Source organism: Pseudophryne corroboree, chromosome 9 (assembly GCF_028390025.1).
Source record: "Pseudophryne corroboree isolate aPseCor3 chromosome 9, aPseCor3.hap2, whole genome shotgun sequence".
Taxonomy (NCBI): domain Eukaryota; kingdom Metazoa; phylum Chordata; class Amphibia; order Anura; family Myobatrachidae; genus Pseudophryne; species Pseudophryne corroboree.
In genome coordinates, this window is record NC_086452.1 from 424,476,821 (window position 1) to 424,736,632 (window position 259,812).

General features: G+C 46.8%; 1 protein-coding gene and 1 pseudogene across 4 annotated transcripts; one reads left to right on the top strand and one right to left on the bottom strand.

Annotated features, from left to right (window-relative positions):
- Positions 1-2,675: 2,675 nt before the first annotated feature.
- On the bottom strand, positions 2,676-2,794 carry LOC134962664 (5S ribosomal RNA; annotated as a pseudogene).
- A 35,631-nt stretch (positions 2,795-38,425) lies between these two features.
- On the top strand, positions 38,426-207,732 carry PRRT3 (proline rich transmembrane protein 3). Of its 4 annotated transcripts, none has more exons than XM_063940946.1 (4): positions 38,426-38,535; positions 140,504-142,061; positions 143,974-144,108; positions 201,247-207,732. In XM_063940946.1, exons 2-4 carry the CDS (start codon positions 140,591-140,593, stop codon positions 203,292-203,294), a joined length of 3,654 nt encoding a protein of 1,217 aa, XP_063797016.1. In that variant the 5' UTR covers positions 38,426-38,535; positions 140,504-140,590; the 3' UTR covers positions 203,295-207,732. The 4 variants fall into 4 exon arrangements, with proteins under 4 accessions (XP_063797016.1, XP_063797013.1, XP_063797015.1 ...); XM_063940943.1 differs by lacking the exon at positions 38,426-38,535 and adding an exon at positions 51,517-51,758; XM_063940945.1 differs by lacking the exon at positions 38,426-38,535 and adding an exon at positions 84,653-84,735.
- Positions 207,733-259,812: the final 52,080 nt, after the last annotated feature.

Below are 259,812 nucleotides of genomic sequence, written 5' to 3' on the forward strand. Positions count from 1 at the left end.
CTGCAGGACTATTGGCTTTCCTGTCTAAGGAGGAAATTGACACTGAGGGAGTTGGTGGTGTGGTTTGCAGGAGCTTGGTTACAAGAGGAAGGGATTTAGTTGTCAGTGGACTGCTTCCGCTGTCGCCCAAAGTTTTTGAACTTGTCACTGACTTATTATGAATGCGCTGCAGGTGACGTATAAGGGAGGATGTTCCGAGGTGGTTAACGTCCTTACCCCTACTTATTACAGCTTGAGAAAGGCAACACACGGCTTGACAAATGTTGTCCGCATTTCTGTTGAAATACTTCCACACCGAAGAGCTGATTTTTTTGGTATTTTCACCAGGCATATCAACGGCCATATTCCTCCTACGGACAACAGGTGTCTCCCCGGGTGCCTGACTTAAACAAACCACCTCACCATCAGAATCCTCCTTGTCAATTTCCTCCTCAGCGCCAGCAACATCCATATCCTTATCCTGGTGTACTTCAACAGTGACATCTTCAATTTGACTATCAGGAACTGGACTGCGGGTGCTCCTTCCAGCACTTGCAGGGGGCGTGCAAATGGTGGAAGGCGCCACCTCTTCCCGTCCAGTGTTGGGGAGGTCAGGCATCGCAACCGACACAATTGGACTCTCCTTGGGGATTTGTGATTTAGAATAACGCACAGTTCTTTGCTGTGCTTTTGCCAGCTTAACTCTTTTAATTTTTCTAGCGAGAGGATGAGTGCTTCCATCCTCATGTGAAGCTGACCCACGAGTCATGAGGAACATAGGAGAGAGCCTCAGCCGTTCCTTGCCACTCCGTGTCGTAAATGGCATATTGGCAAGTTTACGCTTCTCCTCAGACAATTTTGAATTTGATCTTTGGGTCATTTTACTGAACTTTTGTTTTTTGGATTTTACATGCTCTCTACTATGACATTGGGCATCGGCCTTGGCAGACGACGTTGATGGCATTTCATCGTCTCGGCCATGACTAGTGGCAGCAGCTTCAGCATGAGGTGGAAGTGGATCTTGATCTTTCCCTATTTTACCCTCCACATTTTTGTTCTCCATTTTTTTAATGTCTGGAATTATATGCCAGTAATATATCAATAGCAATGGCCTACTGTACCGTACTGCTATATATTATATACTGGTGGTCAGCAAAATTATGCACTGTCCTCCTACTATATATATACTGCGCAAAACTTAAATGCACCACAGGTATGGAATGATAGTACACTTGATGACACAGAGGTATGTAGTGCAGTGGACTACTGTACCGCACTGCTATATATTATATACTGGTGGTCAGCAAAATTATGCACTGTCCTCCTACTATATATATACTGCGCAAAACTTAAATGCACCACAGGTATGGATGGATAGTATACTTGACGAAACAGAGGTAGGTAGAGCAGTGGACTACTGTACCGTACTGCTATATATTAATTATATACTGGTGGTCAGCAAAATTATGCACTATCCTCCTACTATATACATACTGCGCAAACTTAAATGCACCACAGGTATGGATGGATAGTATACTTGACGACACAGAGGTAGGTAGAGCAGTGGACTACTGTACCGTACTGCTATATATTCATTATATACTGGTGGTCAGCAAAATTATGCACTGTCCTCCTACTATATAGATACTGCGCAAAACTTAAATGCACCACAGGTATGGATGGATAGTATACTTGACGACACAGAGGTAGGTAGAGCAGTGGACTACTGTACCGTATTGCTATATATTATATACTGGTGGTCAGCAAAATTATGCACTGTCCTCCTACTATATATATACTGCGCAAAACTTAAATGCACCACAGGTATGGATGGATAGTATACTTGACGACACAGGTAGGTAGAGCAGTGGACTACTGTACCGTACTGCTATATATTATATACTGGTGGTCAGCAAAATTATGCACTGTCCTCCTACTATATATATACTGCGCAAAACTTTAATGCACCACAGGTATGGATGGATAGTATACTTGACGACACAGAGGTAGGTAGAGCAGTGAACTACTGTACCGTACTGCTATATATTATATACTGGTGGTCCGCAAAATTATGCACTGGCCTCCTACTATATATACTGCGCAAAACTTAAATGCACCACAGGTATGGATGGATAGTATACTTGATGACACAGAGGTAGGTAGAGCAGTGGACTACTGTACCGTACTGATATAATACTGGTGGTCACTGGTCAGCAAAATTCTGCACTATCCTCCTACTATATACTACAATGCAGCACAGATATGGAGCATTTTTCAGGCAGAGAACGTAGATATTTTCAGCACACTGAGCACAAATATTTGCAAGCACACTGAGCACAGATATTTGCAGCACACTGAGCACAGATATTTGCAACACACTGAATACAACTGAGAGAACGCTGCACACGGCCTCTCCCTATCATCTCCAATACACGAGTGAAAATGGCGGCGACGCGCGGCTCCTTATATAGAATACGAATCTCGCGAGAATCCGACAGCGGGATGATGACGTTCGGGCGCGCTCGGGTTAACCGAGCAAGGCGGGAGGATCCGAGTCTGCCTCGGAACCGTGTAAAATGGGTGAAGTTCGGGGGGGTTCGGATTCCAAGGAACCGAACCCGCTCATCACTAATATATATATAAATATATCTCAGAAACCATGCAGGTGCTTCTATTTCTGAAAACGTGCTATATGGAACCTACAACACCTGATATTCCCAAGTGGTCATCCAGCCTGGTACTGATCAGACCCAACACTGTATTGCTTCCAAGATCGGACGAGTTTGGGCATATACAGTGTGGTATGGTAGTAGGTTAGGGGTCACTTTCCAAAGGCAAAGTGCCACTTTTATAGAAGAATTTTTAGGCCCAGAAGGGGAATGTCGGTGATAACATGTCCCCTATGGATAGACTCTTTGGACACAGATGTGCTGGGTTTGTGTTTTTAGTGATCGTCATTCACCTATCAATTACTCATTGGTAAGGGTATACAGAGGATGTAAATCATATGGTCACTGTTGTTGGTACAGTTGCATCAGAGTGGGTGTAGGTGCTCACCCCATATTCCCAAACACAGATATAGGCACCAGTCAGTGGCGTAACTACTGCCCCCGCAGTCCTCGCGGTGGCTTGGGGGCGAGGGGCTGCGGGGGCGCCACTGATTACAGCAGACTGACATGCGGACGAGCGCCCGCATGTCAGTCTGCTTTCTCCTTCCGCCGCCGCTTGTTGGAGGGACACGGACGGCACAGCGTGTGCCTCTCCTGTGTCCCTCCTGCATCATCTCCGGCGGCCGCGGGTCTAATAGGGGGAAGTGCCGTCCGTGAGCTCTAATTGGCTCACGGACGGCACTTCCCCCTATTAGACCCGCGGCCGCTGGAGATGATGCAGCAGGAGGGACACAGGAGAGGCGATCTGTGCCCTCCGTGTCCCTCCAATAAGCGGCGACGGCGGCACTGGGGGGAATATCTGGCACTGGGGGGGATGTCTGGCACTGGGGCATATATGGCACTGGGGGGGAGATGTCTGGCACTAGGGGGGATATCTGGCACTGGGGCATATATGGCACTGGGGGGGGGATGTCTGGCACTGGGGGGGGGATGTCTGGCACTGGGGCATATATGGCACTGGGGGGGAGATGTCTGGCACTAGGGGGGATATCTGGCACTGGGGCATATATGGCACTGGGGGGGGATATCTGGCACTGGGGGGGGGATGTCTGGCACTGGGGGGGGATATCTGGCACTGGGGCATATATGGCACTGGGGGGGGATGTCTGGCACTGGGGCATATATGGCACTGGGGGGGGGGTGTCTGGCACTGGGGGGGATATCTGGCACTGGGGGGGGATGTCTGGCACTGGGGCATATATGGCACTGGGGGGGGGATGTCTGGCACTGGGGGGGGATGTCTGGCACTAGGGGGGATATCTGGCACTGGGGGAATATCTGGCACTGGGGGCATATGTGGCACTGGGGGGGAATATATGGCACTGGCGGCATATCTGGCACGGGGGGAATATCTGGCACTGGGGGCATATGTGGCACTGGGGGAGAATATCTGGCACTGGGGGCATATGTGGCACTGGGGGGGGGGGTATATGTGTACCTGGCACATGGGGGGGGCTATATTTGGCACCGGGGGCATGTGAGTACCTGGCACCGTGGGGGAATATCTGGCACTGGGGTCATATGTGGCACTGGGAGCACAGCCCTAGCAACAAGGACTACCTCCTAGCAACGAGCATGACACCCAGTGCATGAAACACCTGACAACGAGCATGACACCCAGTGCATGAAACACCTGGCAAAGAGCATGACACCCAGTGCATGAAACCCCTGACAACGAGAAGGTAATTGAAAAGTAATTAGAAGCCTTACTGTAGGACTTAATGTGTAATGGGCATTACGGTGTGTGGCATAATGTATCACGGACATTGCGGTGTGTGTCATAATGTGTCACAGGCATTACGGTGTATGGTATACTATATCGCGGGCATTGTGATATGTGGTATAATGTCTCAGGGTCATTGCAGTGTGTGGCATAATGTATCACGGACATTGCGGTGTGTGTCATAATGTGTCAGGCATTACGGTGTGTGGTATACTATATCACGGGCATTGTGGTATGTGGTATAATGTCTCAGGGTCATTGCAGTGTGGCATAATACATAACGGGCATTGCGGTGTGTGGCATAGGGTATAACGGGCAGGGCATTGCGGTATGTGTCACAGGCATTACGGTGTATGGTATACTATATCACGGGCATTGTGGTATAATGTCTCAAGGTCATTGCGGTGTGTGTCATAATGTGTCACAGGCATTGTATGTGCTATAATGTATCAGGGGCATTGCAGTGTATAGCATAATGTATAACGGGCATTGCGATTCCTGTCATAATGTGTCGGGGGCATTACGGTGTGTGGCATAATGTGTCACAGGCATTACGGTGTGTGGCATAATGTGTCACAGGCATTACGGTGTGTGGCATAATGTGTCGGGGGCATTATGGTGTGTGGCATAATGTGTCATGTGCATTATTGTGTGTGGAATAATGTCTAAGGGCCATTGCAGTTTGTGGCATAATGTATACTGGGCATTACTATAAGGAGGAAAAATGACAAATAATGTAAGGGGCATGAATCAGGATTATTTTTCTTTCCTGTGGTGGCTAACGTCTGGGCGTGCAGGTTGCAAAACTGGGGTATAAGGTAGTCTTTTCCTGCAATACCACGCCCCTTTATGAGAAACCACGCCCATTCCAACAAAACCACACCCCTTTTTTTGCAGCGCGCGCCAAAGGCGCGCGCATATTTATCCCTTTCTTGCTCCCAATTATGCGGCGGGTGGGGGGGGGGCGCCAAAGAATTTTTTGGCTTGGGGGAGAAAAATTTCTAGTTACGCCACTGGCACCAGTGACACAAGGTCATCCAGGTAGCCTGTTGTTGAATGTGTATGGATATAATGTGGTAACAAATGTTGACTGGGACAGTGATATCTCCACCCTTCTGCTGTTCCATGCCCCAGAAATCCCCCATGACTGCTGTGGCTGTTTGGCCTCAGGAGCAAAACAGATTAACACTTATTTTCATATTTACTTTTATCCCTATCGTGTTTTGTGTCAATGTAACTCATTTCCCACCTTCACTTCTCACTACTTTACCTCTCATTACTTTATTTCTCACCTCGTTACCTCTCACTAATTTACCCCAGCTATTTTCAGCAGCCTCTCTCACTAACCTATCTTCACTTTTTTCACTATATAGTTTTTCACTTTAGAGTTGCCCTGGGGTCACTCAGCTGCTTCATTTTGGGGTGTCCCACGCCCTAGATTTCTACTCCCCCAAAATGTTAGGGACTTGCCCGACTAACGAGGTCACCTGGATGCGGTGGGCAAGCCGTCACTTATGGCCATAACTATGCGAAGAACCTCGCTCAAAATGCAACATTTTATTGCAATGACTATTATTAATAAATTGGTAGTGTTTGAATTGTGCACCTGCAACCTTTGTCTTTGTATGCAGTACTACTGAAAGGTCTCCGCAGGGTCGCACCTCTCATTACCGGTGTGCACCCCAGGACCCCTCCCCTGTATACCCGAAATTTGACAGCAGTCATCCTGTTGCAAAGCGGATAACTGAGGCCTTGAGGGCTATGTTGGTGTTAGACGTGCATCCAGTATCCGTAGTTGGCCCAGTGGGATTTAGACAATTGATGGAGGTATTGTGTTCCCGGTACCAAATCCCATCTAGATTCCACTTTACTAGGAAAGTGATTCGCAGACTGTACAGGGACATTAAGAAAAGTGTCCTCAGTGTCCTGAAAAATGCGGTTGTACCCACTGTCCACTTAACCACGGACATGTGGACAAGTGGAGCAGGGCAAACTAAGGACTATATGTCTGTGACAGCCCACTGGGTAGATGTATTGCCTCCCACAGCAACAACAGCAGCGGCACCGGTAGCAGCATCTCATAAACGCCAGCTCGTTCCTAGGCAGGCTACGCTGTGTATCACCAGTTTCCAGAAGAGGCACACAGCTGACAACCTCTTACAGAAACTGAGGTACATCATCGCACAATGGCTTACCCCACTTAGACTCTCCTGGGGATTTGTGATATCGGACAACACCACCAATATTGTGCGTGCATTACATCTGGGCAAATTCTATCACGTCCCATGTTTTGCACATACAATTAATTTGGTGGTGCAGAATTTTTTTTAAAATGGCAGGGGTGTGGAGGAGATGCTGTAGGTGGCCCGAAAAATTGAGGGCCACTTTCGGCATTCAGCCACCGCATGCTGAAGACTGGAGCGCCAGCAAACACTCCTGAACCTGCCCTGCCATCATCTGAAGCAAGAGGTGGTAACGAGGTGGAATTCAACCCTCTATATGCTTCAGAGGATTTAGGAGCAGCAAAAGGCCATTCAAGCCTATACATCCATCTACGATATAGGCAAAGGAGGGGTAATGTACCTGACTCAAGCACAGTGGAGAATGATTTCCGTCTTGTGCAAGGTTCTGCAACCCTTCGAACTTGTCACACGTGACGTCAGTTCAGACACTGCCAGCCTGAGTCAGGTCATTCCCCTTATCAGGTTTTTGCAAGCAGAACATGACCCATCAACAGCTCCCCCTTCATTATATTTTCGATATATATCTTTTGGAATGGCCCTGAACAGGACCTTATAGATCTGATCGTCACACATAATGAGACAGATAGTCCAGTTAAATTTACGTTTGACATCAATAGTACTGAAATCTGTTTTCTTGATATACGTATATGACACAATGAGTTTATACAAAAAAACCACCGACCGCAACACTTTGCTCCGATACGACAGCTGTCACCCAGTACCCGCTATCAAGGGTCTTCCTTATTCACAGTTCTTAAGGGTGTGCAGACTAAATTGCAATCCAGATACCACTATGCAACAACTAGTTGAAATGCAGAACCAGTTTCTAGATAGGGTTATCCCCTTAAACTCATTAGGGCGGCAAGAGAAAAGGCCCTTGGTACCCGTAGAGAAGATCTTTTGAGATAATCAAAATCAAAGGTTACTACCGATACCATCCCATGGGTATAGGAATATAATCTGCACAGCAGGGTGATTAATAATAAAATGAGGAAGTTATGGCCCATCGTGACATCAGATCCTGATCTGAATATGTTGAATAATAAACGTTTAATGCCCAGTTACTGTAGAGGGAAGAGTATTAGGGATTTGGTTGTAAAAACTGACATCACTAATTTTAAGAAGGCGCCTAAACATTTCCTGACCCGTGGGAATGGATGTTTCAATTGTAAAGGGTGTACGACGTGTTCGTACATGTCACCTGGAAAAACCATTTCTCATCCGTTTTCAGGAAAACAGTTTCCCATCAAATGGCCTTTGACATGTAGCACTGAATTTGTGGTTTATGCCATCATGTGTCCCTGTGGTCGATATTATATAGGTAAGACCGAGTGCCAGTTCAAGATCAGAATGGCCCAACACAGACAGGCCATTCGGGACGCATTGGCTTCTGGCACCGGCGAACAACCGGCGAAACGCCATTTTGTGGAAAAAAGACATAATATGGCGATGTTAAAATATAGAATCATCGACCGTGCGCCAGAGTATTTGAGGGGAGGTAACGGGGTAAAAGATTATTACAGCTGGAGTCTCGTTGGATACATAAACTCAACACTTTAAGATCAGGTGGACTCAATGACTCCCTAGGCTTCATTAATTTTTTTACAACTCCCCATTAAATTTTATACGTTCACTTTAAAGATTTCTACGGTCAGAATAAATGTGCTGGCAACATATTGTCCTAGCACAATGATTATCAGAGCCACCGTTTGATACATTTTTACTGTGGTAGTGTCCAGGATCTTTCTTGATTTTCACATTATTAGAGGGTGAATTAAAGTTTACAATTGGTTAACAGATTTGTTTTACCACACTTTGTAGCCACATTGATGGGCATTGATGCGCTGTGGGAGCTCATTGGGCATGACACCATTGGTTTTCTACAAGGTCATTACTGTCATAGAGACTTGAATCTGAGTTAGGTTGTGTCGAAGTCAAAAAAAATATTACATAAATAGAACATACAAACTACACACATATAAGTCGCTATACCTGCAAATACGCGCAGCGAGCACAGCAATATATGGTAACACCCGCATTTACACGGACATGCCACAGAGATGGATTCGACACTCATTTCATACAGTACATAACTATAATAATATCAATCGCCGGACATCATGGTGATTTAAAATGATATGTAATGAAGTGGTGTCATGTATGTGTATTATTTGAACAAAACCAGATAGACCGGTCATGTTTACTATTGAAGCAACCAGATTGATGTGTAGATTAATTTGATGCTTGTTGTGAAGTTGTGGGACATTGCAGCGGATAATTATGATTACATATATGAAAGCTAAAAATCACTTTTATTAGAACAATAGCTATTCCAAACAGGAAACCCAGGATGTCTTCAAGGCTGAACCTGATTACCATATACAAAGGGACCAGTGACTCATCGTGAACCCCTCCCCCAGAAACTAGATAACACATTGATAACAGAGGAGCTCAGAGGCTTTTTGGTCTCAGAGGATGATGGACTTGCTGGCAGAAACATAAGATGCATTGGAGGGAATGGTAATTGTATCGCTGGCCTGTAACTGAAACTGTATGTAATGGCATGTAACTGTGCAACTATATGTATTAACTGCTTACTGTGTGAGTGTAACCATGTAACTATAGGTATACTGTACTTTGTAATATATATTGAATCCATATCCTTTTTAATAACAAATATATACATCAATGAGCTTTGGAACTCAGATAATGTGTGGGTGTATTGTTTTCTCTTATGGGATGCAGTGTTTTGCAATGTATAGCGCACATTCATGGGATATGGTAATAAGAGGTGCAGGCATTTACAATATATATTATAGTGGGCATTTTAAATATTTGTGAGAAATCAATTTGGCATTCTTAGTTGCTATGTTTTTAAATGTGTGAAGTAGTTTGTTTATGTGTAACTTTTTAATGGAATTAATGTCACACTTTATTTGCTGTGTGAATAGTCATGATGCACATACAGCCTTATGTTTGATGTTGTTTACAAATGCGCTGCGCACAGCACCTGATACACGTTACATATGTATGTTTTGTTTCTGTTTACAGCGTTGCCATGGCCACACTACCAGATCCCGCTGTACTGTTTCGGCTCTCTGGAGTAAGGGCGGAAGTGCGACGGTGGTGAGACGGGCAGCAGGGCCACGGACAGCGCATGTGAGGTGGGCGGAGTCGTTTGGGGTAAGTTGTTTGCTCTCTATATATAGTTCATATTTTGCACTTGCACTTCAGTCCTGAAGACGGGGAGACGATCCCCGAAACGTTGACTTGTGATTTACAATACACGTTATAGTTGATTCACTGTCTCTGAGTGCCGCCGTTTTGTTGATTATATGAGGAGCTGGTCTCGTGTGGAGGGCACCGGAGCAAGCAAGGTCCCTAGCTGGATCACTTGAGTGCCGGAACGTGACTGTATATATATATATATATATATATATATACAGTCACGTTCCGGCACTCAAGTGATATATATATATATATATATATATATATATAGTATGCATGTCAACAATGAGATTATCTTTATTGTGTTTGTTTTAATATAAAAGATGCAATTTTAATACATTTATTGAGGTCTCTACACAAAAGGTTTATGTCAGCGGAGTGATTCTTTTTTCTCTGGTTTATACTGTATATGAGGTTTCTCACCTGTTTTCTGTTCATTGTTACAGGAATATACCCCGTTCCTGGGTGGTACTCAAGAGCTTAGCAACGTATTTATTTACCTATTTTTGCTAAGCAGGGACCTCCCAAAAAGGTGAAGTCACTCCCCCAAAATGGTGTGGCTACGCCCCTTCAGCAGTGTTTCTGTGCAACATCTACAGAGCTGGGGCTGAAATTGCTGGTGTGGCCACTCCCCCAAATGCATAGCCACACCCTCTAAAACCAGGTTGCGTAATTTCTCATGGCAGCCCTCACCACTGGAAATGCTTTGGATGATCTGTATCTGTACTTCATATTCTCTATCCACTGATGGTTACGTATTACCCTAAGCCATCAACACTGATATGTCTCTATAGCATGATTGATATTACAGATGGGTCCACGGTTAACTTGGGTAGTTTGCTGCGCCTAGGCACAACATGGTTTATTAACATAAACCCTTCATCTATTGTTCTCAGCTGCAATACAATACAGAGAACAATACAATAGGGGATTAAGTCATTACAGCAGGGGATTAAGTCCGATTGCCTAGTCTCAATTAAGATAAACATGGACCCATCTGTATGTGGTTTTCAGTTTGTACATTTGCTTTTTCCCCATTTTGTTGTTGTTTTATCTTTTTTAAATCGTGACGGATCTTTGGAAGAAACAATTAACCCACAGAATTTAATGCATATCCTAACGAAACGCTCCAGCCTCCCAGCACATCGGCAGCAGATAAAAGCACGGATCCAGGAAGACTACAAAACAAACAAAGACCGGCTGGATAAGTCCCTCTCCCGCTCTGTGACAGCTCAAATTGTAGCTTCTTGGCAGGTTGTCGTGATAAGTGGGTGGGTGCTTGCAACAAACATGCTTTTATTCTCTGTGTGAGCGTGGAGTACCTGGGATGTAGAAAGGGTTAACCAGCACCAAAGGTAATTGTTACAGAGCAGCAACAGCCGGTTCCTCAGTGACTGTTGAGTTCCGGGCTGCTGTGTAGAGGGTTCTATCTGAGCACAGAGCAGCATTCAGCATTTTAAAAAGAAAGTTGTAATTTTATATTAGAAATGTATCTATATTTATGGAGTCCAGTAAAATTCAGCAACGTTAAACTTTTTCTTTTGTTTATTAAAGAAATTATTTCTATTCAGGCATCGTTGTTCAGTGTTTAAAAGTTGATAAAATCTATTACCCGCGCCGTTTCAGTAGCCCAGCCTGGGGCGTTAATACATTCAGCTCAGCATTGGCCATATACCTTGGAGGGACTAGGGGGGGTTATTCATAGACAGACATTCGCATGCATCGTCCGCGTTCATTGGATCTGCGCACGCACACTGGCCATAGTGCACGTGCGTGACCCTTCACCTGAAAGGATGTGACTGCAAGATGATTGACAGCATCAGGCGTCGGGGGTGTCGATGCAGCATTTCGTGGGCATGGTCCCGACAACGCAGACATGTCCAGACCGTTTTCAGGGCAGTTGCGTGACGTCACCGGAAAAAAAATTACGCCAAACTGCATGCCAGGCTGCGCAGGGAGGAGTCGACCACAAGTCAATGCGTTCACAACTAAATTGCAAATGCATCGCGGGGCGGCCGCACACACATTCTGGGTGGCCTTGCCCTGTGCTAGAGGGCTCCCAGCATGTGAGTATAGGGTCTTAGATCTTGCTGCGGAAGCAGGATCTGCGTCCATCTCTGAATAACCCCCTAGGTTAACTCACAAGACAGTGACGCCATAATACGAATTCTCTGTATGTCCAACACATATTGGTCCATGCTTCTGCTGACACTTTAGCCTATGGCTGCGTATTGTGTTCACTCTCAGAGGTAAATGTGACCGCCCCCCGAACTAAGGGCCTAATACAGAGATGTACATGAATTCGATATTACCGCACCTCTCTGATGTTTTTGGATCTACGTAAACCTGTACTGCTCATGTGCAGATCCAAGGGTGCAGTGTTGTTCGCAGTGCCCCGAGTGGTTGACATGCCACTGGCGCTGGGGGCAGTAACAGGCAGTATTACAGAAAAAAATGTCTGTTCGTGGTGAAGCCAGTGGCTGCATCCTTGGCAAAAGAAATATGGGTGACAGTATTCTTCCTCTGAGGGGGGCATTTACTATGCAGTGATAAGAGCAGAGAAGTGAGCCAGTGGAGAAGTTGCCCATGGCAACCAATCAGCACTGAAGTAACATCTATAATTTGCATACTATAAAATGATACAGAGCTGCTGATTGGTTGATGGGTCAATTTCTCCACTGGCTCACTTCTCCGCTTTTATCACTGCATAGTAAATGTCCCCCTAAGTCACCAGAAACAAAATATCTTCCATACATAACAGCCAAGACATGGGACAGTGAAACCCTCAAGGAAATCTTTGCAAATGTATTACAAATTATTATACAAGCGCACACACTAAGCCCCATATGAGAATACAAAAATATTCTTCCACCTATTCCTCATTTTGGGCCTAATTCAGACCTGATCGCAACAGAAACATTTTTCTCTAATGGGCAAAACCATGGGGCCTAATTCAGAGCTGATCGCAACAGCAAACTTTTTCTCTAATGGGCAAAATCATGTGAGGTGCAGGTGAAAACAATATTAGCCACTCAAATCTAACTCTCTGCACATGTTACTTCTGCCACACCTGCAGTGCTCATGTTTTTACCCATTAGAGAAAGATTTTGCATTTGCGATCAGGTCTGAATTAGGCCCTTAATGGCTTTAATCTCCTGATTGGTGGCATTAATGCTGCATCTCCCATCAAATGTGCAGCCATTGGGAAGTCTTCCATCACAAAATCACTAAAAACAAAAAAATTCCTGCGCCAGTTGGACTCACTAATGTCTAGTATAATACATTTGCTAAAACTCTAAGCCTCTAAGGTGTGTATTTATTAAAATAATTTTTACTAAAATAATGTGAAAAGGGTGTGGAAACAGATGGACACACAAGCTGATCACAGTGTAATAAAAGTAAACCCCCACCAATAAAAACCATACTCACCTGTCCAGGGAGCCGGTGTCCGCTGCTCCGGTGAGCGCTGCCGGGCGCTGGGTCCCCCATGTGCTGCAAAGTGACCCTGATGCAGTAAAGTGACGCTGCAAAGCGGCAGCGCACTTTACAGCACCGAGGGTCACCACAGCGCACAGGCTCCGATGCCGGGCAGCCCAGCCGGAACAGCGCGGACCGGCTCCCTGGACTGGTGAGTATATTAATCTTCTGGGTGCGGGTCCGTTGCGCGCGGGGCTAGTCACGACGGGGGGTGGGGGGGGTCGACCGGACGGCGGCGGTAGCGTCGATGTCGGTGGGGGTGTAACATGCGCAGCAGGACATTGAGTTATTTTTTCCAAAAAATATCCCGATGATGCTGCGGAGCATCATCGCAGGGGCAGAGCTTGACCGCAAGCTCTGTCCCTTCACGCGATAATTGATTCATCCCTGCGATGTAGTCAATTATCGCAGTGCGAGTTTGGGCGATTTTATCACCTGTCATCTGCATTCTGGATGCGGATGGTGATAAATAGGCCCCTAAATCTTTAATTTTTTTACTCGTTCCTTGAAGCTCTTCCAATCTCCCACTCAATACTAAAGGTGTCAATTACTCTCATTCATAAAAAGGCAGCTATCCTAATTCATGTGATAGCTATAAGCCCATCTCACTCGTCAGTACGGAGATTAAGATTTATAGCCAATTCTTAGCTAACGGATTAAACACATACTTACACTTCATGGATCACCCAGACCAATCCACACAGTTCTGAAAAAGCAAACTCCTATGTTAATATTATCCTTGGACTTGGAAACGCCTTTGATCACACTTCATGTTCCTTCATGTTGGTTATTCTAGAAGCCTTTGGTTTAGCTGGTCCTTTCGTTACTGGAATCAGGATTCCATATTCCCATCCAGAGGCATCCATCAAAATCCCAGGTTCTTTGAATGAAATAAAATCCTCTTCAAAACAGGAACCAGGCCCTATAGCTCCCTTACACTATGTCTTCATCTTTGAGATTCACAGAAATCTGTCTATCAGTCTAGGTTTGGGCAAATATAAATAACTAGGTGATTCATCGCGCCCTACGGGCGCTCATCACACCGTCATAAGGGGCTACGCCCACTAAACCCTTGCACGCCCTTGTGGTGTGCAATATTTTTATTATATGGAGTATTACCTCCAATCATAATTGTGTGAGTGGTTAAATATTGCACGGACAAAGGGCGTGCGATGGTTAACGGGTCGTAGACCATTGCAACGGCGTGAACAGCGCACGCAGGGCCTGATGAATCACATAGTAGGTGCTGTGGTAGGGGGAGGTGCGGGGGAGACGTGGATGGGGGTCCAGGGGAGACGCGGGTTTTCGGGGGTGCCGCGGGTGGGGGAGGGGTTGGTGCAGTGGTGCCGTGGGTGGGGGAGGGTGTCCGGAGCCACCGAGGGTGGGGGAGGAGCGGTTGTGGGGGTGCCGCGGGTGGGGGAGGGGTGGGTGCAGGGGTGCTGCAGATGGGGCAGGGGATTTGGAGCCACCGCAGGTGGTGGAGGGGGGGGGGGGGTGCCCCAGAGGTACTGCGAGTGGGGGAGGGGCGAGTAATGCTTCTCCTGCTTCTCCTCCTGGAGGCAGCTAAGCTGCTGTCCTCCCTTTGGCAGTGGCTCTCCCGGAGACTCGCACAGCAGTCAGTCACTATTGTTAGCGCCGGTGTCCCAACGCGCCGCATTACAGAAGAAGATACACTCAATAAACTACAGCTCCCAGCAGCCCTAAGCGCCGGAATGCTTCGTCGCTAAGGGCTGCTGGGAGCTGTAGTTTATTTAGTGCATCTACTTCCCTTTAATGCGGCACGTCGGGACACCGGCATTAACAATAGTGACTGGCTGGTAGAACTGACTGACTCGCTGAATCAATGTAAAAGGTGAGAGTGCTGTGCAGTGTCAGTGACACTGCACACCCACTGCACTGCACAGCACTGTCATCTTTTACATTGATTCAGCATCCAGACATTACCCTCCGCGATATCACCCACTCTATCCGTTACATTAGCCATCTCGCGGCTTCCAGGCCGGCAGCCTAGGTGCTGTGTTGCGGAGTCAGGGCCTCTGGGGATCTGGGCGCGGCTGTGGCGGAGATGCACTACTGTGACATCACGCGCATAGGAGGCTCCGGGGCTCAAACAGTATGCGGCGTAGGGAGGGCTAGGAAAGCCTTCCGCTGCGCCACTATCATACACATTGATGCCGGTGGCCGCAGCAGCTATTGTTCCTCCTGCGCCGCGGCTAGGGAGTGGGGATTGTTGATGCCGGAGGGGGCAGGCGGACTGGCAGCAGGACATAGGACGCTGCAGTAAATGGTTTTTTCCCCCCCTATCTACAGCGCAGACTTGCTGCAGATGCAGTGGCATACCCTCCAACTGTACCTTTTTGGCAGGTACAGTACCTTTTTTTCTGTACTGTTTTTTGGCTCTCCAAACTTCCATTGAAAGTATAGGAAAAGGGGGCATGTCCACGCCACTTTACCTGTGGCCACACCCCCTTTTCGAATTAGAAGCGATTTTATATGTGTAGATTGTTGGAGGGTATGTTGCTGCAGATGCAGTGGGCCTATTTTGGGGTGTGGTCCTGGAGCTGCAGCTCCATCAGCCCCATTGTTAATCCTGTTCTGGGAACACACAGAAGCCAAAGGGCAGAGCCTCCCATTGGATGTAACTTGTGTGGGAGGCCGTTTCTCACCCAATCAGCTATGGACTGGGTGTGATAGACCTGTTACTAACCCAATGAGAGCTCCTAGCCACGCCCAGCGTTATCCACACAGGCACAGAGTCACAGATCTGGGCTATTATATAGGAGATTATTAATCACAAGCTCTATGATGAACTAAGGAACCCCACAGAAAAATTGCTAATTCTGAAACATCAATCATTTTGTTCTTCTTACAAAGATAAACTCCTACGAAAGAGATAGACAGACAGACAGAGCTTTTAGCAGCATTGCACACGCTAGGCCGCCGCCCTCTGGGAGTGTATCTTAGCTTAGCAGAATAGCGAACGAAAGATTAGCAGAACTGCGAATAAATAATTCTTAGCAGTTTCTGAGTAGCTCGAGACTTACTCCTACACTGCGATCACCTCAGCCCGTTCGATCCTGGTTTGACGTCACAAACACGCCCTGCGTTCGGCCAACCACTCCCCCGTTTCTCCAGGCACTCCCGCATTTTATCCTGGCACGCCTGCGTTTTTCCGCACACTCCCAGAAAACGGTCAGTTTCCGCCCAGAAACACCCACTTCCTGTCAATCACACTCCGATCACTTCAACGATGAAAATTCTTCGTTCGGACGTGAGTAAATCTACTAAGTTTTGTGCTAAAATACTTAGCGCATGCGCTATGCGTACCATGCGCATTTTTGCCTTAATCGCTCCGTTGCGAAAATCGTCAACGAGTGAACAACTCGGAATGACCCTCATTGCCTGAAGCTGTGACAGTCAAGTCCTATGAAGTATTGTTCTGTTGGTCCTTCACTACCTCAAAGTTCCATAACACATACTCTAATCATTCACCACCGCTGCACATCCCAAAGAGAGGTCCACACACTTTTCCTGCAAACACAGTTACTAGTTTCTTTCTGGGACTTTTTGCTAAATAGAATAATTAGTAGCCTTGAAACCATGCTCAACTGTATCTCCTCATTGCACATCACTGACGTCAATGGTGGTTGCTATGGGGGACTGTACTGACTGAAATGATGTGCGGTGCGCGATGACGTCATCGCGCACCGCACAGCAAAGGTACTCTCCACGAAGGGAACGCACAGTATCGCGCACCGCACAGTAAAAGACCTCTCCACGAAGGAAAACTAGACGCGTACGCGTCTAGTTTCCCTTCACAGCGGCAGCAGGGGGCAGCGGCCAGCGGCAGCAGGTGGGCAGCGGGGGGCACACAGCAGCAGCGGATCTTGCCCTGGTGCGGAGCCCTCCGGATGGCGCCCTGCACCCTCCAGAAGTAAAGTATAAAGTAAAACATTTTACACAAAATATTAAACATTGGACATATTTTGGTAGTAGTGTAACAGCTGAAATTTATGGTTGCTTCTTATTATAATACCCATTTCCCCAGAAGTAATCACCAGGATAATGAAGCACAATATGAAAGCAGGATATAGAGGTGAAACACGTCTAATGTGGAGAATTATTTGACTGAATGAGTCAAAGTCCATAGAAACACACGTCTGTTTGTGTGGCTGTATCCCGGCAGGTGCGGTATCATGTCTATAAACTGACAGTAATCACACACCTCTAATGCTGCCTGTCATACTGCCATATATTAACAGGTAGCAACACGTGTTCTCACAGACCGTCAGCACTGGACCGTAACACGTAAATGGTATGTTTCTTTTGATATACAAACTGAGTGCAAGCTCTAGGCAAATTTTACTAAGAGAGTAACCATTATGAGGTAAATTTACTAAGGTGGGAGTTTTTTGAGGATCCGGTCTGAAGATCGACACTGTCTAGGTCGACAATGTTTAGGTCGACCACTATAGGTTGACCGTCACTAGGTCGACAGGGTTTGAAGGTCGACAGGGTTTCTAGGTCGACATGTGCTAGGTAGACAAAAGGTCGACATGAGTTTTTCACAAATGTTTTATTTTTTTTGTACTTTTTCATACTTAACGATCCACGTGGACTACGACTGGAACAGTAATCTGTACCGAGCGAAGCGAGGCACCTTGCCCGAATCATGGCGAGTGGACACAGTGCACTAATTCGGCTTCCTCGTCACTGTACGCAGAAAACGACACAAAAAAAACCTCATGTCGATCTTTTGACCTGTCGACCTAGCCATGTCGACCTAGAAACCCTGTCGATCTAGTGACTGTCGACCTATAGTGGTCGACCTAAACATTGTCGACCTAGACACTGTTGATTTGATGATCCACATCCGTTTTTTTAGGACTGGTGATGTTGCCCATAGCAACCAATCAGATTCTATTTATTATCTTCTAGAAGCAGCTGGATAAATGTTAAGTAGAATCTGTTAAAAAAAAAAACTCCCACCTTAGTAAATTTTCCCCTATATGTCATTGTAGTGAACATATTAGTCCTAGGATGTTGCATGATGACCATAATTGTATGTTTTGTCATATGTACTGTTTTATTGGTGGGGGGGGGGGGGGTTATTTTAACTATGGGGATGATTTATCAACAGGTTTTATTATACCCAACGAGTTTTAAAACTCATGAAGTATGATAAAACTTGCTGTTAAATAAGTCCCTATGGCTTTTATCACTCTAGTTACTACTACCTGCATGGAGATTACTGTAGGGGAGAGTGGAGTAAATCAGCCAGTGGGATAGCTGACTCACCTCTTGTGTTACCATGTGGCCATAAATTCAGGAAGCACCTGTTGTACAGTAGGGATGGCCATCGATGGGTTGTCCATCAATAGTCACCATCGATAGTACCATTGATGGATAACCTCACTGGTATGAAACCATCTGCAAGGTAACCATGGATGGTTTCACCAACCAATGGTCACCCCTGCTTTAGTTTGCAATGAACTGCGGGCCAATCAGAGCCCGGGGCAGGGCTTTGTGGGTGTCAGAGGTGGAGCTATGCACTGTGTCCCGACACCTTGGAGGAAGAGAAAGAAATTGGTAGCTCTGTATCATCGATGGCGGGAAACCATCTGTCCCCCCCCCCCCATCGATGGCAAAAGTAGTTACCATTGGTCATAGACCATCGATAAGTTCAAATCAGCGATGGTGGATAGGTATCCCTATTATATACAGTATCCATGTGGCTGTGATGGATTCTACATGTCAGGTAAAATGACTGTTACAGGTGGAGCTGTGCTCATCTGAGGCGGCTCCATCACAGGTGTGCACTCCGTCTTCCACGCCGTGAGTGCACAGAGACACTCTCCCATTTACTAGAATGTGGCGCCTCTCCATTAGCGTCTACGTCGCGGCCGCATGCGCACCCCGGAAGGAGACACGTTCCCATTCTAGTGTGCGACGGAGACGCTTTCATTATCAGGCACGCCCAGGCACAAACAGAGCCACGTCTAGCGTGGCACCACCTGTATGTCAAAGTAAATTTATCCATGTCTAAAAAGGTATATTATACTGTACATATTGGTTATTTGCCTATGTATAAAACCATGTGGATCATTTAGCTTAATTAATAAACTAGTCAGTTTTTTCCAACATAGTGGCTGTGGGGTAAATTGAGCCAGTTTGAGATTATGGGCGACAAAGTAAGTGCATGATTTCTCAGAAGAATCCGGGGGGAGCAACTGTACAGAGAAACCACTTTTGCATTTAAGGAGAATGATATGGGTTTTTTCCCACAAAGGGGGAGATTTAGCAAGGCTTGGAGAGAGATAAAGTACAAACCAATCAGCTCCTAGCCGTCATTTTAAAACACAGCCTGTAAAATGACAGACATGAGCTGATTGGTTAGCACTTTATCGCTCTCTACTTTATCCCTCTCCATTTTTTGATAAATCTCCCTCAAAGTGATGTGTTGAAGAAGCTACAGGACCTGAACCTCAAAAGGCTGTTTCAGTAAACTCTGTTAATGCATCTTATTCAATATTCAACCACGACATTTGCTAGATAGGTTCCTCGCCCGCCCCCTTTTTACATTAGGACAAATTTAGATTTTCTGAAGGAGATTTGACAGAATCAACAATGTAATGCATTAATGAAGTTATGTAACATTAACGAAAACAAATCTGAATTTAAGCAGCAACAACATAATAATGATGATAATAATAGCACACCATGCAGCAGTTCCGCTTCCCACAGAAGGATGTGGCCAAATATGTAGGGGTGTGGCTAAGGCAGTTTGTGTTTGTATACAGCCAATCATTAACGGCCTGAGTATGATGACTGAATTAGGTCATACTTGACAACTCTTATGAAATACTCCCCTCCGGCAGATTGCGGGTGATCCCACAGGGAAGGTAGAAGTGGGAGTGTGGTGATTTGTGGCACCCGGAAGCATGGCCGAGGGTCAGATGATTTGGGAGGTTGGTCCGCTGTCCAAGAAGTGTGGGAGTACTCCTTACATTTTGGGAGTCAGGCAGAAAATTCAAACAGAGTAGGCAAGTATTGTACTGGCTACGCTGGACGATATAAAACATAAAAAGAAAGGAAATCATGTGGTTACACTTCACAGTGTTTGTCCACTTCTGTATAACTTTTGTAACTCCAAGATTCTGCTTGCCTTTCTTGTGAAGTGGTGGTGGCCCTGGTAGTGTGTGTGGGGGTGGGGGGGTGGAGGCGGGCTTAGTATGCAAATTGCATCATCAAGTCAAACCCTCAAGCAAGTAAAGTCATTGTGTAGCAGTGGGCAGGACCTTATGTGCAATATCTCAAATTGCATCACCACCTTCCAGCACTTGGGACCTGCCTCTCCCTCTTACCCCCAGGTGGATCACCTATTTTGGCAATTATGCATATAGCTGACAAAACACAGTGGGGCATGCAGATCTGCCGCAGATGGAGAGCCAAAAATAATATTAGTGAATTGGCTAAATTGTTTGTGGAGGACATTAAAAGGATGCTACAGTATGATTGAAGTGTTTTTGTGTTCAAGATCAATACAAGGGTACCTACACATATAAGCTGATGTAGCAAGGATCCATCCCAAGGAGAGGGGTTGTATCGGTGCCTTTGTGTTCAAAATAGCAGACGAGGAGGAAATTTTAGGGAGTTTCCTGATGGCAGATTTTTTTTGCACAGTGACTGTGCTTTGTGAATAAGCGTCTCTGTGTTCTGAAGCTGTAAATGCTCAAGTAAGAACATATTTATTTTCATGTGACATGGAAACATTGTTTTTTCTGTATGAAGTTAAATATATTGGGCCAGCATATGTAGGAGCAAGCCCTGAAATTCCCACTTTCGGGGCGGGATGTAGTAAAGGAAAAATGCAGTAAAACAGTTTTCTCGGTTTTTACTGCATTTTCTTATGTACTAACCCTGGCGTTACCCTATAGAAGCCTATGGGATTCTTTTCGCAATCTTCCGATACGGATACCTCCCAGCTTACCTAATGGAAGCCTATGGTCGTCTTACTGTGTGGGGCAGATATAACATGTGCAGAGAGGGTTAGATTTGGGTGGGGTGTGTTCAAACTAAAATCTACATTGCAGTGTAAAAATAAAGCAGCCAGTATTTACCCTGCACAGAAACAATATAACCCACCCAAATCTATTTCTCTGCACATGTTATATCTGCACCCCCCCCCCCCCTTCCCCTCTCCATGCAGTGCACATGGTTTTGCTGAGAAAGATTTTGCTGCTGCTAACAGGTCTGAATTAGGCCCAAGGTCTGCACCATTAGTAAATCCCGCCCTCAGTGTCTCTGCACACTAAAGGCTGGTATACACGGGAGAGATGTGTGCTGAGTGAACCGCTCAGCACACATCTCTCCCGCCGCTCAGCACAGCGCGATGTGTGCTGAGCGATGCGGGGGAGGACGGGGGGGGCGCTCATTTCACCCAGCGGGTGAAATGAGCGACCTGTTAGATTGGCCTGCATGCGGGCTCAATCTAGCAGCGGCGATAGCGATGTGCGGGGGCCGCGCATCACTATCGCTGAGGGGGCTACACACGAGTGATCTGTGCTTAAAATCTAAGCAATCTAGTCACATTGCTTAGATTTTAAGCATTGATCTCTCCGTGAGTACCCCCTTAACAGTGCTGGTGATTCTAGACACGCCACTATTAACACACAATCACTGTCCTACACCATCAACACTGGACATGTGACTGGTGCTTACATTACTCTGCCAAGACACCAGTTTCTCTGTCTGAATATGGCCTCCGTGGTTCTGGCATTGCATCTGGACTCTGGAGTATGATCATTGGTGCAAAACCATGCGCATTCTCCAAAATGGCTGTTCCGGGGATGATGCTTGATTCCAAGATGGCCACTGGAGTTACTGATGACCATGCTTGGCGCCATCTTGTTACTGTGTAGCGTGACATAGTGGGAGATGATGTCTCCCCCTTAGCTCCAGAGAACTGATGATTTACCCCACGTTGCTGCTGTTCCAGCTTCCTGCGTCACTACCCGCATCCAGAAGATAGTGAACTGTCAGAACCACGCTCCGCTGCAAGCTCCGCTTCATGCTTCAACCAATGAGTACGGCTGTACCTTCCCTTCTCAATAAACTACAGCACTGGTTAAGCCACTGGACATGTGACTGGTGCGTACATGGGCCCTCATTCCAAGTTGATCGCTCGCAATCAATTTTTTTGCATAGCAGCGATCAGATAGTTGCCGCCTCTAGGGGAGTGTATTTTCACTTTGCAAGTGTGCAAACGCTTGTGCAGCCGAGCAGGACGAAAACGTTTTTTGCAGTTTCTGAGTGGCTCTGGACTTACTCAGCCCTTGCGATCACTTCAGCCGTCCGGTCACGGAATTGACGTCAGACAACCGCCCTGAAAACGCCTGGACATGCCTGCGTTTTCCCTACCACTCCCAGAAAACGGTCAGTTGACACCCATAAACGCCGTCTTCCTGTCACTCTCCTTGCGATCAGTTGTGCGAATGGATTAGTTGCTAGAAGCATTGCACAGCAATGATGCTGTTTGTACCCGTACGACGCGCATGCGCATTGCGGTGCATACGCATGCGCAGTAGCAACCTGATCGATGCGCTGCGAAAAACGTCAGCGAGCGATCAACTCGGAATGAGGGCCATTACTGTGCCAAGCCACCGCATGTACATACATACTGTGTTTCCAAGGCCAAGTTCTGTTTTCAGCATATCAGCAGAGTAGAGATGTGCGCGACGCCCCATGTTTTGGTATTGGTTTTTGTTCTAATTCATCATCGTGTTTTGGTTTTGGCAAAACCACCCTGAAGTGTTTTGGTTCCGATTTAGTTTTTGGTTCGGTTAACAATCAACCCAAAAAAAATTGATAATCTTTGATAAAAATCTATGAAAATCAATAAAAACTAGTGATGTGCACCGGATATTTTTCGGGTTTTGTGTTTTGGTTTTGGATTCGGTTCCGCGGCCGTGTTTTGGATTCGGACGCGTTTTGGCAAAACCTCACCGAAAATTTTTTGTCGGATTCGGGTGTGTTTTGGATTCGGGTGTTTTTTTCAAAAAACCCCTAAAATACAATACCAACAGAACCATCTCATATCCCACCAACAGACAGCCCTTTCCAAGTAATACAGATTGATTTCATACAATTACCCCCTTGTCGAAATTTGAAGTATGTACTAGTTTGTATAGCTTAAATCATAGAATTTGGGGGTCATTTTGATCCCATAGTATTATTAACCTCAATAACCATAATTTCCACTCATTTCCAGTCTATTCTGAACACCTCACACCTCACAATATTATTTTTAGTCCTAAAATTTGCACCGAGGTCGCTGGATGGCTAAGCTAAGCGACACAAGTGGCCGACACAAACACCTGGCCAATCTAGGAGTGGCACTGCAGTGTCAGGCAGGATGGCACTTCAAAAAAATAGTCCCCAAACAGCACATGATGCAAAGAAAAAAAGAGGCGCACCAAGGTCGCTGTGTGACTAAAATAAGCGACACAAGTGGCCGACACAAACACCTGGCCCATCTAGGAGTGGCACTGCAGTGTCAGACAGGATGGCCCTTCAAAAAAATAGTCCCCAAACAGCACATGATGCAAAGAAAAAAAGAGGCGCACCAAGGTCGCTGTGTGACTAAGCTAAGCGACACAAGTGGCCGACACAAGCACCTGGCCCATCTAGGAGTGGCACTGCAGTGTCAGACAGGATGGCACTTCAAAAAAATTGTCCCCAAACAGCACATGATGCAAAGAAAAAAAGAGGCGCACCAAGGTCGCTGTGTGACTAAGATAAGCGAAACAAGTGGCCGACACAAACACCTGGCCCATCTAGGAGTGGCACTGCAGTGTCAGAAAGGATGGCACTTCAAAAAAATAGTCCCCAAACAGCACATGATGCAAAGAAAAAAAGAGGTGCACCAAAGGTTGCTGTGTGACTAAGCTAAGAGACACAAGTGGCCGACACAAACACCTGGCCCATCTAGGAGTGGCACTGCAGTGTCAGACAGGATGGCACTTCAAAAAAATTGTCCCCAAACAGCACATGATGCAAAGAAAAAAAGAGGCGCACCAAGGTCGCTGTGTGACTAAGCTAAGCGACACAAGTGGCCGACACAAACACCTGGCCCATCTAGGAGTGGCACTGCAGTGTCAGACAGGATGGCACTTCAAAAAAATAGTCCCCAAACAGCACATGATGCAAATAAAAAAAGAGGCGCACCAAGGTAGCTGTGTGACTAAGCTAAGCGACACAAGTGGCCGACACAAACACCTGGCCCATCTAGGAGTGGCACTGCAGTGTCAGACAGGATGGCACTTCAAAAAAATTGTCCCCAAACAGCACATGATGCAAAGAAAAATGAAAGAAAAAAGAGGTGCAAGATGGAATTGTCCTTGGGCCCTCCCACCCACCCTTATGTTTTATAAACAGGACATGCACACTTTAACGAACCCATCATTTCAGCAACAGGGTCTGCCACACGACTGTGACTGAAATGACTGGTTGGTTTGGGCCCCCATCAAAAAAGAAGCAATCAATCTCTCCTTGCACAAATTGGCTCTACAGAGGCAAGATGTCCACCTCATCATCATCCTCCGATTCCTCACCCCTTTCACTGTGTACATCCCCCTTCTCACAGATTATTAATTCGTCCTCACTGGAATTCACCATCTCAGATCCCTGTGTAATTTCTGGAGGCAATTGCTGGTGAATGTCTCCACGGAGGAATTGATTATAATTCATTTTAATGAACATCAACTTCTCCACATTTTCTGGAAGTAACCTCATACGCCGATTGCTGACAAGGTGAGCGGCTGCACTAAACACTCTTTCGGAGTACACACTGGAGGGAGGGCAACTTAGGTAGAATAAAGCCAGTTTGTGCAAGGGCCTCCAAATTGCCTCTTTTTCCTGCCAGTATACGTACGGACTGTCTGACGTGCCTACTTGGATGCGGTCACTCATATAATCCTCCACCATTCTTTCAATGGTGAGAGAATCATATGCAGTGACAGTAGACGACATGTCAGTAATCGTTGGCAGGTCCTTCAGTCCGGACCAGATGTCAGCACTCGCTCCAGACTGCCCTGCATCACCGCCAGCGGGTGGGCTCGGAATTCTTAGCCTTTTCCTCGCACCCCCAGTTGCGGGAGAATGTGAAGGAGGAGATGTTGACGGGTCACGTTCCGCTTGACTTGACAATTTTCTCACCAGCAGGTCTTTGAACCTCTGCAGACTTGTGTCTGCCGGAAAGAGAGATACAACGTAGGTTTTAAATCTAGGATCGAGCACGGTGGCCAAAATGTAGTGCTCTGATTTCAACAGATTGACCACCCGTGAATCCTGGTTAAGCGAATTAAGGGCTCCATCCACAAGTCCCACATGCCTAGCGGAATCGCTCTGTTTTAGCTCCTCCTTCAATGTCTCCAGCTTCTTCTGCAAAAGCCTGATGAGGGGAATGACCTGACTCAGGCTGGCAGTGTCTGAACTGACTTCACGTGTGGCAAGTTCAAAGGGTTGCAGAACTTTGCACAACGTTGAAATCATTCTCCACTGCGCTTGAGTCAGGTGCATTCTAGAGATGAGCGCCTGAAATTTTTCGGGTTTTGTGTTTTGGTTTTGGGTTCGGTTCCGCGGCCGTGTTTTGGGTTCGAACGCGTTTTGGCAAAACCTCACCGAATTTTTTTTGTCGGATTCGGGTGTGTTTTGGATTCGGGTGTTTTTTTCAAAAAACACTAAAAAACAGCTTAAATCATAGAATTTGGGGGTCATTTTGATCCCAAAGTATTATTAACCTCAAAAACCATAATTTACACTCATTTTCAGTCTATTCTGAATACCTCACACCTCACAATATTATTTTTAGTCCTAAAATTTGCACCGAGGTCGCTGTGTGAGTAAGATAAGCGACCCTAGTGGCCGACACAAACACCGGGCCCATCTAGGAGTGGCACTGCAGTGTCACGCAGGATGTCCCTTCCAAAAAACCCTCCCCAAACAGCACATGACGCAAAGAAAAAAAGAGGCGCAATGAGGTAGCTGTGTGAGTAAGATTAGCGACCCTAGTGGCCGACACAAACACCGGGCCCATCTAGGAGTGGCACTGCAGTGTCACGCAGGATGTCCCTTCCAAAAAACCCTCCCCAAACAGCACATGACGCAAAGAAAAAAAGAGGCGCAATGAGGTAGCTGACTGTGTGAGTAAGATTAGCGACCCTAGTGGCCGACACAAACACCGGGCCCATTTAGGAGTGGCACTGCAGTGTCACGCAGGATGTCCCTTCCAAAAAACCCTCCCCAATCAGCACATGATGCAAAGAAAAAGAAAAGAAAAAAGAGGTGCAAGATGGAATTGTCCTTGGGCCCTCCCACCCACCCTTATGTTGTATAAACAAAACAGGACATGCACACTTTAACCAACCCATCATTTCAGTGACAGGGTCTGCCACACGACTGTGACTGATATGACGGGTTGGTTTGGACCCCCCCCAAAAAAGAAGCAATTAATCTCTCCTTGCACAAACTGGCTCTACAGAGGCAAGATGTCCACCTCATCATCACCCTCCGATATATCACCATGTACATCCCCCTCCTCACAGATTATCAATTCGTCCCCACTGGAATCCACCATCTCAGCTCCCTGTGTACTTTGTGGAGGCAATTGCTGCTGGTCAATGTCTCCGCGGAGGAATTGATTATAATTCATTTTAATGAACATCATCTTCTCCACATTTTCTGGATGTAACCTCGTACGCCGATTGCTGACAAGGTGAGCGGCGGCACTAAACACTCTTTCGGAGTACACACTTGTGGGAGGGCAACTTAGGTAGAATAAAGCCAGTTTGTGCAAGGGCCTCCAAATTGCCTCTTTTTCCTGCCAGTATAAGTACGGACTGTGTGATGTGCCTACTTGGATGCGGTCACTCATATAATCCTCCACCATTCTATCAATGTTGAGAGAATCATATGCAGTGACAGTAGACGACATGTCCGTAATCGTTGTCAGGTCCTTCAGTCCGGACCAGATGTCAGCATCAGCAGTCGCTCCAGACTGCCCTGCATCACCGCCAGCGGGTGGGCTCGGAATTCTGAGCCTTTTCCTCGCACCCCCAGTTGCGGGAGAATGTGAAGGAGGAGATGTTGACAGGTCGCGTTCCGCTTGACTTGACAATTTTGTCACCAGCAGGTCTTTCAACCCCAGCAGACTTGTGTCTGCCGGAAAGAGAGATCCAAGGTAGGCTTTAAATCTAGGATCGAGCACGGTGGCCAAAATGTAGTGCTCTGATTTCAACAGATTGACCACCCGTGAATCCTTGTTAAGCGAATTAAGGGCTCCATCCACAAATCCCACATGCCTAGCGGAATCGCTCCGTGTTAGCTCCTCCTTCAATGTCTCCAGCTTCTTCTGCAAAAGCCTGATGAGGGGAATGACCTGACTCAGGCTGGCAGTGTCTGAACTGACTTCACGTGTGGCAAGTTCAAAGGGCATCAGAACCTTGCACAACGTTGAAATCATTCTCCACTGCGCTTGAGACAGGTGCATTCCACCTACTATATCGTGCTCAATTGTATAGGCTTGAATGGCCTTTTGCTGCTCCTCCAACCTCTGAAGCATATAGAGGGTTGAATTCCACCTCGTTACCACTTCTTGCTTCAGATGATGGCAGGGCAGGTTCAGTAGTTTTTGGTGGTGCTCCAGTCTTCTGTACGTGGTGCCTGTACGCCGAAAGTGTCCCGCAATTCTTCTGGCCACCGACAGCATCTCTTGCACGCCCCTGTCGTTTTTTAAAAAATTCTGCACCACCAAATTCAAGGTATGTGCAAAACATGGGACGTGCTGGAATTTGCCCATATTTAATGCACACACAATATTGCTGGCGTTGTCCGATGCCACAAATCCACAGGAGAGTCCAATTGGGGTAAGCCATTCCGCGATGATCTTCCTCAGTTGCCGTAAGAGGTTTTCAGCTGTGTGCGTATTCTGGAAAGCGGTGATACAAAGCGTAGCCTGCCTAGGAAAGAGTTGGCGTTTGCGAGATGCTGCTACTGGTGCCGCCGCTGCTGTTCTTGCGGCGGGAGTCCATACATCTACCCAGTGGGCTGTCACAGTCATATAGTCCTGACCCTGCCCTGCTCCACTTGTCCACATGTCCGTGGTTAAGTGGACATTGGGTACAACTGCATTTTTTAGGACACTGGTGAGTCTTTTTCTGACGTCCGTGTACATTCTCGGTATCGCCTGCCTAGAGAAGTGGAACCTAGATGGTATTTGGTAACGGGGGCACACTGCCTCAATAAATTGTCTAGTTCCCTGTGAACTAACGGCGGATACCGGACGCACGTCTAACACCAACATAGTTGTCAAGGCCTCAGTTATCCGCTTTGCAGCAGGATGACTGCTGTGATATTTCATCTTCCTCGCAAAGGACTGTTGAACAGTCAATTGCTTACTGGAAGTAGTACAAGTGGGCTTACGACTTCCCCTCTGGGATGACCATCGACTCCCAGCAGCAACAACAGCAGCGCCAGCAGCAGTAGGCGTTACACGCAAGGATGCATCGGAGGAATCCCAGGCAGGAGAGGAATCGTCAGAATTGCCAGTGACATGGCCTGCAGGACTATTGGCATTCCTGGGGAAGGAGGAAATTGACACTGAGGGAGTTGGTGGGGTGGTTTGCGTGAGCTTGGTTACAAGAGGAAGGGATTTACTGGTCAGTGGACTGCTTCCGCTGTCACCCAAAGTTTTTGAACTTGTCACTGACTTATTATGAATGCGCTGCAGGTGACGTATAAGGGAGGATGTTCTGAGGTGGTTAACGTCCTTACCCCTACTTATTACAGCTTGACAAAGGGAACACACGGCTTGACACCTGTTGTCCGCATTTCTGGTGAAATACCTCCACACCGAAGAGCTGATTTTTTTGGTATTTTCACCTGGCATGTCAACGGCCATATTCCTCCCACGGACAACAGGTGTCTCCCCGGGTGCCTGACTTAAACAAACCACCTCACCATCAGAATCCTCCTGGTCAATTTCCTCCCCAGCGCCAGCAACACCCATATCCTCCTCATCCTGGTGTACTTCAACACTGACATCTTCAATCTGACTATCAGGAACTGGACTGCGGATGCTCCTTCCAGCACTTGCAGGGGGCGTGCAAATGGTGGAAGGCGCATGCTCTTCACGTCCAGTGTTGGGAAGGTCAGGCATCGCAACCGACACAATTGGACTCTCCTTGTGGATTTGGGATTTCGAAGAATGCACAGTTCTTTGCTGTGCTGCTTTTGCCAGCTTGAGTCTTTTCATTTTTCTAGCGAGAGGCTGAGTGCTTCCATCCTCATGTGAAGCTGAACCACTAGCCATGAACATAGGCCAGGGCCTCAGCCGTTCCTTGCCACTCCGTGTCGTAAATGGCATATTGGCAAGTTTACGCTTCTCCTCCGACAATTTTATTTTAGGTTTTGGAGTCCTTTTTTTTCTGATATTTGGTGTTTTGGATTTGACATGCTCTGTACTATGACATTGGGCATCGGCCTTGGCAGACGACGTTGCTGGCATTTCATCGTCTCGGCCATGACTAGTGGCAGCAGCTTCAGCACGAGGTGGAAGTGGATCTTGATCTTTCCCTAATTTTGGAACCTCAACATTTTTGTTCTCCATATTTTAATAGGCACAACTAAAAGGCACCTCAGGTAAACAATGGAGATGGATACTAGTATACAATTATGGACTGCCTGCCGAGTGCAGACACAGAGGTAGCCACAGCCGTGAACTACCGTACTGTACTGTGTCTGCTGCTAATATAGACTGGTTGATAAAGAGATGTCTATGTAACTATGTATGTATAAAGAAGAAAGAAAAAAAAACCACGGTTAGGTGGTATACAATTATGGACGGACTGCCTGCCGAGTGCAGACACAGAGGTAGCCACAGCCGTGAACTACCGTACTGTACTGTGTCTGCTGCTAATATAGACTGGTTGATAAAGAGATGTCTATGTAACTATGTATGTATAAAGAAGAAAGAAAAAAAAACCACGGTTAGGTGGTATACAATTATGGACGGACTGCCTGCCGAGTGCAGACACAGAGGTAGCCACAGCCGTGAACTACCGTACTGTACTGTGTCTGCTGCTAATATAGACTGGTTGATAAAGAGATGTCGTAGTAGTATGTATGTATAAAGAAGAAAAAAAAACCACGGTTAGGTGGTATACAATTATGGACGGACTGCCTGCCGAGTGCAGACACAGAGGTAGCCACAGCCGTGAACTACCGTACTGTGTCTGCTGCGACTGGATGATAAATGATATAAAAAATATATATATATCACTACTGCAGCCGGACAGGTATATATTATATATTATATAATGACGGACCTGCTGGACACTGTCTGTCAGCAGAATGAGTTTTATTTTTATAGAATAAAAAAAAAAACAACACACAAGTGAAGTCACACGACGAGTGTTTAACTTTTTCAGGCAATCACAATATAAGTATACTACTAACTATACTGGTGGTCAGTGTGGTCAGGTCACTGGTCAGTCACACTGGCAGTGGCACTCCTGCAGCAAAAGTGTGCACTGTTTAATTTTAATATAATATTATGTACTCCTGGCTCCTGCTATAACCTATAACTGGCACTGCAGTGCTCCCCAGTCTCCCCCACAATTATAAGCTGTGTGAGCTGAGCAGTCAGACAGATATATAATATATATAGATGATGCAGCACACTGGGCTGAGCCTGAGCAGTGCACACAGATATGGTATGTGACTGAGTCACTGTGTGTATCGCTTTTTTCAGGCAGAGAACGGATATATTAAATAAACTGCACTGTCTGGTGGTCACTCACTATATAATATTATGTACTCCTGGCTCCTGCTATAACCTATAACTGGCACTGCAGTGCTCCCCAGTCTCCCCCACAATTATAAGCTGTGTGAGCTGAGCAGTCAGACAGATATATAATATATATAGATGATGCAGCACACTGGGCTGAGCCTGAGCAGTGCACACAGATATGGTATGTGACTGAGTCACTGTGTGTATCGCTTTTTTCAGGCAGAGAACGGATATATTAAATAAACTGCACTGTCTGGTGGTCACTCACTAGTAAACTCTCTGCACTCTCTACACTTCTACAGTACTCCTCCTAGTCCTAAGCTCCAGTAAATCTCTCTCTCTTATAATCTAAATGGAGAGGACGCCAGCCACGTCCTCTCCCTATCAATCTCAATGCACGTGTGAAAATGGCGGCGACGCGCGGCTCCTTATATAGAATCCGAGTCTCGCGATAGAATCCGAGCCTCGCGAGAATCCGACAGCGTCATGATGACGTTCGGGCGCGCTCGGGTTAACCGAGCAAGGCGGGAAGATCCGAGTCGCTCGGACCCGTGAAAAAAAACATGAAGTTCGTGCGGGTTCGGATTCAGAGAAACCGAACCCGCTCATCTCTAGTGCATTCCCCCTCCTTTGCCTATATCGTGGGCAGATGTATAGGCTTGAATGGCCTTTTGCTGCTCCTCCATCCTCTGAAGCATATAGAGGGTTGAATTCCACCTTGTTACCACCTCTTGCTTCAGATGATGGCAGGGCAGGTTCAGAATTGTTTGGTGGTGCTCCAGTCTTCTGTACGCGGTGGCTGAATGCCGAAAGTGGCCCGCAATTCTTAGGGCCACCGACAGCATCTCTTGCACGCCCCTGTCGTTTTTTAAATAATTCTGCACCACCAAATTCAATGTATGTGCAAAACATGGGACGTGCTGGAATTTGCCCAGATGTAATGCACGCACAATATTGCTGGCGTTGTCCGATGTCACAAATCCCCAGGAGAGTCCAATTGGGGTAAGCCATTCTGCGATGATCTTCCTCAGTTTCCGTAAGAGGTTGTCAGCTGTGTGCCTCTTCTGGAAAGCGGTGATACAAAGCGTAGCCCGCCTAGGAACGAGTTGGCGTTTTCGAGATGCTGCTACTGGTGCCGCCGCTGCTGTTCTTGCTGCGGGAGGCAATACATCTACCCAGTGGGCTGTCACAGTCATATAGTCCTGAGTCTGCCCTGCTCCACTTGTCCACATGTCCGTGGTTAAGTGGACATTGGGTACAACTGCATTTTTTAGGACACTGGTGACTCTTTTTCTGACGTCTGTGTACATTTTCGGTATCGCCTGCCTAGGGAAATGGAACCTAGATGGTATTTGGTACCGGGGACACAGTACCTCAATCAAGTCTCTAGTTGCCTCTGAATTAACGGTGGATACCGGAACCACGTTTCTCACCGCCCAGGCTGCCAAGGCCTGAGTTATCTGCTTTGCAGCAGGATGACTGCTGTGATATTTCATCTTCCTCGCAAAGGACTGTTGGACAGTCAATTGCTTACTGGAAGTAGTACAAGTGGTCTTCCGACTTCCCCTCTGGGATGACGATCGACTCCCAGCAGCTACAACAGCAGCGCCAGCAGCAGTAGGCGTTACACTCAAGGATGCATCGGAGGAATCCCAGGCAGGAGAGGACTCGTCAGACTTGCCAGTGACATGGCCTGCAGGACTATTGGCTTTCCTGGGTAAGGAGGGAATTGACACTGAGGGAGTTGGTGGTGTGGTTTCCAGGAGCTTGGTTACAAGAGGAAGGGATTTAGTGGTCAGTGGACTGCTTCCGCTGTCATCCAAAGTTTTTGAACTTGTCACTGACTTATGATGAATGCGCTGCAGGTGACGTATAAGGGAGGATGTTCCGAGGTGGTTAACGTCCTTACCCCTACTTATTACAGCTTGACAAAGGCAACACACGGCTTGACACCTGTTGTCTGCATTTGTGTTGAAATAATTCCACACCGAAGAGGTGATTTTTTTTGTATTTTGACCAGGCATGTCAATGGCCATATTCGTCCCACGGACAACAGGTGTCTCCCCGGGTGCCTGACTTAAACAAACCACCTCACCATCAGAATCCTCCTTGTCAATTTCCTCCCCAGCGCCAGCAACACCCATATCCTCATCCTGGTGTACTTCAACAGTGACATCTTCAATTTGACTATCAGGAACTGGACTGCGGGTGCTCCTTCCAGCACTTGCAGGGGGCGTGCAAATGGTGGAAGGCGCAAGCTCTTCCCGTCCAGTGTTGGGAAGGTCAGGCATTGCAACCGACACAATTGGACTCTCCTTGGGGATTTGTGATTTAGAAGAACGCACAGTTCTTTGCTGTGCTTTTGCCAGCTTAAGTCTTTTCTTTTTTCTAGCGATAGGATGAGTGCTTCCATCCTCATGTGAATCTGAACCACTAGCTATGAACATAGGCCAGGGCCTCAGCCGTTCCTTGCCACTCCGTGTCGTAAATGGCATATTGACAAGTTTACGCTTCTCATCAGACGCTTTCAATTTTGATTTTTGGGTCATTTTACTGAACTTTTGTTTTTTGGATTTTACATGCTCTCTACTATGACATTGGGCATCGGCCTTGGCAGACGACGTTGATGGCATTTCATCGTCTCGGCCATGACTAGTGGCAGCACCTTCAGCACGAGGTGGAAGTGGATCTTGATCTTTCACTATTTTAACCTCCACATTTTTGTTCTCCATTTTTTAATGTGTGGAATTGTATGCCAGTATCAATAGCAATGGCCTACTACTATATATACTGCGCACAACTAAAATGCACCACAGGTATAGAATGTAGATGGATAGTATACTTGATGACACAGAGGTAGGTACAGCAGTGGCCTTCCGTACCGTACTGCTATATATCCTGGTGGTCACTGTGTCAGCAAACTGCAAAACTAAAATGCACCACAGGTATAGAATGTAGATGGATAGGATACTTAATGACGACACAGAGGTAGGTACAGCAGTGGCCTTCCGTACCGTACTGCTATATATACTGGTGGTCACTGTGTCAGCAAACTGCAAAACTAAAATGCACCACAGGTATAGAATGTAGATGGATAGTATACTTAATGACGACACAGAGGTAGGTACAGCAATGGCCTTCCGTACCGTACTGCTATATATACTGGTGGTCACTGTGTCAGCAAACTGCCAAACTAAAATGCACCACAGGTATAGAATGTAGATGGATAGTATACTTAATGACGACACAGAGGTAGGTACAGCAGTGGCCCTCCGTACCGTACTGTTATATATACTGGTGGTCACTGTGTCAGCAAACTGCAAAACTAAAATGCACCACAGGTATAGAATGTAGATGGATAGTATACTTAATGACGACACAGAGGTAGGTACAGCAGTGGCCTTCCATACCGTACTGCTATATATACTGGTGGTCACTGTGTCAGCAAACTGCAAAACTAAAATGCACCACAGGTATAGAATTAGAATGTAGATGGATAGTATACTTAATGACGACACAGAGGTAGGTACAGCAGTGGCCTTCCGTACCGTACTGCTATATATACTGGTGGTCACTGTGTCAGCAAACTGCAAAACTAAAATGCACCACAGGTATAGAATGTAGAAGGATAGTATACTTAATGACGACACAGAGGTAGGTACAGCAATGGTCTTCCGTACCGTACTGCTATATATACTGATGGTCACTGTGTCAGCAAACTGCACAACTGAAATGCACCACAGGTTTAGAATGTAGATGGATAGTATACTTAATGACGACACAGAGGTAGGTACAGCAGTGGCCTTCCGTACCATACTGCTATATATACTGGTGGTCACTGTGTCAGCAAACTGCAAAACTAAAATGCACCACAGGTATAGAATTAGAATGTAGATGGATAGTATACTTAATGACGACACAGAGGTAGGTACAGCAGTGGCCTTCCGTACCGTACTGCTATATATACTGGTGGTCACTGTGTCAGCAAAACTCTGCACTGTACTCCTCCTATATAATATTATACTGGTGGTCCCGACTCCCCAGTCCCCACAATAAAGCAGCACACTGAGCACAGATATGGAGTGTTTTTCAGGCAGACAACGTATACTGGTGGTCACTGTCAGCAAAACTCTGCACTGTACTCCTGCTATATAATACAGCTGCTCCTCAGTCCCCACAATTAAGCAGTGTGAGCACAGATATATGCAGCACACTGAGCACAGATATGGAGTGTTTTTTTCAGGCAGAGAACGGATAAAACTGGTGGTCACTGATCAGCAAAACTCTGCACTGTACTCCTATATTAATATAAAGCTGCTCCCCAGTCCCCACAATGATATAAGCAAGCACAAATATTTGCATCAACTCAACAATGAATAAACGGAGAGGACGCCAGCCACGTCCTCTCCCTAACATTTCCAATGCACGAGTGAAAATGGCGGCGACGCGCGGCTGCTTATATAGAATCCGAATCTCGCGAGAATCCGACAGCGGGATGATGACATTCGGGCGCGCTCGGGTTAACCGAGCCATACGGGAGAATCCGAGTATGGCTCGGACCCGTGTAAAAAGGGTGAAGTTCGGGGGGGTTCGGTTTCCGAGAATCCGAACCCGCTCATCACTAATAAAAACAACTAAAATCATGTAATTTTCGCAGTTTAAAACCTGACATTTGAACAGGACTTTGGTGCATAACCACAAAATTCGAGTGTATTTGGATTTCTCTAAATCCTAACTGCACAGCTCTAAAGAAGAGTTGGGCTCAAGCATAGATACACCAATTCTGTAACAATTATTGGCTGGTGCTAGTTCGCACTGACGGCAATGGGGCAAATTCAGACCTGATCGTAGCCATGCAAAATTTTGCACGGCTACGATCAGTCACCCTGACATGCGGGGGGACGCCCAGCACAGGGCTAGTCCACCCCGCATGTCTGGCCCACCCCCTGCTGCACAGGTACAAAAGCATTGCAGCTTTTGTCCCTAAAGAGTAGCTCCTTACCAGTGCAGCTCCTGCGTGCTGGCAGGAAGCTACCTGTTGCTCATGCAGCCGCTGCGGCCCGCCATCCGCACGGTCCGGGTATGACTGCGTTGCCCGGACCGCGCTCCCTAAACGGCGGCCCAATGCAGCCGGCCCTCTTGCCCAGCTAACGCCTCTGCCTGTCAATCAGGCAGAGGCAATCGTTGGGCAGAGATGCCGATCGCATCTCTGGAATGCGCCAGCACGCTGCGGCACCGGCGCATGCGCAGTTCAGATCTGATCGCCCGCTGTGCGAAAATGCACAGCAGTGATCAGGTTTGAATTAGGCCCAATAACAGGTAGAATGGATGGTGTAATGGTAAACATTACTACCACACAACAGTAATGCATGTCCTCCTCATTCTTGCGTGGGTTTTCCACTGGGTACTCCAATCTCCTCTAGCACACCAAAAATTTACTGGTAGGTTAATTGGCTTCTGACATAAAAATGAACCAAGGGGGAGATGTACTAGGCATTGAAGAGTGATAAAGTGGAGAGAGATAAAGTACCAGCCAATCAGCTCCTAACTGCCATGTTACAGGCTGTGTTTTCAAAAATGACAGTTTGGAGCTGATTGTCTGGTGCTTTATCTCTCTCCACTTTATCACTCTCCAAGGTTTAGAACATCTGGCCCTATATAGTATGTGTGCCTATGTAATAGATTGTAAGCTCCACTGAGCCACGGACTGATGTGGTTGACTCATACCTCCTAATTGTCCCACTTTCAGCGGGACAGTCCTGCTATTCGGACCCTGTCCCACCCGTGGGCAGCAATGTCCCGCGGGCGGGGGGGGGCAGTTGGGAGAGCATTTGATCACCCGCTGCTCTGCTCTGCAAAGCAGCTGGTGATCACTGAATACATGCTGTGCAGAGAGAGTTAGATTTGGGTGGGGTGTGAAGTGTTCAAACTGAAATCTTAATTGCAGTGTCAAAATAAAGCAGACAGTATTTACCCTGCACACAAACAAAATAACCCATCCAAATCTAACTCTCCTGCACATGTTATATCTGCCCCCCTCCAGCGGTGCGATCGGGTAGGAACTGCGCATGCGCGGCATGCGCATTGCGCACGCACATAGTTGCCTGTTGGCTGTCACCGGGCAATGACGCCGGGAACGAGAAAAGCGGTCACAGCAGCGACCACAAGAAGATTGACAGGAGGAAGGCGTGTCGGGCGTCAACTGGCCGTTTTCCCGGGAGTGGTCCAGCAAATGCAGGCGTGTCCAGGCGTTTTGAGGGCTGACGTCAAATCCGGAACCTGCATCGCTAGATCCGTCGCAAATGGTAAGTAGGTATAGGGCTGATCTTGTTTTGCTAGAGACTTATTTAGCATAGCAGGGCTGCACAAGCGTTCGCAGCCCTGCTATGCTAAATACACTCCCCCATAGGCGGCGTCAGGTTGTTCGGACGAGCAGCAAAATGTTGCTAGGTGCGATCAACTCGGAATGACCCCCATGGTTTTGCCCAACTGCTAATAAATTTGCTGCTGCGATCAATTCTGAATTACCCCCACTGTCTGAAGATGCCCTACGCTTTCCGGAATGAAGGGGACTGCAGCCTGCAGCTCTAATTAATCTTTAGCAGGAGATATCTATAATACCTTCTGCATTAGGCTGCTGTTAAATATGCTAAATGCTTAAATAATTTTACATAAACAGGGGCTTGATAATTAGGCTCCTAAATAGTTTTCCCCATAAATGCTCGATGGAATCCATTTTCTCTCCCAGAAGCCAATTAAACTTCTACATCTAATATATGTTTGAACTTTGAATGCATAAAATCGAGTAGTAAAAAAATAAAAGAAAAGGGGAAAATACAGAATTCACAGAAATATAATAAAAGCCAGGAAATAAATACTCATATAAACGAAGAGCTAAATAAAGATCCTGAGGAGAAGCTAATCTCTGGCATTGTATCACCTGTCGCACTGCACCACACGCCAAGGATTAAAGGAACCAATAATACTGTTTAAAGCAGAAATGGGGACAGTAAACGTCTCCCATTACCTCAGTCATTGATTTGACAGCAGGAAACATATGTCAAAACAAAGCTAACTCCTGTCCTGAGGCCCCTGCAGGAGACCCAGTCATTCCCAGCCAGGTCACGGTGCTTAAGGCCTGTCAGGCAGTGTACCACGTGGCCTGCTCTATAATCCCTGTATGGGCAGGCTGTGCCACACAACACTGCCAGCGGCTGACATCATTCAATTAGGCGGCTCATTATCCCATAGACAGCACAGGAGACGGCTTTCTGTCTGATACAGGCCGTGAGAGATGAGAGTGTCCAGGGAGCATTAACCTGAGGGGGATGTAGGACTGAAAGCTATCACAGCCTGAGACCTGTGCAGGTGAGAGATGGGGCTGAGGATTTAAATGTTCACCTGAAAGTTTCACTTTTTTTTTTTTTACATCTTTAAAATATTTTTGTTTTGCGAAAGAGAAGACATGGCATTGCCCGCCTGTAGTGACTTGTATACACTCACTGCATATACCACTAGCACTCCCCTTTACTATCAGAAATACGTGGTTGGCAATCATCAATGCTCCTGGTTCGATGGAAAACATTTTTTGCATGTGATGTTGGGTTTGCGCCTATTACCGATGGACCATGTTTGAATACGTCCATTCATCTGCAGAAGCTCCTGTGCAAATGATGAAATTTTCGTTTCCACTGCGCATGCACTAAATAACCATTGTTGGTTAAACCATCAAGTGGTTACCTGGCAATGCCTCCACTATTCGGAGTCCTTATTGGCTTTATGCCAATGGCATTCCATCCCTACTGCTCCCTCCCTTATGGGTTACATGGGTCAGAGACTGTATCCAGGTGCTGTCTCCTAGCAACCATAGAGAAACCATCTCCTGGCTGAAGCCATTACAGATACTTGCTGTAACTGAAAAAGTAAAGCTGGTGTGAGATTCTCGTAGAATATTCTAGTGCACAGGTTCTCAAACTTGGTCCTCAGGACCCCACACGGTTCATGTTTTGCAGGTCACCTGTAGATTTTTAAAATGTGACAGTGGGTGATACACAGTGCACCTGCCGGGTGACATGGAAAACGTGAACCATGTGGGTTCCTGAGGACCGAGTTTGAGAACCACTGTTCTAGTGTATGCCTGGGGAAGCTACATGCTAAGGAATTGATGTATCAAGCAGTGGAAAGAGTGGAGAAGTGTACCAATGAAGAAGTTCCTCAAAGCCAGGGGTGGATCCAGAAGAAAATGACAGGAGGGCACCATGATAGGGAAATGAGGGGTGGTAAGCGGTGGTAGGTAAATTTGCACGTGCCAAAGGTGTGCTTGTCACAGAAAGGGGTGTGGCCTCCCTACAAGGGGTGTGGCCTCACTGGCTATATAGGCCACAAATGCTAGTTGTGGCGAGAGAGAGCGCGAGAGGGAAGGAGAAAGAGAGAGGGAGAGAGAGAAAGAAGAAGAAAGAGAGTGAGGGAGGGAGCAGGAGAGAGAGAGAGGGGGAGGGAGAGATATACTAAGCCTTGAAGAGAGATAAAGGGGGGATGTGCCCTCCCTTGGATCTGCCAGTGTCCACAGCGGGATATAGTTATGCGACCACCGGTCAGGAGACCGCCGATCACAATACCTCCCCCTACATTCCACCTCCTCAGAATCCTGACAGTCGGTATGCCGACTACCAGGAACTATTCCCACTCGTGGGAGTCCACAACACCCATAGAGTGGGAATAGAACCTGTGGCAAGCGCAGCTAGCCAACGAGCCCATAGCATGGCAAGCACAGCGAGCCTGCAAGGGGCTTGCTGCGCTCACCCCCCCCCCCAACCCCCCGCTGGCCATCTCGATGCCAGGATCCCGGCGTCAGTATGCTGACCGCCAGTCATCTCCTGACCGCCAGTCACACATATCCAACCACCACAGCAATCAATCAGGCTTGAGGTTGCATTTTACATGTGCATTCTATAAAATGTTAGGTAGAAGCTGGTTCTCCACTGGTCCACTATTTTCCCTTCCTGATACATCAACCCCCTAAGATTCTACACAGCCATTCTGGGGATGATTTCTGAGCGGCTGAGTGTTCCCCCATAGTAGGTCCTCCAATTGTAAGTAGCCGTGACACAAACAAATTGAACACTGTACATTTCCAATCTGCCATATATAAGAACTACGGGGGTCATTCCGAGTTGATCGGAGCTGTGCTAAATTTAGCACAGCTATGATCATCTTCCCTGACATGCGGGGGGACGCCCAGGAAAGGGCTAGTCCGTCCCGCATGTCAGTTCCTCCCGCACAAGTACAAAAGCATCGCACAGCGGCAATGCTTTTGTACTTGTGGAGTAACTCCCGGCCAGCGCAGACCCTGCGGCTGGCCGGGAGTTGATCGTCGCTGCACCTGGTCGCAGCGGCTGCGTGTGACGTCACGCAGCCGCTGCGGCCCGACCCCCCCCCCCCCCCCCCCGCCGCACGGTCCGGGCGCACCTGCGTTGGCCGGACCGTCCCCCCATAACGACGGACAAACACCACCGTGCCGCCCCCTCCCGCCCAGCGACCGCCTCTGGCTGTCAATCAGGCAGAGGCGATCGCTAGGAAACGACGGCGCATGCGCAGTTCCGACCCGATCGCTGTGCTGCGATAAACTGTAGCGAGCGATCGGGTCGGAATGACCCCCTAGGTACAGAGAGGCTGTTGGGAGGGATATGTTATAATGTGCCAGTGTAATCATGAGCCTCTTACAAATGCTAATATTTTGCGCTTTTTTTTTTTTTTCATTTTGCAATCTAGTTTTGCAAACATATTGGAAGTTTTATGGAAGTTCTAAGAACTCCTGTTCCTCTCTGTTACACCTCTAGTATGACTAATGCTACAACTGGTGCTATTAGTGATACACAGGGCGAGTGAGTAATCTTGTGTCACAGGCCACAGTTATTGCAGCTGTCCCTATAGATGCAGTAACATTGTAGTGTGCAGTGAGACATCTTCACTGACAATCCTCAGGATCTTGTAATGCTTTGAATACCAGTTCTTGTCTGCTGGTTACCATCTTCTCTGTGGGCTTTGTACTCAGTCCACAAAAAGGTTTCTATAAAAGCACAGTGCAGCATTGTAAATATGGTGTAACCCACAGCAACCTATATGTTTACGGTTTACCTCAATATGTCTAGTGTTAGCCATAAACTTCACAAGCCAACGTAAAAAGGCAGCCCTGCATACACTACACAATGGGGGTGATTCCGAGTTGTTCGCTCGCTAGCTGCTTTTAGCAGCATTGCACACGCTAGGCCGCCGCCCTCTGGGAGTGTATCTTAGCTTAGCAGAATTGCGAACGAAAGATTAGCAGAATTGCGAATAGAAATTTCTTAGCAGTTTCTGAGTAGCTCCAGACCTACTCACAAATAGCGATCAGTTCAGTCAGTTTCGTTCCTGGTTTGACGTCACAAACACGCCCTGCGTTCGGCCAGCCACTCCCCCGTTTCCCCAGACACTCCCGCATTTTTCCCTGAAACGCCTACGTTTTTCCGCACACTCCCAGAAAACGGCCATTTTCCGCACACTCCCAGAAAACGGCCAGTTTCCGCCCAGAAACACTCACTTCCTGTCAATCACACTACGATCAGTAGAACGATGAAAAAACTTCGTTACGCCGTGAGTAAAATACCAAACTTTTGTGCTAATTTACTTGGTGCAGGCGCATGCGCAGTTTGCGACTAATCGCTGCGTAGCGAAAAAAAATAACGAGCGAACAACTCGGAATGACCCCCAATGTTTGGAGGCTTACTTTCTCCTGAATGTGCGCTTTGGGGAGGTATGTCTTCCTAGGTGTTAATTACATTAAAATGGTGGAAGATATTTTAAAGACTTTTCGGATTAACTACTACTTTATCCGTGGCAAATTTCGAGAAGTTGCTGAGGTTTTGCAGTTATCCTATAGTGGAGAAAATTGATTGTACTAAACCACAGCAATTACATACATGCTTTTATTTCTAACATTCACTAGATAGAAAAATAGCTCGTTTCTGATTGGTTGGGGTGGATTGGTACGCATTTTACACATAAGTACCATGCCACATATGGGATGATTGATTAATTCATAGACCAACATGACAACAGATAGAGTGATCCAGGATTGGTATTTAACATATGTTAGCCTGGGTGTGTTCATTATAATTATTAGGACAAGAAATTCCCAGACATACGTTGTATTACATACAGTGCTGGTCAGGTGACACACAAACGACAAGCATTGTGCTCCAAGTCAGTCTGTGTTATTCATCACTACAGTAAGCATGAGCAATTATATCTGAGCTCTGTATCACAGCAGAAAATTGAGGTGCAATCATTTTCGCTTATAATGAAAAGATTCGTCTTAGTCCCCAAGCAGACACAATAATGAATATTATACAAGAAGAGATATATAAGTAGGGATGGCCATCAGTGGATTATCCATCGATGGTTTCAATCGAAGGTACCTTTGGTGGCTAACATCAATAGTATGAAACCATCTGCTAGGGAACCATCGATTGTTTCACCCACCGATGGTCATCCCTTCTTTACCATCTGGATCTTCCCCATCAATGGCTAAAGTATTTAACATCACAGACCATCAATGAGGTCAATGGCCATCCCTATATATAAGGTAAATCTAAAGTTTTGCTTACCATGGGTTTTCAGGGCCCCTTGATGATTCCAATGGTCCAATCATGACTTTCGAGGGCCCCTTGATGACTCAAATGTTTCAAGCAATATGCCTATCTCTTCTCATAAGACGACCTTTCTCAGTAAATCCACTGTGTATGTGAATCAGACAACAGGTAACAGGGAGATGATCACTAAACCATTGGAGCTGTCCGGGGAATTTGTCAAAAAGGAGTAGAACTGCCCCAGAGGTACAGTCAGAAGAACTTTGTAATCTTATTTTAGTCACCTACACCAAAGGGCCCCATACACTACAACGATATGTCTGAGGATGAAGTCGGAGGCGATTTCCCTTGAACCGCCCGGCAGCTTCCCTGACAGCAGGATCGCATACGATACATCGTATGCGGTCCTTTTGCATACAATGTATCGTATGCGATCCCAGCCATGCCTGCGGGATCCGACATATCACGAGTGCAGCACTAACGACCTAGGGGCTCCGATCCGATGCTCACGGGAATGCACATCGGATCGGATGTAAAACTATCCGATTTGCCACTTTTCATCCGATTTATCGGCCCAAAAGGTCGAAATCGGATGAAATCGGGCATTATCGTTCTAGTGTATGGGGCCCTTAAGAACTAATGGGTCAATTCTATTAGGTGCAATTTCTGTATTGTGAAATCATGGCTCTCTAATTGCCGACACGTAGGCTCATTTCCTTGAAGTGCGCGCGTTAATCACTTTTCACGTGTAAATGGAAATTTGTGGGCATTGTAGCGATGAGTTGTTATATTTCTGCAGTCCGCAACCTGGGTGAAGTACATGAAATAGCGGCAAAATCTACCTGAACCTCCCCAGAAATGGCAAATAAACTGTGGAGCGTAGGAGGCTGTTAGTGGCCGTAAGCACTGTGTCGGAGGCAGCTACAGGGTGTCAAATGGCTGATTTGTACAAATTTTGAGAATGGTGGAATAAAGATAGCCAGCTATTGTATCTCGGCAAATACGAGTGTTTATATTTCAGCTATATTAAAATGCCTCTTATTGTTTGTTTGTTTGTTTGTTTGTTTGTTCGTTTTTTTAGTTTTTTAATGTTTAAATAAAAGTTTGAAAAACACCTGCAACTACCACTTGGAAGTACAAAAAGCCCTTTCCCATCAAAACATCACCTCAACATAAATATCCCACATCATTTACCTCTATATACAATTCCCACATCATTTACCTCTACATACATGTCCCACATAATTTACCTCCACATATGTGGCCCACTTCATTTACCTCCACATACCGTATGTGTCCCACATCATTTACACCTACACACACTGGCCCCACATCATTTACCTCTATATACAAGTCCCACATCATTTACACTTGTACACACATGTACCACGTCACTTATACCCCAACATACCTGTCCTCCATCATTTACCTCTACGTACATGTCCCACATCATTTATACCTCTAAATACGTGTCCCACATCATGTATACCTCTACATACATGTCTCACATCATTTATACCTCTACATACATGTCCCAAATAATTTATACCTCTACATACATGTCCCAAATCATTTATACCTCTACATACATGTCCCACATAATTTATACCTCTACATACATGTCCCACATCATCTATACCTCTACATACATGTCCCACATCATTTATACCTCTACATACAGTACGTGTCCCACATCATTTATACCTCTACATACATGTCCCACATCATTTATACCTCTACATACATGTCCCACATCATTTATCCCTCTACATACATGTCCCTCATCATTTATCTCTACATACCTGTCCCACGTAATTTATCCCTCTACATACATGTCCCACCATCATTTATACCTCTACATATATGTCCCACATCATTTACCTCTACATACATGTCCCACATCATTTACATCTCAACATACATGTCCCACATCATTTAGACCTCTACATATATGTCCATACTTGCCTACTTTTGAAAAAGCATTTCAGGGAGATTGTGACAGTAACACATATCGGTGCGGACGTGTACTGCTACATCTGAGAGGCGTGTCTTAAACATGACTTACATCCAAATGTAAATAAGTCCCAAAGGTAGTAAGATCTTATGTTGAAGAAAAGACTCTGATATATTTCAGGATTTGTTTGTGTATTATGTTTTGCAAGAGGTTGCATATACTGTAAGTGGCCACCAGAAACCTTATTTAAAATGCATGTAGCCAAAGGGATCATTGTGTCTTATAAGCAATGCAGGGAAATGGCACTGATGATCCCATTTAAATGTATGTATCTCTGATTTCTTTTGTTTCCCCAGGAATGTAACAGCTGCATAATAGGGGCATGGTATAATCAGGGAGATTGCAGATCTACTCAGGGAGTCAGGGAGATTGCTACTACTTCAGGGAGTCTCCTGCAGAATGAGGGAGGGTAGGCAACTATGTATATGTAACGGAGTGAATAGCGATTTAGTGCCTGCTACCGTGCAGGTGTAGTCCCACTGCTTACCTGTGGCCACACCCTCTCACTGGCAAGACGCTGTAGTTTTAATGAACCAGGACCTCTGGACAAATCCGGAGCATGGATACCTCCTCCCAAAAGCGGTCGTCGGTCAATCTAGGAAGGAGAGTGAGCTGATTAAGAAGTATCGACCCTTTTTCTCAGTGGAGAAGGGGATACGTCAGGGGTAGCGGCAACATTCACCAATCGGGTGAAAGGTCATCACTGACTAGAAGCCTCAGCTAACCAATTTTCACACACTCGCGCTCTCACGCGTGGTGTGACGATGGGGTTCTCACGTCCGTGAGCAAACCCCTAGTCAGGTGCACAGGAGGAGGGGGGGGGGGAGGAGTAACAAACAGACACGGAGCAAAACTCACTTCCGACTTACTGGTCACCTTGATTGTAGCGGATCTCTGCTTCTGTGGAGGAAAGAAGAGCAGTCTCCCTAACTGCAGGCTTATCTAACTAACGGCTAACAACGAACTTCTGCCTACCTTCACCTGCCGAACAATACAACAAATACAACTGGGACTACTGTTTCTAGCTCTAACTGACAGAGATTACACCGTCAATGTACAACCACAATGCAACGAATCAGACTGAATAATACCCCTGCGCGATGATATATGATAACCCTGTATGGCCAGCTTTGCTCACAGGTTAACAGGCACTGTGGGTGCTCCCCCCCTTTACGTAAGCGTGAATAGGGTTCTCTGTTGTGGACAGCCGTCCACTCCAGGTTAACGGGAAGTTGAGGTGTGTGGGACGGGTCCGTTACTCAACAGCCCCTCCAATCCCTTACAGTGTGCACAGCGCGGGTACCAGCCGGTCCCTCACACCCAGCCAGACACAGATCCCCAGTAAGCTACCGCACAGGCCCATTCCCTGTGGAGCCTTGTCTGGGCCGGGCCCTGTGCGCTGCAACCCTTTATCCTGAACCTTCAATGGATTATCTCACTCACCGGACAACGATTGACACACATTCAAGCTGGAGTTGTCCCTGTAAAGATTCAGGCTTAAAGCCTATATGTGGGCACAGGCCAGAAGCCTGGGTGTGGGCACAGTCCATGGGGGGGTCTGAATGAGGGCACAGGCAAGAGGGGCCTGAAAGAGGGCACAGGCCGGAAGGGCCTGAATGAGGGCACAGGCCGGAGGGGCCTGAATGAGGGCACAGGCCGGAGGGGCCTGAAAGAGGGCACAGGCGGGAGGGGCCTGAATGAGGGCACAGGCCGGAGGGGCCTGAAAGAGGGCACAGACCGGAGGGGCCTGAATGAGGGCACAGGCCGGAGGGGCCTGAATGAGGGCACAGGCAAGAGGGGCCTGAAAGAGGGCACAGGCCGGAGGGGCCTGAATGAGGGCACAGGCCGGAGGGGCCTGAATGAGGGGGCACAGGCAAGAGGGGCCTGAAAGAGGGCACAGGCCGGAGGGGCCTGAATGAGGGCACAGGCCGGAGGGGCCTGAAAGAGGGCACAGGCGGGAAGGGCCTGAATGAGGGCACAGGCCGGAGGGGCCTGAATGAGGGCACGGGCCATCTGTAGTGATCGCAGATTTCTAATTCAGTTGCAAAAATTTGCAGATGCGTTTTGGATTAGCGTCAACCTTATCTATTCCTAGCTGAATCAACACCTAAATGTTCAGCCCGGAATGGAATTCTTTGAATGTCTGTAACTGTGCGTGCGTGCGTGCGTGCGTGTTTGTGTGTGTGTGTGTGTGTGTGTGTGTGTGTGTGTGTGTGTGTGTGTGTGTATGGGGTCTTTGTATGCTGTTTGTACAATATATGCAATAGATATTAACTGTATGAGGCAGAAGCACTGACTGCGAGCAGTGTTTAGTCAGTGTACATGAGGGTAGGGGTCATTAGGTCGACCACACTTAGGTCGACAGTCATTAGGTTGACCACTATTGGTCGACATTGTCACTAGGTCGACGTGGTCACTAGGTCAACATGGAAAAAGGTCGACATGAGGTTTTTTTAACTTTTTTGTTGTCGTTTTCTTCGTAAAGTGACGGGGATCCCCAATTAGTGCACCGCGTCCACTCGCATGGTTCGGGCAAGGTGTCTCGCTCCACTGCCACTGCGCTTGGCACAGGTTCCTATTCCCAATCGTAGTCCATGTGGATCGTAACGTATGAAAAAGTAAAAAAAAATAAAAAAAAATGTGAAAACTCATGTTGACCTAGTACATGTCGACCTAGTGAACATGACAACCTATTGACTATGTCGACCTAATGCATGTCGACCAATAGTGGTCGACCTAAGTGTTGTCGACCTAATGACCGTATCCCGCTAGTAGCTGTCTCTGGGTCACCCAGCCCTGCACTTCCTCCAGCACATTACATAGATGACTCGGCTCTGTGATTATGCTGGTAATGAAATGTAAAAGGAAAAGGAATCTGCTTATTCCACACACTGACGGCAGGCCTGCTCCGTGTCCCAGACCTTCAGGTGCTGCAGCCTGGGGAATAGTACAAGTGGGATGCTGGCTCTAGCGAGTGACGACAGGACCGCAACACTTCTACTAGTTTATTTTTTTTGTTTGTTTTTATAAAGGTAAAATCCAAGCACTATAATTTATTGACATATTTAAGGGTTTAGATAAGATCAAACATAATTGTAATTTAGTTGGACTTCTGATGGCTGTGCCTTCACAATGGGACGCCATGTTTATATCCCTGTCCTGTAATGACGTGTTTCCCAAATCTATTCCTCGGGACACACTAACAGTGCATGTTTTCAAGATCTCCTGACAGAATCACAAATTAAATAATCAGAACCATCTGTGGATTTTTTTTCAAATGTATCAGATATACCCTTTTCACATTGAGTGTGGACCTGGGAAAGACCAGGTTGTGTAGGTGTGAATGGGTCTACCTGGGTTTATGGCCCGGGTCTGCAACCCTGGTCTACTCTTGACCCAGGGTTTTTACTGGCTCTGCTGTGGTGAGCTTCTTTTAATACCCCGTTCACTCCAAAAACCCTGGGTCCTCTCCTACAGTCCCCACTGGGCGCTGTCTCTCCACATACTTCCAGACAGTGAATGGCTGCCAGCACTCTGATTGGTGGATAGCTCCAGAATCCATCAATCAGAATGCTGCAGCCATTCACTGTCTGGCTGCAGGATGGGAGGCAGGTAGAGAATCCTGCCTGGCTGCTCTGGTTGGGTGTAATTTCCAATCAGAGCAGCTGGGTAGTATTGTACCGGCTCGGACTTCCTGGGATTTCAGTGTAAAAGGGGTATCAGTAATGAATACACATGTACTCCAGCAAGGAAATAGGGAACACCTGCACTGTTAGTGTGTCCTGAAGACTGGATTTGATAAGCTACACTGTAATGTATCATGCAACTTTTATTGTGATTTAGGGATGGAAGCCGAGTGATGATACATAGGAGCCATCATTGTTTTAGTGCCGGCATTCAATGCCCCCCCATTGATGGAAAAATTCCAATGTTTTCTTGCCATCGATGCTTTGTTTCCGATGTATGCTGTGATAGGCTCCCGCAGCCGGCTTTGCTCCTCCTACTTCTTTCTTCCTAATCAGATCCTCACTGGTGTCTGCTGCAGAGAATCTTCTGCACGACTAGCCAGACATGCAGTGCTCTGTCACTGTGTCTGTGACGGGATAACTCAGCCATGTCCCTGCAGTGCCACTCAGAGAGTGCCTCTGCCTCTTATTGACTGACTGCTGAGTGCTTATTGGGTCAGAGCGTCAGGACAGTCCCCATAGGCGTGCGCAGCACATTTTATTAGGGGGTGCACTGTTGGAGGGGTGTGTCTAGCACCGCCTTTTGGGCGTGTCTAGCACCATCTATTGACGGTCAACGTAATATAAAATATCCACCCTTGTACCAATCCTAATAATGCAGATGCATTGTCAGATGTTGTGGTGTGCACCAAACAAACACCCCTGATGGCATTCAGTGCAGTTACACTGCTCCTCCTCAGCCTGGTCTGGATCCCCCTCTCTTTCCCCTGCAAGCTGCAGTCACTCACTGAAACTGACAGTCGCAGACTAGTTACTGCTGCTGCTGGAAAAATGCGTTACGTGTCAATGCTGCTGCCGACTGCCTGCCAGTATTGAATTTGTCTTCCTAAGAGGAACGCTGGCTGCATGCTGCTCCTCATCAGTGGCTGCGTTGGCATAGAATAGAAGGAGAGAGGTGGGCGTGTGACGGGTGGGCGTGCGAGCAGCATGATGTCATCACGTCATATCACGCTGTTTTTGTACATTGAGGTGGAGCGGGAGTTTGAAAGCCAGTGGCAGTGGCACCCTTGATTAACCCAGGCGTCCAGTCAGTAATACAGTCCTGACAGGGTGCAACGCAGAGGGGACAGTAATCAGCCTGCTCGGCAATCGCTGCATCAGGCATGTGAGATCGGATTGCCGGACATTAGGGGGTGCCTGTGCGCACCAGGCACCCCCCCTGCGCACGCCTATGACAGTCCCGTGTCGTTTGTGTGCCATATGCCTTTTACTGTGGAAGAGACAAAAATGTTAACATTCCACCACTGCTGGGCACAGGCCCTATGTGGCCACTGAATTACAGTGTAGAACTGGCTCATACCACAGGTGGCCCTCCGGCTGTTGTGGAACTGCAAGTGACAGCATTCCCCATTTGGCTGGCCACACTAGCCACTGGTCAACAGGCAGCTTACATGATACAAAAGGTCTAGCTTAGGCTTAACCAACTCGTGGTTTTCCGGAGCGCCTCCCATGTTTGGCCTTGCCCTCTCATTATCATTGATGGCCCTGGTGTACTAATGAGTGGTTTGTCAAAGCTGCCAATAAGTGGCGGTCACAGCGAATGATGATCAGAAGCTTTAACAGAACGCTTGTTAGTAAATGTACCCCAAGCTCTCATTCCAGTCATGATCCATTTACTATTTATTATTGGCATCATGTACTGGCAACCTTAGCTAAACATCTGTTTTTTTGTGACTGGAATAAACATAAATGGTTCTTCTATTCTGGGTTCATTTGAGCGCTGTATTGTCTTTTCATTTGTATTGTGATTAAAATGCGCATATCTTTATTTATTGTGCATCATTTGTCAAGTATTTAATACCCCTATCACACCACCGCTTCAACCTGGGTTATTATTACCGTGTGAAAGTTTGAGGCAGCCTGGAATCCAAGGACCTGGGTCCTGTTCATAGCATCGGGAGACCCAGCTCAGCGGCGCTTGGATATGATGTCATCTCAAAGTGCTGGCAGGAGAGTTCCACAGCACCCACGTGACAAGGGTCTGTCCCAGGGGTGACCCGATTTGAAATCGTGTTTCATATCCTTTGCCAGACCAGGACTTTGGTGTGGAAGGGATTTAAGTCTCCATCAAGATAAACACAAGAGAGGGATGACGACAGAAAGTCCTAAGTGTAATGTGTTTATGTAGCAATCTTACTTCACACAGTACAAGTAGAAATATCGGAAAAACATTGAAATTATCGATGTTCCAGAACTAAGCAATGTTCCAGAACTATGCGAGTTTCACATGCGATACTTCGCACTAGTGGATGGGAGCCTTTAGAAAGTTGGATACATCTATCCCAAAAAGCCACTGGTGACGAATTACAATTTTGCCCACCATAGCACTGCATATATTTGAACTGGAAGCAATAATTCCCGTTTGCATTCTTAAAAAAAAAATTATGTTGTAAAACTTGTAGATGAAAAAAATATATATTTTCAAAAACCCATGAAACGCAAAGCTACCTCTGTGCCCTTAAAGAGACGCGTTTCACTTCCTGCATAGAACCCTCAAACCTAATCACAACCTGACTTTCACACTAGGAAAATAGGCTCCCAAGCAGCGGCATTCCTTCCTAGCAATAAACTATAGTCTCCTATCCTTACAATGGGCAAATTCTTTTTAGGTGACTCTAACAATTAAATTGATGCTCAGGCTTCCGTGAGCAGCTGCTGAAGAATGCTGTCCCTATTTTTCCAGTCGGATCATGGTTTTGCTGGAGTTTGGGGACTCATCTAATAATGCGTTCTGCATATGCTGTGTTTCATATACTGTGGAAACAAATAAGCAACAAGCGATGGGGTCTTGTCCGCTGCCAAATTTCAACACTCCACAAATGACTTTCCAGGAGCGTTTTCCCCTGTTCTTCCTGGCATGCAAATAGCAGAGGTTAAAAAGTGGCTGAGCAAGAATAAGCCAGCCTCCTTTCTCCAAAAGCATTGCATAGCTTCTCCCTGGCTCAGTCTGATTTGGAGGTGTAACCCTGGGCTTTATTACACTCTGTGCAGATTACTGAAGCCACTTGGAAAGAGGGAGAGAGGCACAGCCAGACATATACTAACTATAGGATCCCTGCAAGCTCAAGACAAGAGCAATGCAGCTTCATTCCTGTTCTCCCAGCGGGGATTTAGCATCTGGTCACCTCTCTTGAGAACACAAACAGCAGGATTCCTATGTATACACCACAGGAGAGGGGAGGACAGAGTGCGCACAAGCAGATGGTAAGACTGGTCTATCGCTCATCTATATATATATATATATATATATATATAACAAATATATTTTCATATATATATATATATATATATATATATATATACTGATGCGCTTCCTCTTCATGCCATCCCAGTGCCAACAGGGAAACATTCACTAGTGTACCCCGTATTAATTAAAAAAATAGAGGTGCTTAATCGAGAAAGCAAGTGTTGAAGAATCAATGATGCAGATCACACTTGTCTATATTTGTACCACAAGAGCTTGCACTCTAATTTTGTGTTGGTGGATATGCTGTAGGTAAATAGAGGCTATAGTGAAGAGGTGGGTACCCCATGAATCTGTGAATGGGTGGCCCTGGGTGTTAAATACAGTCTATTGGGGGGTACAGAACAATGGCATACTGACACTTGGGGTTCCAGATCATCTATCTATCTAGATTGATTGATTGATTGATCGTTCGATTGATCGATCTATTCATTTATACAGTATACAGATATATAAATATATATATATTCATTGATACAGTAGATAGATAGATAGATAGATAGATAGATAGATAGATAGATAGATAGATAGATAGATAGATAGATAGAGACACACACATAAAGGCATTGTTTGTGCTCACTTGGATGACCTTTGTAGTGTTGTCTCCGACACAACACTGAGTACATAAACCTGTTGATCAGGTAGTTGGAGATACTCAGTAGTGATTGTGAAGCAGGCACTGTTTACGGTTAGTATACACTGTATATTTTAGTAATATTGTTCCTCTCCGCTTCATGTCTATGAAGGCGGCCACATTCGGCCAGGCTCAGAGAGTCAATCACAGCTTGTACTGAAAGAAAGCTGCTTATCTCTTGATGGTGGTTTGAAAAGATCATTTGCTTTTTTTTTCTGTTACCAAGAGACATTAATATCTTGTTACCGGATGCGCAGAGTGCAGTGTGGGTCTTAGTGCATTACTCTTCATTTTATTTTATTTTCACCTTTGCTCTAATATTATGATTGTTTTTCCAAACTGAACCAGATGATTATTTAACCCGTCAGCTGCCAAAAAAAAAAACCATAGAAAACCACAGGGCAGGCACAGAACGCAGCTTCCGAGTCGAAACACAAATGCTCTTATTTATTTATTTTTTCATTAATTTTATAAAAAAAAAATATATTTTTTTTTGGGGGGGGGGGGGTTTATGTTGATGTTGTTGTTGTTTTTTATTTCATATATATTAATTGTATTTATTTTTTTATTTTATTGGCAAGTCTCCACAGACCTCACATGTCCCTTAATGGGAAACAGATCAGCTGCGAAGCTTCTATACAGTTATCTCTGAGTAATTATATCACTCGTTGCTTCAGCAATCAAATCCAATTATTGTCACTGTGTCAGGGAAGGGGAGATGCTTCAGAAATAGTCCAGCAGAGAGCCGCCTGCAATTACATTGTGTTTGTACGGCAAAGACGCCATCGTTTAATGTCGTAGGAAATGTGCTTATATAAACATTCCGCCAACATATGTAAATATATATACTGTATATATTCATCTCTTCAAGATCAAACTGACATTATCCCGGAGGGGTGTTGTTATAGAGGGCGATAAGACAAGCTTACAATAGATCTTTGGCTTTTAGAAAACTGCTACAGTACAGTATGTTGTTGTTTTGTATTCAATGTAGACTTTTACTAATGTTTTAGGGGGATATTTATAAAAGATTGGAGAGAGATTAATAAGTACCAGCCAATCAGCTCCTAACTGCCATGCAGGGGCGTTTTAACTCCAGGTGGGCCCCCTCCTCTGCACGGCGCAGTAGTCTCGGAGACTAATTTCACTACTACACATGCGCGGCAGCCATTTTGGAATAGATTTTCGCTGCAGCGCCTGACGCTGAACTCCGGAAAGGTAAGTATTACAATATGGGTGCAGTGTGTGTTGTGTGGGCAAACCCTGGACCCAGGTGCTCGTGTGCACTGCACACATTGCACCCATTTTAGAAACACCAATGCTGCCATGTTACAGGCTGTGTTTGACAAATGACAATTAGGAGCTGGTTGGCTGGTACTTTAACTCCGCCCACTATATCTCTCTCCAATGCTTAGTGCGTAGACGCCTATATCTCTCTCCACTTTATCTCTCTCCAAGCTTTGATACATACATACACTCGAAAATTACCCATTCCATTAGGTACAAAACGCTCTGCTTCTGTATTTCCTTGCAAAGGTAGTCCAGGTGCAGAGCATTTTGTACCTAATGGAATGGGTCATGTTATAGGGTCTGTAAATATTCCCCCAAAATGTGAGGGGGAAAAACAGTGAATGCAACAAGTTATTTCTTTACAGTGAACCTTTCATCTAAGTATCAGGGTGGCAGTCATGTTGTGTAACATCATTGAGGTACTGTTTACTTGTGAATGGATAGGTTGCATTCTCATAAAGGAGGAGATGTATCAAACCTTTCTGAGAGATAAAGTGGAGAAGTTGGTCATAGCAATCAATCCACTTATAGCTGTTATATATCGAGCACAGTCTATGACATGGCAAAATCTAATTGGTGTTTTTGCTCAACTTTATCCACTTTATCTGTCTCAAAGGTTTGATACATCTGCAACTTTTGGCTCAGATCACAAAATGGCCACCTTAGTGATGTCACCAGTTCCTGTTGAACAAATAGGCTGCATTTTTAGGTCACAGCAGAATGAAAATATTATACTTACTATTTTTGCAATAGCTTTTTTGTGTCACTCTCTGGTTGCTGAGAAATGTGGGTCTCTATGTAAATTTTGGATGGGACCATCCTACGTCCAGGTTAGTTATGCTCAGTCACATGATAATGGCTCAGGCTGAAGGCTGTGACTACCTGTATATATATGCCGGATAACCCATGTGCCCTCTGCTAGGAGACTTGTATGGGGTCTTTGGAACAAACAAAAAGATAAGGCTCAGACTATGGAGATACATGTAGAATAATAGCTGTAATTATGCAGTCTGCTATGGGCAACTTCTCCACTTGTCCACTCTTTACAAGGTTTCATACATATTCCCCATGGTTGTATATGAGATGCAGGATGCCTAAGGCCTCATAGCCTCTGGTACTTGTTGTGCATCAGAAATGCGGTTGCAACTTGCATCTTTATATGCCTATGGGAGGTCATTGGAAATCACATAGGGTCCCACCATCCATTCATTGGGGTTAAACACAGGTGAAGGAAGCAAGCAGTGTTTAAGTGAAATGCTACGCTCCTGACTACGACAATGCGAGTGGGTATAAAACTTACAAAACGAATGCCAGCAGGTATCAGACCTAAGCTGGCGGATTTGTCCAAACTCAGGAAACTATTGGCATAGAAACGAGTGTTGAGTAGTTATTGGACTAAGGGGGACATTTACTAAGCAGTGATAAGAGCGGAGAAGTGAGCCAGTGGAAAAGTTGCCCCATCAACCAATCAGCAGCTCTGTATCATTCAAAAGTATGCAAATTATAGATGTTACTTCAGTACTGATTGGTTGCCATAGGCAACTTCTCCACTGGCTCACTTCTCCGCTCTTATCACTGCTTAGTAATTGTCTCCCTTAGGAACTCAGGATGATGGGAGTTGTATAGGCTGAACACCTGGTACCTGCCACTGACACATGAGAACATCTGGTACCTGTACCTGACACATGAGAAGGAGATGTTACTGTTACAGCTATAGTTTCATGACTTGTTTATCTACGGTGTGTGCACTATGTGAATCTGGGGTTAAACGGCCTGTGCATTGGCACCTGGTGACACATTCCATTAGCTGCTCATGGACCCATTCCTGTCTCAACTTGATTTTGGAGAGGGCTTGAAGTGTCTTATCAAAGCCTTTACTACTGAGCACAGGAACTCTTGATTACCTACATAGCTGTAAATCATGTATTCTTATTCAAAGCTGGGCCATAGCACCAGCCATCCAGACTGTGGGAAAAGAGCATCTGACCAGGAACCACAGCCACAAAGATGGGTCACTTCACTGGGTTTCAATTTTAATGTCTGTAAATAAGGCTGAGAATACTGAGGAGATTTGTAAATAAAACTGGCAAAAGGGAAAGGACCAAAATGAAGGGACTGAGTCTACGTTTAAAAGTCAATAACTCTTCCTTCCTTATTTTTCCTACTCCTCTGCACACTTTTTAGAATTATATTTTCTCTATGGGCCAGCCTAAATACCCATAGTGCAATTTGATTTTATGTTGTCATGTTCAGGAGCTTCTTTACATCGTTCCCTTGTTTTCCCAATTGGCTCCTCTTTTTACATCCAAAACCTTTTTTTTTTAATGCAATCAATTTTTATTAGTTTTCAGAAATACACAGAGCAAGCAAAGGTTACAAAGATCATATTAATAAAGACATTTCAGCAAAATAAAATATCCACAGAGTCTTCTTTGTTGGAAATGTCTGCACAGTTTGCTCGTAGATCCAGAAACTTTAACGCATAATACTTATTTTCCCATCATTGATAGTCCTGATTAGAGAGGAGCAAAATTTTCAAAAAGTTTCTGCAGAATATTGGTTGGAAAATAGCACATGTTTCATCAGCAGAATTTCCCAATTCTGCCACAACCACACTGCAGGACTGATTCATCGGCATCGTCCAAACTCATCCATATCGCAAACTTTTTGAATAACGGCAAATTTTAGCACGGGTTTCTATATCAGTTTTGCATTTTGGGTTTTAGAAGGAAGGGTCTATGTTATGATGTCATTGTTTATTCTTAGTGAGTTCTGATGTCATCAGCAGGGGTAAGAAGTACATAATGTTACAATATACACTGCTCAAAAAAATAAAGGGAACACTAAAATAACACATCTGAAAGATCTGAATGAATGAAATATTCTTCTTAAATACTTTGTTCTTTACATAGTTGAATGTGCTGACAACAAAATCACACAAAAATTATCAATGGAAATCAAATTTATTAACCCATGGAGGTCTGGATTTGGAGTCACCCTCAAAATTAAAGTGGAAAAACACACTACAGGCTGATCCAACTTTGATGTAATGTCCTTAAAACAAGTCAAAATGAGGCTCAGTAGTGTGTGTGGCCTCCACGTGCCTGTATGACTTCCCTACAACCCACACAAGTGGCTCAGGTAGTGCAGCTCATCCAGGATGGCACATCAATGCGAGCTGTGGCAAGAAGGTTTGCTGTGTCTGTCAGCGTAGTGTTCAGAGCATGGAGGCGCTACCAGGAGACAGGCCAGTACATCAGGAGACGTGGAGGAGGCCGTAGGAGGGCATCAACCCAGCAGCAGGACCGCTACCTCCGCCTTTGTGCAAGGAGGAACAGGAGGAGCACTGCCAGAGCCCTGCAAAATGACCTCCAGCAAGCTACAAATGTGCATGTGTCTACTCAAACGATCAGAAACACACTCCATGAGGGTGGTATGAGGGCCCGACGCCCACAGGTGGGGGTTGTGCTTACAGCCCAACACCGTGCAGGACGTTTGGCATTTGCCAGAGAACACCAAGATTGGCAAATTCGCCACTGGCGCCCTGTGCTCTTCACAGATGAAAGCAGGTTCTCACTGAGCACATGTGACAGACATGACAGAGTCTGGAGACGCCAAGGAGAACGTTCTGCTGCCTGCAACATCCTCCAGCATGACCGGTTTGGCAGTGGGTCAGTAATGGTGTAGGGTGGCATTTCTTTGGGGGGCCGCACAGCCCTCCATGTGTTCGCCAGAGGTAGCCTGACTGCCATTAGGTACCAAGATGAGATCCTCAGACCCCTTGTGAGACCATATGCTGGTGCGGTTGGCTCTGGGTTCCTCCTAATGCAAAACAATGCTAGACCTCATGTGGCTGGAGTGTGTCAGCAGTTCCTGCAAGACGAAGGCATTGATGCTATGGACTGGCCCGCCCATTCCCCAGACCTGAATCCAATTGAGCACATCTGGGACATCATGTCTCGCTCCATCCACCAATTGCTCCACAGACTGTCCAGGAGTTGGCGGATGCTTTAGTCCAGGTCTGGGAGGAGATCCCTCAGGAGACCATCCGCCACCTCATCAGGAGCATGCCCAGGCATTGTAGGGAGGTCATACAGGCACGTGGAGGCCACAGACACTACTGAGCCTCATTTTGACTTGTTTTAAGGACATTACATCAAAGTTGGATCAGCCTGTAGTGTTTTTCCACTTTAATTTTGAGGGTGACTCCAAATCCAGACCTCCATGGGTTAATAAATTTGATTTCCATTGATAATTTTTGTGATTTTGTTGTCAGCATATTCAACTATGTAAAGAACAAAGTATTTAATAAGAATATTTCATTCATTCATTCATATCTAGGATGTGTTATTTTAGTGTTCCCTTTATTTTTTTGAGCAGTGTATATATATATATATATATATATAGTAAAACTGGTACTGAAAATAAGGACTCTTAGGCAAGTTTTCCGGTAATACAGTGTCATTACTGGCATCAGACACTGAACATAGCATACACAGGGATGCGTTTAGTTTCCTGGCTGTCAGGATCCCAGCGGTCAGGATACCGATGCCGGAAACCCAACAGCGGGGTGACATGCTGGCACACGGAATCCCGACACCCCCCCAGTATTCCACCTAGGGTGGTGGTCCATGCCACAAATGGAGAAAGCATAAAATAGTGTGGTGAGCGAAGCTCGCCACAGGGCCAGGGCCGAAACTAGGTTTCTCGGCACCCGGGGCGAGACGGTAATTTAGCGGGCCCCCCCCCCAAAAAAACCAAAAACATTATATATATATATATATATAGTCGAAAAGATTAGGTGGCACTCACAGACTTGTAATAAACGTGAAAACTCCGCCAGGAGATTTATTGTGCAAAACAAGTAACGTTTCGGGGACGTGTCCCCTTCCTCAGACAACCAAAACATAACACGTGCATTGTATAAATAGTGTATCATGACCCCACTTACCCCCTTCATCATGACTCCCAGCTGCGTGGACCACGGCTTGCCTCGGCGTCTCCCGACCCGCACTTCCGGTTTCGGCGTCACCGCCCAGCCGGAAGTGACGCAAGCGGGCTTCGCCGGTCACCATGGAGACGCACCGGGAGCCCTAGCAATACAAAAAACAAAACAAAACACGAATACTTAATTGCGGTGAGAAACTGACACATAATAAAACAGCGCTCAATCGGAGCTAGAGTGTCAGAAAAGTAAATAACAGGTAAAATCACTTCTTAAAACACAAACATTTAAAAACGAGAATGGTGTTAAAAAAGTGTTGATAACATTAAAAGGTGACAAATAAAGCAGGTGCTGCAAAATCTTAACTCCGGTACTCTTTTCTTCTAAAATATCTACCTGGGTGGCAAGGAGCTAGAATGGCTCCTAGTCTACAGGGCAGTGTGCAAATGTTATAATGTATGGTCCTAAGTAGGGTTACCCCACAAAAATGGAATCTATCACTAGATGGCCCTACTCCTTCACCACAGTGATTCTTGGGTCGGTATCCTTATTACCCCAAAGTTACCCCAAAATTGATTGCCACATGCTTTAGACTCACAACGATATGGATTAATTCATAGAAAATTAATTAGTCCAAGGGACTCATTTAGCCCTTTGGGGGCTAAGCAATCCAGGCGGAAAATCCACCTGGATTCCAACTGCAGCAATTTCTTTCCTCTATCACCACCTCTTAGAGAAGCTGGAACATGATCGATGGCCCTATATCTCAGACTCGCCAGTGGGTGGTGCTTTATGGCAAAGTGTCTTGCCACCGGTTGGTCGCTAGTCCCAGAAGCCAGGGCTGCCCGTATGGCTGACCTGTGTTGAGTTAGTCTGACTTTTACTTGGCACTCCGTTTTGCCCACATAATAGAGTCCACATGGGCACACTATTATGTAAATGACAAAACGGGACGTGCAAGTGAGTGGCCACCCGATCTTCAGTCTCTGGCCGGTGTGTGGATGGGGAAAAGATTCTCCCACTAAGAAAAATGAACACGTCGTGCACCCCAGGCATTTAAAGCATCCATTTTTCTTGCTCAAAAAATGCCTGGGTGCATTCTTGGCGTCAAAACCTGTAATATCGGTCTTGACCACCAAGTCTTTCAGATTTTTGCCCCTGGAAAAACTTGCCAACAGTTTACTCTTTTGAAAGCATTTTAGCTCTGGGTCCGTAGTAACCATCCGCCACATGTTCCTAACTTGTTTAACCAAGGTCGGGCTGTTGGCATTGTACTCCGTTACCCATGGAATGGTTTCTCTGGGCAGGGTTTTATTACGCTGTTTGGCCTGTTTTTGAAAATTGGTCAATGCCCTGTCTCGTGCTTTCTTAAGCTCAGTTCTAGCATAACCTCGCTCACTAAATTTAGTTATCATCTCCTCAAGCTGCATCTCACGTATGTTAGGATCTGTATTATTTCTGCAGACTCTGAGGAGTTGTGAGTAGGGTAAACTGCGGATCATCGCTTTGGGATGGGAGCTTTCGGCTCGGAGCACTGTATTCCGATCCGTGGGTTTTTTGTACAGGGATGTCACAACCTTTCCCTCGACAAGCTGAATCCGGACATCAAGATAACAGACGTCTGTCTTACTTGATGTCCAAGTTAATTTGATGGGACTATTCGTGTCATTATGTTTCAAAATAATGTCGATGAGTTTTTGTATATCATCATTCCACCAGACCAGGAGGTCATCGATGTAGCGGAAATACAGGGAGATTTTACTTGAGATGTTAGTGTCTATGAAAAAAAGATCCCGTTCCACCTCCCACATGAAACTATTAGCAAATGCTGGGGCCACCGGTGACCCCATCGAGCAGCCCTGGAGTTGCCTATAAAACTTCCCATCTTTTTTTCATAGACACTAACATCTCAAGTAAAATCTCCCTGTATTTCCGCTACATCGATGACCTCCTGGTCTGGTGGAATGATGATATACAAAAACTCATCGACATTATTTTGAAACATAATGACACGAATAGTCCCATCAAATTAACTTGGACATCAAGTAAGACAGACGTCTGTTATCTTGATGTCCGGATTCAGCTTGTCGAGGGAAAGGTTGTGACATCCCTGTACAAAAAACCCACGGATCGGAATACAGTGCTCCGAGCCGAAAGCTCCCATCCCAAAGCGATGATCCGCAGTTTACCCTACTCAAATAATACAGATCCTAACATACGTGAGATGCAGCTTGAGGAGATGATAACTAAATTTAGTGAGCGAGGTTATGCTAGAACTGAGCTTAAGAAAGCACGAGACAGGGCATTGACCAATTTTCAAAAACAGGCCAAACAGCGTAATAAAACCCTGCCCAGAGAAACCATTCCATGGGTAACGGAGTACAATGCCAACAGCCCGACCTTGGTTAAACAAGTTAGGAACATGTGGCGGATGGTTACTACGGACCCAGAGCTAAAATGCTTTCAAAAGAGTAAACTGTTGGCAAGTTTTTCCAGGGGCAAAAATCTGAAAGACTTGGTGGTCAAGACCGATATTACAGGTTTTGACGCCAAGAATGCACCCAGGCATTTTTTGAGCAAGAAAAATGGATGCTTTAAATGCCTGGGGTGCACGACGTGTTCATTTTTCTTAGTGGGAGAATCTTTTCCCCATCCACACACCGGCCAGAGACTGAAGATCGGGTGGCCACTCACTTGCACGTCCCGTTTTGTCATTTACATAATAGTGTGCCCATGTGGACTCTATTATGTGGGCAAAACGGAGTGCCAAGTAAAAGTCAGACTAACTCAACACAGGTCAGCCATACGGGCAGCCCTGGCTTCTGGGACTAGCGACCAACCGGTGGCAAGACACTTTGCCATAAAGCACCACCCACTGGCGAGTCTGAGATATAGGGCCATCGATCATGTTCCAGCTTCTCTAAGAGGTGGTGATAGAGGAAAGAAATTGCTGCAGTTGGAATCCAGGTGGATTTTCCGCCTGGATTGCTTAGCCCCCAAAGGGCTAAATGAGTCCCTTGGACTAATTAATTTTCTATGAATTAATCCATATCGTTGTGAGTCTAAAGCATGTGGCAATCAATTTTGGGGTAACTTTGGGGTAATAAGGATACCGACCCAAGAATCACTGTGGTGAAGGAGTAGGGCCATCTAGTGATAGATTCCATTTTTGTGGGGTAACCCTACTTAGGACCATACATTATAACATTTGCACACTGCCCTGTAGACTAGGAGCCATTCTAGCTCCTTGCCACCCAGGTAGATATTTTAGAAGAAAAGAGTACCGGAGTTAAGATTTTGCAGCACCTGCTTTATTTGTCACCTTTTAATGTTATCAACACTTTTTTAACACCATTCTCGTTTTTAAATGTTTGTGTTTTAAGAAGTGATTTTACCTGTTATTTACTTTTCTGACACTCTAGCTCCGATTGAGCGCTGTTTTATTATGTGTCAGTTTCTCACCGCAATTAAGTATTCGTGTTTTGTTTTGTTTTTTGTATTGCTAGGGCTCCCGGTGCGTCTCCATGGTGACCGGCGAAGCCCGCTTGCGTCACTTCCGGCTGGGCGGTGACGCCGAAACCGGAAGTGCGGGTCGGGAGACGCCGAGGCAAGCCGTGGTCCACGCAGCTGGGAGTCATGATGAAGGGGGTAAGTGGGGTCATGATACACTATTTATACAATGCACGTGTTATGTTTTGGTTGTCTGAGGAAGGGGACACGTCCCCGAAACGTTACTTGCTTTGCACAATAAATCTCCTGGCGGAGTTTTCACGTTTATTACAAGTCTGTGAGTGCCACCTAATCTTTTCGACTGCATACCGGTGGGCCTACTGGTCCACAAGGAAGGGCACCACAGCCAGTTATTTCAGAGGAGTGACGGGGCAAGCTTTTTGAATATATATATATATATATATATATATAAACAAATAAATAAAAATAATAAATATATATATATATATATATATATATATATATATATATATATACGTGTACAGTGTATACACACACACACACACACACACACACACACACACACACTATGTATAGTGCCAGTCAAAAGTTTGGACACACTTTCTCATTCATTTGAATGAAAAAGTGTGTCCAAACTTTTGACTGGTGCTGTGTGTGTGTGTGTGTATGTATATATATATATATACACACACATGTATATGTATATATACACATGTGTGTATATATATATATATATATATATATATACACACACACATATACTATATATATTGTAAAGCCTCTTTCCCAGCCCCCCTCCCTCACAATGCCCACTTGCCTCAGTGCTCTGTACTCTATTGTAAAGCCTCTTTCCCAGCCCCCCTCCCTCACAATGCCCACTTGCCTCAGTGCTCTGTACTCTCTCAGCATCCCTCCGGAGGTCTTGGCAAGCAGTTAGACCGCCGGTCAGGAGAGAGTGCGGAGGCGCTCCGAAGTGGGAGGGCAGAGGGTGGCCGGCGGCCGCACATGCAGAGGGAGGCAGACGGAGACTTTGCAGCAGCGGCTGGACCGTAACGTGACATACGCAACTGCTGCTGCAGGAGATGATCGCGGCGGGCAGGTGGGGAGGAGCAACTGGGTAAAGGGACCTGGGAAGTGTTCTCTGTTGTCTGCGCCCCCCTCAAGTCCCGCGCCCGGGGCACGTGACCCCTTAGCCCCCCCCCCCCCCCCCCCCTAGTTACGGCCCTGACAGGGCCCACAGCATGGCGAGGGCAGCAAGCCCGCAAAGGGACTTGCAGCACTCTCTGCCAGGATTCTGGCTGTCGGGATTCCAGCGTCTGTCTGCTGACCGCCGGGATCCCATCTGCCGGGATCCCATATTGAATCCCATACACAGGCTTGGGCTCACACAGGTACATAACTTAAAATGAACAAATGAAAAGTAAATGTCTTAGTACTCCCTTTGCTTAACAGTCATTCTGCTTCAACAACCTGCGACCACCATTCGCCATGCTCCTCCTGGCACAGCCAACGTCCACAGTCCCTGGCACTACACACTACTTCTAGCAGGCATCAGTGCACTGGGTGTATGGGAGTTTTAAACCCCTCTCCTGCATCTGACTTCCTGCTGGCTCTGGGTGAGGTGGTAAACCTGGACTTCTACTTTTTCATTGAAGCTGTGCACCTCAGAAAGCCAGCAGTTCCAAATTACTACTGCAGGTGCAGAATGCGCAGGTCTTGTTTTCCTCTCTCTTGAAGGGAGCCGATCCCACAGAAATATGGGCAATTGTGGTGAGATACAAGCCCTCTCACCACAATATATATGTATGTATATCATACTACTCATCATGAATCTGTGATGGGGTAATGTGAGCACTCCAACAGTTGACTCCAATGACTCTTGGGGTCTCTTGGCTACATTCTCAGAAATGTCTCGGTCTGTAGGCAGCCATTTTGTTCCTCAGCTATGTCATTACTTGTGAGTTAATAGGCTGCATGATGAATATTGAATATGGCTGTCTTTACTCTTTTTAAGTGGCTCACATTAATTATTATGCTCTGATATGAAATAATAATTAACATGTGTAATTTCTCAATTTAGACAACACAGAGTGTCAGAAGTTGACTAATTCTGATTTAGACTGGGTGGGGCCATACAACACTCCCTATCCTATTCTCTTATAATAAATTAAACTGCACACCCAGCTATTATTTAATTGATGGTATGCATATTATTTGCATCATTAGCTGTAATTGTTTTGTGGTAAGTTGCGAGCATAATACTATGGTTGTGTTTATGTTACCTTCGTGCTCAGGACCTGGAAGTGACAAAAGGAGAGGGCAGGAAAGAACTTCCGCCCTTACAGCACCTAAATGTTTTCTTCATTCTCCGTTAGTTTGGGGTAATTTTTCTATGCAGCATTGGACCCTCGCGGGCTCGCTTCGCCTGCCACGCTTCGGGCTCGGTGTCTCGCTCCGCTCCGCTTTGCTCGCCACACTTTACTATTCCAAATAGATTGTGACATGGACCCAGGGGGTTATGGGAAAGGTCCTCTCCACGAAGGTAAACTAGACGCTACCATAATACTATTTATGAGCCGGTGTGCAATGCAGGGCTGTGCTTCCCAAACAGGACAAAGCACCTCAGAACAAATATTTGGAGAGAAATTCTGCTGTCAGGCCACATGGGATTAGCCAGTACACTAAGGGGGATATTTACTAAGCAGTGATAAGAGCGGAGAAGTGAGCCAGTGGAGAAGTTGCCCATGACAACCAATCAGCACTGAAGTAACATCTATAATTTGCATAATATAAACTAATACAGAGCTGCTGATTGGTTGATGGGCAACTTCTCCACTGGCTCACTTCTCCGCTCTTATCACTGCTTAGTAAATGTCCCCCTAAATCTGTTGTGGAATTGGACATGCTAATTCCAGCCATCCACAGCATTCCCCAATACACAAGTGTTCCTATAAACAGTGCATGATATCACGAGTGCCTAATCAGTGCCTCCCAGTCACATGACAGGCCCAGTTCAACCACAAGGCAGGTGCCTAAGGACTGGAACTGGTAGGGGCTGTAAGAAAAATTAATCTTATCTAGCAATTCTTCTCACCATTCTATTGGTTGACCAGATCCGGGGAATCAGCCTTACGGGTAGTATAACATTGAGATGGCATGATATTATGGGGCCTCAGAAAAGTTTTGATCCAGAGGCATATTGTAAGAAAAGATGTTTCCTGGGTCACTAAGGTTTGTAACAGATTAGATTGTCTGTAATTCTTCTGCTGTTAATGAACTACAAGTCCCAACTTGATCGGTGTACTATTTGGGAACTGGCAGACTGATTGCATAATGGTTTTTAATGTTTCAATCAGTGTCACCCATAGATGTATCGCCTCTCTTATGCTGTCTAGAGAATGGTAACGGTTACCTGGTACTGATACAAGTGATGTTAAGTATTATTTCATGTTTTTAAAGGCAAGATGTAACTACCATTAATGGCAAATATTGACTTTATTAATTAGTTTTAATTCAAATTCTGACATTATTTATTTAAATTTAGTAATGTGCTTCGAAGAGAAGTTTAATAACTTTTATGTTAATTCATTAATCCATTTGCTTTTTCCAGCAGCAAAACTATTTTCACAAATTATAAAACATTTGCACGGGGCATACTCACCGACTTCCTGGGCAGCCAGGTTGGCTCACGATTCAGCAGGAATCGTGTCATCTGCTGACTGGACTGCCCACTTTTGCAGCTGCAGGGGGGGTTGGCAGCCGGCTCGGTAGACTTGATCACTTTTCCAAGTGGTTGGGAGCACCACATGATTTGTGGGAACCTGCCGGCAGTTCTGGGAGTAAGGCACAGTGGTTCCCCCAAACAGTGGAGTAGACTAGTAAGGCACAGTGGTTCTGAAACAGTGGAGTAGACTAGTAAGGCACAGAGGTTCTGAAACAGTGGGGTAGACTAGTAAGGCACAGTGGTTCTGAAACAGTGGAGTAGACTAGTAAGGCACAGTGGTTCCCAAACAGTGGAGTAGACTAGTAAGGCACAGTGGTTCTGAAACAGTGGAGTAGACTAGTAAGGCACAGTGGTTCCCAAACAGTGGAGTAGACTAGTAAGGCACAGTGGTTCTGAAACAGTGGAGTAGACTAGTGAGGCACAGTGGTTCTGAAACAGTGGAGTAGACTAGTAAGGCACAGTGGTTCTGAAACAGTGGAGTAGACTAGTAAGGCACAGTGGTTCCCAAACAGTGGAGTAGACTAGTAAGGCACAGTGGTTCCCAAACAGTGGAGTAGACTAGTAAGGCACAGTGGTTCCCAAACAGTGGAGTAGACTACTAAGGCACAGTGGTTCCCAAACAGTGGAGTAGACTAGTAAGGCACAGTGGTTCTGAAACAGTGGAGTAGACTAGTAAGGCACAGAGGTTCTGAAACAGTGGAGTAGACTAGTAAGGCACAGAGGTTCTGAAACAGTGGAGTAGACTAGTAAGGCACAGTGGTTCTGAAACAGTGGAGTAGACTAGTAAGGCACAGTGGTTCCCAAACAGTGGAGTAGACTAGTAAGGCACAGTGGTTCCCAAACAGTGGAGTAGACTAGTAAGGCACAGTGGTTCCCAAACAGTGGAGTAGACTAGTAAGGCACAGTGGTTCCCAAACAGTGGAGTAGACTAGTAAGGCACAGTGGTTCTGAAACAGTGGAGTAGACTACTAAGGCACAGTGGTTCCCAAACAGTGGAGTAGACTAGTAAGGCACAGTGGTTCTGAAACAGTGGAGTAGACTACTAAGGCACAGTGGTTCCCAAACAGTGGAGTAGACTAGTAAGGCACAGTGGTTCTGAAACAGTGGAGTAGACTAATAAGGCACAGTGGTTCTGAAACAGTGGAGTAGACTAGTAAGGCACAGTGGTTCCCAAACAGTGGAGTAGACTAGTAAGGCACAGTGGTTCTGAAACAGTGGAGTAGACTAGTAAGGCAAAGTGGTTCCCAAACAGTGGAGTAGACTAGTAAGGCACAGTGGTTCCCAAACAGTGGAGTAGACTAGTAAGGCACAGTGGTTCCCAAACAGTGGAGTAGACTAGTAAGGCACAGTGGTTCCCAAACAGTGGAGTAGACTACTAAGGCACAGTGGTTCCCAAACAGTGGAGTAGACTAGTAAGGCACAGTGGTTCTGAAACAGTGGAGTAGACTAGTAAGGCACAGAGGTTCTGAAACAGTGGAGTAGACTAGTAAGGCACAGAGGTTCTGAAACAGTGGAGTAGACTAGTAAGGCACAGTGGTTCTGAAACAGTGGAGTAGACTAGTAAGGCACAGTGGTTCCCAAACAGTGGAGTAGACTAGTAAGGCACAGTGGTTCCCAAACAGTGGAGTAGACTAGTAAGGCACAGTGGTTCCCAAACAGTGGAGTAGACTAGTAAGGCACAGTGGTTCCCAAACAGTGGAGTAGACTAGTAAGGCACAGTGGTTCTGAAACAGTGGAGTAGACTACTAAGGCACAGTGGTTCCCAAACAGTGGAGTAGACTAGTAAGGCACAGTGGTTCTGAAACAGTGGAGTAGACTACTAAGGCACAGTGGTTCCCAAACAGTGGAGTAGACTAGTAAGGCACAGTGGTTCTGAAACAGTGGAGTAGACTAATAAGGCACAGTGGTTCTGAAACAGTGGAGTAGACTAGTAAGGCACAGTGGTTCCCAAACAGTGGAGTAGACTAGTAAGGCACAGTGGTTCTGAAACAGTGGAGTAGACTAGTAAGGCAAAGTGGTTCCCAAACAGTGGAGTAGACTAGTAAGGCACAGTGGTTCCCAAACAGTGGAGTAGACTAGTAAGGCACAGTGGTTCCCAAACAGTGGAGTAGACTAGTAAGGCAAAGTGGTTCCCAAACAGTGGAGTAGACTAGTAAGGCAAAGTGGTTCCCAAACTTTTTAAAATCATACTATAGTATCAGCATTTATTGCACAGCACCCCCTAGGCCAAAAGTTCCTTATTGAGGAATTCTACAAAAATGATTCAATTATGTAAATTGTGGACAGGGCTGTGCTTCTGTTTGTCCACAGACACCACCAGTACTGGTTCTGATGATCACATGTTCCATAAATAATTTGATCTGGTCCCGGGCCACCAACTTGTGGAACCCTTGCTAGTGCTCCGGGTGCTGTAACAATTTTGGAACTACGGCATTAGCTCTGAAACTAGATACCTACTTTAGTCATTAAAAGGTCCTGTTGATAGTTTCCTTAATTGCTTATTATTATTATTATTATTATTATGACTATTATTTATTTATACAGTGCCAGCATACTCAGCAGTGCTTTACAATTGTTATGTATATCCCATTAGAGGACATCAAAGCAATTAGTATACAAATAAACAAGAGATATGTTGGTACAAAGAGTGAGTTCATGACCTAACATAAGGCTGCTGTGACAAATTGGTGTCAGTACTGACGTTCCATGTGACCTGTCCCCAATTCTATGCCCCATGTGTTACTATCCTATAATGAGGCAGCTGTGAGTGTGAATCAGGTCTGAGACACGAGTAGTGAGTAGTAATTGTGCGGTACGTTGGGCATCGGGATGTATTAATTTTAGAAAACGCACCACATCTAGATGACACGCCAGTGCACCTGCTACATACACAGTTGCTTTGCATTAATGATTTAGCAGCAGATTCAGCGTGATTAAGGCCCCCCAAGTATCTCGCTGGTTAACCAAATGAAACCTGTCTCTCTAATATTTTATGAGTTAGAGTAATGCTATCCTCTTCCTGGGCACACACCATCTTGGCAGCAGGCCGAGAGATGGCATGGGTACAGAACATTAATCCCAGCGTGACTCATTGCTCAGCTGCATGAGGCTAACAAAGAGCAAAGTTGCAGACGACTTTCACGGCAGAATGGGCCATTTCACCTGGTGCCAAGTTCCAGCCATAGGGCCTTCATATTGCGCTTTTGCTTCAACATTTCACAGATCATCTACCTCATTCTGGGCCTGATTGTGAGTCCTATGCAACTTTGAATAGCGGCCGCATCTATTTTCCCCCCACAATTATGCATGTGTCGCAGGCTGTGTATGTATCTGTGTGAACGTTTGCACAATTCAGGGGGGCTGTCTGCATCCCAAATGTTTCTCACCAGAAGCTAAATGGGCAATTCTGGGGGTAGGGGGGACAGGTGACATTGCGAAAGTAGAGTTGTGTTCAGTGGACGCTGAATTGAGATGGCTCTCCTGCACCTAGTATGGGGTAGGTATATTCACCGATGATATTGATGAAAGCACGGAGCATTGGGGCGATGCATTTGCTAACATGCGTACGACTCAGAATACGGGGGTGTAGTTGTATTTCCATTCCATCTGCATTCAATTTGCAGCTCTTGTTACCTGTGGCTCTACTATTTGTAATTTGCATTGTGCAGAATTTATAACCTAATAGTGGCTGGCGGTGACACTAATTAGTTCTGCACTGTGGTGTGGTTTCAGCTCAGGGCCGGAGAAAATAAAATGAAAGGGGGAATTCCTCAAAGACCATTGAAGGATGTTCCATCAGAGTAATGTGCCAAATTCAGCACTCATATGTGGAATGAGGTGAATATTCCACGGAAAAGTTTTGAAAGTTCTAATCTTCTCTGCTAAGACACAAAAAGTAACCAGCAGTCTCTCACGGCTAATTACCATCAGCTTTGAAGAAATTTAATTATTTTCTCAGCCATCTACTGTAGCTCATTGCCCTTTCTGCCGGCTGTAAGCAGATTTCCATTGGGAGTCATTATTATCTAGTAAAATTGCAAGGGTTAAAACATTCTTGCAGCCTGGTTGAAGTGCAACAAACTGTCTATATTTTCAGCACTGACAGTCTAACATCAGGACGTAGCTTAATAAGCATCTGGTATGTCTTTCGTCAAACTACATAAGTAAAACTTCCAGCTTTCCATAAAAGTCTACTACTACAGTATGAAGCAATATTCTCAGTTATAATGGATAGAACAGTCACTGGGATTCTCATAACTCCCTCTTTTTCTTATTTTACTTATTTGCCCCCCCCCCCACCCCCGATACCTGCTATTGGGGGTCATTCCGAGTTGATCGCTAGCTGCATTAGTTCGCTGTGCAACGGTGAGGCAAAAAAAGGCACTTCTGCGCATGCGTATGCGGCGCAATGCGCACGCGCAATGTATTTTTACAACGGCCGATGTAGTTTCACACAAGGTCTAGTGAAGCTTTTCAGTCGCACTGCTGGCCGCAGAGTGATTGACAGGAAGTGGGCGTTTCTGGGTGTTAACTGACCGTTTTCAGGGAGTGTTTGGAAAAACGCAGGCATGCCAGAAAAAATGCAGGTGTGGCTGGGCGAACGCAGGGCGTGTTTGTGAGGTCAAAACAGGAACTCAACAGTCTGAAGTGATCGCAAGCGCTGAGTAGGTATTGACCTACTCTAAAACTGCACAAAAAACCTTTGTAGCCGCTCTGCGATCCTTTCGTTCGCCCTTCTGCTAAGCTAAAATACACTCCCAGTGGGCGGCGGCATAGCGTTTGCACGCTGCTGAAAACAGCTAGCGAGCGAACAACTCAGAATGACCACCATTGTTTCTAGAAAGTGGGCAGATCTAAGTCATCTCCTTATATATCAGCAAAATGGACTTCAACGCTGTAGTCATTTGTGAAAGAATATAGCTGGAATATTGGCGGGAGGAGGTCTCCCACTCCCACTGCGCAAGTCCAATTATTTACATAAGGAACATAATGGCCATATGTTTTACTCTTCATGTAAGTAAAATAAACTGTATGTACAAACAGGGGTATTTTTCTTTCAAGTGAAAAATAATTATTTGAGAGGACGGATATGTTTCTGCGGGGCAACAAAACAAACATTCGCTTCAAAGCCCTGAACGAGCTCTGACCTGACCAGTCACGCGTTAGTGGTGCAGATGTGGTGGGAGAATTCTCCTTTTCTTGGGTTCTAGAAATGAAAAGTGTGTTTTTTATACCTTGTGTTCATTTCTTCCTCTTATTTCATGTATAGTTAAGGCCCATACACACTGGGTGATTTTGAGCTCAAAGTAGGTCACTTTTGGTGTTTTAAGCTACTTTGAGCTCAAACTCGGCCAGTGCGTATGGGCTAGCGATGAGCTCCCGTATCATCGCTAGCCGCCGCCGCTCATTGGGCTGTTTGAACAGCCGAGTGAACCACTTTCCACAGTCTCCTACTGTGGAAAGTGCTTCTCCCCCCCCCCCCCCCCCCCCCGCCCACTCCCCGTGGACATCTCTGGCACAGATAAAATAGCTCAGTGTGTATGCACTGAGCTATTTTCCTGCCAGCGAGGTACACGATCATCGCTGTGCATCAGAGCCGTAACTAGACTTTTTGGTGCCCTGTGCCAGAGAAAGAATTGGCGTGTCCCCCCCCCCCCCCCCCATTTTTCCAATAGGGACGTGAGGAGCATGCCTCGTGGGGAAGGGGCATGACAAGATTGCAAGATTGATCCCAGAGAAAGCCCATGCTACGATGCCCCTTCCCACTATATATATATATATATATATATACTCGGATATATATGTATCTATATATATATATATATATATATATAGGATTCAAACCTATAACCTGTTGAATTCTAATCAAACACCCTACTCATCCCCTTGATGAAGTCCTGTTGCTGACAGACGAAACGCGTTGGGAGTACCTGCAGACATCTCCTTTTATGGACAGATAAGCTTCAAACAATTTTAAATTCTGTACGCATGCATTCCAGCCATTGTTATGGACAGATAAGCTTGATATAATTTTTTATTCTGTACGCATGTCATCCAGCCATTTTATGTGTATTTTTATGTGATTATGTTATTAAATTCTTTGTATTTTTAATATATACACTGCCCAGGCTATATATTTATCTCCTTTGGGAAAAAGCTAGTTCCCTAATTAGGCCTGTGAAATTAAGCAGTAACACAATACGAAATATAAACGGTATACACTATGTTAGTTTTCTTCTGTTTTATCCGCATGTTTTTAAGCCACAAAAAGAGTGCTGCTTGAGCCGAGCTTCTCTCTACCAGATAAGTGTTTTAAGCTGATCCTTATCATCCCTTCCTCTACACCTTCATTCCCCCTGAATTTAATCACTACACTCTTGGGCGCTTGTTTTCACCAATTCTTGCAATATATATATATATATATATATATATATAGGATTCAAACCTATAACCTGTTGAATTCTAATCAAACACCCTACTCATTGCGCTATTGCACTATGAATACTATATGAAACTACTGGTACTTTGTAAAAAAAATAATCAGAATTGCAACTGAGCAGATCTATGTAGTGTGCAGCCACACATCCAATCTCTTGCAGCCACACACTACATAGATCTGCCAAGCTGCAATGCTGATATTTTTTTCACAAAGTGCAAGGTAAGCTTCACATAGTTAGAATTTTCTAGCTTATAATTATCTACCTTTTCTATGCAAGGGCAGAGCCCAGTGAATAGATAGTCTGACTGCAATGCCACAGGTAATGGGTTCGAATCCCGGTTATGTCAGCATCTTGAAATGTAATAAAGGACAGTGAGACTGAATAACAAAGAAATCTCAAGTTGAGTTCATGAATATTGTATAGGTATTAGCGACAGAAGGGGTCAGGGTAGGAGACAGGGGCGGTCAGGAGATGCTGAGCTTCAAAAAGGGGGGAAGCTGCAACTGACAGTACATAAAACAGATAATTGCCAAATGCCACCAACAGCACCCCCTACCCTGCAGCGCTATGTGCGGTGCCCCCTCCGCACCCACCTAGTTATGGCCCTGCTGTGCATACACGCTGGGCTAAAACGCCCAGTGTGTATGCACCTTAAGACTGTTTATAGATTTCAATTGTCTAGCTTCGTGTTCACTATACCTTGTAACATTGTACATCCACTGTCCCTATATCATACTATCATATGGGAGAATTGGTGAAATACTTATACTGTAAGCAACGTAGGGCGCATGATTCAAGTCTGTAAGTAAAGCAAAAAAGCAAGCAACTGGGCAAAACCATGTTGCACTGGCAGGTGGGGAAGATGTAACATGTGCAGAGATATTTAGATTTGGATGGGGTGTGTTCAAACTGAAATATAAAATGCAATGTAAAAATAAAGAAACCTAACATTTGTGGGCTACATGCAAAAGCAGCCAGTATTGACCCTGCACAGAAATAATATAAATGTATTTGCTCCACTTGCATGGCAGCATGGTTTGTTCCAGACAGATATATTTGCTTTTTTGCTTTACTTACAAACACGAATCAGACATATAGCTACTGACTTGTTAATATTGACCAACCGCACACAGGGCCGGCAACAGAAATCTTGGGGCCCCATACACTGATATCTCTGGGGCCCCCCACCCCCTCAGTCTGTAAATGCACTGTCACACACCTGTGCCCAACACTGGCAGGAGGCTTGGCTGGTTCAGGCATGCTCCTCAATGGCAAGAGACATGGAAGGCGATGCAGCGTCATAGTCATGATGTCGTGACGGCTGCATGCACCACTGGGACGGGACCAAGTGAGGGGGGAAGGGAGGACTCTGCGGCCAGACACTTTAGCCCCATACACACTAGACGAGAAAGTGAGAGATCTCGCTCAGAAGGGCTGATTTGAGCAAGATCTTTCACAATATCGCCTAGTGTGTACACTCAATGTCGCTATCGATGCGCACATCGTTAACGCCCCCCCTACCTCGTCTGAACTTGTAGACGAGGAAGGTCCTCGTTAACGACAGCCATGCTGCCGTTGTTCCCCCCGCCATCGCTCCCTTCCTCACCGGCATCGGCAAGTGTGTATTAGAGATGAGCGGGTTCGGTTTCTCTGAATCCGAACCCGCCAGAACTTCATGTTTTTTTTCACGGGTCCGAGCGACTCGGATCTTCCCGCCTTGCTCGGTTAACCCGAGCGCGCCCGAACGTCATCATGACGCTGTCGGATTCTCGCGAGGCTCGGATTCTATCGCGAGACTCGGATTCTATATAAGGAGCCGCGCGTCGCCGCCATTTTCACACGTGCATTGAGATTGATAGGGAGAGGACGTGGCTGGCGTCCTCTCCGTTTAGAATTAGAATAGATTAGAGAGACACTTGATTTACTAATTTTGGGGAGCATTAGGAGTACTCAGTAGTGTACAGTGCAGAGTTTTGCTGATAGTGACCAGTGACCACCACTTTTATTTATAATCCGTTCTCTGCCTGAAAAAAGCGATACACAGCACACAGTGACTCAGTCACATACCATATCTGTGTGCACTGCTCAGGCTCAGGCCAGTGTGCTGCATCATCTATATATATTATATATCTGTCTGACTGCTCAGCTCACACAGCTTATAATTGTGGGGGAGACTGGGGAGCACTACTGCAGTGCCAGTTATAGGTTATAGCAGGAGCCAGGAGTACATAATATTATATTAAAATTAAACAGTGCACACTTTTGCTGCAGGAGTGCCACTGCCAGTGTGACTAGTGACCAGTGACCTGACCACCAGTATATAATATTAGTAGTATACTATCTCTTTATCAACCAGTCTATATTAGCAGCAGACACAGTACAGTGCGGTAGTTCACGGCTGTGGCTACCTCTGTGTCGGCACTCGGCAGCCCGTCCATAATTGTATATACCAGTGACCTAACCGTGGTTTTTTTTTCTTTCTTTATACATACATACTAGTTACGAGTATACTATCTCTTTATCAACCAGTCTATATATTAGCAGCAGACACAGTACAGTGCGGTAGTTCACGGCTGTGGCTACCTCTGTGTCGGCACTCGGCAGCCCGTCCATAATTGTATATACCACCTAACCGTGGTTTTTTTTTCTTTCTTTATACATACATACTAGTTACGAGTATACTATCTCTTTATCAACCAGTCTATATATTAGCAGCAGACACAGTACAGTGCGGTAGTTCACGGCTGTGGCTACCTCTGTGTCGGCACTCGGCAGCCCGTCCATAATTGTATATACCACCTAACCGTGGTTTTTTTTTCTTTCTTTATACATACATACTAGTTACGAGTATACTATCTCTTTATCAACCAGTCTATATATAAGCAGCAGACACAGTACAGTGCGGTAGTTCACGGCTGTGGCTACCTCTGTGTCGGCACTCGGCAGCCCGTCCATAATTGTATATACCACCTAACCGTGGTTTTTTTTTCTTTCTTTATACATACATACTAGTTACGAGTATACTATCTCTTTATCAACCAGTCTATATATTAGCAGCAGACACAGTACAGTGCGGTAGTTCACGGCTGTGGCTACCTCTGTGTCGGCACTCGGCAGCCCGTCCATAATTGTATATACCACCTAACCGTGGTTTTTTTTTCTTTCTTTATACATACATACTAGTTACGAGTATACTATCTCTTTATCAACCAGTCTATATATTAGCAGCAGACACAGTACAGTGCGGTAGTTCACGGCTGTGGCTACCTCTGTGTCGGCACTCGGCAGCCCGTCCATAATTGTATATACCAGTGACCTAACCGTGGTTTTTTTTTCTTTCTTTATACATACATACTAGTTACGAGTATACTATCTCTTTATCAACCAGTCTATATATTAGCAGCAGACACAGTACAGTGCGGTAGTTCACGGCTGTGGCTACCTCTGTGTCGGCACTCGGCAGCCCGTCCATAATTGTATATACCAGTGACCTAACCGTGGTTTTTTTTTCTTTCTTTATACATACATACTAGTTACGAGTATACTATCTCTTTATCAACCAGTCTATATATTAGCAGCAGACACAGTACAGTGCGGTAGTTCACGGCTGTGGCTACCTCTGTGTCGGCACTCGGCAGCCCGTCCATAATTGTATATACCACCTAACCGTGGTTTTTTTTTCTTTCTTTATACATACATACTAGTTACGAGTATACTATCTCTTTATCAACCAGTCTATATATTAGCAGCAGACACAGTACAGTGCGGTAGTTCACGGCTGTGGCTACCTCTGTGTCGGCACTCGGCAGCCCGTCCATAATTGTATATACCACCTAACCGTGGTTTTTTTTTCTTTCTTTATACATACATACTAGTTACGAGTATACTATCTCTTTATCAACCAGTCTATATATTAGCAGCAGACACAGTACAGTGCGGTAGTTCACGGCTGTGGCTACCTCTGTGTCGGCACTCGGCAGCCCGTCCATAATTGTATATACCACCTAACCGTGGTTTTTTTTTCTTTCTTTATACATACATACTAGTTACGAGTATACTATCTCTTTATCAACCAGTCTATATATTAGCAGCAGACACAGTACAGTGCGGTAGTTCACGGCTGTGGCTACCTCTGTGTCGGCACTCGGCAGCCCGTCCATAATTGTATATACCACCTAACCGTGGTTTTTTTTTCTTTCTTTATACATACATACTAGTTACGAGTATACTATCTCTTTATCAACCAGTCTATATATTAGCAGCAGACACAGTACAGTGCGGTAGTTCACGGCTGTGGCTACCTCTGTGTCGGCACTCGGCAGCCCGTCCATAATTGTATATACCAGTGACCTAACCGTGGTTTTTTTTTCTTTCTTTATACATACATACTAGTTACGAGTATACTATCTCTTTATCAACCAGTCTATATATTAGCAGCAGACACAGTACAGTGCGGTAGTTCACGGCTGTGGCTACCTCTGTGTCGGCACTCGGCAGCCCGTCCATAATTGTATATACCAGTGACCTAACCGTGGTTTTTTTTTCTTTCTTTATACATACATACTAGTTACGAGTATACTATCTCTTTATCAACCAGTCTATATATTAGCAGCAGACACAGTACAGTGCGGTAGTTCACGGCTGTGGCTACCTCTGTGTCGGCACTCGGCAGCCCGTCCATAATTGTATATACCACCTAACCGTGGTTTTTTTTTCTTTCTTTATACATACATACATACTAGTTACGAGTATGCTATCTCTTTATCAACCAGTCTATATATTAGCAGCAGACACAGTACAGTGCGGTAGTTCACGGCTGTGGCTACCTCTGTGTCGGCACTCGGCAGCCCGTCCATAATTGTATATACCACCTAACCGTGGTTTTTTTTTCTTTCTTTATACATACATACTAGTTACGAGTATACTATCTCTTTATCAACCAGTCTATATATTAGCAGCAGACACAGTACAGTGCGGTAGTTCACGGCTGTGGCTACCTCTGTGTCGGCACTCGGCAGCCCGTCCATAATTGTATATACCACCTAACCGTGGTTTTTTTTTCTTTCTTTATACATACATACTAGTTACGAGTATACTATCTCTTTATCAACCAGTCTATATATTAGCAGCAGACACAGTACAGTGCGGTAGTTCACGGCTGTGGCTACCTCTGTGTCGGCACTCGGCAGCCCGTCCATAATTGTATACTAGTATCCAATCCATCCATCTCCATTGTTTACCTGAGGTGCCTTTTAGTTGTGCCTATTAAAATATGGAGAACAAAAATGTTGAGGTTCCAAAATTAGGGAAAGATCAAGATCCACTTCCACCTCGTGCTGAAGCTGCTGCCACTAGTCATGGCCGAGACGATGAAATGCCAGCAACGTCGTCTGCCAAGGCCGATGCCCAATGGCATAGTACAGAGCATGTCAAAACCAAAACACCAAATATCAGTAAAAAAAGGACTCCAAAACCTAAAATAAAATTGTCGGAGGAGAAGCGTAAACTTGCCAATATGCCATTTACCACACGGAGTGGCAAGGAACGGCTGAGGCCCTGGCCTATGTTCATGGCTAGTGGTTCAGCTTCACATGAGGATGGAAGCACTCAGCCTCTCGCTAGAAAACTGAAAAGACTCAAGCTGGCAAAAGCACCGCAAAGAACTGTGCGTTCTTTGAAATCCCAAATCCACAAGGAGAGTCCAATTGTGTCGGTTGCGATGCCTGACCTTCCCAACACTGGACGTGAAGAGCATGCGCCTTCCACCATTTGCACGCCCCCTGCAAGTGCTGGAAGGAGCACCCGCAGTCCAGTTCCTGATAGTCAGATTGAAGATGTCAGTGTTGAAGTACACCAGGATGAGGAGGATATGGGTGTTGCTGGCGCTGGGGAGGAAATTGACCAGGAGGATTCTGATGGTGAGGTGGTTTGTTTAAGTCAGGCACCCGGGGAGACACCTGTTGTCCGTGGGAGGAATATGGCCGTTGACATGCCAGGTGAAAATACCAAAAAAATCAGCTCTTCGGTGTGGAGGTATTTCACCAGAAATGCGGACAACAGGTGTCAAGCCGTGTGTTCCCTTTGTCAAGCTGTAATAAGTAGGGGTAAGGACGTTAACCACCTCGGAACATCCTCCCTTATACGTCACCTGCAGCGCATTCATAATAAGTCAGTGACAAGTTCAAAAACTTTGGGTGACAGCGGAAGCAGTCCACTGACCAGTAAATCCCTTCCTCTTGTAACCAAGCTCACGCAAACCACCCCACCAACTCCCTCAGTGTCAATTTCCTCCTTCCCCAGGAATGCCAATAGTCCTGCAGGCCATGTCACTGGCAAGTCTGACGAGTCCTCTCCTGCCTGGGATTCCTCCGATGCATCCTTGCGTGTAACGCCTACTGCTGCTGGCGCTGCTGTTGTTGCCGCTGGGAGTCGATGGTCATCCCAGAGGGGAAGTCGTAAGCCCACTTGTACTACTTCCAGTAAGCAATTGACTGTTCAACAGTCCTTTGCGAGGAAGATGAAATATCACAGCAGTCATCCTACTGCAAAGCGGATAACTGAGTCCTTGACAACTATGTTGGTGTTAGACGTGCGTCCGGTATCCGCCGTTAGTTCACAGGGAACTAGACAATTTATTGAGGCAGTGTGCCCCCGTTACCAAATACCATCTAGGTTCCACTTCTCTAGGCAGGCGATACCGAGAATGTACACGGACGTCAGAAAAAGACTCACCAGTCTCCTAAAAAATGCAGTTGTACCCAATGTCCACTTAACCACGGACATGTGGACAAGTGGAGCAGGGCAGGGTCAGGACTATATGACTGTGACAGCCCACTGGGTAGATGTATGGACTCCCGCCGCAAGAACAGCAGCGGCGGCACCAGTAGCAGCATCTCGCAAACGCCAACTCTTTCCTAGGCAGGCTACGCTTTGTATCACCGCTTTCCAGAATACGCACACAGCTGAAAACCTCTTACGGCAACTGAGGAAGATCATCGCGGAATGGCTTACCCCAATTGGACTCTCCTGTGGATTTGTGGCATCGGACAACGCCAGCAATATTGTGTGTGCATTAAATATGGGCAAATTCCAGCACGTCCCATGTTTTGCACATACCTTGAATTTGGTGGTGCAGAATTTTTTAAAAAACGACAGGGGCGTGCAAGAGATGCTGTCGGTGGCCAGAAAAATTGCGGGACACTTTCGGCGTACAGGCACCACGTACAGAAGACTGGAGCACCACCAAAAACTACTGAACCTGCCCTGCCATCATCTGAAGCAAGAAGTGGTAACGAGGTGGAATTCAACCCTCTATATGCTTCAGAGGTTGGAGGAGCAGCAAAAGGCCATTCAAGCCTATACAATTGAGCACGATATAGGAGATGGAATGCACCTGTCTCAAGTGCAGTGGAGAATGATTTCAACGTTGTGCAAGGTTCTGATGCCCTTTGAACTTGCCACACGTGAAGTCAGTTCAGACACTGCCAGCCTGAGTCAGGTCATTCCCCTCATCAGGCTTTTGCAGAAGAAGCTGGAGGCATTGAAGAAGGAGCTAAAAGGGAGCGATTCCGCTAGGCATGTGGGACTTGTGGATGCAGCCCTTAATTCGCTTAACAAGGATTCACGGGTGGTCAATCTGTTGAAATCTGAGCACTACATTTTGGCCACCGTGCTCGATCCTAGATTTAAAGCCTACCTTGGATCTCTCTTTCCGGCAGACACAGGTCTGCTGGGGTTGAAAGACCTGCTGGTGACAAAATTGTCAAGTCAAGCGGAACGCGACCTGTCAACATCTCCTCCTTCACATTCTCCCGCAACTGGGGGTGCGAGGAAAAGGCTCAGAATTCCGAGCCCACCCGCTGGCGGTGATGCAGGGCAGTCTGGAGCGACTGCTGATGCTGACATCTGGTCCGGACTGAAGGACCTGACAACGATTACGGACATGTCGTCTACTGTCACTGCATATGATTCTCTCAACATTGATAGAATGGTGGAGGATTATATGAGTGACCGCATCCAAGTAGGCACGTCACACAGTCCGTACTTATACTGGCAGGAAAAAGAGGCAATTTGGAGGCCCTTGCACAAACTGGCTTTATTCTACCTAAGTTGCCCTCCCACAAGTGTGTACTCCGAAAGAGTGTTTAGTGCCGCCGCTCACCTTGTCAGCAATCGGCGTACGAGGTTACATCCAGAAAATGTGGAGAAGATGATGTTCATTAAAATGAATTATAATCAATTCCTCCGCGGAGACATTGACCAGCAGCAATTGCCTCCACAAAGTACACAGGGAGCTGAGATGGTGGATTCCAGTGGGGACGAATTGATAATTTGTGAGGAGGGGGATGTACACGGTGATATATCGGAGGGTGAAGATGAGGTGGACATCTTGCCTCTGTAGAGCCAGTTTGTGCAAGGAGAGATTAATTGCTTCTTTTTTGGGGGGGGTCCAAACCAACCCGTCATATCAGTCACAGTCGTGTGGCAGACCCTGTCACTGAAATGATGGGTTGGTTAAAGTGTGCATGTCCTGTTTTGTTTATACAACATAAGGGTGGGTGGGAGGGCCCAAGGACAATTCCATCTTGCACCTCTTTTTTCTTTTCTTTTTCTTTGCATCATGTGCTGATTGGGGAGGGTTTTTTTGGAAGGGACATCCTGCGTGACACTGCAGTGCCACTCCTAGATGGGCCCGGTGTTTGTGACGGCCACTAGGGTCGCTAATCTTACTCACACAGTCAGCTACCTCATTGCGCCTCTTTTTTTCTTTGCGTCATGTGCTGTTTGGGGAGGGTTTTTTGGAAGGGACATCCTGCGTGACACTGCAGTGCCACTCCTAGATGGGCCCGGTGTTTGTGTCGGCCACTAGGGTCGCTAATCTTACTCACACAGCTACCTCATTGCGCCTCTTTTTTTCTTTGCGTCATGTGCTGTTTGGGGAGGGTTTTTTGGAAGGGCCATCCTGCGTGACACTGCAGTGCCACTCCTAGATGGGCCCGGTGTTTGTGTCGGCCACTAGGGTCGCTAATCTTACTCACACAGCTACCTCATTGCGCCTCTTTTTTTCTTTGCGTCATGTGCTGTTTGGGGAGGGTTTTTTGGAAGGGACATCCTGCGTGACACTGCAGTGCCACTCCTAGATGGGCCCGGTGTTTGTGTCGGCCACTAGGGTCGCTTATCTTACTCACACAGCGACCTCGGTGCAAATTTTAGGACTAAAAATAATATTGTGAGGTGTGAGGTATTCAGAATAGACTGAAAATGAGTGTAAATTATGGTTTTTGAGGTTAATAATACTTTGGGATCAAAATGACCCCCAAATTCTATGATTTAAGCTGTTTTTTAGTGTTTTTGGAAAAAAACACCCGAATCCAAAACACACCCGAATCCGACAAAAAAAATTCGGTGAGGTTTTGCCAAAACGCGTTCGAACCCAAAACACGGCCGCGGAACCGAACCCAAAACCAAAACACAAAACCCGAAAAATTTCAGGCGCTCATCTCTAGTGTGTATGCACTTGCCAATGCCGGCACCCGGCCGGGTCCCCGCCGCCGCCAATGTCGGCGGGGATCGCCTAGTGTGTACTAGGCTTTAGTTAACTAAATTGGTGACAGACAGGCAGTTAGTTGTAAAAGTACTAAAAGTACTCTGACCCTCGGGGCACGGTAAGTGTGTCCCCTTTGACCACCCCCCTTTCGCCAGGCCTGCATTCATGCATCTATGACATGTGCCCAAACCCAAAGCCCCAAAATCCAGAAGAGTGCACACTTACCAGCACACAGCCGCCGCTATTCAGACCAGTCTCCCCACAAGCTGCTAGCCTGCCTGCCTCAGGCTGTTTTATTCTGTATATTCGCCAGCCTGGCAGTCATTTTAATTGCAGTCCTGCTTCTGCAGACTGCACGGCCGCTCCTCTCAGGTAGTTGCCACACCAGAGACAGGGCGGGCCGGGAGGAGAGCGACGTCATTGCACAGCTGACCTTGGGGCAGAGGGGGGTTACCACATGGGTGCCGCTGTTCTTAGTGCTGGCTAATTATATACATTGCGGCAATGCGATGCCGCGCCAGCCGCCCGCTGTATAGTTAATAGCAGCATCATGCTGCTATTAACTGCACAGCGGGCGGCCGGTGCGGCGGCTCATTGCTGCGATGTATATAATTACTTCCATCCATGATGAGCTTGCAGCCGCCACACTGCCGCAGCCGGACCACGGGGCCCCTCACAACGTTGGGGCCCGGGACGATTGTCCCCATTGACCCCCCCTGTCGCCGGGCCTGACCGCACATCCCCTCTCTTATACTTTGTACTGAATTCGACATGTATCCTGTAATCAGGCCCTGCTACTTTTCTTGTGAATCTGGGAGTGTACTCTGAATATTGGGAGTCTCCCGGACTTTCCAGGAGAGTATGCAAATGAGCAGTGCAGTAAGCAGTGTAGGTGAATGCTCAGGGCTAAAGATGGGATCCGACCAACCTAACACATTTTTTTTTAATTTCCAAAAAATTGAGAGGCGAAAGGTGTCCAAACACATTGTTTTATCTAGGGCCCTTATGGGGTCTTAATAAAGTTCTGGCAGGAATCAAGTTTTGCTGAATGGGGGTAGTGGAGGCTGATCAAGCTCCTGATAATAAATGGCCCTGTTACTTAAGACATGTGGAAACTAGTTTTTTTGTATGTGTAACGGGCCCAATAAGGCTTTTCGGACCCTGTCACGCTGGGGGAAAAGGTTGAGGGAGCACTTTCTCATCGCTGCAATGCATAGCAGATGGCATCTAGATAGGACAGGAGAGAGCTTGGGGGCAGCACAGCAGCTCAAGGGTTGGTGGCATAGGCAAACGCAGGGGGGGGGGTTCCTGTTGCACGGAAACCCCCTTCCTGTTGGCACGTGGCTCAAATTATGACAACAATAGTAATGGTAAATAATACTATTAATAGAACTGCCGCCACATCATGCAGTTTTTGGGACAGCAGAGCTGCTGCACATGCCCAGATGCCCAGTGGTAGCAGCTTCTTCTACCAAGTTTGCTGTGTGTGTGGATATGAGTCCTCAATCAGTGCACTGGACCAAAGAGTAGCTACCAGGAACAAGAGACAGGCGCATTACCATAAGATGGAAGAATGTGTTCCTAGAAAGTGCAGTACTGGTTCTATTACGTTTGTGTATTTATTTATTATGGTATGTTTAACCTTTTTCTGACCACTTATTTATATTCTTAAAGTATGTTTGATAAAGCCTATACTAGTATAGACCATCTATAATGTTTAATATAAATACTGTACTCCATACAGTATACAGTGTATAAAAAGACCAATGTTCAGAGTCGTTACTAGGTTCTTCTACCGCTCCCCCAAACTCCTGCACTTGCTCCAATGTTCTGCAGAGTGGGAGATTGTGAGATTGCATTTGGAAACCCCCCTCAAGAAATCCTGCGTTTGCCACTTGGTGGGTAGGCACCCCCACAGAATGATGGAAACAGGGGACATAATGTGAAGCCACGCCCCCTTGCCATGAGGTCATGCAAGGGGACCTGCATGCGAACACATGTAGAGGTCACTTGTCCCACCTCCCATATTTTGGGAGGTATGCACCAATCACCGCATTTTTTCTTTCAGACAACCAGGACACACAATTGTGAAATTGCCTTCAAGCCATTTTTATAAAGTTATGGTCACATGATGCTGGCCGTTGCAGTGACCAGCTTAACAGTGATTGGTTGGATTGTACAGTTGGCGTTTTCTCATCCGCTGACTCTTGTCCCAATTGGGGCTGGTTTGCGAAATTATTTATGTTGGCCTTGCATTTCATTTGCAGAAATTTCGGACATTTCAGTTCACTCAGCGCTGTTTACAACTTGAAGCAAACAGAGTTCCTGGTTGTGTTTTGCATGCAAGTTTGAATGTAGAGGCAACCGGGAAATGTTAGCAAGCCGCAGCACAGTGAATGAATGCACCTTTGCGTATCTCCGAGCGATTCTGAGTGGAACTCATTCTGTACATATCTCTCGTGAGAGTGTTGCCAGAGTTACACTGTATTCTGAGTCATGCGTATGGCGAGGGGACGCCTATTTCCATCAGTCCTCTTGCGCCTGGCGCACTCCGAATGCGGCCTCATTAAGACCTGCTTGCATTTTAAAAAATTGCACTGTGCATGGCCTTTCATGAAAAAGTTGCCACATGTATTGTAGATTTTATTTCTTATATATTATTCTGTCACGTGCCAGAGGAAAAGGAAAAATGTGACAGCTGAACATACTGCACAGAATCATATCCCCAATAATGAAACGTATGCCTTCTCAAGCAGTGACATCATCCAGATCTGTTGCTCTGGGTTCTGTTGGCTAGGTCTGAGCATCCAAGCAGCAGCCTCACGCTTGCCATTACCAGCACATAGGGAGATGCTGTGCTGGAGGGATTGCAGGGACGTTGCCAAGGTGAGCAGAGCTTTAGCAGGATGGGGAAGGTCCTGCCGCACAGGACATGTGCCCGGCTGCATCTGATGCACTGCAGTGTGATACATGCAGGTTATGCCAGTTCTGCAAAGGCGTAAGTGTCTCTAGCTATGTACAGTAGATTGCAACCTGCTGATCCTAACTATTTCACTGCAGTGGTTCTTATACTGCATAGGGGCATCCAGTATATTATTTGCCTGCTAATTATGTCTCAGCATGCTATATATATATATATATATATATATATATATATACACACACACACACACACACACACACACACACACACACACACACACACACGAGTGCTTTTACTGATTGAGTGCATTTTTAACCCATCCAGTGCCAGCTGATTTGGGATTTTCTGTAAACTTGCACGATTTCTGCAATTACCCAGCATAAATCAATGTGCTGTGGGTTAGCAAGGAGGGTATGGCTGCATTATCCAGTGACATGAGCGTGGCACACTGGCCTCTGCAGTTCAGCAAGTAAAGGAGAGGAGATCGTGCTGTCAGTTACAGATGTTGCTGGAAGATGATGGGTGATGATTCAGTAGACACGATGCCGAACATTGATGCCAGTCCTCATCCTTTGAGCCTGGCAATGAACGGTGTCATGCAGCAGGCTGCTGTGTCAGGCTGCCTCTGTCATCTGTTAGGGGAGCTCGGTGTGTGCTCTCACTGTATGGCCACGTTATAGTGTAGCAGAATCGGTGCCACTAAGTGATCATCAAGGTGACTGCGTCATTTTGACTGGTTTATATTTGTATCCGTGTACAGTATGTCACTAGACCAGATGCTTAATAGAGAATCTGCTGTCTTCAGTTCTGGCTACTAGTGATTGAGCTTCCGTATATCTCATTATCAGCCTGGAATGTCTTGTTGAGCTAATAACATACATTTGGGTTATTTAAAACAAGTCTGGTGCAATTTTTGCTTAAACCTGGGTAGCTGCATAGGGAATCCAGACAATTAGGGCAGAGGAAAAAATGTATGTACCCATATAAGCAGACTGGCGTATGTTATCAATATATTCTATGTACCATGGTTGTGCAGGCAGCATTGACTATCTAGTATGTTACTATGCTGTATGGATATTGATTTAGTTACAGGGGTATCAAGCTAAAATTTGGGGTAGGAATTCAAAGGCTCTCACCCTGTTAAATCTGGCTAACAGATCCCTATAGACTTACTGTACTACAGCCGGGATATTATAAATCAGGCCACATGAGATGAATTAATCTCATATTTATGGTTGCATTTGAAACGATTGTAAGTACAGGACAGTAATTAGTCCCTGCTGCATTCATTCCTGGTCAGGTGGATTAAAAATGCCGTCCTGGCAGCCCTGATTGCATGACGATCTGTCACCCATCCCTTCCTGATAACTGGATGCTGTCATATTTAAAGGGAAGCATAGGTGTGCGCAGGGGGGGTGCCTGGTGCGCACAGGCACCCCCTAATGTCTGGCACCCCTATCTCACATGCCTGATGCAGTCGAGCAGGCTGATTACTGTCCCCTCTGCACTGATCCCTGTCAGGACTGCATTACTGAATGGACGCCTGGGTTAATCAAGGGTGCCACTGCCACCGGCTATCAAACTCCTAGCTCCACCTCCATGTATAAAAACAGCGTGATGTGATGTGATTACATCATGCTGATTGCACGCCCACCCGTCACACCTGCCACACGCCCACCTCTCTCCTTCTATGCTATGCCAATGCCAGCCACTGATAAGGAGCAGCATGCAGCCAGCGTTCCTCTTAGGAAGGCAAATTCAATACTGGCAGGCGGTCGGCAGCAACATGTCACTTGTTTTTCCAGCAGCAGCAGTACTAGTCTGCGACTGTCAGTGTCAGTGAGTGACTGACTTGTAAGTAAGCTGCTGCATCTTGCAGGGGAAAGAGAGGGGGAGCCAGACCAGGCTGAGGAGGAGCAGTGTAATTGCAGCGAGTACCATCAGGGGTGTTTGTTTGGTGCACACCACAACATCTGACAATGTATCTGCTTTATTAGGATTGGTACAAAGGTGGATATTTTATATTGCGATAATCGTCAATAGATGATGCTAGACACACCCCTCCGATGGTGCACCCCCTAATAAAATGTGCTGCGCACGCCTATGAAGGGAAGTCTGTCCCACTGACCAACCTTAAGTCATTCAGTTGAGTTATGTAAGTTGCCCTGTCTGCATCTTCAGTGTGGCAATGCATTGTATTTTCTAAGTGAGTTGAAAAAGGAGGGTTTTGGTACTTACCGATAAATCTATTTCTCTGAATCCATTCGAGGACACTGGAGAGTTAGACAGCTGGGGTGTGAAGAATGGAGACCGGAGGAAGCACAATGTAAAACAAATCCACAAAAGTGCACAGTTGGCTCCCTACACCTTCATGCCCCCCGTCCCCCCAGTTTGAAAAATTGACGGAGAGAAGAGGGAATGTTGAGAGAAAAACATTCGGGAAGGAACCAACCATACCATAACGTTAACCATCAACCAAGAAACCATCAAACTTTGTTTCAAACTTGTTTGAGCCAATATAACAATAAACATGCAGGCTGGCAGCACCGAGGCGGGCATGCAGTGTCCCTGAGTGGATTCAGAGAAATAGATTTATCGGTAAGTACCAAAATCCTCTTTTCTCTGTAATCCATTAGGGGACACTGGAGAGTTAGATAGCTGGGAACATCCTAAAGATACTCCCATGGGTGGGAGTGCTGTCCGAATCCTGCAGAACCAAATGGCCAAAGTTGGATTCTTTAGCCTCAAAAGTATCAAATTTGTAAAAGCGAGTGAACGTGTGTGCGGAGGACCACGTTGCTGCCCTACAAAGTTGGGCAGTAGAAGCTCCTCTGGCATCCACCCAAGAAGCTCCTACAGACCTGGTGGTATGAGGACCCACTCAAAAAGGGACTCTTACCACTGGAGACATACTGTACGCTTGTCTGATGGTGAGTCTTATCCATCTGGACAAGGTTTGTTTTGTAGCTGGCCAACTCCTCTTGGGACCATTATACGGCACAAACAAAATGTCCAACTTTCTAAGGGAACTCGTAGCCTGTACGTAAACCTTTAATGCCCTGACCACATCAAGGGAACAGTCCCCCTCTGACACCTGAAAAGATGGGACCACAATTGGTTGGTTTATGTTACAATCCAAACCCACCTTAGGCAAAAACTCTGCCCTAGTACAGAGTTCCGCCCTATCCTCGTGGAAAACAAGAAAAGTGCTCTTACAGGATAGAGCTCCCAATTCCGATACTCTCCTTGCTGAAGCCAATACAAGTAGAAAGACCGTCTTCCAGGACACATATTTGAAATCTGCCCCTTCCAAAGGCTCGAAAAGGTCAGATCTTAAAAAGTCTAACACCAAATTTAGTTCCCACAGAGCCGTGGGAGGACGAAAAGGTGGTTGTAATCTCAACACTCCCTGTAGAAAAGTCTGTACCTCATGTAAGGACACCAGACATTGTTGGAAGAAAATAGAAAGGGCTGAGACTTGGACTTTCAAGGACCCCCAACCTCAAACCTCCGTCCAAACCCGCTTGTAGAAAACGCAACAATCTTGTAAGGCGAAATTGTCTGGAGTTTCAACCCTTAGGCTGGCACCAATCCATGTATTTCTTCCAGATTCTATAATAGTGTGCCGCACTAAACGGCTTTCTAGTCACCAACATGGTAGGGATAGCTGATCAGATCTACTTGTGGTAACCCACACCTTTGTACCACTGCGTCGAAGACTTGAGGGTGTAGACTCCACTCTCCTGGGTGCATGTTTTGACGACTGAGGTAGTCTGCCTCCCAGTTTAAACGCCTGGAATAAAGACCGCCGACAGGATGATGTTGTGCCTCTCTGTCCAAGACAGAATCCGTGTTGCCTCTTTTAATGCCAAGCAGCTCTTTGTTCCTCCTTGTAGATTTATATACGCCGCTGCCGTCACATTGTCTGATTGGACCTTCATGTGTCGTCCTCGTACTAGGCTCTCCGCTTGTAGAAGTGCATTGTAGATAGCTCGTAATTCCAGTACATTTATCGGTAGACAACTCTCGTACTGTGACCATCTCCCCTGGAACTGATGGTTTTCCAGAAGTGTACCCCAACCTCTGAGACTTGCATCCATTGTCAAAATGATCCAATCCCTGACAGGTTCTTGTGGACCGGCCACCAGATCAGCGCCATTCTGGCCTGAGTCGACAAGCGAATCTTCCTGTGAAGGTACAAGTGCATGCCTGCCCCTTCAGAGGTGTAGCTAGGTGCCATGGTGCCTGGAGCAAGGGTATGTTTTGACACCCCCTCCTCTTTATTGAATTGGGGGCCTAGGCGACATGTGGTGGCATGTTACATTTGAAAAGAAACAATATTTAAAAATCCTAAATTGGTGACAGGGCCGGTTCTAGACCTTGTGTAGCTCAGTGCGAAAGTTTACTTTGAGTGCCACCTGTTTGAAATAGGTTCAGTGTATGCCCAAGGCTTGCAACAACAATATAGAGGCATGGCAGTACGGATGGTGTAATCATTAGCATTAATGCCTCATACTGGTAGGTTAATTGGATCCCAACTAAAATTAACACTGGTGTGTATTCTCTGTAAAGCGCTGTGGAATATGTGTGCGCTATATAAATAACTGGTAATATTAAATAATAATGACTTTTTTGGGAAGGTGCATGGCCAAAAAATAGTACCAATTCACATTACACCTCACAGTAGTATCACTTATACATGTTATGCCACACAGTAGAGCCCCTTATACACATTACGCCACACAGTGGAGACCCTTATACACGTTACACTATGGAACTATTTACTTGTTTAATTCAAATAAATTAAAAACACTATATATGCCCTGATTGACCTCACCTCACAGTCCCCCAATTCCTCAATGAAAATAATGCCCCAAATGTGATGTGACACACACACCCCTCGACCTGAAAACCACCAAACACTCAATGAAAAAAATGCACCAAATTCCCCCATTTGATAATCCCCCAATGCCTCAATAAAAATAATACCCTAAAACTGCCATCCCGGACCTGATAATTCCACTATGCTTTAATGAAAATAATAGCCCAGAATTGCCTGAGGGGCAGAAAGAGGTGCCACAGCAGCCTGATGGGCAGAGAGAGCTGCTGCAGCAACCTGAGGGGCAGAGAGAGGTGCTGCAGCATCTTGAGAGACAGAGTGAGGTGCTGCAGCTGCTAGTGCAGAGAGAGGTGCTGCAGCAGCAGCAGCTGGGTCAGAGAGAGGTGCTGCAGCATCAATGTTGAGAGAAGTGCAGCAGCAGCCATGGCAGAGAGAGGTGTTGCAGTAGCTAGGACAGAGAGAGGTGCTGCAGCATCAATGTAAAGAGAAGTGTTGCAGCAGCCATGGCAGAGAGAGGTGCTACAACAGCCGGGGCAGAGAGAGGTTCTGCAGAAGCCAGGACAGAAAGAGGTGCTGCAGCAGCTTAGAGCAGAGAGCTGCTGCAGCATCTGAAGTAGAGACATGTGCTGCAGGTTCCATGAAAAAGAGAGTAGTTGCAGGTAGAGATGAGCGGGTTCGGTTTCTCTGAATCCGAACCCGCCCGAACTTCATGGTTTTTTTCACGGGTCCGAGCAGACTCGGATCCTCCCGCCTTGCTCGGTTAACCCGAGCGCGCCCGAACGTCATCATGACGCTGTCGGATTCTCGCGAGACTCGGATTCTATATAAGGAGCCGCGCGTCGCCGCCATTTTCACACGTGCATTGAGATTGATAGTGAGAGGACGTGGCTGGCGTCCTCTCCATTTAGATTATAAGAGAGAGAGATTTACTGGAGCTTAGGACTAGGAGGAGTACTGTAGAAGTGTAGAGAGTGCAGAGAGTTTACTAGTGAGTGACCACCAGACAGTGCAGTTTATTTAATATATCCGTTCTCTGCCTGAAAAAAGCGATACACACAGTGACTCAGTCACATACCATATCTGTGTGCACTGCTCAGGCTCAGCCCAGTGTGCTGCATCATCTATATATATTATATATCTGTCTGACTGCTCAGCTCACACAGCTTATAATTGTGGGGGAGACTGGGGAGCACTGCAGTGCCAGTTATAGGTTATAGCAGGAGCCAGGAGTACATAATATTATATAGTGAGTGACCACCAGACAGTGCAGTTTATTTAATATATCCGTTCTCTGCCTGAAAAAAGCGATACACACAGTGACTCAGTCACATACCATATCTGTGTGCACTGCTCAGGCTCAGCCCAGTGTGCTGCATCATCTATATATATTATATATCTGTCTGACTGCTCAGCTCACACAGCTTATAATTGTGGGGGAGACTGGGGAGCACTGCAGTGCCAGTTATAGGTTATAGCAGGAGCCAGGAGTACATAATATTATATTAAAATTAAACAGTGCACACTTTTGCTGCAGGAGTGCCACTGCCAGTGTGACTGACCAGTGACCTGACCACACTGACCACCAGTATAGTTAGTAGTATACTTATATTGTGATTGCCTGAAAAAGTTAAACACTCGTCGTGTGACTTCACTTGTGTGTTGTTGTTTTTTTTATTCTATAAAAATAAAACTCATTCTGCTGACAGACAGTGTCCAGCAGGTCCGTCATTATATAATATATAATATATACCTGTCCGGCTGCAGTAGTGATATATATATATTTTTTATATCATTTATCATCCAGTCGCAGCAGACACAGTACGGTAGTTCACGGCTGTGGCTACCTCTGTGTCTGCACTCGGCAGGCAGTCCGTCCATAATTGTATACCACCTAACCGTGGTTTTTTTTTCTTCTTTATACATACATACTACTACGACATCTCTTTATCAACCAGTCTATATTAGCAGCAGACACAGTACAGTACGGTAGTTCACGGCTGTGGCTACCTCTGTGTCTGCACTCGGCAGGCAGTCCATAATTGTATACTAGTATCCATCTCCATTGTTTACCTGAGGTGCCTTTTAGTTGTGCCTATTAAAATATGGAGAACAAAAATGTTGAGGTTCCAAAATTAGGGAAAGATCAAGATCCACTTCCACCTCGTGCTGAAGCTGCTGCCACTAGTCATGGCCGAGACGATGAAATGCCAGCAACGTCGTCTGCCAAGGCCGATGCCCAATGTCATAGTACAGAGCATGTCAAATCCAAAACACCAAATATCAGAAAAAAAAGGACTCCAAAACCTAAAATAAAATTGTCGGAGGAGAAGCGTAAACTTGCCAATATGCCATTTACGACACGGAGTGGCAAGGAACGGCTGAGGCCCTGGCCTATGTTCATGGCTAGTGGTTCAGCTTCACATGAGGATGGAAGCACTCAGCCTCTCGCTAGAAAAATGAAATGACTCAAGCTGGCAAAAGCAGCACAGCAAAGAACTGTGCATTCTTCGAAATCCCAAATCCACAAGGAGAGTCCAATTGTGTCGGTTGCGATGCCTGACCTTCCCAACACTGGACGTGAAGAGCATGCGCCTTCCACCATTTGCACGCCCCCTGCAAGTGCTGGAAGGAGCACCCGCAGTCCAGTTCCTGATAGTCAGATTGAAGATGTCAGTGTTGAAGTACACCAGGATGAGGAGGATATGGGTGTTGCTGGCGCTGGGGAGGAAATTGACCAGGAGGATTCTGATGGTGAGGTGGTTTGTTTAAGTCAGGCACCCGGGGAGACACCTGTTGTCCGTGGGAGGAATATGGCCGTTGACATGCCAGGTGAAAATACCAAAAAAATCAGCTCTTCGGTGTGGAGGTATTTCAACAGAAATGCGGACAACAGGTGTCAAGCCGTGTGTTCCCTTTGTCAAGCTGTAATAAGTAGGGGTAAGGACGTTAACCACCTCGGAACATCCTCCCTTATACGTCACCTGCAGCGCATTCATAATAAGTCAGTGACAAGTTCAAAAACTTTGGGTGACAGCGGAAGCAGTCCACTGACCAGTAAATCCCTTCCTCTTGTAACCAAGCTCACGCAAACCACCCCACCAACTCCCTCAGTGTCAATTTCCTCCTTCCCCAGGAATGCCAATAGTCCTGCAGGCCATGTCACTGGCAAGTCTGACGAGTCCTCTCCTGCCTGGGATTCCTCCGATGCATCCTTGCGTGTAACGCCTACTGCTGCTGGCGCTGCTGTTGTTGCTGCTGGGAGTCGATGGTCATCCCAGAGGGGAAGTCGTAAGCCCACTTGTACTACTTCCAGTAAGCAATTGACTGTTCAACAGTCCTTTGCGAGGAAGATGAAATATCTAGAGATGAGCGGGTTCGGTTTCTCTGAATCCGAACCCGCCAGAACTTCATGTTTTTTTTCACGGGTCCGAGCGACTCGGATCTTCCCGCCTTGCTCGGTTAACCCGAGCGCGCCCGAACGTCATCATGACGCTGTCGGATTCTCGCGAGGCTCGGATTCTATCGCGAGACTCGGATTCTATATAAGGAGCCGCGCGTCGCCGCCATTTTCACACGTGCATTGAGATTGATAGGGAGAGGACGTGGCTGGCGTCCTCTCCGTTTAGACACTTGATTTACTAATTTTGGGGAGCATTAGGAGTACTCAGTAGTGTACAGTGCAGAGTTTTGCTGATAGTGACCAGTGACCACCACTTTTATTTATAATCCGTTCTCTGCCTGAAAAAAGCGATACACAGCACACAGTGACTCAGTCACATACCATATCTGTGTGCACTGCTCAGGCTCAGGCCAGTGTGCTGCATCATCTATTATCTATATATAATATTATATATCTGTCTGACTGCTCAGCTCACACAGCTTATAATTGTGGGGGAGACTGGGGAGCACTACTGCAGTGCCAGTTATAGGTTATAGCAGGAGCCAGGAGTACATAATATATTATATAGTGAGTGACCACCAGACACACAGTGCAGTTTATTTAATATATCCGTTCTCTGCCTGAAAAAAGCGATACACACAGTGACTCAGTCAGTCACATACCATATCTGTGTGCACTGCTCAGGCTCAGGCCAGTGTGCTGCATCATCTATATATATTATATATCTGTCTGACTGCTCAGCTCACACAGCTTATAATTGTGGGGGAGACTGGGGAGCACTACTGCAGTGCCAGTTATAGGTTATAGCAGGAGCCAGGAGTACATAATATTATATTAAAATTAAACAGTGCACACTTTTGCTGCAGGAGTGCCACTGCCAGTGTGACTAGTGACCAGTGACCTGACCACCAGTATATAATATTAGTAGTATACTATCTCTTTATCAACCAGTCTATATTAGCAGCAGACACAGTACAGTGCGGTAGTTCACGGCTGTGGCTACCTCTGTGTCGGCACTCGGCAGCCCGTCCATAATTGTATATACCACCTAACCGTGGTTTTTTTTTCTTTCTTTATACATACATACTAGTTACGAGTATACTATCTCTTTATCAACCAGTCTATATATTAGCAGCAGACACAGTACAGTGCGGTAGTTCACGGCTGTGGCTACCTCTGTGTCGGCACTCGGCAGCCCGTCCATAATTGTATATACCACCTAACCGTGTTTTTTTTTTCTTTCTTTATACATACATACTAGTTACGAGTATACTATCTCTTTATCAACCAGTCTATATATTAGCAGCAGACACAGTACAGTGCGGTAGTTCACGGCTGTGGCTACCTCTGTGTCGGCACTCGGCAGCCCGTCCATAATTGTATATACCACCTAACCGTGGTTTTTTTTTCTTTCTTTATACATACATACTAGTTACGAGTATACTATCTCTTTATCAACCAGTCTATATATTAGCAGCAGACACAGTACAGTGCGGTAGTTCACGGCTGTGGCTACCTCTGTGTCGGCACTCGGCAGCCCGTCCATAATTGTATATACCACCTAACCGTGGTTTTTTTTTCTTTCTTTATACATACATACTAGTTACGAGTATACTATCTCTTTATCAACCAGTCTATATATTAGCAGCAGACACAGTACAGTGCGGTAGTTCACGGCTGTGGCTACCTCTGTGTCGGCACTCGGCAGCCCGTCCATAATTGTATATACCACCTAACCGTGGTTTTTTTTTCTTTCTTTATACATACATACTAGTTACGAGTATACTATCTCTTTATCAACCAGTCTATATATTAGCAGCAGACACAGTACAGTGCGGTAGTTCACGGCTGTGGCTACCTCTGTGTCGGCACTCGGCAGCCCGTCCATAATTGTATATACCACCTAACCGTGGTTTTTTTTTTTTTCTTTATACATACATACTAGTTACGAGTATACTATCTCTTTATCAACCAGTCTATATATTAGCAGCAGACACAGTACAGTGCGGTAGTTCACGGCTGTGGCTACCTCTGTGTCGGCACTCGGCAGCCCGTCCATAATTGTATATACCACCTAACCGTGGTTTTTTTTTCTTTCTTTATACATACATACTAGTTACGAGTATACTATCTCTTTATCAACCAGTCTATATATTAGCAGCAGACACAGTACAGTGCGGTAGTTCACGGCTGTGGCTACCTCTGTGTCGGCACTCGGCAGCCCGTCCATAATTGTATATACCACCTAACCGTGGTTTTTTTTTCTTTCTTTATACATACATACTAGTTACGAGTATACTATCTCTTTATCAACCAGTCTATATATTAGCAGCAGACACAGTACAGTGCGGTAGTTCACGGCTGTGGCTACCTCTGTGTCGGCACTCGGCAGCCCGTCCATAATTGTATATACCACCTAACCGTGGTTTTTTTTTCTTTCTTTATACATACATACTAGTTACGAGTATACTATCTCTTTATCAACCAGTCTATATATTAGCAGCAGACACAGTACAGTGCGGTAGTTCACGGCTGTGGCTACCTCTGTGTCGGCACTCGGCAGCCCGTCCATAATTGTATATACCACCTAACCGTGGTTTTTTTTTCTTTCTTTATACATACATACTAGTTACGAGTATACTATCTCTTTATCAACCAGTCTATATATTAGCAGCAGACACAGTACAGTGCGGTAGTTCACGGCTGTGGCTACCTCTGTGTCGGCACTCGGCAGCCCGTCCATAATTGTATATACCACCTAACCGTGGTTTTTTTTTCTTTCTTTATACATACATACTAGTTACGAGTATACTATCTCTTTATCAACCAGTCTATATATTAGCAGCAGACACAGTACAGTGCGGTAGTTCACGGCTGTGGCTACCTCTGTGTCGGCACTCGGCAGCCCGTCCATAATTGTATATACCACCTAACCGTGGTTTTTTTTTCTTTCTTTATACATACATACTAGTTACGAGTATACTATCTCTTTATCAACCAGTCTATATATTAGCAGCAGACACAGTACAGTGCGGTAGTTCACGGCTGTGGCTACCTCTGTGTCGGCACTCGGCAGCCCGTCCATAATTGTATACTAGTATCCAATCCATCCATCTCCATTGTTTACCTGAGGTGCCTTTTAGTTGTGCCTATTAAAATATGGAGAACAAAAATGTTGAGGTTCCAAAATTAGGGAAAGATCAAGATCCACTTCCACCTCGTGCTGAAGCTGCTGCCACTAGTCATGGCCGAGACGATGAAATGCCAGCAACGTCGTCTGCCAAGGCCGATGCCCAATGGCATAGTACAGAGCATGTCAAAACCAAAACACCAAATATCAGTAAAAAAAGGACTCCAAAACCTAAAATAAAATTGTCGGAGGAGAAGCGTAAACTTGCCAATATGCCATTTACCACACGGAGTGGCAAGGAACGGCTGAGGCCCTGGCCTATGTTCATGGCTAGTGGTTCAGCTTCACATGAGGATGGAAGCACTCAGCCTCTCGCTAGAAAACTGAAAAGACTCAAGCTGGCAAAAGCACCGCAAAGAACTGTGCGTTCTTTGAAATCCCAAATCCACAAGGAGAGTCCAATTGTGTCGGTTGCGATGCCTGACCTTCCCAACACTGGACGTGAAGAGCATGCGCCTTCCACCATTTGCACGCCCCCTGCAAGTGCTGGAAGGAGCACCCGCAGTCCAGTTCCTGATAGTCAGATTGAAGATGTCAGTGTTGAAGTACACCAGGATGAGGAGGATATGGGTGTTGCTGGCGCTGGGGAGGAAATTGACCAGGAGGATTCTGATGGTGAGGTGGTTTGTTTAAGTCAGGCACCCGGGGAGACACCTGTTGTCTGTGGGAGGAATATGGCCGTTGACATGCCAGGTGAAAATACCAAAAAAATCAGCTCTTCGGTGTGGAGGTATTTCACCAGAAATGCGGACAACAGGTGTCAAGCCGTGTGTTCCCTTTGTCAAGCTGTAATAAGTAGGGGTAAGGACGTTAACCACCTCGGAACATCCTCCCTTATACGTCACCTGCAGCGCATTCATAATAAGTCAGTGACAAGTTCAAAAACTTTGGGTGACAGCGGAAGCAGTCCACTGACCAGTAAATCCCTTCCTCTTGTAACCAAGCTCACGCAAACCACCCCACCAACTCCCTCAGTGTCAATTTCCTCCTTCCCCAGGAATGCCAATAGTCCTGCAGGCCATGTCACTGGCAAATCTGACGAGTCCTCTCCTGCCTGGGATTCCTCCGATGCATCCTTGCGTGTAACGCCTACTGCTGCTGGCGCTGCTGTTGTTGCCGCTGGGAGTCGATGGTCATCCCAGAGGGGAAGTCGTAAGCCCACTTGTACTACTTCCAGTAAGCAATTGACTGTTCAACAGTCCTTTGCGAGGAAGATGAAATATCACAGCAGTCATCCTACTGCAAAGCGGATAACTGAGTCCTTGACAACTATGTTGGTGTTAGACGTGCGTCCGGTATCCGCCGTTAGTTCACAGGGAACTAGACAATTTATTGAGGCAGTGTGCCCCCGTTACCAAATACCATCTAGGTTCCACTTCTCTAGGCAGGCGATACCGAGAATGTACACGGACGTCAGAAAAAGACTCACCAGTCTCCTAAAAAATGCAGTTGTACCCAATGTCCACTTAACCACGGACATGTGGACAAGTGGAGCAGGGCAGGGTCAGGACTATATGACTGTGACAGCCCACTGGGTAGATGTATGGACTCCCGCCGCAAGAACAGCAGCGGCGGCACCAGTAGCAGCATCTCGCAAACGCCAACTCTTTCCTAGGCAGGCTACGCTTTGTATCACCGCTTTCCAGAATACGCACACAGCTGAAAACCTCTTACGGCAACTGAGGAAGATCATCGCGGAATGGCTTACCCCAATTGGACTCTCCTGTGGATTTGTGGCATCGGACAACGCCAGCAATATTGTGTGTGCATTAAATATGGGCAAATTCCAGCACGTCCCATGTTTTGCACATACCTTGAATTTGGTGGTGCAGAATTTTTTAAAAAACGACAGGGGCGTGCAAGAGATGCTGTCGGTGGCCAGAAAAATTGCGGGACACTTTCGGCGTACAGGCACCACGTACAGAAGACTGGAGCACCACCAAAAACTACTGAACCTGCCCTGCCATCATCTGAAGCAAGAAGTGGTAACGAGGTGGAATTCAACCCTCTATATGCTTCAGAGGTTGGAGGAGCAGCAAAAGGCCATTCAAGCCTATACAATTGAGCACGATATAGGAGATGGAATGCACCTGTCTCAAGTGCAGTGGAGAATGATTTCAACGTTGTGCAAGGTTCTGATGCCCTTTGAACTTGCCACACGTGAAGTCAGTTCAGACACTGCCAGCCTGAGTCAGGTCATTCCCCTCATCAGGCTTTTGCAGAAGAAGCTGGAGGCATTGAAGAAGGAGCTAAAAGGGAGCGATTCCGCTAGGCATGTGGGACTTGTGGATGCAGCCCTTAATTCGCTTAACAAGGATTCACGGGTGGTCAATCTGTTGAAATCAGAGCACTACATTTTGGCCACCGTGCTCGATCCTAGATTTAAAGCCTACCTTGGATCTCTCTTTCCGGCAGACACAGGTCTGCTGGGGTTGAAAGACCTGCTGGTGACAAAATTGTCAAGTCAAGCGGAACGCGACCTGTCAACATCTCCTCCTTCACATTCTCCCGCAACTGGGGGTGCGAGGAAAAGGCTCAGAATTCCGAGCCCACCCGCTGGCGGTGATGCAGGGCAGTCTGGAGCGACTGCTGATGCTGACATCTGGTCTGGACTGAAGGACCTGACAACGATTACGGACATGTCGTCTACTGTCACTGCATATGATTCTCTCAACATTGATAGAATGGTGGAGGATTATATGAGTGACCGCATCCAAGTAGGCACGTCACACAGTCCGTACTTATACTGGCAGGAAAAAGAGGCAATTTGGAGGCCCTTGCACAAACTGGCTTTATTCTACCTAAGTTGCCCTCCCACAAGTGTGTACTCCGAAAGAGTGTTTAGTGCCGCCGCTCACCTTGTCAGCAATCGGCGTACGAGGTTACATCCAGAAAATGTGGAGAAGATGATGTTCATTAAAATGAATTATAATCAATTCCTCCGCGGAGACATTGACCAGCAGCAATTGCCTCCACAAAGTACACAGGGAGCTGAGATGGTGGATTCCAGTGGGGACGAATTGATAATCTGTGAGGAGGGGGATGTACACGGTGATATATCGGAGGGTGAAGATGAGGTGGACATCTTGCCTCTGTAGAGCCAGTTTGTGCAAGGAGAGATTAATTGCTTCTTTTTTGGGGGGGGTCCAAACCAACCCGTCATATCAGTCACAGTCGTGTGGCAGACCCTGTCACTGAAATGATGGGTTGGTTAAAGTGTGCATGTCCTGTTTTGTTTATACAACATAAGGGTGGGTGGGAGGGCCCAAGGACAATTCCATCTTGCACCTCTTTTTTCTTTTCTTTTTCTTTGCATCATGTGCTGATTGGGGAGGGTTTTTTTGGAAGGGACATCCTGCGTGACACTGCAGTGCCACTCCTAGATGGGCCCGGTGTTTGTGTCGGCCACTAGGGTCGCTAATCTTACTCACACAGTCAGCTACCTCATTGCGCCTCTTTTTTTCTTTGCGTCATGTGCTGTTTGGGGAGGGTTTTTTGGAAGGGACATCCTGCGTGACACTGCAGTGCCACTCCTAGATGGGCCCGGTGTTTGTGTCGGCCACTAGGGTCGCTAATCTTACTCACACAGCTACCTCATTGCGCCTCTTTTTTTCTTTGCGTCATGTGCTGTTTGGGGAGGGTTTTTTGGAAGGGACATCCTGCGTGACACTGCAGTGCCACTCCTAGATGGGCCCGGTGTTTGTGTCGGCCACTAGGGTCGCTAATCTTACTCACACAGCTACCTCATTGCGCCTCTTTTTTTCTTTGCGTCATGTGCTGTTTGGGGAGGGTTTTTTGGAAGGGACATCCTGCGTGACACTGCAGTGCCACTCCTAGATGGGCCCGGTGTTTGTGTCGGCCACTAGGGTCGCTAATCTTACTCACACAGCTACCTCATTGCGCCTCTTTTTTTCTTTGCGTCATGTGCTGTTTGGGGAGGGTTTTTTGGAAGGGCCATCCTGCGTGACACTGCAGTGCCACTCCTAGATGGGCACGGTGTTTGTGTCGGCCACTAGGGTCGCTAATCTTACTCACACAGCTACCTCATTGCGCCTCTTTTTTTCTTTGCGTCATGTGCTGTTTGGGGAGGGTTTTTTGGAATGGCCATCCTGCGTGACACTGCAGTGCCACTCCTAGATGGGCCCGGTGTTTGTGTCGGCCACTAGGGTCGCTAATCTTACTCACACAGCTACCTCATTGCGCCTCTTTTTTTCTTTGCGTCATGTGCTGTTTGGGGAGGGTTTTTTGGAAGGGACATCCTGCGTGACACTGCAGTGCCACTCCTAGATGGGCCCGGTGTTTGTGTCGGCCACTAGGGTCGCTTATCTTACTCACACAGCGACCTCGGTGCAAATTTTAGGACTAAAAATAATATTGTGAGGTGTGAGGTATTCAGAATAGACTGAAAATGAGTGTAAATTATGGTTTTTGAGGTTAATAATACTTTGGGATCAAAATGACCCCCAAATTCTATGATTTAAGCTGTTTTTTAGTGTTTTTTGAAAAAAACACCCGAATCCAAAACACACCCGAATCCGACAAAAAAAATTCGGTGAGGTTTTGCCAAAACGCGTTCGAACCCAAAACACGGCCGCGGAACCGAACCCAAAACCAAAACACAAAACCCGAAAAATTTCAGGCGCTCATCTCTAGTTGCAGGACAGAAGTAACTCTGCTGCACAGCTTCAAGCAGACATAATGTAGGTCTGCTCTGTTCTACCTAGTCTCTGAGTCCGAGTCAGTGTGTGCCACCTCTGCTTAGCCTCCTACTGCTCTGCGGCTGCAAGTGCAATGGCATTGCGCCCTGTAACTTTTCCGGCGCCTGGAGCTCGCGCTCCGCCGGAGCCACCCTCGCTACATCCCTGTGCTCCTTGTGCGATCAGGTTAATCTGGAAAGGTCTTGAGTGAAGTCTGCCGTATTGAATAGCTTCGAAAGATGCTACCATCTTCCCTGGAAGTAGTATACAAAGGTGTAGAGCTACCGTCTGACTTTGTAAAACTTGGCGAACCATGTTTATGATGTCTTGAATATTGTCCTCTGGGAGAAAGACTCTTAAGCGCATTGTGGGGATCATTCTGAGTTGATCGCACGCTGACGATTTTTGCAGCGCAGCGATCAAGTTACTACTGCGCATGCGTATGCACCGCAATGCGCACGCGCGTCGTACGGGTACAAACAGCATTGTTGCTGGGCAATGCTTCTAGCAACTAATCCATTTGCACGGTTGATCGCAAGGAGATTGACAGAAAGAGGGCGTTAATGGCTGTCAACTGACCGTTTTCTGGGAGTGGTAGGGAAAACGCAGGCTTATCCAGGCATTTGCAGGGCAGGCGTCTGACGTCAATTTCGGGACTGGACAGGCTGAAGTGATCGCAGGGACTGAGTTAGTTCAGATCTACTCTGAAACTGCAAAAAACTTTTTCGTCCCGCTCGTCTGCACATGCGATCGCACACTTGCAAAGCGAAAATACACTCCCCCATGGGCGACGACTATGCGTTTGCATGGCTGCAAAAAGTAGCTAGCGAGCGATCAACTCGGAATGAGGGCCTGTGTCTAGTATGAGACCCAAGAATTTAATTAGTTGGGATGGAAGTAGGTTGGATTTCTTGAAGTTTACTATCCACCCGTGTTGAGTCAGTACCTGATATGTGATCCCTGCGTCCCGAATAAAGAATTCCGGGGACTTGGCCTTGATAAGAAGGTCATCCAAATAAGGTATTATTGTAATCCCCATATGTCTCAATCTCGCTACCATGACCGCCATGATCTTTGTGAAGATCCTTGGAGCCGATGACAGGCCGAACGGTAGCGCTCTGAATTGGTAGTGGTTTTTCTCCACAGCAAATCTCAGATATGCCTGATGTGGGCTCCAAATTGGAACATGAAGGTACGCATCCTTTATGTCTATTGACATCAGAACTTCCTGATGTTCCAAACCTGCAATGACCGACTGTATCGATTCCATCTTGAACCTGTAAATTTAGAATGGGTCTGACTGAGCCATCTGGTTTGGGTACCACAAAAAGATTTGAATAAAAACCCATTCCTTTCTGTGGTACCGGAACCGGAACAATTACCTCTTGTAGAAGCAACTTTTGAATTGCTGTCTCTAATGCCCTTGCCTTCTGATGGCACCGAGGTAGACCCGTAGTAAAGAACTGACTGTGGGGGCATATTAGAAATTCTGTCTTGTAACCCTGGGAGACTATATTGTTGACCCAGACTTCTGGAGAGGTTTCGGCCAAGGCTTCCTTAAACCTTGTCAACCGGGCACCAACCTTGGGGTTAACCAAGATGAGCTGGAAGACCGTCATGCCACGGTCTTGTCAGTGGGCTTAGAGTCCTGTTTTTGGGTTGTTGACTGGTAACGGCCTCTGCCTCTGTTCCCACGAGATTGTCCTCCAAAACCTCTACCTCTGGCACGAAAGGACTGTGTCCTAAATGCCATAAAAGCTGGACCAGAATAACTCCGCCTTGTAGCAGGCACGGATCTCGGATATGCCATAAACAGGAAAGTCGATTTTACAGCCGTGGCCTGAACAAATTGTCCAATTCAGGACCAAACAATGTCTCATCAACAAAAGTAATAGCTTTGACTGCCTTCTTTGAGTCTGAATCCATTTGCCAGTCTCTGAGCCACAGTACTCGTCAGGCCGAAACTGCAGAGGCCGAAATACGTGACGCTATTCTGCTAGCATCCTTTGCAGCCTGGCAAATGTAAGTGGTCAGGCTGCAAAGGATGCTAGCAGAATTTATTTTGTATCCAGCCAAAGGTAAACCCCACACCACCAACTGTTAACTTGTCTCTGGATTGCCTTTGTAGAAGACATTGCTGCTCCTCACTGCAGGACCTGTCATCAGCGTCCTTTGGGAGAAATATAAATATATATCATGTACCTCAGAGAGAATCAGTGAGCTCTAATATGGTGGCTCCACCCCTCCCCCTTATCTAACTTCCCCGCTCTCCTGTGCGCCTTAAGATGGCTGCCACTGAAAATGTTTAATCCCCTCGCTACCTGTATTACGAGGGCGCCTTTCACTGCCGGTGCCCGGAGCTCCTCTCCTGCTCTCTTGCCATGCTGCTGAGTGCTGCTGCGCCTCCGCACCTCCTACTCAGCTGCCGTTTCCGCTCCGGGTCCTCTGCACGCTGTGCTGCCTTGTGCGTCCTACCACGAGTAAGCCCCGCGTCTCCAGCATCTACCTCTGTCACCGCTGTTACCAGCGCCGGCTCTGATAACTACTGCACTTGGCTGAGTCTGCCGCTGACCGGCTGTCTATCCTCACTGCGCCTACACTATGCGGGGAAGTAGGGGGGTCCTTATAACCACCACTACTCACAGTTATTGTAGCTCCTGATTCCCATAGTGAGCAGCGATCCCTTCCACCGGGCATAGCCAGATTAAGGGGGGGTCACAGGGCATACAGTACCCCAGGCCCCCCTTTGTTAGTGGGGCCCCCAGACAGAGCACACCGACATCGCTAGCTTTCCCTCTCACGCAGTAGTAGAACCAGACAGCCAGAGGGCAGTATGCATTGCACGCAGAGTGGGTGGTAATCATGTGACCGGCGGTCGGGAGGCCGATGGTCACATGACCTCCACCGACATCCCGCCCCCTCACTATCCCTATGGTTGGCATGCCGACCAACAGGGACTATTTCCACTCGTGGGTGTCCACGACACCCATAGAGTGGGAATAGAACCCGTGGCGACCTCAGGTCGCCACCAAGCCCGCAAGGGGCTTGCTGCACTCACCCCTCCCCGCCGGGATCCCGGCGTCGGTATGCTGACCGGCGGTCTCCTGAGCGCCGGTCAGACATACTACACCCGGCAAAGTATCAGGTCTTATGAGCTACCGATTAAGCTTTCCAACCAGAGGAGAGATAGGAGGGTGGAGAGAGCTGTAAGTGACACAGGGATCCCATCTTCTCCTCCTCCCTGCCTGGGTCCTATGTAACCTGGCATTATTTAACTATTAGTTTAAATCTAATATACCCCATTGGATTAAATTTAATATACACAATCCATACATCCTAACATGACTCAGTCCTGGAGGGATAACATGCTATATTAAGTTATGATTGCAATCACCTGTGTTGAAACACCTTTCATATCTATGAAATAGTTCAACACAGGTGACAGCAATCATATATTAAGAAGGAAGTGCAGGTAGAGAGCATTTTATCCCTCCTGGAATGGGTCATGTTGGGGAGTATGCACAATCTAAAATACACTCCCCCGCCTTCCACCGGGGCCCCCTTGTCTTAAGTGCCCCGGGCACCCCCAAGGCTTAATCCGGCCCTGCCACCGGGATCTGTGTTCACTAGCCACCTGCTCCCCACTTTGAGTGAGGTGGGATTAGGCCACTGAATCTTCCTTATGGAGCCAGAGCTCCCAGATGTGCTTCTTTCCTCCTCAGCACAATTTTTTAAACTGGAGGGACAGGGGGCGTGAAGGGGGAGGAGCCAGCTGTGCACTTTTTTTTTTTTTTTTTTTTACATTGTGCTTCCTCCGGTCTCCGCTTTTCACACCCCAGCCGTCTAACTCTCCGGTGTCCCCTAGACTGGGAAATTACATTGTATATAGGCAAGGCAATCAGAGTAATATTTTAACTGGTATTAATGTTGTGTTTTGTTTCACAATAATCTCCTTCAGTGGCGCACCCAGGGGGGGTTTCCGAGTACCCAGAAACCCCCCTCCACTAAAAAAAAAAAAAAAAATTTTTTATTTTTTATTTTTTTTTAGCTGCATGAGTATTATTAATGACTGTCTAGCGTCCTCTGCAGCCTGCTGTCTTCCTGGTGGCACTTGCAAGTGCAATAAAAGTTTACTTTATTTTAATTATAGTACATATATATCCATGTGCCTACATATATACACATGTATATACATACATACATGCATACATACATATAAACACACACATGATAGATATATATATATATATATATATATACATGTGTATATATATGTGTACTGTATGTGTGTGTGTATATATATATGTATGCATGTTTAATATTCTATGTATATGTGTATATGGGTTCACTACGATCTCCCGGCGGCCGGCCTCCCGGCGACCAGCATACCGGCGCCGGGAGGCCGGCCGCCGGCTTACCAACTGTGTGGCGAGCGCAAATGAGCCCCTTGCGGGCTCGCTGCGCTCGCCACGCTACGCGCGCCACACTATTCTATTCTCCCTCCAGGGGGGTCGTGGACCCCCACGAGGGAGAATAAGTGTCGGTATGCCGGCGGTCAGGCTCCCGGCGCCGGTATGCTGGTCGCCGGGAGCCCGACCGCCGGCATACTGAAGACCACCCGTGTATATGTATGTGTGTGTGTATGTATGTATATATATATATATATATATATATATATGTGTGTGTGTGTGTGTGTGTGTGTAGATATATGTATATATATATATGTAGAAGAGTCAGAACAAACAAATGTCCAAGACAGGACATGGCACTCCAGGACTTTAGTATAAATGATTTTAATGCATCCACTTAATCAACGACCTGCATCACTCCAACAGCCAGTGGTGCAGTGTAAACTGTGGCATAATGGCACAAGCATATATATGTGTAGATATATATATATATATATATATATATATATATATACACACACACACACACACACACACAGACACACTAGTTTTACGGACCCAGCATATACTGGGTCACCTCAGTCCCCACCCCCGTGATTGGCTCCGCCCAGTTCTGGAAACCCCCCCATGCAAATCCTGCGTTTGCCACTGTCCTTGTGGCACAACATTTGATAGGTTTCAAGGGGAGTTACTGTTGACTTAGCCTATTCATGCTGCACTAAAATAGGTCTCCCCTCTAACACTTTTCTCAGGAGTAATTTCTGCTTTCAGTAAATGTACATTAGGATTGCAGCTATATGCATTGGGCTTACCTCTATATATGGTGTCCTTGTTTTGAGGACTGGTGGAAAACTTACTCCAGTGATGGACAACATGACAGCCTCCACCAGTGGCTCCCAGCTACTTCCTGCTTGTTTGATACAGCTTGTAACACTTGCAAAAAAAATTACAGATAGTTTTATTTTTATTTGGTTATATGTTTTAATTTCACTTATGTGGCAAAGTAAGGGACTTACCATATGTAGCTGGAGGAGATTCCTCTCTAAGTCAGCTGGAATATCTCAGGTCGGGTCAAACAGAACACTTGGGCTCGTCAGCTTTAGTTTTTGTAGGTCGAAACTCAGGCAATTAGGATAGCGTGGTGGGGGTGGAGCTTAGACTTTATAAAGTCGTTGGTTCCTGTGGGTGGGGTGAGCGATACTGGATAGGATTGCCGATCTAATAGAGGTGAACTCTGTTACACTAGTGATAGGGATTGCCCTGGAAGTTGCTTCTGTAAATTGCCATCCTGACAAAGTATGCTGTCATTACAAGAGTACTGCTTTCTTAACGTCGTCTTGTAGGTGTCAGTGTCACATTTATCACTGAGGGTCAGGGGCGAATATATAGGAAGTGGTAATGACCCCTAATGTATTAAAAGGCAAACCATGGTGAAAGCTGACAATTCTCCAGCGGCGCCAGAGGCGGAACTACCGCCAGTGCAACCAGTGCGTTGCACTGGGGCCCGCCTCTGTCCAGGGGCCCAAAGCATGTAATGAGTCAAACTGACTAATTACATGCCGCTGTGCGCTGCGGGCAACCGCTGCCCGCAGCGCACAGCCGCCCAGAGAGGAGAGGAGCAGCGGTACGGGGGAAGGAGGAGGAGGGAGGTGGAGGAGGGAACCGCAGCAGCGCTTTGTTACTGGTTGAGGCGCTGCTGCTGCTGCCCCTCTGCTTCACTATAGGCTGTCTTCCGAGAACAGCCTATAGTGAAACAGAGGGGCAGCAGCAGCAGCAGCGCCTCCACCAATAACACAGCGCTGCTGCGGCTCCCTCCTCCACCTCCCTCCTCCTCCTTCTCTCCTGCCCGGGAATCGTCTGACGCTGCACCGAGGAGCCTGAGCCAGCGGAGAGGGTAAGTATAATTCTTCTTTCTTTCTTTCTTTCTTTCTTTCTTTCTTTCTTTCTTTCTTTCTTTCTTTTCTACAAAAAAGGGGGACTGTCAGTGTCTGCCACAATGTGTAAAAAGTGGGAATCTGCCTGCTGCAATGTGTAAAAAGGGGGAATCTGCCTGCCGCAATGTGTAAAAAGGGGGAATCTGCTTACCGCAATGTGTAAAAAGGGGGAATCTGCCTGCTGCAATGTGTAAAAAGGGGGAATCTGCTTGCCGCAATGTGTAAAAAGGGGGAATCTGCCTGCTGCAATGTGTAAAAAGGGGGAATCTGCCTGCCGTAATGTGTAAAAAGGGGGAATCTGCCTGCCGCAATGTGTAAAAACGAGGAATCTGCTTGCCGCAATGTGTAAAAAGGGGGAATCTGCCTGCTGTAATGTGTAAAAAGGGGGAAACTGCCTGCCGCAATGTGTAAAATGGGGGAATCTGCCTGCCGTAATGTGTAAAAAAGGGGATGCTGTCTGCCGTAATGTGTAACAAGGGCACGCTGTCTGCCGTAATGTGTAACAAGGGCACGCTGTCTGCCGTAATGTGTAACAAGGGCACGCTGTCTGCCGTTATCTGTAAAAAGTGTACGCTGTCTGCCGCTATGTTTAACAAGGGCACGCTGTCTGCCATTATGTGAAAAAAGTGTACGCTGTCTGCCGCTATGTGTAACAAGGGCACGCTGTCTTCCGCTATGTTTAACAAGGGCACGCTGTCTGCCATTATTTGTAAAAAGTGTACGCTGTCTGCCGCTATGTGTAACAAGGGCACGCTGTCTGCCGTTATGTGTAAAAAGGGGACGCTGTCTGCCGTTATGTGTAAAAAGTGCACGCTGTCTGCCGTTATGTGTAAAAAGGGCACGCTGTCTGCTGCTATGTGTAAAAAGGGCACGCTGTCTGCTGCTATGTGTAAAAAGGGCACGCTGTCTGCCGTTATGTGTAAAAAAGGGGGACGCTGTCTGCCGTAATGTGTAAAAAGGGGACGCTGTCTGCTGTAATGTGTAAAAAGAGGAATCTGTCCGCCGTAAGGTGTAAAAGCGTCTCTACCTGGTGTAGTGGTGCTACTGTGCGGCGTAATTTGAATAATGGAGACTACTGTGCACCGTTTTATGAATTGGTATTATTTTGTGGCCACACCCCTTCCCCACGAAGCCACGCCACTATGTATTTTTGCGCGAGCCTACGGCGCACACTGCCCCTGTTTTGCATGCAGGGGTGGGGCTTCGATGCCGTCTCTTGCACACAGTGCTAAAATGTCTAGTTACGGCACTGTTGCTAGGTATCCACTTCCCTGAGCAGGTCCCCCTCACCAGATCCTCTCCAGAGGTGAGGGGGTGGACTTGGATGGGATGGCGGGGGGGGGGGGGGGGGCAAGCCATTTTGTCGCACATGGACCCACCGCTCGCTAGTTCCGCCACTGAGCGGCGCTGTCTGCTTCTGTTGGTAATGCCGCTGCCATAGTTATGGTAGAAAAGTTTTGCTGCTTGCCCACTAACACACAGCGCTATCTGAGGGAGGTCTGGTGCAGGGTTCACTACGATATGCCGGCGGTCGGGCTCCCGGCGACCAGCATACCGGCGCCGGGAGCCCGACCGCCGGCTTACCGACAGTGTGGCGAGCGCAAATGAGCCCCTTGCGGGCTCGCTGCGCTCGCCACGCTACGGGCACGGTGGCACGCTACGCGCGCCACACTATTTTATTCTCCCTCCAGGGGTGTCGTGGACCCCCACGAGGGAGAATAAGTGTCGGTATGCCGATTGTCGGGATCCCGGCGCCGGTATACTGTGCGCCGGGATGCCGTCAGTCGGCATACTGAAGACCACCCCTGGTGCAATCTGATTGGTTGGTACTTTATCTCACTTCACTTTATCACTCTGCAAGGCTTGGTGCATCTAGCCCCTCCCCCCCCTCCCCCACTTCCGCGTTGCTGTGATAAGTGGCGTTGAGAAATGTTGCATGTTAGTACACTACTCCCCAGAGGTAATGTGCAGTCGTTTTGAAGGTTAGGGGGCTGTGTATCATTAAAGTTTCCTGGGTCCTGGATAATACTCCAGACATTACTGTGATAACCTAATAGGGGTACGTAGAGTTTGCTGTTTCAAACGTCTACATTTTATCCTTTTCACTTGTAGCTTTGACAGGTTCCATCTGTACAGAAGAGATTTGCTGTTCTCGTTTATGAAAACATTACAAATGAGGTGTGCACTGGCAATGTCATGCTTTAAATATGACACCAGTGATTGGCGCGGTGGCTTTCATAAGGTGCAAATGACGGGTTGTGGGTAACCCCCACTGGCCATAGCTGCTTCATGGGGAAGTGTGTTCAGCAAGGTTTGCAGTAGTGCATTTCATATATATATATACACACACAGTATATCTATGGAATATTGCACACTTTCCATACTGAAAATGTTTTGTATAGTGTACACTTCGCATACTACAGTATATATAGGGTGTAGTACGGTATGCCCGCGCTCGGGCTCCCGGCGACCAGCATACCGGCGCCGGGAGCCCGACCGCCGGCATACCGTCAGCGTGGCGAGCGCTAAGGAGCTCCTTGCGGGCTCGCTGTGCTAGCCACGCTGCGCTCGCCACACTGCGGGCACGGAGGCGCGCTACGCGCGCCACACTATTTTATTCTCCCTCCAGGGGGGTCGTGGACCTCCATGAGGGAGAATAGCTGTCGGTATGCCGGGTGTCGGGATTCCGGCGCCGGTATAATGTGCGCCGGGATCCCGACATTCGGCATACTGAAGACCACCCCTATATATATTTGAAGTCACATGGCATTATAAGGTTCTATTTTATCCCAATAGGGGCGGCGCCTTCTGGGTCTCGGCGGTCACATGTGGAGCAGTCCCGGCACAGACCACTGTGGTGGTTCTGTTAAGTATTCTTCCTCATCCCTAAACCTAATCTCCACCTCCTCCTAGTGCCTAACCCAAAAACCAGCCTCCCCTCCGCTACGTAGCCTAATCCTAACCTCCTCCTAGTGCCTAACCCTAACTCTTGCACCCCACAGCCTAACCCTAATGTCGGTATTTTCACATGTCGACATTTCCGATATGACAATACTGTGGCAGAGAAATTATGATTGTCAACATTGTGAATTTCAACCGTATGACTCTATCCCAGAACTGTAGATGTAATGAGAAGAGTTGACCCAAATTAGACAACATCTTTAATATTAATTTGATTGGAGTTTTTTAAATACACTAACGTAGAGTAATCTTGTGTGTCCCTTGGTCAGCTTAGGTTTGTGGAGATAGTAGGCTATGTCCATTCATAGAGCGGCTTCTGTCATATACAGCTATGTGACCGTCCAGCTGTAGTTACATGACAGGAGGCAGGACTTGAAAACCCTTCATAGGTATCAGAGAGCCATCAATCACCCTGACACTACAGCTCATTACTGAGAACAGTACAGACTGATGAGCTGCTATTAGCCACCATCCTCAAAGTAAACCGCTGCAAGCTCCATACAGGCTTGGGAGGCACATCACTTTATACCTGCAGCTAAATGTTATTTTTCCACAATTCCAGACCTGCCTTCTACAACAACAAAGTGGTGTTTCCTACATACCACACACACACTACCCTGGGAACAGCGGACCTGTGCCGTATCACAGCACATACTGCGCCACACCCAGCTATTGCTGCTTAGAGAATAACACAACAGTATACTTATCTATTATCTCAATCTGTAGCTTAGATAGGTCATATTACCATCATAAACTTCTTTACGTAAAAGCAAGCATTGTGTCCTCCTCTCCTCATACGTGCTACAATGTGGCCTTTCCACAAGCCATTTGGACCCCCCCATCTGCTTCCTAGATTTCGTCACATGCACTCACATACTTTTCAAAAGTTCGGGCAAAAATTGAAACAAAATAAGTACCACCCACCTCAGTATTAGCCACGCCCCCTCTTCTGCAAATCGGAGCAGGTACAGTATGTACTCAGCCGTTCTCACATGTCCCTCACTTTCTTCACATGACGACACTTGCACTCTCCATGTGCCCACACTCACTGTCACTCACCACAAGCCTCTCACTCACATGCGCTTCACTCACCGGAAAAAACAATTACTTACTTTCCCAACCTGCATAGAAAGGAAGAGCACACAGCTGTACGTGAACATCAGTGAATTCTTGGCACGCAAAAAGTGTCAGAGCAGTAGGGATGGCCATTGAAGAGTTAACAATCGATGATCTCATTCGATGGCAGGAAACTTGACGGAAAACCTTGAATGGTTCAAACCATCGATGGGTGTCACTAGTGGTGGCACGTGACCGGGTGGAGCCAATCAGAGAATCAGGTTGTGGCTTTGGGACGTGCTGCTCAAATAAATAAGATACTGCTGCAGCACCTTCTGATTTCCACCATTGGTGGCGGATAACTATCAGACCTCCACCATTGATGGCAAAACCATTGAACATCGATAGCAAACCATGAATGTTTCTAGCCAGCAATGGTCAATGACCATCTCTACAGTGCTGGGCACAGAGCCAGTGGCCATAGCTGGAGGCTCGGAGGGCCTCCTGTTATTCATCGCTGCCCTACAATATACATTTTCACATCAAGCTCTCACCCGCTTATTACAACCTCAGCCATGTTCCCCATCCACAAATCTTTGTGTATACGACAGTAGATATTCTACACATTCCTGTATTTCTAAGACAAAATACTGACGCCATCATGTGTTGTATCCAAGGCATGAAAGCCTTATAGTGTACATTGCTATGTGTCAGAGCTAATTTGTACATCTGTAGCACAAACCATAAATTACTTATGCAATGCAGGGACTGGTAGGGGCGACGATCACTAGGCATGCAATAAGAATGATTCACGAGGGCGGATGGACCACACATGGTCACAGAATGCCCTGGTGAACCCATCCAAGCTGTGACAGAGCAGTTCAAGCAGAGCCGCCTTGTGCAAATGACTCACAGTTGTGTGTAAAATGTATTGCACAGGACAATTATTATCGCTATTATCTTATATTTATAAATAGAGAAAATATAATACCCAGTACTGTACACGGAGGAGGTCGTGATACAATCATATAACATACTAAGGCGTGAACCACACAGTAAAGATGGCCCTGTGTAAATGAGGTTACAATCTAAGACATGCGGGGTACACTTGATATATACGCAAGCAATGGTAGCTGTTGGTGGGGGTACATGTTCATGAGTACAGGTGTTTTGGCAGTAACTGGCTCTGGGCACCTGACACCCACAAGCAAAGCAGCAGTTCTGGCAATTGGTAGATGCAGGAACTGTGCTAGTTCCTTGGCTCCGGGCAGGGGCATAGCCAGAACTTTGTGGGCCCCATAGCAACATTTTGAAGGGGCCCCCGTCCCAATGCTTCTATAGAGACACTTCTCTGCCGCAGTTGGTAATTTTATGCCCTATAGTGCCCTTGTTCATTTTCTGAACCATAGTAGAGCCTTATTTAATGTTATGCCCCATAGTAGTGCCCTAGGTTCTTTTATGAATCGTAGTTGTGCTTAAGTTCCCCCTATGTCACATTTCAGAGCTGCCAGTACACATTATGCCGCACAGTACCCCCAATTCACATTATAATATATAGAGTTCCCCGTACAGTGCCCCGGTTCATATATTATAAAATTACAAAAATGCCCTCCAGTTCATATTATACCACACTACAATGAGCAAGTCCAGGGGCATACCTAGATATATTGCAGGCCCCAAGGAAGAAGATTGAAAGGACCCCTACTGTATGTACCATCCAATGGCGAAAATGTATATAACACATGTAACTGTGACAGGGAAGGTGACTCCTCTCAGCTCTGGGCCCCATAGCAGCTGCACTCCCTGCACCTATGGTAGCTACACCCTGTATATAACACATGTAACTGTGACAGGGAAGGTGGGCCCTCTCAGCTCTGGGCCCCATAGCAGCTGCACTGCCTGCACCTATGGTAGCTACGCCCTTGGCTCCGGGCAGTTGAGAATAGCAGGTACAGCACCAGTCAGACACAGACATGCACAATAGCACACAGACACGCACACGGTCACACAGCACACAGATAAGCACAGAGTCACACACAGAATCAAATAGACACGCACACGGTCACACAGCACACAGATAAGCACACGGTCACACACAGACATACAAGCCACACAGACACGCACATAGGTGGTCATTTCGAGTTGGTCGCTAGCTGTTTTCGTTCGCAGCGCAGTGCTTAGGCAAAAAATCGTCACTTCTGCGCATGCGTATGCGGCGCAATGCGCACGCGCGATGTACTTTCACAACAGCCGAAGAAGTTTCACACAAGGTCTAGCGAAGCTTTTCATTCGCACTGCTGGCCGCAGAGTGATTGACAGGAAGTGGGTGTTTCTGGGAGGTAACTGACCGTTTTCGGGGAGTGTGTGGAAAAACGCAGGCGTGTCAGATACAAACGCAGGCGTGGCTGACCGAACGCTGGGCGTGTTCGCGACGTCAAAACAGTAACTAAATAGTCTGAAGGGATCGCAAGGTAGGAGTAGGTCTGGAGCTGCTCAGAAACTGCACAATCTTTTTTTTGTAGCCGCGCTGCGATCCTTTCGTTTGCACTTCTGCTAAGCTAAGATACACTCCCAGAGGGCGGCTTCTTAGCATTTGCACGGCTGCTAAAAGCAGCTAGCGAGCGAACAACTCGGAATGACCCCCATAGTCACACAGACACGCACACAGTCACACAGATAAGCACAAAGTCACACACAGACATGCACAGGTTGGCACATACACAGGAAAGACTGGCACACACACAAGGCCACACAGAGACACAGATTGGTGTGTATAGAAATACAGTATAGGGCTAGATGCATCATCGTTTGGACAGTGATAAAATGGAAAGTGATAAACTACCAGCCAATCAGCTCCTAACTGACATTTCTCAAACAGGGCCCGTGATATGGCAGTTAGGAGCTGATTGGCTGGTGCTTTTTCTCTCTCCATTTTATCACTCTACAAGCGATGATGCATCTGGCCCACAGTGTCCCTCCTCTCTCCTTACAGGCAAATAAATTGTCGCTCTGGGCCTAAGGACTGGAGCAGCATCATATCCTCCTATCTACCATGGGGGGTGATGTATCAAGCCTAAGGGGCATACAGTATTGATCACAATCTACTTTAATGTGAATGTGAAAAAAAAAAAAAAATGCCCGAATTTGCAATTTGAAAATTAATATTTTCATACAAGTTTACTAAGAAAACTCTTGCCAGAAGATGATAAAAGCCTGTCCAGGCAAAGAGCTGGAAGCAATGTCATAGTGTAACATTGTCACCCTGCTTCCTGGTTTGGGCCCCCCAATAGCCTATACGCAGCCGGCGGCCGGTGCATGTGTCACTGGGAGCTCCATAAGAATATGCAAAAAGTTAGTCCATAGGCTACTATAGTATATTACCTATATCAAATTAGGGTATCGACCTGCATCAAGAAATATCTTCAATCTAAGTGTGCAGCCAAGAACAGCAGGAACCTTGCAGTGTGGTTTCTCAAAGTAAGTACAACAGGGAGACGGGTGGTTCTGGTGCTTCTTGAGGGTCAGTGTGTATTCAGGGGCTAATTCAGTAAGGATAGTAAATTCAGCTAATCAGCAGAATTTGCTATCCTTTTCCTAGCATGCTGGGGGCCGCCCATTGCTGGGCAAGGCCGCCCAGTATGCTGACCGGAGCCTCCCCCCTTCAACAAGCAGAAATTGCGAGTGATCGCAGTTTCTGCTTGTTAGCAGAAATACCGGAACCCTCCTGCAGGCGCAGCTTGGCTGCGCCTGCAGGAGACCCGTCGCCTTCTCCCTGATCACTGCGGCTGCGTGTGACGTCACGCAGCCGCCGTGATCACGCCCATGACACGCCCCCGTTCAGCCGCCCCCGCAATGCTCCGTCTCCTCCCTGGAAATGGAGCGTTGCCCGTCCCCCCTCCCGTCCCTGATTGACAGGCAGAGGCGATCGCATTTTCTGCGCCCCCCTTGTAGAAAGTGCGGACACATGCGCAGGATGGGCGCTGCGTATGCGCCCGCAGGGCAACCGTAAAAATTCCGGTTGGATCGCGATTTGCGATCCAACCTGAATTAGCCCTTCAATGCAGCGTCACTTGATGTAAATATCGAATACATTAAAATGACTAAATATATAGTGCATACTGTAGTGGCACTATTAAATAAAAATGAAAACTCACCGGTTTGGGTTAATATACCGGCATTGGACAGTTCTCTCACCAAATGTCCTTGGGTGGTTGCATAAGCAACAGATGGTGATCATCCAGGCTGCTCGTACATGTCCCTGATTCGTCTCATCCATTCAAATTTGTTTGAGAACTTCCTTCAGCAATCCCCCTTCAATGTCCTATAATTAAATTTGATGAGATAGTTTGCCAAACATTGTGCATGTCAGTGGCAGATTTTACCTATGGGCTGCAGGTCTGCAGCTGCCTCCCCCCCCCCATCCCCCAATGTAAACTCTTACACCTCAGATCAGTGTCAGTGAAGCTAGATGCAGCCTGTGACTGCACTGGCTGACCTGTGACTGGCAGTGACTTCAGTCACAGACACTACAGGCAGTCCCATTGGGAGGTGTTTCCTCCCTCTGGGACTGCCAGACCGGGCTGTGAGAAGCAGAGAGCTAACTTCCTGTTCGAAGCCACTCCCTGCCTTTGGTGCTGCCCAATCCGATCTGGCTTCTATGGGCTGCAGTCGATGCAGTCCATAGAAGCCAGGGGCTTGAGCATGAGCAGTCGCACCGCTGCATCTGCACATGCGCCGGTCCCGGCACCTGCCGGATCCATTGCGCAGGTGCCGGGACCCGGAGCTGACCTTCTTCTCTACTCTCCGGGCCCGTGGTAGCATCAGCCTCCTTACTAAATGTGAGTAGGAGCCGCTGCTGGTGCACGTTAATGGTAAAGATGGAAATGACAAGGTTATACAGGGTTAATACCAAAAGGGTTATACTCACTAACTGTACTAATGAAGTGATAATGACATTAATATTTCAAATTCTCGATCTTCTTGGATAATAATTAAAAAAAATAGGTTGAAGAAGGTGATATTGGAAAATAGTGTACTGCTACTGCATAAATAGCACTTAAAATATATAGGCCCAAATATATTAAGCCTTAAAAAGGGAGTGGAGACTGATAAAGAGTGATAAATGAATAACCAATCGGCTTCCTAACTGCCATGTTACAAGCTGTGTTTAAAAAATGACAGTTAGGAGCTGATTGGCTGGTACTTTTATCACTCGTTATCCGTCTACACCAGTGGTTCTCAAACTCGGTCCTCAGGACCCCTCACTGTGCATGTTTTGCAGGTAACCCAGCAAGTGCACACTGCACAGGTGTATTAATTACTCACTGACACATTTTAAAAGGTCTACAGGTGGAGCTAATTATTTCACTTGTGATTCTGTGAGGAGACCTCCAAAACATGCACTGTGTGGGGTCCTGAGGACCGAGTTTGAGAACCTGTGGTCTACACTGTATCACTTTTTAAGGCTTAATACTACATTTGGGCCACTAAACTTTATTTATTTTTTTAAATACAAAAATAGTTAGCACTTAAGAGAAAAACCGTTAAAACAGATTAAATAAAAGTAACCATTATATACCAGCCTGAGGAAGCGGATGGAATTTCTGTGAAACGCGCTGCTTTATATGGTACTTGATGGTTACTCTCATTTGATCTGTTTTAACTGCTTTTTCTTAAGTGATAATTCTTTTTGTATGTTTTGGTTTTTTTTAAACCCCACTAAATTTAAAAAAAAATCAACTTAAGTAGTGCTTTCCCGTGATGCTGCCGCAGATCCGTCAGATCGGTCAGTTCTCAATATTTTGTCTCATTTGTGATTAATTTAACATCTGAACTTGCGATAGTTTTATCAGGATTCATCCGCCTGCAGTCCTGCTTGCACAGCATATTATCTCTATTTTACATTAAGTCACTTCTGATTTATTACTCAGTCTACTCACAAGCGAGGCTGCCAAAATGAAAGTAATGACAGAATTCAGCACAGCTTCCAGATCACCTTTTGCCTACATGGTTTAATAGGAATGCATGATAGTGTTGATACATTCCTCACAGGTCTTTACAACCTCTCTTTTAAAGGACCAGTAAACTGTTTCGTAATATTCCTCTTTATTTAAGTAGCAACAAGCAAGGAAAACTGTATGGTAAACTTTACTATGACCAGTACATATAAAAATTTGGCGGCTCCTAACGTTATGTTTGGAGGGGGGGGCTGCAAGTGTACTCATGCGCATTTCGCACATGTGCACAAAACAACAAGATGGCTTTTAGGAACTGCATCAGTTGCTCCTCCCCCTGGGACTGCCAGTCCAGCATTTGATTAGCAGAAAGCATTTCCAGTGGCAAGCTAGAATTTACTGGAGGTGCTGCACCCTCTAAGAACTCCCCCCCCCCCCCCCCCCCCCCCCATCCCATCACCGATTACCAACAACAATTGTCCCAATTTCAGTGAGATAGCTGCAGTGTGAGGATTGGGGGAATGTTAGGAAGTATCTCCCAATCAGCACTGCTTTTCATAGCTTCTCATTACATAGTTTTGCCATAGTATTCGTTCCCCCTTCAGGATGTTCATACCCCCTATCCCAGTATGCGCATTGGGAAGGTATGAAGCACACAGCACCTCAGATAATCGTTGCATATGCTCCTAGAATATCCAGGCGATGCTCATAATATTGGGAGAGCAGGCAGTTCTCCCTGGCGGTCGCCAAATAGGTTGTGAAGTGGCCGGGAATCTGTTGTAATAGCCAAAATTGTGTCAATAAGCTACACCCACCTCAGGGAATTTCATAGGCAAAATACATTAGCCTGTGTCATCAAGCCCTGCTCACAACTATTTTATTTCACCTGTAAAGAAGGTATGATAAGTTGGTAAATATGTTTTAAATATATTATTTTAAAATTGATCTGCAGCTTATTTTATGTACAGAAATCACAATTCTGTAATTACCAGATATTTTCTCTTTTAGTACTGTGAATTTTAATACAATGGGCGGTATCCAATTAGCTCCAAAAATGTTGAACAGGTGATAAACAGGGGGGTATACATGAATTTTAAAACATTCTCGCAGATTTTTTTTCGTAGGTATCCAATTGTTACACACGAAAAAAAAACTTGTTTTTCATGCGAAAATACATAGGGTCTGCGAAAATTCGCAGACCTATGTATTTTTGCGTCCGCAATTATAAAAAACCTACCCGCTTATCGCAGATTTGGAAGGTGAATCCAAACCACTGATAAGCGCCAGCCAGCTATCGAGAATAATTGGATAGCCCCCCCAGGTGAATCCATTATCCGTAGTATATTACCGTGGATAATTGAATACCCCCATATGTATGTGCAGTAGCAAGTACATCATTGATGACCTTGGTTGGGGGGACAGGGACCAGGTCCAATGAGATCTGAACAACACCCTGCTTTACTTGAGCATATAATTCGGCCATATCTGTAGTTAGCTCTCTATCACCGTCGTATTTGGTCAAAGAGGATCAGAGTCAGACAAGGATTGCCCCCAATTCATAGTTCCCTGGATCTGCCTATTGATCAATACAATTATGTCAATGAGGACCTGAGCTGTGTCTTTCTCCTTGGACAACTGATAGTGACACCCTGGTTACTATCACTCGGGAGTGCATTGTTGTATTCACTCCACATTATATCGTATGCGAAATCTAGGACATAACTGTTTAGCCTGTTGAACTCGACCAATGAAATCCCTCAACTCTATAACCCTGCTATTCCCAGTGCGTTACTCTCTGCGTGAGAATGTTAAAAATACAAATTATAGTTTCCATAATAGAGATTTTCTAAAGTATTTCCAAATCTGCTTGGAAATCTTTTCCTTTTATTGTAGTCCAGTATTTTAAAATGTTCAGAATAAACATCTTGGGTCCTATTCAATTTTATCCTCATTCCGGGTTCCATTTTTACCCTCACCCCATTTAATTCTCCACTTTATCATTAATTTTAAATAAATCTTCCCAGGTCTGATATGTTTTAATGGAATGTAATAAATTATTAAAAACTCAGGCAGTATGGGACCCCTCCTCCCCTCTAAAATCTTTTAACAAGCCTGGAACAGGTTCATATTAAAATCGGTAGACCCACAAGCTAGTTTCAGAAAACAGGACGGCCATTGAATTAGTGGATACATTGGTGCAATAAGTGAAACTTTTTGTGGATACAAAAGCAGCTACCCTATCACATCTACGAATGGTTCAACTTGAATAAGCTCCATAAGAGTTCCTTTAAATGGAACACTCGGCTTAAAGTGTAAATTGATCTAATAAGTAAATCTGCTAGATAAATGGTAGCTAGAAGATGATTGCTATGGGCAACGGCTTCGCCTTTTCTCTCTTTAAGGTTTGATACATCTTCCATTTTAAATTCTACAGCCTTTAGGATAACCATACATACATACATACATACATACATACATACATGCATGCATGCATGTGGGCAACGGCAGAGATTGTCCAAAAAATTGAGTCCATAATCTGTGTGCCTTGTTGCTATATTGCCATTGTACAGAATCGCAATCGTTCACTGGAGATATGGTTTTGCCTCCCAACCTATTAGTTAATGTGAATGGCTGAATATTTGTGCTATTCAGGTATATTTTATGTAAATTGTAGACAGGTGTTGCTAGACAGCCATATTGGATTACCCCTATATAAACGCCCTCTTGACCACATAGAGGCACCTTTGATAAAGCTGCAAATTAGCAGCGAAACGCGTCAGTTGAGATATTCTGGACCCAAAGAACCACAGAGCTGGTAATTACTTATCTCAAAGGTCCTTACAGGGCTAAATGCCCATTATCTGAACTGTGCATTGCTCCGCATTAGGGACTTTACAAACAATGCCCAGAGACTCAAACTATATTTATACTATATTTATACTGACCAATATTGCTTTTGGTTGTCTCTATGTAATGTTTTCTATATGCTAACCTTAAAGTGAATGTGTTACATGTTTTTATGACACTTGTTGTTCTTTAGATACCGAATATTAGAGCGTTGTTTTTTATTTGTTTTGGTTCATATTGCTTGTGGAGACTGATGATCTCCCCATTTAACAGCTGCCTGGCAAAGCAACCATAGCAGTGCCTTGTCGTACATATTTCTTGATATATATTATTTGCAGAATTGCAATCATTGCTTCAAAAACAAAATTGATGTTATGTGTGAATACTTGCCGAATTCTTAAATGTCACTCTAGGAGATCCCGGTGGGAGTTGCAGGGGATGGGAGGAAGTGGCGCAGGGCATGGAAAGGAGTGGGAGGTGCAGGGGATGGGGTACAGCTAACTTTGTCCTTGCAACCTGACAATGCTAAATTCCTTTGTCGTATAAACAACCCTTTATGAGGTCTAAGAACACTGTACGCTGAATGCGTGAGAAGTACCGTAAAGGTACGCTATTTGCGTATCGATCGCTTAGCCGTGATCGAGACGCTCAGGCGTCACGTTTACTCACGAGTAAATGATCACAGGCAGGCACGCTATTGGCTATAGACAAACGTAATGCTTCGCTATGGCGTAGCGGACGCTTGAGACCACGAGGAGGTCACCAGCGGCGCAGACGCTCACAACGCTATACCTTTATGTCTAAACCTTATCAATGAAATACACAGAATACCTTAATGTGAATACAGGGTGTAAGTGCAACCTTGTGTAACCTGACTAGCTACAAAGCTGCTTGAGCGTTACCGACGCTCAAGTGAACACTTAAAACTATAGAAAATACACAGATACTGGTTTAGGGTCCAAAGCCTATTAACTGTATTATATCTAATATACTTGTAAAAGAGAATCACAGTACAAATGATACACTACAATATAACAGAGACTACCTAACCAGATAACTACACAAGAAATACAATACAATACAATTACTATTTATGGGAAAATGGAAGGGGAAGAGAAGAAGAGATAGATAGAGAGAAATGGCTCATGATAACATTAAATAAGAGACAACATGGTTGCAGATAAAACTACACATGTGAGAGACAATCGCTGCGCAGTTAGTCAATGCTGAATACAGCATGGGATGGAAGCTAGACTCCATTTTGAGAAAACTCCCATAATTCCAAAGACTGCACCACATGCCTGAAAGGGGGAGGGGAAGACATCCAGCAGCAGCCATTTTAGATTTGCAGGTCCAAACACATGGCACTCTACTACACCACAATCACATAGCAGAAAACACAAGACTCCATTTTATTCCAAAATGTCCAAGCCTCAAAACAATGCATATGTTCTGATTTTACAATTCCAAACCATCTAAATCACCTTTCACAATGTAATCCAACTTCCTAGAACCATCTCATAATTTCACATCCCAAACAACTTCAGTATCTCAATAACCAGAGCATATTCATCACAAGACCAGATCACAATGTAATTAACACAAACGTAACTGCATGGTGGTATTTATGATTAACAGGATATATAGTATAACTAACCAGCACAATCTATTTTAAATCTCCATAGGCAAACAAATACCACAAATACTATGCTACAGATTGTATACTGTTCCAATTTATCACAGACTTCACAGAGTATCCACAAACACCCAACAATCACACAACCAAGTTACAATATCCTATTTAAACCAGAAAGCAATCTGTCTGTTTCCTTATCTAGCCATGTGAAATTCAATACTTAGCCTTTAGTTTGGAAGATGTCCTGGGGATTTAGCCGCCATGCTGCTGGGTGCCAGGTAGCTGTGTGTGTGTGTGTGAGTGTAGCTACATTACATCTGTTCTCTGAGGCCACACCTGACCACTACCTTCCTGTTTGACCAGTACCTGGGGGAGGGGTCTTTCTTTCTCCTTTGTATATGCTAATCAGGTTCAGCCCTGAAAACTTAGTAAAAGGTTGTCTTGAGCATCCATTGTTCTAACAATATGATCTTAGCTTTTATACATATAATCATATCTATCCGCTGCAATGTCCCACAACAACACAACAGGCCTCAAACTAACCCACACCTCATTCTGCTTGCTTCAATACCAAACATGATGTGTTTATCTGGTTCGGTTCGAATGATACACATCCATGACATTAATTCATCAGCCAATTCTAAATCTCCATGATGTCTGGTGCTGTTCATTATTATAACCATGTACTGTATGAAACAAGCGCCGAATCCATCTCAGTGCCATGTCCGAGCAAATGCGTGTGTTTCCATATATTGCTGTGCTCGCTGCGCATATTTGCAAGTATAGCGACTTATATGTGTGCAGTTTATATGGTCTCTCTATGTAATATTTTTGACTTTGACAGTCCACCCTTTGGCAGTCACCAATAACTGCCACTTCCTAAAACATTTCAAAAAGAGAAAAATATATGTCAGGGGTTAATACATTTTCATGGTTGGGTAAGGGAGGAGAGAGGAGAAGGTGTGAAGAGGGTATGACCTAGTGAGATAGCAGAAGCATGTGTGTATGAATCCATGTTTGGGGGGTCATGTATCATCGTGCCGTACGTGTTGTACATCAAGCTTCGAGGTATTGCGAAGTATACATTTGAATTCCTTCTTATCCCGTACTAAGGGTCTGTGGATGGGCTGTCAAACTTTACCGAGCTCATTTCGGCTGTGGTTGTAACAAAATGGGGGAGCACATTTTAGTTGATGATACATGAATGGGGGAGGTATGTGGTTGCTGATATCTGTGCCTGTATTCCCTATCGACTATGTGTGTCATTACCTGAGGGTTGTAGAGATGAAGATAAAGAACACTTATGGAAAATGCAATGATATTCTATGTCAGGGAAATGTACATCTGTTGTTGAAGTTTTGTTCGGTATCTGTTGAGAGTCGTCTTCTTTGCGCTGTATTGCTCTTTGGGCATGAGCAAATAGCTTTGTCAGTGCCATCAGATTTACAAAAAATGTTGGGCTAGCGTGAGTTTAAAATACTAGGGAAACTGGGGATCCATGGCAAAGTTCATCAAGTGTCCATATCATAGGTTGTCAAAACTTCATCTTTGGTGCTTGTCTGTTGTCTGTATAGCGTCTCATCAACTTCCTCGTCCAAGGGGGTCTTTGTATCTTGGAGAAAAGCAGAAAAACAGGTGAAAGAAACGGACCGTATAATCGCATTTTCATCACATCATGGTTTCTATCATTGGGTCATATACCAAATCCAGGTTAATTACAGTTTCCTCACTCCTTAGACTCATTACCTCAGGTAGTACTTTTCCAATACAACACAATCCTTCAGAGTTTGGGGCAAGCCGCTCATACGCCTTTCTCCCGCATATGAAATATGCATCATCGGGGAGAACATATGGGACGGAATATGTCATTACCATGTTACACATTTTCCATGTGAACTCTCCTAACCCTAATTCTCCCATCTGTTTAGTACACGTATCAGTTTGTACGATATGTGCACAGTATCCTGGTGATACTTCTCCAACTCTCGTAATCCTATTTCCTAAGGTATACCTATACCGGAAAGATTTTCCTCTACTGGCTATGTGGCGTACAAGCTCTGTATCTGTAGGCATTCTATCTGCTCTATGCGAAAAGGTCATGGTTTGGTTGCTCCATGACACTTCCCAATTTCCCGGCTTTCGGGGATTGGAGATGTTAAAACATAATAGGGACCTATCCACATGGTATTGGTGGAGCTTCAAACTAGGAGGGCTGGAGATATTAAACCTCCTGTCCACCGGTCTCCCACCCTTTAGCTCAAGTACCTCCCCTATCGTTAAAGGAAATGGTACTAGCCCTGATTTACTATGACCCTGAGGTACTTGAGAGCATACCCAACAATCTGTTTTATTTAACACACTACCCACTAAGGAGTGATAGTCACTCAATGGATGCCGGTCCATATGGATATTAAAACTGGATTGGCATTTCTTTATGCATCCATCCTCTACCAGATTGTCACAGAGCCTACAGATACAATTTTCTTTTTGAACTAACAATCCTTCACAATTGTTTACAAATAACATGGTTGTTAGATCGTGCCCGGTACTCGCCTTTGCTTGGTGATTGGGTTGCTATTGGAAATTTACACCTCCGTCTCAGTCATCAGGACCTTTCTGGATCCTTTCTCGACCTCACTGGTACTCTCACCGAAACAGACTGTTCTGGTCAACATCATGGTCAACAGGAAAATCCATATCACAGTCTCTTGGGGCAAGTCCATCTTACAGGATGAGAAAAGAAGAAATTTGTAAAGGGGGTATAAGAAATCAGTTTGAGGGGGGGAGAACTTGTTACGATAATAAGTTCTCTCGTCTTGTTGTTCTTCTTGTTCTGCTGTCCTCTCAAAGGTGCTGTCTCTCAGTCTTCCAAACGAACATTCTGGTGATGCAATATTCCTTCCTAACCGGCGATCTTTCTGTAAGGAGCAAAAATCTGGCATTACCATTGGTCCAACTGAGGGGTGACATACCATCTTTAAACCATGAAAACATGAGTGAGAAGAGAGAGAAAACAAAAAAAAAACAAGAGATAGAGAACAATTCATATGCATATATATATTACATAACTCGACATTAACCATCAATAGGAAAAGAGAAACAAAGCATTTTTAAAACATTGTCAACATTAAGAAAACATTGTTAGCATTAGAAAAACATTGTCAGATTATCAGGCTGTCATATCTACGTGTCTAATGGTCTCCTTGAGCAGTCCCTCCCCACCAGCACCTGCATTACTCCACTGTCTGTATCTGGCCAGAAATACATTGTGGCGGAGGTCATGCTGGGGTTTGGTAGACTTCTGCAAGGACCAAGTGGATATGCAATGTGTGAATTCTTACCAATACTCGTCAGAGATGGGGATAGAGAGAGAGAGAAAAAAAAACATTTCACAGATACATTTACAACGTTTCACCTGGTCATTCCTGTGTCTTCAGGGAATGACCTCCCAATTTATTAACCGTTACCTCAGGCTTACCATCAGTCCTAATGATCACCTTTCCTGACTATATATTATGGGTGTGGCCCAAAATTCTTCCTATATGATCCCTGATTATAATTTGGTGTGTCATAACTTTTGCTCATTTTCATGTCTAGGGGGTCTGATTTTATGTGGGCTGTTGCAGTTACTGGCATAATGCCCTTCTCTTTTGCACAGATCACAAATCCTTAAGTTCCTCCATGTGCCAATGGCCTGGGGTTTTGGTTGATTTGATGCCTCCTCAAACGCTTGGATGCTCATCACCATCAACCGCTTTCCCTGTACCTACCTGATTCCTTGGATACCATGATTATGTCGTTGTCTAGGGAGTTGATATACCTTCTGTGAATCTTTGATCATACAGTTAGATCTTTCCTAGGATCTGGGTAATCAGACATGATTGATCTCAATTCTGTCCGGGACCAGGGATGGCGCATTGCACTGTCCTTGACGGGAATGGTTCCCTGATCATCAGTCTTCCCATTGGGGACTGTGATCACCCTGACAGGACTAAACTCAATTACATCACCTTGTTTTGGTCTTACAATATGGGGTACATTTGTTTGTGCGTGATATAAAACATTGTACGTACCTGTGGACACGACCTCACCTGACCCTCCGTTAGGGGGTTTGATTATTGCCTTTACCAATTTGGTCGCGTCCACCTGGATGTCTTGTAGGATGGCTTCTGGAAGAGGTGCCGACATCGTTCTGGGCTCACTTTCTTGTTGGTAATCCTGAGGGAAGTTTAACATGGGGTGCGACTTGCACAGGTTAACATTTGTAATTTTTACACTTTCATTTTCATAAACATTATTACATTTAACACTTTCATTCTTAATACAGTTACTAAGTGCATTTTTATCGTACAACATTGTGCCATTTCTCTGCAACCATAATCCTCTTCAATGCCATGTCTCTCCTCTCAAGATGAAAGTTAGATATGTAAGTTACATTTCTTTGCATTTCACTTTCCTGTTGCCATAACTGCAAACAATCATCATGTTTAACTCGTTGTTTCCAGGATTTTATGAGACTGATCCTTTGCCTTAAATTATGCAACACCTCTGAGTCAAAACTACCTATCCCGGGAAATGGTGCCTTATCCCCCGCAGTCATTCGTGTCCATTCATCACAAAAGGTCTCAGTGTGGGGACCATATTTCCCCCACATTACTAACCGAGCAGACCCTCGGGGTCTGCAAGCCTCTGGAGTCTGAATCCTGACCTCCGACCGTCTCTGTGTTGTGCACTTGGCTGCCATTGTGGACCTTTTTAACACAGAAAAACTTCCTAAAATGCACCAAACACAGAACTTCGTTGGAAATCCTTAAAGCTCTTCCACTGAACTTCTTCTGCTCCGGGTATCCCCGTTCCGCCTTCTAGCAGACACGTGTAGCCGTTGCAGGCCCTATCTCTAGAGATTTTCCTGAGGAAATTCCCTTCCTTTTTCTTTACACAAATCACGCTTGCATGTGCTCCCTACAACACGTATGAGGGCAAGATTTACGCATGGATATACGACCTCATATCACGTTGCGTTATTGGTCACACATACAACCGTGCGGTCCAATCGTACCACTTATAGACACTTGTTGCCCATAAATGGTAGGATCATTGGAGTCTCCCTACTGTGCTCCAAAACAGCCAGAGCGTAATACAACGAAAACTTTATCACACTCTGTTGCACGTTTTCACTCAGATCGTGCTCATCACGTTCCACATAGATCACACAGATCACAAAGTCCACAAAGCGGAGTTCAATACCGTTTTATCACATAGATCACAAAGTCCACAAAGCGGGATTCAATACACTCATACCGTTTTCAACCCACTATCATTCTTATAGTTTTCTGATCAGAAAAATCATTTCCCGTAGTCTGATAGCTCTCCCCAGAGGCGTTACAGTAAAGTAAGGTATTTAAACTAAATTTTGGAAACTGAACAAATGTGTGCTATTGTCTTGTGGCTTCTGTATCGCCTTACTATAAGCGATATTTCACTATATAAACGCTTACCAAACACCACACAGTATCTTCTATGCTGTGTGCTTGTTTTTTTTTTTTCAGTTACTCCCTTACCTTTTTTTTTTTTTTATAGCAGCAAATTTTCTCAGCACGTTATCAATGCAAATGGCAAACAGGAAGGTGAGATGTGAAACTTACACAGATGAAAATGCAATTCTAAATTTAATCTAATAACATACATTGATGTAAGCACACGCATATAGATATTACATATAAGTACCAATCACTATTACTTATGATTGACTATGATATAGATTAAATAAATGCATTAAAAAAAAAAACCTCATTAAATGATGATTTCTTTTTGACAGTGGATGGCTGATTGTTTCCTGAGTCAACTGAAAACCAGCCGCTCAGAAAAAAAAATAAAAAATTTGACCTTCCCAAAATGGCCGCTGCTCCTCCCCCTTCCACCTCCATGAGGGTCACACAAAATGGTGGACAGACCATGCGGCCTCTTGTCACAAAGAAAGTCATCATTCAAAACTCCTAAAGTTATTCTAGGCCTGAGTGTGTAGTTGGCACCAAATTGAAATAAAAACCAGATTTTCAAAGACAATAGCGTACTGTTCTTACCTCCGGTCCCGGATTCCCTCAGCACCCTTTACTAAGCGAAACAGACGCTTATCCAATCAGCACTGCAAGGAATATGATCCCGCCCTTTGCTGATGGATAATGTCTGCTGATATTACCTAGCAGAGATATGTGAAGGACAGGACGAGTCCCCCAATTGACAATGCTAAATTCCTTTGTCGTATAAACAACCCTTTATGAGGTCTAAGAACACTGTACGCTGAATGCGTGAGAAGTACCGTAAAGGTACGCTATTTGCGTATCGATCGCTTAGCCGTGATCGAGACGCTCAGGCGTCACGTTTACTCACGAGTAAATGATCACAGGCAGGCACGCTATTGGCTATAGACAAACGTAATGCTTCGCTATGGCGTAGCGGACGCTTGAGACCACGAGGAGGTCACCAGCGGCGCAGACGCTCACAACGCTATACCTTTATGTCTAAACCTTATCAATGAAATACACAGAATACCTTAATGTGAATACAGGGTGTAAGTGCAACCTTGTGTAACCTGACTAGCTACAAAGCTGCTTGAGCGTTACCGACGCTCAAGTGAACACTTAAAACTATAGAAAATACACAGATACTGGTTTAGGGTCCAAAGCCTATTAACTGTATTATATCTAATATACTTGTAAAAGAGAATCACAGTACAAATGATACACTACAATATAACAGAGACTACCTAACCAGATAACTACACAAGAAATACAATACAATACAATTACTATTTATGGGAAAATGGAAGGGGAAGAGAAGAAGAGATAGATAGAGAGAAATGGCTCATGATAACATTAAATAAGAGACAACATGGTTGCAGATAAAACTACACATGTGAGAGACAATCGCTGCGCAGTTAGTCAATGCTGAATACAGCATGGGATGGAAGCTAGACTCCATTTTGAGAAAACTCCCATAATTCCAAAGACTGCACCACATGCCTGAAAGGGGGAGGGGAAGACATCCAGCAGCAGCCATTTTAGATTTGCAGGTCCAAACACATGGCACTCTACTACACCACAATCACATAGCAGAAAACACAAGACTCCATTTTATTCCAAAATGTCCAAGCCTCAAAACAATGCATATGTTCTGATTTTACAATTCCAAACCATCTAAATCACCTTTCACAATGTAATCCAACTTCCTAGAACCATCTCATAATTTCACATCCCAAACAACTTCAGTATCTCAATAACCAGAGCATATTCATCACAAGACCAGATCACAATGTAATTAACACAAACGTAACTGCATGGTGGTATTTATGATTAACAGGATATATAGTATAACTAACCAGCACAATCTATTTTAAATCTCCATAGGCAAACAAATACCACAAATACTATGCTACAGATTGTATACTGTTCCAATTTATCACAGACTTCACAGAGTATCCACAAACACCCAACAATCACACAACCAAGTTACAATATCCTATTTAAACCAGAAAGCAATCTGTCTGTTTCCTTATCTAGCCATGTGAAATTCAATACTTAGCCTTTAGTTTGGAAGATGTCCTGGGGATTTAGCCGCCATGCTGCTGGGTGCCAGGTAGCTGTGTGTGTGTGTGTGAGTGTAGCTACATTACATCTGTTCTCTGAGGCCACACCTGACCACTACCTTCCTGTTTGACCAGTACCTGGGGGAGGGGTCTTTCTTTCTCCTTTGTATATGCTAATCAGGTTCAGCCCTGAAAACTTAGTAAAAGGTTGTCTTGAGCATCCATTGTTCTAACAATATGATCTTAGCTTTTATACATATAATCATATCTATCCGCTGCAATGTCCCACAACAACACAACAGGCCTCAAACTAACCCACACCTCATTCTGCTTGCTTCAATACCAAACATGATGTGTTTATCTGGTTCGGTTCGAATGATACACATCCATGACATTAATTCATCAGCCAATTCTAAATCTCCATGATGTCTGGTGCTGTTCATTATTATAACCATGTACTGTATGAAACAAGCGCCGAATCCATCTCAGTGCCATGTCCGAGCAAATGCGTGTGTTTCCATATATTGCTGTGCTCGCTGCGCATATTTGCAAGTATAGCGACTTATATGTGTGCAGTTTATATGGTCTCTCTATGTAATATTTTTGACTTTGACAAACCTTGCCCCCATTGCACACTGGTGCAATTTGCAACATTTGGTAACAGGGGCAATACCACAAGTACAGATGTGTCCATGGTTATCTTGGCTAGTTTGCTGCGCCTAGGCACAACATGGTTTATTAACATAAACCCTTCATCTATTGTCCTCAGCTGCAATACAAAAACAGAGAACAATACAGCAGGGGATTAAGTCATTACAGCAGGGGATTAAGTCCGATTTCCCAGTCTCAGTTAATCCTATTAAAGGTCAAGATAAACATGGACCCATCTGTATGCAATTCATGGCGAAACACGTCGTACAGATGGGTCCATGGTTATCTTGGCTAGTTTGCTGCGCCTAGGCACAACATGGTTAATACCCCTTTTCCACTAGCTAAAAAAACACGGGTAAATGCACGGGGGCGCGCATTTACCCGTGTTTTTTGCAAGTGGAAAAGGGTAAACCCGGATCAAGTGACCCGTGAATCCTACCCGGCTATTTACCTGGGTAGGACACGGGACTGATCCGGGTAGGGTTGTAGTGTAAACGGGAGCCGTGTCGATGCGACACGGCTCCCATTTACACTGTATGGAAGGGCGGCGCTGGGAGATCATGTGATCTCCCTGCGCCGCCCCTGCCGCGTCACTAGAAGCGTCACCAACCCGGCACATGCCGGGTTGTGACTGCTGATGGGAAAGGGGCCGAGCACGGGTCGCAGCAGGGGGCAGCTCCCGTGTCAGGCTCCCGGCTGCGACCCGTGCTCGTAAGTGGAAAAGGGGTATTATTAACATAAACCCTTCATCTATTGTTCTCAGCTGCAATACAATACAGAGAACAATACAGCAGGGGATTAAGTCATTGCAGCAGGGGATTAAGTCCGACTGCCCAGTCTCAGTTAATTTTATTAAAGGTCAAGATAAACATGGACCCATCTGTAAATCTCTCCCACCTTCCAATTCACTTTGGAAGTAGGTGGGATCCAGGAGGCTAGAATTTATATAACAAGTATATAAAACAACAGGCTCTACTATGAGAGGTTTACAAAAACAATAGAATGGAAAGGTATACTGTAAATACACAGCGCTACTGACATGTAATCAAATCCAAATAAAATATTTATGTCAAGCAGTAAAAGCAGTTTTAATACACAAATATAAATATGATTAAAACTAGAATAAAATAAGATAGCCTTAAAATGGGAATAAAAATCCAAAAGTATTAGGCAGGTCTCTGGGCATATGAATTGGTCCAGTACTGAGACAGTTATTGGTCAGTTCAACAATAAGGCTCTTAGCCCTTGATGGTGACAGTCTAGCTAAGAAATTACTGGCTCTGTGATCAATTGATGGAGTCCATTTAGTGATGGTCCATAAAGGCAGAGGTGTCCAACGCAAAGGGTATTAATAATACTCCACAGTTGGTATGCTGGAGAAGATAATAGAGCACGTTGTCCCCTTGTTGGTAAAGGAATTGCTTCCAGAGATGCCTGCTGTCCTGGCACATGTCACTGACACGTTTCGCTACTCAGTGCAATTTTATGAAAGGGATCAAGGAGGTTGGTTTACTCTCCAAGGAGGGTGGGAGAGCTCCCAGAAATTCTGGAGTCTTCTGGACATTCTACGAGGGTAGGTAAGTATGATTTATATGACCAGTTTGGAAACCAATGTTTTGCTATTCAGTTAATTTCGCAATATACATGACGCAATGCATTTATGTACCAAATCAGTCTGGTGTCAGTAAGGAAATCTTGCATCATTAAAATGAATGTTAGTTTCTCTATCGTCCTAGTGGATGCTGGGGTTCCTGAAAGGACCATGGGGAATAGCGGCTCCGCAGGAGACAGGGCACAAAAAGTAAAGCTTTTACAGATCAGGTGGTGTGCACTGGCTCCTCCCCCTATGACCCTCCTCCAGACTCCAGTTAGATTTTTGTGCCCGGCCGAGAAGGGTGCAATCTAGGTGGCTCTCCTAAAGAGCTGCTTAGAAAAAGTTTAGCTTAGGTTTTTTATTTTACAGTGAGTCCTGCTGGCAACAGGATCACTGCAACGAGGGACTGAGGGGAGAAGAAGTGAACTCACCTGCGTGCAGGATGGATTGGCTTCTTGGCTACTGGACATCAGCTCCAGAGGGACGATCACAGGTACAGCCTGGATGGTCACCGGTGCCGCGCCGCCGGCCCCCTTGCAGATGCTGAAGTCAGAAGAGGTCCAGAATCGGCGGCTGAAGACTCCTGCAGTCTTCTAAAGGTAGCGCACAGCACTGCAGCTGTGCGCCATTTTCCTCTCAGCACACTTCACACGCAGTCACTGAGGGTGCAGGGCGCTGGGGGGGGGCGCCCTGGGAGGCAAATGTAACCTATATAAAGGCTAAAAATACCTCACATATAGCCCCCAGAGGCTATATGGAGATATTTAACCCCTGCCTGGATTCACTAAATAGCGGGAGACGAGCCCGCCGGAAAAGGGGCGGGGCCTATCTCCTCAGCACACGGCGCCATTTCCTCTCACAGCTCCGCTGGTCAGGACGGCTCCCAGGTCTCTCCCCTGCACTGCACTACAGAAACAGGGTAAAACAGAGAGGGGGGGCAAATTTATGGCGATATTTTGATATATATAAAGCAGCTATAAGGGAGCACTTATTATAAGGCTATCCCTGTTATATATAGCGCTTTTGGTGTGTGCTGGCAAACTCTCCCTCTGTCTCCCCAAAGGGCTAGTGGGTCCTGTCTTCGTTAGGAGCATTCCCTGTGTGTCTGCTGTGTGTCGGTACGTGTGTGTCGACATGTATGACGACGATATTGGTGTGGAGGCGGAGCAATTGCCAAATATGAGGATGTCACCCCCTAGGGAGTCGACACCAGAATGGATGCCTTTATTTATGGAACTACGGGATAGTGTCAACACGCTAAAGCAGTCGTTTGACGACATGAGACGGCCGGACAATCAATTAGTGCCTGTCCAGGCGACTCAAACACCGTCAGGGGCTGTGAAACGCCCTTTGCCTCAGTCGGTCGACACAGACCCAGACACAGGCACTGACTCCAGTGGTGACGGTGACGAATCAACCGTATTTTCCAGTAGGGCCACACGTTATATGATTTTGGCAATGAAGGAGGCGTTACATTTAGCTGATACTACAGGTACCACTAAACAGGGTATTATGTGGGGTGTGAAAAAACTACCTATAGTTTTTCCTGAATCAGAAGAATTAAATGACGTGTGTAATGAAGCGTGGGTTGCCCCTGATAAAAAGCTGATAATTTCAAAGAAATTATTGGCATTATACCCTTTCCCGCCAGAGGTTAGGGAGCGCTGGGAAACACCTCCTAGGGTGGACAAGGCGCTAACACGCTTATCTAAACAAGTGGCGTTACCCTCTCCTGAGACGGCCGCACTTAAAGATCCATCAGATAGGAGGATGGAAAATATCCAAAAAAGTATATACACACATGCAGGTGTTATACTACGACCAGCTATAGCGACTGCCTGGATGTGCAGTGCTGGGGTAGTTTGGTCAGAGTCCCTGATTGAAAATATTGATACCCTGGACAGGGACAATATTTTACTGTCGTTAGAACAAATAAAGGATGCATTTCTTTATATGCGTGATGCACAGAGGGATATCTGCACACTGGCATCACGGGTAAGTGCTATGTCCATTTCGGCCAGAAGAGCTTTATGGACGCGACAGTGGACAGGCGATGCGGATTCAAAACGACATATGGAAGTTTTGCCGTATAAAGGGGAGGAGTTATTTGGAGTCGGTCTATCAGATTTGGTGGCCACGGCTACAGCCGGGAAATCCACCTTTCTACCTCAAGTCACTCCCCAACAGAAAAAGGCACCGACTTTTCAACCGCAGCCCTTTCGTTCCTTTAAAAATAAGAGAGCAAAGGGCTATTCATATCTGCCACGAGGCAGAGGTCGAGGGAAGAGACAGCAACAGGCAGCTCCTTCCCAGGAACAGAAGCCTTCCCCGGCTTCTACAAAAGCCTCAGCATGACACTGGGGCTTCTCAAGCGGACTCGGGGACGGTGGGTGGTCGTCTCAAAAATTACAGCGCGCAGTGGGCTCACTCGCAGGTAGATCCCTGGATCCTGCAGATAATATCTCAGGGGTACAGGTTGGAATTAGAGACAGATCCACCTCGCCGTTTCCTGAAGTCTGCTTTACCAACGTCCCCCTCCGAAAGGGAGACGGTTTTGGAAGCCATTCACAAGCTGTACTCTCAGCAGGTGATAGTCAAGGTACCTCTTCTACAACAAGGGAAGGGGTATTATTCCACTCTTTTTGTGGTACCGAAGCCGGATGGCTCGGTAAAGCCTATTCTAAATCTGAAGTCCTTGAACCTGTACATAAAGAAGTTCAAGTTCAAGATGGAGTCACTCAGAGCAGTGATAGCGAACCTGGAAGAGGGGGACTTTATGGTATCCTTGGACATCAAGGATGCGTATCTCCACGTTCCAATTTACCCCTCACACCAGGGGTACCTCAGGTTCGTTGTACAAAACTGTCACTATCAGTTTCAGACGCTGCCGTTCGGATTGTCCACGGCACCTCGGGTCTTTACAAAGGTAATGGCCGAGATGATGATTCTTCTTCGAAGAAAAGGCATATTAATTATCCCATACTTGGACGATCTCCTAATAAGGGCAAGGTCCAGAGAACAGCTAGAGATGGGATTAGCACTGTCGCAAGAAGTGCTAAAACAGCACGGGTGGATTCTGAATATTCCAAAATCCCAGTTAATGCCGACAACTCGTCTGCTGTTCCTAGGGATGATTCTGGACACGGTTCAGAAAAAGGTTTTTCTCCCGGAGGAAAAAGCCAAGGAGTTATCCGAGCTTGTCAGGAACCTCCTAAAACCAGGAAAGGTGTCTGTACATCAATGCACAAGAGTCCTGGGAAAAATGGTGGCTTCTTACGAAGCAATTCCATTCGGCAGATTCCACGCAAGAATTTTCCAAAGGGATCTGTTGGACAAATGGTCAGGGTCGCATCTTCAGATGCACCTGCGGATAACCCTGTCTCCAAGGACAAGGGTGTCTCTTCTGAGGTGGTTGCAGAGTGCTCATCTATTGGAGGGCCGCAGATTCGGCATACAGGATTGGATCCTGGTGACCACGGACGCCAGCCTGAGAGGCTGGGGAGCAGTCACACAAGGAAGAAACTTCCAGGGAGTATGGACGAGCCTGGAAACGTCTCTTCACATAAACATTCTGGAACTAAGAGCAATATACAATGCTCTAAGCCAGGCAGAACCTCTGCTTCAGGGAAAACCGGTGTTGATCCAGTCGGACAACATCACGGCAGTCGCCCATGTGAACAGACAGGGCGGCACAAGAAGCAGGAGTGCAATGGCAGAAGCTGCAAGGATTCTTCGCTGGGCAGAGAATCATGTGATAGCACTGTCAGCAGTGTTCATCCCGGGAGTGGACAACTGGGAAGCAGACTTCCTCAGCACGATCTTCACCCGGGAGAGTGGGGACTTCATCCAGAAGTCTTCCACATGCTGGTAACCCGTTGGGAAAGACCAATGGTGGACATGATGGCGTCTCGCCTCAACAAAAAACTGGACAGGTATTGCGCCAGGTCAAGAGATCCGCAGGCAATAGCTGTGGACGCGCTGGTAACGCCTTGGGTGTACCAGTCGGTGTATGTGTTTCCTCCTCTGCCTCTCATACCAAAAGTATTGAGAATTATACGGCAAAGAGGCGTAAGGACGATACTAGTGGTTCCGGATTGGCCAAGAAGGACTTGGTACCCGGAACTTCAAGAGATGATCACGGAAGATCCGTGGCCTCTACCTCTAAGGAGGGACTTGCTTCAGCAGGGTCCCTGTCTGTTTCAAGACTTACCGCGGCTGCGTTTGACGGCATGGCGGTTGAACGCCGGATCCTAAAGGAAAAAGGCATGCCGGAAGAAGTCATTCCTACTTTGATTAAAGCAAGGAAGGAAGTAACCGTGCAACATTATCACCGAATTTGGCGAAAATATGTTGCGTGGTGCGAAGATCGGAGTGCTCCGACGGAGGAATTTCAACTGGGTCGATTCCTACATTTCCTGCAATCAGGATTGTCTATGGGTCTCAAATTGGGATCTATTAAGGTTCAAATTTCGGCCCTGTCGATTTTCTTTCAAAAAGAATTGGCTTCAGTCCCTGAAGTCCAGACCTTTGTTAAGGGAGTGCTACATATACAGCCTCCTGTGGTGCCTCCAGTGGCACCGTGGGATCTCAATGTGGTTTTGGACTTTCTAAAATCTCATTGGTTTGAACCACTAAAGAAGGTGGATTTGAAATATCTCACATGGAAAGTGACCATGCTTCTAGCCCTGGCTTCGGCCAGGAGAGTGTCAGAACTGGCAGCTTTATCTTACAAAAGCCCATATCTGATTTTCCATTCGGACAGGGCAGAACTGCGGACTCGTCCGCATTTTCTCCCTAAGGTGGTGTCAGCATTTCATCTGAACCAGCCTATTGTAGTGCCTGCGGCTACAAGTGACTTGGAGGACTCCAAGTTACTGGACGTTGTCAGAGCATTAAAAATATATATTGCAAGGACAGCTGGAGTCAGAAAATCTGACTCGTTGTTTATATTGTATGCACCCAACAAGATGGGTGCTCCTGCGTCTAAGCAGACGATTGCTCGTTGGATCTGTAGCACAATCCAACTTGCACATTCTGTGGCAGGCCTGCCACAGCCTAAATCTGTAAAGGCCCACTCCACAAGGAAGGTGGGCTCATCTTGGGCGGCTGCCCGAGGGGTCTCGGCATTACAACTTTGCCGAGCAGCTACGTGGTCAGGGGAGAACACGTTTGTAAAATTTTACAAATTTGATACTCTGGCTAAGGAGGACCTGGAGTTCTCTCATTCAGTGCTGCAGAGTCATCCGCACTCTCCCGCCCGTTTGGGAGCTTTGGTATAATCCCCATGGTCCTTTCAGGAACCCCAGCATCCACTAGGACGATAGAGAAAATAAGATTTTACTTACCGATAAATCTATTTCTCGGAGTCCGTAGTGGATGCTGGGCGCCCATCCCAAGTGCGGATTATCTGCAATAATTGTACATAGTTATTGTTAACTAATTCGGGTTATTGTTGAAGGAAGCCATCTTTCAGAGGCTCCGCTGTTATCATACTGTTAACTGGGTTTAGATCACAAGTTGTACGGTGTGATTGGTGTGGCTGGTATGAGTCTTACCCGGGATTCAAAATCCTCCCTTATTGTGTACGCTCGTCCGGGCACAGTACCTAACTGGAGTCTGGAGGAGGGTCATAGGGGGAGGAGCCAGTGCACACCACCTGATCTGGAAAAGCTTTACTTTTTGTGCCCTGTCTCCTGCGGAGCCGCTATTCCCCATGGTCCTTTCAGGAACCCCAGCATCCACTACGGACTCCGAGAAATAGATTTATCGGTAAGTAAAATCTTATTTTTTTATTAAAACAAAAATAGAAATATTAGCGCGTATTATTATCCTATGGATAAGGTTGACAATACATAACACTATCAGCACCATCAATACATTTTAACATCTCTACTGCAGAAAAGGCTCTAATTACAACCAGAATTTACAGTTTTTCAATTGCCAACATTGAATACAGTAGAGCCACATACAGTATATCCTTCCTGATAGCTGGGCGAGTCGAGAATGGGGTTAAATGTTGTATGTCAAGGGCTGTCTGTTTATGTACTTCAGCCTCATAAGTATTGGGAGACGTGGGTGCAGGCATGAAATAGTCATTGCTACTATTGGCTGTGCACTCTGGCCAGTAACACAAGCTGACTATCACACAATGAGTCCTTTTATCTTGTTCGGCCCTTCTCTCTCTAATAACAGTAATCTGTTTAAAAAAAAAAAAGCAAATGGTCGAGAACGTTATGTGAAGCTGCAGTCCCACTTAACTGTAAGTTCATTCAAATCTATACCGTCGCTGTGTAATGTGAAAAAATGCTTTTGTCTGTCTGTGTTCAGCGCGCCTAGCACTCGAAACCTCTCACTAAAAAAACTCTGTGGTGTGATGTTAACCTTGCATTAGCAGGGAGGTCAAGTGCGTTCATCAAGGCTCTGGTGAGGTCGCTCCGTAGATTTAGTCTCGGACGGGGTGAAAGAATTAGTGTTGTGTTTTTGTTATTGAGCAAATTTATCTAATTTTGTAACTTGCACAGATTCGTGTTTTGCTCACTTTTTAGTTACTGAACACAAAATTTATTTTTTGCATCTATCATAGCATCAAATCTATAGCTGGTCCAGCATTACAGGACAAGGCCTCAAAGCCTTTTTGCTAGGCCATGGAATATCCCTTTCCAGCACAATGTATATTTGTTTAGCATTACAATTCCCAGAAATAGGAAAAGACTTAACCAAAACATTACTTAAGAGAGGAAATGTCAGAAAATTTCAATGGGACCTCAAACTAATAAAGTGTTCGCTGACTCCAGGTTGTTTGAAATGTTATCTGCGGTGAGTGCTCTTTCCCATTCACATACAAGTATATGTAAAAAAAAATTTTTTTTAGGCTGGTCTCAAGGAAAAAAAAACATGACTGCAAATGATTTTCATATGTGGTCTGTCTTCTCTTTGGAAATAAGCCCAGGTATTTTATTTGAGTTTAATGTTAGAGCCCATTTTAAGGCATATGAATGAAAACTTGGAACAACCAGTGCTTCCTTATCCCGATGAAGCCTTAACACAGCATGGCTGGGTCATCTGAGACATTTTTAAAGGTAGATGATTCTGGAAGGTTAATACTATGCTTAGGACAAAAAAAGAACCAAAAAGGACTATAGTGTCCAATAAAGTGCCGCTGTCAACTACATGAGGGGAGAAGATCTCTGAGCTGAACTAATATTCATGAAAAAGCAGCCTAGCGATTCACGGGGGGAACCAATGACATCATAAGGCACATTGGGCCTGGTTTATAGCTGAACATAAGTGCATTTTCATGATGTAAAGATGCCTCTTCTCATCCATACAGAGTCATGCCTATCTTGGGTTTGTAGCTTCCTGTGTGTGGACATGTGGGTCAGGTGTGTGCAAGTGTTAGTGCAGACGCAAGTTAAGCCTGCGCCTTTACCATGTATCCTGTTTTGAGTCACATAAATCCTGAAATATGTTGGCTATGAGCAGGGGCGGTTTAAGAGAGGAGAGGGCTCAATGCAGGCTCATGCAGGCCCTCTCCTCTGGCAGCGCAGCAGAATATGGCTTTGTGCCGGAATGTACTGTGAATGTGCAGGTCTCCAGGAACATGGCACCTGTGCTATGTCCCTGGATACATCTCTACTGCGGATGCCCAATTCTCAGAGAAAATGGACGCCCCGATATTTTACTGGTGATTTCGGTCTGCAGTGGTGGTCAACGCCAGGACTCAGGAGAGGTGAGAATAATTATATGGGTGCGCCCCCCTGGACCCAGGGGCCTGTGTGCATCGCACACCCTGCACCCATTGTAGATGCAATAATGGCTATGAGATGTATACATTGCATCTTGTATAAATGTGGGTGGGATATAATGGTGATGATGCCACATTTATGCACTGGGGGCATCTGGTAACATTAACCTCCCCATACCATTCCCTAGATAACATAACCCCCACGCCAATGCACTCACTGGCTCTGTGAAATAATCCTCTGCCTGCTTCCCAGAAGTAATGCAGATTAAAAGACTCAATGGATGTCAAGTGGTTGAAATGATAGGGGTAAATGGGGCAGAGGGGTGCAAGGACAATGAGGTGCTTGCTGAGTGGCCCACTCCTCCATCATAAAACAAAAAAAGGCGGGGAGAAAATACCTTTTTTCTATCAGGGCCCCAAGAACCAACATGGTTAGCCCATACGTGGGTTCACCCCTGCTATGCAGTCCACTATACTACTGGTCAGGTTGGGCATTTGCCCCTGACCCAGCGACTTCTGAATGTAGTCAGGGTACCTTACGATTTTTGGTTCCTCTAGAATACAGCAGCACACATTCTACTTGTACGTTAGGTTTGATGTATCAAGCAGTGAAAAGAGTGGAGTAGTGGAACAGTGGAGAAGCTGCCAATAGCATCTAATCTTCATCTACTTATCATTCTATATAATGTACTTGATAAACACTTCCTCAAAGCTGATTGGATGCTATCAATCAATTCAACTTCATTGTCATCAACAATTCATGGACATGAACATGAAATTAATCACACGTGCAATCAGAAAAAAAGAACACTACCACCCTCCACTGTTGTTACTGCTTGATACTGTACATCAACCCCTTAGTTTTTAAATTAGAACTTTACTCATCAGACCTTGGCCAATGAACATTTCGTTTAGATATTATAATAAATGTCATTGTCACATTAGCCTTAATATTATGTTAATGAAAATAAAAAATGCATAAAATTAATCAGAGCAGGGGTAATAGAAAATGAGATCCCTTGTTGTTGTATTTTCTACAGCTATTTGTGATATGTCAAAAAGGCTCCTAATTTCTGTACATAAATCCCCACCCAATTACGGACTGTTTTCTCACAAAGTGCAGTTTTTCAGCAAAAGACAGGATGTGAAATTGTCAATAGCCTTGGCAAGCTGCATTGTGTATATATTATCACAGCTATAAATAGTAACTTTTTCTTTTCTCTTGTATGGCAGGTCTTTTGGGTGTATTCATATAAGTATAACAAGCCACGTTAGGACGGCAAGCAACTGAGGTCAAATTACTGTGCGTGGAAAATAAAAATGGCCGATTGTGTGCATCTTCACATGTTTATATGTATGGCCATCTTGGCCGCCATTGAGTCGTCAACTACCTTAATTAAATTAGACATCACTAAAGCAACACTTACTCCTGAAGTTGCTGAGGGCAACTCAAGGAAGAATTTTTCTGAAGAGGCTTCTAAAAGTGCATTGGACGTCCAAAACGTTTCCCCTTGGGAGGGAAGGAATAATGAAGAAGTATCACATACCAAACCACCTGGAAGGAGATTTGCCAGTTTGGTATCAGTAGCTGCGTTTATGCCGGATGAGAAGATAACAGATAATATAGAGGAGAATGTACAGAAGGTCTCAAATGAGTTTCCGTATAAAGATCATAAAAAACTGGCAACTGGCAACTTGCAAAAACACAATAAAATGAGCCAGAGACGCTCATCGAGCACTGTTGGGACAAGTGCTGAAGAAGCTGGACATACGCTCTCCAAGATACATCCTACTATTTCCAAAATATCTGAACCAGATTCAGAATCGGAGACCACAAACCAAGTCCAGATGAGAAATGGTGAAAGACCGGAGTTGAGTGATGAGAAGTCATCTTCTCAAGCTTTGCAACTGGAAAATTATGTTGACTCTGGAAATGTGCAGGAGAGGAAAATTGCAGCATTGACCACCGTTCATCCAGTTGTTTCCACCATATCACTGACAACTGAACTGCTGTCAAATGTACACACAGGAGATGACGGACCTTTCACCCAAATACAAAAACTGCAAATAGAGAGTGGAGATGAACAAGCAAACAAAGCGCTGTTACAAAATATTGTCGAATCTCAAAATGAGCTTGAGGACGATGATACCCAAGCCACACCGGAAGCTATAAAAGAAATGATTGAGGACAATTTTCTTGGTGAAAATCTAATCCCAAAGGTATATGCAATGCAACCTACAGAGAGATACCATGCTGCATTCAGGACCACGGATGGATACTCCACTTTAGTAGATAGTGGGCCAGAAGGCAATGAAGTTATATCTGCTGACGTTGAGTTCCTCCATGCAGACAGCATACATTATCAGAAGGATGGTAACACAATCCAGGAGGATTTCACAAAAGCTGAAAACGACACAGAAGATCCATATTTTTCTCCTTTGCTTCAGGCCAAGAAAACATTAGATGCAGTTGTCCAAGTCAATAATGTAGAGACTTCTACAGATCTTTCCGACAAGCCACATCCATCAACTCCACTGCCCACCTTACCTCCTTATTTCATGGAAGATGACCTTCCTCATGCTACTGTGAGTATCAGGGATCAAGTAACATTGGAGGCAAAAGCAAGGATGGAAACAGAACGGATATTAATGACAGGAGGAACTGAAGATGAGGAGGACACTCCTGTCATCCACCCAATAGCTTCCAGCAAGACAGGCCTGCAGGACATGCTCTTAACGTCTTCACAAGGTCACCAAACCCCAACACCAGCGATGCAAGTATATGGGAAGAGTGAGTATACATCTTACAACCTATTGCTTTGTTCCCAAAGCCAATAGCATCTTATGTCTATAGTGAGCACAGTGACAGATGACACCTCCAACTATAATATGTCATGGTCTCATGTGCTTACAAACCACTGATTTTACCTTGCGCTTGTTTTTTTTTGTAAATGTTATGCAAAGCATGGGCATGTAATCTGTTTGACCAAGTTAACCTTATTCGCAGTAGTTTGCCATATAGATTATTCTGCTTGAGTAATCTATAATATTATGAATGCACAATGAAAGAACGGTGTCACCTACCGATTAATAATGGTGAGAGGCTTGTTGCAATATATATAAAAATAATTCCACTGTAATTTTAAATAACATATTGGGCCAAAATAATTGATGTATACCCAACTATAGCTGGGACCCACTGTTTTTAAAATGTTGCAGGTTAACACCTTTACTGCTGAGGATGAGTGGGACTCATTCTAAGAACTGCAGGGGTTTAAATGGTAGAGAAAAGTCCCTCACCTTATATTTGCTGTTGCTTGGACCTGTGATCACCAGACTATATCAACATGCATTGCATACAGATTATTACTGTTTTGAAAATTCAGATTATTGCCGAAGCAACAACCACACAGTATTTCATGCTGGTGGTTCCAAAATGTTTTTTTTATAAAATACACAGGTTTGCTTTACCGTAAGTTCACTTTCTTGAAAATGTATTAAAAAAGGACTTTTGTTGGCCATCTTGGGAAGATTATCCTTGCCATAGGAAGTACTGTTAGGCTAGAAACTCAGAACCTTCAGCAAAAAAAACAAGGAATAGATTGTATGGATGTTGCATAAATAATAACTGATATTGATTTCAGAATGTGACCAGCCCAAAAAGTGCCAAAATATTCTCAGTGGCGAAGGGGTTAAACTTAAAATGTACCCCACACGCATTGGAAGCAGCCTTTCTCTGTGAGCTTAAGTAATGTTTTTGATAATGCTGCATGAGAATTCACTAGGACATCACTAAGGCATGAGGTAGCGCTCACAAAATGGCTGACTTATGTGTAGGTGACAGGAAGACAATGGAATGTTTTACATCTTGCTTTAGTATTTTTAGGCAAAATCCAGACAGGTGTTTTTCTTGGAGTGTACCTGGAACATTTTCATGCTTCAGGTACTCTTATAAGATGCTCTTAAAATTCCACTCAATTCTCTTGAATTGGATTCCAAAGAGTGACTACAGGAGGTGCATTTGTCCTATACAAAACTGGCTACAGTCTAAGTAATAAAGACTGCCTCACTATCTACACACCTGAATGAGATACCAAGAACAAATTGCCTCATTTAGGCATGTTTGACTAAGGTCTGACCTTATTGTATTCACTCTTAATTCCCAGATCAACTGTAATATTCCCAATTTCTTAGCCAATTAGATCATCTGAATAGTCACAGCAGCACAGATTATTTCAGTGTGTGTGTGCCTCATCCACTCGTGTGTGTTATGCAGCTTTCACACATGTGACCTAGGAATTTGCCTCATCTTTCTCGCTGGCAAATTCCCAGGTCTCACCTCCATGACCCTGGTCGGGAGCAGGGTCTCGTACCCTGGACTTAGTCCTGGGTCATTTGCATTCAGACCTACATAATTCCTGGGTTGATGCATGCTCACATGCAAAAACCCAGTATTTTGAAGGTATTGTGAAAGGGCTATTAGTGAGGACAGGGCTGCCTGTGACAGGGGCAGTAAAATGGTGTGAGGAGAGAAATGGAGGTAACAGGAAGACACAGACATAGAGTTATACAATGGAAGGAGCAGGGTCCTCCAGCAGCTAAGAGATTACCAGAAGATGAGTGATATGTTAGTGAGGACAGAATATAGTGGAAGTTCATTTATATGCTATGGCACTCACCATATTCTTTTCCATTTACACTAGAGTCTGATAAAGCTCAGGAACCTGAAAGACCCCCCACACAGCCATGGAAAATGACCTCAATAACTCTGAGAAACCCAATCATTGGAAGTGTTCCACCTGGACTTGTCATGTCTACTACATGGCCAAGACTGCAAGGTAAGATACACTTTCAGCTCAGACTGACAACTATAGGGGCATTTAGGCAGCAGACAGCCTTTGCTTCATTAACTGACCGTATTTTCTTCCCAATGCCGTCTTAACCAATCAGCTTCTGTCATATTAGTAGGTGCTAGATGAATGATAGCTAGAATCTGATTGGTTGCTGTGGAAAATGTCTCACTTTTTCATCTTCCTCAGTGATAGATTGGCAGATTTGCTTTTCAGAATGAATAGCGTTGATTGGTCGATTCATACTCAGAGGCGGGCCAGTGTTGTCTCAGCAGCTTAAATGACTGAATTATCAACGGTTTTACCTCTATCTATTATATCAGAATACTGCCCTAAAGATATGGGAAAACTAGTTGCTCTGCCTCACACCCGACACTTTAATTTTGGTGCTTAGTGTTAATTTGAATATCTGAATTATATGTGGTAATGTCATTTTTTAGGTAATTTATAACATAGTATTATGATCAGAATCTACCTCTGTATTCTGTATCTGTATAATATTCCTTTCATTTGTTTACTGTCATTTGTAAGTGGTATTTATCACTTTTCTGGGTTTAATCCCAGACTTTGATCCATTTTGTTAATGTTGGATATAGCAAAATGTACCTGACTCAGAAATGGTCTGGAGAGTTTTATGAGAGCGTACTGCAGCCTGCGCTATTGTTTAACTGGAAACCTGCTTCCAATTAGTGAGCCGCCGGTGAAGAGATCAAAACATACGATAATCCAAAAATACAGCGCAGTCCGCACAAGAAAAACAAATATGCAAATCAAAACAGGCTTCAAAATGTAGCTATTATGTAACATTAACCAGATATCTTAGAGTCTAGATGTATTTATAAACTTATATAGACCACACACATATATATATATATATATATATATATATATAAAATTACCCATGCTGGTTTGGCAGTTTACACTTCCAGGCATATTTACACTGTGATTGGTTATTGTATTGGACACATTGGTGGCTCATTTATTCACTTTACACCAGGGCAAACCATGTTGCACTGCACGGGTATTGTCCAGACAAAAACCCAGGATTACCCAGGAAGAGAAGCTAACTTGTGCCTCTTGTAAACGCAATCCCATGTCGCTAGGGAGTAACCCCATACTTGCCTAACCTCCCGAAATGGCCGGGAGGCTCACGAAAATCAGGTGGCACTCCTGGCCCCCCAGAAAGGTGGGCAAGTCTCCCGCTTTCTTGCCAGCCCCTCGTACACCCCTTCCCCCTCGGGCACCCACACCACCCCCGAGGCCACCCACAGCAGAGCACAAGTGGGCTGTCCGGATTGAATCCGATGATGTAATTCACGCTGAAACGCGTCATCATAACTCCGCCCTTCACTATACAGTGCCTGTTTTCTCGGCACTGTATAGTGGAGACGGAGCCACAATGACACGATCATGATGCCATGCCCCTGGGTAGCCTGCCGGCCACGCCCCCCGTACAGCCTACCTTGCTGTTCGCCACACAACCTAAGCGCCTACCACGCTGTCACCTCCCGGAGGAGGGGGAAGCAAGGTAGGTAACTATGAGATTAACACCACTTTCAGATCAAGTGGCCAAAGCAGCCAGAGGAGGGAGAAAGCAAAATCTATCCTGAAGCCAGTGGCATATCTAGAATTGGTGTGGGTGCACTCCGCCCATTAATACCTTGCAATTTACAAAGAACCACTCTTCACACCACTGGTTAATGCAGATCGGGGACCTATGGAGTGAGGAGGGGTGATGAGGAAACATGACTACCCTTCCCTAGTTCTTTAAATTTTACTGGAAGGCCCGACGATTGCCTGTTACGCTTCAGATCAGAAAAATTATATACAGTATATTACAGTTAGGAGCTGCTGAATTTGCGTAGTAGATATAATGGAACCTCTGTTTTCTGCTATGAATGAAAAAAGATGTATATAGAATGTATATGGGTGTCTTATTTATGTAGCACTGTCATCTATATTTCATGAATTCACTGACTAATGATGCATGAAAGTTTGTGGCCGAGAGCCTATAAGCCAAAAACACTACTGTATCATTCCCTCTGTGGACTGGTTCTCGTTACTTCATGACCAGAGACGGCATACAGAACCTGAACTGAAATGAATAACAAGAAACAGATGGATAGGGAAAGGGATCAGAATTGGGGAAGGGGGTTGGGTTAACCCTTCAATTATTCACTGCTGTGTGTGGATAACTTGCTCCCCTGTGCTGTGTACAGAATTAATATGAATTGGCAGTGTATGTATTGTGTAATATTAATAATTATATATATATATATATATATATATATATATATATAGCAGAGCGTGCGCCATGTCATGGCTGCAGCATCCTGGGTGTAGCCAGTTCTAGGACAAAGTAAACAGAGCATTTCCTTTAGAGGTCACCTAGGTCAGTATTCCCCTGGCCTAGATCCAGTGTAACTTATATATGAGGCTTGAACTGATCAGGATAGTTGCTATCAGCTCAGCCTTGACCCTTGTCCCTCGTGCTAAATCTGATCAGGGATCTCCCTGGCATCCCCTCCCCCTAACATAACCATCCACACATCGCACCTACCTCATCCACAGATGTTTCCTAGCGCTGCATGTCTTTCTGTAAATCTATCCCCCTTGTCCTCTCTTTGCAGCCCCTTATTGACCTACCTCATACCTGTCCCTCATGTTTTCAGGTGTGCTTGTCTACTGCCTTTCCCTCTTTTCTCATTTTGTCCATCTGTCGGTACCTCCTCATATCTGCTCCACCAGGCCCCAGTGTGTTGCCCTGATGGTTTTCACCCCCTGGTATATCACCACTCATACATCATATCTGGTTCTAGAGACACTTTATTTGTCAGTGAAACTTTGGAAAGTGTCCTGGAAACTGTTTGTGCACCTATCAGCTACACAGCTGTACACACACTGCTTCCACCAGAATGGCACCCCTAGGACTAGCACTGGTCATGCTTGTGTATAGGGTGGTGTCATCTGCAACATTTACCATCTCCAACAACGCATTAGAGGGATCTACACCATAAAACAATTCTCAATTATCCATTTGTCACTTTAACCCCTTGTGACAAATGGATGTTTCTAAGCATCCACAATAGAAGGCACGTATCTGTTGCTATGTGTTTATGCATAGCCACCTATGATAACATATACTCACACCATCTGGTTCCATGATCACTGTACACAGTGTCACATCGAGCTTTATGTACAGCTACTGATGAAGAGATAAGACTTTCCCCATTACAGAGGGCAATCATGTGACGTCAATAAGGATTCCCCTACTGTGGGGTCTGTGAGGTAGGTGCAGAACAGACCTTCACTACCAAGAAGATTCTGCTTTAAATTACTGTCTGCAGTAGACCCGTTCTACTCTTAATTTACTATTTTCGGCAGTGGGGCCTGTTTGTAGCCCGGTCGTGGTAAGATACTCTGTTTTGTTTGATTTACCGGTCAGGTGACCCAGGACCAGGCCAAAATGGAGTTTCTCTTCTGGTTGATGAGGCTTATTTATTATTACCAGTTATTTATATAGCGCACACATATTCCGCAGCGCTTTACAGAGAGTACTTGGCCATTCACATCAGTCCCTGCCCCAGTGGAGCTTACACTCTATATTCCCTACCACATGTATACATACACACACACACGTGCATGCTAGGGTTAATTTTGTTGGGATCCAATTAACATACCAGTATATTTTTGGATTGTAGGAGAAAACCGGAGTACCCGGAGGAAACCCACACAATTACAGGGAGAATATACAAACTCCACACAGTCAGGGTCATGGTGGGACTCGAGCCCATAAGCTCAGTGCTGTGAGGCAGTAATGCTAACCATTACACCATCCGTGCTGCCCGAAGCCTTCTTTTTCTACCACCTGCTTAATACATTCACTAGGGATTAATCATTAGTGACATCACTGAGATGATGTCACTAACTCCTAATTAATTTTATAGCCTTAAGAAATAATGCCGAAGGCTCTCCAGCAGCTGCAGCAGGCTACAACAAGCCTTTGAAGGCACGAGGTCCCAAAAGGTTCCCCAGATTATAAGGAATTATAGGAGCCTTGATGTAAATGTGTCACACAATAAAATTGGACTAATGGTTATGGGATTATTGTGCTTTAAGATGACAGACAATATTACAAAAGAAATTAAATTCCATTTCCTGAGGAGCCCTATTCCAGATCCGCCGTCTGCAGAGATTTAAAAACTCTGGAAATTTAAGACAGACAATCGAAAGAACCCAGAGATTCTCTGTTACCGTGGAAGCTGGGCAGGTGTCAGTGGGCTGCAATTCCAGAGTCTACTCTATAGGAAATGACTCACAGAGTCTGGGTGATGGGGCAGGACTCAGGGGGCGATTGCAGGCCCCAGCTGCACAAAAACAGAGAGCGAAGGGGTCCACACAGTTTACAGGGAAGGAAAGTGTTGTTCAGTCCGGCTTCAATTAGTTCTTTATTAAAGGTTAATGGACTGTTGCCAGATTTATCACCTGGGATACTTTATGCAATATAAAACTGGGTTTTAGTGAAAATGACAATTGTTGTATTATATCTACTCGCTCACAGCTGTGAGATAGTAAATAGTAAGAAACATACACAATATGTCCTTGCAGGTACACACGGCTGGCTGCAAAAATCTGAGATAACCAGACTGTAATGTCAGTAATATCTGCCTACTTCTATAAAAGTATTCCAGGTGGTTCAGTATGATATCCCGGATTGGATGCATGCAGTCACATGACTGGCGCCGGCATCCCAAAACCAAGAATCCCGACTCCTGTGGGGGCTAAGTAAACTAACCCTCCTCCCCCTGACCCTAACCCTAATCTTCTATATGTGGCGGCTAGAATTAAATCTAGGGGGGTTGCACCTAGGGCTAAATCTCGGGGGGGAGGCGGCTTTGTCTAACCACCCCCTGGTGCCTAACCCTAACCCTCCCTAGTGCCGAACCCTACCCCGCCCACCCTGCGCCCCCTTCCCGGGCCCTAACCCTTATACCCACCCCTATACTTACCTTTTGGATGACGGCTGTCTGTGTCCCAGCGCAGGTCTCCTGAGCGGCATTGGTGTCGTGACTTTCCAGGGATATTGTGAAATCAACACCTATATGTTTGGCGTTAAAGATGTGCATGTACTGCTTCATCGGAGCATTGTTGCTCAGTTATACCCCTTTCACACCGCAGCTTAGAAGCAGGTTATTGCCGGGTTAGCCCAGATCACGACTCAGTGTGAAAGGGTCCCTTGTAAAATAACCTGGGTCCAGTGTCCTGGGAATCCAGCCTGGGCAGCAACCCAGGTTGGTCCATGAAGGACCTGGGTTACATGACAGTGTGAATGGTTAAACCTGGGTCCAATTCACAGCATTGGGAGAGTTCCACTGTACCCGTTTGCAGTGTGAAAAGGGTCTGTCCCGGGTCTGACCGAGTTTAGAACCATGCACGGTGATAAAGTACCAGCCAATCAGCTCCTTACTACAGACTGTGTTTGAAAACTGACAGTTAGAAGCTGATTGGTTGGTACTTTATCACCATGCAATTTATCACTCTCCGAGGCTTAATAAATCTGGGCCCATGTTCCAAATCCCGGGTCAGACCTGGGACTTTGGTGTGAAAGGGTCATAAGATTTACTTGTTAAACATTGATACTTATCAGATATTGGGGGTTATTCCGAGTTGATCGCTCGCTAGCAACTTTTTTCAGCGTTGCGATCAGGTTAAAACTCAGCAAATCTGTGCATGTCGTACGGGTACAAAGAGGATCAGTGCTGGGCGATGGATTTAACGAAGAATCCATTCGCACAGCCGATCGCAAGGTGATTGACAGGAAGAAGGCGTTTATGGGTGTCAGCTGACCGTTTTCTGGGAGTGTTTGGGAAAACGCAGGTGTGTCCAAGCGTTTGCAGGGCGGGTGTCTGACGTCAATTCCGGGACCAAAAAGATTGGAGTGATCGCAGCGGCTGAGTAAGTCCTGGGCTACTCAGAGACTGCACAAACTGTTTTTGTACCGCTCGGCTGCAAAGGCGTTCGCTAAGCAAAGCGAAAATACACTCCCCCGTGGTCGGCGACTATCTGATCGCAGAGCTGCAAAAAGTTGCTAGCGAGCGATTAACTCGGAATGCCCTCATTGTTCATGTATTGTGTTCCATATAAGTGGCCACGAGTAACCTTCTTTGAAAATGCATGTAGATATAGGGATTATTTTGCCTTAACACCAGTTAAGGGAAATGGCACTGATGATCCCATTTGAATGTATATATATGTAATATTTTATTTGGCAAGTATAAAACAGCTACATAATGTGGGTGCAATCAGGGAGATTACTAGACTCTCGGAGAGTTGGGAAGTATGGTGTCATGCAGTGTTGGATTGGGGCATGTAGGGCCTACCGGGGGGATGCAGTTGTAGGGGCCCATGTTTAGGGGTGTGGCCAGTCTGCTGAGGGGGTGTGGCCTGTCACCTAATTGGTTTGACTAACCATTAGAGAGTGCAACGTCTGGGCCCCTTCATAAATATATACAGTAAATTCAGCTGCTGCATGCATGATAATGTACCAGATTAATAACAGATTAATAACAGCAATGCACTGTAGAAAATACACCATAGTCCAGCATAAGGTAACATATGTATGATGTATAATTCAAGTGCACAGTCTGGAACCTGATCCTTAGAGCAGGAGGTGGGCCTCCAGGCCGTAGGGCCCACCGGTGGTTTCCCCTGTACCCCTGGTGGCCAGTCCAAGCTTGGTGTCATGTATGATCCAAGCAATCCTGCTCACTTTCTGGCAAGGACACATGGGAATATGGGCCCTCATTCCGAGTTGTTCGCTCGCTAGCTGCTTTTAGCAGCATTGCACACGCTAAGCCGCCGCCCTCTGGGAGTGTATCTTAGCTTAGCAGAATTGCGAACGAAAGATTTGCAGATTTGCGAATAGAAATTTCTTTGCAGTTTCTGAGTAGCTCCAGACTTACTCAGCCATTGCGATCAGTTCAGTCAGTTTCGTTCCTGGTTTGACGTCACAAACACACCCAGCGTTCAGCCAGACACTTCCCCGTTTCTTCAGACACTCCCGCGTTTTTCCCAGAAACGGTAGCGTTTTTTCGCACACTCCCATAAAACGTCCAGTTTCCGCCCAGAAACACCCATTTCCTGTCAATCACACTCCGATCACCAGAACGATGAAAAATCCTTGTTATGCCGTGAGTAAAATACCTAACTTTTGAGTAAAATAACTAAGCGCATGCGCTCTGCGACCCTTGCGCATGCGCAGTAAGCGACTAATCGCAATATAGCGAAACTCGGCAACGAGCGAACAACTCGGAATGAGGGCCATTGTCCCAAGCAACAAGCGGTCGGTTTTATGTACAGTTTGGCTTAGTTTGTGATGGCTGATCGTATGTATGGGGCATAATTAATGCAGCTGCAATATTGCAGTTATATTCTGACTTTCCATAAAACAGCTCAACCCACCTGTGTGACTTTGGGGGTCATTCCGAGTTGATCGCTAGCTGCCGTTGTTCGCAGCGCATCGATCAGGCTAAAAATTGGCATTTCTGCGCATGCGTATGGGCCGCAGTGCGCACGTGCGACGTACTTTCACAAAAAACTATGCAGTGTCACACAAGGTCGAGCAACGCTTTTCAGTCGCACTGCTGATCAATGAGTGATTGACAGGAAGTGGGTGTTTCTGGGTGGTAACTGACCGTTTTCCGGGAGTGTGCTAAAAAACGCAGGCGTGTCAGGTAAAAACGCAGGCATGCCTGGGGAAACGGGGTGTGGCTGGCCGAACGCAGGGCGTGTTTGTGACGTCAAAACAGGAACTAAACAGACTGAAGTGATCGCAAGGAAGGAGTAGGTCTGCAGCTACTCTGAAACTGCATGGGAAAAAAAATAACCCCGTTCTGCGATCCTATCGGTCGCACTTCTGCTAAACTAAGATACACTCCCAGAGGGCGGCGGCTTAGCGTTTGCACTGCTGCTAAAAGCAGCTAGCGAGCGATCAACTCGGAATGAAGGCCTTTATGTGGACATCTTAGGAGTGGACTCCCACTTCACTCTCTATAATATGTTCTTTCTGGAAGTCACCATACTTTCAGTGGTGGGGGATTCAGTAATACTATTTCAGGTTGCTGCTCTATTTTATTAGGATTTCAGATTAAGAAAAATAAAAACAACTCTCACTAAAGGCAGGCACCTAGCTGGAAGCAGTGCTATGAATAATACACAATTTATTTTGAGCACAGGCACAAAATGTTTTACTTGCTTGTCTCCTTAGCAGCAGCAACCATTTTGGTGGAGCCTGTTGCTGGGACAACCTGTTGACCTGCAGTAAAACTGCAGGACACACTTTTATGATTGAAACGCTATCGCAGTTATTGGCAGGAATTAATAATTTTGCCCGTACAAAAGATTTAAGAGGTTTAGCAACATGTTCAGCCATTTATGCATATTTATTTTATACAGATGGAATGCTCTGGGGTTCGGATCTGAGGGAAGTTGGGTTGATATGGAAAAATATAGGGTGATCCTGAAAAAAATACTTATGAAGGCATCTCAGAGCCAAAGTGCAGCACACTAGATTTGTGCTAGTCAGTCTAGATATCTGAGAACTGAAGGGACATAGATTTGAGGAGGACGATTATGGCTTTTGCGGAGCAGCACAAATGCACCAGGCTGAGTGGAAAACTTGGCCAATGTTTGTGCATACAATGCTCAGTATGGTGTAGGAACAATGGTTTTGCTGAGCAGTGCAAAAACAAGACATCATTTGGCGTTGCAAGATTATTTCAATTAATAGAGTGGTGAAGAGGGAGCGTTTAGGTATGAAGGGTGCTGGGTGGACCATAAGATTGTACTTGTACAAAACCAGGTCATTTCTCTTACGTCCTAGAGGATGCTGGGGTCCACATTAGTACCATGGGTTATAGACGGGTCCACTAGGAGCCACTGGCACTTTAAGAGTTTGAGAGTGTGGGCTCCCTCCCTCTATGCCCCTCCTACCAGACTCAGTTTAGAAAATGTGCCTGGAGGAGCCGGTCACAGCTAGGGGAACTCCATAGGAGTTCTTTTAGTTTTACTATTTTTAATAGAGTTTAGGCACAGGGAGGCTGTTGGCAACAGCCTCCCTGCTTTGAGGGACTAAGGGGGGGAGTAGTGTTCGCCCTGTGGGGTCTGAGCCACTATCTCCGCTGACAGGACACTGAGGTCCTGAGGGGATCGAACGTTCCCCGCCGCAGGGGATCGCTCACCCCAGCAGCATGCCGCCACCCCCTTACAGAGCCAGAAGATCAGTGACGAGTTAGTCACCGGCCCCCCTGGCAAGCGGGCAGCCGGTGTGAAGATGGCGGCAACAGGGTATGGAGCGCAGTACTAACTGCGCTCCGGAGCTCAGCGGTACATAGTGCGGTGTTGTGAGGGGCGCCCTGAGTCAGCGCCTACACCCTACACTGACCAACAAGCCTGTCAGGGTCCCAGGATCGCTGCCAGCACTTTTCCTCAGGCCAGTATAATCTTCATAAGAGCGGGAAGCAGCGCCATGAAAGGGGGCGGAGCTTCTCCTTAGAGCGGACCCAGCAGCGTTCAGCGCCATTTTCCTGCCTGCAGAAACTCTGTCAGTGAGAGCTGTCCCTCCAAATCAACTCCAGCTATCTTATACGGTACCAGGGGGTTGTAGAAGGGGGGGAGGCTGTATATCTGTACTGTGCAACCTATTAAGGTACACAGTAAGCGCTGGTTAGGGGTCTCCCTATCTTGTAGTGCTGTGTGTGGGTTGGCTCCAATCTCTGTGTCTCTCTTGCCATTCTTAGGGGGGAAACTCTGTCTGCCCTTCCCTGTGTGTGTGTGGAGTGTTTGTGGTCTCCATTAAGCTATGTCCAGGGACTCTGTGTCATATACTGCAGAGGATATGTCCTCTTAGGATGATCCCATTCCATGTAATCAGGATTGCACCGTGTTAGTGCAGGTCCCAGCAAGGGAGCCTGAATGGTTAGCCTCTATTAAAAGTATGATTTCTCAGATTTCTACTAGAGTTGCACAAAATGAGTCTGCAACTCAGGTATTACAGAACTCTATGGCAGTTTGGTCCGGTTCAGTTACCTCCAGGCCCCCTACTGTGTGCTCCCAAAAACGTGCTCTTGCCCAGATTATGCAAGATGACACGGATACCGATTCTGATGCGGCACACGGTCATGGGGATGTGCTGCGGGGGGGCGGCATCTCTTGCAAAAGGGGTGCAGTTGATGATAGATTCCATTAGAGATGAGTTGAATATTGCTGATACAACACCTGAGTAGGTTGAGGAGGCTTACTTCATTGACAATAAGAAAGCCTCGCTAACATTTCCTGCGTCTAAGGAATTAAATGCTCAATTTGACAAAGCCTGGGAAAACCCAGAGAAAAAATTTCAGATCACTAGAAAGTTTCTGGTTGCTTTCCCTTTCCCTGAGGAGCCACCCATAGTTGACGCGTCTGTATCCAGACTCTCAAAAAAGGTGGTTTTACCTGTCCCCGGTTCTACCGCGTTAAAAGAACCGGCTGATCGCAAAATTGACACTACGTTTAAATCCATATACACGGCTTCAGGGGCTATACTACGTCCTACTATTGCCTGTGCATGGATTTCCAAAGCTATAGTAAAGTGGTCAGGCACGTTACTTGAGGATTTGGATACAATGGATAAAAGTGAAGTTGAATTGTTTTTACGTAACATTCAGGATTCTGCAGGATTTATGGTGGAATCCATGAAAGACCTGGGTTCGATGGCTGCAGGGATATCTTCCATGTCTGTCTCAGCTCGTAGAGGACTTTGGCTGCGCCAGTGGTCTGCCGATGCGGAATCCAGGAGAGGTGTGGAGACCCTACCCTACAAAGGTCAGGCTCTCTTTGGGGAAGCGTAGGATGCGTGGATTTCCACGGCTACAGCGGGTAAGTCACCTTTTCTTCTCTCAGCTGCACCTGCTATGAAGAAACCTTTTTCTTCAGCTGCATCCCAGTCCTTTCGGGCTGCTAAAACAAGAAAGACCAAGCCGTCCAACACCTTCTTTAGAGGAGGTCGGACAAAATCCAAGAAACCTGCTGCGGCGGGTTCCCAGGAACAGAAGCCTGCTTCAGGTATGCCAAAGTCCTCAGCATGACGGTGGACAGCGCAACCTGGATGTAGGGCTGGTGGGGGGCGAGACTCAGGCATTTCAGCCACGTCTGGGTGTCATCCGGCCTGGACCCCTGGGTGCAAGATATTGTGTCCCAGGGGTACAGGCTGGAATTTCAAGATCTCCCTCCTCACGGATTCTTCAAATCAGGCTTGCCAGCTTTGCTGGCAGATAGGGCTATCCTACAGGAAGCCATCCAGAAGTTGGTGGAGTCACACGTCATTGTACCAGTTCCCTCCCATTTGCAAAACAAAGGTTACTATTCGAACCTTTCGTGGTACCGAAGCCAGATGGTTCGGTCAGGCCCATTTTTAACTTAAAATCGCTAAACCCCTTTCTGAGGGAGTTCAAGTTCAAAATGGAGTCTCTGAGGGCGGTGATATGAGGTCTGGAGGAGGGGGAATTCCTGGTATCCCTGGATATCAAGGATGCGTACCTCCACATTCCAATTTGGCCACCGCATCAAGCCTTTTTCCGATTCGAACTGTTAGACAGTCATTTTCAGTTCCAGGCCCTGCCATTCGGCCTGTCCACAGCACCGAGGGTATTCACCAAGGTGATGGCGGAGATGATGGTTCTCCTCTGTAGACAGGGGGTGAACATAATTCCGTATCTGGATGATCTGCTGATAAAGGCATCATCCAAGGAGAAGCTATTAAGGTCCATTGTTCTGACGACCCATATACTCAGGGACCAATGTTGGATCCTGAATCTTCCAAAATTACATTTGGAGCCGACCAGGAGGTTGTCCTTTCTGGGAATGATCCTCAACACAGAGGTGCAGAGGGTGTTTCTTCCAGAGGAGAAAGCGTTGGTGATACAAACAATGGTCCAGGATGTCCTGCAGCCAACCCGGGTGTTGGTTCATCAGTGCATTCGCCTTCTGGGGAAGATGGTGGCCTCTTACGAGGCTCTGCAGTACGGGAGGTTTCATGCTCGACCCTTCCAACTGGATCTCCTGGACAAGTGGTCGGGATCTCATTTACACATGCACCAGAGAATACGTCTGTCGCCAAAGGCCAGGATTTCACTCCTCTGGTGGCTGCAAATGCCTCACCTTCTGTAGGGCCGCAGGTTCGAGATTCAGGACTGGATCCTTCTAACCACGGATGCAAGTCTCTGGGGCTGGGGCGCAGTCACTCAAGGGGAGACCTTCCAAGGAAGGTGGTCAAGTCTGGAAGCCAGGCTTCCAATAAAGATTCTGGAACTAAGAGCCGTCTACAACAGTCTGCTCCAAGCGGCACATCTTCTGTGAGATCGGGCCATTGAAGTGCAGTCGGACAATGTAAGGACAGTGGCTTACATGAACCGACAGGGCGGAACGAACAGCAGAGCTGTAATGTCAGAGGTAACAAGAATCATCCTCTGGGCAGAAAAACACGCGTTGGCGCTGTCAGCAATCTTCATTCCGGGAGTAGACAACTGGGAAGCGGACTTCCTCAGCAGACACGAGAGTGGGGACTCCATCCGGAGGTGTTCACGGAGGTAACAGACCTTTGGGGTGTACCTCAAATAGACATGATGGCCTCTCGCCTCAACAAGAAGCTTCGGCGGTATTGTTCCAGGTCGAGAGACTCACAAGCCGTGGCGGTGGATGCCCTAGTGACTCCGTGGGTGTTCCAGTTGGTATACGTGTTTCCTCCACTTCCTCTCATTCCAAGAGTTCTAAAACTCATAAGGAGAACAAGAGTTCAGGCGATCCTCATTGCTCCGGACTGGTCAAGAAGGGCTTGGTACGCGGATCTTCTGGATCTACTGCTAGAAGAGCTGAGGCCTCTTCCTCTTCGGGAGGATCTGCTGCAGCAGGGGCCGTTCGCTTAGCAAGACTTACCGCGGCTACGTTTGATGGCATGGAGGTTGAACGCCAGATATTAGCTTAGAAGGGCATTCCGAACAAGGTTATTTCTACCCTGATACATATATTTCTTGGTGTGAGTCCAAGAAGTTTCGTATGGTGGAGTTTCAACTGGGGCAGTTTCTCCTCTTCCTGCAAGCAGGTGTGGATATGGGCCTGAGGTTGGTATCCGTAAAGGTCCAGATTTCGGCCCTATCCATTTTCTTTCAGAAGCAATTGGCTTCCCTCCCTGAGGTTATGACTTTTTTTGAGAGGGGTTCTGCACATCTAGCCTCCCTTTGTGCCACCTACGGCACCTTGGGATCTTAACGTGGTGCTGCAGTTTCTCCAATCAGATTGGTTCGAGCATCTACAGGAGGTTGAGGTCAAGTTTCTCACATGGAAGGCTGTCACTTTGTTGGCCTTAGCTTCTGCTAGACGTGTGTCTGAGCTGGGGCTTTGTCTTGTAAGAGCCCCTACTTGATCTTCCATGAAGATAGAGCTGAGCTCCGGACACATCAGCAGTTCCTGACGAAGGTTGTGTCGGCGTTTCATATCAACCAACCTATTGTGGTGCCAGTTGCCACTGACTCCTCAATTTCATCAAAGTCCTTGGATGTTGTAAGGGCTCTGAAAATCTATGTGAAGAGGACTGCTCGTCACAGAAAATCGGACTCTGTTTGTCCTGTATGATCCCAAGAAACTTGGGTGTCCTGCTTCTAAGCAGACAATCTCTCACTGGATTAGGTTCACTATCCAGCATGCGTATTCTACGGCAGGATTGCCGTGTCCTACGTCTGTTAAGGCCCACTCTACTCGTAAGGTGGGTTCTTCCTGGGCGGCTGCACGGGGTGTCTCGGCTTTACAGCTTTGCCGAGCGGCTACTTGGTCTGGGTCGAACACGTTTGCAAAGTTCTACAAGTTCGATACTTTGGCCGCTGAGGACCTGAAGTTTGGTCAATCAGTTCTGCAGGACCCTCAGCGCTCTCCCTCCTGTTCTGGGAGCTTTGGTACATCCCCATGGTACTAATGTGGACCCCAGCATCCTCTAGGAAGTAAGAGAAAATAGGATTATAATTACCGGTAAATCCTTTTCTCGTAGTCCGTAGAGGATGCTGGGCGCACGCCCAGCGCTTCGTGATCCTGCAGTGGTTACTTAGTTCAGTACTGCTTAGTTCTTGGTTAAGTACTGTTTTGTTACTTGGTAAGTAATATTGTTCAGCCGTTGCTGATGTTTCAAGCTAGTTAGCTTGGTTTACTTTGTGTGTGAGCTGGTGTGAATCTCGCCACTATCTGTGTAAAATCCTTCTCTCGAAGTTGTCCGTCTCCTCGGGCACAGTTTCTATACTGAGTCTGGTAGGAGGGGCATAGAGGGAGGAGCCAGCCCAAACTCTCAAACTCTTAAAATGCCAGTGGCTCCTAGTGGGCCGTCTATACCCCATAGTACTAATGTGGACCCCAGCATCCTCTACGTACTACAAGAAATGGATTTACCGGTAGGTAATTAAAATCCTATTTTTGCAATGCTTATCTATTGGCAATCTAACAAACAATTCTTGAGAATACAGTAACACTAATGAAGTAAGCGTTATCAGCTTGAGAGGTCAGTACGCAACCAGCCAATCAGAAGTGGCTAGCTAGTGCTGGTAATTATAATCTTCATCTGGGATGCCGAGAAGGTGGAAGACAACTAATTGCCCAGGCCTGGGCAAAAAACTAGATGCAAGGTAAATGTCATATAAGGCATATGCGTACACATTTATGGTGCACATGCAAGGGCCAAGGTGCAGGATTTATGTATACAGTGTGTATGCCTTTCTGTAAAAAATAATGATACCCGAGCTTCACGTCTCTAGAAAAAGCTGGTTTCGTTGCAACATCTGGTTCATCGCAAAATCCCACATCAACTTTTTTTGTATTACTGGTGACTGCAACATAATGAGATCCATCTGGTGTGTGTTGGCGACTTTTCATTCTTTTGCAGGGTTGTTGTTGTTTACATCTAGATGTATATTATCATTATTGTGTCCAAAGGTCTCACAAGGTCCATACATCTCTCTGGTAATGAAATTTGAAAATAAGCAAAAACATTTCTGTGTCTTTTATCTATATGGAATATTGAGGAGATATATAAATGATCTTAATATCTGTAGCATATAAATGACAGGATTCCCCTCAGAGCCTAGAGTTTTGAGCGGGAAACAGAGGAAAATTACATCATCACCACTGCGTGGTTTGGCTGCCTGTGACTGGTTTACTTCAGTACATTTGATTGGTGTTGACCTCATCGGCTAAATAAATGTAAGTCAAACCTACTGTATGAATTCTGCAGGGAACATCGTTAAATATGAAGCAGATGCTGACGAAGGACGATATTAGAAAGCTGAAGGCCTTGTTTAATTATCTTCTGTATCCCAGAATCCTCTGGTTCTTGACCTTATGTCAGGGAAGTGTTTAATCTACTCTACAATATCTAATTTCCTAAAGTCATGAAAAACATCTTCAACCTGGCTAATAATAACACTGTTGTTTGGACATGGGGGGTCATTCCAAGTTGATCGCTAGCTGCATTTGTTCGTAGCGCAGCGATCAGACAAAAAAACAGTAGTTCTGCGCATGCGTATGCTGCGCAATGCGCTCGCGCGACGTATGGGCACAACGAATGATGTAGTGGGCGTTTCTGGGTGGCAACTGACCGTTTTAAGGGAGTGTTTGGGAAAACGCAGGCGTGCCAGAAAAACGTAGGCGTGGCTGGGCTAACGCTGGCCGGGTGTGTGGCGTCAAATCCGGAACTGAATAGGCTGAAGTGATCGCAAGTGCCGAGTAGGTTTTGAGCTACTTTGAAACTACACAAACATTTTTTGCATGCGCTCTGCGATACATTCATTCGCACTTCTGCTAAGCTAAAATACACTCCCAGAGGGCGGCAGCATAGCGTTTGCACGGCTGCTAAAAACTGCTAGCGAGCGATCAACTCGGAATGACCCCCATGGCTTCATATTTTGTGGTTAATCTGCAGCAGAGCTTTCAAATACAATAATTTGTCCTAGTAAATATAGCATTATAGTTTCCATAAAGTAAAATAAATATATATTAGTATAGATAATAAGATTTTACACTTACCGGTAAATCTATTTCTCGTAGTCCATAGAGGATGCTGGGACTCCGTAAGGACCATGGGGGGAATAGACGGGCTCCGCAGGAGACATGGTCACTTTAAGAAAGACTTTAGACTCTGGGTGTGCACTGGCTCCTCCCTCTATGCCCCTCCTCCAGACCTCAGTTAGAGAAACTGTGCCCAGAGGAGATGGACAGTACGAGGAAAGGATTTTTGTTAATCCAAGAGCAAGATTCATACCAGCCACACCAATCACACCGTATAACTTGTGATAAACTACCCAGTTAACAGTATGAACAAACAACATAGTCTCGGTCCAAACCGATGAACTATAATATAACCCTTATGTAAGCAATAACTATATACAAGTCTTGCAGAAGAAGTCCGCACTTGGGACGGGCGCCCAGCATCCTCTACGGACTACGAGAAATAGATTTTTCTTATTTTCTCTAACGTCCTAGAGGATGCTGGGCTCCGTAAGGACCATGGGGATTATACCAAAGCTCCCAAACGGGCGGGAGAGTGCGGATGACTCTGCAGCACCGATTGAGCAAACAGGAGGTCCTCCTCAGCTAGGGTATCAAACTTATAGAACCTTGCAAAGGTGTTTGATCATGACCAAGTAGCTGCTTTACACAACTGTAATGCCGAGACCCCTCGGGCAGCCGCCCAAGAAGAGCCCACCTTCCTAGTGGAATGGGCCTTAACCGATTTTGGCAATGGCAATCCTGCCGAAGAATGTGCTTGCTGAATCGTGTTACAGATCCAGCGAGCAATAGTCTGCTTTGAAGCAGGTGCGCCAACCTTATTGGCTGCATACAGGATAAACAGTGCCTCTGTGTTCCTGACCCTAGCTGTTCTGGCCACATAAATCTTCAAAGCCCTGACCACATCAAGTGACTCGGAATCCTCCAAGTCTCACGTAGCCACAGGCACGACAATAGGTTGGTTCATATGAAAAGATGAGACCACTTTAGGCAGGAATTGAGGACGAGTTCTCAATTCTGCCCTATCCACATGAAAAACCAGATAGGGACTTTTATATGACAAAGACGCTAATTCCGAAACACGCCTTGCAGAAGCTAAGGCCAACAACATGACCACCTTCCAAGTGAGATATTTCAACTCCACTGTTTTGAGTGGTTCAAACCAAGGTGACTTGAGGAAACTTAATACCACGTTAAGATCCCAAGGCACCACCGGAGGTATAAAAGGAGGCTGAATATGCAGCACTCCCTTCACAAATGTCTGTACTTTAGGAAGAGAAGCCAATTCTTTTTGAAAGAAAATGGACAAGGCCGAAATTTGAACCTTTATGGATCCCAATTTCAAGCCCAAATTCACTCCTGTTTGAAGGAAGTGAAGTAGACGGCCCAAATGGAACTCCTCCGTAGGAGCAGTCCTGGCCTCACACCATGAAACATATTTTCGCCATATGCGGTGATAATGTTTCGATGTCACGTCCTTCCTAGCCTTAATCAGGGTAGGAATGACCTCCTCCGGAATACCTTTTTCCACTAGGATCCGGCGTTCAACTGCCATGCCGTCAAACGCAGCCGCGGTAAGTCTGGGAACAGACAGGGCCCCTGTTGCAGCAGGTCCTGCCTTAGAGGAAGAGGCCACGGATCTTCTGTGAGCAACTCTTGCAGATCCGGATACCAAGTCCTTCGTGGCCAATCTGGAACAATGAGGATTGTTCTCACTCTTCTTTGCCTTATTATTCTCAACACCTTGGGTATGAGAGGCAAAGGAGGGAACACATAGACCGATCTGAACACCCATGGTGTCACCAGAGCGTCTACAGCTACCGCCTGAGGGTCTCTTGACCTGGCGCAATATCGCTTTAGATTTTTGTTGAGACGGGACGCCATCATGTCTATCTGAGGCAGTCCCCACCGACCCGCGATCTGTGCGAAGACTTCGTGATGAAGTCCCCACTCTCCCGGATGCAGGTCGTGTCTGCTGAGGAAGTCAGCTTCCCAGTTGTCCACCCCCGGGATGAACACTGCCGACAGTGCGCTTACATGATTCTCTGCCGAGCGAAGAATCCTGGTTGCTTCTGCCATGGCCACTCTGCTCCTTGTGCCGCCTTGGCAGTTTACATGAGCCACTGCTGTGACATTATCCGACTGAATCAGAACCGGTTTGTCCCGAAGTAATGCCTCCGCTTGACGTAGGCCGTTGTATATGGCCCTCAACTCCAGGACGTTGATGTGGAGACAAGTCTCTAGACTTGACCAGAGACCTTGGAAATTTCTTCCCAGTGTGACTGCTCTCCAACCTTGGAGGCTTGCGTCTGTGGTCACCAGGATCCAGTCCTGAATGCTGAACCTGCGGCCTTCCAGGAGGTGAGCACTGTGCAGCCACCACAGGAGAGATATCCTGGCTCTGGGAGACAGGGTGATCCTTTGATGCATTTGTAAATGAGACCCGGACCATTTGTCCAGTAGGTCCCATTGAAAAGTCCTCGCATGGAACCTGCCGAAGGGGATGGCCTCGTACGATGCCACCATCTTCCCCAGGACACGTGTGCAGTGAAGCACTGAAACCTTTTTTGGCTTTAATAGGTTCCTGACCAGAGCTATGAGCTCCTGAGCCTTTTCCATCGGAAGAAAAACCTTTTTCTGTTCTGTGTCCAGAATCTGGCCCAAAAAGGTCAGACGCGTTGTAGGAACCAGCTGGGACTTCGGAATATTGAGAATCCAGCCGTGCTGTTGCAACGTCCTCACAGACAGTGACACGCTGTCCAGTACTTCTCTCGAGATCTCGCCTTTTTGAGGAGATCGTCCAAGTATGGGATAATTGTGACACCCTGTTTGCGCAGGAGCACCATCATTTCCGCCATTACCTTGGTGAAAATTCTCAGGGCCGTGGAAAGCCCAAACGGCAACGTCTGAAATTGGTAATGACAGTCCTGTACCGCAAATCTCAGGAACGCCTGGTGAGGAAGAAAAATCGGAACATGAAGGTAAGCATCCTTTATGTCCAGGGAAACCATCCAATCCCCCCCCCCCCCCTCCAGGCTGGCAATGACCGCTCTGAGCGATTCCATCTTAAACTTGAACTTTTTCAAGTACAGGTTCAGGGATTTCAGATTCAAAATGGGTCTGACCGAACCGTCCGGTTTCGGAACCACAAACAGGGTTGAGTAATACCCCTTTCCTTGCTGGAGAAGAGGAACCTTGACTATCACCTGTTGCAGGTACAATTTTTGAATTGCAGTTAACACTAACTCCCTTTCTGACGGAGAAGCTGGCAGAGCCGATTTGAAAAACCGGCGAGGAGGCATCTCTTCGAATTCCAGCCTGTATCCCTGAGAAACAATCTCGATTGCCCAGGGATCCATCTGTGAGTGAACCCAGACGTGGCTGAAAAATCGAAGACGTGCCCCCACTTGAGCTGACCCCCCCAGGGAAGCCCCAGCGTCATGCGGTGGATTTTGCAGACGTAGGGGAGGACTTCTGCTCCTGGGAACTAGCTGTGTGCAGCTTTTCTCCCTTGCCTTTACCTCTGACAAGAAAGGACGATCCCCGTACCTTTTTGCTTTTATTTGAACGAAAGGACTGCATTTGGTAATGAGGTGCCTTCTTAGTATGTTGCGGGGGAACATAAGGTAAAAAATTCGATTTACCAGCCGTAGAGACAAGGTCCGAGAGGCCTTCTCCAAACAACTCCTCCCCCTTGTAAGGCAACGATTCCATATGCCGCTTTGAGTCGGCATCCCCCGTCCACTGTCGGGTCCACAAGAGTCGCCTAGCAGAAATAGACATAGCATTTATTCTGGAGCTTAGTAAACAAATGTCTCTTTGAGCATCCCTCATATATAACGCAGCATCCTTGATATGCTCTAGGGTCATTAGAATGGTATCCTTATCTAGGGTCTCAATCTCCGTAGACAAGGAATCTGTCCATGCTGCGACAGCACTACAAACCCAGGCCGATGCCATAGCCGGCCTAACAATAGTACCAGAATGTGTGTAAATGTACTTCATGGTAACTTCCTGCTTACGATCCGCAGGATCCTTGAGGGTAGCAGTATCCTGGAAAGGCAGTGCCACCTTCTTGGATAAGCGTGTCAACGCCTTGTCTACTTTAGGCGAAGATTCCCATCGTATCCTGTCCTTTTGTGGGAAGGGATACGCCATAAGAATCCTTTTGGGAACTTGTAGTCTCCTGTCTGGAGATTCCCAAGCCTTTTTGCACAATTCGCTTAGCTCAAATGAGGACGGAAAGGTGATCTCAGGCTTTTTCTCTTTATACATGTGTACCCTCGTGTCAGGGACAGGGGGTTCCTCAGTAATATGCAAAACCTCTTTAATAGCAACGATCATGTAACGAATACCTTTAGCCACTTTTGGCTGTAATTTTGCATCCTCATAGTCGACACTGGAATCTGAATCCGTGTCGGTATCTGTGTCAGTGATCTGGGATAATGTGCGTTTCTGAGACCCAGAAGGTCCCGGTGCCACTGGGACAGGCATGGTCTGACTACCTGACTGATCCCTAGCCTCAGTCTTGTCTAATCTCTTATGCAATAAATTTACAATTTACAATTTAGCATTCAAGACATTCCACATATCCATCCAGTCCGATGTCGGCGTTGCTGACGGCGACCTGACATTCATGCACTCCCTCTCCTCCTTAGGCGAGCCTTCATCGTCAAACATGTCGACACACGTGTACCGACACACTCCACACACACAGGGAAACTCTTTTCTGAAGACAGGTTCCCCTTTAGGCCCTTTGGAGAGACAGAGAGAGAGAGTATGCCAGCACACACCCCAGCGCTATATGACCCCGGAGAAAAACACAGAATGTTTACCCAGTAGCGCTGCTGTAATGTATAATCGCCAATTATGTGACCCCCTCTACTTTAAAACCCTCTTTCACCGTGTGTCAAGCAGGGGAGAGTCCGGGGAGCTTTCTCTCAGCGGTGCTGTGGAGAGAAAATGGCGCTGGTGAGTGCTGAGGGAGAAGGTCCGCCCCCTCGGTGGCGGGCTTCTGTCCCGCTCAAACTTTGTAAAACATGGCGGGGGCTCTTTTATATACATGTACAGTGCCCACCTGTACATGTATATAGGTCATTTTGCCATAGGAGAGGTATTCATTGCTGCCCAGGGCGCCCCCCCTGCGCCCTGCACCCTTACAGTGACCGGAGTGTGTGAGGTGTATGGGAGCAATGGCGCACAGCTGCAGTGCTGTGCGTTACCTCAGTGAAGCACCCGAAAGGCTTCTGCCGCCTCACAGTCTTCTTTCTTCTTTTCTTCCGGCTCTGTGAGGAGAACGGCGGCGCGGCTCAGGGATGAACGCCCAGGACGAACCTGTGTTCCACTCCCTCTGGAGCTAATGGTGTCCAGTAGCCGAGAAGCAGACCCTATCATTTAAGTAGGTCTGCTCCTCTCTCCTCAGTCCCTCGATGCAGGGAGTCTGTTGCCAGCAGTGCTCCCTGAAAATAAGAAAAAACCTAACAAATATGCTTTCTTAAACTCAGGAGAGCTCCCTGCAGTGCACCCATCTCTTCTGGGCACAGTCTAAAAACTGAGGTCTGGAGGAGGGGCATAGAGGGAGGAGCCAGTGCACACCCAGAGTCTAAAGTCTTTCTTAAAGTGCCCATGTCTCCTGCGGAGCCCGTCTATTCCCCCCATGGTCCTTACGGAGTCCCAGCATCCTCTAGGATGTTAGAGAAAAGTGATTACGGACTATTCAGTTAAATCCATTAAAATTTCACAATTATTATACATTCTGAGGCGTTTGACTAAGGTCTGAGCACTTAACTGTATGAAGTATTCATTTTGACTATTGCTTGGTTCTGTTGGCCCCACACAGACAGAGCTGCCATCTAACTTTACCACATAACCTCTTTCAAACAGACACCCCTTCCCATAAACCTCCCATTGAGGCAAATGTTTCAACTGGGCCGGACAGTAATTAGAGAGAGGAGGGCCTGATGCAGAGATGTACGCAATGTCAGATTTGTACGCTGTGGAGACATTTTTTGCCTGTGCCGCATTGGTCTTGTGACAGCGGTCACAGCGAGGTTTTTTTTGCAAAGTGAGTGACAGAGAGGGAGCGTTTGTGGGAAGTAACGGGGCAGCGCCCACCCAAATGCAGGTGTGTCACAGATTGTAAATGTGATCCTGTAAGCAGGTACTATGCCTCCGGCATCTTCCGTCCGACGGCCTTGCTACGCGACAACAGGGTGGTCGATTACACTGTGTAACAAAATTTTAGTAGTAAGCGTTGTTGCTTAATTGTGGTGGTCATTCCGAGTTGTTCGCTCGCTAGCTGCTTTTAGCAGCATTGCAAACGCTAGGCCGCCGCCCTCTGGGAGTGTATCTTAGTTTAGCAGAATTGATACTAAAAATTTTCAAGCAGTTACTGAGTAGCGATCACCTCAGTCCGTTTAGTTCCTGGTTTGACGTCACAAACACGCCCTGCGTTCGGCAAACCACTCCCCTGTTTCCCCAGCCACTCCTGCGTTTTCTGCTGGCACGCCTGCGTTTTTTAGCACACGCCTGGAAAACGGCCAGTTACCACCCAAAAACACCCACTTCCTGTCAATCACACTACGATCACTCGAGTGATGAAAAAACGTCGCTCGAGCTTGTGCAAATCTCCAAAGTTTTGTGTTAAATTACTGAACGCATGCACGCTGCGTACCATGCGCATGTACATTTTCCACCTAATCGCTCCGTTGCGAAAAACGGCAATGAACGAACAACTCGGAATGACCACCTGTGTCTCAAAAGTAAAGAAAAATTTATTTTTTCCCCTCAAAATTTGCTTTTGTGACCAGGGCATTTTATACTTTGAAATGTACCTATTTTAGATGAGAAAAGGGCGAATTTGCTTTTCTTTTACACAATGTGAGAAAAAAAATCAATGTATAAATGAAAATGAACATACAGTATAAAGTTGTACAGACATGGCCACAAAGATTTAGACGTGAGTAGCTTTTCGAGATTTACGATTATGAGGGCTATTCAATTCCAGTGCCGTTTTTCCGACTTGTCGAAAAATCTGACTTGTCAGAAAACACGTGGATCGGCGGATTAGCCACTGAACAACGTTTTTTGTCAAATTTGCGGGCGTTTCCAAAAGTTTTTTGACCCCTTTTTGACAATGTCAATTCGACTTTAAAAAAAAGTCGAATCGGCCTTGTCGAAAACGGACCAGTAACCTGTCAGAAACGCCCGCAATTGAATAAGGGGTGTCGGATTAGAGCCGTATTTCCGACTTGTCGGAAATTCCGACTCTAATTGAATAGACCCCTATATAGTGCATCACTGTCACAAATCAGCCCCAGATGTAATCTCCCATCATGTTCTCATTTACTGTCTTTGGTAGCGGCGTTCAAACTCCAGTATATCCCCGTGGAAGCACTCACCTTGCTCCTCCGAGTTCTCCTTGAATTTCTCAAGATGAGCATCAAGAATATGGACTTTGGGGGGCATCCTGCAATCCACTGCACCAAAGGTCTTCACCAAAGTCTCAACCAACAGCATGTAGTTTTCAGCATTGTGATTACCCAGGAAGCCCCGAACCACTGCGATAAAGCAGGTCCAAGGAGCTTCCTCCTTCTGAGCGACAAATTCGGAAATTGGGAATTCCTTGCACTGCAGGATTTTACTAATCTGTGGTCCCACAAACACATTGGCTTTGACCTTTGCCTCAGACAGCTTAGGGAATAAGTCTTGAAGGTATTTGAAGGCTGCTGAATCCTTATCTAGAGCTCTAAAAAAAAAATTGATTCTTAAGGCCCAATTTGATGTGTAATAGAGGCATCAGCACCTTCCTGGAGTCCACCAGTAGCTCCCACTTGGTGTTATTCGTCACCACACAGAACTCTGTGATAGCATTTGCATCATCTCTGGATCAGGGCCACGGTGCCCTGATACAGTGACAGACATTGGTAAGGCCAGCAGATCCGGCAAACAGCATGTCAAAGGAAAGCATGCACCCAGAGCTGTTTATTGATAAAAAACAATGTTAGGTAATACATCAATGTCTTTAATGTAATCCAGGATGAAATGCCAATGCAACAACGAGCATGTGGGTATAGTTTGTGCAAGTGCTTAGCACATACCTTTGGTCATGACTACACCTGCACAGTGGTAGATTTTACCACTAGACATGTAAGGCATGTGCCTAAGGGCACCACTTGCTGAGGGCAGCAGAGCAGCTCACTACTCATGGTACAGCCCTGTCCTTGCCATGGTTCTTACTGTGCAGTGAGAGGTGGGCGAGGCCTGTGTGACCTAAATAGGCTGGCATGGCAGCGGACTGAGGAAATTGAGAGCCGGCTCCGGCAAGGACACAGTATTGGCTCATCAGTGCCGGCAGCCAGGACCTCCTTGTCTGTGGCCAGGGAGGACGGGGAGGAGCTGGCGGGTAAATCCATAGGGTGTGTGTCCATGGGCCCAGCCACTGGTGCTATATAAGGGACTGTGCAACCCCATATAGCTCTTTATCGGTATATAGGGGTCTGTGTTGGTAAATAGAGCTACGTGTCTGTATATAGTTCTCTTTGTTGGTATATAGAGGGCTGTGTTGGTATATAGAGCTGCGTGTCTGTATATAGGGCTCTGTGATGGTATATAGAAGGGCTGTGCTATTATATAGCGCTCTCTGTTTGTGCTTAATTATGTCGTTGTGGCCCTGAGTGATAACTGAAGCTATATGGAGATACATTGACTATGTGGTGGCATATCAGCTATATGTTGGTATATCAGGCTATATGGAAGCATTTGAAGGGATGGTTGTGTCTGTACCTTAAGCCCCATACACACTAGATGAGAAAGTAAAAGATCTCGCTCAGAAGGCAGATCTCGCTCAGATCTTTTACAATCTCGTCCAGTGTGTACACTCAATGTCATTAACGATGCGCGTTCGATCGTTAACAACCCCCTCCCTCGTCTGAATATGTACAGACGAGGGAGGTCCTCGCGTTAATGACAGCCGGTGTCATTCCCCACTTCCCCGCTGGCATCGGCAAGTGTGTGTGCGCCAATATCGGTGTCGACGGGGACTCGTTTAATGTGTACTGGGCTTTACTGTGGCATACCGAGTGCATTACAGGGTATATATTTTCTTGGCTAAATTATCATATTTTCTATACGTCCTATCAGTTTTGCCTCATTAAAGTTCCTGTTTTTCTCCAGTCTCACATTTCCCATAAACAATGCCTGCTTTTCCTATGACTCACGCCTTGCGTACAACTTCCCCATATGTGTATAAGAATCATTCTGAATGATTGCCATCACTGGAGCGCCATTATGTCAGCTATAAATGGAAAACAGCTTTATTAATCCATGGAATAAAGACAGAACCACATTTGTGTTATGAATTATAATATTAAATGAGTGCCAGTCAAGTCTAACACAGATCTGCTGGACTCATTAATGGCTCCATTTTACTGTGAAACAGCCTGTTGTAAAGTGGGTCTGAAAAACTCCCAGTAAAAGACATTATGTCAGGGCGGCTCTGCAGGTGGCACTAAAGTATAAATTCAAAGGTATGAGCCCAATTTTACTCATGAATACCTGGACGAAAAGGTCAGTTAGTGCTGATTTAATGACATATGACATATCTATACAATACATGTTTTCTCTATCGTCCTAAGTGGATGCTGGGGTTCCTGAAAGGACCATGGGGAATAGCGGCTCCGCAGGAGACAGGGCACAAAAAAGTAAAGCTTTTACCAGATCAGGTGGTGTGCACTGGCTCCTCCCCCTATGACCCTCCTCCAGACTCCAGTTAGATTTTTGTGCCCGAACGAGAAGGGTGCAATCTAGGTGGCTCTCCTAAAGAGCTGCTTAGAGAAAGTTTAGCTTAGGTTTTTTACTTTACAGTGAGTCCTGCTGGCAACAGGATCACTGCAACGAGGGACTTAGGGGAGAAGTAGTGAACTCACCTGCGTGCAGAGTGGATTTGCTGCTTGGCTACTGGACACTAGCTCCAGAGGGACGATCACAGGTACAGCCTGGATGGTCACCGGAGCCGCGCCGCCGGCCCCCTTGCAGACGCTGAAGAGAGAAGAGGTCCAAAATCGGCGGCTGAAGACTCCTGAGTCTTCATAAAGGTAGCGCACAGCACTGCAGCTGTGCGCCATTTTCCTCTCAGCACACTTCACACAACAGTCACTGAGGGTGCAGAGCGCTGGGGGGGGCGCTCTGAGAGGCAAATAAAAACCTTATTAGAGGCAAAAAATACCTCACATATAGCCCACAGAGGCTATATGGAGATATTTAACCCCTGCCTAACTTCAAAAATAGCGGGAGACGAGCCCGCCGTAAAAGGGGCGGGGCCTATCTCCTCAGCACACAGCGCCATTTTCTCTCACAGAAAAGCTGGAGAGAAGGCTCCCAGGCTCTCCCCTGCACTGCACTACAGAAACAGGGTTAAAACAGAGAGGGGGGGCACTGATTTTGGCGATATTGTATATATATAAAAGATGCTATAAGGGAGGAACACTTATATAAGGTTGTCCCTATATAATTATAGCGTTTTTGGTGTGTGCTGGCAGACTCTCCCTCTGTCTCCCCAAAGGGCTAGTGGGTCCTGTCCTCTGTCAGAGCATTCCCGGTGTGTGTGCTGTGTGTCGGTACGTGTGTGTCGACATGTATGAGGACGATGTTGGTGAGGAGGCGGAGAAATTGCCTGTAATGGTGATGTCACTCTCTAGGGAGTCGACACCGGAATGGATGGCTTATTTAGAGAATTACGTGAGAATGTCAACACGCTGCAAGGTCGGTTGACGACATGAGACGGCCGACAATCTATTAGGACCGGTCCAGGCGTCTCAGAAACACCGTCAGGGGTTTTTAAAAAACGCCCATTTACCTCAGTCGGTCGACACAGACACAGACACGGACACTGAATACAGTGTCGACGGTGAATAAACAAACGTATTTCTCATTAGGGCCACACGTTAAGGGCAATGAAGGAGGTGTTACGTGTTTCTGATACTACAAGTACCACAAGAAAGGGTATTATGTGGGAGTGGAAAAAACTACCTGTAGTTTTTCCTGAATCAGATAAAATAAAATGAAGTGTGTGATGATGCGTAGGGTTACCCCGATAGCAAATATTGGCGTTATACCCTTTCCCGCCAGAAATTAGGGTACGTTGGGAAACACCCCTTAGGGTGATAAGGCGCTCACACGCTTATCAAGTGGCGTTACCGTCTCCAGATACGGCCGCCCTCAAGGAGCCAGCTGATAGGAAGCTGGAAAAATATCCTAAAAAGTATATACACACATACGGTGGTTATACTGCGACCAGCGATCGCCATCAGCCTGGAGATGCAGTGCTGGGTTGGCTTGGTCGGATTCCCTGACTGAAAATATTTTATTCATGTAGAGCATTTAATAGGATGCATTCTATATATATGTATGTGAGATGCACAGAGGGATATTTGCTCTCTGGCATCAAGATAAGTGCGTTGTCCATATCTCCCAGAAGATGTCAGGGACACGACAGTGGTCAGGTGATACAGATCCCATACGGCAGATGGAAGTATTGCTGTATAAAGGGAAGGAGTTATTTGGGGGTCGGTCCATCGGACCTGGGGACCACAGCAACAGCTGGGAAATCCAACCTTTTTTACCCCAAGTTACATCTCAGCTAAAAAAGACACCGTCTTTTCAGCCTCAATCTTTCCTTTCCCATGAGGGCATGCAGGCAAAAGGCCAGTCATATCTGCCCAGACATAGAGGTAAGGGAAGTAGACTGCAGCAGGCAGCCCTTTCCCAGGAAAAGAAGCCCTCCACCGCGTCTGCCAAGTCCTCAGCATGACGCTGGGGCCGTGCAAGCGGACTCAAGGTGGGGGGGTAGTCTCAAGAGTCTCAGGGCGCAGTGGGATCACTCGCAAGTTGACCCCTAGATCGTACGAGTATTATCCCAGGGGTAAAGATTGGAGAGTCGAGACATCTTCTCCTCGCAGGTTCCTGAAGTCTGCTTTACCAACGGCTCCCTCCGACAGGGAGGCAGCATTGGAAACAATTCACAAGCTGTATATCCAGCAGGTGATAATCAAAGTACCCCTCCTACGACAAGGAAAAGGGTATTATTTTTCCACACTATATTGTGGTACTGAAGCCAGACGGCTTGGTGACACATAGTCTAAATCTAAAATGTTTTGAACACTTACATAAAAGGTTCAAATCGAGATAAAGTCACTCAGAGCAGTGATAGCGAACCGGAAAAAAGGGGACTATATGGTGTCCCTGGACATCAAGGATTACCTCCATGTCCAAATTTTGTCCTTCTCATCAAGGGTACCTCTGGTTCGTGGTACAGAACTGTCAATATCAGTTTCAGACGATGCCGTTTGAATTATCCACGGCACCCCGGGCCTTTTTACCAAGGTAATGGCCGAAAAGATGTTTCTTCAAAGAAAAAAGGCATCTAAATTATCCCTTACTTGCACGACCTAAAAAGGGCAAGTTCCAGAGAACAGTTGGAGGTCGGAAGAGCACTATCTAAAGTAGTTCTTCGACGGCACGACTGGATTCTAAATATTCCAAGAATCGCAGCTGTTTTCCGACGATACGTCTGCTGTTCCTAGGGATGATTCTGGACACGGTTCAGAAAAAGGTTTTTCTTCCCGAGGAAAAAGCCAAGGAGTTATCCGACCTGTCAGGAACCTCCTAAAACCAGGAAAGGTGTCTGTACATCAATGCACAAGAGTCCTGGGAAAAATGGTGGCTTTTTACGAAGCAATTCCATTCGGCAGATTCCATGCAAGAATTTTCCAAAGGGATCTGTTGGACAAATGGTCAGGGTCGCATCCTCAGATGCACCTGCGAATAACCCTGTCGCCAAGGACAAGGGTATATCTTCTGTGGTGGTTGCAAAAGGCTCATCTATTGGAGGGCCGCAGATTCGGCATACAGGATTTGATCCTGGTGACCACGGACGCCAGCCTGAGAGGTTGGGGAGCAGTCACACAAGGAAGAAACTTCCAGGGGGTATGGACGAACCTGGAAAAGTCTCTTCACATAAACATTCTGGTACTAAGAGCAATCCAAAATGCTCTAAGCCAGGCGGAACCACTCCTGCAAGGAAAACCGGTGTTGATTCAGTCGGACAACATCACGGCGGTCGCCCATGTAAACAGACAGGGCGGCACAAGAAGCAGGAGTGCAATGGCAGAAGCTGCCAAGATTCTTCGCTGGGCGGAGAATCACGTAATAGCACTGTCAGCAGTGTTCTTCCCGGGCGTGGACAACTGGGAAGCAGACTTCCTCAGCAGACACGATATTCACCCGGGAGAGGGGGGTCTTCATCCAGAAGTCTTCCACATGCTAATAAACTGTTGGGAAAGACCAATGGTAGACATGATGGCGTCTCGCCTCAACAAGAAACTGGACAAGTATTGCGCCAGGTCAAGAGATCCACAGGCAATAGCTGTGGACGCACTGGTAACACCTTGGGTGTACAAATCAGTATATGTGTTTCCTCCTCTGCCTCTCATACCAAAGGTATTGAAGATTATACGGTGAGGAGGAGTAAGAACAATACTAGTGGCTCCGGATTGGCCAAGAAGGACTTGGTACCCGGAACTTCAAGAGTTGGTCACGGACGACCCGTGCCCTCTACTTCTGAGAAGGGACCTGCTACAACAGGGTCCCTGTCTCTTTCAAGACTTACCGCGGCTGCGTTTGACGGCATGGCGGTTGAACGCCAGATCCTAAAAGGGAAAGGCATTCCAGAAGAAGTCATTCCTACCTTGATTAAGGCAAGGAAGGAAGTCACCGCGAAACATTATCACCGCATTTGGCGAAAATATGTCGCGTGGTGCGAGGATCGGAGTGTTCCGACGGAGGAATTTCAACTGGGTCGTTTCCTACATTTCCTACAATCAGGATTGTCTATGGGTCTCAAATTGAGATCTATTAAGGTTCAAATTTCGGCCCTGTCAATATTCTTCCAAAAAGAATTGGCCTCAGTTCCTGAGGTACAGACTTTTGTTAAAGGAGTACTGCATATACAGCCTCCTGTGGTGCCTCCGGTGGCACCGTGGGATCTAAATGTAGTTTTAGATTTCCTCAAATCCCATTGGTTTGAACCATTGAAAAAGGTGGATTTTAAATATCTCACATGGAAAGTGACTATGTTACTGGCCCTGGCTTCCGCCAGGAGAGTATCTGAATTGGCGGCTTTATCTTATAAAAGCCCTTATCTAATCTTCCATTCGGATAGGGCAGAACTGAGGACTCGTCCGCATTTTCTCCCTAAGGTGGTATCAGCGTTTCACCTGAACCAACCTATTGTGGTGCCTGCGGCCACTGGCGACTTGGAGGACTCCAAGTTGTTGGACGTTGTCAGAGCCTTAAAAATATACATTTCAAGGACGGCTGAAGTCAGAAAATCTGACTCGCTGTTGATACTATATGCACCCAACAAGTTGGGTGCCCCTGCTTCTAAGCAGACGATTGCTCGTTGGATTTGTAACACAATTCAACTTGCTCATTCTGTGGCAGGCCTGCCACAGCCTAAATCTGTTAAGGCCCATTCCACAAGGAAGGTGGGCTCATCTTGGGCGGCTGCCCGAGGGGTCTCGGCATTACAATTCTGTCGAGCAGCTACGTGGTCGGGGGAAAACACGTTTGTAAAATTCTACAAATTTGATACCCTGGCAAAAGAGGACTTGGAATTCTCTCATTCGGTGCTGCAGAGTCATCCGCACTCTCCCGCCCGTTTGGGAGCTTTGGTATAATCCCCATGGTCCTTTCAGGAACCCCAGCATCCACTTAGGACGATAGAGAAAATAAGAATTTACTTACCGATAATTCTATTTCTCGGAGTCCGTAGTGGATGCTGGGCGCCCATCCCAAGTGCGGATTATCTGCAATACTGTACATAGTTATTGTTAACAAATTCGGGTTATATTGTTAAGGAGCCATCTTTAAGAGGCTCTTTCTGTTATCATACTGTTAACTGGGTTTAGATCACAAGTTGTACGGTGTGATTGGTGTGGCTGGTATGAGTCTTACCCGGGATTCAAATTGCCTCCCTTATTGTGTACGCTCGTCCGGGCACAGTACCTAACTGGAGTCTGGAGGAGGGTCATAGGGGGAGGAGCCAGTGCACACCACCTGATCTGGTAAAAGCTTTACTTTTTTGTGCCCTGTCTCCTGCGGAGCCGCTATTCCCCATGGTCCTTTCAGGAACCCCAGCATCCACTACGGACTCCGAGAAATAGAATTATCGGTAAGTAAATTCTTATTATTGACATATATTAAACGTGTAAACGTATACATTTCTCTTACGTCCTAGAGGATACTGGGGTCCAATTAGTACCATGGGGTATAGACAGGTCCACTAGGAGCCTTGGGCACTTTAAGAAATCAATAGTGTGCACTGGCTGCTACCTCTATGCCCCTCCTACCAGACTCAGTTTAGAAAATGTGCCTGGAGGAGCCGGTCACGCTTAGGGAAGCTCCTGAAGAGTTTTCTACATTTATTTTCTCTAACGTCCTAGTGGATGCTGGGGACTCCGTAAGGACCATGGGGAATAGACGGGCTCCGCAGGAGACTGGGCACTCTAAAGAAAGATTCAGTACTATCTGGTGTGCACTGGCTCCTCCCTCTATGCCCCTCCTCCAGACCCCAGTTAGAATCTGTGCCCGGCCAGAGCTGGGTGCTCCTAGTGGGCTCTCCTGAGCTTGCTAGAAAAGAAAGTATTTTGTCAGGTTTTTTATTTTCAGAGAGCTTCTGCTGGCAACAGACTCTCTGCTACGTGGGACTGAAGGGAGAGAAGCAAACCTACTCACTGCAGCTAAGTTGCGCTTCTTAGGCTACTGGACACCATTAGCTCCAGAGGGATCGAACACAGGTACCTAACCTTGATCGTCCGTTCCCGGAGCCGCGCCGCCGTCCCCCTCGCAGAGCCAGAAGTACAGAAGCAGCAGAAGCAAGAAGACATCGAAATCGGCGGCAGAAGACTCCTGTCTTCACTTAAGGTAGCGCACAGCACTGCAGCTGTGCGCCATTGCTCCCGCAGCACACCCACACACTCCGGTCACTGTAGGGTGCAGGGCGCAGGGGGGGGCGCCCTGGGCAGCAATTAAGATACCTGATGGCAAAAGTATACATATATACAGTCAGGCACTGTATATATGTGCGAGCCCCCGCCATTTTTACACATGAGAAGCGGGACAGAAGCCCGCCGCTGAGGGGGCGGGGCCTTCTTCCTCAGCACACCAGCGCCATTTTCTCTTCACAGCTCCGCTGGAAGGACGCTCCCCAAGCTCTCCCCTGCAGTATACAGGTGCAATAGAGGGTAAAAAAGAGAGGGGGGGCACATAAATTTAGGCGCAGATATATATATATATATATATATATATAAAAACAGCAGCTACTGGGTAAACACTAAGGTACAGTGTAATCCCTGGGTTATATAGCGCTGGGGTGTGTGCTGGCATACTCTGTCTGTCTCCCCAAAAGCCTTTGTGGGGTCCTGTCCTCAGTCAGAGCGTTCCCTGTATGTGTGCGGTGTGTCGGTACGCCTGTGTCGACATGTTTGATGAGGAAGGATACGTGGAGGCAGAACAAGTGCAAATAGATGTGGTGTCGCCCCCGACGGGGCCGACACCTGATTGGATGGATATGTGGAAGGTGTTAAATGATAATGTAAGCTCCTTACATAACAGATTGGATAAAGCTGTAGCCTTGGAACAGTCGGGGTCTCAACCCATGCCTGCTCCCACAGCGCAGAGGCCGTCAGGGTTTGGCAACAGCCTGTCTGCTTCGTGGGACTTGGGGGAAGGGGGGGGGGGGGGGGCGGCCCACCCTCCTCCAGGGTTATTGGTCCCGTTCCCCGCTGACAGGACACTGAGCTCCTGAGGGTCCTCTTCGCAAGCCCCACCACGACGAGCGTACGGTCCCGCAGCACGCCACCAGCCCTTACAGAGCCAGAAGTAAGGAGAGTGGTGAGTAGGTGGCCGGTGTCCCGGTTAGCGGCTGAAATGGCAGCATAAGGGTGTGGAGCACAGCGCTAACAGGCAGGCTGAGCTCCAGGACTCACGATGACATGCTGTGTGCGTGTGTTCCACTGTGAGTGGCACGCTGAGCCACTACTTACATTACCCACACTGGCAAACTAGCTTACAGGGGTTTTAACCCACTGTTAAGCACCATAAATACCTCAGCCAGTATAAAAAACCGGGAAGACCACGTGCCATTACGGGGGCGGAGCTTCACTATGAACGGACCCAGCAGCTCACCAGCGCCATTTTCCCTCTGCAGCTCTACACAGACAGACTGGCAGGGAAGCGCAGCCCCTCCACAAGGACTCCAGCTTGCCTCAGCGGTACCAGGGGGTCATAGCAAAGAGGGGGAGCAGTATTAGAATACTGAGCCTTTATTAAGAGGGCTTAGTTTGCGACCCAGCTAACCTTATAATTAGCTCTAGGGACGCTGTGTGGCTGGCTCCATCATACTCTGTGTCTCCCTAGGGGGCTCTGGGTGGGTTAACTGTGTTTTTAACCTATTCATCCTGTATGTGTGTGTGTGTTCTTTTACATTTTACTATGTCAAAGGAGTGTGTTTCATGCACAGCAGAGTGTTTTTCTCACTCAGGGGGATCCCTACAGTGTACTCAGGATAGTACATATTCTCAGGCTAGTGGGTCCAACCAGTATGGTTGGATTCATTAAAAAGGACGATCTCAAATATTTCACATAAATTATCCCAAAATGAGAAGGAGACACAATACTTAAGACAATCTGCGGATGACCTGATGAATAGAGCTTCAGTGGCCATTCCAGCGTCTCAGATCCCTGCCATTTGTCCACAAAAGCATACACTGGCCTAAATCATGCAGACTGATACTGATGATGATGTATCTGACGTTGAGGAGAGTGAGGTGGACTGAGGAGGGGGGGATGCAGCTTTGTCACAGGGAATACAGGCCCTGATAGAAGCTATTAGAGATGTCCTGCACATTCCTGACAGAGGACGATGAAGAATATTATTTTAATGTAAAAAAGAAATCCTCTGCTACTTTCCCTGCATCTGAGGAATTAAATTCCTTATTTGAAGAAACTTGGTCTAATCCTGACAAGAAGTTTCAGATCCCTACAAGGTTACTCACATCTTTCCCTTTTCCTCAGTACGATAGAAAAAAATGGGAAAACCCACCGATTGTTGACGCATCGGTATCTAGATTATCACGTAAGATAGTTTTACCGGTCCCGGGGGCAGCCTCCTTAAAAGATGCGGCAGACCGCAAGTTGAGACCACTCTCAAATCTCTGTACACAGCTGCGGGGGTGGTCCAGAGACCCACTATTGCTTGTGCTTGGATCACTAGGGCCATTGCAAAATGGTCAGGTAACTTAATTGAGGGGTTAGGTTCCTTACCAAGAGGTGAGATGATTTTACCCCTGCAATATATACTGGGAACTTTCTGCTCAGCGGTGACGTCACTTTAGGTCAACCGCAGGGCAGAAAGTTCCCAGCATTGGTTACAATGGAGCGCATAGGCGCTACATTGTAACACTGCCGTGTGCCGCCTGTCACTCAGTACAGGAGCACACAGCCGATCAGGAGAGTGCTACAACGTGGCACTCCCTGATTGGCTGAAGAAACCCACTTAGACATCAGTCAGAGTGGGTTTCTGGCAGTCGGGAAAAGGGATCCATGTGCAAACATGGGTCCCCTTTTAGTGCGTGGCTCGGGTGTCCGTTTTGTTATTTTTTTCAAGTACGTGGATTACACGTGGATTCCCCGAGGACCCTGGACCCCTGGATCTCGTGAGTATAATTTCTTCAACAGGTACCCCTTGGATTCTACTGGAGAAGAGGACCAACCTGCGTGGGAACATAAGGTAAGTATGTATGTATGTGTGTATGTATGTAATAAAATTATACTTTCACGGTGTGTGTGTCTTGTGTTTTTTTGGGTATTTTTTTAGTAGTAGTACTACAGGTACCAGCGGGTCCGTTTTTCCGCCGCATGCTGGTAATTGTGGTTCTCCAAGTACCAGCATGCGGGGGAGGCTTGCTGGGACTTGTAGTACTGCTACTAAAAACAATATCTTTTCTTTTACAACAAAGGCTATCAGCCCCCCCATCCACAGCCCATTGGATGGGGGGGGCAGCCTCGGGCTTCACCCCTGGCCCTTGGGTGGCTGGGGGGGGGGACCCCTTGATTGAAGGGGTCCCCACTCCCCCAGGGTACCCCGGCCAGGGGTGACTAGTTGGATTTTTGATGCCACGGCCGCAGGGCACTATATAAAAGTGACCCCCGGCTGTGGCATTATCTGTCCAGCTAGTGGAGCCCGGTGCTGGTTTTAAAAATACGGGGGACCCCTACTCTTTTTGTCCCCCGTATTTTTGGAACCAGGACCAGGCGCAGAGCCCGATGCTGGTTGCTTAAATATGAGGGAACCCCTGTCATTTTTTTCCCCATATCTCTGCAACCAGGATCGGCTCAAAGAGCCCGAGGCTGGTTATGCTTAGGAGAGGGGACCCCACGCAATTTTTTTTTAAATATTTGACAGTGTTTAATTTAAAAAAAACAAAAAAAATGAACCCCAGCACGGATCACACAGATCCGGCCGAGATTCATTGTAAAAAAGTCGGCAGTGTTTTGCTAATCACTGCCGTAAAAATAGAAAAAAAACCACGAATGACATCGACATCGGAACAAAAGAAAAACCCGAATACGACAGCTTAGTAAATTAGTCGTAATCAATTCAAAAAGTTGCAGTTTTACACTTTCGATGTCATTCGTGATTGAACTTTGACCTGAAACGGGAAAATACGAATCTTAGTAAATTTACCCCAATGTGTTTAGCCACAAGTAATCTGTCCACCCAGGGAGTCGAATATGGATAATTACCGGAAATAGGTGCAAAAAGAGCGTGTAAGTTGGAATATCTCCACGGCAACCGCAGCGCTTCCTCCACCTTTCGTCCGGTATACAATCCAAGCTCTCCCAAGATTAATGAAATGGATATAGCACTTTGTGTTATATCCAGAAGCTGCTACCTTCTTTATCTTTTTTAATCTGATGTAATTTTATTGTGAATAAATCTTTTTTAGTGTGCTAAATAATATGCACTTTATTTAATTGTGCTTCACTATGTGCACTTTCCATTTCTTTCCTTTGGATACTTGTTCAAAATTCATGGGAATGAATAACTAAGTACAGTGGGCTCCCGACTACAAAATTTCCCTACTGTGACGCGCTTGGTTGTATGTATTGGTACCATTTTTTGTTTTTGCGTGTATCCTATATATTAGGGTGGAAGTTGTTTCAGGGAGTCACCTCTGAGTTACCACTACACGTTACTGAGCTGCTAAACTAGTGCGCACCTGATAAAGGACCTACACTGCAATTTTTCCATTGGATTCTGAACCTACCAAATCTCACCTGGAACCAACTCGGAGGCTTCTGTTCCAGGGTATGATACTGGATACGGAGGTACAGAAGGTGTTCCTTCCATTGGAAAAGGCAGTGGTGATCCAGTCAATGGTGCGGGATGTTCTAAAACAAACCTGAATATCAGTGCATCTCTGCATTCACCTTCTGGGAAAGATGGTAGCCGCTTACGAGGCACTGCAGTACGGAAGGTTTCACACAAGACCCTTCCAGCTGGACCTGTTGGACCAATGGTCCAGATCGCATTTACACATGCACCAGAGGATTCGTCTGTTGCCAAAAGATAGGATTTCTCTTCTGTGGTGGCTCCAGGCTTCTCACCTGACCGAGGGCCGAAGGTTCGGGATTCAAAATTGGATTCTGCTAACCACAGAAGCAAGCCTCAGAGGTTGGGGAGCAGTCACCCAGGGTGCACACTTCCAAAGAAAATGGTCAAATCAGGAAACCATTCTTCCAATCAACATTCTGGAACTAAGGGCCATATACAACACCCTTCTGCAGGCAGCCCATCTTCTTCAAGATCAGGCAATCCAGGTTCAGTCGGACAATGTGACGGCAGTAACGTACATAAACCGACGGGGCGGAACGAAGAGCAGAGCAGCAATGTCAGAGGTAACACGGATTCTCCTCTGGGCAGAAAGACACGCTGTGGCATTGTCGGCTGTCTTCATTCCGGGAGTAGACAACTGAGAAGCAGACATCCTCAGCAAACACGACCTCCACCCAGGAGAGTGGGGCCTTCATCCGGAGGTGTTCGGGTGCGTGACACGTCGGTGGGGAATTCCACAAATCGACATGATGGCCTCTCGTCTCAACAAGAAACTCAGGCGGTATTGTTCCAGGTCGAGAGACCCACAGGCAGTGGCGGTGGACGCTCTGGTGACTCCATGGGTTTACCAGATGGTGTATGTGTTTCCACCACTTCCACTGATCCCAAGAATTCTCAAAAGAATAAAAAGAGAAAAGGTTCAAGCAATTATCATTGCTCCGGATTGGCCAAGAAGGGCTTGGTACGCAGATCTCCTGGCCATGCTGCTGGAGGATCCGTGGCCTCTACCTTTTCAAGAGGATCTTCTGCAACAGGGGCCATTCGTCTATCAAGACTTACCGCGGCTACGTTTGTCGGCATGGCGGTTGAGCATCAAATTTTAGCCCGGAAAGGCATTCCGGACAGGGTAATTCCTACCCTGATCCAAGCCAGAAAAGGGGTAACGTGTAAACATTACCCCCGGATTTGGAGGACGTATGTGTCTTGGTGTGAAAACAGGAAAATCCCTACGGTGTACTTTCAGCTGGGTCGTTTTCTGATTTTTCTGCAGTCAGGAGTGGATGTGGGCCTACGACTGGGTTCCTTAAAGGTCCAGATCTTGGCCTTGTCCATTTTGTTCCAAAGACAGTTGGCATCCCTCCCTGAGGTTCAGACGTTCTTGAAAGGGGTTCTGCACATTCAGCCGCCCTTTGTGCCTCCCACGGCACCTTGGGATCTCAACGTGGTGTTGCAGTTTCTACAATCTAAATGGTTTGAGCCCTTACAGAAGGTTGATGTAAAGTTTCTTACGTGGAAGTCCGTTACATTGCTGGCCTTGGCTTCGGCAAGACGTGTGTTGGAATTGGGGGCGTTGTCTCACAAGAGCCCCTATTTGATTTTTCATGAAGATAGAGCCGAACTCGTCAGCAATTTCTTCCAAAGGTGGTGTCTGCATTTCATATCAACCAGCCTATTGTTGTTCCGGTGCTTACTGACACCTCTTCTGCTTTAAAGTCCTTGGATGTTGTGCGGGCTTTGAAAATCTATGTCAAACGGACAGCTTGTCACAGAAAATCGGACTCGCTGTTTGTACTCTATGATCCGAATAAAATTGGGTGTCCTGCTTCCAAGCAGTCTATTGCTCGCTGGATCAAGCTTACTATTCAGCATGCTTACTCTACGGCAGATTTGCCTGTTCCTAGATCTGTACATGCCCACCCTACTAGGTCAGTGGGTTCTTCCTGGGCAGCTGCTCAGGGTGTCTCGGCCTTATAGCTCTGCCGAGCAGCTACTTGGTCTGGTTTGAACATGTTTGCTAAGTTCTACAAGTTCGATACTTTGGCCTCTGAGGACCTTCAGTTTGGTCAGTCAGTTCTGCAGGACCCTCAGCACTCTCCCACCTGGTTTGGGAGCTTTGGTACTTCCCCATGGTACTAATGTGGACCCCAGTATCCTCTAGGACGTAAGAGAAAATAGGATTTTAATTACCTACCGGTAAATCCTTTTCTCGTAGTCCGTAGTGGATACTGGACGCCCACCCGGTGCTTAGTTTCTGCACTGTTACTTGGTTAAGTAATGTTGGTTCAGCTGTTGCTGTTCCTGTTTCATGTTTGGTTAGCATGGCTTTCCTCTTGTGTGTGCTGGTTCGGAGTCTCACCACTATCCTTAACTATCCTTCTCTCAAGGTATGTCCGTCTCCTCGGGCATAGTTCTAGACTGAATCTGGTAGGAGGGGCATAAAGGGAGGAGCCAGTGCACACTATTGATTTCTTAAAGTGCCCAAGGCTCCTAGTGGACCCGTCTATACCCCATGGTACTAATGTGGACCCCATTATCCTCTACGGACTACGAGAAAAGGATTTACCGGTAGGTCATTAAAATCCTATTTTTCACCCTATAAATGGGGAATTGACATTACTGGGTCAACCTATTAAAGGGTGAAACGCCCTTTTGCTAAAGTTAACCCTTGCCTCCCATTTGTGGATGGTGATAATAGATTAAATTCATTATTCTGTGAATAAAGCATCTTTTTCAATCTTTAATGGTTTTTACCCTTTTTCCTATTCTTATATATGCCCAGACTTATGAAGCTTTGGAGAGTGATAAATAGCACGGTGATAAAGTACCAACCGATCAGCTCTTAACTGTCATTTTTCAAACACAGCCTGTAACATGGCAGTTAGGAGCTGATTGGTTGGTCATTTATCACTGCTATTTATCACTCTCCAAGGTTTGATAAATGGGCCCCTTAGTTTCAGCCTATGGGGGAGATGTATTAAGCCTGGAGACGTGATAAGCGCAAGGTGATAACGCACCAGTCAGTCAACTCCTCACTGTCATTTTTCAAATCTGTAGTGATTGGCTGGTGCGTTATCACCTTGCACTTATCATTGGTTTATCACTTCTTTATCCCTTCTCCAGCTTAATACATCTGCCCCAATATTTCCACTGTGCAAGGTGGAAAGCCGGCCCACACGTGCATATCTATCAATAGATACTGGCCGGCCGGAGCGTAAAGATGGCTGGCACTAATGTAGTCTAGGGCAGTTTTGGTACACTTTTTGCTTCGCTGCCCTGGTGAGATTTTTGGGACAAAATGCTTCAGTGTGTTTTTGTCACCATGGTAACTGACAATAAGAAAAATCTTCCTTATTGTACTGTAGCAGGCTGATTAATAGGCCCATAATTGCTCAAGCCCTGTCCAAGTAGTACTATCATAGGCGTGCGCAGACACTGACAGGCGGGTGCCGCTCCGGACTTCCCCCCCTCCACGGCATTATAGTGTTCTCTCACCTCCCCTGTCCTGGATATAGGGGTAATTCCAAGTTGATCGCAGCAGGAAATTTTTTAGCAGTTGGGCAAAACCATGTGCACTGCAGGGGAGACAGATATAACATGTGCAGAGAGAGTAGATTTGGGTGGGTTATTTTGTTTCTGTGCAGGGAAAATACTGGCTGCTTTATTTTTACACGGCAATTTAGATTGTAGATTGAACACACCCCACCCAAATCTAACTCTCTCTGCACATGTTATATCTGCCTCCCCTGCAGTTGGTTTTGCCCAATTGCTAACAGAATTCCTGCTGCGATCAACTTGGAATTACCCCCATAGACTGCTCACCTGGGCGGGTCATAGACTGCTCACCTGGGCGGCCCAGGTAAGCAGTCTATATCCAGGACAGGGGAGGCGAGAGGACACTATAATGCCGTGGAGGGCGGGCGGGGGGGCAGTCCGGAGCGGCACCCGCCTGTCAGTGTCTGCGCACGCCTATGAGTATTATAATGATCAGGAATAGAATGCCAGAGCAGCCCCCAACATAAATTGGTTGAGAGTGTTTATGCAGACATTACAAGCACAGGGGCAGGGATAAGATGTGTGGGGTAATAAGGGATCTGTCAAACAGACCAGTACTGGAGGTCAGAGTTCCCGATCACAGCGTGGCCGGAGGTTTCTAGACGTCTTGGCCTTCAGAATTACACCAGGGCAAATAACAGAATTCGATAAACAGTGGAACAGAGAAACCAGTATACATGAGACACAGACAGAAGGTTACAGGCTGAGACCGGGACACAAGCTGCAACAAGGATGGAGGCAAGAATTCTCCAACCTTCGATAAAGAGATTTACCAATCAAGGGGGAGATTTATCAAAGATTTGAGAGAGATAAAGTGGAGAAAGATAATTACCATCCAATCAACACAGGCTGTGTTTGAAAATCGACAGTTAGGAGCATTATCTCTCACTTATCTCTCTCCAAGGTTTGATAAATCTCCCCCAAGTGTAAGATCATAACAGGGTGTTTCATAGGTTAGCAAACTTCTGGCAATATCATTTTTTTAGTTCAACTACTCGTATAGGTGCCAAAGCAGACTTAGGGGTATATTCAATAACTGTCGGAAGCTGCCGTCTTGTCGGAAAGACAGCAGCTTCCGACAGTTTTAGGTCGGAAGGGGTTCCGACCTATTCATTATGGCCCCATTTATTCCGACAAGTCGGGAAACCCAACTTGTCAGAATGCTGTCGGAATGCCGCCGATCAGCGTGCATTGTCGGAAGCGGGGCCAAACCCCACAGGTTTTAGCCCCGTTTCCGACAATTTCAATCCGACTTTAAAAAAAGTCAGATTGAGATGAGTGAGTTTAGAGCAGGAGACGGGAGAGCAGCGGGGAGAGCAGGGACCCAGCGGCAGTGTCCACCCAGCTGCAGCAAGCGACGTCCCGCTTGCTGGAGCCGGGTGGACGCTGCCGTGAGCCGCAGCCGCTGCTCCCCCGTCTCCTCCACTGCTCTCCCACGCCGACACCCCCCCCCCCCCCCCCCGGCGCCACAGACGTCACCTGCTCCCGGCGCCGAAGTCATCTCTTCCTCCAGGCGGCCGGCGCAGCTGACAGCTCTCATGCCCCGGCGCCGCTGACAGCTGCCCCGCCCGACAGTCGGATTTGGACGCTCCTTTGAATAGGGGTTGTCGGGTCCATTCCGACAACTGCATGTCGGAATGGACCCGACTCTTATTGAATATACCCCTTAGCCGCAATTATACCCCAAATGGCTGGTGCAATATGCTTTTAATTAAAAACCACAATTGCGGCCGCATGCAAAGTAGCGCCCATCCTTAAGCTGGGGCGCCACTGGCAACAATCGTATATGCGCCTTGTGTACTCCAGGCATGCCTCACATACACTACCATCCCACGTTTTCAACAATTTTTACAATTTTGCAACGGATATATTCACTAAGAGGCATTAATAAGGTGACTATTTACCATTGGTGTGATATTGTGTGAATTCTCTGTCTCTGCATATCACAGTGATACAGAACACAGTTTCTCCCCTATATGTCAGATAAGAGCTCCAAAATCCTCGCTCCTAAGCGATAGTTTTCTCAGTATCACTGGCACACCAGCAATCTGTGCATCTGTGACCACCATGTGCATGCAGAAGCTACTGGAGATGGATCTGAACTTAAAGGGTCCCTCTCCAACAAAAATGTAGCCTATAGGCTACACTGGCTGCCACCATATCATCAGGGACGGATTAAGAGAAGTTGGGGGTCTGTGTGCACTGCACACCCTGCAGCTGTTGTATATACAGAACGTCTATGCATCAAAAGGGAATGCGCTCTATAGATCTACAGGGTCTAGTTAGGCAGTCAGTAGGTCGACACCAAATGGTCGACATGGTCAAAAGGTTGACATGGTCATTAGTTCGACCTGTAAATGATCGACAGTGCTTGTGGTCAACAGGTACAAAAGGTCACCAGGTTCAAATGGTCGACATGCCAGTGGTCGACACACATACGGTCGACACAAGTTTTTAGATTTCTATTTAGAATTTTTCTCAACTTTTTCATACAGTACTTTCCCATCCACGCAGCAAATGGCTCACTGTATCTAGTTAGTATACTATACTGTAAATATGGTTTATAGAGGTTGATACCCACAAATAAATATATATATATATATATATATATACCAAAGGAAACAATATAGAACTCTAATTCTATTGAAGACAGCATGTAGAAGGCATAGAGAAGACCATGTTCTTTCATTTTGTAATGTGTCAGCGTACCTGGATTCCCATGTCTACCCAGTTGCGGTCCGTCCGGTCGACTAGTTCTCGCTTGCGGCGGCTCCAGCCAGAATCTGCGTAGAAACACCTGTCGAGAAATTGAGCAGAAGGACGGAGATACCCCAGTACGAACAACACCCCCAAAGTGTGTAAAGATCACTACGATAGGATACGGTCTCAAAGGTTTATTATAAAAGGGATTAATCCCTGTTTAAGGAAACTGGATTTGCGGACTAGACCTAACACGTTTCCATCAGGCACATTACCTTTGTTTTACATAACATTTGCATGGTAAACAGATCATAACGGCAACATAGGTATTTTTCAGAACATCAATACCGAAATATCATTTATAAAACCTTGTTCAGGAATATTCAAACAGTACATTAATCCATCGCTAGTTGGCGCTGTGGAACCAGCAAAGGCAGTCTCTGGCCCTAAACACAATCCGGAGAAGTTCGAGTATAACGGTCTATGCAAGACACATAGTAATTGCAAAAAGATATTAGGATTACTTTAACAAGGCACGGCCTCTGTCTGGGGCTCCAGAGGCAGGTCACGGTGTCGGTGAACACACAAGGGAATGCGGGCTAGGTGCGCTGTTCCTTACTGATAGAAGGGCCAATCGTTTAGTGTAAGTGCTGGTTGCTGCGTCCCCTACTCCTGGGTAGCTGCTTGTAGTGGCAGGGGGGGAACTTTAGAAATGTCCCTCCATCAGGTGGGCAGCATTAAACTGGCCAGGAGGCTTGAAGCCCTGTTTAGCCTGGTCCTGTGGTAGTTCAAGGTGGGGGGTGCGGCTATATCTGAGGGGGAATCCCAGTATTAAGGGGCATAACATCAGGGAAGAGGATACCTGGTTGCCTCTGGAGTTCTTTTGTGGCTCCGTCTCTTTGAGGCTGTTTGTGGCTCCCTGGTGACTGCAGCGTGGTCTCCTTTCAGCAGTGTACTGCACGCCGCCCTCGCGCTGTCCCGGCCGGCAGTAGCGCTGCCCGGCGTCTCTCTCCTCCTTTTACCCGGTGGCTCCGTGACCTCCCCTGCTCCCGGCGGCCGTGTGACGTCAGGCGGCTCTCTCCAGCGGCAGGGAGGCTGGCGGCCGCGGTCGGGTGACGGCTCTCGGCAGGAACTAGCGGCTCTCCCCTTCTTGCTCCTGCTGCCCTCCGTGTCTCTCCTCTTCTCGGCGGCACAGGTCAGATGCCCCAGCAGCAGCTCCGCTCTCCTCTCTTCACCCGGCGACGGAGCTGGTCTCACTTCCGCCACGCACTGCTGTAGTGTCTCGCTTCTCGTCGCGGCTGGCGGCTCTCCCTCCTCCCGGGTTCAGTTGCGTGGGTCGCTGCTCTGCCATCTCTTGCCCGCCAGAGCACTCCTTGGCGCCAGGCCCGTCTCCTCCCTTCCCGCTCAGTGCCCTCCAATCCCCTGCGTCCCCAGTCTCCTTCACACTGGGTCCTAGTGCCCTTCCAGCAAATCGTCCGGCCAGCTGGGGTGGCCTAGCAACCGGCCAATCTATTAACCCCTGCGAGGACAGCGGTTGCGTTTGCAGTTAGCAGGGATCAGGGGCCAGATACTGGGTATCATAATTTCATTCCCCGTAGAATAGGGGAACAGCTCCCAGTGCCATCCTGCTTCCTGTTTACACAAGGAATAATTCATTCATCCTCTGTTTTTCTTCTGCCACATGGAGTTTGTTCCAACTTGCCCTGGGCCCACGTTTATGTTGTACAAGCAGAGCATAAGCCTGAACTGACAATCACAGTCTCAAGGCTCGGAATGCTGGAGGCAGACCTGTGGAATGTTTGTTGGAAGGCGGTCCGGGAAGCTGAATGTGATATGACCATACATTATCACCAAAGGCCTAACTGGATATCACTGAGCCCCATAGCAAAGTGCCAATGGTTTCCTGCAAATGGCACTCTCCTGTAGCGAATATGGGAAACTCATACCTTAAAGCGTCTCACAGATTTCCTGGCCCTGTATGTGTATGCAAGCTGGCATCAGAAGTGGCTCGATAGTGCTGCTGGTTCCACATTCATCCCAATACATACTGAACATATAATAAACTAATGCTATGGACCGCCATTCACAGAATCGCTATCTGTTGTGAATGGTGTTGCCCGTTTTTACCCCCAGCTATCTCTAGCCCTCCCCCACGCACCCATTTTTCGCTCTCTAACCTTCTCATATCCATTCTCTCTCTCTTTCCCCCTCTGTCTGTCTTTCTCTTTCTTGCTCCCCTTCTTTCCCTGTCTCTCTCTCGTCCTAATCTCTGTCTATCCCCAATCCCCGCATCTCTTTCCCTTTCTCTCATCCTCACTGCGGTCTCCCTGTCTCTCTTTACCCCATGCTTCTGTGGTTTTTTATTAAACTCTGACAGTGCCAGGCACATACAGAGCACAAGTCACTCATGCGTCCTCGACATGGACATCTGCACTTGTTTCTTGCTGAGCGCTGTGATGGTGAACTCAGCGACTCTGGATCACCTACCAGTACCACTGTGGCTGGTGAGAAGGTAGGATGGTGAGCCCAGCGACTATGGATCACCTACCAGTACCACTGTGGCTGGTGAGAAGGTAGGATGGTGAGCCCAGCGACTATGGATCACCTACCAGTACCACTGTGGCTGGTGAGAAGGTAGGATGGTGAGCCCAGCGACTATGGATCACCTATCAGTACCACTGTGGCTGGTGAGAAGGTAGGATGGTGAGCCCAGCGACTATGGATCACCTACCAGTACCACTGTGGCTGGTGAGAAGGTAGGATGGTGAGCCCAGCGACTATGGATCACCTATCAGTACCACTGTGGCTGGTGAGAAGGTAGGATGGTGAGCCCAGCGACTATGGATCACCTATCAGTACCACTGTGGCTGGTGAGAAGGTAGGATGGTGAGCCCAGCGACTATGGATCACCTACCAGTACCACTGTGGCTGGTGAGAAGGTAGGATGGTGAGCCCAGCTGGCCTGTATTGTATCTTATCTTGGGCTAGTTTTGGTCATTGGTGGCAGTAGGAGCTGTGGCCTGTGGGCAGGGGCTCTACTGAGCAAGTGTTAGACGGATGGCTTAGCACAGAGTTTCCCAAACTCTGCCATTACAGTCCGGGTTTTAAGGATATCCTTGCTTGTGTCCAGATGGTTAAATCAAACTGACTGGGGTACTAATTAAGTCACCTGTGCTTAAGGGGATCAGTACGGAAAGCCGGCAGGCGTGGTCCCGATGTTCGAAATGCCGATGTCGGGATCTCGATTATGAAGAAGCCGACAGGGGTAAGGGGTGCTATGCCCTCTCCCCTACCCCCCTAACCCTAATCCTCCCCACCCGCTGCCTTACCTTAACCTCCCCCTTAGTGCCTAACCCTAATCTTCCCCCCATCAGTCCCTAAACCTAAATTCCCATCCCCGCTGCCTAAAGCTAACCCTCCCGGGCCGCAGCCTAACCCTCAGAGGGGAGTGCCTAACCCTAACTTCCCCCCCCCCCCCCCCCCAACCCTCCCATCCCCATGAAGCCTAAACCTAACTTCCCTTCACCCGTGGCTTACCTCCTCAGCGGCGTGGTATGAGGACGTTCGGCATCCAGGCTGCCAGGATTCCGACGCTGGGTTGTCTACCTATTCGGGATGCCGGTGTCGGCATTCCAAATAGTGTCGGATTCCGGCGTTGCTAATCTGTCTGCCGGGATCCAGACAGGCAGGATCATAACTGTATCCCTGCTTAAGCATGGATATCCTTAAAACCTGGACTGTAATGGCGGAGTTTGGGAAACTATATAATAGTTATTAGATACAGTATATGCAAACGTAAGCCTCCAAGTAAGCATATCCAGAAATGCCCCCAGGTCTTTTTAGGTCATATTTACATGAAAACGTCTTACTGTCCTTAATGTATACTTGTACACCCCTGTTCCACAACTGCTGGTGCAGGGGCCACAAGCCTAATATACAGATGCTTGAACAGTACAGAAATGATTTATATGCATAAAAATGGCTGTACATCGGACTCTGACTGGGCCCTATATGTGTCCAATGTGTATTTTATACTGTTCTGTCGTAACCTACTTTCCAAAAAATGTAAAATAAGGACGTAGAAGTAACTATGCAATTTTCTTTGCAGCCTAAGAATAGAGTTTGTAAAATATTACTTTTATTTCAGTATTTTGCTGTAGTGTGACTATTGAAAGCAGTAATTGCATAACAAGCTGGCGGAGTGTCTGTATACTTTGAGCCAAGCCATCTTGCAGCCAGGGCAGAGACTCCCAGCATGCCGATGGGAAATGCTCCAGCTCCATATGTGTTGCGACACTGTGTTTGTTTCCTTTCAGAGTCAATACGCCTTAGCTGGAATGTTGCTTTGTGCCATATTGTGTTATGATTTGACACCAGTTTATAAAAGTACAGCTCCCCAGTCACATTTTTATACTATAATTTGCTAAATATAGACACCCACACATAATTATTCACACTATAGAGTGGGTTGAGAAGTTACAAGAGGGGCAGAGATTGATTTACGGAGAGATAATGTTTTCCAGAATGGAGTTCTTTATATGTACTTACAGAAAGAGGCAGCCATTTTGTGTCATGGGAATGCAGCCAATAAGTTAACTGGGTGCCACAAGGTCGTCATCGTTAGAACAGCCTATCAGTAATTTCTGCTTAGTGATGTCACTGATACTTAGTGAATCGATGGGTTCCGTTGTCATGGATATTCATTCAGGCCACATAATGGCTACCTCCATTGTGTGTAGGCTACATGTTGGGAATTGTAGATAGGCAACAATTTGTGAAAGAAAAGATGACAGGTTTAGGGCTATTTTTCTTTTCTTTATCAGCATCGCTCTCTCTCTGTATTTCCACATAGTAGATACTTGCTAACTGTTCCCAATTGTCAGAGAAATGCCTTAAGATAACATTGCTGATACCCTGAAGAGTCTGTTGTGCTCCCTTAGACCTTTATCACGCTCTGCCTACCATTGAGTTAACACAGGGGAGAATAAGGAAGACATGAGCTACAAGAAAATGGCTGCCACTCTCCTTCAGACTGATGGTTACATGAGTGGCTGTGTGCACAAGGAAGTGTGCTGATTTTCTGGAGATGTATGCTCCATTACATTACTTAATTCAGGAGAGAAGTGCTTCATTATAGGGGATGTGTGCTGCATTGCCAGCAGTGCCAGATTAAGGTCCACATGGGCCTGGAGCTGAAATTTATGAAAGGCCTATTGCGTGCCTTGGCAGGAGGTATGACAAGCACTGCAGTGGGGGTGGTCTAAATAGGGGGTGTGGCCTGTGCCATGGGTGTGGCGATCTCCATGGAGCTCATAGCTAGTGCCTACCTTCAACAACTTAAAAGAGGAGCAGAGCAACGGACACACACACACACACACATACAGTTGGCGATTCTCTGTGATGCACGGGACCACTACACAAACATTACGCACCACAATAGTAGGCCCTCTTATACTATCTAGTACTGGTGCCCCTTACACATTATGTCACATGGAACGAGCCAGAATTCACATTATGCCACACAATATGAGCCAAAATTCCCACGGAATGATCCAAAATTCACATTATGCCACACAGTATGAGCCAAAATTCACATTATAGCACACGATATTAGCCAAAATTCACATTATGCCACACAGAATGACCCAAAATTCACAATATGACCCAGAGTATGATCCAAAATTCACAATATGCCACACGGTATGATCCAAAATTCACATTATGCCACACGGTATGTGCCGACATTCACATTATGCCACACAGTATAATCCAAAATTCAGGGACAGGGAGAGTGACACAGAGAGTGACGGCAGGCACAGGGAGAGTGACAGCAGTGACAGAGGAACAGAGAGAGTAACAGAGGGACAGGGAGAGTGGCAGCAGTGACAGAGAGAGGGACAGGGAGAGTGACAGAGGGATAGAGAGCGTGAGAGAGGGACAGGGAGAGTGACAGCAGTGACAGAGGAACAGAGAGAGTAACAGAGGGACAGGGAGAGTGACAGCAGTGACAGAGGAACAGAGAGAGTAACAGAGGGACAGGGAGAGTGGCAGCAGTGACAGAGAGAGGGACATGGAGAGTGACAGAGGGATAGAGAGCGTGAGAGAGGGACAGGGAGAGTGACAGCAGTGACAGAGGAACAGAGAGAGTAACAGAGGGACAGGGAGAGTGGCAGCAGTGACAGAGAGAGGGACAGGGAGAGTGACAGAGGGATAGAGAGCGTGAGTGAGGGACAGGGAGAGTGACAGCAGTGACAGAGGAACAGAGAGAGTAACAGAGGGACAGGGAGAGTGGCAGCAGTGACAGAGAGACGGACAGGGAGAGTGACAGAGGGATAGAGAGCGTGAGAGAGGGACAGGGAGAGTGACAGCAGTGACAGAGGAACAGAGAGAGTAACAGAGGGACAGGGAGAGTGGCAGCAGTGACAGAGAGAGGGACAGGGAGAGTGACAGAGGGATAGAGAGCGTGAGAGAGGGACAGGGAGAGTGACAGCAGTGACAGAGGAACAGAGAGAGTAACAGAGGGACAGGGAGAGTGGCAGCAGTGACAGAGAGAGGGACAGGGAGAGTGACAGAGGGATAGAGAGCGTGAGAGAGGGACAGGGAGAGTGACAGCAGTGACAGAGGAACAGAGAGAGTAACAGAGGGACAGGGAGAGTGACAGCAGTGACAGAGGAACAGAGAGAGTAACAGAGGGACAGGGAGAGTGGCAGCAGTGACAGAGAGAGGGACAGGGAGAGTGACAGAGGGATAGAGAGCGTGAGAGAGGGACAGGGAGAGTGACAGCAGTAACAGAGAAATTGACAGCAGTGAGAGGGAGAGTGACAAAGGGACAGAGAGTGACAGCAGTGACAGAAAGTGACAGCGGTGACAGGAAGAGTGACAGAGATATTGACAGCAGTGACAGAGGGACAGAGAGAGTGACAGCAGTTACAGAGAGTCACAGCAGTGACAGGGAGAGGGACATAGAGAGTGACAGCAGCGACAGGGAGAGGGACAGAGAGAGTGACAGCAGCGACAAAGAAAGTGACAGCAGTGACAAGGAGAGTGACAGCAGTGACAGGGAGAGGGACAGAGAGAGTGACAGCAGCGACAGGGAGAGGGACAGAGAGAGTGACAGCAGCGACAAAGAAAGTGACAGCAGTGACAGGAAGAGTGACAGCAGTGACAGGGAAAGTGACAGCAGTGACAGGGAAAGTGACAGTAGTGACAGAGAGAGTGACTGCAGTGACAGAAAGCGTGACAGAGGGACATAGGGAAGCAGGGTAACATTACCTAGTGAGCAGCGGAGGTGGGGAGGGGGCTGTGGTCGGCAGCGGTGCAGAGGCTGTAGTTGGTGGCGGTGAGAAGGCAGTGATGCGGGGTAGGCTCTGGGCAGCGGCGGTGCAGAGAAGGCCCTAGGCAGCGGCAGAGCGGAGAAGGCCCTGAGTGGCGGCGTTGCGGAGGACAGTATGCACGGTTGCAGTGTGGTGAGGAGGCCTTCGGTGCGGCTCTGGTGAGGTCCCTATGACCTCCATAATTTTAAGGGAGGGCACAGTATTATCTGTTACCCCCCCCCATCACAGTGGCATGTGACATCTCTCCCCCCTCCCCATATCAGAAACAATGGCAATTCCCTATTCTCTGCCCTCCCCCACCTATGCTACACAGAACACAGCACCCACGCCCCCCCCCCCCCCCCCCGTACAAACTGTAGTACCCTCTTATGCACTGCAGCCAGCATGAGCAGCAGCCAGCTTCCCACCACCTCCATAGCAGCGCAGCATCGAGGCACCAACCGCCGCTCTCTCCCTCTCTTCATCCCACCCATGAACAGCAGGCGAGCGGCCTGCTCCGGTGCCCATCACCCCGCTCTGACAGATCCATGTCTGATAGACATGGATTATAGGTAGCCGGCCGAGAAAGGAAAGCAGCAGCGCTGCCCAGGCGCTGCATGCACACATACCTATGGGCGGCCGCCAGCACTCCGCCACCCCGCAGCTGCCAGCCTGCCAATACTCCCTCTCCATCCCCGCTGCACCCTATTACCACTCACACGTTTGTAAATACCCCGCTAAGTCTGAGGGGAAGAGCTGAAAGTAGTGGGGAGGACGGCTCCTTCCCCCTCACGTCACTCAACACAGCAGCAGCATAACTACGCTAATAGGCTGGGGGGAGGAGGCGCATGAGAGGAAAAGGTAAAGTGGCTCCTCCTCATGCTCCGACCACGAGCCGGGACTTGAATGTGCAGACTGGGACGCTGTGTGGCGGGGGTGCAGTGCGGGTAGTGGCGGCATACAATGAGTCAATGTGACTCATTGTAATGCCGGCGTTTATGGGCCCCTTCACTGCGGCAGTCAGTTGGGCCTATTTTCAGTGGGGGGCCTGGAGCTGCAGCTCCATCCGCCCCATTGTTAATCCGGCCCTGATTGCCAGGGATTGGCCCTGCTACTGCACTGAGGATCTCATTCAGTAAGGATTGCAGTTTCTGCGAGAAAATACTTGCCGCCCAGAAACTGAGAAAAAACGCCTATTGCAGAAATTGTGAATGCATCGCAACATGCAGGCTGATCGCAAAACCATACGCAATTACCGGAACATCGAAGATTTTCCTATCTGCACGAGGCAAGGTCGTCCACAATTCTTGCACCACAAGAGGCTAAAAGTGGTCATCGCTGACGTCAGAGGTCCTCCTCAAAAACGCCTAGGCACACTTGCGTTTTTTCAGACACACCCAGAAAACATCAGGTTTCCGCCCAGAAACACCGGCTTCCTGTCAGGCAAACAGCGGCTGCATTGCGATCACAATGTGTACTCATTTTCTGTTGCTATTTTTACTCGTGCGTGCGTAATGTGTACGCTGTGCATGCGCAGACGTTAGGTAATCTGCCGGATTGCGATTAGCTGATTTTGCAATCCTTACTGAATGAGGTCCTGATACTATAGTATGAATCACGGTGCAAAAGAGGGACCTTCTGCAGTATCTCCAAGGAGAAATAAAGGTTAACTACACATAATGAACCTAAAACAAAGACTAAGGGGAATGTATATATCAGTAAAAAGGTTGTGGTTTTTTTAACCAAAAATATTCTACCATCTTGTATTAGGGACTGTGGTGCTATTTATTCCATATTCTGTAACTTTATGGGGTAAATGTTACAGCCTGTGATTTGTAGGCAACGGCAAATCTGCTGATGCTTTACAGTAGTAATCATTTAAAAGGCAAAACAAACATACTGTAGTTTTGCCTTTTAACGGATTGGTACTTTAAAACATCGGGCAGGAAATTACATTTACCCTTCTCTCTGTTACTCCCTCCTCTTCCTCTTATGGCAAATCTTTGCAAAGTTGGTGCATTTAAGCTACTTTTTTTATTAAATACAACTTGTTTGGTGTTTTTACTTTTTATATAGTATTGAATACACATTTCACATCAAAAAGTAACAAATCTGCCTCTTTAAAGACAATAGTAAGCACCTGTAAATAACTTAAAGCAAAAGGTAAATATGTATGTACAGGTTGAGTATCCCATATCCAAATATTCAGAAATACGGAATATTCCGAAATACGGACTTTTTTGAGTGAGAGTGAGATAGTGAAACCTTTGTTTTCTGATGGCTCAATGTACACAAACTTTGTTTAATACACAAAGTTATTTAAAATATTGTATTAAATGACCTTCAGGCTGTGTGTATAAGGTGTATATGGAACATAAATGAATTGTGTGAATGTACACACACTTTGTTTAATGCACAAAGTTATTAAAAATATTGGCTAAAAGTACCTTCAGGCTGTGTATATAAGGTGTATATGAAACATAAATACATTCTGTGCTTAGATTTAGGTCCCATCACCATGATATCTCATTATAGTATGCAATTATTCCAAAATACGGAAAAATATATGGCAAACCCAATGACCATCGATAGCAAACCATCAATGCTTGCTAACCATCGATGGTCAATGGCCAATCCTAGGCTCTCCTTATCTGCTGCACCACTAAAGGTGGCAGGACCACAGCAACTTAGGGTGGATGGTTGCTCACAATCTATTTATTAGACCCCCTGACTGTTAGATATGCAATACATTCTGGAGTACTAGCAGCGGGAAAGGGCAGTCACAAAGTGCAACCATCCACCCTAAGTTGCTGTGGTCCTGCCACCTTTAGTGGTGCAGCAGATAAGGAGAGCCTAGGATTGGCCATTGACCATCGATGGTTAGCAAGCATTGATGGTTTGCTATCGATGGTCATTGGGTTTGCCATCAATGGTGAGGTCCAATGTTTCTCTGCCATCGATGGCAGGGATTCAACAGGTGTTTTTTTTGAGTCTCATGGTCCTCAGTCTCACCCATCAAGTGTTTCAAAACCCTGCCTTCCTTCTTTCACAGGCCCACTGCCATCATGTGATGCTACAAGTGACGTTCATTGATGGTTTGACATAGCAATGGTTTTGCCTTGATGAATTCCTTCCATAGATGGAACGTATCAATGGTGCTATTAATGGAGACCATTGATGGTTAACCATTCAATGGACAACCCTTGGAGTGCCCCAGTGTTCACAATGGGGTGTGGGTTCCAGCTAAAAGAAGACCGTATATCACTTCTACTCGTCAACCACTGTAATCTGAAACAATATACAATTCTATATAAGTACAAATTCCTTCCACGTTTTATGCCTGGGCTAAGATATTTTAACAAGCAACATCGTTTAACATCACCCTCAATTTCTTTATTACTTTCTGTTTGATTATGTTAGAAGAGGCGATAAGTACATTGTTTAGAGGACATTAAAGAGTTGGTGGTATAACCGCAGTGAACTGTTGGCAGGCTCCCCAGTAATCTACTCAGGCGCTTGAAATGTACAAGGTGGACATTATGGAACGCTGAGTAATTTGACACCACTCACTTCATATCACTTAGCGTAAACCATTCTGCGCTGCCTGCGTGGAGATCTCAGGGTCCCTCTGTCATCTTGGGCTTAGTGATTTGTGGCCCCCCTCACCATTAGCATCTGTAGGATTTTTTCCATCAGCTCATCAAGAACTCCAGTCTTTCCTCACTGTACATAATGGCAAGTTTAGTCTAATCTGGGCCACCCAAGTCCGAGGGAGTAGAAAGCAAACACTGAAGTTGTTACAGATGTATTAGTAGCGGAAATATCTCAGATCAATTGCAATTTCAGGTTACTCTAGCAGTTTAGTTTAGCTGTTCAAATACAAGGCACAAGCCAAGGGGACTGCAGCCAAATATCAGTGAGAGAGATTAAGAATGGTTTTATCCGCTTCCTGGCGTCAGATGTATGAAACGCACGCGGTTCTACTACAGGCTATTATAGCAACAGTCTAGTTAAGTCTAACAATTCTCATGGCTGTACATGTGCCATTGCAATACCCGCCTGCTCTCGCCATCACAGGAGAGCTGTAACAGATTAGTATTAATAAACTATGATTTAGCCTTTCATTCCCTTTTTTTTTTTAAATATCCAAGTTTTTAATTTTTTTACATTTTTTTTTTTTTTTTTGCAAGAAATGTAATCTGCACATGTGTGGTTGCTGATGGTAAGGAGGGGATAATTTGAGCATGGGATTGGGGGGAGGTTTGACCATCTGGAAGGACATTTAAGTGAGCTCAGATGGCATGACGGGACCTAAGCTCGTACATGTATACAAGCGCCCCTGTACTGTATATGACTTGTTTTCAAACATCCTTTGCTTTTTATTTTTGACATCCTATTTGAATTAATTTAGCCAAGCACAAAAAATAATTAGCAATGACTATAACGCTCCAGATGGCTCCACTTAGTTTTCTTCCTCTAGAAGATTTCATAAACAAATAGTGGAATAAATAGGAAATTGAAGCCATACAAATAGTAAATATAAACAGACCAAAAATCATAGTTAATATTCACTGTTTATGATCAGGGACGGTAATAAGAACGGTCACCCGAACAATATGAGTGTAACGAGCAAAGGGGTGAGGCAGGGGATCAAAGGCCTGTCTCCAAAACACATCAACTTTATTTGCGGATCTCCTCCCAATAGAACAGATGACTATACAACTAAGCCTTGGAGAGTGGTAATGAGGAGAGAGCTAAAATACCAACCAATCAGCTTCTAACTGCCATTTTTCTAAGCCTGGAACATGGAAATTAGGAGCTGGTTGGTTGGTACTTTATCTCTCCCCATTTTATCACTCTCCAAGACTTAGTACATCTGCCCCAGTGACTGAGGGGTCTATTTATGAAGCAGTGAAAAGAGTGGAGAAGTTGCCAATGGCAACCAATCAGTGTAGAGGTAACATTAACCAATCAGTGTAGAGGTAACATTAACCAATCAGTGTAGAGGTAACATTTATAAAGTGCTATTTCTCCACTGCATCATGAATACACCTCTGAGTTTTCAATATGTTTTAATATTAAGGGGCATATGCATCAATTATTAATTTTAAATTCTTATCACTACTATTTGCATCATTAAAAAATAAGTGATCTCTTCACTCCTCTCTCGGGACTCCTGTGCATGTGCAGTCTACTGACCATACCTGTGCTGCAGCCATTGGGGGTCATTCCGAGATGATCATAGCTGTGCTAAATTTAGCACAGCTAGCTCTTGAACAGCGCAGCTTTAGCGTGCTGGCCGGGAGCTACTCACCGCAGTGGCTGCGTGTGACGTCACGTTCAGTCCGGCCACGCCTGCGTTGGCCGGACCGTGCCCACGAAACGGTGGCCAAACGCCGCCATCCCCCCAACAGCGCACTGCGGCTCTGGCGCAGTTCTGACCCAATCGCACTGCTGCGATAAACTGCAGCGTGCGATCGGGTCAGAATGACCCCCATTGTGCAAAGTGTAGCCCATAGATAACAGCAGCACAATGCCATCTGCAGGTGGTGTTAGCTGTACGGGTCAAACTCCAGTACGCTTAGCCTACTTCATACTTTGCGCTTATCCCCTGTGCCGCAGATACTGAATGATAAATAGACTCCCAAAGGAGAAATGTAAGAAAATTATACATCAATTACCCTTAGGCCGGAAGATGCCCAGTACCCCTGTAACGCAATAAAGCCTGGAAAATACTCACACTGACCTGTGCACTAAAGTACAAACTTTGAACTGGATAAAGCTGTACTACGTCTGTGCACCACACAGTGGCAGGCCCAGTACAGGTGAGACATTAGCTGGGACTTGTGGGATGCACAGTAATAGGTCGGCCAAAAGTGGACACAGCGGGAGGAAGAACATCGTGGAGCCTGGAATGTAATCGCCCCTACATATGTATTATATAATGCAACATACTGTATCTCCCAGCTGTCCCCATTTCAGCTGCAAAAGTCCCAATTCGTAGATATCAACAGAGGCCACGCTTACATGCAAATGGGTGCAGCTTCGCCAAATGTGGTTGTCTTCCAGCACATTGGGTATTCCTGCCAAACAGTACACAAGTCATTATCCCAGATCATCATCTTTCCCTTCTATATCCTCTACCCAGTCTCTGCACTTTGTCTGAACTAACATGATGATGTGATCAGTGGGGGTGGCCGTTGGTGTAATGTTTAGGGGCCCAGTGCTGGTATATGGGATAAGCAATGCCCCAGGCGGCAGAAAAGGGTGACATCACAACCACAAAAAATAATGCCCCCCCCCCCAACACACCTTTTGTATCTACCTGCCAGGTGTATCCCTCAACACCTAAAGAATGTACAAATCTCTGGATTAGTGTTACTCATGGGACCTAGGCTTCTATGGTAACAGGATACTTCAATCAATTGTGAAACATTACCTCATCTAGATGCACAGTTTAGTGCGGAATGAAGTGATATAGCTCCATGTAAGATATGGCATGTGTTATGAAAGTAGCTCATTGTAGTGAGAGTAAGACTATGACTGCAAGGCTGAGAAATGCAGACATTCCACGCGTGCATTACAACCATCCTGTCTGAGGATGTGATTGATTGCAGCTATCCGGAACATCCACTAAAAGACAAGCCCTCGGTTTATTGAGCTGGCCCTGGTTGTGTGTGCTGGGATTTGTGACAGCACCGTATTCACAATTCCAATTCATTAATAAACGGTATTTAAACTATGAGCAGTCTTTATAGGTTCATTATCATACTAGCCTGACTTCACCCAACCATTAAGAACCATTTAATGTAGACACGCCCACTAATTTGCATGTCTGCTTGTGGTCACATTCAACGTAGTTTTTTTGGTTAGTATTACACAATGCAATTTAAAATCTCATTTATGAATTCCAGTCGATATTGTGAAATATATCTTATTACAAATAGCGTATTGCTTGGTTTATGTGTAATACATTGTATGCGTTACTTTTTATTCTTGAATTAACTGGTTTCATGGTTTTTGTTGCAGACCCAGCGCCAGGTACTAGCCCACCTCCGGCGGTTGAAATTGCAACACCTAAAGATTTCCCGAATGGAACCAGAAAGAATGGGCGCCGGGGTGAAATAAGAGTCACAACTCAAAGAGCCCTACATCGGCCGCAACTAATAGATGCCCCGACCAGCCTACCATCCAAAAAGACAACCTTGGAGACTCCTTTATGCGGCAAGACCAGCGGAACCTGTGAATTTGTTGGAACCAACCAGACACTCCTAATGTGGGAAGACCTACGTCACACTCTAAATTTTGCCTGGGATATGCATGTCTACGGAACTGGTGCCCTATTTATTCTTCTATCCGTAATTGCACTGATCAACCTGATTGGATCTCCCATTCTACGAGTGTCCTACCTTCCCTACATTATTGTTGCTAATGCCCTCTTGTTTGCAGTGGGAATCCTTCGGGGTGTCTTCTTTCTTCTCGACCCTTACGGGACAAAGATGAAGATTTCACAACCTATCGCTCTTGTCCTTTACAATGTTACCTTCCCATTTATGTTATCAGCGTTTGCTGCGTTGGTACTCCTGGTTCTGAAGATGGCGCGCCTCCAGCTTCTGCCACCTAAGTTGCAGAGTCTGGCTTTGCTTGCTGTTATTGCAACCATCCATTTCATAGTCCTCCTGAGTGCGGACCTGCTCACCCACCTCCTGAATCCTTCTGTAAACATGGTCTTACAGATCCTTTCCATCTCCTGGGGCATATTTCTAATGGTTGGGAATTTTGTGGCTTACTATCGACTAAGAAAGAGCTGCAAGGATACCGTAAATGAAACACAAAGGGTGTCACCGGCTGGTGAAGAAATCATGGTGGTTCAAACTCAAGGAAGAAGTACCAAGTGCATATTTACATCATCCAGAGTATTACTAGTAAGCAGTATCTTTGGGCTTCTGTGCTGCGGCCTGCAAGTGTATGCCATATTGTGGCTGTATGGAATACTTGGTAGGAAGAATGAATTTTCCTGGTCTTGGTGGTTTCTTCAGTTTTGGTTTCGGATCTTTGAGTTAGCTCTTTGCTTCTCCTTGGTTTTCGTAGCATCCCACAGCTTCTGTCTCCAGTGTAGTAGTAATGATCATACTTGTTGGTCCAAAATCATCAGCTACTTCTGCACCTACAAGAAAAGTGATGTTCCAGAGTATCCAAACAACTGCTACGATTGGACAAACAATATTCAAGACAGGGTGGTCAACAACAACATCAACAAAAGCATAATTCGGAACCAGGCCGAGAACGTTCCACTCAGGATCCTCAAGGAAAACAATGAAACAAAGTCTGGGACAGTATTCGGGAACAATAGTCGATCTTCATCGCCGCTTTTTAAACCTAAACCAGAATCCGTGTTTGGGCCAAAATCGCAGAATGTTACCATGGGACGCTCCTACACTAGTATATGTTTTGAAAAGGAGTCAATGCTTTCACTTACAGATTTGGAGTTCCGTCCACCATCACCTATCAATCTGAGCAGAAGCATAGATGAAGCATTGTTTAGAGAGCATCTGGTCAGAGACAGCATATTTCTAGATTCCAGTCTTCAGTATCCCAGTTATCTAATCAGACAGGACTCATGTTCTTCTTTAAAGGAATGTTCCGCTTTAAACCAGACAGTTGATCCACTGATCTCATCCGACTTGAAAATGAGAAGATGCAGCAACCCAGACTACACGTACAGCTTGGCCAAGTGTGACTCCATGACTGAGGTTGACTCTCCAAGCGAAAGTCTGCAGCAGAGCAAAGAGCTTCCTCGTGATGTCACAACAGAAGCAGTCGCCTCCGGTAGCTCCATGGACAGTGTTTCCAAGGGGTCCATCAAATTCAGCTGGAATCCCTGGCGTCATGGACTGTCTTCTGTGGAAAGCCTGCCTCTCGAAGATACACCTACCACTCAACTTCTCAAGCAAGGATCCCAACCTAGCATCCTATCCAGAGGCAGTGAGCCGGAGAAAACGCTCGGGAGGAGACTTATCGAAAGAAGCCAAACGATAGACTCTCACAGCATTGCCAGTGAGACCATTGAACTGTGAGCCTGAAACCATGAAAATAAAAAATACAACATGGACTGAAGGGAATGGTTGCCAGGTTTTTAAAGACATTTACATACTGTCAAGGAGGATTTTAAACGAAAAACGTTTTCTTGAGGAATAAAAAAGCACAAAAAGACTATGCAAGATGTCCCCCTCCCATCTAGTTATTATATACAGTGTGTATTTGATCTGTTATAAGCACATCAAAGTCTGTGTTTGTAAGCAACAACGTAAGTCTTCGTTTTGTTACAGGACTGTTTTTTATATCTATTTATTTTGGACCGCGGAAGCGATTTCCTTCACCAGCCATTGTATTAAAGCTAATGCTATGATATATAAGGATTACGAAACGGACGTCTTCTGACTTTTCTGTGTTATTTTGTCTCAAACAAAAGCACTTAACAGGCGGGGTATTTATGAGTTCCTGCCTCCGCAGTCGAACTGGACTTAACCTCATAAAATGCTTATGTACAGAAGCCTAAAGCCTGTATGATTTACAGAATGTGGTACTTTGAGTAAAGAGGTACGTGTGGAGAAAGTTAAGGAGAGCTGGGCTGGTGCATACGATGTGTTTCCATGGCGACCATTAGATGCCTAAGAATCATTCTGCAATGCAGAGACCTAACCAAAAATAACATGAAAGAAAAAAAAGTGTTAATTTCTGGACAGTGTTTAAGACAATCAGGCGCATGCTCTCAAAGTAACACAATTGGTTAATAACGTAGTGATCTGCTGGCAGAAATAAGTAGTATGACACTATAAATGATCACATCTGTGGTTTCTGCATAGGCTTATTGTGTATACCCTAATGGTTATACTTCATGCACGATGATGCATAACATACAACGAAGCCCATTTATCAGTGAGTTTTATCTATTTAAAACTTGCTGCATATGATAAATGGTGTTCCAGTCAATCAGCTCCCAGCTGTCACATGTTTTAATAATGACAGTTGGGAGCTGATTGGCTGGAGCACCATTTGTCACACGCAACGAGTTTTAAATGGCTAAAGCTCGTTGATAAATGGGCCCACATTATCTATCCTGATTCTGAGATGCATGTAATGCAGGTGCCGAACATCTGTCTGCATTCTGACTCCTACACATCTATGTGACCGCAGCGACCCCAGCCCTCCGCTTGCAAGCGCTACCATCATCACTACCCTTTGCCACCCAGTAACACCCATTCATCTGTGTGTATGAGAAGTGACCTAAGATGTGGCAACTGGGATTGCTCTATGTTGTGTATGCAGGCCGTGACGCATGAGGAGTTTGCTCTAAAAATGTGTCTGCATCCGGAATTGCGTGCCACTCAGAATCTGGACCTATGTGTTGTTCTTTCTTGCACACAAGAACTATTCATGATATCTGAACATATAACAAACTCATCCATGGAAAATTATAGCTAAATTGTTGACTGAATTTGCTAACGTTCATTTGGTGACATTCCTATATATTTAATAGTCCACTTGATATTTGGTGGAATTTAGGGAAGCAGAATGGAAAGGAATGATTCCAAAATACTCTTTACAAAATCTAGAGGCTGCCCCATCTGTTCAATTATTGGAATGTTGGTTTAGCCATAATTTGCTCTAGATGAGATTGTGCTGCTGTAGGTGTAATTACTCTAGAGTTTGGAATTTAAATTATATAGTAAAGAAAATATCAAGATTATAATCTGATTCTGTGTTAACAGCCACAGCCTAAGAGGTGCAATGACACACATTGTATAAATGTGGAATTATTTAGGAGTCGCTCGGCTTCCAGGACCCAGCCTCCTCATCATGACTTGCCATGGGCGGAGGAATTGGCCTGGTACACAACTGTGCCCTGTTATGGCATTGCATGGTACAAATGTGCAGTAACCTATAGCAACTCATCTACAGTCAGCTGTGATCTGTGATTTGTTAGGCTATGTGGACACAAGCGTTATTAAAACCGCCCTCCCTTCATCCTATTTTGAACAGGTGACCAGAGAAGCAGGGGAATGTTAGGTAGGTAGTATTGATCACTATAGAGAGGTGCTCATTGCTGTACTGATCAGAGAGGATTGTGGGAATGTGGCGCTTCTTCAGGTTTTCCCCCATCCCTTTCCTGTAATCCGCCATGGCAGTGCCCCAGCACCTCTCCACAGGGTTCTCTGAGCTCTGAGTGATTTCCCCTGTCTCCTTGCTCAGTGGAATGGAGAGAGAAGTGTAGAAGCCCTTGGCTGCAATCGGCTACCCCCTGTTCAGGATCAGTGCTAGATATTTTTAATCTACCCATTTCAGCTCTTCCTGCAAATAATATGCCCCCCCGCTACCTCGTCTGCAGCCATCTTTAAATGCCCTGACATAACCGTCTTGGTAGACTGTAACCCAGCTGTGGCTTTGATGAACAGTATTAGCATATGAATTAATATTATTTCCAGCTATTTTGTGTCACAGCAATGGATCATTAGACCCCAGGTGCTATATGAAGCATCAGCTGCTAATAACTATAAGAATCACGTGTAAGTCTATAACTCGCTCCTGAGCCACCCAAAACCTCTTAGTGTCCCTTCTGGGACAGAATACGGCTCAGCATCAGCAATCCCAGGGATGCCACGATGGGGCGCTGCAGCAGTAATATTATTCACCGCTCCTAGTGCTTGCACTATTGTCCCTACCAGCAGTTCCAAACATAGGTGTTGCCAAATGAAGAGGTGCCATCATTTCAGTCAATTGTGGATGGATTACGGACAGGGTGGGTTGTATTTGCGGCATGGTCAGAGGGATTGTGGACAAATTTTGTCCTGATTTTATTTTTTTATCCCCAATTTTGAGAGGCATCTGTCTGAATTCTATTTTTTTTTTTTTTTTAAATGAGACCCCACCAACGGCCTAATAAAAACTGACATACAGGTATTAGTAAGAAGGCGTTTATAGCATACTCCTCTGCTCTGACAAATACCCACTTACCTGCACAACCACTGTTCCTGGAGTTCCCATGGTGGCTCTGTTAGAGACGCACTTAGCTAATTTCAGTAAAGGCACAAAGTACCAGCAGCTTCCACTTGGACAGTAGGGTGAATATACAGCACATGATATATACATACATATAAGGACAATCTACACAAGCGTCACACCTACTGCCCTGCATTAAGAGCACTGCCTCCAAAAAGTATTTTTTTAGCACACCCACAGGCAGCCGTTTTTTTAGACTGGACCAATGTTCAACCTGTCAATTTACTACTAGCCAATGGAATGAATGAGGCTCGAGGCATAAAATGCTCCATGCCTCAGTGATGTCACTGGCTCCTCGTGAATTGTTAGCCAAACCTGTAGCTTATAGTCAAACAAAACCTTTACACTGTCCCCCAAGCTTACACAAACGTCAGTATTTACAGAGTTATTTTCTAGTGTGGATTTACACATGTGAAGCGATTATATATGGGACAATAGACTTCCTACTGTGAATTATTTGGATATTAGAAGTCACTGTGGAGTTCTCTGACCATATAAATGAAGGTGATTCCTAATATCCTACATAGCTAGCAACATTTAAACACACCAAATCTGCCCTAACCCCACCCCTATCTGTCCAAACACCTTCCCTGTCTGCCGAAACCCAATCCATGTCTGTTCAAACCCCATCCCTATCTGCCCAAACACAACCCCTATCTGTCCATACCCCACCCCTATCTGCCCATACCCCACCCCTATCTGCCAATCCCAACCCCTATCTGTCCAAACCCCACCCCTACCTGCCCAAACACAACCCCTACCTGTCCAAACCCCACCCCTATCTGCCCAAGCCCAACCCCTACCTGTCCAAACCACATCCCTATCTGCCCAAGTCCAACCCCTACCTGTCCAAACCACATTCCTATCTGCCCAAACCCTACCCCGACTTGTCCAAACCCCACCACCAACATGTGCAAACGCCTCCCCTATCTGTTCAGAAGCACCGGCTATGGTTCAAAACTATGCCCCTTTCATAACCTACAAGTCAGGACAGATGGGATATATGTATCAGTAATAATTTACAGCAGGGGTTGCATTATTCCTAATGAATACTGAATTGACATCAGGACTCTCTGATTATATACAGATATTGCATTCAGGAGTTTATACAAGTATTAACATCACTTGGGTGTTGTATATATGTCTTTTTACTTGTGCCTGTATATTGTTGCTTTTCTTACACCGGCAATCACTGACAGAATGCTGATTATATGAGCTCTCGCCGGGCTGATGAAAAGTTTAGGGCAAAGAAGCCGGCACATTATATCGGTGTGAAGTGTAGATTATAAACTGTGACAATCTGAAGTGAGGCAGTCACACTAGAGCGTATGAGCTGTCTCTCTGTATCACTGCACATTTATGTATGTATATAATCTTGTGTCAAGGCTTGGTATGCCAGCCGTACTGTGTGCCAAATTATACTTGTAAATAAACTTTGTCTTTAAGAAAATAAAACGCATGACTTCAGGAGTCGTTATTGCTTCATATTGGTGGACAGAGGTTCTAATTCAGAGATGAATGTATTGTAAACCCAATATTTAATGTACATCTTTGATGGTGGAAGATCTGCTTGTGTGCAGATCTTGTACTGCGAGATTGCTCGCAGTTCCCCAATAAGTCACAGCGTAATTGAAAGGTTACTGGCCTTGACAGCGGAGACAGCCATTTTGAGTAACTTTAGGATTACACAGAGGAAAGAGAAATGCAGGCGCACACTATAAACACTAAGAACACTGGCAATCAGAAAAATTATCATAAACTGCAATTTAGAAAGTAAAATTGAGGTACTTAGCAGAATTTTTGCCCCCCAAAAATTGGCCCACCTACCACGGCCAGGTGACCACTGCCTTAGGAATGCTTTGGTGGCCAATGCTGCAACCGATGGTCGTGATGGTGATCCAATGCTGCCTCTTTGGTGCAGCAGTCAGTGCTACAGTGCCAGCGTGGGGCATCATTTGCCTTCAGACACCTGCAGCAGTTAAGTATAAGCAGACAGAAAAATTACAAAGCGCCTGGTGTACCTTGTAAAAAATCCCTTTACCTAGCAGCTGTGTCAGAGAGGGGAATACTCAACCCCTTAAAAGAATACACAAATCAGAAAGAATTCAAGGACACATGCGCTTGTAAAGTATTAAAAATCATAAATTCAATTTATTAAAATAATAATATCATAGACCCCACAGTCGACTGGACAGAAAACATATTAAAAACCCACAACATATAAAGTGCTATATAGTATGAGCTTTTGTATAAAACACCACTCCCCAGGAGGCTAATTCAAGGATTTGTCCATATAGCAGCAGGTATCCGTTCACATGGTCGACCATGTTATGGTCGACAGTCATTAGGTCGACCACTATTGGTCGACATGGACACATGGTCGACACATGAAAATGGTCGACACATGAAAGGTCGACACATGAAAAGGTCGACATGAGTTTTTTAACTTTTTTTTCTTTTGGGGAACTTTTCCATACTTTACGATCCACGTGGACTAAGATTGGAACGGTAATCTGTGCCGAGCGAAGCGGTAGCGGAGCGAAGGCACCATGCCCGAAGCATGGCGAGCGAAGCGAGCCATGCGAGGGGACGCGGTGCACTAATTGGGGTTCCCAGTCACTTTACGCAAAAAACGACACCAAAAAAAGTAAAAAAACTCATGTCGACCTTTTCATGTGTCGACCTTTCAGGTGTCGACCATTTTCATGTGTCGACCATGTGTCCCTGTCGACCATGTCAATGTCGACCAACAGTGGTCGACCTAATGACTGTCGACCATAACATGGTCGACCATTCATACCGGAACCATAGCAGCAAATATTAATCACTTTAATGCTGATTATGATGGTTCACTTGCGACTACAGCGCTGCAGTTTTATAACTCTGTGCCCAGAGAGAATAGCTGGAAATCTAGCAGGAAATCTCACAGCATAGTGATAATAAAGGCTCTTTATCTTGCAGTGTCCATAGGTCCTACTTATATACCTCTCCTTATTAGGATGCTCCCGGCTGCTGGTTGAATCCTTTAAGCACAGCTCTGGCTTGGGGCTCCAGATAGAAACAGAGGGCAGAGACAGTTTCCTGCACATGCAGGTCGGCTCTCTGTCGGTAGTCCAGACACTGTAGGGGCCGTAATGTAACGCGTTTCCCCGCCTTCAATCGCTCAATCAGCAGCTTCCTCAGACATAAGACCTTTGCAAGCGCATGTGTCATTGAATTCTTTCTGATTTGTATCTGCAGCATTTGCATATTTCCGCACAGCTGCTGCTTCACCAGACACAGCTGCTCAGCTATTACCGTCCATCTCTGAAGCAGGCCCAGAGATAGGATTTAATTGGGCGAACATGTTATATAGAATTTTGCATGGCAGCGTCCTGTATGGGCTGTTTCACACTGAAATACCGGATGGCTTTTTGCCGCTGCTGTCCTGCAGAGTGACATGCAGAGTAATGTGTCAATTCACACGGCACGGCTGCCGGGATGCAGCCGGAAATATCCACTGGAAGGTCCGGCTGCCGTGCCGGGGCTGTGCCGTCCTTGTAGGCAGTGAACCATGTGTGTGAATGAGAGCTTTCACACACAACGGTCTTTTCAGCAGTCGCAGCTACTGCTGCGCGTGCGTACAGCATTAAACACAGCTCTAAGCCGTTGTGTGTGAAAGACACTGCCAGATGGCAAAAAGCCGGACAAAGTTTGTCCGGCTTTTTGCCATCCGGTGAAAACCGGTGTGTGTGAAACAGCCTCATTAAATGTCAAATGTATTCTCTCCATTTCATCTACTTGGTTTCAGTTGGCGTAAATGTCCTCTACAAGCAGTGGCGTATCTATATTGGGTGCATGGTGTACAGCGCATATGGACTCACACCGCACAGGCTGCACCCATTTCTTCAATACCTCGCCGGAGGTCCGCGTCGGTAGTGGCAACTCTGTGCAAATCACCTGGAAAATGGAGCGGTGGTCATTTTCCTGGTGTTTGGTACATGGCAAGCAGACTCTGGCTCTGTGCTAAAGTTTACCAGTGCTTGGTAATGCTCTGCTGGGTAGAGAGATGAAGGGGCCGTACATATACTGCACACAGGCCCCTTCCTCTCTTAATATGCCCCTGTTTACGAGAATGTGTCCATGAGATTCTTGCATAACTGAGACCCAAACAAACACATTGTCATTTTTCTAAGTGGCGTTTTCAAAGGGCAATAATATATTAGATATAAATATAAACATGTTTTGTAGTTAATATTTATGTCCCTTTAAAACCAGCTACCAAAGCCGCCGAAGAGGCGTACAAAGTGCTGTCAGATCGCAGCCCGGCCAGAGTCTAGCCCAACGGCGCAGCAGTCCGATGTTGCAATGGATGCCCCGCAGCTGGTGATAGCTCTCGCCCCATCATTCATTTATACATGCTCAGAATGCATTGGCCATAGACAACACAGCTGATTATTGGTTTTACTGTTGTTGCCTGTAGCCTTCCTCAGCAGAAAAATAAAAGCAGCAATACAATAGGGCTGATGGGAAAAAGAAACAAATGTAGCTTCAGTGTCTAATAAACATTATTTTTATTTCAATAAGAAAAACCCACTGAAATTAGTGACCCTGGTAAAATCGAATCATGGTATGCAGAACTGAAGCTTATGGATGTACTGTAGTGCAACATGTCATGAACGACAGTGCCATCATGTGGCAGAACTGAGTATTACACTACCAGGTATTTTTGTTTAGTACTATTTATAGTGCACACATATTATTAGGCTGCATTTTACAGCTAATATTTAGTCATTAATTCCAGTCCCTGCCCCAATGAAGCTTACAATCGATATTCTCTAACGCATGGACTCACTAGGGTTAATGCTTTGTCAGAAGCCAACTGAAGTATATTTTTGGATTGTTGGAGGAAACTATTAATGCTAATATCCAAAGAGCATCCACAGACATTTTCCCCAAGAACAACTGAGTTTGAGGGACTGCAAGCTCCTTCTAGGATTATATGTGACACATGGCGCGGGGGGGGGGGGGGGGGGGTGTCTTCTAGCAGGCTAAAGCAATGTGGAATATCCAGCCAAAGAGGTGTGTGCCAAAAACAAGCAATATTTCCATACCGTAATGGCCGATAATCTGATCTGGTGCAAATTGCGCGAGCTTCCGACAGAATTGAGGTTCTGCTTAATTGACTCTGCGCCTTTATTGGTTACAGATTGGCTTCTGAGTGTTCCAATTTTTAAATACGCGCTGGTTGCATTTACTTATAGTATAACAACCTCTAAACTACAATGTGATGTGGACGGTCCTCTTGTTCAAGTGGCTAGGATGCATCCATCTCCAGGGTATCCCCCAGCCACTATAAGGAGCATTGTGCTATAATCTATGCTTTGGGTGTCTATGTGCTGTGCATATAATCTGCGAAATCACAAGACTCCTACAAGCTTAGAATAATGTTTCCGCCCCTCCTAGAATCTATATGTGGGGGCACCCTGCACTACTTATTGTGGTTCTGTTCTGGGACCTCACACTGTGACTTTGAAAGATTTACTGACGGTCCAAAGCAATAGACATCCAATGTGGTGGAGTCTGCTGAACCATCAAAGTAAAGCAACTACAAGAAGTGGATCTGTTTCATATTTCCTCTATTTATTTAACTAGGGTTGTACAAAAGGGGTGGCCATTGTCTAGGGTGGTCTTGGCAAGACACCAGGAAAGCTTATACAAATATCACACACGATCCATCAGAAGCAAGGTGATGTCAGACAAACATTGTGTTTTTTAACAAAAAGAGTCAGGTTGGGCTCTCCACCACCTCTCTGTAAGCAATATGGATGTAATATACCAGCGCGTACAATGATTTCGTGTCTGTTGCAATTTGCTACAAGGATCTTTTTGAACTTAAGTACAATTTGAAGTTAGAGATTTGTCGTCATTCCGTACTTATTACATTGGACTGTAGCAGTGATGCGCCAGTAAATATTATATTCCTTATTACTAAATTTAGCTTTAAATGTTCTGTGCACAATTCCCTACTTCTACCCCAACCACGGAGGTGCACAAAGGGACACCATTATCCCTGCCCCTAGGCACTGAACCCTGGGAGTTTTGATAATTTTGCAGATCTCAATTTGGGGCCATTCGCCAGTGCATCAGTACACAGCCTAAGTACCAAATATCACACAACAGACTTGGTGGGACAGATAATAGGGGCAAGGCAGTCTTGCACATGGTGGATGGGGGGGTTCTGAGTACTTAGAATAGGTGATTGTAAGATAGCAAGGGTAGAGCAACTCGCTGGAGCTAGTGGGAGTATAATGAGGCAAATCAAGGGTGGGAGGCAATTCAGTTCTCCTGTACCCAACGTAAAGGGCAAGCAAACAGTCAAAGTCGCTGAAGAATGCAAGGAGACAATGGAGCAGAGCACTGGTGACATGGAGTGTGCTAGGTAGGAACAAGAGGGTGGAGGGCCCTGCCTGGGATCAGTACTAAATGCCGCCGGTCAGAATCCCGGCGGTCGAAATACCGACGCCGGAATCCCGACCACACAATCCCGACAGGGGTGGTGAGCGGAACGAAGCCCCTTGCGGGCTCGCTTCGCTCGCCACGCTGCGGGCACGGTGCCTCGCTACGCTCGGCACACTATTATATTCTCCCTCTATGGGTGTCGTGGACACCCACGGAGGGAAAATATGTCGGGATTGTGGCGGTCGGGATTGTGGCGGTCGGGATTCCGGCGTCGGTATTTCGACCGCCGGGATTCCGTCCGGCGGCATCCTGACCGCATCCCCCCTGCCTTTGAGAGATTACATAAACGGCACTTAACCAGGGTGATTGGTTTATTCATATACCAGAGATAACAGCTTGTAGTATACAGAAGATGTTCTGCAGCAGCAGTAACTCACAGTATATATGCGATGCAGTACAGCAGTCACACAGCGACTGAATACACATGGGGTGCGGCTGCATACACACAGGGTGTGGCTGCAGGGTAGACAAGGTCGCACACTCAGGAGAGCAGAAGCTGCACGTCCGTGCAGTTTGTCTCTCCCAGGAAGAACATGCGGAGTAAGCGCGCAGTCCCACCGGACACTGTACACTAAGCACCTCCTCCTGCACCGCTGAGCTAACTCTAGGAGGGAAAACACTAGAGCAGGGAATCTGCCTCTAGTGCTGGGAACGGAGACACACCCCAGAGTGTTCCACTCTCTAACATTCCCCTTGCTCAAGGCTGTCTCCGGTTACATAAATTTGCATAACACTTTATCAAAAATATTTCTTGATAAAGTTTTCCTGTAACAGAAGACACATTAATAAAGCATGGTAAGCAAACAGTAAAACAAATCAACATTTCTGGGGGCGTGGCTTGGCTACTGAAGGAGCAAGACACGCAGCTTGGGAGCTCCTGCATAAAGCCTCAGCTAAATCATATTATCCCGACTTGGACTCACTCATTTCACCTGGGACACCTCTCCCATTGCCCTCCAGCCGAGTGGGACTGCCCTGGGGAGACGCCGCGGAATCGGGGAGTGCTTATAAGCGCTCCCGCGGGTTGCGGCCTTCTCCCCGGACTGAAGCCGGGGCCTCGAGTAGCTGCGGGTCCCGACCTGTGCCCCTGGAGCCGTGCCGGCGGCTGGTGGATCCCCATCGGAGGTCGCGGATCCCTGTGTGAGGCCCGCTGGTCCCCCCCCTCCATCTGCTTACCCCCGTGGAACCTCTGCAACGGCGTCCTCTGGAGATCCGGGCGCCGAGACGGGGGCGGCCGCCATCTTGCTGAGACTCGGCCGGGGCCTGTGACGGGAGACGCGACGGGAGGTGACGGACCCGGCACACACTCTATTAGCGCCGCAGCCTCTGGCAACTGAAGTGCCCGAGCTGGATCCACTATCGGGGCCGGCAGCCAAAGGGTAAGAGGTGCTATCCCTGCTCCCCTAGAACACCTAGGGATCCGGCCGGTGCAGCCGCTATTAACCCTCCCTCGCCCTCCCCAGGGCCCCCCCTTGCATACATACTCTGCCTCCCCTATCCCGACGCTCGGGCACTGCCGCAGCCTTTAGAAACGGGGCATCTGAGACCCCCGGACGGGGTTACTCTAATAAGCAGCCGCCCTGCTGTGAGGGGTCCCCTGTTCTTTGCCACAATACCCCTCATATCTCAATAACAGTGGGGCTGATAGTTATACTCCCCGCAGCCTGCACCTACTTCAAACAGGGGCAGGAGGAGGCGACCCAGCTCTAGTGGGCAACGAACACCAAGCCCCACATCCTCCCCAAGACTCATCCCTGATCCTAAAAGTACCGGGCCTAAAAGTACACCTTACACTTCTGCCGTCTCATCCCCAGGACGGATCGAGTTTTCACCCTACCTAGGTCTGATAGCCACGTTTGGCTTTTCTCCCAGCTCAGTTCTGCTCCTGCAATTACTCCCTCCATCACAAGGTTCACAGTGACCTCCATAATGTAACCGTTCTCTAACCGGTTGCCGCCACTCATGCATGTCTGAGTAACACGAAACCCTCATAAATGTGACCGAGTACCCCTGCCTCATCACCTTAAGTTGACCGACCTCCCCCCTGAAACCCGTCTCTTTGTGATCCACGGTACGCTGCTGCTGACGAGAAATGGCTCCCACGAAGAAAAAGGAGACACTACCTCCGAAAGTCTCCAATCCCCCACGTAAATCCCTTCAAATATCCCCTCTACAAAGCGTATCATCTCCCTCTGCCATAATGGACCCCTTGGGCCCCTCCGTTCTGTCCACGGCTCTCTCAGTATCGGGAGTGGACTGCGAGTCGGATGCCCCCCTAACAGTTAAATCCCTCTGCCAGATCTTGTCCGCCTTCAAATCAGAACTCTCTAAAGATCTGACCTCTGCTATCCGCGAGGTCAAAACTGAGCTGGTCGTTTTGGGAGACAGGACGGATCATTTAGAACGCAAGATGGAGGAATTGGTCTCCTCTCACAATGACCTACTCTCATCCCATGATCGCCAACAGCAAGATCTGGACCAATTCAAATCCAAATTGGCAGATATGGAGGACAGATCAAGGCGGAACAACATTAAAATCCGAGGCATCCCGGACTCAGTCCCTAACTCTGATCTGGAAGCCTACGCCACTGCCCTATTTAAGAAACTCCTCCCCAAAGCGGACGACTCGGAGCTCCTGATTGATCGTATTCACCGCCTCCCTAGACCCCGATCCGTCTCGTCCGACCTCCCTAAAGACACCCTCCTACGAGTCCATTTCTTCCCAGTTAAGGAGCGCATTATGAGGGCCGCTAGAGAATCCCAAAACACGGATATCCTAGGCGGACTCCAAATATTCCAAGATTTCTCAGCCGCTACCATTGCAAAGAGACGTGCTTTTACCCCCATTACCCTCGCTTTGAGATCCCACGACATCCGCTACCGTTGGGGATTCCCGGTCAAACTGATAATCTCGTATGAAGACTCGACATACACAATCTCCTCTTTGGATGCAGGCGTGAAGTTGTTGCTGGACTGGGACATTTCCATCTCGAAATCGTCTACATCTGCTCGTGCCGCCACCGTCAGCCATGACTGGTCGAATTCCTGAGTCTGTGGATAGTCGAGCTGGTTCTTTCCAAAATCCACCCACCAACACCTCGGGTCCACGGTGGCCGCAGACCTTCTCCCTCCTGTACGAGGGAACTGAAAATATCCCTTTTATGTCTCTTCCTATAATTGACATGATTTGTTTTATTATAAGTTTGTCTAACAGTCCCACAAGTTACGGATCTACTCCCTCACATGTTGTTTAAATGTTGATCTTTTCTTTTTTCCATTGGGCGACTTAACGCCCGGTACGGTTTCAGTTACAGACACCTACCATATACCTGTTTATCTCCTAGGGTGCAAATATTTCCTAACTCCAGGTGCCCACATAAGATATTAGCGCCCTAGGGTAACTCCTTTAGAAGTGTTTACTGAGTGGCGGCGCAGGTTTACCCAGCCCGCCCCCACCTTTTTCCGTACTACTGCAAACCCCCGAATGTTTTCCCCTTCCCCTGCAGTAGTCATGCAGGTCCAATATACCGGACCTTTTCTTTTCTTTTTTGTTATTTATCTCCTCCTCATTCGCTTTAACCCTGATTTACGTCTTCCCCACACCCCTCCCCCCATCCCGAGCTCCAGACTCGGACCACGCTCCTCCCTTCCATTGCTCATCAGTACTCGGTACAGATACGCCTCAATAGATCGTCAGAGACCTCCCTTCATCATACCTAAACTAGGTTACCAATGGTGAACCTTATCTCTCTTAATGTTAAAGGGCTAAACTCTCCCAATAAGCGTAGGCTAGCCCTCTCCTCCTTTCACCAACAAAAAGCAGATGTGGTAGCACTACAAGAAACCCACTTCTCTTCCAACAACCCCCCCCTCTTTAAGAACAGCCACTTCCCCGTAGGTTTCTTTGCCAATGGTCCCTCCAAAAGGAATGGTGTGGCCATCCTCTTCAACAAAAATGTCTCCTTTTCCCTCCATTCTCAAATCTCAGACAAAAATGGCCGATACATTATCCTCACAGGCCTCCTCGATGACAAGCCAGTTACCCTAGTATCTTTATACGCGCCTAACTCTAACCAGGTCCCCTTTCTGAGAAAACTATTCCTCACTATACGAAATGTATTAAAAGGCTCTCTGGTAGTTTTGGGTGACTATAATCTTGTCCTAGACCCTAAATTGGATAAGTCCCGCCACTTCCCCCACCCTGCCCCATCCACCATCTCTGGCCCATCCCTTGCCTTCCGCAACTTGCTTGCGGAATTCGACCTATACGACGTCTGGAGGACACAAAACCCCTCAGGACGAGACTACACATTCCATTCCCTTGTCCATAACTCTTACTCCAGAATCGACCTGATTCTATGCGATAAATGGTCTCTCCAGAGAACTAAAAATATAGATATCCTACCAATCACATGGTCGGACCACGCCCCAGTTCTCTGGCAGTGGAATCTCCAGGATACCCATAACCCTTCCCGGCATTGGCGCCTATACCCCTATCTTCTAAACAACCCCTTGTCAAAAAAAATAATCTCTGACTCCATTGACTCCTACTTAGCCACGAACTCACCCCAAGATACCTCCCCTATCATCCATTGGTGTGCCTTTAAAGCCGTTACACGAGGAGCCGCTATTCAAGCCGGCGCCACTCTCAAAAAACAAGCCCAACAAAAGCAAAAGACACTGGAGGACGACCTGCTGGACCTCGAGACCAAGAATAGAGCCCTTCCCTCCAAAACACTTAAAATCGAGATCTCCAAAGTCCGAGGCCAGCTACAAAAGTTGTTCCTCGCTCGCACCCAAGCAGCCTTGAATAGAATGCGCCACAAATTTTATCTGCTAGGTAACAAAGCTGGCAAAATGCTAGCACGCAAACTACGTGTCCAACAAGCTAGGAATAAAATTAAAAGTATTTTCTCTCCCACCAAACAAAAAATCTTGAACCCTAAAGATATTACGAACCAATTTGCAAACTATTATGCCAAATTATATAACCTAGCAACTGACCCTTCCACTCCCCAACCCACCCCTCCGTCTATTTCCTCTTTTCTTGACGGTCTTTCACTTCCATCCCTCACACAGGACCAGCTGGCCTCTTTAAATTCCAGGTGGTCCGAAGATGAAATTTCGGTAGCAATTAAGTCCACACCTAAGAATAAAGCACCTGGCCCAGACGGCTTTGTCTCTGACTTTTATTCTACTTTCCATGTCGCCCTCTCTCCCCTTCTGACTACACTATTTAACACTTTCTCAGACCATGGCTCCCTCCCCTCTGAACTCTTAGAAGCGCGTATTGTCACAATTCCCAAACCCGGAAAAGACCCCGCCTTTGTACATAACTACCGACCAATAGCGCTCCTAAACTGCGATATCAAATTATATGCCAAAATGATTGCCACACGCATCAACAAGTTTCTCCCCTCCCTGATACACCAGGACCAGACCGGATTCGTCCCTGGGAGACAACCGTCTGACAATACACGCCGGGTCTTTAACTTAATAGATTCCTTAGCTGGAGACCAGGGCCTTCTTTTACTATCATTAGACGCTGAGAAGGCCTTTGATAGATTAAATTGGATGTACATGCGCCAAACCCTTCTAAGATTCGGATTCAAAGACCGTATCCTCTCCTCTATCCTAGCACTGTACAGCTCTCCTACGGCCCGGGTATACAACGGGGGCTTCTTGTCCGACCCTTTCCCTATTACGAATGGCACCAGACAAGGCTGCCCCCTATCCCCTCTAATCTTTGTTTTATCAATCGAACCCCTGGCAACTAAAATAAGAGACAACCCCCACATACCCCCGATTCGATTTGGCACATCCCTACACAAACTGAGTCTTTTCGCAGATGATGTCCTCCTCTTTATTTCTAACCCTATTACAACTCTCCCAGTCCTACATTCTGTCCTAGATGCCTATAGCCTTGCATCTTACTATAAATTGAATACAACTAAAACAGACGCCCTTCCCCTCAACCTATCTCATTCCATCCCAACACTCCAAGCCTCCTTCCCATACAACTGGCGATCTAACACGATAAAATACCTGGGTATCAATATCCCTATCTCCACTGCGGATGCCTTCTCTGTCAACTTAACCCCCCTGATTGAGTCATTAGAAGCACTTACGAAAGCCTGGTCTTCTTATGAGGTCTCTTGGCTGGGACGGATGGCGGCATTTAAAATGTCCTTATTGCCTAAACTCATGTATCTCTTTCGCACAATACCATATCCCTTCCCAAAGAAAGCCATTCAAACCTGCTCTTCTATTATGACTAAATACATTTGGTCCTCAAAACCACCTTTAATGGCTCTCTCAAGAATGACCCTGCCCAGAGCACTTGGAGGTCTCAACATACCTAATATCCCACTTTACCAGGAAGCTTCCCTCTTAGCCCCCATTAAACACTATTTCTCACCCAGATCCCACACTGGTTGGAGGGAGCTAGAACAAATAAGGTCAAATCCAATCCCTCTAGCTGACCTTTTCCGCATCCCAAAATCGCTCCGGCCCACCCAAACGTCCCTCCTCCCCTCCACGCAAGCCGCCCTGCAAGCCTGGGACTCCCTTTCAACCTCTTTAGCATCCACCATCTCTCTTCTCCCCCAGATATCCATCTCTACATTAGCACAGATGATTCCCAACCTCAACCTATCCAAATGGAAACGTGCAGGAATATTACTCCTAGGCGACGTACTCGATGGTCTCTACCTAAAACCCTTCTCAACTCTCCAGTCACAATACTCACTACCGGCTACAGAACTTTTCCATTATATGCAAGTAGCACATTGGTGGAAGACGATTCCTCCTACCACCTCATCGCCCCTCACAAGCCCACACATCATATTTTCTCGCCTTTCCCTACCAGAATCCAAAGGTGACATCACATACTGGTATAAGCTCCGGCTAACTCCTACTTCCCCCCCAAAATCAAATGCCCAAAAGAAATGGGAACAGGACTTGGGCAAAACTCTATCCCCCAATGAATGGCGCCAAGTTTTCTCAATCTCGTACTCTATGTCCCAATGCTTAAATCACACTGAAATGCATATAAAACTGGTGAACAGAATTTATCAAACCCCAGAGCGAATCCATAAATTCTGGCCCTCCCACACCAATAAGTGCTGGAGACTCTGTGGTTCAGTGGGCCACCTCTTTCACATATTCTGGGCATGCCCTAAGATCACTAAATACTGGCTAGATGTTTTTGAGCTAATAAATAAAGTTCTATCCACCCGTCTGACACCAGACCCAACTCTAGCACTGCTCCAAGTTGTCCCTTCATCAATACCCCCTGATGCCAGATATGTCCTGGGTCACATACTGATAGCCGCGCGAGCAAATCTAGCCCAAATGTGGAAACAACCCACTCCCCCTATCCTGGTGAAAGCTATCCATAAGATAAATCATCATTTCCTTATGGAAACGGAATCAGCCTCCTCCTCTCCCAACTACTCCTCCCTCAAAGCGAGATGGTCAAGGTGGCAAAGCTATGTCTCTTCGACGGAAGGGTCCCAACATTTACATAACCCCACCACTCCCCCACCAAGCCTGTCCGCGCAAACGGTTGTAGCCTGACTTAAACCATCCCTCCCCCCTACTATACCCTCCCAACACCAGGAAACTACCCCCCCGCCCCTCCGTCAAAGGGAGCTACCAACCAGACCTCCCTCCTGACCCCTCCCCCTACCGAGCACCAATGAATACTGCCCACTAAGATCAGGTCATCCCTACCATTCCGCAATATATATAGATTTTGTATGTGTCTTTCCGCTCTCTGATGTAATATGCCCATTAGACCCCGATGTACTTCTCCACTGTCTCAAGTCTGGACTCATACCCTCCCCCCCCCCCCCCCTCCCCTGTAGGTATAACTTATGTTCGTATAACTTTTGTTCATATCCTTGCAATGCATTGTAATGTTGTACCACCATCCCTGGTTTTTTCTTCTTCTCCCTCTCTTCATTTTGTACCCCATAAAAAAATTGTCTATCTCTTTCAATAAAAACTATTGATTTAAAAAAAAAAACAAATCAACATTTCTCAGAAGTATTCCAGTCCACATTTTCTCACGAACATACTGTATTCAGCAAGTGTGATGACAGTCCCTTTGTCAACATATCAGCAGCATTGCTCTCGCTTGCTATGTAATCCACATTGACAGACTTGTTTTCCACTAACTCACAGATAAACTGATGTCTAATGGCAATTTGCTTGGATCGTCCATAATGCTTGGTGCTGTAAGACAAATCAATTTCTCCCTTGTTATCACTCCCAATGTTGATAGTCTCACTGTGGTAAAGAAGGCTAAGCTTACATAAAGTCTCCTTCATCCATAAAGCTTTTTTTGCAGTTTCTGTAAGTGCCATGTACTCCGACTCAGTGGTGGATAGGGCAACAGTGGGTTGCTTTCTGCTCACCCATCTGACGGCTGCGCCTGCCAAAACGAACAGTATCCCGTATAGGAATCGGCTCACAGAAATCTTCCAAAGTCGTACCTTTTGACTTTGTAAACACCAACTTTAATTAACTTGTACCTTTTAAGTACCTTAAGATTCTTTTGACTGTAATCCAGTGTTGCCTCCCAGGGTTAACTTCAAACTGGCTTGCTCGGCTCACTGCTTGTGTGATGTCGGGGCGAGTCCCAATACTTGCATACATTAAGTTACCAACAGCATTTTGATAAGGACTCACTCTCATTTCCTCTATCTCCTCCTAGCTGGATGGCGACATGGCCTTTACCATTTTTATGCTTTTATCAATAGGAGTGCTCACTGGTTTTGCATCAGACATATCATACTTGCGAAGAATTGCTTCCATATATGTCTGTTGATCAATAGTGACTAGAGATGTGCAGCGGGCACTTTTCGGGTTTTGGATCTGGATCCCCACTTGTGTTTTGGATCTGGATTGGTTTTGCGAAAACCACCCTTTCGTGTTTTGGTTTTGGATCTGGATGATTTTTGAAAAAAACATAAAAATAGCTAAAATCACAGAATTTGGGGGTCATTTTGATCCTACGGCATTATTAACCTCAATAACATTCATTTCCACTAATTTCCAGCCTATTATGAACACCTCACAATATTGTTTTTAGGCCAAAAGGTTGCACCGAGGTCGCTGGATGACTAAGCTAAGAGACACAAGTGGGCGGCACAACACCTGGCCCATCTAGGAGTGGCACTGCAGTGGCAGACAGGATGGCAGTTTTAAAAAATAGGCCCCAAAGAGCACATAATGCAAAGAAAAAAAAAAGAGGTGCACCGAGGTCGCTGGATGACTAAGCTAAGCGACACAAGTGGGCGGCACAACACCTGGCCCATCTAGGAGTGGCACTGCAGTGCAGACAGGATGGCAGTTTTAAAAACTAGGCCCAAAGAGCACAAAATGCAAAGAAAAAAATAAGAGGTGCAAGATGGAATTGTCCTTGGGCCCTCCCACCCACCTTTATGTTGTATAAACAGGACATGCACACTTTAACAAACCAATCATTTCAGCGACAGGGTCTGCCACACGACAGTGGCTGAAATGATTGGTTTGTTTGGGGGCCCACAAAAAGAGAAGCAATTAATCCCCCCACCAAAAAAGAAGCAATTAATCTCTCCTTGCACAAACTGGCTCTACAGAGGCAAGATGTCGTCCTCATCCTCCGATTCCTCACCCCTTTCAGTGTGTACATCCTCCTCCTCACAGAGTATTAATTTGTCCCCACTGGAATCCACCATCACAGGTCCCTGTATACTTTGTGGAGGCAATTGCTGGTAAAGGTCTCCCTGGAGGAATTTATAATTCATTTTGATGAACATCATCTTCTCCACATTTTGTGGAAGTAACCTCCTACGCCGATCGCTGACAGGGTTACCAGCTGCACTAAACACTCTTTGGGAGTACACACTGGAGGGGGCAACTTAGGTAAAATAAAGCCAGTTTGTGCAAGGGCCTCCAAATTGCCTCTTTATCCTGCCAGTATACATACGGACTGTCTGACATGCCTACTTGGATGATGTCACCCAATATAATCCTCCACCATTCTTTCAATGGTGACAGAATCATATGCAGTGACAGTAGACAAGTCAGTAATCGTTGGCAGGGCCTTCAGTCCGAATCAGACGTCAGCACTTGCTACTGACTTCCCTGCATCACCGCCAGTGGGTGGGCTAGGGAATTTTATCCTTTTCAACAGCCCCAGATGCAGGAGAAAATGAAGGAGGAGCTTTGACGGGTTACGCTCCGCTTGAGTTGACAATTTTCTCATCAGCAGGTCTTTGAAACTCTGCAGACTTGTGTCTGCCGGAAAGAGAGATACAACGTAGTCTTTAAATCTAGGATCGAGCACGGCGGCCAAAAGGTAGTGCTCTAACTTCAACAGATTGACCACCCTTGAATCCTGGCAAAGCAAATGAAGGGCTCCATCCACAAGTCCCACTTACTTAGCAGAATCACTCCGTCTTAGCTCCTCCTTCAATTTCTCCAGCTGCTTCTGCAAAAGCCTGATGAGGGTAATGACTTGACGCAGACTGGAAGTGTCTGAACTAACTTCACGTGTGGCAAGTTCGAAGGGTTGGAGAACCTTGAACAACACGGAAATCATTCTCCACTGTGAGTCAGGTGCATTCACTCTCCTTTGCCTATATCGTAGGTGGATGTATAGCAGGGGTGGGGAACCTTAGGCTAGCGGACCGTATAAGGCCTGCAAAGCCATTTGATCTGACCCGGCCAGGCTCACCTAACTGAGGGAGATGCTGGTCGTCCGCTAACATTTAGTTATGAGTGGGCGCCCGGCTCCTTCTCCTTAGCAGCAGCCAGAGGCAGGAGCTCACTCCTGAGCTCCGGCTTCCGGCTCAGGCAGTGTACATGTGCGGCTGTGCGGCTCTATGGGAGAGACGTCATGACGTCTCTCCCATAGTTCCAAGGAGCGGGAGGCCATGCAGAGGGCAGCGGTTAGGAAGCAGGAGCGGGGCTGGTGAGTATTATGTTTTTTTTTTCTTTTAATGTGTGTGTGTAAGCGGCGCTACTAGGGGGCATATCTAATGGGGCATAACTACAGAGGGCATATTTAATGGGGCATAACAACGGACTGGGGTCATATCTAATGGGGCATAACAACTGACTGGGGGCATATCTAATGGGGCATAACAAGTGACTGGGGGCATATGTACTGGGGGAATATCTACTGGGGCATAACTGACTGGGGGCATATCTACTAGGGGCATATCTACTGGCTTGGGGCATAACTACAGGGGGCAGGCTAATTTTTAAGTAGATCATTTTTGTATGGCCCCCAAAGGATTTTATAAATATCCAAATGGCCCTTGGTAGAAAAAAATGGTTCCAAACCCTTGATATATAGGCTTGAATGGCCTTTTGCTGCTCCTCCATCCTCTGAAGCATACAGAGTGTTAAATTCCACCTCATTGCCACCTCTTGCTTCAGGTGATGGCAGGGCAGGTTCAGGAGTTTTTGCTGGCACGCAGTCGCTGAATGTCAAAAGTGGCCCACAAATTTTTTGGGGCCACCAACAGCATATCCTGCACACCCCTGTCATTTTAAAAAAAATTCTGCGCCACCAAATTAATTGTATGTGCAAAACATGGGAAGTGCTGGAATTTGCCCAGATGTAATACACGCACAATATTGGTGGCGTTATCCGATATCACAAATCCCCAGGAGAGTCTAGGTGGGGTAAGCCATTGTGCGATTAGTTCCCTCAGTTTCCGTAAGAGGCTGTCAGCGGTGTGCCTCTTACGGAAACCGGTGATACTCAGCATAGCCTGCCTAGGAGCGAGTTGGTGTTTGTGAAATGCTGCTACTGGTGCCGCCGCTGCTGTTGTTGCTGCAGGGGGCAATACATCTATGCAGTGGGCTGTCACAGTCATGTAGTCCTTAGTTTGCCCTGCTCCACTTGTCCACATGTCCATGGTTAATTGGACACTGGGTAAAACTGCATTTTTCAGGACACAACACTTTTCTTAATGTCCCTATACAGTCCAGGAATTGCTTGCCTAGTGAAGTGGAATCTAGACAGGATTTGGTACCAGGGACACAGTACGTCCATCAACTGTCTAAATCCCACAACACCAATGGCGAATACCGGATGCACATTCAATACCAGCAAAGTTGTTAAGGCCTCAGTAATCCGCTTTGCAACGGGGTGACTGCGGTCATATTTCATCTTCCTCGCAAAGGACTGTTGGACAGTCAATTTCTTAGTTGAATTAGTACAAGTGGTCTTCTGACGGGATGCAGTCAGTTTACCTCCAATCAAAATCCCGACGTTCAAAATCCCGACACCAATTGACCGATGGTCAAAATCCCGTCAAGGTCAAAATCCCGACATGGACAAAATACCGACATTTAAAATACCGACAAGGTCAAAATACCGCAATGTAAAATGCCGACAGGTCAAAATACCGACATGCGGTAGCGGCAGCAGCAGCAGTTGGCCTACCACTCAAGGATCCTCTGGAGGAATCCCGGATAGGTGAGGACTCGTCAGTCATGCCAGTGACATCGCCTGCAGGACTACTTATGTTTCTGACTGAGGAGGAAATTGACGTTGAGGGAGTTGGTGGTGTGGCTTGCAGGAGCCACACCACCAATACAACAGAAAGAAGGGATTAGGTGTCAGGGACTATTTATGCTCTTACCCAAATTTTCTGAACTTGACAATGACTTATGATGAATGCGCTGCAGGTGACATATAAGGGAGGATGTTCCTAGGTGGTTAAGGTCCTTACCCCTACTTATTACGGATTGATAAAGGCAACACACGGCTTGACACCTGTTGTCCGGATTTGTGGAGAAATAATTCCACACTGAAGAGGTGGCTTTTTTGGTATTTTGCCGAGGCATGACAATGGGCTTTCTCATCCCACAGACAACTGTCTCCACTGGCTCCTTATTCAAACAAACCACATCACCATCAGAATCCTCATTCTCCACTTCCTCCTCAGCGCCAGCTACAGCAATGGCCCTCATTCCGAGTTGTTTGCTCGCAAGCTGCTTTTAGCAGCATTGCACACGCTAAGCCGCCGCCTACTGGGAGTGAATCTTAGTTTAGCAGAATTGCGAACGAAAGATTCTCAAAATTGCGAATAGAAATTTCTTAGCAGTTTCTGAGTAGCTCGACACTTACTCTGCCACTGCGATCAGTTCAGTCAGTTTCGTTCCTGGTTTGATGTCACAAACACACCCAGCGTTCGCCCAGACACTCCCCCGTTTCTCCAGCCACTCCCGCGTTTTTCCCAGAAACGGCAGCGTTTTTTCGCACACACCCATAAAACGGCAAGTTTCCGCCCAGAAACACCCACTTCCTGTCAATCACACTCCGATCACCAGAACGAAGAAAAAACCTTGTAATGCCGTGAGTAAAATACCAAACTTCTTAGCAAATTTACTTGACGCAGCCGCAGTGCGAACATTGCACATGCGCAATTAGCGGAAAATCGCACCAATGCGGAAAAAAAATAATGAGCGAACAACTCGGAATGAGGGCCAATATCCGCCTCATCCTGGTGTATGTCTACAGTGACATCCTCAATCTCAATATCAGCAACTGGATTGGCGGTGCTCCTTTCAGCACTTGCAGAGGGCGTGCAAATGGTGGTAGGAGCCTCCTGTTTCCATACAGTCTTGGGAAGGTCAAGCCTAGACACCGCAACCGCGGACACACTTGGACTCTCCTTAGGGATTTGTGATATCTCTGAATGCACAGTTGTTTTTTTCCTGTGCTTTAACAAGCTTCATTTTTTAATTTTTTCAAGAGGGAGAAGGGCTTCCATCCTCATGAGAAGCTGAGCCACCAGTGATGAACATACGCCAAGGCCTTAGCCTTTCCTTGCCACTTCGTGTCGTGAATGTCATATTGCCAATTTTACGTTTCTCGTCACAATTTATTTTTCTGATTATTAATTTTTGCTTCTTGGATTTTACATGCCGTCTATGACATTGGGCATCGGCCTTAGCAGACGACTTTGATGGAACTGCATCGTCAACGTCATGACTGGTGGCAGCAGCACCTTCAGCACTAGTACTAGGAACTGGAAGTGGTTCTTGATCTTCCACTATTTTTCCAAATTGTTCTCCATTTCACAGGACATCACCCCTTTATTATTACAGCACACACAACAGCGCTACTTTATTTTCACAGCACCCCTGTATTCTTACAGCATACAGGACCAGTGTACTTTTATTTTAACAACTGCACCCTTGAATTTTTACAGCACACAGGGCCAATGTAATGTTATTTTAACAGCAGCTCCCCCAGTGGCGTAACAAGAAATTTTTCTCCCCCAAGCCAAAAAATTCTTCGGCACCCCCCCCCCCCCCCCCCCCCATCCGCCATCCCCCATAATTGGCATAATTGGCGCATAAAAGGGGGTGTGGCTTCGTTTGGCTTTGGGCGTGGCTTTGCATAAAGGGGCGTGGCATTGCAGGAAAAGACTACATTATACCCCAGTTTTGCAACCTGCACGCCCAGACGTTGGCCACCACAGGAAAGAAAAATAATCCTGATTCATGCCCCTTAAATTATTTGTAATTTTTCCTCCTTATAGTAATGCCCAGTATACATTATGCCACATACTGCAATGGCCCTTAGACATTATGCCACACACAATAATGCACATGACACAATATGCACACACCATAATGCCCCCGACACATTATGCCACACACCGTAATGCCCCCGACACATTATGCCACACACCGTAATGCCTGTGACACATTATGACAGGAATCGCAATGCCCGTTATACATTATGCTACACACTGCAATGCCCCTGATACATAATAGCACATACAATGCCTGTGACACATTATGACACACACTGCAATGACCCTGAGACATTATACCACATACCACAATGCCCGTGATATAGTATACAACACACCGTAATGCCTGACACATACCGCAATGCCCGTTATACCCTATGCCACACACCGCAATGCCCGTTATACATTATGCCACACACTGCAATGACCCTGAGATATTATACCACATACCACAATGCCCGTGATATAGTATACAACACACCGTAATGCCTGACACATTATGACACACACCGCAATGTCCTTGATACATTATGCCACACACTGCAGTGACCCTGAGACATTATACCACATATCACAATGCCCGTGATATAGTATACCATACACCATAATGCCTGTGACACATACCGCAATGCCTGTTATACCCTTTGCCACACATTGCAATGCCGTTATACATTATGCCACACTGCAATGCCCCTGAGACATTATACCACATACCACAATGCCCGTGATATAGTATGCCACACACCGTAATGCCTGTGACATATTATGACACACACCGCAATGTCCGTGATACATTATGCCACACACCGTAATGCCCATTACACATTAAGTCCTACAGTAAGGCTTCTAATTACTTTTAAATAACCTGCTCGTTGCCAGGCGTTTCATGCTCTTGGTTCCATGCACGGTGCCAGGGGTTTTCATGCTCAGGGTGTCATGCTCATTGCCAGGGGTTTCATGCACTGGGTTTCATGCTCGTTGCCAGGTGTTTCATGCACTGGGTGTCATGCTCGTTGCTAGGGGGTAGTGCTTGTTGCTAGGGCTGTGCTCCCAGTGCCACATATGTCCCCAGTGCCAGATATTCCCCCACGGTGCCAGGTACTCACATGCCCCCAGTGCCAAATATAGCCCCCCCCCATGTGCCAGGTACACATATACCCCCCCAGTGTCACATATGCCCCCAGTGCCAGATATTCCCCCACAGTGCAAGGTACTCACGTGCCCCCAGTGCCAAATACAGCCCCCCCCCATGTGCCAGGTACACATACACCCCCCCAGTGCCATATATGCCCCCTCAGTGCACATATGCTCCCCCAGTGCGTGCCCCCGCTCCCCCGCGCTCCCCCTCTGTTTTGTGTTGGAGGGACACGGAGGGCACAGCGCCCTCCTGGGTCTCCGGCGGGTCTGTTAAAGGAAGTGCCGGTTCGTGAGCCAATCGGAGCTCACGAACGGCACTTCCTTTATTAGACCCGCCGGAGACGCAGGAGGGACACAGGAGAGGCGCGCGCTGTGCCCTCTGTGTCCCTCCTTACAGCAGGCAGCAGCGGAGGGAAGGAGGGAGAGGAGACCGCAGATTGACATGCGGACGCTCGTCCGCATGTCAATCTGCGCTAAATCAGTGGCGGCACCCCCGCAGCCCCTCGCCCCCAAGCCACCGCGAGGGCTGCCGGGGCAGTAGTTACGCCACTGAGCTCCCCTATATTTAACAGCATACAGGAGCAGTATGCTTTTAATTTTTAACAACCGCACCTATGAATTTTTACAGCATATAGGACCAGTGTAATGTTATTTTAACAGCAGCACCCCTATATTTTACAGCATACAGGAGCAGTGGGCTTTTAATTTTTAACAACTGCAGCCCTGAATTTTTACAGCATACAGGGTCAGTGTAATGTTATTTTAACAGCAGCACCCATATATTTTTAAAGCATACAGGAGCAGTGTGCTTTTAATTTTTAACAACTGCACCCCTGAATTTTTACAGCATATAGGGCCAGTGTAATGTTATTTTAACAGCATCACCACTATATTTTACAGCACACAGGATCAGTGTGCTTTTAATTTTTTAACAACTACACCCCTGAATTTTTACAACATACAGGGCTAGTGTAATGTTATTTTAACAGCAGCACCCGTATATTTTTCAGCATACAGGAGGACAGCTACACCCCTGTACAGTTGCAGCACCCGTAACAGCACATGAAACACCAGTGACAGCCAGGACAGCACCCCTAACACAGCACAGGTACACCACAGTGACTGCAACAGCACCCCTACAGAGCACAAACTAACCCCACCTCACACCACCACCCACAGGGAGACAGAGGTCTATCTCCCTCACTCTCCAAGTCCGGAGAGAAAATGACTGTTTATATGGAATCGAAAACTGATGCAAATTCAACAGCGGGATGATGACGTTTTGCCTCGTTCTGGTATCCGAGTCTGGCGAGAAGTCCCAAGCAGGACTCGGATCTGAGCTCGGAACGGGATGTTCAGTGGGGTTCGGTTCTCTGTGAACCGAATCCACTCATCTCTAATTGTAACAGTCCCATCTTTTAGGTTTTGTACAATTGTCATGCCTAATAAATAATTTGCAGGGCCTAAATCCTTTATCTTGAATCTTTGTTGCAGCTGCTGTTTTACATCAGTAATGTGCTCTTCTTGACCTGCTAGCAATAGATTATTATTATTATTATTATTATTATTATTATTATTATTATTATTTATAAGGCGCCACAAGTGTTTTGCAGCGCTGTACAAAGGACAGTACAGGGAGACAAAACTTAGCATTACAGTAAATAAATAACAAAAATAGAGTACAGGTAACAAAGAGCACCACAATTCTCAAAACACAATACAGCTAAGTAGCAAGGGAGTAATCATCGTACTGCTTAGGGCTGGCGGAGATAGATAGAGATGAGCCTTTACCAGCAGGGGAAAAAGCGGGTAAAGATGGTCGCTGAGTAGGAGAGAGCTGTGAGTGAAATGTGTTGAGAAGAAGGCTTTGACAACAAGAGGAAAGAGGGCCCTGCTCTGAAGAGCTAACAATCTAGTGGGAAAGGGCGACAGACAGATGACATGAGGTGCAAGCAAGTGGGAGATAGCCTGATGGCAGTATGTAAGCAAAGCAGAGATGTTCAAGTTATGAGGCAGGGGGATGGAGGTGCAGCCTCAGGAGTTGGTTATGCATTGGTAGGGTACGCTTTGATGAATAGGTGGGTTAGATCATCCACATACACAACTATGATGAACCGCTTTTCTTCTATAGTTTTGTGATATAAACAGTGATCATTCTCTAACCTAACAAAGTTCATCTCTAGCAGCACAGCATCCAGCTTTATATACCAACAATGACCACTTTGCTTTAGGCCATACAGAGATTTCTTTAAGAGGCAAACTTTTCCCTCTTGGAACATATTCTCACCATAATGTTCAGGTTGTTCCATATAAATCTCAATTTAGGAATGCAGAATCAAAGTCTAAATGGTATAGCAAAAAATCATGAAAAGTAGCAATGGCAATAACTAACCCCAAGATGCTGTACCTTGCGACAGGCGAAAAGATCTCTCCATAGTCAATACTGGATTTTTGTGTGTATCCTTTAGCAACAAGGCGGGCTTTATAACGAGCAATAGTCTCGTCCGCATTCAGCTTTCTGCAAAAAACCCACTTGTTCGGTTAGTTGGCCTGTCAACTACAGTCCATGTACTGTTATCATCCAGAGCTGACAGCTCTGTATCTATTGCTGACTTCCATTCTTTCCAGTCGCTACTTGATTTTGCTTCCTGTATATTTATTTTGGGGTTCATAGTAAGCTATATTAGCATATTCCTCACTGTATCTTTTGGATGGAACACCTTTATTTCTTCTCATGGAACATGTTTCCTGATTGGGTATCCGCATTAACTCTTTCAGGTTCAGACAGGCTTTCCGCTGCCTGTACATCCAGTGATTCATATTGTTGCTGTGATTCTTGTTCCACCGTTCCAGTGATTGGTGCTGTCTCATGGAACACTACATCTCTAGACTTTAGAAGACGTTTGTTTGTAATATCCCAAAGCTGTATCCTTTGCTTTCTTCACAGTATCCTAGCATAATACATTCCACTGACTTTGGATCTAATTTCCGTCTTTTCTCCTTAGGTATATGTGCATAAGCTTTACAGCCAAAAACATGGAGATGATTGACAGCTGGCTTTTTCTTTGACCTCGCCTCCAGTGGCGTTTTACCTTTTACGGCTACTGTGGGCGCACATTTTTTAAGATATACTGCAGTAGACACTGCTGCCACCCAAAAGCTTTTCTCCAGGCCTGTGTCACTCAACATAGTCCATGCTCTCTGAACAATTGTACAATTTGCACGCTCACTCACACCGTTTTGTTCTGGCCTGAAAGCAATAGTTAGTTGATGCTGTATGCCATATTTTTTCAAGAACTGTGCTAAAACTCTGTTGTCATACTCTCCGCCATTGTTGGATCTCAAGACTTTTAATTTCAGACCCGTCTGAGTCTCCACCAGGTTCTTGTATTCCACAATTTTATTGACAACTTCACTTTTAGCTTTCATGAAATACAAGTTATCCTTGTGGAATCATAAATAAATGTTATAAAATACCTGTAGCCACTCATTGACCGGACCACATATATCAGTATGCACTAGGGTTAGTGGTATTTCCGCACTACTAGTAGACTTAGGGAATGGAGTCTGCTTTCCTTTTATACAACTGTCACACATGGGTCTCTCAGTATTACTCACAGTGATTCCAGTTGCTATTACATCGAGTAGTTCTGTACGTTGTCATATCCCAGATGACCTAGACACCTGTGCCACAGCTCCATCGACTAGTTTGAATCAGAGGCCGCCATTGCAGAACACTGCTCGGTGTTTAGGACATACAGTTGGTTGCACCAGGTTGCTGAAGCAATTACAGTACCTTTTTCATTTTGCACCATACATTTGCCCTTTGCAAACTAGACTCGGTAACCCTTTTTCTCCAGGATGCTTATAGCAATGAGATTGCTTCCAAAATCTGGCACGAACAAGACGTCTTGAATGTCCGTAATAACTGTTTCACCTTTAATTCTTAGACGCACTGTGATTGTCCCAAATATTGAAGCAGTAAGGACTTGGTCTCCAATCCCTTTTACTGTAATGGATTCACATGCTGTCAGTGAACTGAACCATTCCTGATTACAACTGAAATGCCTAGTGGCCCCCGAGTCCATGTACCAGCAATCCATCTTGTGACTATCTGCTACATTCCATACTGATTCATTTGGTTTGTCACGCTTCTTCTGCGTACCACTGCAATTTCTCAGTCTGCAATCTGAGGCCTTGTGCCCCTACCTTGTGACATATAAAGCACTTGAACTTGAGCTTTCTAGACTTAGGGGGTAATTCAGAGTTGATCGTAGCAGCAAATTTGTTAGCAGTTGGGCAAAACCATGGGGGTCATTCCAACCCGATCACACGCTGCGCTTCTTCACGTCACACTGCCGCCACGGGCCGCCCCGCCCCCCCCCCCCCCCCCTACCCAACGGTCCGGGCACTCCTGCTTCACCCGGACCGCGCCCCCTAAATGGCGGCCAATAGTCCCCGGCCCGCCCCGCAACCGCCTCTACCTGTCAATCAGGCAGAGGTGATCGCAGGGCTAAGACAGCCGTCGGCTGTCTGCCACAGTGCGTCGGCGCATGTGCACTTCAGACCTGATCGCTGCTGTGTGAACACGCACACTAGCGATCAGGTCTGAATTAGCCCCTAGGAGAGAAAACACTAGAGCAGGGAAGCTGCCTCTAGTGCAGGGAACGGAGACAGACCGCGGAGTGATCCACTGTCTAACAAGGGAAAGGGTAGAAAAATTGGAGGGTAAACTTGGAAGAATATATGGAGGATGGAAGAGGAGACAAGTATAGAGTTACAAGCAAACTCTAGTAGGGGATGGTGAGAGGATGTGGACAGTAGGGAGGAGAGGCGTTGGACAGAGGGAGAGCGAAGAGGGCGTGAGGGAGTGTGGAGAGAGGTAAGGCTAGTGATTGGGATAGGGAGTGGCAGAGTGGTTTAAGGCATTGTACGTGAGCATGAGGAGCATGAACTGAATTCTGAGCAATATAGAGAGACGTGCAGCAACGTCAAGAAAAGATTGTTTAGAAGCAGAGGCGGATTGGCCATAGGGTTTACAGGGAAGATTCCCGTTGGGCCGACACACCCATGGGGCCTGTTTTGTTTGTGGACATGTTGTCCTTTTTATAGACATAATGAATATGATGCAAACCTTACATCCCAACATGACCCTCTCCAGGAGGGACAGAATGCTCTGCTCCTGGACTTCCCTCTTAATCTATGATTACCATCACATGTGGTGAACACCTTTCTTATCCATTAACCTGTTCAAAACAGGTGCCAGCAATCCTAAATTAGGAGAAAAGTCCAGAAGCAGAGCATTGTGTCCCTCGTGGAAAGGGTTATGTTGGGAGGTATGTGCAAAATAATTTGCATATATGAAAATGACTTTGCCACTTAGCCTGTGATTGCAGATGATCTAGTGCAGGCATTCCCAACCACGGTCCTCAAGGCACACCAACAGTGCAGGTTTTAGTGATATCCAGGCTGCAGCACAGATGGTTAAATCAAAATAACTGAGCTACTAATTAAGTGACCTGTGCTGAAGCCTGGATATCACTAAAACCTGCACTGTTAGTGTGCCTTGAGGACCGTGGTTGGAAATGCCTGATCTAGTGTATGCTCTGTCTGCCTGCTTGGCTGACATATAAGATTGAGTGAATAGTGATTGGGATACGGTTGGTGTAATAAGCAAGAAAATATATCTTTCTAAAGAATTATATAGTTTCCTAAATTCTGAAGGTGTATCATATAATGTGCTCATAATATTTAATTGTATTTCTTTTTACTTCCCCCTTGATGCTGGACATGCCCACTATCTGGAAAGTCTTGGGGGGAGGGTGCTGTTGCCATGGCCCATGGCTAGACCTTACACCTCTGGTGCTGCCCATGTGGGGCCACTAGTACAAATTTTTCAAGGGCAGCTTTTTGTTCCCAATCCGCCCCTGTTTAGAAGTAACTTAAAAGCTTCTATGTCAACAATGGGACAAAGTCTGAGGGCTGGTAATTACACACCTGTCAGCAATAGCTATGACATACTGCTCCTGCCTTTACACAGGTGGTCATTCCGAGTTGATCGCTTGCTAGCAGTTTTTAGCAGCTGTGCAAACGCTATGCCGCCGCCCACTGGGAGTGTATTTTAGCTTAGCAGAAGTGCAAATGAAAGGATCGCAGAGCGGCTACAAAGTTATTTTGTGCAGTTTCTGAGTAGCTCAAAACCTACTCAGCGCTTGCGATCCCTTCAGACCATTCAGTTCCTGTTTTGACGTCACAAACCCGCCCTGCGTTCGCCCAGCCACGCCTGCCATTTTCCTGCCACGTCTGCGTTTTTCCAAACACACCCTGAAAACGGTCAGTTGACACCCAGAAACGCCCTCTTCCTGTCAATCACTCTGCGGCCAGCAGTGCGACTGACGTGCTTCGCTAGACCTTGTGCAAAACTACATCGTTCGTTGTGCTCATACGACGTGTGTGCGCATTGCGCCGCATACGCATGCGCAGAACAGCCGTTTTTTAGCCTGATCGCTGTGCTGCGAACAACTGCAGCTAGCGACCAACTTGGAATGACCCCCACAGTCCAGTGTTTTGGGATTTGCATTAGCCACATCTGGGCAGACTGCACACAGATCAAGTAATCAGAGCAGCAGAGCTTGCAATCTAGATTGTGCTTCAGTGCTCCTGAGATTCAGCAGGGGAAATACAACAGTAACCTCCTGAATTCTCTTCTCTGTACTTATATAACTCGTATAACCAGACTCTGCGTAACACCAGTACCAGTTACAGAGCATCCATTAGGCCCTTTGTTGTTTGTTAAGCATTCAGCAAACACATTTCAAGGTCACATTGTCCAGGCAAGAAAAATCATGTCGCACAGACCTATTGTGCTGTTATAAGTAAAGTAAATGGCAGTGAATAATACACATGAGGTCACCATGACTTGCGGAGAAGGGAACAGAGCCCGAGAGTGATCAGACATCACGTGGCCAGGAACCTGTACACAGAACCTGCCTCTAATAAATAAGCCCTGCCGCTGTGCAACAGGCTGCGGGAAGCTGGGGGGTCTAGATCCTATGTAACTAACCAGCGAGGACCAGCAGGGGTCAGAGAAGAAGAAATGTCATTATATAGTATATGTGTGTGCATGTTGTTATTATTATTATTATTATTATTGTCCTCCACCACAAGGGTCCTGAATGCCTTACATAGTATGTAAACAGGGGCCAAGTACCAACCAATGAGCTCCTGCCTTACATTTTACAGGCTGTATTTGAAAAATGACAGGAGCGAAATGGTTGGTACATTATCTTCAAATCTATCCCTCTAGAACAGGGGTGGCCAACCAGTCAGAGGCAAAGAGCCAGAAAAGATCCATAGGCAAGGGCAAGAGCCACTATCATGCGCTAGCCGGAGGCGCTTGACGTTTGTAGGAGTGTGACCTTGTGGTCATAACCCCGTTTAGTCATGCTGTACAGTGCCACATACAAATAAGAATGCCAAAAGATGCGTGACCCCACAGTGCCAGATACATATATGCCCCCACAGTGCAAGATACACATGTCCCCACAGTGCCAGATAAATATATGCCCCCAGTGCCAGATACACATGCCCCCACAGTGCCAGATACATATATGCTCCCAGTACCAGATACACATGTCCCCACGGTGCAAGATACATATATGCCCCACAGTGCAAAATACATATATGCCCCCACAGTGCCAAATACATGTATGCCCCCACAGTACCAAATACATGTTTGCCCCCACAGTGCCAAATACATATGCCCCACAGTGCCAAATACATATGCCCCACAGTGCCAGATACATATATGCCCCCAGTGCCAGATACACATGCCCCCACGGTGCCAAATATGCCCCCAGTGCCAGATACACGTCCCCACAGTGCCAGATATGCCCCCAGTGCAGATACACATGTCCCCACAGTGCCAGATATGCCCCCAGTGCAGATACACATGTCCCCACAGTGCCAGATATGCCCCCACAGTGCCAGATATGCCCCAATGCCAGATACACATGTCCCCCCAGTGCCAGATATGCCCACAGTGCAGACACACATCCCAACAGTGCCAGATATGCCCCAATGCCAGATACACATGTATCCCCAGTGCCAGATATGCCCACAGTGCAGACACACATCCCAACAGTGCCAGATATGCCCCCAGTGCAGACACACATATCCCCACACAGTGCCAGATATGCCCCCAGTGCCAGATACACGTCCCCACAGTGCCAGATATGCCCCCAGTGCAGACACACATCCCCACAGTGCCAAATATGCCCCCAGTGCAGACAAACATGCCCCCACAGTGCCAGATATGCCCCCAGTGCAGACAAACATGCCCCCACAGTGCCAGATATGCCCCTAGTGCAGATACACATCCCCACACAGTGCCAGATATGTCCCCAGTGCAGATACACATGTTCCCACAGTGCCAGATATGTCCCCAGTGCAGATACACATGTTCCCACAGTGCAAGATATGTCCCCACAGTGCCAGATATGTCCCCAGTGCAGATACACATGTCCCCACAGTGCAAGATATGTCCCACAGTGCAAGATATGTCCCCACAGTGCCAGATATGTCCCCACAGTGCCAGATACACATGTCCCCCCAGTGCCAGATATGCCCCCACAGTGCCAGATATGCCCCCAGTGCTGATACACATGCCCCCACAGTGCCTCTACCCCCCCCCCCCCCCCCAAAAAAAAAAAAAAGAAGTGCTGCTATCTGCGCTGCTCTGCTGCTGCTGTTAGGGGAAGGAGAGCGCCTCTCCTACCCCTCAGTCTCCAGCTGTGGTGTCTATCTTCAATACGGCGCCGGCCCGTGAGCCAATCAGGGCTCATGGTCCGGCAGCCAATCAGGAGCCTCAGCTGCCGATCCGCGAGCTCTGATTGGCTCACAGGCTGGCGGCGAATTGAAGATAGACACCGCCGCTGGAGACCTGTCTGTGCGCTGGGCTGCGAATGTTGGGCAGCAGTGGCCGGGAGCGGATCGAGCCGCATGCGGAGGATGAAAGAGCCGCGGGTTGGCCACCGGTGCTCTAGAAGCTTTGATAACAACCCCCCCCCCCCCCAAAAAAAAAAGTTTTATTATACTAATTAATGCATTTCCTTAAAACAACTTCTTTTTTCTTTCGTCATATAAGACACACTATATTCACACTTTGGTCTGTTATCTCACATTCCAAGACTCTTCAGCTGAAGGAGACTGCAAAGGGGGTTTGTGTACTTGGACAGCAGTCAGCACTGTAGAGATGTGCGGCGGGCACTTTTCGTGTTTTGTGTTTTGGTTCTGGTTCCATGCTCGTATTTTGGATCTGGATTGGTTTTGCCAAAACCACCCTTTCGAGTTTTGCTTTTGGCCCATCTAGGAGTGGCACTGAAGTTGCAGATAGGATGGCACTTAAAAAAAATAGTCCCCAAACAGCACATCATGCAAAGAAGTAAAAGAGGTGCAATGAGGTAGCTGTATGACTAAGCTAAGCGACACAAGTGTGCGGCACAAACACCTGGCCCCTCTAGGAGTGGCACTGCAGTTGCAGACAGGATGGCACTTACAAAAAACTAGGCCCCGAACAGCACATCATGCAAAGATGAAAAAGAGGTGCAATGAGGTAGCTGTGTTACTAAGCTAAGCGACACAAGTGTGCGGCACAAACAACATAGAATTTGCCCAGACGTAATACACGCACAATATTGGTGGCACAGGAGAGCATACCCCTAAACCACACACACACACGGCAAAGCCTGTGAAATTTATTTGGATAATAATAACCCTTTTATTTGGAGCTATTATAATAATATACAGCACAGGTGAGCGTACCCCTATACCACACAGGGCAAACTCTGTTAAAATGATTTGGATAATAATATAAGTAGTACAGTATATAACCCTTTTATTTGGAGTAAATAATATACAGCACAGGACACCACCACTGGACTTATGGCAGCACAAGACACCACCACTGGACTGATGCAGCACAAGACAGCACCACTGGACTGGACTTATACAGCAGTACCCCTGGAGTTGTACGGCAGTGTCAGACAGGATGGCACTTTAAAAAATAGTCCCAAAACAGCACAGAGGTCGCTGGATGACTAAGCTAAGCGACACAAGTGGGCGTCACAACACTTGGCCCATTTAGGAGTGGCACTGCAGTGGCAAACAGGATGGCAGTTTTTAAAAATAGTCCCCAAAGAGCACATAATGCAAAGGAAAAAAAAGAGGTGCACCGAGGTCGCTGGATGACTAAGCTAGGCAACACAAGTGGTCGGCACAAACGCCTGGCCCATCTAGGAGTGACAGTGCAGTGGCAGACTAGGCGCCAAAGAGCACAAAATGCAAAGAAAAAAAACAAGAGGCGAAAGATGGAATTGTCCTTGGGCCCTCCCACCTACCCTTATGTTGTATAAACAGGACATGCACACTTTAACAAACCAATCATTTCAGCGACAAGGTCTGCCACACGACTGTGGCTGAAATGACTGGTTTGTTTGGGCCCCCACCAAAAAAGAAGCAAATCAATCTCTCCTTGCATAAACTGGTTCTACAGAGGCAAGAAGTTGACCTCATCCTCATCGTCCGATTCCTCACCCCTTTCAGTGTGTACATCCTTCTCCTCACAGAGTATTAATTCGTCCCCACTGGAATCCACCATCACAGGTCCCTGTGTACTTTCTGGAGGCAATTGCTGGTAAAGGTTTTCCTGGAGGAATTTATAATTCATTTTGATGAACATCATCTTCTCCGCATTTTGTGGAAGTAACCTCCTACGCCGATCGCTGACAAGGTTATTGGCTGCACTAAACACTCTTTCGGAGTACACACTTGGGGGGGGGGGTGGGCAACTTAGGTAAAATAAAGCCAGTTTGTGCAAGGGCATCCAAATTGTCTCTTTTTCCTGCCAGTATACATACGGACTGTCTGACATGCCTACTTGGATGCTGTCACTCATATCTTCTACCATTCTTTCAATGGTGACACAATCATATGCAGTGACAGTAGACATGTCAGTAATCGTTGGCAGGTCCTTCAGTCCGGACCAGATGTCAGCACTGACTCCTGACTGCCCTGCATCACTGCCAGTGGGTGGGCTAGGAAATCTTATCCTTTTCCCCGCAGTCCCAGTTGGGGGAGAAAATGAAGGAGGAGCTGTTGATGGGTCATGTTCCGCTTGAGTTGACAATTTTCTCACCAGCGGGTCTTTGAACCTCTGCCGGAAAGAGATACAATGTATGCTTTAAACCTAGGATCGAGCATGGTGGCCAAAATGTAGTGCTCTGATTTCAACAGATTAACCACCCTTGAATCCTGGCAAAGCGAATGAAGGGCTCCAACCAAGTCCCACATACTTTGCCGAATCGCTCCGTCTTAGCTCCTCCTTCAATTTCTCCAGCTGATTCTGCAAAAGCTTGATGAGTGGAATGACCTGACTCAAGCTGGCAGTGTGTGAACTGACTTCACGTGTGGCAAGTTTGAAGGGTTGTAGAACCTTGCACAGCACGGAAATCATTCTCCACTGCGCTTGAATCAGGTGCATTCCGCCCCCTTTGCCTATATCATAGGTGGATGTATAGGCTTGAATGGCCTTTTGCTGCTCCTCCATTCTCTGAAGCATATACAGTGTTGAATTCCACCTTATTACCACCTCTTCCTTCAGGTGATGGCAGGGCAGGTTCAGGAGTTTTTGCTGGCGCTCCAGCCTTCAGTGCGCAGTGGCTGAATGTCGAAAGTGGCCGGCAATTTTTCGGGCCACTAACAGCGTCTCCTGCACGCCCCTGTCATTTTTCAAAAAATTAGGCACCACCAAATTAATTGTATGTGCAAAACATGGGACATGCCGGAATTTGCCCAGATGTAATGCACGCACAATATTGGTGGCGTTGTCCGATATCACAAATCCCCAGGAGAGTCTAAGTCGGGTAAGCCATTGTGCAATGATGTCCCTCAGTTTCCATAAGAGGTTGTCAGCTGTGTACCTCTTACGGAAAGCGGTGATACATTGCGTAGCCTGCCTAGTAACAAGTTGGCATTTGCGAGATGCTGCTACTGGTGCCGCTGCTGTTGTTGCTGTGGGAGGCAATACATCTACCCAGTGGGCTGTCAGTGTAATATAGTCCTTAGTCTGCCTTGTTCCACTTGTCCACATGTCCGTGGTTAAGTGGACAGTGGCTACAACTGTATTTTTTAGGACACTTTTTTTTTACTTTTCTGTACATTCCTAGATGGGATTTGGTACATGGGACACACTACCTCCATCAATTCTCTAAGTCCCACTGAACTAATGGCGGATACCGGATGCACGTCTAACACCAACATAGCTGTCAAGTCCTCAGTTATCCGCTTTGCAACAGGATGACTGCTGTCATATTTCATCTTCCTTACAAAGGACTGTTGGACAGTCAATTGCTTAGTTGAAGTAGTACAAGTGGTCTTCCACTTCCTCTCTGGGATGACGATCGACTCCCAGCAGCAACAACAGCAGCGGCAGCAACAACAGCAGTAGGCATACCACTCAAGGATCCTCCAGAGGAATCCCGGTTAGGAGAGGTCTCCTCAGTCTTGCCAGTGACATGGTCTGCAGGACTACTGACATTCCTGACTGAGGAGGAAGTTGACGTTGAGGGAGTTGGTGCTGTGGCTTGCAGGAGCTTGGGTACAAGAGGAAGAAGGGATTTAGGTGTCAGTGGACTACTTACGCTCTTACCCAAAGTTTCAGAACTTGACACTGACTTCTGATGAATGCGCAGTAGGTGACGTATAAGGGAGGATGTTCCTAGGTGGTTAACATCCTTACCCCTACTTATTACGGATTGACAGAGGCAACACACGGCTTGACACCTGTTGTCCGGATTTGTGGAGAAATAATTCCACACCGAAGAGGTGGCTGTTTTGATATTTTGCCGAGGCATCACAATGGGTTTATTAATCCCACGGACAACAGGTGTCTCCCCCAGTGCCTGATTTAAACAAACCATTCCACCATCAGAATCCTCATTGTCAACTTCCCCCTCAACACCAGCAACACCCATATCCTCATACTTGTGTACTTCAACAGTGACATCTTCAATTTGAATATCAGCAACTGGACTGTGGGTGCTACTTCCAGCACTTGCAGAGGGCGTGCAAGTGGTGGAAGGAGCCACCTCTTCCCGTCCAGTGTTGGGAAGGTCAGGCATCGCAACCGCTGACACATTTGGACTCTCCTTGGGGATTTGTGATACCATCTTAGAATGCACAGTTTTTTGCTGTGCTTTTGCCAGCTTAACTCTTAGCATTTTTCTAGCGGGAGGATGAGGGCTTCCATCGTCATGTGAAGCTGAACCACTAGTCATGAACACAGGTCAGGGCCTTAGCCGTTCTTTTTACTGAATTTTGGCTTTTTGGATTTTACATGTCCTCTACTATCACATTCAGCATCGGCCTTGGCAGACGACGTTGATGGCATTTCATCGTCTATGTCATGACTAGTGGCAGCAGCTTCAGCACTAGGAGGAAGTGGTTCTTGATCTTTCCCTATTTTATCCTCCAAATTTTTGTTCTCCATTATTTATTTGGAGTTATATAACAATATGTGGTACAGGAAAGCGTACCTTTACACCACACAGGGCAAACCCTGTGAAAATTATCTGGATTAAATATTAATAACTACTTTATTTGGAGTAATTAATATACAGCACAGGACAGCACCACTGAACTTATACGGCAGCACCACTGGACTGGATTTATACGCCAGTGCCACTGGATTTCTACAGCAGTACCATTGGACATATACAGCAGTATCACTGGAATTATACGGCAGTACCACTGGACTTCTACGGCAGTACCACTGGACTGGATTTATACGGGAGTATCACTGGAATTATACGGCAGTACCACTGGAATTATACGGCAGTATCACAGGATTTATATGCCAGTACCACTGGACATATACGGCAGTATCACGGGACATATATGGCAACACAGGAACACCACCACTGGACTGATGCAGGATAACACAGCACCACTGCAATGGACTGGACTTATACAGCAGCACTGAACATATGGCAGCAGAGGACACCACCACTGTGACTGGACTGATGCAGCACAATACCCTACCACTGAACTGATGCAGCACAACACAGCACCACTGGACTGGACTTATACAGCAGCACTGGACATATGGCAGCAGAGGACACCACTACTGTGACTGGACTGCTGCAGCATAAGACACTACCACTGTACTGATGCAGGACATTGAGGATGGAGACACGTCCTCTCGCTACACTCTCCAATGCCGGAGTGAAAATGGCAGCGACGCGCAGCTCCTTATATGGAATCCAAACCCCTCGAGAATCCGACAGCGGGATGATGACGTTTTGCCTCGTTCTGGTTTTCGAGTCAGGCAGGAAACCCCAAGCCGGACTCGGATCTGGGCTCGGGTAGTGAAGTCCGGTAGGGTTTGGTTCTCAGGGAACCGAACCCGCTCATCTCTAGTCAGCAGTGTCTGTAGCAAATCACTTTGAAATGAGTGGAGAAAGATCTGTCCTAGTTCAGTAGCCCCCTTGGTCTGTCTTTATTGGTGCTCCTTTGTCAGCTGGAGCCTGGTGGTTAGTGCCTGCAATGTCTCTGGGAGTTAGGCGCTGACAGAAAGGGTGTAGTACGGCTGACCGGCGGTCTCCTGACCGCCGGTCAGCTTACCGACGCCGGGATCCCGGCGGGGAGGGGCGAGTGCAGCAAGCCCCTTGCGGGCTCGGTGGTGACCTGTGGTCGCCACGGGTTCTATTCCCACTCTATGGGTGTCGTGGACACCCAAGAGTGGAAATAGTCCCTGTTGGTCGGCATGCCGACCATCGGGACAGTGACCCGTCGGGCTGGTTTGAGGAGGTCATGTGACTGTCGGTCAGCTGACCGGCGGTCACACGAATACCACCCGACAGAAACAGTGCAATAGAAACAAGAAGAAAGCACAAAAGACTTAGGTGGAAATCCAATTAGCTGTTACCCGCGCTGACCAACTCATTTAGTGGGGGTTTACCCGGCACATTAAACCACAGAAGTGGACTTTCCCTTCCAGCTTTAGGGTTTAATGTGCAGGATAACCCATTGATTCCACATTTTACACAGAATCAATAAGTTAGCATGCATTAACCCAGGATTTACCGTGCGGGGAAAAGGCTGTTTAATTGAGCAGCTCCAGATATGAAACCTAGAGCTTTTCCCTGCACAGCAAATCCTGTGGCTAATAGGATTCCCCCCTTAAAGAAGAAAACATTGCAGAATATGGGATACAGGCTACATACACAATGCTGCAGTGCATATGCAGTCACAAAACCCACAGAAGCAGCACCAGCTGGACCCAAAGGTTCGGTGCCATAGTCGGTGTTGGGAAAGAGTTGAGTATAAGTGAGTGAGGACTGTGCACATGAGCAAGGAGGGCCCTGCTCGTGAGAGTTTACAATATATACATACTATGCAAAGGGCCATAGGCTATAATTATGTCCTTACCACACTACTTACTCTATAAACAATGGATGACATTACATTACTCAGCAGTCACCTAACAAACTCCCCCAGCAACAGACATTCTTGTCCTTTCATTGGGGGAAATGTACTAAGCCTGAAAAGTGATAAATATCACTGTGATAAAGCACCAGCCAATCGGCTCCTAACTGCCATATTACAGGCTGTGTTTGAAAAATGACAGTTAGGAGCCGATTGGCTGGTGCTTAATCACAGTGATATTTATCACTTTTCAGGCTTAGTACATCTAGCCCAATATCTGCTAATAGCACAGCACTTCCTTCATTCTAGGTGCTGCCTATAAGATGGATTATCAATCGTACACCTAATCTCAGTGCAGCAAACTGGCGTGCTGAGAGTTGCGGTTTATCATGACTGCGGTCACATGTATGAAGTCACATCTGTAGTTTATCCCCATAACCTATATGAATTCAGGAGGTGCGGAGAGAAGGTATGGAAAGAAGAGGGGTTGTGACCCGATTAGACCATATGCATCACTAAACCAGCGGAGTAAGAGCCTAATTTAGTTATAATGCTCACTCAGTGTTTACTAAGGTGGGTGGGGCTCAATGACAGTATCTGCGCCATCCCAGCGCAGCGCTGCTGGTGAGCCTGAACTCTAGGGATTGCAGGGGGTCTCCCTCTACTTTGGAAATCTCCCAGCCCTTTCTGGAGAATAAGTGAATAACCTCACTCACAGGGCGTGTTAGTGGTAGGTTGATAGAATAGCGGTGTATTCAGAGATCCGTCTATTCTAGAGTAATATCTTCTACCAGGTATAGAGATGATGCAAGTGTCCACTAATGGTGATGATGGCTATTTACCCCTGTGCATAGGGGATATGGTCAGGGGGGTAGCCAGAACTTTGTGGGCCCCATAGCAAGATTTTGAAGGGGCCCCCGTCCCACTGCTTCTAGAGAGATACTTCTCTGCTGCTGCTGTTAATTTTATGCCCTATAATAGTGCCCTAGTTCATTTTCTGAACCATAGTAGAGCCTTATTTAATGTTATGCCCCATAGTAGTGCCCTAGTTTATTTTATGAAATGTAGTAGTGCTTAAGTTCACCCTATGTCACATTTCAGAGCTGCCAGTACACATTATGCCACACAGTACCCCCAATTCACGTTATGATATATAGTTCATATTGTGCCTCATTACAGTGCCCCGGTTCATATTATATAACTAGGCGATTCATCGCGCCCTACGGGCGCTCTTCACACCGTCGAAAGGGGCTACGCCCCCTTAACCCCTGCACGCCTTGCTGGGGTTCAATATTTGTATGAGTATTACCTGCATTCCTAGGTTTGTCAGTGGTCAAATATTGCACGACGAAAGGGCTTGAGATGGTGAAGGGGGTGTAGGCCCTTGCGACGGCGTTAACGGTGCCTGCAGGGCACAATGTACAGAATGTAGCGGGTGCGGGGGGGGGGGGGGGATGAGGCAGGGAGTATGTAGATGCTGCGGGTGGAGGGGGAGGTGGATGCAGGTGGGGGGTGGGTGCAGGACCTATAACTATATGATTGTATGTGTAACAATATATAGGACACGAAGATAAGGATGTATGTGATATAGACATACCCGCATGAAGAGGTATACGGTGTCATTAGACACAGAGAGGAGTGCTGGTACAATGCGGAACAGAGGCAGCTGTGTCCTCTCTCTACACCGTACCATCCTTCAGGTGTAGCAACGTGGACATGTTGCGCACGCAATGTCTCCACGCGGCCACAGGTGCACCAGTCCCCTCTGCATGCGCTATGTGCGTGCCCCCCTCAGGTGCAGTAGGAGGAGGGTGCGCAGGCTGGTGCTGCTCCCAGGGCCAATGGGCATGGACAGCACGGTCATGTGCTCGGTGCTGGGCTTGCGCCCTGCGCTTGCCGAGTGAGGGATAGGGAGGAGGCGGCACAGCGGAGCATCACCAATATACCGGTAACTATGGGGGGCACCGCAGGGGGTTATGGCTCCTGTCCTCCTGGTGAGGGTTTGTCAGGGAGGTATCAAGGAGCCGGTGGTATGGACCGTGTATGGGACGCAGAGGGGTAGGGAGAGGATACAGAGACGCAGGGCGGTAGGGAGAGGATACAGAGACGCGGGCGGTACGGAGGGGACAGAGACGCAGGGCGGTAGGGAGGGGATACAGAGACGCAGGGCGGTAGGGAGGGGATACTGAGATGCGGGGCGGTAGGGAGGGTATAGAGAGACGCGGGGCGATAGGGAGGGGATACAGAGACGCGGGGTGGTAGGGAGGGGATACAGAGACGCGGGGCGGTAGGGAGGGGATACAGAGACGCGGGGCGGTAGGGAGGGGATACAGAGACGCGGGCGGTAGGGAGGGGATAGAGAGACGCGGGTGGTAGGGAGGGGATAGAGAAACGCAGGGCGGTAGGGAGGGGATAGAGAGAAGCGGGGCGGTAAGGTGGGGATACAGAGGCGTAGGGAGGAGGGGATACAGAGACATGGGGCCTTAGGGAGGGGATACAGCGACGCGGGGCGGTAGGGAGGGGAAAGAGAGACGCGGGGCGGTAGGGAGGGGAAAGAGAGACGCGGGGCGGTAGGGAGGGGAAAGAGAGACGCGGGGCATTAGGGAGGGGATAGAGAGACGCAGGGTGGTAGGGAGTGGATACAAAGACGTGGGGCGATGTTGAGGGGACAGAGAAACACGGGGCGGTAGGGATGGGACAGAGAGACGCAGGGCGGTAGGGAGGGGACAGAGAGACGCGGGGCGGTAGGGAGTGGATACAGAGATGTGGGGCGGTAGGGAGGGGACAGAGAGACGCGGGGTGGTAGAGGCGGGGCGGTAGGGAGGGGATATAGAGACGCGGGGCGGTAGGGAGGGGACAGAGAGACGCGGGGCGGTAGGGAGGGGACAGAGAGACGCGGGGCGGTAGGGAGGGTACAGAGAGACACGGGGCGGTTGGGAGGGGATAGAGAGACGCGGGGCGGTAGGGAGGGGACAGAGAGACGCGGCCGGTAGGGAGGGGACAGGGAGACGCGGGGCGGTAGGGAGGGGACAGAGACGCGGGGCGGTAGGGAGCGGACAGAGAGACGCGGGCGGTAGGGAGAGGACAGAGAGACGCGGGGCGGTTGGGAGGGGATAGAGAGACGCGGGGCGGTAGGGAGGGGAAAGAGACGCGGGGCGGTTGGGAGGGGATAGAGAGACGCGGAGCGGTAGGTAGGGGAAAGAGACGCGGGGCGGTTGGGAGGGGATAGAGAGACGCGGGGCGGTAGGGAGGGGATACAGAGCCGCGGAGCGGTAGGGAGGGGACAGAGAGACACGGGCGGTTGGGAGGGGATAGAGAGACGCGGGCGGTAGGTAGGGGACAGAGAGACGCGGCCGGTAGGGAGGGGACAGAGAGACGCGGGGCGGTAGGGAGGGGACAGAGACGCGGGGCGGTAGGGAGGGGACAGAGAGACGCGGGCGGTAGGGAGGGCACAGAGAGACGCGGGCGGTTGGGAGGGGAAAGAGAGACGCGGGGCGGTAGGGAGGGGAAAGAGAGACGCGGGGCGGTTGGGAGGGGATAGAGAGACGCGGGGCGGTAGGTAGGGGAAAGAGACGCGGGGCGGTTGGGAGGGGATAGAGAGACGCGGGGCGGTAGGTAGGGGAAAGAGACGCGGGGCGGTTGGGAGGGGATAGAGAGACGCGGGGCGGTAGGGAGGGGATACAGAGATGCGGGGCGGTAGGGAGGGTCCCCAGTGAGGAAGCTGATGAAGAAAGGGGGGGAAGTAGTGGAGGGGGTGGAGTTGTGTAAAGTGGTGACCAGACATACAGTGGCTAGGATGGGCGGAGGGACTCACCGTTGGGGCTGTGGGTGGCTGCTGCAGGCTGTGAAATAGTTCAGTATCCAGAGACGTCACCAGGTGTGGGAGAGCAGTCTGTACTATGACATTTCCTCCCCCAGGGCCCCACCCCCACCCCCCGCACGGCGAAATGGGGGCGTAGCCTAGAGTAAAAGGGGCGTGGCCTCGTGGGTCTTTTCTCTCTCGCTCCGGGGGTGTTTCCAGCTTGCCTGTAGATGCTGGCAGCCCCCGGAGACTGCAGAGTGTGTGTGCCGGCTATGTGACCGGAGGAGAGTGCTGCAGGAGATGACGTCACTGCAGCACTCGGCTCCTGACAGCGGGATGTGTGCGGAGGAGGCGGCGGGTCTGTGTACGCGGGGCAGGGAGGGCTATGAGCCTTCTCCTGCGCCACCCGTCCCTCCTAATGTGTATGCCGGGGGCAGCAGTTGTTGTTGTTCGGCGCGCCGTGGCTGGTTAGTCAGATTTGCTGGGGGGGGAGGGGAAGGGGTGTGACATGGACAGGCAGCAGGAGCAGAGACTTGCTGCACATGTGGTGGGCGGGCTCTGTGACTCCGCCCACCGCTGTGACTCCGCCCAGCGTTACGGGCACAGAGTCACAGACTTGAGCAAATATATAGGAGACATTAAAATACCCTCCAGTTCATTTTATACCACACTACAATGAGCAGGTCCAGGGGCATACGTAGATATACTGCAGGCCCCAAGGAAAAAGTTTGAAAGGACTCCTACGTACCACCCAATGGCAAAAAATTTATATAACATATGTAACTGTGACAGGGAAGGTGGCCCCTCTCAGCTCTGGGCCCCATAGCAGCTGCACTGCCTGCACCTATGGTAGCTACACCCTGTATATAACACATGTAACTGACAGGGAAGGTGGGCCCCTCTCAGCTCTGGGCCCCATAGCAGCTGCACTACCTGCACCTATGGTAGCTACGCCCTTGGATACGGTTATGTGACCCTGATGCCAGTATCCCGCCCGGTGGAAAGCCCAACAGTTGGCATGCCGACTCACAGGAACTATTCCCACTCGTGGGTGTCCACGACACCAACAGAGTGGAAATAGAACCTGTGGCGAGGGTAGTGAGCCACCGAGCCTGCTGTGTGGTGAGCGCAGCGAGTCTGCAAGGGGCTTCATTGCACTCACCCCTCCCCCCGCCAGCAATATTAACACAGGGATCCCGGTGTCGGTATGGTGATCAGTGGTATCCCAAACGCTGGTCACCCATACCCAACCCGCACATAGATAGAGGCAGTGCAGACACAGTAGGAGGTATTCAATTGTTTGAAAAATCAGTTGGGAGTCTGTTTTTATCTAATAGACAAGAAAATACAGACACCCAACCGACTTTTCAAACAATTGAATATCCCCCAGAGAAGTGTAGAGAACAGGCAAACATCTGCATTTCTCTCTGCGATCACAACGTGAGCGGTATTACAGCCATCTTGAATTCATCTCTGAGTCAGTCTCTAAGAATCACCTACTGTATGTGTACAGTGGCAATATAAAGGGAAGGGGGTTTAATTGTACAATTTTTTTTATATTTAAACATCACTAACTATTATACTGGTTAAAAAATAGAATTAGATAAGTTGGACAAGAAAAATTGTATAATATACTGTATACCAGCGGTGCAAGTGGGCGGGTACGACGTACCGTTAAGAATTTAGCCGCGGGTACACCGTACCCACAGCCTCCGCTCACTGTGACTGCACTACCGTTGAGCCGCTCACCAGTTACAGCAGCGCTGCTGCTGGATGCTATGTGAGGAGAGGAGAGCGCAGCGCCTCTCCTACCCCTCAATACTCAGTGATGTCCGATCTCTGCTCTGGTGGCTGCTGCGGCGGGGGGTGATCTCAATAAGTAATCGGTTTGCTATCCAATTAGAGCTTGCAGACCGGCAGTCGCAGCTCCTGACTGGCTGCCGGTCCGCAAGCTCTGATTGGCTAATGAACCGGCGCCTCATTTGAGATACCCGGTGCCAGAGCTGCAGAGACCGGACTTCACGAGCATTGAGGGGCAGGAGAGGTGCTGCGCTGCACTCTCCTCCCCTCACACAGCACAAACAGGAAGCGGTGAGCAGGGGGCAATGTATATCTGGCACTGTGGGGCAATGTATGTCTGGCACTGTGGGGGCATTTGTGTATCTGGCACTGTGGGGGCATTTGTGTATTTGGCACTGTGGGGGCATTTGTGTATCTGACACTGTGGGGCATTTGTGTATCTGACACTGTGGGGCAATGTATATCTGTCACTGTGGGGTAATTTGTGTATCTGGTACTGTGGGGGCAATCTGTATCTGGCACTGTGGGGCAATGTATATCTGGCACTGTGGGGGCATTTGGGTATCTGGCACTGTGGGGCAATGTGTATCTGGCACTGTGGGGCAATGTGTATCTGGCACTGTAGGGGCATTTGTGTATCTGGCACTGTGGGGGCAATGTGTATCTGGCACTGTGGGGGCATATGTGTATCTGGCACTTTGGGGCAACGTGTATCTGACACTGTGGGGCAATATATCTGGCACTGTGGGGGCATTTGTGTATCTGGCACTGTGGGGCAATGTGTATCTGGCACTGTGGGGGCATTTGTGTATCTGGCACTGTGGGGGCATTTGTGTATCTGACACTGTGGGGCAATGTGTATCTGACACTGTGGGGCATTTGTGTATCTGGCACTGTGGGGGCATTTGTGTATCTGGCACTGTGGGGCAATTGTGTATCTGTCACTGTGGGGGCATTTGTGTATCTGGCACTGTGGGGGCATTTGTGTATCTGGCACTGTGGGGCAATGTGTATCTGGCACTGTGGGGGCATTTGTGTATCTGGCACTGTGGAGGCATTTGTGTATCTGGCACTTTGGGGCAATGTGTATCTGACACTGTGGGGCAATGTGTATCTGACACTGTGGGGGCATTTGTGTATCTGGCACTGTGGGGCATTTGTGTATCTGTCACTGTGGGGGCATTTGTGTATCTGGCACTGTGGGGGCATTTGTGTATCTGGCACTGTGGGGCAATGTGTATCTGGCACTGTGGGGGCATTTGTGTATCTGGCACTGTGGAGGCATTTGTGTATCTGGCACTTTGGGGCAATGTGTATCTGACACTGTGGGGCAATGTGTATCTGACACTGTGGGGGCATTTGTGTATCTGGCACTGTGGGGCATTTGTGTATCTGACACTGTGGGGGCATTTGTATATCTGGCACTGTGGGGCAATGTGTATCTGGCACTGTGGGGGCATTTGTGTATCTTGCACTGTGGGGGCATATATGTATCTGGCACTCTGAGGCAATGTATATCTGGCACTATTGGGGTCATATGTGTATCTTGCCCCCCCCCCCCCATATGTGTATCACGCCCCCATTTTCATTGGCCATGCCTTATATGGCATTTGGCCATGCGCACACAGTACCTATAAGACATTTTTTCTACTTACACCACTGCTGTATACTGACGGCTTGGATCTCGTAATAATTCCACCATCATAGCCAGTTATGGCAGTAAAACATGCTGGTGAATTATCAAATGACAAACAGCTGAGCCGCAGTCTCCCTGTTGTTGATACGCTGCAGCAGTAATACGTTGGACATCGCTGATGCAGGAATGCAGGAGATCTCTTACTGCTGAAAAAAAGGGACATCATGATACATTGACCTGCAAATCTAAAAACTCTCGCTGGTTATTCTTATCACACTTTTCACCTGTCCTATCTGCCAACCCTGTACTTCTGCAACGCACCCAACACCCCCATTACCATTGTTACAGACATATCAGGACCAGCTCACTGGTTGGTAAATGGGATTTGTGCAATAAAGAGTCCTGGAAAGTGTATGAATCGTGTGTGGCTGTGACAGCGTGCAGCTCGGAGCAATGTGTTTACTGTCTCCTAATGTCATTACATTGTGTCCAGGGGCGGATTGGGAACAAAAAGCGGCCCTGGAAAAATTTGTACTAGTGGCCCCACATGGGCAGCACCAGAGGTGTAAGGTCTAGCCATGAGCCATGGCTGCAGCACCCTCCCCCCAAGACTTTCCAGATAGTGGGGATGTCCAGCATCAAGGGGGAAGTTAAAAGGAAATAAAATTAAATGTTATGAGCACATTATATAATACACCTTTAGAATTTAGGAAACTGTATAATTCTTTAGAAAGATATATTTTCTTGCTTATTACACCAACCATATCCCAATCACTACTCACTCAATCTTATATGTCAGCCAAGCAGGCAGACAGAGCATACACTAGATCATCTGCAATCAGGCCCGGCGACAGGGGGGGTCAAAGGGGACACCAGTACGGGGCCCGAAGTTCAGGGGGGCCCCTAAGATCAAGGGCACAAAATAAATGGGGTTGCAGGGACTAAAAAAAAATGTGCCCTCCAAGTAAACAATCACCAGGCTGGCGCTGCAGCAACCCAAAACCTTCCCCCCCCCCCCCCCCCCCGTTTACCAGTCACTTGGTCCGGTCCTCTCAGAGACGCCGTCACTGTGCACCACGCTGCCTGTCCCTGCTGCCGCTGATGACGAAGAGCCGGCCTGCCGGGCTTCCCAGCAAAAGACCTGCTGCCCACCAAGCACACCAACACAGTTGAAGGCTCTATACAGGAGCCACCGGCAGCTCAGCCGCTCCCTACAGACCGTGACTGTGGTGAGTGTATTGATTTGCATCCCGTGGTAGTGGATCGGGCACTGCGGCATGTAAAAAATAGAGGGAGTGTGCATATGTATATATATATATATATATATATAAATTCATAAAGGTGCAGCACTCAAGCTTGTTAAAAAGATTACACAGAAATGAATATCTTGTTCAACATTTCAATATTTCAATCATAATGTCATCAGGATCTGTGTAATCTTTTTAACAAGATTGAGTGACGCACCTTTATGAATATATATATATATATATATATATATATGCACACTCCCTCTATTTATGAACTTTATTCTTTTGTCAGGGCACCAGCGCAAATTGTGAGTGCCACTCCTTTGTGTGTGTATATACTGTATATATATATATATATATATATATATATATATATAAAATGGTGTGATCATCTCTGTATATTGTTAGTGGATCGGGCACCGCAGCATGCCTGCCAGTATACCAGAACTCTCCCTCTATTTATTACATGTTGCGGTGCCCGATCCACTAACAATATACAGAGCTGTTCAGACAGGGCCCAGAGATACTGCTGTACCCGGGCCCCAAGATTTCTGTTGCCGGCCCTGTCTGCAATCACAGGCTAAGTGGCAAAGTCATTTTCATATATGCAAATTGTTTGGCATCTTATTCATTATGTCTATAAATAGGACCACATGTCCTCAAAAAAAACAGGCCCTGCATGTGCACCGGCCCACCGGGGATCTTCCCTGTAGGGCCTATGGCCAATCCGCCTCTGATTGTGTAATACAGCACATACATGCATTATTTACTAAGCAACTTGTCTCATAAACATAAGAGGTTACATGAAATTGTCACACAGGTCACCCAGAGATAGATGTGCAATCAGCCAGTGAACTAGTATAAAGTGGGCAGTGGACCCCTCTCCTCCGAGCTGGTGGACCCCTGCTCCTCCATATCCTACCTCTCTGGCAAGTGGACATCCCGCTCCTCCATATCCTATCTCTCTGGCAAATGGACACCCCGCTCCTCCATATCCTACCTCTCTGGCAAGTGGACATCCTGCTCCTTCGCCTCCAAAACCACCGACAAGTCCCAAGGAGCCACAGGCGGGACATAGGGAGGTTGGATATGCAACACACCCTGAGTAAAGGTATGCACATCAGGTAAGGTCGCAATTTTTCTCTGAAACCACACCGACAAGGCAGAAATATGAACCTTGAGGGAGGCCAGACGTAGGCCTAAGTCCAGGCCCTGCTGAAGAAAAGCCAACAACTTGGCTATACTAAACTTGGAAGCGTCATAATCGTTAGATGCGCACCAAACAAAGCCAGACCCTATAGTAAATCCGAGCCGAAGCCGGTTTCCGGGCCCACAATATAGTTTGAATGACCGCCTCAGAAAACCCTTTAGCCCTTAAAACGGAAGCTTCAAGAGCCACGCCGTCAAAGACAGCCGGGCTAGGTCCTGGTAGACACAGGGGCCCTGAACGAGGAGGTCTGGGCGTTGTGGAAGTAGAATTGAACACTCTGACGATAGGCCTTGCAGGTCTGAGAACCAGTGCCGTCTGGACCACGCCGGAGCTATGAGAAGCAGAATTTATTTTTCTTGCTTGAACTTCCGAATTACCAAGGGCAGGAGTGACACCGGAGGGAACACGTACGGCAGCCGAAACCTCCACGGTACCGCCAGCATATCCACGAATGCTGCTTAAGGATCCCTTGTCCTTGCTCCGAAGACCGGAACCTTGTGTTTGTGTCGAGACGCCATCAGATCTACGTATGGAAGACCCCACTTTTCCACTGGGAGTTGAAACACTTCTGGATGGAGGCCCCACTCGCCGGCATGTACGTCCTGATGACTGAGAAAGTCAGCTTCCCAATTCAGGACTCCCGGAATGAAGATTGCCGATATGGCCGGTAGATGGCGTTCAGCCCAATGTAGAATCCGTAAGACTTCCTTCATTGCCAGACGGCTTCGAGTGCTGCCTTGATGATTTATGTAAGCCACTGTGGTGGCGTTGTCCGACTGCACTTGAACAGGACAGTTCTGAATTAAATGCTGGGCTAGGTTCAATGCATTGAAGACTGCCCGCAATTCCAGAATGTTGATTGAGAGGAGGGACTCCTCCTTGGTCCACCGACCCTGAAGGGAGTGTTGCTCCAGCACCGCACCCCAACCTCTTAGACTGGCATCTGTCGTCAACAGGACCCAGTTGGATATCCAGAAGGGACGGCCCCTGCACAATTGTTGGTCCTGGAGCCACCAGAGCAGCGACAGACGGACCTACGGAGTCAATGAGATCATTTGAGACCTGATCCGGTGAGGCAGGCCGTCCCACTTGGCTAGAATCAGCCTCTGGAGTGGGCGAGAATGGAATTGAGCATACTCCACCATGTCGAATGCTGATACCATGAGGCCCAGCACCTGCATCTCCAAGTGTATCGACACTTGCGGACGAGAAAGGAAGCAACGAATCCTGTCCTGAAGCTTCAGGACTTTCTCCTGACACAAGAACAACCTCTGGTTGTGAGTGTCCAATAGCGCTCCCAGATGCACCATGCTCTGAGCAGGGATCAGGGAGGATTTCTTCCAGTTGATGAGCCACCCGTGGGCTTGCAGAAACCGGACCGTCATATCTAGATGACGTAGGAGAAGTTCTGGGGAATTTGCCAGGATTAACAAGTCGTCCAGATCCGGCAGTATCCTGACCCCTTGACGGCGGAGTACCACCGTCATCACCACCATAACTTTGGTGAAAACTCGCAGAGCCGTTGTTAAATCAAAAGGTAACGCCTGAAACTGGTAATGGAGGTTGCCAATAGCAAACCTCAGGTATTGCTGATGTGACGCTGCTATAGGAATATGCAGGTAAGCATCCTGTATGTCCAGGGAGACCATGTAGTCCCCAGGTTCCAAGGCCAGAACTATAGAGCGAAAGGTTTCCATACGGAACTTGGAAACCTTCACAAACCTGTTCAATGCCTTGAGGTTGAGAATGGGCCGGGAGGACCCATTCGGTTTCGGGACTAGAAACAGCGGAGAATAGTACCCCCGGCCCCTCTGCGCAAGAGGCACCTGTACTACGACTCCTGTATCCAGGAGGGTCTGTTCCACCGAATGCAGAGTGTTGGCCTTTGTCTGGTCCAATGGGACGTCTGTGTGGCAAAATCGATGAGGGGGTCGGTTTTTGAAGGCTATGGCGTAACCTCGAGTGACGACTTCCCGTACCCAGGCATCTGAAGTGGTCTTCAACCATTCCTGGGTATACCCTAAAAGCCGGCCCCTCACCTTGGGATCCCCCAGGGGGAGGCCCGCCCCATCATTCGGCAGGCTTATCGGCCTTGGAAGCTGGCTGATGGGTCACCCAGGCTCTTTTGGGCTTAGGCTTACCAGGTTTGGAAGTGCGGGCCTGCTTGTTGTACGCCTGACCTTTTGCTTTACCTGAAGGATGAAAGGGGCGAAAGGAAGTACCTTTAGCCTTCGACACAGAAGGAGCGGTACTTGGCAGACAGGCAGTTTTGGCAGTAGCCAAGTCAGCCACTATCTTATTTAAGTCCTCCCCAAACAGAATATCTCCCTTGAAAGGGAGTACCTCCAGGGTTTTTCTAGAGTCCAGATCCACAGACCAGGATCTCAGCCACAATATCCGGCGAGCCAGGACTGACGTAGTAGAGGCCTTGGCTGCTAGGATACCGGCATCAGAAGCCGCCTCTTTAATATAGCGAGAAGCTGTGACAATATATGACAAGCATTGTCTAGCATGGTCAGAGGAGATTTCAGCTTCTAACTCCAAGGCCCATTCTTCAATAGCCTCGGCAGCCCATGTAGCTGCAATAGTGGGCCTTTGCGCATCACCCGTGAGGGTGTAAATTGCTTTCAGACAACCCTCCACACGCTTATCCGTAGGCTCTTTTAGAGACGTGACGGTAGTGACAGGCAGAGCTGAGGAAATCACCTTCCTAGCCACATGTGAGTCCACTGGAGGAGGCGTTTCCCAATTCTTAGACAGCTCTGGCGCGAGGGGATAGCGAGCCAGCATCTTCTTTTGAGGCACAAACTTCGTACCCGGGTTTTCCCAGGGTTCCTGACGTATATCCACTAGGTGGTCAGAGTGAGGTAAAACTTGTTTAACCACCTTCTGATGCTTGAACCTATCTGGTTTCTTAGGAGGGACGGATGGCTCGGGATCATCCGTAATCTGTAGAATTAACTTAATAGCCCCCAAAAGATCAGGAACATCCACATGTGAACTACCCTCCCCATCAGCCGTATCTGAGTCAGAATCTGTGGGGTCAGTGTAAGCGCCGTCTTCATCAGATGAGGTGCCAGTGACAGCAGTGGATTGTGAGGAGACAAGCGCTCGCTTAGAGGACCCCTTGGACTTAGGCGAGCGATGGTCAGACTTTTTAGTAGTCAGGGACTGGTTCAACTTCTTCAATTGAGCAGATAAATCGTCCACCCACAGCGGGTTAGCTGCAGGGACCACATACGGTTGTACCGGCATTGGGGGTCCCATAGGGGGTGTTAGTTTATTAACTAGCATATGTAGAAGTGTGGAAAAAACGGCCCACGGTGGGTCATTATGTACCTCCGTTGCCACAGTCCCACTGGGGGGCAAGGAGCCCCCAGAACCAGAGCCCAAAGCTGCTATATTCTCCTCATAGGGATCTGTGGCTTCAGCAACACCGGCAGTGTGTTCAGCCCCAGAACTGTTACCCTCAGAAGCAGACATGATATAACTTGCAGTATCAGGTAACACAGTACAATTGGCAGCAGCACAATACCTCTAGCCCAAACCCCTGCGCAGTGTAGTCAGCACCAGCAGAGATAAAGGAGAGATATGGTGACTAAATCACAGAGAAAAATAAGTATTAAAGTATATCTTTGTGAAAATCCTATATCAATAAAAAACCTGACGCACCAAGCCCCCTCAGGTTATAGAATATAGGGATAGCAAGTTGAGTGAAAGACGCGAAAAGGACACCACTCAGCTATCTAATGCACACACAGATAGTCACAGTTTGTACAATGCAGAGGTTATTACTAACAATAATACTGCACTGGACTACCTTATATATATAGCTATATAGTCAATAGATATAACACTGCACAGTAAGAACTGGATGTATATCACAGGCAGTGGCGGTTCTTGCCACGGGCAAGCAGGACTTTTGCCCGGGGCGCCGCCTTCCGGAGGGCGCTGGCGCCATCCGGAGGGCGCCGCACCGTGGCAAGATCCGCCACTGCTGCCCGCTATGTCCCCCGTCCGCCTCCGCTGCCGTCCCCGTCCTCGGCGCCTCCTGTGAAGGGAACTAGACGCTATGCGTCTAGTTTCCCTTCGTGGAGAGTAACTGCTGAGCGGTGCGCGATGACGTCATCGCGCACCGCACAGCAAAGGTCCTCTCCACGAAGGGAACTAGACGCATAGCGTCTAGTTTCTCTTCGTGGAGAGGACCTTTTGCTGTGCGGTGCGCGATGACGTCATCGCGCACCGCTCAGCATTCAAGCGGCGCTTTCAATGTACAGGGGGCGTGACTCACCACGCCCCCTGTATTAGGCCACGCCCCTTTCCTGCCCGGGGCGCTCTGCGCCCTTGAACCGGCCCTGATCACAGGGTAATTGTACTAGAAAACCCTGAATAAATGCACTCTTTCTTAACTAGCACTGTCTAAAAAGGCAGGTAGAATACTTAAGTGTCATGTAAAGTCACAGCACTGACAACCAGGCGGCTTTACACAGGAGGATTTGCCCAAGCAGTCCCAGGAACAGTGAAGCTGAGAGATAATGGCGCTCAGACACTGACAGGGAGTGAGGGAGAGACAGATATGCAGCTCCAGGGCGGGAACATTTGCGGGAAATGGCGCCCTGGGGCTGGGGGAGGGGCTTCAGGTCTAAGCCTTTTCCCCCTGCTGGCAAAACCACCGGGTACTGTGGGCTACTGAAAATGGTTTAGAGAGAAAACCTGACCTGTCCCATGCCCTGGTGATCTAGTGGGATCGCCTGTACTGCCACAGTGTCCACCGCCAGCGCACGCGGCCCGCCTGCCACTGACCGCGCCGGATCGCGATAAAGACTGGGTCCCGCAAGCGGGACCCACTCACCACCTCCTGAAGCGCGGCCACGCGATCCCGGAGAGCCCCCGTCATGTGTGCCTGACATGAAGAAAACCGGAGCCTCCTGCTGTAGTTACCCGGCAACCAGGGCTCGGGAGTGTACAGCGCCGCTGGGGAGAGCTGGAGCTGCAGCAGTGAATGTCTTCTGACATTTACCACCGCTGCTGCCCTTGAAGTCTTCACTTTTTTCTTCAAAAAAAAGCTCTTCTTAGGGCTGCCTAGAGCAGCCCCTCTGTTATGTGCCTGCTTACTGCAGCACCAACTATAAAACTGAGCTCCTGTGCAGGGAGGCGGGGTTATAGAGGAGGCGGCGCTGTGCATTCTGGGAACAGTCAAAGCTTTGAGCCTGTTGGTGCCTCGGATCAAGATCCTACTCTACACCCCAATGTCTATCCTTGTGGAGCCCAGTGTACCCCGCAGCAGAAACTTCATATTTATTAATGAATAAATCCTGTAAGGAGGTGATTGGTTGCTATGGGTTACAGTTCCTTTTTACTTGTGCTCAAATTAGCCTGAATCTTCTTTCCCAGGGCACTTACAGCTGTAAAGGCGATAATTTTACACATGCTTGGAGCTGCCAATCTGTTATTGCAAAGTGGCCGCACGGGACACAAAGGGGATAATTGTCTTCCTCTGAGAGCAGGCGCCTGTTCCAGCCAAGTGCTCAATTAACCACTTCTCTGCCAACCTACAGACCTCAGAGGCAAAGGAACAGTGCAGTGGTAATCTGGAGTACTCACGCAGGGTGTGGTATTGAAAGTCGACAGTAACTAGGTCGACAATGTCTAGGTCGACCACTATTGGTCGACAGTAACTAGGTCGACAGGGTGTCTAGGTCGACAGGGTCTTTAGGTCGACATGTTCTAGGTCGACAGGTCAAAAGGTCGACATGAGGTTTTAATGTTATTTTGGTGTCGTTTTCTTCGTAGAGTGACCGGGAACCCCAATTAGTGCACCGCGTCCGCTCGCCATGCTTCGGGCATGGTGCCTTCGCTCCGCTACCGCTTCGCTCGGCACCGATTACCGTTCCAATCGTAGTCCACGTGGATCGTTAAGTATGAAAAGGTTCAAAAAAAGAAAAAAATTGTGAAAAACTCATGTCGACCTTTTGACCTGTCGACCTAAAGACCCTGTCGACCTAGACACCCTGTCGACCTAGTTACTGTCGACCAATAGTGGTCGACCTAGACATTGTCGACCTAGTTACTGTCGACTTTCAGTCCGGATCCCCTCATGCCACAGAAGTCTCCAGGCTTGATCATTTTCAGTTTATGTCCCAGTCCTGTTTTATGTGCTGAATTCC

What these genes read in the sequence shown, in the direction of transcription:
- PRRT3 (XM_063940946.1), top strand. Translation starts at nt 140,591, where the DNA reads ATGGCCGATTGTGTGCATCTTCACATGTTTATATGTATGGCCATCTTG. An exon ending in GATGCAAGTATATGGGAAGA is followed by an intron (nt 142,062 to 143,973) that starts GTGAGTATACAT and finishes CATTTACACTAG; the next exon opens with AGTCTGATAAAGCTCAGGAA. An exon ending in TACATGGCCAAGACTGCAAG is followed by an intron (nt 144,109 to 201,246) that starts GTAAGATACACT and finishes TTTTTGTTGCAG; the next exon opens with ACCCAGCGCCAGGTACTAGC.